The 288358-nt window shown below is 38.9% G+C and overlaps 12 protein-coding genes and 1 long non-coding RNA gene across 24 annotated transcripts in view; 6 read left to right on the top strand and 7 right to left on the bottom strand.

Annotated features, from left to right (window-relative positions):
- Positions 1–4921, bottom strand: part of slit3 (slit homolog 3 (Drosophila)) — a 212868-nt gene extending 207947 nt beyond the window's left edge. The window contains exon 1 of the mRNA XM_026330723.1: positions 4731–4921. Coding sequence (XP_026186508.1) covers positions 4731–4921 — 191 coding nt within the window. The remainder of the gene's footprint in view (positions 1–4730) is intronic.
- A 45814-nt stretch (positions 4922–50735) lies between these two features.
- fgfrl1a (fibroblast growth factor receptor like 1a) lies at positions 50736–116499 on the top strand. The gene is made up of 8 exons (XM_026330835.1): positions 50736–51222; positions 52738–52829; positions 77824–78096; positions 102820–102897; positions 106827–107129; positions 108851–109023; positions 110625–110805; positions 111423–116499. The coding sequence occupies exons 2-8, from the start codon at positions 52769–52771 to the stop codon at positions 111848–111850; spliced, it is 1497 nt and encodes a 498-aa protein (XP_026186620.1). The 5' UTR covers positions 50736–51222; positions 52738–52768; the 3' UTR covers positions 111851–116499.
- Positions 116500–122727: 6228 nt separating this feature from the next.
- rnf212 (ring finger protein 212) lies at positions 122728–127466 on the bottom strand. Its single transcript, XM_026330859.2, has 10 exons — positions 127253–127466; positions 126570–126631; positions 126364–126438; positions 126141–126197; positions 125951–126009; positions 125797–125856; positions 124898–124940; positions 124672–124726; positions 123698–123767; positions 122728–122879 (listed from the first exon to the last, which is right to left on the bottom strand). Exons 1-10 carry the CDS (start codon positions 127359–127361, stop codon positions 122780–122782), a joined length of 690 nt encoding a protein of 229 aa, XP_026186644.1. The 5' UTR covers positions 127362–127466; the 3' UTR covers positions 122728–122779.
- LOC113144655 (uncharacterized) lies at positions 127172–131460 on the top strand. 3 transcript variants are annotated; one of them, XR_003297178.2, is made up of 4 exons: positions 127172–127352; positions 129840–129931; positions 130281–130349; positions 130788–131460. It is a non-coding gene; the product is annotated as an uncharacterized LOC113144655 (long non-coding RNA). The 3 variants fall into 3 exon arrangements; XR_003297177.2 differs by lacking the exon at positions 127172–127352 and adding an exon at positions 128976–129030; XR_003297179.2 differs by lacking the exon at positions 127172–127352 and adding an exon at positions 129228–129311.
- Positions 128301–131588, bottom strand: LOC113144654 (transmembrane emp24 domain-containing protein 11). 2 transcript variants are annotated; one of them, XM_026330861.2, is made up of 6 exons: positions 131460–131588; positions 130795–130891; positions 130252–130343; positions 129847–129972; positions 129445–129591; positions 128301–128747 (listed from the first exon to the last, which is right to left on the bottom strand). In XM_026330861.2, the coding sequence occupies exons 2-6, from the start codon at positions 130880–130882 to the stop codon at positions 128598–128600; spliced, it is 603 nt and encodes a 200-aa protein (XP_026186646.1). In that variant the 5' UTR covers positions 130883–130891; positions 131460–131588; the 3' UTR covers positions 128301–128597. The 2 variants fall into 2 exon arrangements, with proteins under 2 accessions (XP_026186646.1, XP_026186645.1); XM_026330860.2 differs by lacking the exon at positions 131460–131588 and having other exon boundaries at positions 130795–130924.
- Positions 131589–132469: 881 nt separating this feature from the next.
- Positions 132470–139325, bottom strand: spon2b (spondin 2b, extracellular matrix protein). Its single transcript, XM_026330858.2, has 6 exons — positions 139166–139325; positions 137914–138183; positions 137512–137735; positions 135961–136152; positions 135468–135654; positions 132470–133342 (listed from the first exon to the last, which is right to left on the bottom strand). The coding sequence occupies exons 2-6, from the start codon at positions 138146–138148 to the stop codon at positions 133164–133166; spliced, it is 1017 nt and encodes a 338-aa protein (XP_026186643.1). The 5' UTR covers positions 138149–138183; positions 139166–139325; the 3' UTR covers positions 132470–133163.
- A 13806-nt stretch (positions 139326–153131) lies between these two features.
- LOC113144489 (C-terminal-binding protein 1) lies at positions 153132–171407 on the bottom strand. The gene is made up of 11 exons (XM_026330575.2): positions 171150–171407; positions 162632–162786; positions 160868–161012; positions 160130–160233; positions 159751–159853; positions 159165–159289; positions 158247–158336; positions 157523–157653; positions 156926–157053; positions 156304–156418; positions 153132–155950 (listed from the first exon to the last, which is right to left on the bottom strand). Exons 1-11 carry the CDS (start codon positions 171187–171189, stop codon positions 155755–155757), a joined length of 1332 nt encoding a protein of 443 aa, XP_026186360.1. The 5' UTR covers positions 171190–171407; the 3' UTR covers positions 153132–155754.
- A 6501-nt stretch (positions 171408–177908) lies between these two features.
- maea (macrophage erythroblast attacher, E3 ubiquitin ligase) lies at positions 177909–187831 on the top strand. Its single transcript, XM_026331070.1, has 9 exons — positions 177909–177996; positions 181648–181830; positions 183629–183832; positions 184272–184394; positions 184491–184567; positions 184748–184856; positions 185998–186131; positions 186350–186545; positions 186664–187831. Exons 1-9 carry the CDS (start codon positions 177928–177930, stop codon positions 186757–186759), a joined length of 1191 nt encoding a protein of 396 aa, XP_026186855.1. The 5' UTR covers positions 177909–177927; the 3' UTR covers positions 186760–187831.
- A 1503-nt stretch (positions 187832–189334) lies between these two features.
- LOC113144323 (heterogeneous nuclear ribonucleoprotein A0-like) lies at positions 189335–193619 on the top strand. 3 transcript variants are annotated; one of them, XM_026330286.2, is made up of 3 exons: positions 189335–190485; positions 191855–191958; positions 193521–193619. In XM_026330286.2, exon 1 carries the CDS (start codon positions 189402–189404, stop codon positions 190308–190310), a length of 909 nt encoding a protein of 302 aa, XP_026186071.1. In that variant the 5' UTR covers positions 189335–189401; the 3' UTR covers positions 190311–190485; positions 191855–191958; positions 193521–193619. The 3 variants fall into 3 exon arrangements, with proteins under 3 accessions (XP_026186071.1, XP_026186069.1, XP_026186070.1); XM_026330284.2 differs by having other exon boundaries at positions 189335–191529; XM_026330285.2 differs by lacking the exons at positions 191855–191958; positions 193521–193619 and adding an exon at positions 191379–191794.
- A 2009-nt stretch (positions 193620–195628) lies between these two features.
- Positions 195629–197173, top strand: LOC113144867 (heterogeneous nuclear ribonucleoprotein A0-like). Its single transcript, XM_026331134.2, has one exon. It carries the CDS (start codon positions 195700–195702, stop codon positions 196588–196590), a length of 891 nt encoding a protein of 296 aa, XP_026186919.1. The 5' UTR covers positions 195629–195699; the 3' UTR covers positions 196591–197173.
- A 1930-nt stretch (positions 197174–199103) lies between these two features.
- klhl3 (kelch-like family member 3) lies at positions 199104–213386 on the top strand. 2 transcript variants are annotated; one of them, XM_026331110.1, is made up of 15 exons: positions 199104–199216; positions 201296–201430; positions 201902–202008; positions 202100–202221; positions 204192–204354; positions 204691–204800; positions 208558–208674; positions 208835–208984; positions 209130–209247; positions 209412–209609; positions 210050–210151; positions 210261–210389; positions 210847–210987; positions 211203–211346; positions 212128–213386. In XM_026331110.1, exons 1-15 carry the CDS (start codon positions 199167–199169, stop codon positions 212154–212156), a joined length of 1815 nt encoding a protein of 604 aa, XP_026186895.1. In that variant the 5' UTR covers positions 199104–199166; the 3' UTR covers positions 212157–213386. The 2 variants fall into 2 exon arrangements, with proteins under 2 accessions (XP_026186895.1, XP_026186897.1); XM_026331112.1 differs by lacking the exons at positions 199104–199216; positions 201296–201430; positions 201902–202008 and adding an exon at positions 202352–202417 and having other exon boundaries at positions 202143–202221.
- A 3403-nt stretch (positions 213387–216789) lies between these two features.
- Positions 216790–277832, bottom strand: fam13b (family with sequence similarity 13 member B). 5 transcript variants are annotated; one of them, XM_026331105.1, is made up of 24 exons: positions 277629–277832; positions 265055–265206; positions 262142–262354; positions 259249–259461; positions 258452–258629; positions 257942–258086; positions 249269–249396; positions 236597–236641; positions 233214–233309; positions 232675–232819; positions 230488–230585; positions 229454–229511; positions 229099–229225; positions 228102–228173; positions 227351–227624; positions 227056–227197; positions 226256–226337; positions 225379–225558; positions 224224–224438; positions 223454–223537; positions 223275–223370; positions 222606–222979; positions 221731–221832; positions 216790–221120 (listed from the first exon to the last, which is right to left on the bottom strand). In XM_026331105.1, exons 3-24 carry the CDS (start codon positions 262305–262307, stop codon positions 220997–220999), a joined length of 3144 nt encoding a protein of 1047 aa, XP_026186890.1. In that variant the 5' UTR covers positions 262308–262354; positions 265055–265206; positions 277629–277832; the 3' UTR covers positions 216790–220996. The 5 variants fall into 5 exon arrangements, with proteins under 5 accessions (XP_026186890.1, XP_026186892.1, XP_026186891.1 ...); XM_026331107.1 differs by having other exon boundaries at positions 228102–228137; XM_026331106.1 differs by having other exon boundaries at positions 265055–265201.
- A 2357-nt stretch (positions 277833–280189) lies between these two features.
- cxcl14 (chemokine (C-X-C motif) ligand 14) lies at positions 280190–287546 on the bottom strand. 2 transcript variants are annotated; one of them, XM_026331276.1, is made up of 5 exons: positions 287360–287546; positions 287184–287254; positions 285436–285541; positions 281926–282039; positions 280190–281248 (listed from the first exon to the last, which is right to left on the bottom strand). In XM_026331276.1, exons 2-5 carry the CDS (start codon positions 287245–287247, stop codon positions 281233–281235), a joined length of 300 nt encoding a protein of 99 aa, XP_026187061.1. In that variant the 5' UTR covers positions 287248–287254; positions 287360–287546; the 3' UTR covers positions 280190–281232. The 2 variants fall into 2 exon arrangements, with proteins under 2 accessions (XP_026187061.1, XP_026187062.1); XM_026331277.1 differs by having other exon boundaries at positions 287409–287546.
- Positions 287547–288358: the final 812 nt, after the last annotated feature.

Here is a 288358-nt window from a genome sequence, read left to right as displayed (position 1 = left end):
GCTCACTGCGGTTTTTACTTCTTAATTTAGACTTGTCTGCTAGAGCCATAACACTCGGCTGCTCCTCAGATGCATTACATCACCATCATACCCACGATAACAGTAATTTCTTGAATCATGGCTTGATTCAGTAGTTACCAAAGCATCTGATACTTTCCTCAAAGTAGTGGACATATGCAGAAATACTGCACAAACAAAAATAGATCACTAATTAGCTCCCTGGTTTCCTCGCAAGTGGGAAGAGTACCAGGGCAGCATATCTGGCTAAAATACAGGGGAATTATCAAAATGGCTGGATTACATCTTTAACTTATCACACAGCTTGGGTGTGGCTAGCAATTGTACACAACACAATATTATTTGCAGTTACTTCAGGCATTTTCTCAGGACACAGCTGCAAAAAAACTTGGCAAAAACTGAAGCGAACACCACAGTACTTCAGTGATTACAGATTGTTCTTGATCCAATCAAATTATTCTAAATTTAGGGGGAGGGAACTGTGTCAGCATAAAATTTGCTGCTCTTCTACATGCACAGATTAGCAACGCAGTACTGAATGATCGTACACTTCCACAAACACACAACACACACACACACACACACACACACAAAAAGATTCCAGTCCCACCATGGAATGTCGTTTCATAGCTGAGGGCGTGGTGGTTTCGGAGTCCACTGACCAATCAACACAAAGCTTTGATAAGAGCCAGAAGCTGGCTGGAACATGTGAGTGTTTGTGTGTGTCTGTTTTAAGCACAGAAACACACACACACACACGCGCGCACACACACACACGCGCGCACACACACACACACACACACACACACACAGCAGCAGGATCTTACTGTTGTGTGCACTGTGGTAGGTTGGCGCACTGAAAGGAAATGGAAGCTGTGAAAACCCTACTGGAGAGATGCTGCTGGCAAGTCGAAAGTGTGTGAGTGACTGTGTGTGTGTGTGTTGGAGAGGAAGGTGGCGGTCAAAGAGCGGGTGGCGGAGAGAAGATGGGGAGTGAGTAAGACTTCAGTAAGAAGAGGGTGTGAGGTAAGGGTGAAAAAAAAAACACAAAGGTAAAAAAAAAAGAAGTTGGGGTGATGAGGAAAATGGATAAGATGTAAAAAGAAGGCAAGGGCAATAAAAAGAGAAAGTGCCAGACAAGGCCAGAGAAAGCAGAGAAGGTGTTACTCGTAAAAAACTTTCCAAAATTTCCTCAAAGTGCTGTTAGTGAGAGAAGAGAAAAATAAGCAGTTAACATCAGAAAAAGTTTGTGTAAAGGCTCTGGAAGTTTGTCGCTTCCAGCAGTGAACTCATTCAACTGGAAATACACACATAAACCGCATGACCTACAGCACACACACACATATATATATAAGATGTGATCGAACATGCTACACACAAAAGCTGATATCACTAACACACACTAACTTAAAGTATAGATATATAACCACATACATACACTCACAAACCCACTTTAACACAAAGAGTGCAGCTGAAACAATTGAAGCCCGGCTCCAGAGAACTGCATTCAATTTCCCCACATTTCACAGCGGTTGGGGCAACAGTTCAGAATTCATGTCTAAAAATCAACACTCCAGGGTGTGTGTATGCGGTCCCTGTAGGGCAGGTGTGAATTGGACCCAGGAGAGAAAAGCCATCCCTGTGTTCCAATTCGTTTTCCCCAGCCTTGTTAAGCCTGTTAAGCCTCCCCCCAAAACCCTCCACTCAAATTAGATGCAAATGAGGTCTCAAGTGGCTTCTCAAGGAGGACATTATAGAATTGACTGGCCTGAGGTAATCTGCGAGGCTGGCTGTGAGTATATGTGTGTCTGTTTACGCTGAGTGAACAGTTCAGGCCACAACTGTTTTTCTCTTGTTAACCTTTGCAAATGCTCTGTTTACAATAGTGATGAAAACAGGTTTTTAAAAGAGGTTATTCTGCAGTGGTGACAGCTGGACTCTGAGATTAATGCTCCCTCTTTAATTATGGAGATGGTGGAAGTGAACTAGATTCAAACTTATACTATAATAAGGAGAGGATGCAGGGACTAACTTGTTTAACAGATCATGATGATGGTTTTTACTCTTTACAGTGTCAACCATTCTCCAACTTTATTGATTTCCTTCTATAAAACAAACCAAAAAAAATCAATCTAATCTATGTATATTTTTGTGTTATTTACTAGTGTGTCCTAGAATGATTTTATCATGAAACAGTCTTTTTTTTTTAATTAAATTTCCTTCAACCTGTGCCATGTTCTTCTGCTGCACTTAGTGATTCTCTACATTTGTTTTCAGTAATCTCAACATTCAGCCTGAATTTCTCTGATTCAGTACATGTGGCTCAGAGAGTGATAAAGTAGCCAGAAAAGATTTTCTACTCAAGATAAGGTGAAAGTTTTGTCCCTTGGTGCTAAATAGCTTGTGGTCTTGTGCCACAGTATTCTGCTGTGAAGAGACTAATGTAAATGCTCCTCTCTGTGGAATCCTCCTGCATGTGGTGATGAGTCAGTGTAGTTGGTGAACTACTGACATTGAAACGGGAATGGAAGTTGGATCACTGCTAGTTCTTTTTCATAGGACTTTGGGCAAAACAGTGTCTTGTTAGATTTGCAATAAACATAAGTAAACTGAGTTGTCTGTGACAAAGCAATGCAGATGACCACTCATACTGTCATAAAATGTGTCGGAAATCTTCATAAATGTTTCATTTAATTTTGGTTGTTATAATAGAATAATTAAGAAAATATCAATAAAACATTTTTGATAAAAAAAGAATCCCATGTTTTTCCTCACACCGTGGCATTTTTCCTCTACTAGAATGTGTCGTCCACATGGATTTGACAACCAAAATCCCTGCTCAGGGCAATAATGCTTATTTCTCCTTCCTAAGAAGGTTCACATTTGCTGTAACCTTTAGAACTGGAATCTCATCCATTTTAATGTTTCCCATCTCAGACTCCCTAAAATATATCTGCTGAGAGAAAGAGAGATGAAGGCAGGCGAGAGAGGAGAGGGAGGAGAAGATCAGCTCTTGGCTAAAGTCGCAGCTGAAACACTGACCTGGATAAATCAGGGAAACATAAACACATAGTTTCTACAGTCATGGCAGTGGGAGGGGGCACTGCTACCCAAAATATTCCACCTCGGGGACCCCGGCGAGAGTCAGGGGACCCTGTTATCCCACCTCCCCATCACAGCCTGTTCTAATTATTTATTTTCCTAGGGTGTAAATGTCTTTGGGGGATTGCTGCGTAAAACCCAACAGGTCCTGGGAGGTCACAACAACCCTGTGGGATAGACGAGGTATGGGGTTCATTGTTCACACTCATACATACACATGCAAGTATGTATGAGCACAGTCACATTAGTCAGCACAAACAGTCAGACACAGAAACACAAACATACACATGTAAACAAACATAAAAATTGAAAATGCATGCTCATATGCAAAGTGTAAGTTCCTGTGCACCAGTACCCCCCACATTCATACGCAAATACCGCCCCCACCTCTCCAGCCTACTGATTGTGTTTGTTGTCTCAGGATTAGGTCTGTTGGTGATCCCCTGTGGGGCTTTTGGCTGCTCCGTTATCATGCATAATCGCTTCCATACCTTAACAGCATAGGTGTGTGTTTGTAAGGCAATGTGTGTGTTCGCAGGGGTGTATACGTGTCAAGATCAGGCTAAAGGTGACAGGGTCTGTCAGGGGCCTGTCTCTGCTTTAGGAATGAATATCATTTAAAACTAATCGTCACAAAGTTAAAAAAATAGAAAGTAATTCTTCAGTAAAATCATTGGAAATCACACAAATCACTGAGGATCTACTTTAACTTTACAAACCTGTGAAAACTATTACAAACTATCAAAAAGATCAGAAAGTCTCAAGGCTAAATGTGTGCAGAGGAACATCAAAAGATTTAAGGAGCTGTTTTCTTCTCACCTTGTGTTTTGACCTGTTCAAAAACTTTAAAACTCTCTCAAAAAGCTGCTTCAGGGCTGTTTTCTTAACTGCTTCCTTTCACTGTGGTCACTGGTAAATTTCAGGGGAGTTTCACATACACATTTGGTAACATATATGACCAATAGAGCCATATGGGGGGGGGGGACAACAGGCAACAACAGTAATAAATTCCTATCCACTTCCTCAGACTTGCTGTAAACATTCACTTCATCCCAAATTAAATCACTGGGATAAAATTCTCAGCAACAAAACTGCTAAACGTTTCTGAGCTGTGTGAAGTGACGCAGGAGGACAAAGTGTTTTATGGCAAAACAGAAATCATTCATGACTGTTGCTCTTTAAAATGGATGGTCTGCCTTACAATGATCCCTGACTGCAGGTCACAGCTGAAATGTCCTTCAGTGTAATCACTCAGCAGAGGCAGAGCAGGACAATCATGGGACTCATTCATAACAAAGGTGTTCATTTCTGCATAGAGTCTGGTTAATGACGAGGTGATTGGGAGCTTGAAAGGAACAAGTTTCAACTCTGACATTTCCAAAAGAAGTTTAGACGCAGTTTGTTACGTCCAGTGACCAATGATTCAACATCTGAATTTTCAGAAAACAAACATTCACTCTGAAAATGAGTCTCTGGACTACAGCGTGTTTTACATGCACTGCACGACATTGACTGTGGGAGTAAATGAGCGTTAAGGTCACGGCTCATATTCATATTAATTGACGGATGACAACACACATTTGCTTATACTGTGGTGAAGTGGCACTTACAGGCGCTCGGCATTCCTCGGTATTCCTTTAGGCACTGTTTTCAAACCCAGACCCTGGCAGTCCACATGCGACCCGGAGCAGCTGCACTTGTGTGGGCATCCATTGACTGAAGCGACGCACACCAACAGCGTGAACACCAGAGCCCAAACCCGGCAGAGCGCAGCACGTTTCTCCGGCCCGGTCGGAGGCATATTATCCACGGGAATTACTTCCAAACTCAAGTTAATTGAAAATCCACAGGGGGGAAAGACACGCTGTGGAAGGAAGGATCCCGAAAAAGGTCAAGAAAGGCCGTTCGACCGTGTGGTAGAATTAAAAAAAAAAAGTGATGTAAGCCAAAATCAAATGAAGTTCGCGCTTTCAGAAGTTCGCCAAAGTTTCTCTCAAGACACTCGATCAGTCAGAATCTCCTTAAAACGCTCCTTTGCCATTGGAGAGAAGAAAGAAAATAGGGCTTATGATTTGACACTTAAAGGAAAAATGTTTTCTTAAAAAACATCTAACCGTGCGTCACTCAACACGTTGCGTAAAAGCATCAGCACCAGCACCCAATGCTCCCCATTCACAAACTCCCCGACACAAAGTTATTAGACCAAACTTTCCAAGGTGATAATGTTCAGCTGGGCTGGAGCCTCCTTGCAAGGAACATCCCTCCGCTGACAGGGAATGAAAAGTGAGAGTTGCAGAGGAGTTGGAATCAGAAAAAAGTTGAGAGCAGAGGCGCAACAGACTGGTACGCCTGTAGCTTGAGAGAGAGGCAGACAGATTTGTACTTAGGTTCGCCCCAAAATCCTCTCCCTCCCTCTCTCTGTCTTTCTCCCCCCCCCTCTCTCTCCCCCTCTCTCTCTCTGTTGATGTCACCAGAAAAGAGAGCGAGAGTGCTCTACAAAGTTTTACTCGTCCCTTATCTCCCCCGCATGAAGCCTCTGTATAAACTCGGCTACTTTCCCATACACAGGAAGAAAAGTCCAAACTCTCAGCCCGTGGCAGCAGTGTTCATTTCATGTCTTCGTCCTTTTTCATCATGACTCATATATCATCTTAATGATCTCCATTGTGATCTTATATTGGTTTTAAGCCACGTCTTTTTGATGCATCTCTCCAAACAGCCTTATGCATCATTCCCGAGCAGTTTCTAAATGTCTGCTTCACTGATTAATGCTGTAACAGATGACACACACATGCTGTTCTAGAGACCAATCAGTTATCTGCTACTCCACGCCACAAAGTCCACTCTCAATTCAGCTAAAACTGATAAAAAGGAGAAGTAAGGTGACTGATGAGGTCTCGTGTCTATACAGCTAAAACGCACCTCACACTGTTCTGTGATGGGTCAAGTTATGTGGTAATAACCAAAGTTGTGCTTGTCCTTCACTTATTCTTAGTCACTGCATGTATTTCCAAACTTTTCTTTCTAGCATGGACCAACAATAGAGCAGTGAAAAGATCTGATGCACATCCTGGACGCTCTTCTGCACGTTGCAGTGTAGCTACTGCCCTCTATTGGTAGAATGGGGAACTAAACAGAACACAGACTTCAATTACCATAATACAATAATTTTACTTCTCAGTAAATCAGTGTCCTCTAAATTAATTCAATACATTTGGGGAGATTTCCTGCAAATGTCAAAAATATGAAAAGATTTTTCCTCAGCCATGTCTCAGTCTGTAATAAGCAGTGGAAAGTTCATAAATATTGTAATTCAGTGTTGTTCAGGGACGAATTAAACCATCAGTTTTGCTGTCATTTTGAGACCCTCCAGACTCAGACTTTTGGACAGTTTAATATTCGATTGCTTATGAAATAAATGTTCTTGTAAACAAATTTATTAAGGTGTTTAAGTTGAATTTTCCAAAGCTTGTCTGAGAAACTATCCCTGGTGTTTTGTCTTTATTCATGCAAAAGTGGTTTGCTGAGTATGTATGTTTACTTTGGGGTACAGCTCAGCTTAATTTATGGTCAGTGAGTTATGCATATCCCAACCTGAGAGCTGTCAGTCTTCTGGTGCTGCTGCCTGTGCACCTGCGCACTGTTTTTTCACTGCCTTGCTCATACACGCATTGATCATAGTTGCTGAAGAGAAAAACATCACTTATTAGTTATCACTGCATTGGGTCTGATGTCTTATTTTTTCCTGTTACACTAGGAATCACCTGAGTTCAAGTCTTGTATGAGATGGTCTATGTTCCCCATCATGCTGTTAAAGTAGCTTTGCTAAACATATGGTCTAAACATGATGAGCGGTGGCTCATATGTGATCATATGTGTGTAGGTCAGTGTGTCATATATATAAGAACAGCAATGTGTCAGCATTTTCTTTATTCCTTGGCTACACCTTAGAAACCATTTGAACATTTTGATTACACAGCCTTTTCACTATTGAAGGTACATTAGAAAAAGAAGCTGCTTTTAAACAATTTTCAGTTTCATATCAGACACATTATAGCAGGGCAGCAGTCACTAACTCCAGCTCTTCCCAGGGGATCTCCAGGTCTCCCCAGACATACAGAGATATTAAATCCTGGGTTTCCTGGGTCTGACTGAGGACTGACCTTTCAGAGGAGAAAACACATTTCAGCCACACTATGTGGACACACACATGCAGACTTCCCATCCAGGGGAAATAAGCGGTACTAGAAGCCAGCCTGTAAATAGCTAATAAGGCTTAGGCTATAAATATATAGAAATAATGGAGAAGCTCACAACACAACTGTCTTTAAATGACATAAAATATCATACTAGGTTTAATTTTCCTCAGTGTTTACAGTAAAAGGAAAACTGGCGTACAGTTCATTGTGTAGTCTGCTCTTCCAACCCCATTTGTGCCTTAACAAATAAAACAGTGTCATTTTTCTGTAATTTTAATTTTCTAAACACTAACATTTGAAATATTTTTTTTTCTTACCTGTCTGCTATAGCAGACAGCGTGACCATCTATCTGTTGCTCGCCCATACATTTGTGGAGCACTCAACCTGAACCTGGGCCCTCACAAAGTTATGTATTTATTTTACTGAATTACTGGGAGTGGCTGGTCTTCTCATATAATTATACCTTTGGCATCATGTATGTTTTACATGTGCTCACCTGATGTCAAGTTTTGGTTGTTCATAGCTTATTGTGTGTCCCTGTATGTTACTCATTTCTTTTTTAAAAGTGGTGCTAATGATGCGATGTGGCTCATGTCACATACAGTAAGAGTTCATGACCCTGTGAGTCAAACCAAACATTCAACTCCTGCTTAAAATTTAAAAGAAATAATGAGCTTGAGCAAAGAATAGGAATAGGAATAATGAAAGAAGAGTCAGTACAAAACATAAAATATAATAGTTTTGTGGAAACATCTGGTATTGCTTTATCTCAGCATGTCGCAGAGCCACTAAATAATGAAGGCAAGACAGAATATGTCAGATGCAAAGACAGAGAGCAGAGAAAACAAGGAAACAAAGAAAGAAGAGACAACAGGAACATAGCCACACAGTCATTTGTGGGACTCTATCAACACAGTGATAATGGACTTTCTACTGTTCCTCTTTTTGTTACTAGTTCAGTGTTTCCACCCAATTGTATCACAAAATTTACCTGAATGGATACTGTGTCCCAAGATGTCACCCCATTCATTCATATGGGGGCATATGCAGAAGAGACTCCTCAGGCTTCCCCATTATTTGTACTGATACAGCATGTCGAGTCCTCATCTGGCTGAGCCAGTTTAGATCGTGAGTGACAGAGACTCCCTGTGTTCATTGACTTCCTGTTGAATGAATATTTAAAATTGTTTTAATTTGATCAAAATCTCAGGTTTACTGGGCCTTGTGGGTTAAATCCTGCAGAGTAAATCATTCTTGGACGCTCACATAAACCTGTAATAATTGCACATCAGGAGAAAACCTTTTGAGCCAGTGAGCGCCACTCTGTAACACTGAGGAGGCAGTGGAGCTCCTGAGGACATGATATTCACCTTCATCATCCTCTTCATCAAATTTCTACCTGTGGAGCCTGCTCCATTATCCAATCCTGTTATCCAATCTACCATTCAAATACATATCGCCAGTCATTTTTTTAACCTGCAGACAGAATCTCAGTTTCTCTCAGCGGAAGAATTTAAATGACAGATAGGCTAATCTGAAAATCTGAATAAAACAATTATGTATCCATGTGAGTTTTATATATGTGCTTTCAAATGGAGCAAACAAGATTTGCAAATTGGCCAAAATTGAGACAATTAAATAGTGACTAACAATTCCTTCCATGATGTTAAGAGACAAAAAATAAGTGGCCAAATGGAAAAGTCCCTTCTCTGAAAGCAACAAGAATTGGGCAAACAAATAATGAAAAAAATTGTACCACCACAGAAACAACATACTGAAACACTCAAAATGAAGGAGTGATCATCTTTTTTCCTTAGACAAACCACTGCTTATGTGCATATGTAACCACTATCTGACAGCTCTGTTTGGGATCACTGGGATAAGATGCATGTCATTAACTTTTGAGGTTGAGGGTTTGAAATTCTGCTCAGGGTCTTTTATTCACGATGCCTTCTTGAGCATTTTCTCCCTGAGCCTCCACTGTATTTTAGTGAATAAAGCGGAAAAACCAAAAACATGTAGAGTGCTTTTCAAAATGAGACATTAAGCATTTGTGAACAGAGTTGGCTGCTGTTGAAGTTCTCACACCACATAACTACTGCCACTCTTTCCCCCTTGTTTTCTTCCTTTCCTCGCTCTTTCTCTTACTATCCCGTGGGTGCCCTTTTCAACCATCTTATTCTCGCTGTTTTTAATCTCTGACTTCCCCTTTTTCTCTTCCTGTCATTCTGTCTCTCATCAACACATTCTCCTTCCCATCATCTTTCTTTCTGTCTAATCCTCTCTTTATTTCTCCGGTGCCAGTCTGTATTTTTACGAGCTGAGAGACAGTGTGCTGCTAATTAGCATCTTTCAGTGATGCAGGACAGAGCCAGCGACCGGAGTAACAGCTTCACGCTTCAGTGCTCACACACTCGCCGTAATGCGCACACATTACAGAATTTCCTCTCTGTTGACCAAGTTTCTCTCACAAATGCATTTAGCAAAGACATATTCCAGCTCAGTCTCTCTAAGAATTACATTTATATTGGACAATAATAGAGAACAGAGGATATAATGTGCTCATGTGGAATATTAACCATTTATATTCAAACAGTTAATTTTGTTGGCTTTTTAAAATATCTAACCACAGTGATGATATTTTTCTAACTTCAACTGAGTGCTTAACATGATTAATGCTATACTTTAATCCATATCCTTTGGCACACACCTACAGCCAGTTCCCAGTTTATACACCCAGCTAAAACTAGTACAGTCCTGCAATAAATCCTACCCTCAAAAACAGGATAATGTTCAGTTTTTCTTCAAGTTGGGAAAGAATTATATTTGTTCTGTAATGATCTGTTATTTTAAAGTTCACTATTGTTATTTTTGCCGGTGCAAAATTGAGAAAATTAATGATCCAATCTAAAGACATATACTTAATATGAAAAAATGTAGGAAATAATCTAAGAAAGCAATGTGCTCCACACCACGGAAGGAAAAACTTGAGATAAATGATGATCATGATTAGGTTAGCGTGTGACTGTATGAGTTATAATCAAAAGTACCCATAATGAACTAGCTAAAGAGAGGGACTCCATCGATTCTGATGACTGAATTGAAATGAATTTGATTTAAATGGTGTGAGATTTACTGTAATAATGCTGATATAACACAGTCCTTTGTCTTTGTCTTCAAAACATCCCTACTTTCTGCCTCTTCTTCTTCACACATATTTTCCTCTCTTCTTCTCTCTGTCCTTTCTCCGTCTGTCTGCCTCTATCCCAGCAATGGACAGATTAGAGAAAAATTGGTGGAAAGTCTGGACTTCTCTATGCACTGGGTCTCTTCAGTTTAAGTGGTCTGATATCTGATGGCACATTAATGGTTCACATAATACATTGTGTGTATGTGTGTATGTGTGTGCTTGTGTGCGTGTGTGTGCGTGTGTGTTCTTCAGACTTTGTACTGCTTTTAGTTTAGATGTCTGTGCACCTCATTTGGTATTTTTTGTATGTCCATAATGATGTATGCCCTCATGCGTGTCCTTTAATGGATCTTTTAGTCAGACAGATCTTTGGCTAAGCTCTACTGTGGCCCCTACAAAGCTATTATCTCCACATACACTGTGTACACAGTTCCTCTGTACATGTGTGAGAGAGAGGGACAGACAGACAAAAAGAAAAAGAGACTAAAAAGCCAACTTTTAAAAGGGCTATCATAACATCCATATTGCTTTGAACACACATGTATAATTATGCTTAAGTGTACAGACCACATGTGAAGCATTTTTTGCAGTAAAATGGGGAAAACCTGGTCCACACATCCCTTATTTTATCCTCCTTTCTCATCTAACTACTCAGACTTTACATGAGTTCTCTTTCTAGGCCAACTGGTCTACTGTTAAATTGTTCCGTACTCTACCTATTTTATTCCTTATTTAGGTCCAGCTGGCCTAATGTATCCTAAATTTAGCCATCTTTACAGGCCAACAGTTGTAATGTTACACCCAATTTTGATAGTCTAAGTAGATGCACACACCATGACCATGACTGGAGAGCCATCCACGTCAAATATATTCATCTAAAAGAGTTTACTATGCTTTTTGAAGATGCCTGGCCTTCTGTACAACCTACAACTTCAAAAAGCTTTACTGAAATAATTAGTTTGCAGTCAAAGTTCCTGAGGGCCATCACCTGTTATCTCTAGTCTTAATTTTATCTTTTAGTCTTTAAATCTACTTTTAAACTTTAATTTAAAACCAATTATTGCTTTTGTGCAATATAATTTTTTCTTGGTGATGATAGGTCAAAAAAGTCCACAATAAACCATCGAAAGTCCACTGTTACGGGTGACATAATACTTTTCACAAGCAGAGTAATATGACAACACACACACACACACACACTTATGTTTCTGAATGGGCAGTTAAATAATGCCATATGTTGCTCCAGCGCCTTTGTTCATTGCAAGGATATTTTTCTCTTGCTGCTTCCCATGTTGTGTTTGATTGATGGTCTAATTTACTAGAATATCACACTGACACATGCACACACACACACACACACACACACTGCCAAACCAACAGCCTGGTGGTGTTTTAGAAGGCTTATTTTGCCCGAGTAGATCCAAATGCCTGTGGACAGGCTCAGTTAGTGATACTGTTATAGTGTGTTTCATTCTTTGAAAAATACTGAAAGAAAGCCTACCTAAATAATATGTTACATTGTGATATAAATTACAAAGATGAACAAGGAAAGCTGTATCTTTCTTTCTCACTAAGTAAGGATCATCTCTAGATCTCAGGGTGAATTGTGTGGATTTTTACAGTTCTTTTAGCTTTATTTCCCAAAAAACAAGTACAATGAGTTCTGGGGATATTTCGGAGAAACTAGGATTTGTTTCTAGGAAGACAAAGTGCTATTGAGTTTTGAAATGTAATTTTGAGCATGACAAATTAAAATTCTATGTAACCCTATTGTACTGGGGTAGTAGCAGACATCCAATAGTGGATATTTGAAAAATAAAACCAAAAACACCTGTAGAACTTGATACGACTTTTGTGTGATTTGGGTAAACCAAGCATTTACTGTGTCTCTCTTGCCTATCTTCTCAAACACACACACAGCTTTCAAGACCTGGAAACAGTTACCCAAGACATGCAATACAGTTCTGTAGAGCTATTTGTCATTTGCTGCAGTTGCTGAACGGTATACAGTACACCCATACACCACGTTATAATGGCTGGGCAGCCATGTGCTTGTGTGATTTAGGGTTCAGTAATAATAACTCATTAAACTCTTAACCTTTGTGATTAAACTACTGATTGAGCAGCAGCACATCTGCACAGTTGACCTTTTTGTGTGAGTGTGTGCTTTTGTTGCACCACAGCTCTGAGCTATTTACTGACAGACACAACAGCGTTTCTCTGCAGAAAGTAAGACAGGAAACGGTTCTGTGAGCCAGCATGCTTTTGTGTGTTATAGTCTTGTTGCCAATGATTTGAGGAAACAAACGATTTCCCAAGGACTGAAATATTACATTTTTTTTCTTCCTTTTTTGCAGTTAGATGTTAATGTTTTGACAGTGCTATGTTAGTATATCTAAAAGAAGCTGCATGAGTCATTTAGTTCCTGAGGGAGAAAAAAGTAAAAGGGTCAAATAAAGAGAAAATGTGAAAGAGTGATATTTAAAAGTTGTTCTGAATGGCAGATGGCCAAGTAAAATATTTTCGTTCACACCAGCAGTGGTAGCTGCAAACACACACAGAGACAAGGTTCCCGATAACTACATTTACAATCCTTTGCCTGACAGGAAAAAAACAGGGCTGAGCAAACTAAATCGTGTGTGGCTGAAACAGAGAAAGACAGGGAATATATTGATATTACAATCTATTTAAAATACTGTTTGTTTTTAATATGCTAAAATCTATCCCAAAGACTAAATGTCATGGTTTGGGTGAACTGATAACGACAATACAGGACAGCAGAGAAGGCTAATTATTTTAGATAGATTTACTATCATAAGCTTTATGAGGAAGCTAAGTAAAGACTATAGGACAGTGAAATTGTATGCATGTGTGTGAGTCCACAGATGTGTGTATTCAGTGCAGAGGTTAACCTCTTCCTTTTCCTCCTTAACAAGAAATGGTCAAAGGTTGTGATACAAATGGGGGGAGGGGAGGAAAGAGGGATGAAAGGATGCATTTTGAAAGGAGGCAGGGGAAGGAGACTTGAGACTGATTGGATGCCAGATGTCTAATAAGGTCTATAAATAACCAGGTGATGGCTCACAGAGAGTCGCTGAGCTGCTTAGTCAAAACAATTCTTAAACCAATATTTCACAACTTTTTCATTTGTAATGTTTCTTTTGTTTTATTGAGCAATTTGCAGCTTCATTGAGAAACATTAAGTAAATTCACCCTCTCTGGATCATTTGGGTAAGGCAACCTGATTTGTTTCAACAAAGATGGTCTGATCATTTCCCCATCATGATTGTGAAATGTCCAGGCATCTGTTTTACTAAAAGAAATGAATATGTTCGACTCGAACTTAACATCCTAAAATTCCACTCAAAACTTGTCACAACAATCATATACTGTATATGTTATACACTACTCCTGAATGTTTTTGTATGGGCTCTGATCTGTGCTTTCATTGTAAATATTTGTTGTGAAATCTGCCTGAGAAATTATTGATTTAAAATGCTCCACAGTCAATCACAGCAGGAGAACTTGAATAATTTCTGCATTTCATCCTGCAGCTTAGTCACAACCAGCAAGCTCTGTTGTTAGGAAAAAAATGAATGACTCTTCCTCGAGTTAATATAGTTCCTTAGTTCAAAGTGTGAAACCTGAATAGCCATATCAGCCTTTTTATCCCTCTGTCCAGGCCTATCCTTTAACTTTTTGCTTCCCCTTCACTTCCCTTTCTCCCTGCACTTTCCCTTCTGTCTCTCTCTCCACATTCTTCTCTATCAGATAACTGCAGTCTTATCAGTGTGGAGGTGCTGAGCAGCCCCACAGCTCCACCATAACAACGTTTTCCTGCCTGCTATGTGTCAGTGTGCGTGTGTTTTAGTTTAACATATGACAGTGAAGTTAACTGATGTGTTGTAGTCGGCAATGGGAAAGAGAAAGACAGGATCTGTTTGTGTGAGGTGAGGGTGTGTGGTTTTAGAGATATGAAAGTGAAGTGAACATAAATGTGTGTGTGTGTACGTATGTGCACGTGTGGGCGTGTGTGTGTTTGTGTGTGTGTGTGTAGCGTGGACACATTCCTTTTCGCCAACTCCAGACTCGACTGACTCTGCTTTGAAGGCCAATCAAAACAGAAGCAAATCGCAGCCGGATATAAAAGCCATGCCAAAGCAAAGGACTGTGTGTGCATGTTTTGTGAATGTATCTCACACATGTGGGAAAATTCACTTCTCTTGTAAGTTTGTTTAGCAGCATAAGGTAAAATTAGGTTTTATTTTAAAAACAGTTTAGTATAAAAGGTATCAGATTCTTATTTTTCTTAATCATTTGCAATAACAAATAATTTTGCAAGGCTCACACTCCATCTTAAAAAAAACTACTAAACAGACTGCACAATGCACAATAACAGATAATTTTTACATTTTTTATCAGTATCAAATTATAGGAATTGATTTTGCTACAGAGAAACTTCTAATGAAACAGAGCACTTGTTAAATGCTTTGACACAAATTTGAGATGACTTTACCCCGTTTGACTGCCAGCATCAATCACTGGCTAATTTACAGCATGTTACCTGATCCACCAAGGGAATACTGTCACAGGTGTGTATATGTATGTATACGTGTGTGTGTGCGTGTGTGTGTGTGTGTGTGTGTGTGAGGGTGTGTGCGTGTGTGTGTGTGTGTGTGTGTGTGTGTGTGTGCGTGCGTGCGTGAAGATATGATTATAAACATGTAGTTCATCAGCCTGATATTAGATGTGCATAGCTGAATGCGGGTGTAAACACGTGTGTGAATGTTTGTGAATGTTACCATCAACATGTAAACAACTACTTTCGTTTATTTCCCATCTTTCCATTAACCTTTAGCAGTGTCTTTGTAATCCAAGGTGTTTGTCATAGATTAAAGCAAAACACATCTGAAAATGTGAAAAAATTCAATCCCCATAAACACATGTAGGACAGAGCGAAAAGAAGTGAAACAGTGTACTTGTTGAACAAGCACATACATTTATTTATATCCCTTATGGAGACATTACACAGACTCATTACTTAACCTAACTTTAACCACAACCACTACTTGGCTAACCCTAGCCCTTAACCTTAAACCAAGTCATCACTATAAAATATAATCATTTGTTTAGTTTTGGGAACTTGCTTTTAGTACAAAACACATTTTCTGTTGCACTTTCGTTTAATATCTGCCTAATTAATAAAGAATTATCATAAAGTTACTGAATCATTTACAGGTAACAGAATACTGAGAATAAATACATTACTTATCGTTAAACAACCCAGTACAAGTATGAAACGTACAAAAGATGGATAGACGTAAGGAGAGATTGGAAAAAAGAATCAAATACAGATTTACAGCTCTGAAATTAACAGTATAAAGTGTGAAAACATAAACATATCATTTTGACTCCCATAGGGTCCTGTCAGACCTTAAGCAGAAGCAGTGAGGTGTCAGACAGAGATTCAGGAAACAGAAGTGAAGAAGACTCACTGTCCTGTCCCTGATAACAACAAACACTGCCCTGATCTTCTCCCTCAACACAAACTCATCACCCTAAAGCAAAGCACTGAACCCCAGCTGCTCCAGAGGGGCTGTAGTGATCTGCACTACAAGATTACACTTGAACTGGGCAGCTCCCAGGCGTTTGGGTATGTGTGTGTCTGATGTGTGACCTTTGTTCTTCTGTGACCAACACCCCAACAGTTTCTGAAGAAAAGTGTGGGCCAATTCCAATTTCAGTTTCTACTCCACCAAACACTTACTGGGCTGAATCACGTCAACATCAACAGCGAGTATGTCCTGTTGTTGATATTAAAACCCCTGTGAAGCTGTCAAATAATACATATAGCTTATTTTCATCCTGCTACAAAATACAGCACATCTGTCTATGGCACTTCAACAATGCTGTAGTTTTGATATTTGGTTATTTATTGGACATAGCTGTTTTATGCCAATGTGATTCTCAGTGTGAGACAAAACAAAACCCATGACTAGATATATACCAATACCTCATAACAAATGAAATCACGAAGGGTCTGCATCTGCTTTATCAGGCCTCCTGAAACTTCACTTTATTCTGGCTTCTGTTTTAAAATATAAGACTAACTGGGCTCTAATGAAATAACTCTACCTGTGCTTTAATTTCCACACTTTTTGAATCCAGCGAGCCTGAGACACTGAAGTCATAACATCAAAGCCACCCGCCTGCTGGTAACAGGCAACACTGACTCACCAGGAGTCAAGCTCCCATGGCAGGACACACACACACGAGTGAGCATGCCCGGCTTCATGCAGCTAGCTTATCTCTGATCTGCCATCTTGCTTCCTGCAGTTTGGATCTGATGAAGCCCTGCACTTCAAAGTTTGAGTGTGTGTGTGCACATACTGTATGTGCTTGTGTGTAGATGTAATGGAAAGCACCTGCACTCATTGAGGAAGGGAAATATTTAGTGTGAAACAATGAGGAGCCATGGATGGATGAACGAATGGATGGATGGTGAGATTGAAGGATGGATGTATGTCATATGTAATTTTTTCACAAGGCAGTTTGGCTTTAGAAAATAATTTGACTTAATAGAGAGACGGATGGATGGATGGATGGATGGACAGATGGATAGATGGATGGATAAAGAAATGACAGAAAGTCCAGAGGGGGGGCTTCCTGAGGATAAAACCAGGAGATGAAATGGATTGAATGGCACAGTTAGAAAGGCTAAGGAAGGATTGGCAGTGTGGATGGAGGGATGGAAAGGCTGAGGAAGAGGGGATAAAGAAGATTGAAAAAAGGAGAGCCGTGATCAGATAAAGCAAAATAAAGCTGATAATATAAATAATAGCAGAAAAGAATAAGAAGGAGAGGATTTTAAGTGTCTGAGGCGGCTACACACACGATGGAGAGATGGATGAAGGGATGGATGGGAGGATAGAGGAGGATAGAGCATAGCTAAGAAAGTAAATGAGAGACAATTGAGGCAGCGGGTGAGGCAGATTTCAGCCAAAGTAAATTCTCATGACTGGAGATTTACAGGTTTTTGGAGCAGCTTGAAGGAGTTTGACATGTCTGGCTACAGCAGTACTCTTACTTATTTATTCTTTTTTAAGGGATTTTGCTTTCTTTTACAGTGGATATAGAGAAAAAATAAGTGGGGCAGAGAGATTAGTTTTGTGCAAAAGGTCAAATCCACAATCTTGTAGGATGCGCCAAAACACAGTGGGCGTGAATATACTGAATTTGACTGCAAAACTATATTTTTATAGTTGATAGTTTGCCCACATTAACCAGAGGTCATTGCTGGAAAACTTTGCCTTTACTCTTTTAACAATGAGACTAACTGAGTGTCATATTTTGGTGGGAATGTGCAAGTTACAGTGTCCTTCATATACAGCTTTAACAGAGTGTTGATTTTGTTTTCAGAGAAGCAAAAGAAAAGGACAAATGGCAAATTGACAGCTTAATGTCTGGCTGTATTACAAGCTCTCTTAATTTTATGGTAATCTGATCATTTTAGATGCCAAGTACTATTTCTGGGTTATGGTTATAAAGCAAAGGCTAAAGAGCCATCAAAATTATTTGTGTTCACACTCAGGGGAACACGAGATATCCACATTAAACCTGATTACCAGCAATTAGATCATGGTGTATAAATCTCAAATGAAAGGTTAATATTACCATCACGCAGTATCAAAAAAGATGAAGTAGAGTTTTATTAGCAATTTTTCCATTAGATTTTCAAATTTCATGTATAAACTGGATATTTTGTGATATTATCTAGCACCCTGATTTCCTTCTCTGCATGATAACAACTGGTATTGGCCATTTAATAATATTCAAAATTATCCAAAATCATCACATATCTTCGAACATATCCTACAAACCAGCATTTCTTGGAAGTTATATGCCATTATCATGGAAAAAATAGCTAATTGTTTTTATTTTATCAAGTTACTTAAATGTTATTGTTTTTATTATCATATTTAGCATATTTCTTCTTCGTATTATATGTTATTATTAACTAATACCAGAAGACACACACACACACACAGCCTTTGTTTTTATTGAAGGGTGCTGGTGGTCTGATCTTCCCAGAAAATGATCACTTAATCCCAGAATGATTCACACACTAATGGAAAAATCGATGTAAATACTGGCAACACACTCAAAACTGATTGTGCATTATTTTAGTTTATACCTGCATCAGTGAGATCAATCTAGAAACCGTAACAAAGTTAATCATTAAATGTCAAAGATCATGAGTAAAATATGTGAAACAACAAATGTTAGACTCCTTGTGTGTTCCCAGGATCAAAATGCTGTTTTTCAATGTGCAAGTTATTAAGAAACTAAAGCTACGTAATAACAGACGCTTCTTTTCATGCCAAAACTGGATGACTGATACCGTTAAATATCAATAGAAGTCTGTGAGTCACAGGCTCAATTAATGGATGTGATGAAATGCGTGCACATCCAGACAGTGTTTTCCTGAGGGTTGTTGGGATGTTTGTTTTAGCGAAAGAGAGTGAAAGACAGATGGAAAGGAATCAGTGCAAAGGGGGCAGAAAGTAGAAACATTATCCAAAAGCGAGTGGGAAAAGCTAAATAACAAGCATTCATGTGACAGAGCAGGAGAAAACCCCCTTTAGAAAGTGGCTTATTAGATTTCACTTTACTTTGCTTTTAAAAGCCAGGCGTTTGGGACAAAATTATATGTTTCAGAGCACCGTTAGCAAAAAATTCTGCCTTGAGTAGCAAAAGCAAAGACATTTGTCTCAAATGTAGAGCAGCCGGCTATTCATTTTGAGCAGAACCCCATGTAATTTACTGCTTTCCCAAGCACAATGTAAACTAAATTACGGGCTGTAATACAATGCATGGCTTACATTGATAACAAGGCCATTCAACTACAAGGGAAAGAATCAGGGGGTTGGCCCATGCCCATGTGTGTGCACACAAGTCATTATCACATACTGTATACACACTCTCTCACACACACAAATCACTGTCAAGTTTAAAACTAAACTGTAAACATTACTATGAAGGCAGGATTCAGTGATCAACTTTGCATATCTTATTGACACAAGCAGAGGGAGTCCAGGTATTTACAATTTCAACTAAACGTTTGTTAGAATTATTTAAGCTTAAAGCAGAGATGGGGAAAAAGTTTACATTGCTTGGCCTGGGCCTGCGATTTCCTTTCCCAGGATATTAATAAGGAAATGACACACACTTGTAAAGAAAGAAAGAAGGAGAGGGGAGAAGGAGAAAAGAAAGATGGAGTGAGGGATGTAGGTTTCATGGGGATGAGGGCTAGTGATTAATCCCGCTTTGAGTCAACTCCGCCGGGAATTCCATCAAAAGGACAGAGGAAAGGGGACTTTAATTGCTGTTCCCTCCACGTTTCCAAAAACGCTTACCTACCTCCACCACCACCCGCTCTCCTTCCCCTTTCCTCCACCATCCTGGTCAGGGGGGTCGACCTGGAATCCAGCAGGGCACACACACACATACACACACAGACCCAGAATTACTTTCAGATGTGGGGTTAAAGCAAAAGTAGTTGTGTGTATGTTTCAAATGCCACCTCACTCTCTACAGCCTGTTTGTAGTTCCACATTTTTATACTTGAACATACAGTATGTTTACATTTCTGTATCCTGATTCAGACTCAGTTAAAGTATCATGCAGAATATTGGTAGAACAACATCATCGATGCTGCTCAATATGTTGATTACCTAATACAAAGGACTGACCCTTTTATGGCCATTAGGTCTGCCTGCATGGAGGAAACTGCCAGTAGAGTGTGTTCTTGCCACGTCTGGTGGAAGTGGGTCATCCTGCTGCTGTAGTGACTGTCTGAGGGGAACCCGGGGACCCATCAAAGTTCTTTCTAGCCCTGCAGATCCCCAGTAAAAATAGGATAGTATGGAACTGTTTCATTTTAATACTCTTTGACCTACAGTACTAGTCAATAGAGAGAAAACTATTGAGAAAACTCTTGCTTTGCAGATATTTTAGTACAGTAAGTCAATTCTGTTTGGGAGAAAAAAATTTACGGACCTACCGCTCCCCTGCATATTCTTTTACTGTTAGATATCCTCAATTTGTGATATTCCATACATTCCAGGAGTTATTCTTAAAAGTTCACTCAAATTTTGCTCATGAAGTTCAGTCTGTACATCAAGAGGAGTGCTACTCAGGAGTTCGGCTTGGGTTGTTATAACAGGTTAATTAAAAACGGCCTGTGTAATAAACTATGGCATGAGGTGTGAGCATGTATCAGCCTAACATTAAGGGAAATGACAATGCATTATGGGAAGCATTGGCTCAAATGCTTTTGGACCTTTCTACTGAGAACTAAAACACCAGGATATCAGACCGCATCATTTTAATTCTCATAGCCACTTATCCAACTTGTGCACACTGTTAATATAGCATGATGCATACAGTAAGTACTGCTGCTATGGTTATCTGAACTTTAATGAGTATCTGGTGTGTATCATCGCTGGTGTAGTGTATGGAGTAGTTAAAAACATCCCTGCAATGCCATTCTGTGCCTTTGCCACTGTGTGTGATTTCTAATTGAGTGGGAGACAATGACCTTTTTTAATCTTTTTATTTCTGCAGATATTACACTTTACGCTACTTCATAGCACAACACAGCTATTAAGTCACAGCTATACTCTCATCCTCCTATTCTCTTCAACCGTCCCCTTTACTACCACTTTAGTTCAAACACTATCAAGGCCAAGAGTATAAGTGGGTTTTTTTTTCAATGGAGATAAGATTGGGGTATTTGATTTCAAACCTCCACTATAGGTCTGACTGTCATGTCATGAACAGATTACCAAACAGTAGAAATTTCCCTCATCCTATAGTATCATATGGCTTTGGTTACAAATGAGGCCATATTGAATATATTGTGGAGTTTAAGTGGAATGTTCTGTATTTTTCACGACTTTCTTAAGACAATATTGATGTAATCATATTTATTTGCAAATAGACCCTAATCACTGTAAACATCCCCACTCTCCAAAACAGCGTTTTTTGTTTCATTGGATTGTACATTATCACAAAATATTCTAGTGATAGTTTGATGGTGATGGATGATATGCTGTACATGTGCTCATGATTCAGGAGTGAAACTTCACAAAACCTTATACTTTAAATTGAAAGATTGCTCAAACTTTCTGGCTACAGGGTCATAGAAAAAAAGCAGTAGGTAGTGAAATGCAGCTTAACATTTTTCTCAGATGATAGAACACTACCAACGCATGCACACAGTACATGCTCACATACACTTGGCATCATATGGTCCTTGTTATGGACAGGTCTTTTATTAAAGGTATTTTTGCTTACCAGTGCAGCAAGTAATACTTGCAATACTTGAGTCTAATGCTTGGCAAAAAAGCAAATTGGGATTTTCCCAAAATGTACTTTACACAACTCAAGGCCACTAGTACATTAGCACACATTTAAGAAAACACTGCTGAATAGTGTCAGTGGTTTTGTTTAAATGATATTTTAATTTACACATTGTTTCATGATGATGTCTCCATAATGTGAGTGAATACATAAAAAAAACTGAAGATTGAAGCACAGGACATATATGGATAAGTCTTTGTACACAGCCCTGCAATAGTGTGGGAAAACAATATCTAAACAAAAACTCATTATTTTCTTATTTCATGTGCAGCAAAAACCCCTGGGTAGGAACATATTATTTTGCCTTGCGTATAATAGAAAGTGCATGTAGAAAGCCACACAATTCATATGGTTGCAAATAATCTCCAGAGCAATGTGTGTTATCACTGTGGTTGCATGGAAGTGATAGCAGACATTTGTTTTCTCTTCCATAAAAAGCATAGAGAGCAGTGCTTACACACACCATGTGGGATATAAAACGTAAACAGGTGACAGCGCGGGAAGAAACGATGTGGTAGCACATTTAATTAAATACAGCTGCAGAGATGAATATAAGACATCATGAGAACAACTGGGATGTAGTAATATATCTCTATAATCTGGTCCCCAAAGTCAGACTGATAGTAGGATAGGATGCTTTAACTTTTATTTAACATGGCTCCTAAAACCACATGCAAACACTGGGATACATTGAGTCTTTGTAGAATTTCATTATTCTTGTTTGTGTAACTTTTAGCGCTTTATAATTTGTAAAAACAATATATGCTTAAGTATATATGCATATTGTTTGCTCAACTGCTGTTTCTAAGGCATGGGTGGTCTCAAAATCTACAATCTTTATGATCAAACATCTTTGATAAGACAAGTTTAACCTGGTTCCTAAATGCATCACAAGTTTGTTGTTCAGCTCCTCTGTGTCAGGTATGCTTCTAGTTAGCAGCCAACAACAGCATCAGATCATAATCAACACGACACCTGCTGGGAATATCCAGAAGCCCCTGCTCATATGGGCCACATTACCAGTCTCTCTAATTGGCTAGCTTCCCTTTGAGAGCTGAAAACTGTGTAGTGCGTTTGGGGCTACAGTAGTTTAGCCTGCTGGGTTTGTAAGTGTGAAACTGCAAATCTGGGAAAACATGAGTGAGGCATGTATGTCCTTGCTGTATGCGCCTGCATGTGTGAATGGAAATTTAGTATAGATAGGATCGAACTGCCTCAGAGTAGATCTCAAAAATCTTTACATGCTGCTGTTGTTTTGGAGAATGTATTTTTTTCCTTATGGAAAATGGAAAGAGATGGTATCATACAGGAAAAACATTCTTCATACTCTAATAAATGAACTCTATACTACTTCCTTAAGGCTGCAGCCATAAGCTTGTGGGTTCATAAAATGTAAAATGTTGCTACATCATTTGTTTTCAGAATGATTTTGCACCCTGGGATGAGGTCTGCATAGTGTTCTCTGTAATTTAGACGCTCCACCAGCCTCCTAAGTCAATCCCATGATCCTCAGGGAAACATTCTGTTTAGCCCTCAAAGAATACCAAGCCCTTCTGGTTCATATTTTACAACCAAATGGTGTTGTGGGCACACAACAATGCCAGAACACATTGTGCAGGAAAACTATGTACATGTTTTCATGTATATCCACACACACACACACACACAAAGACAAACACAATAAAAGTCAATAAAAGTGTTTTAGGATGCTCAGGAGAGCATGGTTTTAAGACATTCTTCCTGCTTTCACTCCTGGATACCCAACACTTACTGTAGGATTTCAATTACTATTATTCTGCCTTCTTTGTGTGGGAGTGTATGTAAATGTGTGCGCCTACATGCACTTCTGTGTGTGTGTGTGTGTGTGTGTGTATGGGCCCTGTTCTTCCATCTGAGCATGTGTGCAGTGAGTTCCTACAATCGAGAGCACAATTAACGACCTCTGTTCTCTAGTAGCCGGCAGCCAAGGTGGAATGGTTCGAGTTAGGAGGAGAAATGGCGTGAAAAGAAAGAAAAAACAGAAACACTAAATGCACTCTGGCTCCATGGTAGTCTCCTGTGACAGCAGAGGCCGAAGCTCTTGCAAGCCTCATTTCCACCCCGGCTTACACACAGAATTTGATGCAACACTTGCAAAATAAAGTGATTTTTTTCCCCCTCACCTTCTTGAACTTTGCTTAAATTACAGTGTTTTGACTCAAGAAGCACAGAGACCTATATGGCTTTTGTTGTTATTATCATATTATTTATAGCACAGCATGTATAACAGACTCAGTAACAAGAATATCGAACCTAAAGTGGAAATGTTACCATTAGCAAGGCTGGAGATTGTGTGGTTATTTTCTCAGCCAATGATTATGGCTGCTGATCCAGAAAAAAGTCATTTGTTTGATTAATTGACTACCAGTTCATTTCTAAAAAGAAAGATCAGCTATTCCAAACAAATCTTGTTTTCATTTACCGCTCAGACACTTAACCCACATTCAGATTCTTCCAAATGCTGCCTGAAAATCAGGACTTTATATTGAGTTTATAGTGTGGAAGTCTACCAAGTCTGACTCCAACAACAGTCAGCATATCACTGCACACTGAGTTAATCACACTTTCTATTAACTTTTATTGGATACACACATATAATGACATTTAACTGAATTTAAGTCTTTCTTTTTTTAGCCTTCTTTTCTGCTCTGGATGGTCTCCAGTGTGGTTTCAATATTAAAATAATGTGCACATGCTCGCATATAAAAAAGCAACAGTTTTTATGTGTGAAGCTACGCTTTGCTTAATGATTTATGTACTTGTACTACTGGGAGAGAAAATATTCCCAAAAACAAATGAATGGTCACAGTTTGGAGATGGTATCATTTTCTAATCACATGTTTTGAATCATAACTTCATGATGTTGCTATAAATAAAAAATAAATGAAAAAGAAAGAAAGAAAAAATGTAATTATGTTTGTTAGAGAGATTTTTATATTTGTTAATACATAGTTAAGGGCAGCTACAGTTCAAAAAGGTATTCCATGCAGTATAGTCCCTATAGTACCTGTAGTAAGTTAGAGTGGTAAAATATGCGGTGAAAGGTGTTGAGTTTTACTCACTTTTCATGTGACAGAGCAGGAGTTAGTCATTATGAACAGCTGTTATTTTTCACTACAGGCAAACAAAGGATTTTGACCTCATGGCATCTAAGAAATCCAGTAAGAGCAAAGGATTAACCTGTAAGCTAAAAAGCCCAATGCTTTAAATCACTAATTCCTATTGGCCAAAGGGGTCTTTGAAATGAAGTTGACTCTAAGCATGACAGAGATGCCTGAGTCAAGTGTAAAGACATATTGTAGTACATAAAGAGGAAGTTTGAGAGTGAAAACAGAGCTGGATACAAGAAAAAAAGGAAAGAGGAAGAAACAAAAAATAGAATGAAATGAAAATAGGTCTTCCAAGGTCAAAGCAAAGATTAATGAGGAGGGGAGAACAAAACAGAAACAGGGAAGTATAATAAGAGTGAAGCGAGGAGGGAGACCACGTTTTCTTTGAGCCTGTAATTGTAAAATTAGTTGCAATCATAACATACTTTCACATTAGCCAAGACACATACGCTTAGTCGGCAGAAACAAGGGCAGTCACAGTAGATTTTCAGCTGGACATAGGAAATACACAGACTTACAACCACATTTTCATATTGTAAAGCTCCACTTAAGAATTTCTAAAGAAAACATCTGGTCTATGAAATCTTGTTATTTAAGACTTAATGCTTGCAACATTTTATTTTGGAGATATGACCAGAAAGATTAAAATCACCGTGTAGCCACTCATGGCCTGAGAGCACCTGATCAGCATTTCCCTTGGTTGCATTTATTTAATTATGTCATGACATTACTTTTTCTGGCTTTTGCTTTATTTAAAATGGGGTCCTAGCAAACTGTGGCTGGATGATACCAGTATAAGAAAATCTGATCACTTCCAAACTGGGTGCAGAGTGACCTATGTCAGTGAACTATCTATCTCTGTCTATTTGGAGCCTCATCAGTGGATGTTTCCTAGAAAATCAGCCTGTGTATAAACTGTGAGGAGGAATAACGGGACAGTGTTATACAGCCACAAGGCATGAATGAAACTGCTCAGGGTGTAATGACACTAAATAGCACCTTTTTACCCCAGAGTATTAGCTCGTAATTTATTGTGCATCCTGGCAGTTGTTAGGGTGTTTGAAAAAAACCTGATGTTCCACTTGAGGTTCTAACATTAAGTCATTCAGCTGTCAAACACTAACCCTTTAATGCAAGAGAAATAACAAAGGCAAGATTATTTTTGCTCATTGCTGAAATTGTTTGAATCTTATTCTTTCAAACAGCAAATTATTCACTGTCAGCATGTTTTTGTCCCTAAATATATCCTCCCACTACTAAAGCAGTATTTTTCTGTAATGTTTATGCCGCTCCAAACACTTGGTTATAGCAAGGGTAATTATAATCCTGCCTAAATACACTGTTAATAAAGTAAACTCAGACTTGAAGCACAGAAGGGAATCTGTTTACTTTTTTGAGATTTAGCCAAAACCATGATCTCTCCCTAACTTTAACAAAGTTATTTTGTACTCTAAACCTAAAACCACGCAAATTCCAGTATCTGGTGTCTGACTCCTTAGCTCTGCAATGACTTTGACTCTGGTGCAGTATAATCTATGAAGTGGAAAATATGGTTTTCCAATAGAAATAAATATGGTATTTGGCTAAGAAAATCAGCAAAATGTAAATGTACTTTATAGAAGACAAGCTGGAACAGATACTTATGCTGCTGAGCAGCTTTACTGAAACGATCAGGAGTTGTATACATCGACATGCTGTCAACAATTGCTAAGGACTGGGAGAGTATTTCTAAAGTCTGTACTGAGCCTTTGAATGCTGGTGTCCAGAGGGAACAAATTCATTCTGCTGAAGCTGATTGGAAAAAAGAAGAGTAATTTGCTCCATTTTGACCTGCTGTTGTTGCAATGGCCTCCTGGGTTCTTCTCTGTCATTCACACTATTTACTTTTTCCTCTTCTTCTATCTGCCTCCACCTCTCTTTTTCATCTTCTCATATCACCCTCCCATCGCAGCAGTGCATGCACTGACTCCCAGTCCCTCTTTGACGTCCATGCCTCTATGACGATGACTTTTGTAGAGCAATGTCAAAATCTCATTTATCTCCCATCCCATTCTCTTTCCTCCCTTTTTTCTTCTCGTTTTGTCTGTCCTATTTCTTTCTTCATTGCTCTGTTTCTTCGCCTGTCAGTTTGTCTCATCATCATCATTGGCAATTCCCAGAAAATCAACCATTGTTTAAACAGCAGAGTCTCACTTGATGGTGCTATACAGCTTGGGGGTATGAATGAAACCACTGACCACATAATGATGCCAAGGAATGCAATCTTTAAATAAAGGCTTTACTATAAATTCACTTAAAGAGTACCTGACGTGCATTTAGCATTGGTGGACCATATCTCTTTCAGCTATCTGGGTCATTGCCCCTGTTGCCTTCTCTCTTGCTCCTCTGTCTCTTGCCAAAGAAAATATCATTGGAAACATTGTTTTGTCAGAAGCTATTTGTTTGTCTTTCTCTGTGCCATCCCTCCCTTTATATGATTTATTTGACTGCATTGCGGTGCTCAGCTCCAGTTTCAGGCAGTTCGGCCAACGTAAACCTTGTCACAACTCTGAATTCCTGACAGGGCTACAGCTTCCAGGCAAAGCTACAGTGGATCAGTGTTGGATAAATATACGAGATAAGCTTCATCAGAGCTGCATATAGCACATGAGTTGGACAAAGACCTCCTCACTGCAAATGATTAAAACGATAATTCAAGGGATGCTTCATCTGACACAGGACTGGGATAATAACTTGAAATGTAGCCATACTCATTGTTGGTGTCATGACATTTACTGTCTCTTAAGGTTCTTACCTGTCAATATAAATAAATGTTGGTGGAACATATATGCAGCAAGAAACCAGTGTTACACAGCAATATTTATTTGAGGTTTGCTAACAATAACTATAATTAGGCACCATGGGCTAATAGTCATAGCAGACAAAGTAAGGCTGAACTAGCACTAATGCGTTTTATGAAAACATTTTTTTATCCACAGCTGTTATTTATTCTTTTAAAGCTATAAAGACTTACACAGAACTTATATTTTAGTATAGTAGTGCCAAATTAGCCTGCCAGTCAGAGACAAAAAAATCAAATAGCTGTGGCTGTGAAGAGGAACAACACCACTATTTACTATAATGACACTATTTTAAATCTAATTTCATTATTATACAGATTTTTTGTATAAACCCCATTCAGGGATATTTTGCAGAGAAGCAAAATCACAGTTATTGCATAACAATTTTCACGGTGTTTTTGTAATGAATTAGACAGTTTATTGCTCAGATTGTTGGCACTGAAGAACAGGAACCATTGTGTCACTGAGCATTAAAGTTCCAGTGCTCACATTCTGCTGAACAACCAAGAGGATGAAATGGTGGGAGAGAAAGATGCCAGCTGGACCGAGGCTGACAACTAACACGTTGTGGTTGTGGCTAAGGAGGTAAAGCAGGTTGTCCCTGGACTCTGAACCCAGAGTTGCTGCCAGTGGGCAGACCAGCACTTTGCATGACAGCTTCACTATCATCAATGTGTATGTGTGTGAATGATTTGGTAAATCAAAGGCAAATTGTAAAGCACTTTGCAATGCGTATGTGAAAAAAAGTTATATAAACCATTTTTTTAGCTCTATAGCAGGGGTGGGCAACCCATGCTCCTCAACAACAGCTGCTTTGCTTGTTTTCCAATTATTCCTGCCCTACCCACTAATGATTAACTGGATCTCAAGGAACATGGGTTTCTACATCAGTCAAACAGGGATTAGCACAGAAATAGCAGCCAGAGGAACTGGACAATACAGGTGCATCAATGTATGTGCATAGCTGAGGCATACCTAATATGAAAATGTATGCATCTTTGTGGGGTTGCACAGACGTGTGAGTGTGTGTGTGTGTGTGTCTGCCTACTAACATCACTGGGTATAAGCTTGGCTATGTTTTCCTACTGTGTTTGATTAAGCTGACAGGAGACCATTGTTTAGGGCAGACTGGTTAAACCTTGGTGACCGAGTGCTGCTTGGCAGAAAAACTGCATTTCTGAGAGTTAGTTACACAAATGATAGCTTAGATCAGGACTTTAAACTTTTTTCATTCCATGACCTGAGCACGACGAGTCACTGACCCTGTTAGTCTGTTAGCTCTGCTTTTGTTATCCAGTTCTAGTGATGTCTATGACATTTCTTAAGTCTTACAGCATAATGGGAAAAAACAAGGAAAAGCAATGCATGCCATTTTTTAGTAAATGTTCATATAAATAAATCAGCATTGTAGGAGTATTTACAGTATCTCACAGAAGTGAGTACACCCCTCACATTTTTGTAAATAGTTTATATCTTTTCATGTGACAACACTGAAGAAATGACACTTTGCTACAATGTAAAGTAGTGAGTGTGCAGCTTGTATAACAGTGTAAATTTGCTGTCCCCTCAAAATAACTCAACACACAGCCATTAATGTCTAAACCGCTGGCAACAAAAAAGTGAGTACACCCCTTACAAGGCCTCAGGTGTGAATGGGAAGCAGGTGTGTTAAATTTGGTGTTATTGCTCTCAGTCTCTCATACTGGTCACTGGAAGTTCAACATGGCACCTCATGGCAAAGAACTTTCAGAGGATCTGAAAAAAAGAATTGTTGCTCTACATAAAGATGGCCTAGGCTATAAGAAGATTGCCAAGACCCAGAAACTGAGCTGCAGCACGGTGGCCAAGACCATACAGCGGTTTAACGGAATAGGTTCCACTTAGAACAGGCCTCGCCATGGTCGACCAAAGAAGTTGAGTGCACGTGCTCAGCGTCATATCCAGAGGTTGTCTTTGGGAAATAGACGTATGAGTGCTGCCAGCATTGCTGCAGAGGTTCAAGGGGTGGGGGGTCAGCCTGTCAGTGCTCAGACCATACGCATCAAATTGGTCTGCATGGCTGTCACCCCAGAAGGAAGCCTCTTCTAAAAATGATGCACAAGAAAGCCCACAAACAGTTTGCTGAAGACAAGCAGACTAAGGACATGGATTACTGGAACCGTGTCCTGCGGTCTGATGAGACCAAGATAAACTTATTTGGTTCAGATGGTGTCAAGCATGTCTGGCGGCAACCAGGTGAGAAGTAGAAAGAAAAGTGTGTCTTGCCTACAGTCAAGCATGGTGGTGGGAGTGTCATGGTCTGGGGCTGCATGAGTGCTGCCGGCACTGGGGAGCTACAGTTCATTGAGGGAACCATGAATGCCAACATGTACTGTGACACACTGAAGCAGAGCATGATCCCCTCCCTTCGGAGACTGGGCCACAGGGCAGTATTCCAGCATGATAACGACCCCAAACACACCTCTGAGATGACCCACAGCCTTGCTAAAGAAGCTGAAGGTAAAGGTGATGGACTGGCCAAGCATGTCTCCAGACCTAAACCCTATTGAGCATCTGTGGGCATCCTCAAACGGAAGGTGGAGGAGTACAAGGTCTCTAACATCCACCAGCTCTGTGATGTCATCATGGAGGAGTGGAAGAGGATTCCAGTGGCAAAGTGTGAAGCTCTGGTGAACTCCATGCCAAGAGCGTTATGGCAGTGCTGGAAAATAATGGTGGTCACACAAAATATTGACACTTTGGGCCCAATTTGGACATTTTCACTTAGGGGTGTACTCACTTTTGTTGTCAGACATTAATGGCTGTGTGTTGAGTTATTTTGAGGGGACAGCAAATTTACACTGTTATACAAGCTGCACACTCACTACTTTAGCAAAGTGTCATTTCTTCAGTGTTGTCACATGAAAAGATATAAACTATTTACAAAAATGTGAGGGGTGTACTCACTTCTGTGAGATACTGTATATATTTGCAAGAGGCCTCACCAAGACTTTTTACTTACATATTTTTATCATATTTTTATTTTGTTTTCAACTGGGGTTGAATTTGATCTTGTCACGTACAGAATGCATTCGACATCATTATAAAGATATTAGAAAACCATGTAATAAAATCAAAACAAAATAGTCTTGTAAGGTTTTTGCTGTTGTGTGTTGTATACAGTATTAAAAGAATTATTAGAAGCAAGAAGAAAAGGTCTTTTGGTCATCCCTATCTGAACAAAAACTAAATTATTAGTTTTAGTTTTTTAGAGCAATAAATAGTGCGGCATCTCTTTTTTGCTAAACATGCTTACTCCTAACAGTAATGCATCACAATGGCATTATTGTTTGTCTCCTCCAGACCCATTGTGTAATGTAATGTAATGTTGCCATTTTTGATTCCAAAAAGATGTGAAACCACAGGATTGCATGCAAGAGGTTGCAATGAATACATGATGTTCCTCTTGCCTGTCTTCAGAAATAGTGTCACACAGTGTGGTCAAACACAGACCGTCATGTGCTAAATGCTAAGTAATTTATGTTGAGCTCCCAAAATTCTCATGGGACTCATTTCTTCTGAGGAAACAGGAGTAGCTCCAATTCTTCTTGGGTTTAACAAGTGTGCGGTTCAAGGAAGTTTCATCTTTTGATTTGGCCAAAGACAATGTATGAAGCACTAGAGTCAAGTGCAGCTTAAAAGGGTTTTTTGTCCCAGAATGATTTTCAGTGTGAAAAATGTTGTTTCTGATAAAATAAGAAACAAATTGTATCACTTACAAAATAAACAAATAACAGATTGCACACAGATTGTAGAATCTCCCCAGTGTGACAGTGTAATTGTTTGTCTGTCTGGTGTTTGTAGTCACCATCCATGGCCCACACTGCAGAAACTACTTCCCATCTGCCACAATGGACAGAAGGAGATAAAACAGACTGAAAGTACATTCGATACATTGCTTTCTTTCCCCATTTTCTGTCTGTTAAATATGTGTCAGTAGTGGATGGGCAACCAAAAAGCAACCTAAATTTAGATGAAAAACACATTTTTGTGATTATAAACTTCCCAAAATGTAGTTATTTTTGACATTGCAGTCTGCAGAGAAAATAAAAACCATGTGGCAAGCCTAAGAGCAGAAGATGAACAGGAAGAAGAGGGATGTAGCAGCCAAAAATGCTGAATTGTTATCCATCTGCCCTCCCTTCATGCCACCAGATACCAGACAAGCAGACATGGTTCAACCAGCCCTAACACAGATGACCCTGTGCTGGGTGAACACTGGGGATGTTGATGTTCTTTTTAAAATGTATTGAGATCAATGTATCAATGTATTTATATCAAAGAGTTCTCTTTTTCCAGTGGCTATTCTGCGCCACTGCAGCTGCTGGGGTTTAACCTGCCTTGTCCATCTCAATATCAGAGCAGTAAAAGAAGTGAGATCATTACTCATTCTTTCCTGAACCAGACATCCATTGCTAGTGTGGGGGTTCAAGTCGGCGTTCTTCCAGGTATAAACCACATGGGTAGGCTTTACTGTGTAACAACAATGCTGTTAAATTGGCACTCAAAGTATATTAAAGGTGCTACTTATAACATTTTCTGTTTTTCAAAATGAAGACCACGTTTTCCATAAACCCTGGTGCTTCCTGTGGGATGTTAATGTGTTTTGAAAAGTAAGAAAAAGTACAGGAGCCAGTAACAGCCCTTGATAATAGCAGAAACCTTCTCCAAGACGTTTTAACTGTCTATTTGAATAATGGTAATGGTGAGACACATGCACAGTAAAAGAATTCCTGTTTTATACTTCCCTTTGGGTGTGAAGAAACCCAGTCATTTCACCTTAAAGGTAGACTATGCAGACCAGTGTAGGAGCCTGCCTTTAAAGGCTGACTATCATTTCCAAGTTGACATGATTTGTTTATGGAAATACTGTACCACATTTTTTTCTCATAATTAATACAGAATGATTACCTAGTAATCCCTAAAAAATCTTATCTTTGCTCATCATTACTGGTTTAACTTCTCACCTTGCTGTAGCAATGGACAGGTGTGTCTTCCACTGCCATCACTCTACAGGTGCAGCAACAAACATTTCAGACCATCACAAATCAGCCCTTTTGTGTCAGTCTTATAACCAATAACTCCATCTGAGTTTGCTATAAGATTTTCTGTTTTACAATCTGCTTCTCATTCATGAACATGAGCAGATGGGGGTCAGCATCCAACTCAAGGACACTTCAACATGTAGTAGGATAATCTTGGTCATCATACTGCCAGACCTGGACAACCTGCTCTACCTACCGTCACTGTTTTACTGCTTGGGTTTCTTGCCCTACTGTTCACAGACATTACCAGTCAAAACAACTAGAGCTAGAAATTGCAGCTACAATGAGGACGAAGGCCGAAATATTTCCTTTAAAGGTTTATAATATTACCAAAAAAAAACTGTCATAATGTGAATGTTTGTCCTACAGAAATCCAACTTTTTTCTGCTTTGCTTCGATTTGGTAATCATAGCATAGCACAACTGCAGTGACAGCATGTCTGTCTGTATACAGTACATGTGGTGCTATGAGTTTATGCATACACTCACATTTCTCAGCATTACCTGAGATAACACAGCCTGATTGATGACAGCTGATACATTTAATCAGTGGTTGCCATGGTAATTAACCAGCACAAATTACCCAGAGTGTTGTGGCCATTCCTCATCCATTAAGTGCTTTAGGAGGGCACAGAAGCTAACCTTACACCAATCACATAAATTGTCTTTAGTCAGACCTCAGATTATGGGGAGTGTGGTTGCAGCCTGGGGAAGATTTCAAGATGTTTTCTTTTTTTCTGTCTTTAGATTTGTTCTAATTTGCACTATTTTCACTTGTGTAGCTGTTTTGTATGTTTTGTTGTCCCTTAGAGCTGCTGTGTCAATGAGTACAACTCAGTTTAATTATATCATTTTATACATGTTTGTAATGTGTGTGATATTTATCCTCTCCTTCCCTTTCTCCCTCCACCCTCACTGTGTTTTTGTCTCCTTGATATGTGCTGCCTGAGGCAACAAAGAACAAATGATTGCAGTTTTGTGATTTTACAAGAGGAGAAAAGAAAGTTAAGAGGGAGGAGAAGAAAGAAATTTAATGGAAGGAGAAAAAGAAAAGGATGGAAGACAAGTCAGGGAAGGAGGCAAGCAAGGAAGAAGTCAGCAGAGTTGAAGCCAGAGCTGAATGAGAAATAACTAGGAGAGAGAAACTGATGAGAGGTACACGGTGAAAGAAAGGAAGAGAAAAGGTGGAAGATAGAGAGAAAGAGCTGCAACACTAATAGAAGGGTGGCAGAAGAGGGGAAGAATGCTCTCAGGGAAATAGTCGGAGGAAAGAGAAGAGCAAGGTGAGAAACAGAGGAAAGGGCTGGAGTAGTAAAGGTGAAAAGAAAGGAGACATTATGATAATAAAGGTCAAAGCTGCTGTAAATGTTGGCGCTTTGTCAAAAACCCAGAGATTATCTTCCCCAAGATGGAATATTTAAGACTTTTTGCGGTATTAAAAATATGTGAAAAATGATGTGGTTGTCATAACATTTGTACAGGAAAATCTTTTTAAGAATGATGGCTCCTGTGCCCGCCTCTCCTAGAGAAAGAATTAATGTGCACTGATGTCTAGATGACTAATGATGTTTCCATCGTAGCTGAAATTATTAAAAATAACAGCAGCTTTTTTTTTTCTCCCTAATTTTTGGTCTCAGTTTCAACGCACTGTATTTCTGTGAACATAGAGAAGGGAAGCTTTACCTCACTCACACACACACACCCACACCAGTTGCAGCTTATGTATAAACATCTGGTGGACCAAATCTATCTCAAATTTCATATCTTTTTCCATTATAGGCAACAGCTTTTGCTGAAATACTGTAATGAAGGTATCTTCTTTGTTTTGCATGCTATAAAGATTGCATTGCAAGTGAGTTGAAAGGCAATACAAAAACTGTATAAAACGGAAAGCTGAGAAACGAATGAGGCTTTACAGGATATTAACATTTGTTAGTGCTCACAGCATGTCATAATTTAGCAATTTTGTAATAATGTAAAGTTTTACAAATCTTACTACAATAACTAACACATTTTCAGTGTTTCAGGGGATTATATATTTGCAGTATCTTCAAATTAAGTTAAATTAATTTTACTAGTGACCGGTCTGTGTTTATTACAATCTTTTATTTAAAGGCCATCATGACATGAAGAGCCTATAGTGAATCTTTCTCAAACTGCCATCACTTAATCCTCTAAATTTTTAAGCTTATTTTTATCGAGCTTAATCCTAACTAAAGCCTCAGAGGGTTTCACATGGTACTAACTATGAAACAATAAATGGAAATGGCAAACTCAAGGGGTCCTTAAGTTGGCTACAATTAAAACAGAGAAACCCAAATCTTGTAGTATAAGACAATTCAAGCGTTGGCATATCATTAATTGACTATTATCAGTTATAATGTCCATAAATATTACTGAGGAGCCACCTCCTGTACCTCTCTGTTGGAGAGTTGTACTGTTGGATGCAGTAACTAATTGACCTACAGATTAATCTCTTATGATTACAGATTGCACAATGAAAGCGTGTTGATTTTAATCTTCTTGTCTCCTACTTGCTATTTGGTCTGTTAAATTTTTTCTTATTTCAATCTCTTCTTAAATACTATATACAACACATAAAATATAAAAATTATATGAACACACAATTACTAGAGAGGGACAAGAAATAGAGTGCTCTGGTGGGTGGGGCACAGACTGAGCTCCTGGGCAGCAGGAGGAGGATGAGGGTGGCGTGAAGATGCAGGACTTGAGGGTGAGGCAACCCTAAGAGGGGAAATAGTATGTGGGTGGGTAGCATCAGGCGTGGCCCAGGGAGATGCTGATGGGATTGGCAGAGGTGGTGAGATCCCACACCGTGGCCCGGATGGCATGACCTGTGACCAGTCAATGGCCAATGGGTCTAGAGGGTAAAGGCCATACCTTCTGAACCCAGTCACTACAACCATAAGCCTCTGATAAGAGTCTCTTAGGACCCTTGAAAACTAATTTTTGAAAACCAAAAAAGAGAGGCTTACTGCTGACAGATCTCTTGTAACACCAGAGAAATTTGCCTTAAAGGGTCTGAAGAAACTCACAGCAAGAGGCTGTAGGGTGTGAGAAGTGCCACCCAGACCAGTTCTGGATCCAGGTGGGACTAATGACCATCTATGACCAGCAGCAGCGGGTGTTCCTGGGTGGTGAACTTGAGGAAGTGCCTGACAAACCACTTCCTGAACAGTTCTCCGTCCAGGTACCCTGCTGGCGACTTCCCTAAAGACTCTACTGAGACTGTATTAGTGCAATATTGAAGTCAGTGTCATACAATTTAAGATGATAGGTTACAACAATAGCAGTGATGAAGGGTTGTCAGCCACTGATGTTGCCACATGCAGTCAGTGTGCTGCCAGCTCTTGTCATGCACATTAAGCATTAAATATTAAATAACTGTTCAATAAAGTGAGGCTGCTCAGTGTGCACCACCAGAAACCTCCAAAAACTGCAAAACATTACTGGAATCATTTATGCTGGTACCTTGCTGTGCAATCAGATTGGCAGTGATATACATAACACAGTGAAACATGTGAGCCAGTGAAAGAATTGCATTGGCAAAAACTGTGATGCTCGCATTTTATTACACATAGATGAAAAGGATTTAAAGAAGAGACCATTTAATACTGTAATTTCAAAAAGGAGGTGGTGAGATAAAATAACCACAAAACACGGATTTCTGCTCCATTTATCAGATATTTGATATCTCCTATGGGGAGTTTCCTGACCACCCAGCCAATGGTTACTCTGTCACTCTTGGATATAAGCAAGGTTAGTTTACATCAGCATCCCAGCAACTATCTGGAAAATCAAAGGTCTGATCATATTCTTAACACAACAACCAACATATTTAGAAAAGCTACAGCTGCTGGCATCTCACTGTTTGGATTAGGCGGCAGAGAACATGTTGATATTCAAACTTCCAGTAACTTCACTTATCACTTGGGATCAGATTGTAATGACTCAATTTGTTTGTGGTAGGTCTGGTTGAGAGGTTAACAGAGACCACATATGGGATGGATGAAGATCTTTGTAGTCAAGAGAGATTCTCTGTACAAATGTACACTTCAGAAATAGTGAAATAGCATTTTTGCTTCTCTTGTCCTGTAGTTGCAAATCAGTCCCAGACTATGCAGACTGGTAAATTGAGCATGCAGCTAACTGAGGCCAAGAAAATTAGATTTTGTTGATTTAATATCTGATGGTTGCAGCCTAGGTATGTAAACTGAGTGTAAATCCAAGACCTTAAAGTAATCAAAAACCTCAGATAAAATTCCAAATTCATATCATATGCATAAACCCAAACAGCTCAGCACTGATCCACTGAATCCACCCACTGAGTAAGAAACTTGGAGATTTCCCCAATTCATTTTTTTATGAATCACAAACTTTACTGTGGGAAGCCAAGTATCACCTGACCAGCCTGACCTGCAATACAAAAAAGGGGCAGGGACAAAAGAGAAGGGTTATGAAGTGAAAAGCTCTGTAACAATTTGCTGAGAAACAGAAATAGAAAAACTAATATTATGGTGCAGTTGTACATCTGATTAAGAGAGCAACAGTCCATATGTTACAAAAGAAACAAGAAAGAACAGAATGACTGAACGCAGACATTAGGGCTAAGATAATGAATTGTGCTACTATGTGTTACATGTGTTTGTGGGTGTTAAACATGTAAATGCATGGCTGCCTGTGCATATATAAAAACGTGAAACACGAAATGGTAAATGGATGAACAGCTGCAGATGCATAAACAAAAAGACCGAAAGAATAAGAGTGTTCCAGATATCTTAGAGGAAGAGGAATTCATGCAGCACACAACCTCATTTCCTTTATACCGTCTTTCTTCTCTCTGCCTCTATTGACCTGCACACAGATATTTTTCTGCTTAAAATCAAAAACATTCTGAAATCCTCTCCACCAGTAGGTTATTTCCACTGCTTTGTGTGATTCCTCTCTAAACCTTTTTAAACTGTTGTTTGCCCTCATTTTCTTTCTCTCTTTGTCTTGTTCTGGCCTCTCTCTCACTTTCTCTCTCTGGTTTGATTCCTTTCTACTGATTATCACCATCAAAGAAAAAATAACAGATTACAACCAGATGTAAGGACTCAGATTTCAAGAGGAAGGGTGGATACACGTTAAAAGATTTTGAGCAGATTTACTCCCAATTAGAGAAACACAAATAACATAAATCCAAGCATATGTCATAGTTTTTCCTTGGAGGCTCTGCTAATCCAAAAATGTATCACCAGCAGTAACATTTAGTCTAATTAGGGAAATCTTGCAAGCCAAGATCATGCTTTGTCAGAGTTGAGGTAATACAAAAAAATGGCTTATGAAGTATCTCTCCATTAAAATTCACATTATGAACTAGTTTAATTGCATGACTGCAAGCACTGCCATAACAACAGTTACTCTGAAGTCTAACGAAGCAGCATGAACAAACAAGCTGGTGAAAGAGAATAAATTAATTTAATAAAGAGCATAAGATATGAAAACATGATCAAAGCAGCAAAACTAGCAGCATGACTGGATAAAATGTGATGAATGTGAAAATAAAAAATGGGATGTAAGTGGATGTGTGGCATAGAATAAGGTTATCACATGAACAGTATATATACATACATCATACAAACACAAAATAGACAATGGAGTCACCAAAGTACCTGAATGGGGAGCATAGACATCAACAATGCAGTGAGGTAAACAATTTAACAAGAAAGACAATATGGGTTGGACTGTACAATAATAAAGATATAAAATGTGAGGAGCAGAAAGGTAAGAAGATAAAATAGGATGCAAAGAAGAAAGATGATTATGGAAGCAACAAAATGATTCAGCTGATCAATAAAATCCTGAAATATAACAAACAGTAAAATGCTATTTGGTTTCGTTTCCAACATAAACTTATCACTTTTGACTCCTCTCATTAGCAGAGTACCAGTGATGGAACACTCAGTATATACCCTAGATAGCATTTGCAGTAAAAAACTGAATTCACAGTGAACAGGATGTGCCACATGTCTCATAGTTGGAGATCGTTGTAGCTCCAAAATTGAATTCTGAAAGCTGTTTAGTTCAGCTGTCTTTTCTGCACTCAGTCTTACCTACAGCAAACATACAGGTTAGTTCATGTTCCCCCACTGTATGTGTTACATCCTGAAGTCTTAAATAATCAGAAATGTGACACTCAGTGTTTACTAAGTGTCAGAAGTTTACACTTGGCAGGCTGGCAAAGCCTTTGAAACAACACCTAGACCCACCTAAACCAAAGCACTGAGAGCCATTTTTGTGGTAATATTAAGGTTTTGGTATGAACACTATAATTTTTCCTCAGTTCCTGTTCAGGATAAGAGTAAGGTACTTAATGTCAAGAAGTATTTGGTTCAGAGTTTTAAATGTTGGAGAAAAATGAAGATGATGTGTGTCTCATGGGATCAGCTTGCCACTGATGCTGCCATTGTTTGTGTGCATGTTGCTTTGCATCCAACAACAAAAGACTTCTGCATATTTGACTAATTCATGCAAAACTCAATATGAATTGTTTTAAATTGCTGGATGTTAACTGAAGTTTCTACAAAGTGTCATCTTTAGTTTCAGCTCCCAGTAGCCACACAGGAGCATGATTTTAATTAAAGTGATTGTACCAGTAGGTCTAACTTTGCCCTCAGTGGGATTTTGACTGTATTCAACATTCATCGTTTAGAGCAGCTACAGATAAACGTTCTTTCATTTGTGCAGCCACAATATGTGTTTGTGTTTGTGCAGATGCATGCTACTTTAGCTAAGGGGTCACTACACTTTGCCATCAGAAAAAAGGGATGTTTTTACTGCTTGGCAACTATCACTGTAGAGATGGCCTATCACAGGCACAGACAGGCGTCCTATTGTGCAAGGTGTGGCGTTAAGGAGGCTGATCTTTGAGGAAATAAGGATGATATCAGACAAGAGATGTACATCTTACTACAGATGAGGGTATTTGTGTGGGTGTTTACAAGTGAGACAGATGGGAGAAAGTGAGAAGGTCTGTGTGTTTCAGTGTGAGTATGAATGGGAGATCTGTGTGTGTGTGTGTGTGTGTGTGTGTGTGTGTGTGTGTGTGTGTGTGTGTGTGTGTGTGTGAGGGTATGTGTGCGTGTGTGTGTGTGTGTGTTTGTTTATGTGTATGTGATTGTGTGCAAAGATGACGATCAGAGGTGGAAAAAGAGATCAGGGCCATGCAACATCACATCATTCATGGGTTTCCTGTTGTTTTCTGAGTTAGCAGTACAAAGAAGGCTTTCATATAGATAAGAAGTAAACAAAAAACACAGATCCAAACTGCCAGTATCTAAACCACACACAACAGTAAACTCATATGTAACCGCTTGACACAGTACTCCAAAACCAAGTGGTGTTCGATTGATATGCATTATTATGCTGCTATAATAGAGTTCACTTATGTGAAAGGCTTTTCACAAGATTTTGGAACCATGGTGCAAGATTTGCTCACCTCTCTCAGGGACATGAACACGCCTGAGATCAGATACTGATGACTGATAGTCGACATTCCAGTCCTGCTGGATTAGGTTGAGTGCAGGGCTCTGTACAAGGTTGTCAAGCTCTTTCACCACAAACTTGGAAATTAATTCTAACTCTAAACTAACTTAACTTTAATGTTTTACCTTGCATTGTGCATTTGGGTGCTGTCATGCTGATAAAGGAAAAGGCCTTCCCCAAATGGCTGCTAAAGCATTTGTGTAAAATATTATCATATTGGGTTCTGTAGCATTCCCTAACTTAAAACTTAGCAGACCAGTCCAATAGTACAAAAAGTATGTGAAGGCAAATTCAGATGGTGTCCATTTGGTGGCATTTGGGGTTAGGCCATGGTTAGAAGGATGATTTGATGTCATGCAGAGCCTGTCCAGGGAGTACCCCTGCCTTTCACCTGAAGGGAGCTGGGATCGGCTCCAGCAGAGTCCTGTGACCCTAAACAGGAATAGATAATGGTTGGATGGATGGATGCTCCCCATTCAGGTACTTTGGTGACTCCAAACTGTGGTTCTTCCGAAAAACTTCATTAAAAGAAGCTTTCCTAGTTCGGAATTCGGCACAATGCATGTTGAGGGAGTCATGGGGGGCAGCTCTGTGGTTCTAAATTGGCCCATAAAAACAAAGCAAAACATAAGAAAAACCTGAATCTAATATAAATAGAGATTGCTGAAATACATAGAGGCTGCAGGACCCTTAAATCAACAGCAGGAATAGTAAACAGTATAAAAATTAATGGCTCTCTGCATGAGCTTGTGTGTGTGACTTCACCTGCATTCATTTACTTTCATGCATGAACCTGAGAGTGTGCATGTGTAGAGTAATAGGCAGTAAGTCATACTTGTAATTCTGCGCAATTCCTGAGGACCTGTAGCTGAGCTCACAGCCAATAAATATGGCCTGTTTAGCCGGGCTCATAACTTTAGTCCAGGACTCTGATTTACAGGTGAACAAACACAATGTAACTCTGGGTCTCAGTGTGTGTGTGTGTGTGTGTGTGTGTGTGTGTGTGTGTGTGTGTGCGCGCGCGCGTGCGTGCGTGCGTGCGTGCGTGCGTGTTTGTGTGTGTAAAAAAGACAGATAAAGAGAAATTTACTGTTTAACAAACAATTTGTTACTTATGACATGTCTGTCAGGGGAAAGCGTTGAGGGAGGTAGTCCTTTTACCTTTTGCTTTTACCAAATGAGGACAAAATTGTGTCAGCCTCTATGTCTTTGCTTTTATTAAAAATACAAGAAAGCAACCTGCCGCATCACAAATGATGTGCCATACAAGGATAATAGTTTATATATTCTGGTCATGACCGAGGGCTTAAATAAGTACATCCTAAACCCAGATTTTTTTAATGAAGTCTACATAGTCTACATACAATTATTAGGCATTTAGTTTCACTTGGATTCTAGCATTCATTCATAATTTATAAATGGAAAAGATGCTCATCATTTTAGGTATAACATGCTATGAAAGCATAAAGGGAGTTTTCTTGAATTTTTGGAAAATTGTTGCAGAGAACCATATAGAAAGACAAAGGAAAAGACGAGACAAAAGTGGCAAAGGCAGAAAGACTGAAAGAGTAAGAAGTGGGCGAGGAAGAAAAACAAATTGACAGATGTAATGGAAAGCAGATGGCATGAGACAGTAACATCCTGAACAGCATAAAAAAGCAAATTAAATTAGAGTTTTCTGCCTAAAAATGAATGCATATAAAGCATATCTTACATCTGACACAATTCTGACTAATTCTTAAAGGCTGCAGAAAATGTTTTTAGCATGGTACCATTTTACAATGCCAACAATCAACATAATTTGGATTTACAGTATATCAGAGCCAGGAAACTATACAACCCAAGGTTGTAACAAAGTTCAACACCTTTAAGAGTGCAGAGGGAGTGAGAGAAAGTGAGATGTATATTGACTGAGTCTAAAATGAGGTTTGGGTGAAGGGGGGGCTCAGAACATGAGCTCATGACTGCAGCATTAGTGTAACATTAGTGTTAAGTGCTCGTAAAACCCTCCCTCTCTTCTTTGCATTACCTCAGAGTGTGGGGGGAGAAACATCAAGTTAATAAAATAGCTCTTATGAAACCTCCCATTTTTAATGTTTTGAATTAAACATTTCGGAACAGACTGGAAGAAAATATTCCAAACAATGCCTCAGAAAATCACACACACTCACATATGACATCCAGACTATTTACTGCAGCACTAAAAATGCTAAATACTACTAGCTGCAGTGCCAGTGGCCCACACAGGCACAGCTGGCATGTAAATAAGGAACCTCTCCTCCCACGTTGTATTTTGTAGCCCCAAAAGATTCATAAATGTGACAAGATCAGTTCTTTGAGTTAGTTTAAAAGAAAGTTTAATGCTAAATATACACTGAGAATCTTTCCTCATAGCACTGGCTTTTTTTCATCACTTATAATGGCCAAGCACTGCAGGAATTTCAAAATATTTCATTTTTTGATATGCACATATTTGCACAGAGGAGCGGTTGTCATGAGTGTCTCTTTCCTGGGCCCAATCCCTGACCCAGGCATTCGGGTTTGTATGTTCTCCCCAGGCCTTTGTGGATTTTCTCTCAGTTCTTTAGTATATGTTAGGTTATGATTAGAGACTCTAAATTGGCCAAATATCCTTGTGCAGGCTGTAGCAAAACTCTAGCCAGCCCCAGGCCTGCACAAGGTAAGCAGGTATAAGTAATGAACTGATGGGACACAGACATATAGCAGACCACCAGCTTCAGAAGAATGACTAACTGAACCAGAAGAAAAATAATGCATTCATTTGGGAACCCTCTTTACAAACCTACGCTGCAAGGGTAGGAACATGTTTAACAAAAAATCAATTCATTATAATTAAACATACACCAAATGAGACCAACATTTGAAGGAGGAGACACACTGAGCTGCCTCTGACAACACCATCTCATTGTGTCATTAGGGAATCCCACACAACCTGCTTCCTTCATTTACCTGATGTCACCAGTGAAAAGGCTGAAGCCACTGCTGACCTTCAATCAGTCCAGTCTCAGGTTTAGTTAGACTAAGTTATGTTAATGTAACCTGTAGGTTAGGCAATGTCCTGTTGTGTGCTTTTCTGTACCATTCTGTGCTTTTACTGGCTCCATTACATTGCAGTTTTTAATTTCCCAGCCTGTGGGCTAAAAATCTCCTGTTAGGTTAACAGGACCCCATGGTCACTTGGACCGATGTGTTTATTTGTGTGTGTGGCAATGTGCATGTGTGTTTAGGTGTGATGGGGGGTGGGTGTGGGGGTTCTCAGGCTACCTGGCATCCAGATGTGGAACAAGATGTTCTGATTGAATCTAAAACAAAAAATGAATAGCTTAGCGCAAGCTGTTAGCTGTGCTAAGCAGTGCTTTTTTTCATAACTACAATATAATGGATATTATGATATGATTTTGTTTGCAAATTTGGCAGCATGGATCATACTAGGTTTGTTTGCAGGTAAGCTCTAAGCTCTCATATATGTGCAGACCTTTAGTAGGTATGTGCGTGTATGCATATATAGTGTAATTCTTTGGTGTGTATTAGAGACTTACAGGTTCATAGATTTTTTTTATCTAACTGGTCATATTTGACACAGCAGATAAATAAAATGTTCAATGTAAGAAATGGTATTTATTACACACTTTAACTTGAAAGATGTCATTTGAAAAATCATGGTAAACAGATAAAAATGAACAGGTGTCAGGGACAGATCCCATGTTAACAACAGCTCTTACATAATACAGCAGACAAGTCTGAGTTATTGTTAGGTTTGCTTTCAGGGTTAAGACTATGATGCCATGATTATGAGACTTGGTGGGATTGGTGGGTTCCACTTAAGTGGGACTCATGCAAGAGTTTGTTATCTAACTAGCATGGAAATGATAAGGCAAAAAAATCTTAAGTGCAAATGACCAAAACATATTTGGAGAAATGGGAAGTGTACCCAAAGGCTGCCAAAAGTCTTTGTCTTTCTTGCTCACTTGCTGTAGCTCTTACTTTCTCCAGTCGTTTTCCATTATCAGTGCCCAAACCAGCTTGTTAAAAAAGAGTGAAACTCAAACCACAGTTTTGAAAATTACAGAATTCCTTCATAAATGCCCAACCCTCCCTGCAGCTATGCTCGTTTCAGGCTCGAGGTGGGACTGCCATAGTACAACATTTGTAGACACACATAATATATATATATATGTGTGTGTGTGTGTGTGTGTGTGTTCTTGTGTGTGTGTGTGTGTGTGTGTATGTAAACACTCAAAAGTACGTTACACACATACATACTGTACAATATACTCATTTTTGGAAGTCTATAGTCTGCAAGCACATACACTGACTTAACCTGAGATGACCACATACTCACACAGTGGATGCATACAGTACACACATCTAATACACAAACACATGCTTACACAAAAATACACACAGTCACACAAACACACAAGTGCACAGTAATAACCTTGTGGCCACATCGCCCTCTCACCATCCCTTCTTTCAAACTTTTAACAGCTGAGGCTGCTGCATAGCAGCAACATTATCACTCATTGAATCTCCTGGGGACAGAAAAGTAAATATTTCTTACTTTTAGCATTTAAAGTCTGTTTTCAAATTCTCGTATCATGTTCTGTAACTAAGTATTTTTTTTTCTCTTATCTGTGAGCTAAATCTTTAAAATGATGGTCAAACTAAGGCAGGTATGATGACACTGAATAAATTACATTTTCCTTTTTCTTGGCAGCTGCTACTTAATTTATGTGTGTGTGTGTGTGTTTGTCATTCTATCATGAAAACTTCTCCACCCTAACAAATAAATTGTAATTATTCTCAGCTGGTCCTACCTTTAAAACTTTTAAATTGCTTAAATCTTACAGCATTTATGCTCAGGCAGTGATAAGAGTTTAGAAATGTAGAGGTGGACAGCCAGTATCTTTAGGCCACATTTACATTTTCCAGCTGATACAGAGACAAAGCATTTGTTGATGGTCTATGAAGTAAGACTAACAGCAAACCACAAGTGCTTCACACATACACGGTGCTCAGCTTCACTCTGCATGGGTAATTCTATGTTTTGCTTCAGTGGGAAATTGGTGCACTTTGGCCATAATTGTTTCAAAACTGCTAGCTAATTATGACCTTTTGAAAACAAAGCGAACAAATTGGATGTGACATTTTGCTGTGCCTGCAGAATATGAACGCCCCCTTGCACTAGCTGAAGCACAGTTAAACCTAATAATGAAAACACTGTGTCCTAACTAGTCCTAACTGAACTGGAAGGCTATTCAAAAGTTTATTCCCACTGACCCACAGAACAAAATGCCAGAAACTCCAGAAACTCACATTCAAAAATGTGTTGCTGCAGCTTGCTTTGACTATGATGCTATCATTGTGCCACCATGGTGAAGTGATTAATAAATAAAAACAAATCTCACATACCAGATCTCAGCTCTGAATAATGCAGCAGACAGCTATTCTACATGCTTTAGATGCATAAGTTGTATAAATAAAGCTGCCTCAGCTTGTCACTGAAGTCTAGTTTAACAATAAATCATATTCATATATTCAATCCATTACTACATCTATCAAATGCAATTTTTACACCAACATCTGAAAGAAGGCTTAAAAGTTTACATATATCATTGTTCCATTTCATCTATTGATGAAGATCATGTGATATGATAAAAAAAAGTGATTAAGTGTTATGAAAAGTTTTTAATTCACTCTTGTTTGCCTGTTTTAAAATGACAGATTCTCAGCTGTAGTAGAAGAGCCTGCAGTAATAGTCACGACATGTAGGAATATTAGTCCTGTATGTAAGCTGCTGCTGACAGGGGATGTTCTGCACAGTTTGAGTTATGATCATGCTCTGCTGCCAAATCACACCCTGGCTGACCACCTCTTTTAGCCACCAGTCTACTAGTACAAAACAAATGTAATTCTGCCTTGTGGTTACTAGAGAACAGCCAAATGTATCATAGAGATAAATAATATAATAAACATAAAGATTTGACTTTTGCACAAGTACAGTTAATCACACTGGGATATTTTGGCAACAGTTACAAAAAGCAAAAACGATCACAGTGTGTGTTAAGATCCACTGTGCGACATAATTATTTAGTACACTTACACATCTTCCTGCTAACTTAGAAAAGACACAACTTCACAGATCGTGAGCTTACACAAATGTACATTTGGTTTCTCTCTCTCTCGCTCTCTTGCTCTCATTCTCTCTCTCTCTCTCTCTCTCACACACACACACACACACACACACACACACACACACACACACACACACACACACACACACACAAGTCTTTACTGCCTGTCACAGAGTGTGGATTTTAGTTCTTTCAATTACCTTTGGAGCATATTCAACCATATTTCCACCATTTGTAATGATGATTTGAGGAAGTTTTTACTATTGTAGCTAACCTGAAAACACAAACAATTGTGTGTTTATAAATGTGTGTTTGTGGATGTTAGGTCCTGTGATATGATCCTTTGCTACCATCTGGTGGAAAAAATATGGAGCTAAATTGTTTTCAAGCACTTTCGACTGATCAAATTTCAAATAGATAATTATTACTGGTATGTATTTATGTTTTTTTTTATGTTTCCTACTGTTTTGCATTAAATCAAATGTCATATTTGATGTTGAAAGCAGTGACTTATGTGCAATTCAGCCATCATCATTTTCATAATTTATTATCATCAAGTTGTGGGAATTGTGATAAATGAAAGAAGAAATAATAATTCACTTTCACTGATGCTTGCTGACATGAGTGGAAAGGTAAGTACCAGCAGTTTTTTTAGTTATTTGTATACACAAAGTTATGTGTCATCTCATTAACGCCCCAAAAATTCTACAATGAGTTTGTACATTAAATAAATTGCTGCATTGTTAAGATGCAGTGTAGACGAAACATGGCAGACAAGCCAGAAAATATGTTTTAACTCAGATATTAACCATGACAATGAATTTCCATGATCTTTCTGTAAACATAACCAACTTGTTTCTGTGCCAAACTTCACTATAGCATTGTGGCGTCATAAAATACTTATTTTTTCCACAGTGATTTTTAAAATTGTATATCTCTTGCTTTGATTCATAAAATGCTCCTACAGGTTGTATCAGAGGGAAGAAACAATCAGCCTATATGTTTAGCTAGGTTGGATGATGTGATTTCCTTTTTACCTTTGGAGCATGCCAGACAAGCAGATTTTCCGTTTCCACTATAAACTAAGTCATAAGGTTGGCCGCAAGGTTGAATGAAAGCACTCGTGCTTTTTTAACACACCATTATACTTTTTGCTGCTAAAAAAAAAACAGTTGTTCCTTCTTGCCCTTATTAGTAGTTCCACCTCGTTCACATTTGTTTCTTTTCTTTGGTTTTTCAATTGGTCACACTTTTATTTTATTTCCAGTTATCATTAAAATGTCTTCAAGAGTCTCAGTTTTGCACTTTAAAAATGTGCAGATAGCATTTCTCCCAGCTACTCAGACACTCTTTCAGACTCCAGAGAGTTTGGTCTGCCTTCTCCTGACACTGAAGTAAAACACAGTGGTTAAAGCAATGGAACTGGAACACAGCCATAGACAATACTCTGCTGTGTTTCACAGTTAAACCTAATCATCACTGTTAGATTGCTGTATGAATTGACTTTTTAACTGGTATAAGGTACTGGATGTCCTAAAAGCGCCTTCAGACAAACCAGAGCTGCTTTTTTGAGCTCAAATACAAACTCTTGCACCCAAAATCCTATAAATCTGTTCCTGAAGTATTAAATGCTATTTTGATTCATGTTTAAACCTTGACCATTATCCAAAAAGTTTATTTTCATATATTTTTAAAAAAGTTCAGAACTTTGCATGTTTTTCAACTATTATATTGACCCTTTGATTCATACGCTTGCTGTTATAAATGTAACATCCTCTTCTTTTGCCTTTAATTGAACAAATGATACAGGGAGAGCAAATACCACTTGGCGAAACAAAACTATCACAGTCACTTGTAGTGTTTTCAAATATAGGGTTATACTTTTACAAAGTGCTTCGGCCTTCTTTTTTGTGTGTCCAGAAGGTTTATTGACTTGAAGTTCAATGAAATATTTATAGCTCATCACCCAATGAGTAGCTATAATAAGACTTTATTATATTTGCATATTTTAGTTAGATCCATATAAATGTTGAGTTGGACAGTCTCTCTTACATAGTGATAAGGGCTAATGTGCAAAATGTGAAAGATTTAGAGGTATCTAGTTGTGAGATTGCAGAATGCAACCTTCTGAGCATCCATCATACCCCACCTTCACTGTTTCCAGGTACAGGGTATGGTATGGTATGACATGAGTTGTCATGTCAAAATGCATTTCACTGTCTAGAGGGAATCTAGAAATATTTGGCTTGTTTGTTCTGGGCCACTGTGAAAGGAAAACCACTAGATATAAATATTTCAAAGGCTCAGACTAAGGTTAACAAAATGCAATGGTTGGTATTTTCCAGTGATTGCACACTAATGACAGCATATTTATGAAAACTATATTCCATTTCTGCTAATAGATCACTCTAAATATTACACATTGTACCTTTAAGTACTGGTGTAGTTTGGCTAAGGGTTTACATGTGTCACTATCTTCTCATGTAACACGTAGTGATATACATAAGGATGTTTTATTTATATTTTATAAGAAGCGAGACAGCTGAGTTTTATTTTGCATCCTAACAAAAAGTGTCAGCCAATCAATTAATTAATGCTTTGTTAACCTAGAAAAAGTTAAAGCTGAATGATTTCAAGTTGGTAAGAAGCTGAAAACCCTAAAAAGAACACACACCTGGCATATCAGAACTCCAGAGCTGGGTCTTTTACATTAGATGCAGTTAAATCTATAATATCTATAAATCTATATTACACTGCAGGATGACAGCACTGGTGTGCACTTCCTCTCATCATCAGGAGATGGCACTGCTGTTTCAGCTTTAATAGTAAAACAAGCGTAAGACTGTTTACTAAGAATATTTCTTAATGCTGAATCCAGAAAACATACAAACACTGAAAACATATTTGATTACACTGCATTGGTAAGGATGCTGTTTTCAAACCTTTAAGAAAATATTAGGTTATATGAAGTTTTCTAAAGAAAAGTACAATAAAGTACATTTTATCAAATTGTCCATTATGACTGAATACCATTTAGACATGCAGCCTAACCCGGGAGTAACAAGGATGGATAGGATCAGGAATGAGTACATCAGAGGGACAGCTCATGGTAGATGTTTTGGAGAAAAAGCCAGGGAAGCCAGATTGAGATGGTTTGGACATGTTCAGAGGAGGGACAGTGAATACATTGGTAAAAGGATGCTGAGGTTAGAGCTGCCAGGAAGGAGGCCTAGAGGAAGACCAAAGAGGAGGTTCTTGGATGTAGTGAAGGAGGACATGAGGATAGTTGGTGTGGGTGAGGAGGATACAGAGGATAGGGTTAAGTGGAGGCAGATGATTCGCTGAAGGGAGCAGCCGTAAGGAAAAGAGGAAGAAGCCTAACCTGGGAACCTGACAGAACAAAGCCACTGTTAATGTTATAAGTAACACCTATGCCTTTTTTCAGCACTGTGAAAATGCATATCATCAGTTGGGTGTTCCCAACAGCACATTGCTTATCTTCTTTTTCTATTCTTGTCTTGAGTTTAAAAAATATTCCATCTTGTATCTAGCCCATTTAGATTCATATGTGGACACTACAACTGGACATGTTCAACAACCAAATTCACTTAACTTTTTGAAGCTACCAAATAAGGTTCAAATTCCATGAGGTGGCAGTGTTGGTCCACAATGTTATTTAAAGAAAGTCAACAAATAAGACAAAAATATTGAAACACATATCTATATCTATTCTATAAAGTAATATAAAACTTGCATATACTACTGCTAACAACAACAATAAAAACAACAACAATAATAGTAATTAATAACGATGATGATGATGATGATGATGATGATGATGATGATGATGTAATCATTAATTTGACTTTGTGTGCCCCTCCTCACTAACCTATACCGCTCCAAATTTGTCCAACACCTTCTCGCTCTCTGATTGGCTCGCTCGCTGATTGAACTGCGCTCTGATTGGCTGAAAGTTCGGCGCTGGGACAGTGTGGCCGTGCAGTTTGTTTTGTCGCCTGAGGCTGAAGTTTGGACGGCGAGCCGCTGCTGGAGGCAATGTGGAGAGTATTCGGGGCGTTATTTCGTAGGTAATTAACTGAAGAGTTGCGTGGAGGGGAGAAAAATGTAGATAAAGTTTTTACTTTCCTCTTTCTTCCTTTTCCCGGTCCTGTTACTGCTCTTCCTCGAGCGGTTTCCATGACTGTCATTCAGAAATACTACAGACTGGTGTGCTCACGTGTTTGGTCGTAACTTTTGTATTTTTGATTTTTTCTTCCACTTTCACGCTCATATTTCAGCTTGCTAAGTTATAGCCAACTTTGTGTGTTGTTGTCAAAGGCATTTACTACAAACTGACTGACGCCTTTCTCATATTGGTAAATTACTCCTGCGTGGAATCACGGATTAAGTTGTCGAAATCATAAAGTGTTTGGAAAGGAGGCGAATAAGGTGTTTTCAGGATAACGGCATGATAACAGACTGAGTCACATCTCTTCACTGCTGGAGTTCTACAGTAAGTCGTATTAACAAGCCAAATTTACTGTAATAGCCTTTTTCTGTAACATGTTTTAGTATCTTTATAGCAAACTTTTTGTTTATGTACATATCACCTTCAAATTTGTTCTCCTAGTAGGGTACCCCATCATGTGTTACCTTCATTTGTATTAATCGACCAAATTGTTACTTAGATATTTCTTGTGAATAACAGTTATAATATGTTAGAGCACATATCAAGTTTACTTTGACAGTCCAATCACATTACAAAATAAACAGTGGTTTATTAAGGGAAGGTAAACGTGCTTTAATGCATGGATGCAAAGGAACAGGCTTCATGACAGATGCATTGAAGTCTTTTAATTAACTGACATGAAAATTACAGACTAGATCACAAATCTGGGCTCACCCTAATACAAACAGTCATAGATAGCAGACTTTCCACCTTTTAAAAAGGCTTCATATTTTTTTTTAATGCACAGCTATTCTTAGCTGTTTTGTATATAGCTTATTTGTTATTAACATATAAAGGTTTTATTCTTTTGTCCTATGAAACACCTTCTTAATCCAAATAAAATGTGAATCCCCTCTATATTGTCACCAATCAATTATTCTGCTCTGAAAAGTGTGTAGGAGTCACTGGTGAACTGGGACTGTGAGGTTGACCGAGCCTGATCAAAGATACAGCATGTGAAGTACTGAAATAAGATCTCGCAAGGTTCAGGGAAGAATTTATGTGGCGGAAAGATTAAAACCACTGTAAGGAGAGACATATGGACAGGTGGACAGAATAAATCTGCGAGTAAAACAATTTTAACTTCTAGAACATCTCTGTTCCTCTGCGATAAGGGTTGGGCAGATTTATACTGGTGTCCAGTCAGTGATGAACACTTTGCTTTGTTCTGACTGCCATGGGCTTCTGTAGATCAAGAGAATATTTACAAGACACAATACACCAAAAAGAAGATTAAGCATTTTAAAAGGGAGGGCTTGTCTCATTTCACTACCTGCTTGTCTTCTACTGTTTGAAACATCAGGCTGGTTGGCTTTTTAAACGATTTGCACAGACTCATCATTTTTTCATCTTCAAAGAACCTAGAAAAGCAGTTACATATACAGTTCAAAATTAAAAACACATAGTACATGTTGATTTTAATCAAGTAGATTTTTCTGCTTAGGTAACATTATTTGTCAAGTCAATCTAATTTTTTTTCTTCCAAAAGTCAAGGCAGGTTTCCAAATAGTCAGCAGCTGCCAGAGAGTTGATTGCAAAATGTTTTAATTCCAATGCACTCAGCTATTTTGGCAGCAATTGATAAAAAAAAATAATAGTAAAATAATCTATATGGCCCATGTATTTTTAAAATAAATCGCACTCAGACAGTGGATAATAGAGTAGTTTTGTAGATGTGATGATTTGTATACAGACAGGTAGGTAATATTTACTCATTATCTCGTTATCACACATGTAGATTTGTCACGTTACAATTCATTATGTAATTTAATAGTTATTTCTAATTTCACTTTCCTTCAGATCAACAAACGTTTTTGAAAATTAAATCATAATGGAGCTTCTTTGGATCTGTCTGTTGCTGGAGATGGTCCTGATGTCCACTGCTGCCAGAGGTGAGTGACAGAAGCACTGATTACAGCATTACAGTCGTTAAGATAATGACAGTAAGATACAGTAAGTCACCACAGCAGCATTGTTAAAAAAAAAATCATTCTGAAGGTTTGTCTGATGTGGACTTATTTGTTGTAGTGAAGTTTCCTGGAAAACAATGGTTATGAAACATTTGGTTATTGTGACGGTCTGATTCAAGACACGGCAGCCTCTAAAGCTGAGAGCTTGACAGGAGGACAGGAGCAGTTGTGAGACAGATCCTCACTCACCTTTGTGTTTTACTTTTCTGTCACCTTTTCTTTGTGACTACTTTTGTTATGTGCTCTGAACTGACACATTTGCTCAGACTTTGTAATATCTGCAGATATATCGTTGTGTGAACTTTACTTAATGCATCTTTTTGCTCTAGATAGTCAGTGAACCTTGGACTGATTGATCAGTAACTGTCAGGAACTCTTGTACTTGTTTTGGAGTTTCAGACTCAGTATTTGTGAACATTTTTGTGTGGTTTACTATCTCATGGTTATTTTGTAGACTATAGAGTAAAATGTAGTTTTTCAAACTCGATTTCTCAATTTAAAACCCCGCAGGGGGGTCAGTGGTTAGCTGAAGTGCAGTACACTCAGTACTCAGCACGCTACCTAGTAAACATAATAAAAAAACAACAGAAGCTGTACATAGATGAGAATGATCCGCAGCCTGCAGGCATTATGGGTAGACTGTCGTGGAGTTGGCGCCGGTTCCCGAGATCACACCGATGATGCGTTTTCAGTGGGAACAAAGCTGCATTCAGCGAGGCGAGGCCAAGCCAGCATGCAGACACGGGGCTGAAAGTAAACACAGGACCATAGACCGCAAAGAGATGAGATTAGATTAGCCTATTAGGGATGTTTGCTGTGCAATGCCACAGCATTTCCTCCCCCTCACCGCCTGCAGTCTGTCAATGAAACCAGGGCAGGCAGCAGAGAAAGGCAGAAGGTGGGGATAAAGGGGGAAGGGAGAATCGAGGAAAGAAATGGATGAAAGAAGAGAAAGGGAGTGAAGGAAAGAAAAATGGGGCCTCAGGAGACAGGGACACTTGAGTAAGAATGGATGATAAAAGAAAGAAGGGAAGCAGCAAAAAGAAAAAAAAGTCATAAAGGGAAATGAGTGAGGACGAATTACAGATTACAGGAAGTAGGAAGAGGACATAGGGAAACACCATTTAGACATGTGTAACAGTGTAAAAATTATGAGGAGGCAGCTGAAAGAAATCCCTGCAGTAAGCATGTGGTTGTGTGTGTGGGGTGGGGGGGTAGAAGGATGCTTGAATTTGGTGGTTCTGTGGTTTCAGGGTCATACCATGTAATTGCAAATGTGTGGTTTTGAACTTCAGTAATGCAGCCTGCCATCTATTCTGTCTGTATGTCGTCTTTAGGTTGTTTACGCTGTATAAAGTGAAAACTGTAAAGTACTGTATATGAACACAGACAAATTAACTGAAAAACATGAAAAAAATGCAGAAAATTACATAGTTTTTGAAAACCACTACTCTGTGAGGTACACTTGACAAATTACTGCAGATTTTACCAGCAACTTCACGCTTGTCAAATACTAACATTTTCCACATAAAACAATGCAAGTATGAATAATTTTAGGTGTTATGGTCAAACAAAATTGATTATAATGCTTCTTAATATCTCTTGAAATAATCTTTTGAGACTGATGTTACATCCAAGCTTTAAAAAACACAACAACCTTCACCAATCAAGTGCAGTTTTGTACAGGGCCTTGAACTGTTAAAATGTTGCACAAAATTGCCACAAAGTGCAGTGCAGGTTTTCAGAAAAGCTTCTGTTAATACAGGGGCCATAATAGTGGAACAATACAGCATCCCTTTGGCCACGGAGGCAGTGGTTAAGAGTGTTGCTGAAAAACAAGGCTTTACCTGAACAATAGCTGATGAGGAACAAAATAAATCTACAGTAGTGCACTGCAGCTGAAATAAATAATTGACTACACTGCATAAATAAGGACCATAAAAAGTCCAAACTCCTGAGACAAGCTAAAAACTGTCTCAGCCTCTCACACAGTATACCCCTAGGACTTTTTAGGACTTGCCTTTTAAAATATTTTATTCAAATACATTTGTAAATGTCGAATGATAAATAAGACTAAGCCATAATTACATTTTTTCAGTCTTTCTGAACAGAATTTTGTTAAATGGATTCCAAATTTAATAAGAACAATTGTGAAGAAACTCTCACTGGCAGGTTTGATGCATTCTCCACTGTACTCTTAAGAAATGACAGAGAAACATTTTTATTAGTGACTTGGTGACTGCTGAGAATTCCCAGAGAAATATGCATACCGAACGTGGGTTGCTCATGGCAACTATATAAACAATGAACAACAAAAAGCTGAATATTATAGATGGACTGGCAACATGAACTCGATTGTGGCCTGGTCTGTCTGGACAGCTCCCTTTGCACACAAGGTTCAGTTACAGTAAATGTAAGAGCACTATTGTAAAAATCCAGGAAAACAGCACTTTTATAACTGCTCTGCAATTACTGAAAAATACAATATGACTTGTTGCTTTGCTGAAATGACAGATGCACAGAAGTGAGGAAATTACCGACACCAAGAAAGGCCAGTTTTAATGATTGTTACATTTCCTCTGGTGTCCTTGAATATCAGATAGTATTTATGTCTGTTTTTTACTCTGATTGGCAAAAGGAAGTAGTTATGCTGGAGTAGCTGAGGTCTTTTGTTGACTGCTGCAACCCACAGCAGTAAAGAGAGAAATAAGCGGGATGGAGGGAAATAGTGGAAAAGAAAGATCTACAGCTGAAGCGAAAAGAGAGGATAAAGGGTTGATAAAGACAATGAACAGCACGCAGACAGGCGGAGATAAGTCAAAGGACACAGACGCAATATTTATGCCCCTATTGCAGCAGATGTAGTCACAAACTGCACTTGAGGGGCTTACGCAACTGCGCTGTTTGAACCAGCGTCTGGGCCTCTATGTTTGTTCATTTGTGTGTAGTTGAGCATGAGACTGAGCAGCTGAGACATTAGCATTATACCCTGTTAGCTGAACGACACTGAGCTTGATTTCAGGGGTCAAAGATTAGTAGTAGTGCATTGTAGGCTGCTGTTGTGGACAGAGTTGGACTAGAACATAATTCTAGGACATTTGGACATTTCAGCAAGCATTCAGTTTGCTTATTTATTGTTGAGAGGTGGATAAGGAGAACAGTGACCTCTTGGAGTCTTCTGCCTTGTGCAAATAAACCTTATGACATGTTGGTTAGTGAGATTTGCCATTTGAAAAAAAAATTAAACAGTTTCCTGTTAGGCAGCAGGTGAGGATCTTTGTATATACTGCAGGTTAATTGTGATAAGAAAGTAACAGCTCAAACACATTGAACAGATCAGTCATTTGTCTATAGCTTTATAAATGTATTTAGATGTTATGCAGGTATCCACACACACACATACATTAATTGTACATGTGATGTGAAATTTCATGTGTATATCAGATGGTTATCAGCATGTCAGATAGCACCCACAGATGCCAGCTGTTCACAGTCAAACCACTGTTGCAGGGTGAACAGAGATTTTCAGTTTTTCTTGACTTATATCTATGTTGTTGTGTGTTGAAATGACTGACAGCATGTATCATCACATTCTCATGTGTTTCTTATTTGCTGCTTCTTCCCATTCTTCTTGGAAGCAGATTAGGAAAAGAAAATATATTCCCAGAAATTACATGATGACTGTGGGTTTGTCTACATGGTTTCCTGATGCACCGTTGTTGTCTAAACAGTTTAATGTTTTCCAAGTGACTGTGCCATATAGACCACCCATCATCCAAAAGAACAGAGAGAAGACACACAGAGATGAGCGTGTTCATTTGTTGTTATAGCAAGTGTGAAGAGTTACTAACACATTAAAAAAGCATCTTCATTTCATAAAAAAAGAGGAGCATTGTCACCACAGACAGAGAGAAGCAGCGAAAAGTGTAAAAGTGTGATACACAGATGCTAGAATTGTACAGTGCTGAGCAAAAGTTTTATGCACTGAAATACACAAGGGATGCTTACAATTTAAATTACATTAATATTTTTTTAGTTATTGATGAAATTCATAGAAAGTGCAGTAAAGGGAACAAAACCTAAATCTAATCAGTATTTGCAGCACTCCCCATTGCCCTTAGACCAACAGCAACTCTCTTTGGTTTGACCTGCACACAGTTTCTCCTGGTATTTTGAAGCACCTTAGAGAAGCTGCCACAGTTCTTCTGTAGATTCAGGCTGTCTGTGTTTCTGCCTATTCATGGGATTACAGACTGACTCCACACTGTCCAGATCTGGGGTCTTTGGGAGTCAGACCATCTGCTACTGGACCCCTGGTTCTTCTTGCCTCTGAAATTAGTTCTTCCTGAAGTCTAGTGAGTTCTTTATGGGCTTGTTGGCCTGCACAATGAACCTGGGATCATTTAGACACCTGATGGTGTTGTGTGATAAGAATCTAAAACCATAAACTTCTGCACAGTACTGTATACAAGAAGATGCCACCCATAAATATTACTTAACATACACACACACTCTGCCCACTTCACTCCTGTCCAACACACTCATTTCTGAGGAATGTAATTAGCATGCTAAAAGGAATGAGAGATGAGAGGAATGAGAGAATTTCAAAGGAGACTGACTGAATGTGGAGGCAGCCAGTCATCAGATGAGCAATACTAGGATAAACAGCAGAGTCTGAAACTTATGGAAAATGTAAAAGATGGCTACAGCACTATGCCAATGGACAGACGGAGCTTGGTTTATAAAATGTCAGTAAACTGTGAAAAGTCTTATTACCAGAGTCCAAGGTGATGTCTTAAAATATCTTGATTTGTCCGAACACCAGTGCAAAACCCCAATATATTCAGTTTATTATTATAGTGGATGGAGAAACCCGAATATCTTCACATTTGAGAAGCTGCAACATGTGTTTTTGACAATTTCTATTCTTGTAAAGGAACTGTGTCAGATATATTGTCTGTCGATGTCTTTTTATGGTTTCAGTCCTAGACCACAGTTATCAGTGTCTATTGTACCTCTGGATGCAGTTTGCTTCTGACATCACAGTGGAAGCCATCTATAGACATCTACTCAGCAATGACTGCGTGTGATGGCTGGTGGCTCTCACATCCCATATTATGAAGGTCCAGGGAGGAAGATTCTTGACCTACTGAGACTCAGGATCAAACACACTGTTTGCTTACAAAGAACATATTGGTGTGGATGATGTTGTCGTCTACATGCTTCACTCTTCCTTCTCTCATCTGGAGAAACCTGGAAGTTATGTGAGGATTATGTTCTTTGACTTTTCAAGTGCATTCAGTACCATCAAACCAGTTATCCTTAGAGACAAACTCAAAGGGGTGGGAGTGGACCCTTTTTTTTTTTGTTTCCTGGATCGCAGATTAACTGACAGAAAGGCCACAGTTGGTCAGGCTAGGTAACTGCATCTCTGGTAAGGGTTTGAGCAGCATAGGGGCCCCCAAGGGGACTGTTTTGGTTCCATTCCTGTATACAGCAGACTTCACGTACAATGCTGAGTGTTACCACATTCAGAAGTCTATTCTGGATTACACTGACCACCCCCTTCACAACATCCTGATGGACCAGAGAAGCAGCTGTAGTGGACGACCCACCTCACTACACTGCAGGACTGAACAATACAGTGACCCTTCATCCCCACTGTCATCAGGCTCTAGAACACCTCAGCCAGTGGCAGATGACAAACCATGATGAACTGGGCTGCTACTGAATTGTTTTCTTACTTTTACTACAAGACTACCTGAATTTCCCTTCATGGATTCACAAAGTTTATCTCAGCTTGTCTCATCAATTCATGTGAAGGTAACATTTAGAAGTATGATTTAAATTTTCTTGCTTTATATAAAAACGGTGTTGATAAACTTTTACTTTTAGATTAATAAGTATTTAAGTGTAGAAGGCAGAAGATTAGGAAGTCATTTGCAAATGGCACAGCTGCCCAATACCTGATTAGTGAATGAAAAAAGATTAAATGTTTGGTCAAACGTGTTACGTTTTAGGGGCAGCACAGTAGCTTAGTGGTGTGGAGTGTGGAGTTTGTATGTTCTCCCTGTGCTTGTGTGGGTTTTCTCCAGGTACTCTGGTTTCCTCCCACAGTCCAAAAACATGTATGTCAGGTTGATTGGTGACTCTAAATTGCCCATAGGAGTGAGTGTGAGTGTGTGAGGTTGTTTGTCTCTATGTGGCCCTGTGTTGGACTGGTGACCTGTCCAGGGTGTACCCCTGCCTTTCACCCAAAGAGAACTGGGATAGGCTCCAGCAGATCCCTGTGACCCTGGTTAGGAATAAGCGGGTATAGATGATGGATGGATGTTAAGTTTTGTCTACGTTACACCTATGGTGTGTATTTACCCACACTGAGTTTTTCTGTAGTAAATAAAAGCTACCTAACATAGACACAGATTCGCCATAAAGAACATTGCAGTAGTTATAGTAGACATCTGCCTGTCTCTTTATGTGAAGAATGGAACGGGAAGATGGAGAAGGAGGAGAACATCTTGATTCCTCATAGAGTAAACAGCCACATACCACCAACAGATGCTTCAAGCACACAACTTCACCTTATTGTAAACACACTCATAGACTCACATCAGTAAATCTCCTTCACCCCACTCCTGCTGGTGAAGCATGCAACGCGTCCCAAGTGACAGCTAACTATCGTAAATACCATTTGACATGCTGATAACAATTATACGACCTGGTGCTGGTGGATGGGCATCTGGCAGCCAGTGGGAGAACTGAATCCACACTGCCAATAATGGGTAAAAGTTTAATCACTGTTAGAAAAAGAGCATTTGGATACCTATGGACTATCATTAAATTTGAGGAAAAACTTTTGTGCACACTGATAAAAAACATTTAAGATTTTTTTCTAGTCTTTTGTACGTTTGGTTCTTGTTTAATTGAAGAACCTTTTGTTTTTCTAATAGGCAAACATCAGTGCATGTGTGTTTGTTGATTACAAGGTGATTAGCAGACAAAAGGAAGCTTCAAAGGGGCACAAATGACTTTTATTTCCTCTTGTTAAATTTTAATGTCAGGGCCAAATGTCTTGGTGGCTGTTTGAACAAGTTGAGCTATAACTACTAGAAATAGTCCAAAAGACAAATTGGAAGGTTTGTTAGCTTAAAAAAGCACTAAATGTATTTTTTATTCTGTTGTGTGTTTTATATTGTAATTTTAAGTTTTGAAGAAATATTTGGAGACTTGCAATGGCCTGTAAGAATGTCAGAAGTTGCCTCCACCCCCATCTCACTTTAGCAACGACTGCTCTCTAGCTCAGAGTTTTACAGGGCCTGTTAATGTTAAAGGCTATTAGTCCACATTTAGATAAAGTCAATGTTTGCTTTGACACTGCTAATGGTGGGGTACCAATGGGGCTGTCTGGATGTTCTCTGTAGGGGTTGATGTTGTGTATTTGTGCAGGGAGTGTAGCAAAAAGAAAAGCAACTGGAGAAGATAAGATAGAGATAAAGAAAGAAAATGTTCAAGAACAATGAACAACATAATCCCTTAACATTCATTCTAGAGGTCACAGTACACTGGTAATAAAGGAGAAACATCTCTTAAAGGCCTGTAAATATTATTCATCAAGCCCTTTTCTTTTAACTCTCCTATTTGTCTGGTTTGCCTACTTTAGCATCTTGTCTATTATCACATGATGGAATTTCCTAATTTGGACATCTGGCATTGCAGTATTTGCAGACATCCATTGTTACAGGTAGATGATTAGATTTTTCACTCCTCTTTCAAAAGTGACCTTATACATTCAGGGTTTCCCTGGCTGTTCTCTTACCCTCTCTCCTCCCGAGCCTTCTCACTTTCTTCCTTCTACATAGAGCAGTATTGTGTCGGTTGTGGCGCCACAGTGCAGTATTGTGGTCTCAGTGGGGTTGGGGTATGTTTGGTCAACACTACAGCATGGTGGGTCAAAGGGCAGCTAGTGGATCAGGGAGGGGTTAGGGACGGTGTTGCGTGGGTTTATGCATGCAAATGTGTGTGTGTGGGGGCTGTGTAAGGTAGGGTCAGAGAAAGCACATGCCAGCACCAGAGGAGTTTGTAATAACACACCAGGACAACACACACTCTGCTTTCTCTCCTTTCTCTTCTGTCTTTGCTTCTCACTGTTTTCAGTTTAATATCTAATTTGACATGTACGCCAGAAACAGTATAATCATACATTAATTAATAATGCTCTGGTTTTAAGCTCCTTTGCAATGATAATCTTGGTTTTGGCAGTTTAACATATTATTTTAGTGACAATATTTGTCAGGAAACTTAATTGTATTCAGTGAGGTCTGTTTTATTTCTTTGGAATCAACAATATGAATTTTCTGCATATCTGAAATATTTCCCAAACCCTTGTGGTCTAACCATGCAGATAAATTAGCTCCCTTTACCAAACTTCGAAAGTGCACAAACAGGAACATCTTTCCAGTGAAACAGTATTCCATGCTTCTGTTGATCATCAAGTCTTTGCACTGCAGACTATTATCTTTAAAAGGCAAAACAAAATAATAAAATCTGTTGAGTGTCACTCACCTAATTATCTGTACTCTGCTGCCTTTGCATCTCTACCTCTGTCAGTTTATCTTACTGTGATATTTTAATTCCTCTTTCCTCTTTTAATGCCACTTTCTTTCTCTTTATCTTTCCCTTGTCTACCCATCAACCAGGCCCTTTCAGAACCCTTTTTAACCCCCCACCTACCACACACACACACAGACTCCAGCTGTTATTTCTGATGGCGTTACAAATGAGATGTTGAAAGGTGATCGCTGGACAGGAGACACAGACCCTTGTTTCTTTTGGCCTTCAGTCTGTCAGGTTGCGTCTGGTGGGGGAGCAGTATAGCATTGAGAGCAGCTGTGTGTGTGTGTGTGTGTGTGTGTGTGTGTGTGTGTGTGTGTGTGTGTGTGTGTGTGTGTGTGTGTGTGTGTGTGTGTGTGTGTGTGTGTGTGTGTGTGTGTGTGTGTGTGTGTGTGTGTGTGTGTGTGTGTGTGTGTGTGTGTGTGTGTGTGTGTGTGAGAAAGAGTACTACTGACTGTGGAAACACAAGACTACTCTAAACCAAAAATACCACTATTACGACCTCACACTTAAATGCGATTGACATGTTATGGACAGTCAGCCACACTCTTTCTGCTTCATTGTTTATTGGACATACAGATGACCTTTAACCCCAGGGGGTGAATGCTGTTTAGGGGTAGCTTTAGGAAATACATTTTGTAATATGTTACTGTTGCTTCAGCACATTGGCCTTGTTTTCTTGAGCTGTTATTTATCTAATTTAAAATATGACCAGATTTTACCAGTGCATAGATATACTATTATCATAAATACATGGAAAAGTTTTGCATATTGGATTGCGTTATTTGATTTAGAAGGTATTCACAAGGTATTTTACATATTTTTCATGATGTTTTTCAAGTCTTTTGACCTTCTTTTAAAACAGAAGTGCACTAAAGGGACTATTTCAGTGTAGAAGTTGTTTGGGGCATATTTTTTCTGTTGTGGCATGTGTTGCATGAAGAATGAAAAAACTAAAACATTGCACAAAGTTGAAAACCAACACACGTGAGGTGACACAAATGGACTCATCTTTTTCCTCAGTGCCAGCTGTCGAAATAGAATCCATACTGCAAGGAGAATGTGAGAGCAGTGTGAGAGATGTGGGGGTGGGTTCAGCAAGATGGGAACTCTGGAGGGATGGGACATATACAGTATACACATATACAGTACACTGATCGCTGTGACTGCATGACCAAATATTCATTTTAGTCAGCTGGTATGTACTAAATATTTATTTTAATCAAAATTAATTAATTTCAATTCAAAATATCCCAGATATAGATTAATTTGTGCTATTTATTTGAACATAAGATTTCAGTTGTATTGAAGCCGTATTAAGTTGCTGATGGTGGAAATCAAATCTGTCATACAGTGGGATCTTCACCTTAAGTGTGTTCAAATCAGACTGATGCTTTTGTTGTGAATTTATGGTGTGTTTGTGTGTTCACTACTGTGTGTGTGCACTTGGGTGGTAATGGAATTTCTATAAGATAAAGATAAGATGTGGGACTAATAAGGGAATTAAGTTAAGTTAAAATGCAGTGTCTTTATCACAAGCTTGTAGATGTTCAGCAGCTGTTCAGGTAAACAACCTTACCTTGCTGTGTGATACAGAGTAAAAATACCTGCATACTTGCTGGCATGGCTTAGCATGACTACACCCCAACAGTGGAAAATCTGAAAAAAATGTGTAGCAATTCTTTGTTTTGGAAAAAAGTAAGAAAATGACTTTGCCTTTAAATGTACTGAACCTGAGTTTGAAAATAGTGGACATGGATTGTTGTTGATTTGTACATATGATATCTATTGCAGATCAACCTTAGTGAAGGTTCTTCTTTTTTTCTCCTTTTAAAGAGTTTGCTTTGAGTGTTCTTACTCATACAGTAAGAACCGAGAGCCAACTGTGTGATTTGTGAGTTTTGCCAATCTAAATAAAATTGACTTGACTTCAATTAATGCAGCAAAATTGTCTACACTGAACTATAACTCATGCTTATAGATTACTGCCAAAAGCCAAAAGTTAATATCCTAGAGACTGACACAATGTGTACTGGCACAACATGGTACAAGTATTTCAGGACTTCACATGCAGCCAAAGTAGACACTGCATCCTATGTTGATTATTGTTAATAATTTGAAAAGCAGCAGATAATGGCATGGTTGTCATTTCTTGCATTTTTCCCAAAGTAACAGGCAAAACATTGACTACATCTGTAAAAAAAAAAATACAAAAAAAGACTATCTCCAGATATGAGTTACAGCCACACTGAAATAACCCAGGGCATTAATATCCTGCCAGTAACCAAACAGTGCTGATGTCTGGTTGAAAGTCCTGCAGACCAGTTAGCTGTGTTAATTATTTCCCACTGCATTGCCCTTCATCACACTGGTCAGCTCAGCGTATGTATTATCCAGAGGTAATCCCTCTGTTGTGCTGGCACCATTATCACACTGGGACACAACAGGCCTATTCTTCTACACATAATTAACAAAGGTACTTATGGGCTGCTTTCTGGGATTTAACAGTTGTATTGTCAGAGCTTTAGAGAAGGCGCTGAGTTGTGGTGGAAACATGGAGAAGGTGGGGGAAAGTAAAGCTCTCAGCTCAGTGCTGTAGTGGAGGTTCAGGACTGGGTGTGTAGCTGTAACCACACTGGATTACATGTGTCTGTAGCAAATTGAAGCTGATGAAAGAAAAAGGTCTGTTTACTCAGTCTACTCGAATAGATACAGTATATGGTGACAGAATGGTATAGAATGTGTAATATTGTTTGGATCTAAGGTTATTATACAAAGTTATTTCATATAATTTTTATTGTGATATTAAGTTAAACTGACTAACTCTTGGTGGTACAAAGTAGTAAATGTATTTTCTGCAGTTGAGTTTTTTATGCCGCTTTTCTAATGTATTACTCATTAAGCATATAAAGCATATAAAAATATATCTTATAAAGCTTTTAAAGAGTGCTTTCTTCCTAATGAACACAAATACTTGTATTCCTTATATACAGTATATTACATTATAGTATATTTCGTTAATATCAATGTCCTTTTTTTCTTATTAAATAAACTTTTGAATGCAGGAAATTGCCTTGTAATATACGTAATTTTACAGCTACATTGTAGACAGGTAGAGACAGTAATGTAGTGAGCTCTGTGTTTTTGGCTGTTGCCATCCTGTAATTATGCCAAACACAGTCACGTATCTACAGAATGAAGAGGAAAACAAAAGATGAGGAAAACAACAGAGGCTGACAGACAGACATTAGGCCACACTGACAGCTACAAGTGACACGATGACTGATTCATTTCAGGCAGTATTGTGGGATTGGCCGATTTTGTGTGTGTGTGTGTGTGTGTGTGTGTGTGTGTGTGTGTGTGTGTGTGTGTGTTGGCTTGTATGCTATCAATCATCACTTGTCAGTATCTGTTTCTGGCTCCCCCTGTACGTCATGGCACAATACTGTATGTGCCGATACAGACACATGCAGTATTAAGTTTGTAAAAGAAACCAGTGGATATTCTTACTCCCACACGTATACTGGTGAAGATTAATCTCAGTCACTCTATGAGACAGCGTACTAGGATGATCTTAGTCATAAAATGCAACATTGTTTTCTGTTTTCAAACAATTCAATTAAAACCAACATTATTGCTTTTAATTTTATAATGTCACTGCCGTACCCCCTCAGACCTAATTTGCTGTCAGCAAACAGCATTTTTAGGGAATTATGATCATTCAGGTTCCACTGAAACATGAAACAAAGATTTTCCAAGATGAGCAACAGAATTGAAGTTTGGTAATTATTTATTTTTTTTCTTGGTGTTGCCAAAATAGCAATTTATAATTATTATTATTTTACAAGTTATTAGGGCAGCAAAACGTTTTTTGTCACTGGTTGTGAGGTGCAGAATTTGCATTGATGCCAAGCTTGTCTGCTAGAGGTATCTTGCCAAAGGAGCACCTTACCTGATACTGTCACGCTATGGTCAGCTAAAAATTAGCCAGGCTCATTCTCTGCATTCTTGCAGTCCCCACATGCTTACACACATAGAAACTGTAAGTACACAAATCCAAACTCTATGTTAGCTTGTAAAATGTCAATGGCTAAAAGACATATATGCAACTATGCAACACTTATTGCTGCGGCAACCACTACTATTTCACAGTTTTGTTCAAGACACCTGCAGTATTGTTGCATCTTCATGTGTATATATCTCTTCCTCATGTTGCATTTTTTTTCCTTTTATAACTTTGACAGACATTTGCATGCCAGTCAGCTTGAAGACATAAGTAAAAAATAGATATAGAGCAAGCACATGCAGTCACACACACCTAATCTCCTGTCTCTCACACACATAGACACAGAAGAAGAAGACTAAGAGAGACAGTGACCTGAGCTGAACAAATGGATTTAGTCACGGCTAAGGACTAGTGTGGAATGTGAAAGGGGGGTGTGTGTGTGTGTAAGGGGTGTGTGTGTGTGTGTGTGTGTGTGTGTGTGTGTGTGTGTGTGTGTGTGTGTGTGTGCGCGTGTGTGTGCGTGTGTGTGTGCGCGCGCACATGCTTGGAATGTCTGACTCCCCACCCAATGAACCAGAAAATGCACAGATGGAGGAGGAGGAGGAAATGTGAAGAAGAAGAGGAGGAAATAGAAGAGGAAGGAGAAAGAAGACAAGATGAGTTATTGATCATCACATGCAGCTTGAGTGTGCACCGGTTTTGTTTTGGTTTTTTTTTGTTTGTTTTTCTATGACAATTTAAATCCTTAAAATTTATAGAATCTAAAGACCTAAACATTTTTTCAGTAGCATTCACTCCAAATCACTGGATTTGAATAAAACAAATCATAACTAAACATCAAAAGATAGTTATGCAGAAGCTGATAACATGGTTTTTGCTTGGTTGATGAAGTAACTACACTGCTGTAAAGCCAACTGTAAAGCCAAATCACTTTGGTTTTATAAAAACCAGTCTGTCAATATTTTATTGTCTCTTTTCCTTTAAAGATTTTATGTCAATACGAAAGGTTCCCTTATAGCAAATATTCACCTCCTTATCACTGCGGTGGACCACAGCAGGTGGCGGTACTGTGTGTGTGTGTGTGTGTGTGTGTGTGTGTGTGTGTGTGTGTGTGTGTGTGTGTGTGTGTTATCACTGCTGTTAATGAGTAACAGTGTCTGCCTCCAGGATGCTGATAAGCGTCAGGTCGAGGACACTGCTTTGCTTCACACATACACATGCACACAAACACTCACATGCACTCAAAAGTGTTAACTATTCCTCATCTTACACCAGCTATGTCTTGTCTTAGCTGTAAGGTACAAGGCACATGCACTATGCACAGTATCCTTGTATTTATGATTTTGTTAAAATCTGCAGACTGTAGCTGAGTGTAGTTGTTTACAACTAAAGCTGTGTTTTCTCTCTGTTAGTGCCCGGTTCAGGGGGTCATTGCTAAGTTGTGTGCTGCTGGTGGTGTAATCTGACAATGACTGAATGAATAGAGTGACCCTGACCTCAGATTCCTCACATACAACCACAGCACCTGCCATTGATGCAGTTTTAGGGAGAGACTTTACAGCCTAACAAGTGTTTGGTACAGGTCACATTTGAAGGTTGGCTACAGTGTGGAGTGCAGCAGTGGAGCTGTTTACGAGTCTGCATTTTCTCTGTGTAAAAAATTTGGTCTTTCATTTATGCACTATCTGTCTTAAAATAAAATACTTATCTCTAAGTCCATAAATGAAAAATATTAGATTTGGACATTGGCGTGGGAATCCAATTCTGCATGCTGTTTGTCTTATACTTTAAAGGCAGTTTTGCATCTTTTTGTTTCATTTCAACGGTTTCTAGACTCTGTAGCAAAAAAAGCACCTAATGTTTTGTTGTTGAAAAAACACCCTTACAATTTTTGAGCTGTTAGTTTATCTTGCTTTTATTATTGTTTTCCATTTATTGAAATATATTTTTACATATTTCTCAGAACAGTTTGCTGCCTGACTCTCTAAGCTCTTATCATAGAAAAGGATCTAGTCTTAAGCCTAAATACACTGACAAGCCAGAAATTATGCACACACACATACAATTACAAACAATACACACACTGAACTGGAATAGCAATTCTAGCAGTATATTCCCTGCTCTCTTTTTTTACCTTCCTTGTCCCATGGCTGCCTGTTTAGGTGATGTTCTAAATTTAATGGGGTGCTCTAATCCTTATTTTGCCAAACATGATTGATTACCTGACCAGAGTTTGCAGATTTCTTCTGATTTTCTTCAGTTAAACAAAAAATTTTTAAGTCCTTCTTTCTGTCTCATAGGTTGTAAAGTGCATTTCGTTACTGTTTTTATCCAAGGTAGCCATTAAAATGTCAGTATCTTGTCCACTTGTAAATTAAAAAATGTTAGCAGGTAGTTGTTTAGGTGAATTAATTTCTTTCTTTATCCCTTCCTAACTTACTTTCTAGGTGTGTTTGCATCCTTTATGCTGTCTTTCATGTTATTTTTTTCACAGATTTTTTTCCTTAATCTGTATTTATGTAATGGGCCCACATTGTTACTGCACTCATGCCAGTGCACACTGTGCATGATGTGGTTTTCATAAAGCCCTTTATAAGCTTTAAAAGAATGTTCTTGGTTCAAACTGCCCCCAGCCTCTGTGACGGTTTGCAGAACTTTATGTTCTCTGTCTAGGTTTCCTCTGAAGTTTCGTTAACTTCTCCCATGTTTAAATATTTTACATCTTTCTTTTATGAAATGAAACCACCACAGAGTTTATTTTTGGACCATGCACTGCAGGTTTTCGATGACCTTTTTATGACCTTAAAATATTCTTCTGTGTGAATGAATCTTGGTCTGTGTGTAACCAAACATTTGTATCATCCTAGCACAAGCAGAAGGGAAGGGTAAGATGAAAGTGTGTTAATGTGATTACAGTTCAGCTTTTTTCACTGTTTTATTTCAACTTATCAAAGCTCTATGTGCCTGCTTAAGATACATCATTCAACAAATTGCTGCTCAGTGAATATAGTCTCTGTAAAACCACAGAATTTGCACTATAATGAGATGAAAGAAATGCCTTCACTAATGACAAAAAGAAATCTTGATGGCACAATCGATGACATATTAGCACTTCAAAGTTATTATTAAAATGTATATAGTTCATTTGTCAAATTGTTACCATCAAAGCTGTATACCTTAGCCAAGTAAATTACTCGTTTTCATAAATCTTCTCTCCTGTACTCATTTGGGTGGGGTGTGTCATTAAAAATGATTCATACCTTCTTTAGTACTTGGTTGAAACTGCCAAGAATAAAACCAACATTAAAAGGTCTGTGGTATATTTGTACCTTACCATTCTGGATCCATGGAACATTAACATGAAATTTAAACATTTGTTTTGAAGGAAGAACATGCCTACGTGGTAACTGGATATCATTTGTACACCCTAATTTTTCTAGCAATGGTGTAGGGGGAGGATTTTGGCCAATGTCTATATGAGCAAGGTGTAATTTCTACATGAGGGTAAGGGAAATTTGAAAGACAGAAACTTGTTTGGTGAGTTTCTTTTAAATAACAGCCTTCATTCTTATTCATAATCCTCTTTTGGGAATTTTTCTTCCAGTGAAAAGCAGACAGGTGCAGCAGCCAAAAGAGAAGAAAGATGGAACAATATAACCAGCTATTACAGTGGTAAAACTTTAGTCAAAGGAGCAGAAAGAGAAGGGAAGAGAGGTGAAGATAGAGAGAGAGTAAAAGGAGAAAGAAAGGAAGCAGTAAGAGACCGAATTTCTAGGAAAGGTGTGAGATTAGAATCAGGCCATAAAATAGATGATTAAAACAGAGTGTTTTACACCTTTGTGAATGTGTGGGCTGAGAAAGCTGATGGTGTGAGCTGCTGAGGGTATCAGATTGCTACACCAACCACTCAGCAGATTCCTCAAAGTTTTTCTGGTCGCTGTGTTTTTCTTTTGTGTGTGTGTGTGTGAGCCCGTGCGTTTTATGTGTATACGTGTGTGTGCGTATTTCTTCAAAAATGATGGGGTATCCTCCCGAGCCTCAGGCAAGCTGTTAACTGTCGGGATGCGGTAACAAGCAGCAGTTGACCTATTGATGGGGCGGAAGTGACTGGATCAAAATGAGAAAGGCAACTTCATGTGTACCCATCACGCTGCCTGTTACCTCAGGCCAAAGAAAGGAAACTCTGTGTGTGTTTGAGTGTGTGCATATTAGTGCAAGAGGAGGGAGAGGAGAAAGTGACAGAAACCTTTTTGAGGTTCATGTGAGCAGCCTGACAAAAACAAATTACTCAGCTGTTCTGTTCAGCTAGTGTGGCAGTAAGTCCTGCTGATCATAATCAATTTAGAGAGTATGGATATGATAACAGGATTTAGGCTTATAAAGAAAATTCCAATAGAAAAACATAACAGCAGAGGATATCGGTATCAGTTAAAGCACTGCGTAAACAGACTTAGGGGTATTGGGGTAATTTGAGCAGTGCACATACACACATTCTTATTGAAGCACATTGCAGAAGGATTTTTTTCCAGTTTGCACACCTTAATCATAGTTAGAAGAGAGAAAGAAAGAGGTAAATGTTACTTTTATAACTGATCCGATAATGATGACCTCTTGAACCCAGTTGACTTTCAGTCCTCCAGTCTTTCGAGAAACACACAGTTTGATACATAGCGCAGCATGCATACACACAGATATATATGCACACACACATACACTTCTACCTTGAACAGTAAATCAGCGCTGAGTCCCGCTGTTAAGTGCTCTCCATCAAAAGCATTCCTCGGCTCTCCCCTCTCGCTCCAGTCTCACTTCCCTGCCAACAACAACGTTGTGTTGGACTCTGCAGAGCCATCTGACTGAAGAGACCAGTGGAACGTTAAGGGCATTAAAAGACCATCTCTCGATCCAAAAGCAAAACATAAAGGGCAGTCCCAGTTGTCACACACTGCCAAAATATACATCACAAAAATTGACCAATTATATATTGGTCAATTATTATTATATTTTTTCAGCAATTTAAAAAACAATTGTATATAATGGAGAGTAGGTGTTTATTCTCCTTCTAATGTCACATTTTTTACAAATTTATTTTACAAATTTATTTCTGAACCTTTTCAGACATTTTTTTTATTTAAGAAAATTTCACTCATGGAAATCTGGGAAAGGCATTGAACAAACAGCTCTGTGCTAAGACACTGGCTGGCAATGATTTTTGAATTTCAGAAAATTGAGAAATAAAGAGCCAAAGAGAACACACTACAACTGTGTGTTAATACTGGGTTATATGTGCTAATGTTGGCATGAGATGAGATATTACTATTTGTTGGTTACAGAAAAAAAGGTCTGTCTATACTTGAAATGAAATAGGTGAAACAAGTAAAACAACTCGAAGTCCCAATGTACAGTTCACTTAGAAACGTTTGCTGTAAGTTTGAACAGCAAATCCTTCAGATCTAGTGACATGTTAGTGACACTCCATGGCATTGTAAGGTTTCTTTCATGGCATTGTAAGGACATTTCCTCTTTATTGGGTCAGCAGTTAGGTACTTTAAATACTTGTATTGGACTGCTCTGCACCAGCCCAGTATTACCATGAATGAATCCATATAAATTCACAGATATTTTCTGTACTCAGAAGCATGCAGTGAGGCCTGTGTACCTGTAAGTCTGCTTTTCCCTGAAGATGGACCACTTCAGTGTAGATTGCCATTAAATGAAGCATAAACAGTTAATTTTCAATTGTTTTGGCAGTAACTGCTAAGAGAAAAGAATATATGACGTCATTTCGGCTTTGATTTATCTGGCCTCCAGTCTGGATGTGCATCTCTGAGTTGGAAGGTGCTATCACTGTGGGAGTAGTGTGTGTCTGACGTGGGCTATGTTTTCCTGCCATTAGGTTGCATAATACCATGCATGCACATATAACTAGAACTACACACTCCCTACTGTGTAAGGTTGAAGAGAAGGAGTGTGTGCACAGTGTGCTTTCTGTCTTGAGGCTGCTTTAGATTGTCAGTTTTAGGGAAGAGAGTGCCCTAAATGGACTAAACAGACCAAATTCTTAAAACTCAAAGCAATTTTCTTTGCTCTCCCCACACACTGAGATGCAAACACAGCGATGCTGGCTCCCTAACAGCTAAACAAAGATGCTCAAGCATACAGAGACACATAATTAGTGTAATTTGACTACATACAGTCTGTGTAGCACTTTTCTTACATAAACTAACATTTAGCTCCGCATATACTGTATGTTCAAAAGGACCCACACATGCAGAAACGTACGCACACACTGACCTTGTGTCTCATAAAAGAGAAGAATAGACTTTTTACTAACTTTAGTTTCACCCCTTGAGACGGGTTTCAAAAGACTCGGTCATGGGCCACAGAAGTGGAGGAGGAGGAGGAGGAGGGGTGCGATGAGGAGGGGATGGGAGAGAGGAAAGAAGGCTGCTGCTCTGTGTAGCCTTCAACAGCCAGTGAGGGGAGGAAGAAAAGTGGGCGAAGAGGGAGAGTGTAGGAGAGGTTAACTGTTGAAAGCTGAGAGGTTCAGTTAGAGGTCCTGCACCTATGATCCTCTGGGGAAGTGATTGGGGAAGTGTGTGTGTGTGTAGATCTGAAAAAGTGACCAGTTTATTACTGCAGAAAGAAAAAAGAGATACAGCACTGAACAAAGACACTGGTGTGAAATAGTGTGATGAAAGAGAAAGGAGAGAGTCGGCAGTATAAGCAAAGCAGAGAAGGACATAGATGTTGAGGAAAAGAGTGACGACAGGAGGAGGTAGCAAGAGGAAGCAAGGGGTTAAGAGCAAGAAAGAGAGGGGTAGCAAGGGGGTAATAAGAGTTCAGGGGAATGAGATTTCAATCTGCAGGAAAAAGAAGACAAAATAAGTACTGAGAAAAAAGTGAACAATAAAGATATAGAGAAGGAATGTGTGGAAATGGGATCTATACACAAAATAGGTAAAACAGGAAAGAGGAGTTAAAGTAAGAAAAGAAAAGGATTTTATGTTTTCAGAGAAATATATATAAAAGAAGGAAATAGCAAAGAAAACCAAGGGAACAAGTGATAAATAACCAGATTTAACCTGAGAAAAGGGAAAATAACAGAGGTCGAGAACAAGTGAGTTGTGGGGCCCCTGATGAGAAAACCATGCAGCTGGATGAACACAGCAGAGAGGAGGAGGAAAGGCTCCTGTGAATACCTCTGTGTGACTAATGTCTTTTTCACACATTTTACCTTCATCCATCCATCACCATCATCCATCCATTTGCCTTCTACTCTCCTCCTAAAACAACAGCCCATTGTGACAGCAAATAATCTCATAATAATAAATAAAAATCCTTTTGGCTTTGTTTTGGTGACAATTGATAGCTGTATGTGACCAATAATCAGTCTATTATCTTTAAGGTTATTTTTTAATCTAATATCCTGGAGCTAATCTAGCACGCATTACTGTGAAGCCATGGTGGCCGACTACTTAAGTGTTCCTAACAAAACGCAAAATACATAAAGATTAACAGTGAGATAGAGTAAAACTATATTGATGTAATGTATGTATGCTTTACACTACATACAACAGAACAGGAGTGATGTCAAAGTGAAAGTGAAAGTGACTTAACTGGCCAAGTATGGTGAGCCATACTCAGAATTTGTGCTCTGCTTTTAACCCAATCACATACACCCGGGGCAGTGGGCAGCCAATGCTGCAGCGCCCAGGGAGCAGTTGGGGGTCCGGTGCCTTGCTTACCTCAGTCGTGGTATTGAAGGGGCGCTGCCTGTTCCCTACGTGCCACCAACAATTTCCCCGCCGGCCTTGGGACTCAAACTAGTAGAATTCAGGTAATGCTGCATTAGAGGAAAAATCTAGTGATGACACTGTAGACACTGGTAGAACCCCAGTGATGTCATTTTAAGCCGTAGCAGAACACGAGTGATGTCATTTTAAGCCGCAGCAGAACCCCAATGATGTCATTTTAAGCCGCAGCAGAACCCCAGTGATGTCATTTTAAGCCGCAGCAGAACACCAGTGATGTCATTTTAAGCCGTAGCAGAACCCCAATGATGTCATTTTAAGCCACTGCAGAAGAACACCAGTGATGTCATATTAAGCCGCAGCAGAACCCCCAGTGATGTCATTTTAAGCCGTAGCAGAACCCCAATGATGTCATTTTAAGCCACTGCAGAAGAACACCAGTGATGTCATATTAAGCCGCAGCAGAACCCCCAGTGATGTCATTTTAAGCCGCAGCAGAACCCCAATGATGTCATTTTAAGCCGCAGCAGAACACCAGTGATGTCATTTTAAGCCGTAGCAGAAGGCAAAGGCAAAGGCAAATTTATTTGTATAGCACCTTTCATACACTACGCAATTCAAAGTGCTTTACAAGGCATATAATTACATTAAAAGCATTGAAAAGAGCATTTAAAAGTAAAGACATTTAACATAAAATAAATTTAAATCAAGTAAATTAAAATAAAACATAAAAGCACATTAAGAAAACAAGGATGAACAATTATTTGAAGGCAGCAGTAAACAACAGAGTTTTCAGTCCTGATTTGAATGAGCTGACAGTTTGAGCAGACCTCAGGTGTTCAGGAAGTTTGTTCCACAAGTGAGGAGCATAGTAACTGAATGCTGCTTCACTTTGTTTGGTTCTGGTTCTGGGAACACACAGTAGACCTGTCCCAGATGACCTGAGGGGTCTGGAAACCTCATAGGGAACCAATATATCTTGGATATATTTTGGTCCACAACCATTTAGTGCTTTATAAACTAGCAATAAGATTTTAAAATCTATCCTTTGACTAACGGGAAGCCAGTGTAGTGATCTAAGAACTGGTGTGATATGGTCCAGTTTCTTGGTGTTTGTAAGGACTCTGGCAGCAGCATTCTGGATTAGCTGTAGCTGCCTGATTGACTTTTTGCTAAGACCTGTGAACAAGCCATTACAATAATCTAACCTACTGAAAATAAATGCGTGAACAAGTTTTTCTGCATCTTGTTTAGACAGAAAACCTTTTATTCTAGCAATGTTTTTCAGGTGGTAATAGGAAGATTTAGTGATGGATTTTATGTGGTTGTTAAAATTTAGGTCTGAGTCAATGATTACACCAAGGTTTCTGGCTTGATTTGTAGCTTTCAATGACATAGAGTCAAGGTGAGCAATGACCTTTGACCTTTCATTTTTGGGGCCAAAAACAATCACTTCTGTCTTGTCTGTATTGAGCTGGAGAAAATTCTGGCGCAGCCATTCTTTGACTTGATTAATACACTCACATAATGAAATTAGAGGACTATAATCATGAGATGATACTGATATATAAAGTTGGGTGTCATCTGCATAGGTATGGTAGTCAATGTTGTAGTATTCCATAATCTGAGCAAGGGGCAGCATGTAGATATTGAATAAGAGAGGGCCAAGAATAGACCCCTGAGGAACCCCACATTTCATTTTTGTTTGCTCAGACTCATAGTTACCAAGTGAGACAAAATAGTCTCTATCTTGTAAGTAAGATTTTAACCAATTTAACACTGAGCCAGTAACTCCCACCCACGCTTCTAGTCTATCAAGCAGCACATCATGATCAACTGTGTCAAATGCAGCACTGAGATCCTTTAGTACTAAAACAGAGGTTTTGGATTCATCATTATTTAAGTGTAAATCATTTAAAATTTTAATAAGTGCAGACTCGGTGCTGTGGTGTGCGCGAAATCCAGACTGAAGTGCATTAAAAAGATTGTTTTGCACCATAAATCTGTGAATTTGTTGAGAAACTATTTTTTCAATTATTTTTCCCAGAAATGGAAGATTTGATATTGGCCTGTAGTTACTTACTGCTGAAGCATCTAGATTAGGCTTTTTAAGAAGAGGTTTTATAACAGCAATTTTTAAGGCCTGGGGAAACTGCCCTGACTGAAGAGAACTATTGACAATCTGCAATACATCTGGAGCTAAGCTGTTAAAAACATTTTTAAAAAAATTTGTTGGTAAAATATCAAGGCAGCATGATGTAGATTTTAATTGTAGAAGCGTTTCTGCCAGAGCTCTGTGATCAAGGAGATCAAAATATTCTAGATTCACTGGAGAACAAGGAGGCACAGGTGATATTGTCATGTTCCTAGGACTGCAGCTAGAGATAGTTTGTCTTATCTTTGATATTTCGTCTGTGAAAAAGGCTGCAAAATCATTGCATGACTTTTCGGACAGCAGTTCAGATGGAAGAGAGGGTGCTGGGTTTGTGAGTCTGTCTACAACAGAAAACAATGTGCGGGCATTATTGCTGTTTCTATTGATAACCTCTGAGAAAAATGATTGCCTTGCATTTTTTAGTTTTTGGTTATAGTTGTGAAGACTCTCTTTGTACAAGTCGAAATGTACCTGGAGTTTGGTTTTTCGCCACTTGCAGAACCCCAATGATGTCATTTTAAGCCGCAGCAGAACACCAGTGATGTCATTTTAAGCCGCAGCAGAACACCAGTGATGTCATTTTACACCGCAGCAGAACACCAGTGATGTCATATTAAGCCGCAGCAGAACCCCCAGTGATGTCATTTTAAGCCGCAGCAGAACCCCAATGTCATTTTAAGCCGCAGCAGAACACCAGTGATGTCATTTTAAGCCGCAGCAGAACCCCAATGATGTCATTTTAAGCCGCAGCAGAACACCAGTGATGTCATTTTAAGCCGCAGCAGAACACCAGTGATGTCATTTTACACCGCAGCAGAACACCAGTGATGTCATATTAAGCCGCAGCAGAACCCCCAGTGATGTCATTTTAAGCCGCAGCAGAACACCAGTGATGTCATTTTAAGCCACTGCAGAACACCAGTGATGTCATTTTAAGCCATAGCAGAACCCCAATGATGTCATTTTAAGCCGCAGCAGAACACCAGTGATGTCATTTTAAGCCATAGCAGAACACCAGTTATGTCATTTTAAGCCGCAGCAGAACCCCAATGATGTCATTTTAAGCCATTGCAGAACACCAGTGATGTCATTTTAAGCCATAGCAGAACACCAGTTATGTCATTTTAAGCTGCAGCAGAACCCCAGTGATGTCATTTTAAACCGCAGCAGAACACCAGTGATGTCATTTTAAGCTGTAGCAGAACCGAGCAGCAATGACAATTTTCGCAGCTCTCTTCATAACATTTGACATCATCTACTCTTTTTGCCTACTATTTACTTTTACTTGCATTTCATTGTTTTTCTTATTTCACTACATCCTTATCTACCCAGACCACCTATTATTCTTCTGTGACCACATCCTGACATGTCTTTCTCTTCCTTCTTCACAAACCACCAACTGCTAAGCACAGGACGTCTACAAGGGGTTTAACAAGCGGTTGTTCACAAGGGCAAATTAAAGTATTTGGCATCTCTGATAAAAGATAACATAAAAGAAGAATGGGCAATATATTAAATGTTTATATTTAAGGTCATGTTTACATGTGCTTCTAATCTTTATCAAACCATATGTATTTAGCTGGGACATTGTTCACGTGAACCACCCTCTGCCCTTTCTTTAAAACGTTTAACCTATGGGACATGACCTGAAGTGGGTTGTTTTCTGATGGGTTTTCATACAATTGCCTTTTGTAGTTTGTCAGGACAGTTTGTTCACTACACAGTGGCCCATTATGTGTTTTAGTACTATATTTAGAGGGTATTGTTTTAACCCAGAGGACTAATGAAAGGTCAAACTGATTGCACTAGGTGTGTGTGCACTAAACCTTGTTAACTCCTACATCCTTCCCACTTCTGTCCCTGTATCTTCCTGTTTGTCATTCTTTGTACTTGCCTGTTATTTGGCCATGTCTTTTCTCAGACTTATGCCCTAAATTCCAACCTCCCTCATTCCCTTCGTTTTTCCTTTTTTCTCATTTACCTTCCTTGTTGTCCTTCTTTCTCCTCCGCAATCCATCCTGTTTGTTTTCTTATTCCTACTTTCTCCTACTTCTATCCATCAGTCTAATTTCCTCCCACATTTCCTAGTCAATCAGCCAGCTCTTCCACCTCCTTTGTTTTTCTAGTCTGTCGTTTCATAGTAGACTGACTACTGAGCAGTCAAGGTCACGCCTGATTTTATGTGTCAACATCTCAGTTGATATAAAACTCAACTTTGTGTTGCACCCAGAGGATTCCATTGTTGATAGTACTGAGCTGTCTCTTTTTGTTAAGTTTAAACATACTAAAGGAAGGATGGATGAGAAGTTAAAAAAAACTTATTTATTCATAAGTATGCATAGTAGTGCCTCATAATCTCAATAATCCTCTCTGTCTTCTTTTACTGCCAAGGTCCCCCCCGGGTGTCAGAGAGGGTGGCCCACCGGCAGAGCATCCGCCTGGGTCGCACCATGAAGCTTTCCTGCCCTGTTGAGGGCGATCCCCCACCACTCATCATGTGGACAAAAGATGGTCGCAACATCCACAGTGGCTGGACACGATTCAGGGTGTTACAGCATGCACTGCGCATTAAAGAGGTGGAGACAGATGATGCCGGGACTTACATCTGTAAAGCTACCAATGGGTTTGGCAGTGTGAACATCAACTACACACTCATTGTTATAGGTAAGTGGTTCTGTGAATTGAAACACCAATTCAACACACACCAGTGTGCAACAGTACTAAAATCACTTTTAGAGACTTGATACATTACTAAGGATATAACACTGTTTTTTTTTTTGTTTTTTTTTTACACAAAATGAACAATTTTCCAAGCAAACTTTCCCAAAGTCTGCCAAATGCATCAAATTTATTTTGGAAGAAGAATTGTGAATGTACATGAAAATTCACTAGTGTTTGTTGAAGCAGAGTGGGTTGTTTATTTTTTTCCAAGCGAGTTTATGTGTGTTTGTGTGATGACAGATCATCAAAACAAGCTGTCTATGAGCAAAGCACAAGCCATTAATCTTTTCTTCCTATTAATTTAAGTCTGCGTTTGGTCTGCTCTACTTAAGATTTCTCTTATGCATAACACCCAGTTTTTCATGCTTTATTTTTCTTTTCTCTTTTCATGCGCCCCTGCTCTTGTTGACTGTTGTGTGCGCGTTTCTAGGCTATAATTAGCCAGGTTAGGTTGGTGGGGCCATTATACAGTAACCAGGCCTGTGTAGTCCTCAGACAATAAAGCACTGCTTCATTGTCTGAATTTTTATGCTTGTGCGTGTGTGTGCTTGTGGCCACAGGTGTCATGCTTGTGTGTTCCTGTATGATTATGAATGAGGCATTTGTTAAACGAGATGCTTGTGTTTTTTGCTCTGGCTGCGGTTGTGTGTAGGACATTACATCAGGGTATAGAGTGTCACATTTGTGTGCATCTCAATTTAGATGTCACTCTAAAAGACACATTGTTGTGTTTTGTTCATTTTTTTCTACACAGTCTTTACCTCTAGGTCCTGATGGCTGTGCCTGTTGTCAGTATGTCTGGGCATGTATACTTTCTTTTGCCTCAGTACAAATGCTACAAATTGTCCTGTGATAGCTAAATACTGCGACAACCTTGATGGTCTTTCTATAGTTGGACTTGAATAGCCGCTTCTCTCCACTCTCATTCATGTAAACAAAATACCTGGAGGGAGGACAGTGTATCAGGGCACAATAACACATGCAAGTGTGTGTCTGTGTGCTAGAGCGTCTCCACACCCTTCTCTGCTCATCCCATGTGTTTGTGTATGTGTGTCTGTGTGTGGGTGTGAGTGTGAGTGTGTCAGGTTTCAGATGCTAGAGTCCATGCCAACAGAGATATTAAGACTGCACTGCGTTCCAGAGAATCTGACTAAAGCATCTCTTTCTGCCCAGTGTCGGCATTTCAAAGACAGACTTGAGTAAAATGCTCTGATACAGATACTACCAGCCGATATTTTTTTGTATTTTAAGTTAGCTGATGCAGTATGTGTTTACAGTATCACACGTTAAGATTTTGGTACAAAGTGGGAATCTAAAAAGAAGTACTGTTGTTGTGTGATGTGTAAGTTGATTTTCTTCTGGTGCAGAAATATAACAACCAAAACAATGAATATCAGTTAAATTACATTAATGAAACTGCTGTTTCTCCTGCCCTACATTTTCTGTTCCTGTTACATTTGTGTTCAAGTTGTATATGCATTTTTGTCCTATTCGGTAAAGTAAATGTTAATATCCTCACATTATTGGTATGTGATCCAAAACTGTATCGGTGTTGACGTGAACTTCAAAGGCAAGCTGGCATACAGGGGGCAGTGGGGTGAGTGGGGGTGACGGGGTGGGGGCAACAGCTGCTGTTGAGGTCATCCATGCAGACAGCTGCTGGCTCTCTCTCTGGCTGTACAGACTGATGGTAAATACTCTAAACCAAAATAAATTGAATGGATGCAGTAACAGCCCAGGACATACAGTATCTTGACTTATCCTTCAGACTTATTTTAAAGTTGCCTTTGTAAGAATGTCCAGTTTGTTAGTGGACGTTTGGAAAGAGCCAATCAGGTAGTTTGTAGTTAATCTAAGGCTATGTGCCATGTTCTGTAGAGGATCAATTGTTTTTTCAACATAGACTGATGTGAACTTACAATTGTTTTGTGTGTAACAGGCCGTTCTCTCCCTCTCTCCCTCTCTTAGTCATTCATTAATTTCCCCTTTTATTTTACTTCCACATATGGACACACATAAGGTAGCCTGTAGTAGTGAGAATAAGTCCTTTGAATGATAAAAAAACAAGAAGGCTCAAATATATATATATATATATATATATAATCATATTACAATTTAAAATAAAATGATTTATTCTTTGAAATGTGAACAAATATGAAAAAAGCTCCAGAACAGCTACTGAGAGGAAGGTATAGTATTAAACTTTGAAAGTCAGTATGAATTTGATATAAGTTAATCCCATAGTTCTCAATGGTTTTCAGTTACTTTAAATCTTAGAAATCGCCACAAATTCTGGTCAAATTTTCCTCAGAAAATTTTGAAATTAAATTTACTACCATCTTTTAAGAGTAGTTTCTGGCTTGTGTAAAAAGCTTTAAATATATCCTTAGGTCATGTAATAATCAAGGAAGCAGCAAGAAAACTGCCAGCAGTTTATGAGTGTACCAAAGTTCACATGCTGCACAAGTGTGAGACACTACATCACTACATTTGCAGATCAGACAAATGTTACCCAGAGATAGTTTGGGCTCCACCAAGTTAACCTTAAATGATGACCCCTGTCTGTAATTCGAGCCAGGAATCATGCCATGGCATCTACTTGGAGAGGCAGTTAGCGTGGAAAGCGGTGTTTTCATAGCTGGAACAATCTGCATAGGCAATGATTTCCAAAGCATGAAGGGAATGGGTATGAGTGCAGGAGTCTCTGTCTAAAAAGTGATGGGCTGTCTTCATCTACTTATATAACTAGATGAAAATTAGTTTTTTACACTGTAGTGTTGTCTTCTGCTGCTCTCTGCTTACATTGTGCCCTCTTGCCTCCTTTCTGCTTTTATCTCCTCTCCTGTGTGGTCCTTCGGTAATTATTCTGTGAACGCTTCGTTTCACAGTAATGAGCCCACACCTGAGTCTTATTCTCTTTCCCTGTCAATTTCTAACCCCAAGTATGCTTAACACCTTTTTCCTATTAGCACTCAATCATGGCCTTCATTCCTCCTTCCTCACTTGGCTGACTCATTTTTTCCCTGACCACGTTTTAATTTGTATCAATATTTTCACAGTTTCCCATTTTTCCCGGACGTAATAGCATTTGATTGGCCTAAAACATCCACTGTACAGCTGCCCAGTGGTTGGAGGTGATAGAAAGGCGTTTTGTGAAGGCAGGCTTTTGCTGGTGGGTCGAAATGAGAAGATTCCTTGAAGCCCTTTTATTGTGTGTAGGTTGGCAAATGTTTGTACCGAGTGTGTGTGTGTGTGTGTGTGTGTGTGTGTGTGTAGGCTTACATGCTTGTTTACATGTATATGTATGCGTTGGTGTGTGCAGATTTATGGGACCACCAGTAAAGTAAAACTGAAAAAAATGTTTTTTTCTGCTCAGCAAACCTCAGTGTCCTTCAAAAACTCCCAGTTCTTCCTCCCACCCTTTTTGACCTTCTCTCTTTTTCGCTCTTTTTCTCAGCTGTCTGTCTTTTCTACTTGCTCATATGAAATTCTGAAATTGTTTCCCTCCTCCCAGAAGAGTGAACGATAGAAAATTTATAGTTCAAACCAGATGTGATGACAATGGGAGCGTGTCTGGAGCAGACTTGAGAAGCCGTGCATAAAAAGGAAGGAAGCGGTTAGGAGTTATGAATGTGTGTGTATATATGTGGGTTTGTGTAGATGCTTGCTTTTGGGTGTGTCTTTAGTGCATGGGAAGGTAAAAATGCTTTAGGTAATCATGTTCATCAAGACGCACGTGTGTCTGTGTATTTATATGTGTATGCAAGTCCATTCATAAGTGACTGATGTGATGATTTGTGGTGATTTAAGAGCTCAAGCATAGCAGCTGACATCTGGTCATAATTGGAGAACAAAGACGGAATAGAGACAGAGAAACATACATATCAAACATAGACGTGGTGTATGTTTGAATGAATGAGCTTGTACGTGATTTATGTTCATCAAGTGGCAGATACGTAATGAATGTTGAAATCAGAAAAATGAAAACGCAAGATGAAACATGACAAATGGAAAATATACCCAATATAAGAATTGGATGAAGATTGTTTCAGGAAAATGATTCTGTTCTACATTTTCTCAAACAACTTTGTGGTTTTATGCCAGGATTAGTTCACTAGCACTGCTAAATTTGCTTAATACACACTGACATCTTGACGTCACACAGCTCAGTTATTGCAATTCAGTATGACTATGTGTGCAGACTAAGTCATCTAAATTGTTGTTTTAGTCTACTTGTGTTTCCCAGTTGGCAGTGCATTTCTTTGCAAGCAAATCACACACCTTTAGTCAGGTCTGCTCCTTCTTCATTTAGCTGTGTTGCAATTGTGAGACTGCAGCTGTCTTTTAGCCAGAAATTAACACAGATCAGGTTACAGACCAGCATCACCTCTCCATCCCTCAGTTCCTCCATCCTGATACCTCCTCTGTTTTTGTGTGTTCTCAAATTTCTGAGTTTTAATTGAGATATCTGGTGAGATATAATGATATCGTCTGGAGAGGATGTAGAGGTGGCCAAGGTTTGCAGCCTAATTGGTATGAGTCATAGAGACACACATAAACACACATGCACACACAGGCAGGGAAATGCATGAATGTGTGTGTGATTTCAGAAAACCTAAAGCAATCTCAAATAACACAATCTGTTTCTTACACAGACAGACCCACCTACATACAGCACGCCAGAGCAGCTGTGCCTGTGTTGCTGTGTTTTTCTGAATATGTGTGTGTGTGTGTGTGCGCGCTGTGGATTTACTGTTTTACCCCCAGATTCTCCTGCTCAGGTTACACACAGCACGTTCTCACTAATGGCAAAAAATGCTTGGGGTGAACCCAGAGCTGCCTCTGGCAGGTTTGGAGGAATCGCTCAGTTAGTGTTCCCTTGAAGGTTTTAGGCCTCATGGGAGATTTTTTAGGGGGTCTTGATTTACAGATCATGAAAAAGATGTTATTTTAAAACTGAGTCTAAATGAAGTGGTTCAACCCCCCATCCCCTCTTGAATTATATTGTTGCTTTCACTGGCCTAAAATCCAGTCCCAGTTGAAGTTTTCTCCTCTGTTTCTCCCTTTTCTTCTTTCATCCTGTCTGGATAAAAAATGCTAAAGGTTAATGGACAGCCTCCTCACTAATATTATTCTAGTATGTCCAAATTCTTAAATACATTATTTGTACCTGTCAGGAGGCTTATAAATGCACTATAAACATTATAAATGCAACAAACATGTTTTGTTGTTGTTGTTGCATTTAGCTTTTATTTAATTGATAACAGTAGACACCAATGGGACAGTGTACAGTACTGTGATTTTTAATATTTTTCATGGCCATGGCACCCACTTTGGGAGCCTTTGCTATAGACAGACACAAAACAAGGGGAGAGGGTCCAAATAATCGTCACCAGCAAGATTCAAAGCAGAGACTTTGTTATTGCCTGATATAAATATTACCTAAAGTAGCACCTTCTGATGTCATAACTGCTGCATGACTGCTCAGACAAAATGGGATGACAGAAACAGACTTGAAAGACTGGGGTGCAAATGCTTCAGTTTTGTTTACACTAGTTCTGTGATGCTCTGCATCAGAGCTTTTCAGCTTGTGTTGGCCCTCCTGTTGTGGAAACATGCTGTTTTTAAAATGAGGTAGACAAAGCTGTTCCTCCGGAAATGGGGGTGAAAACAGAAATGTAAACATGATGGTGTGTGTGTCCATGCTTATATGGAAAAGCATCGAGGGGATTATGAAGTAACGGACATGGCAAAAAAGAATGGAGTCAGGTTTCAAAAGCTGTTTTCTACCTTGTTGTTGAGTCCACACACAGATGCACAAAGATATGTGTACTGTATCTTTGTGCATGGAGTATATCAACAAGACCGTACAGGACAACATTTGTTCATTCATGCACATGTGCACCTCCCTGACAAATATGAACAAAATACAGATGCGCACACGCACACACAGGATCGCACACTCCTCGGGGGCCCCAGCCTCCATTTCACGGCTGTCTGTCCCACATCCTCTCGTTCTGCCTCGTTTCACTTCCAGAAAGACACGGAAAGAAGATGGACAGGATGGAAAGACATAGAAAGAAGAAAGCTCCTGTTTTCTCCTGGCTTCAATTTAAAGATGTCAACAAATCTGGAGAAGAAAAAAATGTAAAATGGTTGAAGTTTTGGAAATCCACGTCTGGGTTGAGATGTCATGGTTAAGTCCATAACATTGTACAGTGTATCTTCTCCATTTGTAGAAACTCGAACTTCATCAGTAGAACAAAGAACAAAAACACTGACTGACTGATAGGTGGTCTGTTGAAAGTGCAGTGTAACACGGAGCATGCACCAAAAATTAAATATTTTTGTTGTATAAAACAATAAATGCACAATTGTAGTCTGTCTTTGCCTTTCTTCTTATCCACCTTAATTCTCTTCTTGTGTCTCACAACCCTCCTGTATTTTATTCCTCGTGCTCCACCAGTCGACAGAAGACGTCTTTTCTCTCAGGCGTCTTTCAGCTCCCCATTCTTCCCCCTCCTGTTTGCCTTCATGCTCCATTTACATCTGTGCATGTGCATTTATGTGTGTGTGTGTGTGTGTATGGACTGCATCTACTGATTTTATGCCAAGTCAAGCTCTTATAGCCCCCTAATGGGTCTTAAGCTAGCTTTGACTTCAATTCTCCGTATGAGATGCCATCTGTCAATTGTGAGCCTGTTTCTTGAGGCCTGAGGTGTACCTCATTCTTAAGGGGAAATCCACCCTAAAACCAAAGCAACGCACATGTTTTCTCTGAATTCAAAGAGTTAAATTGCAGTCATCTCTAACTGAAGCTTGAAATCTCTTCACCATCCTGAATTACATTTCATCTCTCCATTTTTTCAGCTCCTCTCTTTCAAGTGCGCTCTCATCCTACATTGATGCTAAGTCCAATTTTACAAATTTACTGTGAACAAAACATATTGGCCAAAGAAACCACTTTTCCCACTTGGCACCAGCAGTCAGTGCTGTTCACTTCTGTTGATTTTGAATTAATCAACAAAAATAGACATGTAGGCATCAAGAAGTCCCGCAAATTGTTGGTTGTATCAAGATGTCCACTTCTAGCTGAATTCTTCTTTTTCCTGCTACCCACCTCTCACTCTGTCTCTTCCCTCACTTCCATCTTTTGTAAAGTCAGTTTCCATGTAGAATTTGCCTTTAATTTCATCTGCCAGTTGTTCACAAAGTCTATATTCTTTCCTCTTTGTTTTCACTCTGGGTTTCCAGAGCAACTCTCCCATAGCTAATATGAGGTGTAATTTACTTCTCTCTGTGTGTTTTGGCATAGCGGGCATCCTTTGAGTAAGAAATCTAGTAAAGTATAATAAGTAACAAATGTAGCAGAATTTAACATGGGTCATTAGTGCACTATTGCTCATATCCTGCACAGTGCACTCTCGCGAAATATGAGTGGAGCTATGTGAAACTGAATATTTGAGGATATGGGCCACTTTAAAGTATCTCAGTTTGTTTAATGTAATTAAGACCAAACGCCTCAGTGTGAGTCCAGCAGTACCAAAAGTTGGAGTTGGGGGTGGTAGTGATGGAGACAAGAGGGAAGAAAACTGGTCGTCTAAGTGAAGGATTGAAGAAGTTACACTGTATTGTAAACATTGATTCATATCTTAATATTTAAATTATTTCAAATATGAATTTGAACTATTTTAAATACCGTAGTCTACTTATCTTAGGCCAAAGTGACAACTTCAAATTAGTATAATAACCTGAAAAAGACAAAGATATGAGAATCATATGGGGAAAAGGAAAACCATCATCTTGGGATAAATTTTGGTGGTATTTCTTAATTAATAACATAATAATGACTTAATCACCAAAATTCGGATTATTACATTTTATCAAGCAACTGATTGATTTTAGCAATAGAAAAATTAATAAAGAACTAGTAAACATGAGGGAGTGAACAAGCAGAGAGAGTTCAGAGATGTGAAAGGCATCAACAAATCCTCTCAAGGAGACACTTCATGCTCTTAGAGTGGGTACTTATGGGAGATACGTCCTATATACCCCACATATAACAACCACCCTCCACATCCTCACAGCCTCACCCCACCTATAGCTGAAAGAAAACCAGGTGCTTCAGCATCCTCCTCCTGGTATCTTACGCAGAAACAAAGCAACTCTACGTTCTCACATAAGAGAGGGGTTAGTCTCTCCGAAACCTCATCAGCCCAAACTAATTCTGCAAAATGACTGGGAGGAGGAGGTGGAGATTGGAGGAAAGAGGAGAAGAAGCAGGAGGAGGGGAGGAGAAAAGAGATTAGGAAAGAGGAGGGAGAGGCAGGGAGCACAACAGATGGAGGAACAGAGTTGGAAACTTCAGGTAGACCAACTGATATACCAAGACAGTGTTTAGGCCACTATTTTAATATTTAAAAGTTAAATAAATAAAGTTAAGTTAAATAATTATAGACAGTTTCAGAATACCGAAATGTATTATTTGCTGACATATATGCTGATATATTTTGTCTAAGTTTAAAAGACAGTAGATACCTTAAGGTGGCATGTAAACAGTGAAATGGAAGGATAAAGAGAGCAACAAGGCAAATTAAGACGTAGGAAGAAAAGAAAGATGGATGAGTAAGAGTCAAAAAATATTAGACTGAAGGAGTAGAAGAGGGAAGGTGGGCACAGGCATTTGTGTCTGATCAGAGCAGTTAGCAGGGGGGCATATACTTCTGAATAGACAGCTTAGTGGCCATTATACGGTCTGGAGGATTAGTCCTGTTCACTATTGTTACACTCAGGAGGTAGCAGCACACACACAAGCTCTGGCAGGCATACAAACACACACACCTTTGCTGTTCTTTCCTTGGCATTTTTTTTTTTTCATTTTTACTACTTTTTTATTATTTCTCAACCACATACATAAACCAATGCCTGTAAACACCAAAAACACACACCCAGCCCACCCCCAAACTCTAATTCCATAATAGGCCAGTCTATTGACAGACCTACTTGTTTGCTGAAGAAGTCTTTTCTCATTAGGGCTGGGATTTTGTCGCTGGCCCTGCAGGCTTCATTGTCCGACTCAGAGCGGGTTATTAGGCATTCGCCCTGTAACAACCCCCGTGCTGAATAGACCTGAGAGGAGTGGAGAACCTACAAAGGGCAGAATAGGGTCTGGCAATTAGCAATGACATATTTAAAGAGAGGAGGGAAGGGAAAAGAATGAATGAATCACAGTGAAAGAGAGGACGGACCTGTGCTACAAAAAGGCTCTTTTGAAGTTTTAGAAACTTTTGTCTGCTTTTTGCTGCTTCACTCTTGCGCCGTCATCAAAGCGAAAGACTGGTTCTTCAGCACGCAACGTCCCTCCTCCTCTTCCCTCTCTCTTTTCTCTCCTGTTCTCTCACTTGCTACTCTTCTCCCTGAGAATGTATTTGTGTCAGTGCTGAAAGGCCATGTACTTCTGCTGCCGCTTTGATGTCTTAATAACAATGTGAAGAGCGAATTATGCTCAGAGATTCCCCCTTCAGTGTCTGTTTGTCAATCTTCAGATTCCTGCAGTTGCATCTGGCTTTTCCAATCTCACCTCACTGACAACAAGTAGGCGGGATGCAACGGAAAAACGCTCACAGTCAGAGGATGATAAAAGCAGAAAACAGCAATAGGCATGGAAAAACTTGTTCCACTTATCAAAAGATTTATCGCAGTTTCATTTAGATATCCCAAAGCCAATGTTTTATCTGGATTTGATAAAACTGTTTTCTTCTTGTGTGTTTGTAGAAAGCAGGTAGACTAAACTAGTTTTTAAAGCTGCAACGGTGCCATATCTGAACTCCAGGAAGTTTGATAAAATGATTTATCTCTTGTATTTTTTAAACATTTAACATAGCTGAGGTAAAAACAGCAGACATAAAGTAATGATTACAGAAAATGACTGCTGAGTGAAATTTCTTATACAGTGATATGTAATTTAAAACAGACAATGTCACTGTAAAGCAAGAAATGAGTCCCAACAGACTGGTTTTGTTCTGAGCTAGCAGGTGTGTGTGTCTGCATGTACTTACTTGTATAGTGCCACTGCATTCCAGCGCATTATATTTCACATAAATGCATGCACAATATGTTTTCACTGTGTTTTCTGGATAAGGTGTGTATGTGCAGGTTTCCCCATGCTTTTTAGGCAAACACACCAGTGGTTCTGCAGCGCCTCTGCTATCAGTCTGAAGTTTGATCAGTGTGACAGCACGCTGAAAACTGATACACATTCACACACACGCACACACACTGTGCCATGACCATAATCTCTTCATAACATTCCTCTGTTCTGACTCCACTTTGCTTTTGTGTATAGTTGTGTGTACAATATTTTTAGATTTAAAAGCTTAGTTTTTCTTTTTTTATCTCAACATATCAAGATTTCCAAATGTTGGTTTCATTCTATGTTCATGTTTTTGTGGTTCTTTTTGTATCCAGCACAGTGAATTCAACAGCTTTCAAATTTCCTTCAACTCCAGTAGTTTTGAGCTAATGCAAGATTGTTCCCTAGCACTGCTTTGACAGGCGTTTGGAGAGCTTCATGCTAACATTCATCAGGTTTAAGTCACCATGACCAGCCGAGTATGTCCTTTTTAGTTCTCCGCTGTAACTCTACTTAGCCCGAAGACCAAAGCTCTCACAGCAAGTGTTAACAGCAGTAAGAAGAGTTAAGTCCTAGTCAGCCGACACAGACCCTTCTCGAGTTGTACTACCACTTGACTTCTGCAGCTATCCATCTGAGAAAAGTATATTTCTGAATGCATTTATCGGGGACAAAAAAAGATTTGGCACGCATAAGGGACATAAAATTTCACCTATAGATGACAGTGGGGTGAGAATACATTTATGGGACAGCAGTGATGTGCATTGCTTATTTATGCATTGTGTTACTTATCCAGTTTCAGTCTAAAATTGTACCATGGATTATAATACTGAAAATATAAAATCATCTGCCCTGCTGTAATGTCCTCTAGCAAAACACTGACTACTGTAGGCAAATGAACAGAAAGAGAGCGTCCCACTGGGTGCAGAAAAAAAGTTGCATTATTATTAATCCAAAAACAGCCCTGAGTAACACAAATGAGTGTTGAACAAAGCAGCCATCAGGGTGAGTCATGTTGAAACGTCGCCCAACGATGCATCATGATGAGTGGGTTAGTTTTACATTGTTGTAAATAGTTGTTCATCAAAGACAGCCTGTCAGCATGTAGCCTCACACAGCCGAGCATGCCAGCATCTTTGAAGTTAAACAGGACAACCGCATTTTCTCAACACACACACACTCATACATTTAAACACAAACATGAAGGCATGTAAACACACGCTGGCACACTTGTGAGCATGCACGCAGGTCTGTGCAGACACAATCATACATGCAAGTATCAGCAAAGCAAACACGCTCATGCACTCGCTTGTGCACATGCATCCGACATGAGCTTAAGAGGTTCAGTAGCTGCTTTGAAGTGTAGGCTGACTTTTTTTAAGGCCTCTCCAACATTCCAGCAGGGATCATGGTGCAGTTTAGGGCTCAGCACTGAGCACAGTATCAGTGGGCAGACCTGGGTAAAATTGTTGCCACCAGTAATTTATTGTTTTTGACTGTACTGGGTTAACTTCATCAGGGTGGTTAAAGAAAAATCATGTAACATGTAGCACTTCCCATGATTCAACACACTGTACCACAGGAATTCATTCCTGCTGATGGCCATCAAACTGTTTTAACTCCTCCCTCTGAAAATCAAGCTGTCTATTATTGAGGCTGTACATAACTTCAGGCGGCTCAATCAACCTGCCCTGTTCATCTGTTCGTAATTTAGTCTGTAAATATGTATATTTTAAACAGTTTTTGTATTATTTTTTGCATTTGAAAGATGGTAGTTTATTTTATTTTTATTTAATTTGTTATTATTGTACTTTTTTATTTGTTAACTTTAGTTATTTTCCTTTTTGCAATAGCTTTTTGCTATATAGTGTTGTTTGGAGCACAGGAAGAAAACAATTTCCTACAAGGGATTACGAAAATATTTCTGATTCTGATTCTGAAACTGGCCTTCACATGTCAGTAAATCAGATTCCTCTTATTCTTAAAAATCAGTATGAAATTAACACGATCAGTATCTTATAACCTGCAGCTTAAAATGAATTCTGAATGTATCCATGGGTATGTACGTATTACCAAAAGCCTAGATAATAATTGGATTTTGGATAGTAGCATGTTTTTGTTTTTTTGTTTGTTTGTTAAAATTTATCTTACTGTGTCTTCACTGTCTATAAACACTATAGAGGTTTTACCAGGTGATGAATCAGAATCTGAGACAAGTAATGAAGTCAAAGGGAAGGCAATCAGGAATCACACATTAGTAGTCAAAAATAATGGGCCGATGAGTGTTTTAGGAATAAAATCATGTCGAATTTGTAGAAATTCAATGATAAGAAAATTCCTGAAGTGCTAATGAGTAGATATTTAACTGGTGTATGATTTGATACAGGGACGTGCAGGGTGGGCAAGGGAGGGAATGATTGAAAGTTCAAATTGCCGAGCAGGGGCCTGTGGTGTGCGTTTCAAAGGCGGCGCGTGGCGATGGATGTGAGAGATTTGTTAATTCAGCAAAGGAAAGCGCTGCCTTGATGTTTACTAGAGTTACACAGGCAGCAGCTGGACGAATACATGCGCTCAAACACACACACACACACACGGTACAAACACAAGATACACATAAATGCAAGACAGTACATTAAGGCAGATGCACACAAATTCAACCTACATTCATTAACTCTTTTGTTCATGTGCATATGTATGCAAACACATGCTCATTAACATGACCACATATTTAATTCCACTTGAATTCACATATACGTACAAAATTTTAAAAAATACATACAAGTTAATAAACTTACTTGCACAAATATATGTACAGAGACGCTTTCCTTCAGGAACAAAGGTACACATATTTGGCTTTCGTCAGTAAATCATTCCTTCGCACCCAGGGGTGTTTAATTATACAAAAACAAATAAGTTTTTAGAATTAACATCTGTGCTGTGTTGTGCTGCAACACAGCAGTTAGACAATGATGTAAGAGGGCCATAAGCACATTAGGAACTTGTTTCAGTATCCTAAAGTATTTAACTTTTCTTGTATTTGTCAGGCAGCGAATGGCAGAGAGGTACTACAGGCAGTGAGGCAATACCTAGCCAATGGGAACATCATCTATTATTGGGAAATGACAGCAGTTTTTTTAAGAGCCAGGACAGTTTGAGGTTGGAGCAAACTGCTAAATATATCTAACTTGTATATCTTAAACAGACAGTGCACCTTACTCATCCTGGTCTGTGGCAATGATTTGCAAACATTTGCTCTTGTAACATAAAGCAATGCTTACCTGTAACCCTTTGTAAAGGGTTGTATATGTCTACAATTAATTTTAGATACTTTGAAAAGTAAAATCATCCAATGCATTAAAAGAAAAGTTAGAGAAAGAAAAACACTGGTAGAAAAAGATTATAATCATGTTTAACAAAAATCAGCATTGTCATATTGGAAGCTGTCTGGCTCTCAGGTTGGCAACTAATGCTGTAAAACTCCCAGATATCAAACATGGACTATAATCTTAATTCTCTCTTAATTCTTATCTTAATTCTTCTATTTCAGCGAATAAGAATGAAGTTGTGCTGAAGAGGGTTGTGAACAAGGTCATAAACCTTCATAGTATGGTGACATCTGTTCTATTACCTAATGGTCTCAGGGGTTTTAGATCAACTCAGTTATAAAGTCGTTCTTAAATGTGTGTTAAATCTGTGACAAAGATCTATTTAACAAAACTCCACTACCCTCTCGCTCTCTCTCTCTCTCTCTCTCTCCCTATATATATATATATATATATATATATATATATATATATATATATATATATATATATAATAAATTCTTTTTTTTCTTTTTTTTTTATGAAAGTCTGCATTCCATTGATGTCACACATGTGAAACATACATACTCTTTCCACTTCTGTGACACCACCACCCCATGAGCAGCGGATATGAAGTAATTAAGTAATTCCACTGAATCATTCCTGTCCTTGACTGGATCAGCTCCATCATGTTAATCTGCCAGGTGGATGGTCAAGGCTTCAGGCTGCAGCAGCTGCAGAGCAGCTATAAACCTCAAGGACCATGTAACAGAACGCAATCCACTATGATATGATGAAGGTCTATGACCAAAACCTTGACAATCTATAGGAGTTCACAGCCTTTTTTAGCGTGACTTAATTCTCAAATGCACCTTTATACCACATGTGCAGTTTTCAGCATTTCCTATAGCAGTGTCCTGTGACTACTGTCTTTATTAACTTTTGAATATACTTTTGAATGTTTGCCAAATTCCTGTGTGGCATCCATACTGTCTCCATTTTAGACATATCTCAGTCTGTTCTGTGCCTGGTCCTGCTGCTCCACCAGTGAAGAGTTAACAGTGATGTAAAACAGTTTCATGAATAAGTACACACAAGATTAATGCACTGTCACAGGAACTACACACCTATGCATATGGAAAATGAGAGAAAGACAAGACCTTTACTTTTATACTATACCTGAAATGAACTTAACCAGATGCTTTAGTTTTACAAACACGTAGACACGTATATATAAACACACATACACACACACACACATAGAAAACCCAATCCCTAACCGTATGTTTTCAGAACTCATAAACCCCATCAGTGTATGACGTTTATGAGTGAGTGTGTTGAACCTCTTGCGCCTCGTGCCTGTAGGCTATGTTATTTCTTCACTCTCTTGATATTTTAAGCTCTGACACAGTCCATGTTCGCCGTTGGAGGGGCCTGAGGTGTTTTGTGTATTTTTTTACTATTGGTTTTCCCAACATTTCTCATGTCGTAACTAAACCCAAGGATTGTTGTGAACCTAAACCTGACTGCCAAGGGTAAATGTCCCATGCCTGGCCACAGCATCTGAAAAATATACCAGAGTCTAATCTACTAGGAATTATGTTGGAAAATGGATCTGGACTTATTAACGCCCCATAAAAATATGGCATGTTAATCACATATTGTATATTTGGATAATATCAAATGGAGATTAAATGCAGCAGGATTTGTGCATTGTCAGCTGGACGTGACACCATTGAACTCTCAGCCTTCACTAAATACTTCAAGTCAGAATCTGTATATAATGTGATACTTTATTGATCCCTGGTGGAAAATTTTCTTTTCTTTGTCTCCTTTCAGGGAGGTCAGGGGCCGGGGTCAGCAGTAGGAACGCAGATTTTTTTTTTTCTCATGGATACCCAAAGGAAAAATCTACACTAAAACACTTTCACATTGTTTCATATTTGTAAAAAAAAACAGTTTTGTGTTCCAGATGTAGAGATGTGATATTCACAAAAGCCAGGGTGAGGTTTAATTGCTAGAAATCAGTCAAGGTCATTAGTGAGATTACAGGTATTAAGGAAATATTAAATGAAATAACAACTCATAAATCAACACCTTTCTTCTAATAAATGTATCAGATGAAGCTGACTGCTGGTGGCTACTGTGGCTGCAGCTTCTTTTAACTCAGACTCACTAATGTCGGCTCTTTAGAAATGTTTGCTGTTGTTGTTGCACAGTGTGGACAAGAGTGGTCACTTAGCACTCAAAAATAAACTGAATTACCAGAAAACACATTTGCTATGGGCAATGTAATGTAGCTGTTATGTATAAATATGCAGTGCTGAGGGGACTGGAACTATTTTCAGCCTGTAGGGGTGGTAGATTTTAGTTCTTGGAAGAGACTTTTATTGCGGACCAGTTTTAGCCAAAACTCTGCTCCCTGGCTTAAATTAGTTACCTGCAAGGGTTTGAGGATTGAGGATTTTGTCAGAAGGAAATGGAAACTTTGGGGTTTTTCTGTTCCCATGTCATTTCATTGCTGTTACTCATCCCTCAGACTACTGCCTGAGCTTCAGCTTAAGACAGTTGTACTGTCAAGAAAAACTTGTGGAGTGAAGCACAAGAACACCAGATGTTCAGAGTCGTGATCAAATTGATATTTACTACTTTGACCATAAAACTGCCTGTTTTTGCTACAAGGACACTGTGTGCTTTATAGTTTGTCACCCCCTAATCCTGGTCCTCACCATAAAACACACAGAGCCATCAGGTACATAAGCAAGGACAAATGAAATGTCCAAGAACGACAAATGAAGATTTGTAGGCTGAACAATTGACTGAATATTTACTCAGTTTTTTAGGAAATAAAGACAGAAACATGAGATAGATAGCAACATTACATGAATTACCTTACTGAAGTTGATGTTTGAGTTTTTTATATAAAAGAGATATAATGATATATACAGTAGGAGCGCTTTACTTTTATCAAGTTTTGGGGGCTGTATATTTTCATGTATTTCATATTTTTATAGTAGTAGTTTTTGTAGATCAAGGCAATTTGTCACATCTGCTAATGAAAAATCGACAGTGTTCTGTGCATCATCAGTCGTTGTTGCACACATGGAAAACATATCTTCAAAGAAGCCGCTGCGAGAATTGGAGAGAATTTTCCACAAGCACAATGTTAGTTGTTTGATGGATCAGTGAAGCAATTGGCCGGATCTCTCTCACTCTGTGTCTCTGTGTCCTGTTTTAAATGGGAACTGTAAGTTTTTGTGTATATTTCAACTTCAAACATATTCCGGTGTGTTCTTGGATTTAATGAGTGACTGACAGCAGGACATTCACACTCAGACATTCAGCTGCCTGGTTGTGAGACATTGCCAGGGCCAAAGTGTATGTAACAGGCCTGACAGAGACCAGATACACTCACTGAATGAAGGTTTACCCAAGGGTAGAAAACAGTACCTCTGCCTCCTCGAAGTATGACACTACCTTATTTTCCTCTCGAAATGTGTGAGTAAGTGTGTATATGTGTGCGTGGAAAGAGTGGAAACAGCAGGTTGCTTTTTTCGTGACCATGCAGTCGCCCTCCTCCCTCATGCAGTCAGTCATACAGTACCTCACACACAGGTGGCTGTAATTAGCAAGTTGAGCCCATTCATGGCACGAGATCAAACTGTGGTCCGCTCTGCTTCAGGAAATACAGAGCTCTGCTTAGTGTTAGACACACTCACTTAAACACCTTCGCTCTTTATTTCTCTTGTTTTCTTTCTAACATGAAGCTGACATACAAAAGATTCCCCCTAGAACTGTTTTTGTATAGTCTACAAGTGAAACAACTCCTCCTGTAGAAACTAACACACTCTTGTGTTTACTTCTGCAGGGAGAGAACATAGAGAAGGTGGAGAGCCGAGGATTATGAGTTAGATAAGGCTGAATATAAAATATCTTCAATCAACCTTAAGAATACACACAGTTGGTTTTTGCTGCAGAAGTAAGCAGGACTTACACAGCTAGACCAGCAGGGCACAAGGTTATAAAAGCAGTAATAAAGCTGTTGTTGGTGCTGAGTGGTCAGCTCCTCGTTAAACTGACCAGGCACCTTTGTCTGTGTGCCTCCTCATTCTGTTTTCTGTAACTTAACATGTCATGTGTTTGTGATTGATCTATTGGCTTTGATTGATTTGATTAGGTGTAGAAATTAAAATAGGGCTTCAAACCGTGGGTGCTTCCTAAGCAATCCTGCTTCAGCTGGTCGAGCTTTAAACAAGCTCTGTTTTGTCTAGCCCACAGTCTCCTTCACAGTGATTCTTCTTGCAACATAATTCAACTGAGAGTTAAACGATGCCTATTTTGTTCCACTTAAAAAATGCTGAGAAGGGATATGAATTGACAAGGAAAGCCTTTTAGGGTGCAGTGACTTTGGAAAACTTTCTCTCATGTTTCAAGACAGCATGTCAAGTGCACTACTGATCAAAACTGTGAGCCAAAGTCACAGGTCACAACTTTAACAACCTGTTAAAAAGGCATGTTTTATTCAGGGCTTGAAGTTATTGCTGTGACGTGATTGTTTAATATCCCTTCTTAAATTATGTCAGCTTTTTAATTTTGGATTTCATTCTTCATATGTGCATGTGGTTTGCTTATACAAACAGATTTGTACCAAATAGGTCAGAAGGCTGGATTCAGTCTTGTTACCCCTCATACATACACATACAACCACCTGACAGTGTTTTCTCCTCTAAAAATTCACCCTCCCTTCCTTTGGTCTCCTCAGGCGAAGACAGCAACAAACTTTTTTATGAGTGCAGCTTTACGATGTAAACATGTTGATCACACGCCAACATTTCAGACAGGAATGTTCCGAAAACACAAAAGATCTTTGCCTAATGAGAATTTTTTTAATAGTTATGTGTGTGTACATAGTGGTGTGATTCATTTATTTAATAGATGTTAGAATGTCATCCCATCAAACACACCGGTGTGATCACTGCCTACTACTCTGAGCTACACAAAAAATAAAAGTTGTTAATCTGTCATAGCAGTTAAGTCTATTGTACAATTGTCTGTTCTTCGGATACAGTTAATAAATCTCTCTCTGCACTGTCGTCTTTTTCTCTCTAACTCTGTCTTTTCATCTCTCTCCTGCTGCCTGTTGACCTTCTCTAAAAGTAAGTCAGATTCTGTCTTGTTTCTCCTCTTTCTCCGTCAAAGCCCCTTTCAGTGTCTCTCTCTCATGCTGTTAATGGAGGACTGTGTAGCAGCAGTTATAATGATTTCCATAAGGTTACACAGCCTCTCCACAGGCGAGAGTGTAAATCACAGTGACACATTGTGTGTGTGTGTGTGTGTGTGTGTGTGTGTGTATGGGGGTGTGGACAGTTCTGTGGAGTGCATGTTTGCATATGTGGATGTATGTGCGCAGTATTTGCTGTTTTCTCTTGAGAATGTGAAACTTTAAACTTAAACAGTATGAGTTTTTCCTCTGAACCATGTGTCAGAACAGTGGAAGTATGATTTTTATGTTTTTTTCATCCTAGTGTTTTTATCATAAATCATGACTGAAACCAGTTTTGTTTAGATTCCCACAGTTATCCACAATTAATAGTTTTTTTCAATTAACAGTCTTTTATTGAGCCTTCAGTTTCATCACATGGTCTTCATCAGATGGAGTTTGCTCATGTGGTGTTCATGTGAGCTCAGCACAGTAGCTGTTATGATTTCATCCATAAAAAATGTATGACTTCTCATTTTAAGACCTGAGAGATAAATCTGTGCATTCACTGAAGAAGATAATTTGTTATGGTTGAAAACACTACAAAAGGCCTTAATTTGACCTTGTCTTTGGTCTTATTCTGTATCATGACCTTGAGCTCCTATTTGATCGACCAAAAAATTAATATTAGTTCATTTCTTTTAATTATTTTTTGGGGAATTAAGTAAAAATTATTAATTTCCACACAGATATCCAAGTTTGTTTTACACTCTACAGTCTGCTATCAGCGGTTTGGCTTTTTCTCAAGTACATTAAACTGTTACTTTCCATGGAGGATTATATGCACCACTAATTACATCTGAAACACAGTGCATACTGCAGACAGATGTCCATACAACAGCTACAGTATTACATTTTGGACCTGGAGCTGCAGCATGTAAATTGAACCGTTTGTTATAATGACACAGTATGTAATGCTGCAACAAATTGCAATAAATTCCTAACATGGCTGTGGCTGTAGAGAAAAGTATGTTTGGAACGTGGGGCCAAAATGTAGGACAACTAGGGTGTAATAAAGAGAGTCCAGCAGAAAGAAAGAGAGGGAGATTTTCTGTCTTTACCTCGACAGTGTCAAAATGTGTAATCAGTTGTGTTATTCCATTATCCACAAGTGGGCTTGTAAGAGAGAGCTGCACGACATGTGGTTTTGTTGTTTCCAGAGTATCACTGAGCTAATGGAGTTATAATGACAGTGTGTTTTACTAGCGGGTGAGTGCCATGGTAGGCCAACCAACTGCTGAAGGACGAATAGTGTTTATTCTGCTGATTGTTAAAGGCAGTAGGTTGGGAGGCAAGATCCAAGCTGAGCTGTACTAAAGAATGGGTTCATTTATCATCCTATCCTGCTGCCCAAGCTCTTGCAATTCACAAATCTCTGCAGTCGCCATTGTTGCACCTACTAAAGTTCAGTTGTCAAACAGAATTAGAGCACTTCACCTACCTTTCTAAAAACAAACTGAAATGTTAGGTGCATCATTACCTGCTGACTAAAACTAAACAACCTTTTGCAAAAAATTTAATGATACTCTTATTAAACCTTTAATGTGTACGTAATAGTCTGAATGGCCAGTGTTTTAAAATGTAGATTAGAGACACAAAATGTTTGTAATTGACTGGAAAGTGGCATAGTTTGGTGAAATGTAATGGCTATGCATTTAAAATTAGAAACAAATTGTATTCCATTTACAATTTGGAGATCATTTAAGGACATTTCAGATCATGTATGCAGTGTGCAGTTGAACCAGAACTTGCAATCTTTTGCAATATTGAAAGCAAGCTAAACCAAAAATAAATGCTCCTGGGACTTGGGCTTAACTGACAATGCCTCTTGTTTTCATATTACATGAAACATGTTCCTGTATGAGCTGGGAAGTGAAACATCAAGTCTGGGTAAAGTGTGAGGGAAGCTGTGCCTGTGTAAACCCTGACATTGCACCATGGTCATTTTTAGTGGGTTTGCCAGCTATGTTAACTTACATCAGGGCTGCTGGTTTTGGCCCTGATGCTGCAACAACCCGCAGTCAGTAGGAGCTGACACACAAACATCTCTCTCTTCCTCATTCATCAGCATACTCAGTGGTTCTGTCCACATATCCAGTGTCTCTATATTAAAACCTTGAAGGACATGACCCTTTAGGAAAACATTCCCCCACTGGACAACATCACACACACAAACACACACACATACTGGACTTTTAGCACTCATATTTCTGACTGTGGTCATGTCCAATCGTTGCCTTTTCTCTATAGACCTGAAAGTAAATACATGGAGAGGTTATACAAATACACACACTCACTCAATGTCATACAGCCAGTGAATGTGTGAAATGTAGTTCACTGTTGAACCACTTCCCCCAGTAGTTGGAATAAACAAGAAAATGAAAAAGAGAGAGATGGGAAACACAAGTGTAAGAATAAAGCAAACTTAAATAAAAATAATAAAATAAAAAAAAATATATTATATATATATATATATAAAAATAAATAAAAAATATATATTAAAAAAAGGTACAGTACTCAATAAAAGAAGCATGGTTGTATGGAAGTATGTTTTATACTCTGTACAAAGCAAGTATATGCATATATACCTCAAGTATATATGTGTAAACTGCACTGATGCGCTACACAAAGTTCCAGAAATATAAAATGTAGGCTTTCAGTGAACATTTGATGTCAGTGTAGAGAAAATGTTTGCATGGTCACAAAAATGTCTTCTTCGAGTACTTCAAAACTTTAAAATGATGTACTGGGGACAAGAGCAAAGACAAGAGGAACCAGCCCTCTCCCAGGTCCTCAGTCGGCTTGTATGAAACACCTTTTTTGGTCATATAGCAGTTGTATCTCCTCTTGCTTGTTGTTCCTTTGAACTGCTAGACTGTCTTCTTCAGCTGACATGGGGTTTGACAGTAGAACAATATGATATTGTCTATTGCCTGAATATTTCAGATACTATAAATATGTCAGCCACTGGAGAGTTTTCTCTATTATACTGTGGCAGATAAACCTTTATTAAGTTGCCATATATTAGGCCACTTTATGTCAGTATTGGTTTATTATATGGACTTGTATTAGTTTCATGAAGTCCCTGCATTGAATTTGTCCGGTGTTTTTATTCATGAGCAGTTTCACAAAGTATTTTACATAAAATTCAGTATATCACAATTTGTATCAATTTCATGGTATAAAATTACATTTTATGTAAATATTGAAGATTTTATCCATATGGCCCGTCCCCTTGGGTGAGGCATGGCCAAACTGTGCTATTGTCCAACTGGTGCTATTGTGTGGAACAAATGCTGAGTGGTCAGTCGCTAGTCAAATGTGCAATGGGCTAAACAATGCTCCAATTTGCCGTCATGTATGACTGACACTCAGCTATTGAGTGGGTATATGTGCATGTGTGTGTGTATTAGTTGTAGGCATCAGCCAAAGTATCTGGCTGAACATTAGAAGGTGGAACAGGATCAGAAGAAAACATTGTGTTTATTGAAAACAGCCGGGGCAGGGAGGGAATATGTTTTCTGCTCTGTGTGTGTTCAACTTGAAGTAAACAGCGAAACATTAACTCTATCCCCAGCTCTGCACTTGTATAATGGATCTGAAGAAGGGTGTAAAACTGACTCTACTCACAGAAACGCTTTTCAAAGCCTTGATGTCTAAGATCAAGGAAATAATAATAATATAAATAGTAACATAATAACATCAGAAATAATAAACTAATATTTGGATCAAACACAGTTCTATTTTTTATCAATTAAGGAGGATGCCCCTCTTAGGAATCAGTCACAAAGTAGTTTAATTAAAAGTAATTTAGATCTAAATGTTAATTGTTAAAAAGTAAAATTCTTAACCCTAAAAGTACACACCTTCATGAGACAAATCTCAGTAACATTGTCATTAGACTTTCTGAACTTCTTTAAAAACATTTTGTCTTTTTTACCTCTGTATAAGTCTAAAGAACCAGTACATGTCAGCAGAGATGCTTATAAGTCCAAATCCAGTGTCCAGTTTCTTATGGTTGGTTATGTTTATTCTATCATCTGCTGTAGACTATCTAAGGAATAGCCTATCAAACCAAAATCATCTGTAAGAGAGACATATAACTTATTTGTATAGTCCATCTAAGGAATTTGAACTTGTGCTGCCTTGTCATCACTCCATCTGTTAGCATACAGTACCAGCATTTATTAATTATTTGCTACTAAAAAAGTAAAACAAAGATTGTTTACAAGGCCCAAGTCCTCTGAGAACAAGTTCAGGACAAGTCTCAAGTTAGTGTGTGTGGGATTTAAGTGTGACTTAAGTCCAAGTCCCAAGTGGCACATTCACATTCAAAACTTTAATCACTGTTTTGCCTTAAATATGAGAGTGTCTAATACAAAATACCATTTTTGATTCACTGCCCCTTAATGTGCATAGTTTTAAACACAACTCATCAGCCATATTTGAAACAACTTGAAATGTCTTTTTTGTGTAGAATAAAACAATTTCACAACACTTAATAAAAGATAACCCCAAATTATGTATTTACCTCGGGATAGAAAGAAAGCAGAACTTAAACTCTACACAAAAGTAGACAATGGAATACAAAATCTGCATCTTCACACTTCTGTAATTTTTACCTTCAGAAGTGATTTTGTGCCTGATTCTCTGTGGTCTATTGCTGTTGATTTGTTGATAGCCCATTATCACAATATACAGCTGCTACACATACAGTGTATGTGTTTGAAATTTGGAAAATTTTTTGATACTTTGAATGTATGTTTGCACAGATAGTGGAAGTGGTCCAACCCTCCTGTGTGAGAGGGTCTCTAGCTGGTCTGCCAAGTAAGGTTTACAGCCTCACACCAGGCCTGGGGCAGGGTTTGCTCACTGTTAAGAGTGCTAAACCATGTTCCCCCCCTCAGATCAGACCCCCATGCCGCTCGGCTTCAAACGCGCTGCCCTTTCTCAGAACATGCCGTGCATGTAGCAAGAGGGAGGGATGAAGAGGGAGGCACAGGGAGGGAAGTGAGGTTTGACAGGAATACTAGCACCTCAAGTTACCACTTAGTTAAATAACACTGGAGCACACATGCAGAGACACACCCAAGCACAAGTTCATATCACACACATACAGTGCTTGCACCACACAACCTGCCGCTATGCTATTAATACCAGCCCTGAGGATGCAGGTCGTGCCTCATATTTGCATTTCAAATATGTCTTTTATTCCATCATCCAAATGGTGATGCTTTCAAGACATTTGGCGCTGCATTAAACACTTTGAGCTTTCAGGTGGTCTTTTTAAATCCACATACAAATCTGTATACGTACCAACATGCACAATAAACATATCCTTTTACAATTATTTCCACCCTCACGTTCTTTGTGCAGGTGGTCCAAGGCTGTTTTGTCCTTTTCTTTTTTTTTCAACTACCATCAGGTTTTAGTTGAAATTTCAGGTTTGAGCCAAGTTAATCACACACCCCTCTCATGTATTTTGTCAGAAGGTATCGCTGTATCAGCCCTCCCCACCTTCCTGTTAAAGATCCTCTTGGATACACAGGTCCAATCTTGAAGTGGTTCTTGATGTAAAGGTCCAAATAGATATTTATATCTTTTTGATAGTCAAGATATGTGATGCTGGTCTATTGATGAAAAGGATATGTATGTGTGGTGAATTATAGCAGAACAAGTACAGGATGGGAAATAAGTTTTTGAAAGACAAAAGTCACAGCACATGGTGGATTAATTATTTTGTCTTATCAGTCTGACCGAAAAACAGTTCCAGTATTGCTTCACATTCAAGATGCTTTTATAGCTTTAGCACCTTAGTCTGCTTTTTAGGCAGATTTTTTTACCTCCTATTTGGTCTTTTTATAGATTTGAAGTTGAATAATGATACATCACAACCCCCATTTAACTGTAATTCAGTTGGTCAAATGTTGCTGTTGTTAACTAATCACACTTCATGTCTTTCTCTCTTACAGATGATTCCAGTTCAAGGGGTGGAGCAGGGACAGCCAATGGTGACTCTGAGCATACCCCAGAGCTGGCTGGGAAACTGGGTAACCACATATACTGTGGATGCATAAACCTGAAAAGGAAGCATAGAACTAACACTAAAGATAGCTGAGGCTGTGCAACACTTTACAAATACAGTAGCACAGTGTACAATAAACACCTTGCACCATGTCAGAGGGAAGAGGTGAGGGTGTATGCCCTCACACAGACACACAGGCACACATCAGGATGATTGTTTGTGTAGATAATTGGCTCTGACAGAGTGGAGAGCAGTCTATTTGTGTGAGGTGTGATTTGCTGGGACACATTCCTTCCTCCTCCTCCCCCCAAGTCTTCCTGGATCTCTGGTCATGTAACTTAACCCTTCTCTCTTTGCTAGTTGTTTTCCTTTTATCTATCTAGTTTTCCTTTCCCCCTCTTCTTCTCTGTAATGAATATCAATGCATGCATGATCAAAATTTCCCTTTTTTTCTCCTGCCTTGTCTGTGCTTTCTCTTCATCTATTTGTCTCTCTGTGGTCACCAACAACCAAACACACACACTCACTGCTTTGGCTCAGCCTCAGACCAACTTTAGCCGTGGGTGAAATAATACAGTTCCCAGTGATGCAGCAAAGGTGTCGACTCAGGCTGCTCTGGGCCTGGGCCATCACCACCTCACAAAAAAGTTGATCCCGGTTTAATGTTTGGACAACACAATGCCATTCATCAAAGGATGGTAGAAACAAACACAAAAAGGCAGGCCCACATTTAAAGGTTATGCAACACAAACATGATTCCAAGTTGACATTTCGAGACAAGTGTGTCTTTTTAAGACCATAAAGGCAAAGGCAAGTCACATCATAGATACAAAGCTCCAGGGACATGAGGAGAATAAAATCTTACAGAACACTATGTAGCACAGCTCATATATATAAACTAGGGTAGACTTGTCCTTTGTTTATACTTAAACAACCACAATGTAAAAAACTGTTTATGACTTTAGAGGAAATTATGTTCTATAGCTTCTTTCCTGAGCCCCAGTACTTCTGCAGCAACAGGCTGCCTGAAAGTCACTACCTCAAGCAAATAAGTGTCTTTAAAAATATTTTTGTTTTTATTTTTCTGTTTCTATGCAGATGAACAAGACACATAAATTATTAAGCTTCAGAGGAGATGTTAAAGTTTTTTTTAGATTTTGAACAGCCAGCCATTTCTCCGTGCTTCAAGTCTTTATGCTAAAATGAACCAGAATAACCTGTTAGCCAAAATCTCCATAATCTCAAGATTCAAAAATCCATGTTGGACATCACGTGACTCTCTCTCGCACGCTGTCTGATCAAAGGCAGTCAGTCAAAGGGTCAGTGGTATTTTTACACTGTGAAGTGTGGCATTGAAGCGGCCCCTGAGACCCAGAACAAGCCTGCCCTCTCGCCTGCTCTGGCTCTCACCTTCTCCCCTTTTCAGTTCAACCTCGCTTCTCGCTTCTGTGTTTTCTTTCTGCCTCTTTGTGTGCCCTGTCTTTTACCTTTTGCTTTTTTATGATTTGAACTCTATCTTTCTTTCTCTTTGTTTTCAATCTATCAGACAGCTATGTCTTAACCTTAATAGGAACTTTGCTCTTTCCATTTCCATCTGTTTTTGCCTTAACGTCTGTTTAAATTGGTTCAGCTTGACATTATAAATCAGTTCAATTTGATTGCACTTTGCTCTGTATCTTTCATTTTGTAGACTCATCTTTACCTAATCTACTTCAGCTGCACTTTGCTTTGGTTCTTCCCTGCTCTTGTCAGTTAATTTTATTTGAAGCAAGTGCAGCTGAATTTATGTAATTATCAAAGCCAGACTTTGCCAAAACTTGAAACTATTAATTATTGTCTTCTACTTCAAACTACTTTCCTCACTCTCTAGTAGATCTATTGACTGTCTGGTCACAGTTCAGCTGTAGTCCAGTAGCTTTTCCCAGACTCAGGGGGACAAAGGCGAGACTTAAAAGCTTTTTGGGTATGTTTGTTTTGTCATCCTGCCCAGCTTTGGGTCAGTCGGCAGAGAGCTATATTCCACTGAGTAATGCAGCCGTAGTGAAATCTCCGGATTTGAGCGCACAAACCTGTCACATAACTCTCCCCCTTGTTTGTTTATCCAGAACTAGAATAATAACTATGTCCAAAGAAAGAGGCACAACTGAAGTAGTTTTAGGGTGATTTATCACCCTGGTTGATGGCTATCTGCTGTGGCTTGAACAATGAGGGCTGTAAAATCAAATGCTCCTGTGAATGATTTCCTCTCCTCCCACCCTACTGGATGTGTTTGCACTGCTTGCTGATTGTTGTATTTTTAAAGAGGAATGTGTATGTTAATAGATGCACAGGGTCAGTGTCCGACTGTCTTCATTATTTTTAAAGAGGAATATGTGTCTTTGAAAGGCTAGAGTTCAGTTCTACAGCTGTATGCAGGGATGTGGATGTTTGAAAAGCTGTATGGGGTTACCTGGCCATTCTATATTTTGTAGGAAAGGATTTGCATGGATGAATGTATGTTTGGTGCGATGCTAAGTCACTGTCTCGCACACAGATGTGCATTCATGATACTTACACTGATGTTACACTGCTGAGTAGTGGATTTTTGGATTTTATAGTGGGATCTTAGACATGCATGATCCAAAGTTAAATATGTGCCCTGCAAAACCAAGGACCAGAGATGCTTGATCAGTGGAAAATAAGGAATTTAATGTGTTTGTTGGTGAATATGCATGTATTTGTGTGTGTGGGTGCCAAGTCTTATGTGTCAGAGAGAAGAGGAAGTGATTCACAATCTTTTCCCCAAACAAAACAATTAGGGTTTATTATAGCAAATTGGGTTGTATATACCAAGAGGCATGCCACCATATGTAGTTATAGCACAACATGGAATTCCTGGCACTGCCTGGGACCATGACCTAAGCCTATCTAATGCTCCTTATGCTGCAAAAATGTCCTGCTTAACAAGTCACTAAACGTTGTATTCAGATCTGAAATCCTCATAGTTTTTAAAAAATATTCTCTGTAGCTCTGAGGTGATTGAATTTGTTCCTAATTTAATTTTCCTTGTTTACAAACTTTTGTGGAAACACCTGGCAATATGTTGTAACAAGGAAAAACAGAAGCCTTTTCATACCAGGCATGGATATACTTGTGTGTAGGGATGATTAACTTTAAAGAAACTTTAGGGTTTCATGGTGCATAATGGAAGGTTATACACCAGTGCTTGATATTTGGGGGGCAGGAAATTAATTGATAGTCATATTTTGTTTCAGCTGACGTCTGCTGGAATAAAATGAGAGCTTTAGCAACAAGGAAACAGCACACACTTCATAAACCCAAGAAGATGTGCATAGAATACCAGTGTGATTATATCATTAAAACAGCTGCAGCGGTCATGTTCAAAAATGCACAATGCACTTTCAATTTTCTGACATGAAGTCAATTCAAATTTTCTTTAGAAGAAGTTTTCTTTAAAAGAACCAGTTTGAAGGAAAAATTGTATTTTTGCAGCAGTCTTTTCTATAGCAAAAATAGTTATTAGGTAGTAAAGACCAGTGTGACCTGAAATACCAAAGACTTGACATTTCTAAACCCTCTTTCTGTGTCCCAGCCTCTTCAGATAGTGTTGCATTGATCACATTTTACGTCTAATAAAAGTGTCATAAGAATCTGATGAATTCCACGATTTCTCCCAGACTGTACTCTTCCACTGGTATGAAGAGCATATTACTGCCTGTAAATATAAAACTGCTCTTTAAACCATTTATATCTACTAGTAATGTCTTATCTCCTTTCCTTTTTTGACCTTTTTCACATCTGTAACTGACTGAGAGAGTTGTGTGTAATATTTATTGCTGCATTTATCTCTTATCATAGAAATCAGTGGCAATACAACTTACAGTATTTAACAATACTAGATCTTTCTCTAATTAACAGTATCAATTTTCCCTTGGCATCTCCTTGCACTTGCAGTACGTCCACGTTTCACCCAGCCTGCAAAGATGAGGAAGCGCGTCATTGCTCGCCCAGTGGGTAGCTCTGTGCGCCTGAAGTGTACCGCGAGTGGGAACCCTCGCCCTGACATCATCTGGCTGAAGGACAGTCGACCACTGGTAGATGAGGACAGTGGAGCAGGGGGAGGAGGAGTAGAAGGGAAGAAGAAGAAGTGGACTCTAAGTCTGAAGAACCTGACGCCAGAGCACAGCGGGAAGTACACCTGCCACGTCTCCAACAGAGCAGGAGAGATCAATGCCACCTACAAAGTTGAAGTCATACGTAAGTCCCATTGCGTTAGTTCAGGTTTGGTTGACTTCTAGAAACCAGAGAGGTATGGTTTCCTTCTTGTTTTAGAGTGAAAGACAACAGTACAGTGGTCAGAACAGTAATCAGTCATCAGCATTTATCTAATGGTGAAAGTGTAAAACAAATAGTAGTTGTAGTTAGCAGTAAATAAGAAGGTATTTAATTGAACTGTTTTGTTCTTGTTGAGTTACATAACACATTTTTAATTAGGTTCACAAGTTTGCCCTACAGGGATAGTTTGTGCTAATTAATTTCATGTATGTCTTTTCGGTACTATGGTTGGTTGCAAAGTAGAGAAACAGTGCCAACATTCACCAGTGTGCTTGCAACTGAATTTCACAAAGAACAGAACAAAGTTTAAATTGGCTTTAAAAGTCTCCTTTAACTTCAGTGGTGTTTGTTGATCACCAGTCTTGTCAGTAAACATCAGTCAAGCAAGCAAAGTTCAGCTGGTTTCTCAGTCTGAAAGGTGAGCCAGCTACAGTTTTAGCCTAAAAAGGTCTAGTTTTACTGATGCAAGCAGAATGTGTGTTATGTTGAGTTGTGAGTGTTTTTTGATGTATTAGTCTGTGTTGGAAACCTGCAATAGCTGTTTTGACGCTGCATGATTTAATGTTGAGCTGTTTGGTGGAGAGCCGGTGTTGAATTTGTGTCTGTGCACTGAACTGTATGTTACCCAGTGTTATAGCTCTGTTGAGAGGCTCAGACCAGCTCTCTTGACTCTCGCCTTACTCACATCTGTTGCACATTAAAGTACAGCTGTAGTCTTTCCTGAAAGACTACTACATACAAACACACTGAGGAATTAAATCAAACCACTGCTTTCCTATGTCAAATGTGATATTGATAGTAGAGATTCACTCCTCTGCCAGTCATTCACATACACTAGAAAAACGAAGGCCAGGACAAATAAAAACATATATACTCCATAAATGAAGAACCAAAGTTTAGTACACAAGGATTGTGACTCTGAAAAACCTGATAGATTTATATGGTGCTATGAAATTGCACCTGCTTTGTTACTTTGCCACAAACATAGTTTTAAAGATTAACCTACACCAGCCATTTTTTCACATCTTAAGCCTCCCTAAAATAAGTAAAAATGTACTATAGCTGACTTAACATATACCTGTAACAAGGCAAAAAAAGTGTGGGATGTTTTCCGACCTCTCCTGAAGAAAGAGCTGAAACGGGCGATTGTCAAACAAGGGGAAAAAAATCAAACAAATTTTTTCAGGTTATGTTCCCATGAGATTGTATACAGATACAACAGATTTAAAAGAAGTACTAGAAAACTACTGAATCTCTTTCAGGTGTGTTTACTCTGCTGTATAAACTGAGAATAAAAAGGCAGGAGCTGAAGATAGGAGATATGTTTGTATCATCAGCACAGAGGGAGGATGTGTTGCTTAATACATCAGATACTGTGCAAATAGTGCTTTCAAACCATATTATACTCTCTCAGGGCTGAGCTGCTCTTTTTAACATTCCTTCAATTTAAATGAATTGAATAAAGACTACAGGTACATACTGTTTCCTCACTGTGTTAGCTGACTAATTCTGATTGCAGTTAAATTTGACATGTTTACAAAATACAAAATGTTTCTTCTGTTCACATGTTGGCAACGGAAAGCTAATTTAATATTAAAAATATTTGCTGTGTATGTGTTTGTCTCTTCTGTGTTGGGCTACAGAGCGTACCAATTCTAAACCTATTCTAACCGGTACCCACCCTGTCAACACCACGGTGGACTATGGTGGAACGACGTCTTTCCAGTGTAAAGTCCGCAGTGATGTCAAACCAGTCATCCAGTGGCTCAAAAGAGTTGAACCTGGTGACGAGAACAAATTCAACTCCACCATTGAGGTACACACACATATAAACACAAATATATAAAAAAAAATTCCCTTCTCACCCCTGGGGTGGTCTGTGTGTCTTCATCAATCTCAGGTCCTCTATCAGAGCCCTGGGATTTTAAGGGTTCTTCGCAGTATCTCAGCTGTTCCTAGCACTGTGCTCTTCTGAACTGAAAGCTCTGATGTTGTTCCTGGGATCTGTTGGAGCCACTCTCCCAGTTTTGGAGTCACAGCCCCGAGGGTGCCAATTACCATGGGGACCAATGTTGCCTTCACATTCCACATCTTTTCTAGCTCTTCTTTAAGCCCTTGGTATTTTTCCAGCTTCTTGTGTTCCTTCTTTCTGATGTTGCTGTCACTTGGGATCCCTACATCTACCACTACGGCTTTCTTCTATGGTTTGTCCACCACTACTATGTCCGGTTGGTTAGCCATCACCTGTTTGTCGGTCTGTATCTGGAAGTCCCACAGGATCTTAGCTCAGTCATTTTCCACCACCTTTAGAGGTGTGTTTTGACCTTGGGACCTCCAGCCCATATTCGGCACAGATGTTCCTGTACACCATGCCGGCCACTTGGTTATGGCGTTCCATGTACACTCTGCCTGCTAGCATCTTACAGCCTGCTGTTATGGGCTGGATTGTCTCAGGGGCATCTTTGCACAGCCTGCACCTGGGGTCCTGCCTGGTGTGGTAGACCCCGGCCTCTATCGAGCTTGTGCTCAGGGCCTGTTCTTGTGCTGCTACGATTAATGCCTCTGTGCTGTCTTTCAGTCCAGCTTTTTCCAGCCACTAGTAGGACTTTTCGATATCAGACACTTCTTCTATCTGTCGGTGGTACATACCATGCAGTAGTTTGTCCCGCCATGGTGGCTCCTGCTCCTTTTGCTCTGCATTGGGCTTCTGTTACCTGAGATATTCACTAAGTATGCCATCGCTCGGGGCCATCTTCCTGATGTACTCATGGATCTTTGCTGTTTCATCTCGGATAGTGGGTCTGATCTGGCTAAGGGGATTCAGGCCTATGCAGAACAGGAGCAGGAACAGAGCATCACCTTGGTAGATGATGACTTGAGGTTGGCCACTAGGGTTGTTTTCCCTATGAAGGTTCTTAGAGTTCTATTGATGTTGCATAGTATGTGTGAGGCAGTCATAGGCTTTCTTGTAGTCAATCCAGGTGGTGCACTGGTTGGTCTGTCTGGTCTTACAGTCTCTAGTGACTGCTTTATCTACCACTAGTTGATGTCCTTTCTGGGCTTCATGTGTTGAACCATGTGCTTACTCCTCTTAACGGCTATGATGCCTGACAGGAGCTACCATATTGTGCAGAGGCACATTATCGGGTAGTTGGGTGTGGCTAACGTCTCTCCGTGTTGCAACAGTTCTCTATTCTCAGTGTTTCTCGTCCATGACTGTCGTGTTACAGTAGCCCATTTCTCATCAGGTTGCCTTCGAACCTCCGACCCTTTGATCTCCCTGCACCGAAGTCAGTGGCCTTAACCACTGAGCTATACAGCTTCAATTTATGTGGATATATATTGTGTTGCATTATAATATTAGATTAACGTTTGATGCCAAACTGATTAGTGTTTTCTTTATTTGATCTCATGCAGGTTGGAGACCATCGCTTTGTGGTTTTGCCTACTGGAGAGGTTTGGTCACGTCCAGATGGATCTTACCTCAATAAGCTGCTGATAACCAGAGCCAAGGAGGAAGATGCTGGCATGTACATCTGCCTGGGAGCCAATACTATGGGCTATAGCTTCAGGAGCGCCTACCTGACCGTGCTGCCAGGTCAGAGGAAGAAATGAATAAATGAATAAGGATTGTTTATGAAAAAATGCCAAACATTTGCTGCTTCCAGCTTTGTCATAGGAAACAGTAAACTGAATATTTTGGGGTTTCAGTGTTGATCAGACAAAGCAAGATATTTACCTTGGTATCATCTGATGTTTTAGGGACCAAAATAAATTGATTAATGAAGAAAATAATTAGCAGTTTAATTGATAATTAAAATACTTCATATTTGTAGCCCCAGTTTATAGTATCACCAGATAACACCATCAGCTAACAGCAACAACCAGATGGCAACATGTTAAGCTAACTAGTGTGCTGCCTGACACACTCACCATTAATACATTAGTAAGTGAAGTAAAAAGGTATTTATTTGACACATTTCAAAATAAATATTATGCTGTGCAACAATGCAAGTCATTCTAATCCAATAATATATATACCATATTTCTACACTTTCTATTGCTACTTTAAGAAATCAGATTACTTCATTCACCACAGTAAACTAAGCTCCTGTATCTCCACTTTGCCACATTCTATGCTACTGTGACTTTAACATCGAGGCAGATGATTTTTCCACATTTTCATTAAACTACTTGTCTCTTGTTCTTTCACAGATCTGAAGCCACAAAGCAACTCTGTTCCCACAGTAACTTCCCCAGGCCTCCCCTGGCCCGTCATTATAGGAATACCAGCAGGTGTCGCCTTCATCTTAGGAACTGTCCTCCTCTGGTTCTGCCAGTCCAAACGCACCTGCTCCTCTTCTTCCTCCTCTTCCTCGCCTGCTCTTCCTGCTGCTCAACGTCCACCTGTGGCCAATCGTGACCGAACCTGCCCAACACTGCCTTCTCAGCTGACCAATGGGGATAAAGATTGTCTTTCATATGAGGACTACATTGCCCATCAGCAGCTGCTTCTGGCACAGGGAGGTGCTGGATTGGCTCCAAAGGTCTACCCGAAGATCTACACAGATATTCACACACACACGCATTCACACGTGGACGGGAAAGTGCACCAGCACCAGCACATTCACTACCAGTGTTAGCGGAGAGGCTGGGAAAAGCTTTGGTGTTCCACGTTCATCTCTTACATGTGTATGCAGACTCAACAGTCCACGCTAATTACAGATATACAGAGCAAAGAACAAGGAAAACCACATGCATGACACTATGCAGTTTCACACACAGATCATGCAACTTTTCCTCACTGTGCTGCAGCCACATGTTGTGTGCAAATGAACTCATTCAAGATGCAAACAATGAAGAATGTAAAGAAAGAAGACAAAGATCTTTATTTTTAGACAATATGAGAGCCAATCCTTTGAAAACTATGAGAGAAAATTACCAAAATGTTTTATTCAAGATTTTTGTTATATGAAATCTGTAGATTTATAAATGCGTCCCTATTTGCTCAAAGGCTTTATTCTCAACTTCACAGTAAATTTAGAACAAACTTACTGTTTATCAGCTGCTGTTCTTGGAGTACTTTGGACACAACCACAATCTCCTCAGTAAGAGTACAAATACAGCTCATTTACACTAGAAGGCTCCCTATATAGCTACTCTGTATATAGTAGAATCTTATTATATGGCATTTAACACGCTACTTCATCCTGGATAATCTATAGAGAGCAATATAGTATGTGTGTAATGCAAAGCTTAATTTCAGAATCTATCTCAGGCGTCAGCTCAACTGAGCCATAAGAACCACAAATCAAGACAAACACAGCTGGATCCACGTCCTCAGAAAAGATGAGGGCTTCTGGTTTTTTGCTTCTGCCAGCCTGACTGATGTTCTGATGAATGTCCAGCTGCTATTTGGGTGCTGTGGGAAAAAAGAGCCGATGTCAAGTTACAGTTTGGGTCTTCTATAGTAGATTCATTTTCAAAGCAGCTTGTGGTGCTATTTTCTGTTACAATCCTCCAGAAAAAACTTTTCCTTTGGTCTCAGAAAAAAGCTGCAGCCAGTAACAGTTAATCATTAGATCTATTCAGACTCTGATTAATGAATTTACAGCTTTTGTCTCATTGGAAGCCTCTTTATTTCCTGGAAAACTGTGGCATTTCTTGTTTGTGTCATCTTCATTTCAGCTTTGTTTGGAGCTCACTGACTTCAGGAGGGAGAGAAAAGACTAGATCTCAACACGTCGTATGTTCATCCTCTTTAGTCCGAGCACAAAGGGATCATCAGCAATGCCTCCGCGTATAATGGTGCTCTCTAAGAATCGTTTCCAGATTTTCCAGATGAACACTGTTGGCTCATTGGATATGTCAGAGTCTTGTTAGTCTGTAATGAGATTTAAAGGGCGGTGAGACTGTGACATAAATATGAGACTCTTAAGTCCTGAACTCTACTTCTTAAAGTTCCTCACAAGGCAACAATGTATGGAATAAAACTGAACAGTGTTTGGCTGTGCTTGTTCTCCACACATGTTTGGAGAACATGTTATGGGATAGAGGGACTCATCTGTTGTCTCTTGTTTTATTAGAAAGAGGAAACGTTTTGGATAAAGAGCTTCACTGAAGAGCCCCATATCACCTGATCAGGAAAATGTAACATGGTGCAGTCAATACATGATTGATGGTACAAAGGGTTAACTGATGGATGCAGTCATAAAAATGCTATATTGATAACTATATCAGTACCCACTGCTCCAAATACAGTTACAGATTTGCACAGCAGCAATATATTACAGTAATTTCTTGTATTCAGAGATACCAGTCAAAAGTTTGGACACACCTGTTATTTCCAGCATTGCAGATTAAAACTGAACATGTATAAAAATAACACACATGGAATTTATGTACTGAGTAGAAAAGGTGTTAAAATTAAATGTGTTTTCATGTTGTTTGCTCAAAGTAGCCACTCTTTGGCTTGATGACAGCTTTGCACACTATTGGGAGCATTTTAACCAGCTTCATAAAGTCACCACCTGGATTGTTTTCCAGTTCACAGATGTGCCTTGGCAAAAGTTAATCAGTAAATTGTCTTGCTTCTGTTGTGTTGTAGTAGAGTTAGTATACAGCAAATGGCCCTATCTGACTAATGTTGCTCAGCTAACTAAAGAGAAACACTGAGAGAGCATGCAAAGCTGTTACCAAACCAAAAGTTGGCTACTTTCTAACATTTAAACATATTTTTTGTTTTCACTCTTTTGCTTACTACATAAGTGAATGTGTTTTTCCAGAGTTTTTCTTTTGTTTTTATTTATATTTTTATCTTTTGAATCTCTCTATTGACTGGAGAAATTAATAGAAACAAAGAGAAACCATTGCATGAGAAGGTGCATCCAAGCATTTGACTAATATTTTGTTTTGATTCACTCATCCTCAGATTTATCACCATTTTTCTTGATCACATAGATTTTGAATGATTAGATTTAGACATTTGTTTTAAAAGCATTTAAGGTTTTTTATTGCTCTTTGGTAACAGTTTGGTCTCATGCTAATACCCCCAGTGATACACTTCTAAAGTGATTTCTTTTGGCTGATTAGATCTCCATTTGGGATTGTATATGTTAGTGTGATTTAGATTTCCCTCACTCTCATGTAGGAGGACAAGTGGAGCCTTTATTATTGTCATTAATGCCTTGTGTCTGGTAAACTTAGGTAATTCCCAGTATTGCTCCTCCCGGCTTTATTCTGCGCAGAGGTCTAATCAGCCAAACTGAAAACACCTGTGTGGGTGTGCAGGGCCCTCATCAGCAGCTGTTATGAATAAAGCAACTAGTGCACCATATAAATGTTCCCAGAACAACCTGTTTTCCTGGTCAATGTATCCCTGAGCTGCAGAGAATAGACCTAAAAACTGACGTCAGTGTTCCAGAGTGAAAATGTTGTGTTTGACCCTGTGAGTCCTCCACATTCAGAGATATAAAGGTTAAAAGTTACAGAAAAACTCACAATGATGATCACAATGAAAAGTGGTTTTAAGTCCGTGCAATATACACAAGCAGTAGAGGCCCACATTTAACATTTACAGTAGAGTAACTTGCTGGATTTCTTTTTGGAAGTGTTGATGCTGATAAAACATATTTTTGTTACTTGGTTCGTTCATTTTTTTGTATTACTGTGATTTGTTCCTTAACTCTGAGAATATCAAAGCATTACTGCTGTCGGTGCTCCTGGTGAATATCAAGACACTTTCCCCACACCAACTACAAAAAAGCCTTGTCAGTACAGAATCAGCTACAGACTTTCTCATGTGTCCATCTTGTTGTTCCTGTATGTGCTCATGCATCTGACCACTCTATGAAAACTGTGTAACATCATATGCCAAAATAAGATTTAGGTTTCAGCTGTTATGTCTCTGAAAAGCACAGAGGTCTTCTAACATAAAGGTTTAAAAGGCAGAAATGTATATATCTGAAATATGAAAGAAACTGTATGATTATCATGTGGTCAATTGCATTTGCATTCAGTCAGTCTGAGATTCACCTTAGTGAGAATTTAGAAAGGGGGGAAATGATATGTTGAAAGCAGCTGGTAGTTTTAGTTACACATGGTTGTTCTTCAGTGTGTATTTTTGCACATAGGTTGCTCAACTCATATAAGATAATGTACAAATATATTCATATGGATAATTCACATACACCTATTTTTATATTACTCATTGATGTGGTCTTGTGCAGGAAAGAGTGGACCTGCAGAACAGAGCTTTAAACCTGCTGGTCAAGCCTCCAAACTTTTTTGTATATTTTTGGTTTCAAACCTGTGACATTTTTTTGTATCGTTTTTCCGAATGAATGATTAGGCGTCAGTCTGTTAAACAGCCTTCAGATAACATGAGCCACATCCGTACAAATACTAAAGGACAAAATGTGCATCTTGTACCAACAGAGACAACCCGTGACTGTTATATTTCTTTTCTCTACTCCTAACACACATGTAAATTACAAAGTGCAAAGTGAATATTGAGGACATCAGGACAGCAAAGAATAACCATATATTCAAATCATTGTATTATGCTTTCAAACAGACGCATTTGTTTATATGTCTCACTAGCAATAGCTTTTGATGGTAAGAGTATTTAGAAATGTTGTATTTGTAATCTCCTTTTGAGATGTTTTTTCTTGTTCTTACCATCTTTGCTGTTTTTAAGCATCTGCTGAAAAAAGAAGGGTGAAAATTTGTCACTATAAAATTTTCCCATCACTGCCATTTTTTCAGTAAAACATCCTTATCAGTTTTTGTTTCACACATCATACCTGTAAGTTTTATGTATCAAAGCTAATATACTGCCAGTAGAATGTGTTTATGTGCACTTACCACTAGCATGAACATGGAGTTAGTTTGAAAGTACAGAAGATTTTAGACAATTTAGTGAAAGTGATCTGGACCATACAGTCGCTCTAGTGAAACATTAGCCCACAAAACCCTAAACATGCTAAATGCTCCCATCTAACTCAAAAAGAAATTTGGTTTCTAATTTATTTTTGTGTAAACTTTTTTTCATATAATTGGGCATTATATTGCATGAGTGGATTTTGTGTTATAGTCATAATGTAAGCTATGTAGCATATACCATGTTCATGTCATTGTAAGATACTGTATTTATACATGCTCACAGAATATACAAAATTTTATCGATAATCTTTGTATTGACAATCTTGTACAGTCTATCGTCATTAAGGTTAAGATGTGTTTTCTCCCATTGTAATCATGCTATTGGTGCCATTAAAAAAAGAAAAATCTACGTGAGAGGCTTTTTCTTAAAGGTTCAATAATGTCAAGCATCTTTCACCTGAGATGCATGGTGCATTCGACAGTTCCTGCAGGTCCGGAGCAAGATATTAATCTCTGTTAATCATCTGTAAAATATTTTCTTCATTCTTTTTCCATGCCACAGATGAATTTCTCATTCCTCTAGCAACTTGGTCACGTGGACATGGGCAGGGATTCCAGTAATGTCCAGTGCAATACCTCACAGTACTATGGGACAGTCTTTAAGTGAATGTCCTTCTCTAAATAGTTGAACCTCTTTAACTGTGAGAGCTGCAGCCGGTGGTTCATTTGTCAGCGTGTCTGTCTGGAGAGATGACAGATGGACAAGCGTTGCGTGTAGATGAAGGGTGTGAAGGCCCAGCATCTCTATCGCTCTCTGACTCATTTTAGGAGAGAAGATGATGAAAGAAAACTCTTGAAAGCAAGGGGCACTGCAGGAAGGTGAGAGATGGCAAAGGGGAAGGACATGAGTGAAAAAAGATAATACACAAACAAAAGTAGTGACTTCCTCAGTTTTCAGCTTTTTAATAACATTTTGAGGACTAGCTTTCCCTACTACTGGTGCCTAAATAGTTTCCGCTTGTTTATTGTTTTTTGAGCAAAAATAATACACATACACTCATAAGTTGAAAGAAAAATTAATTTGAGAAAAGAAACTAAAACTATACAGAAAGAAAGTAGCTCACAGAAATCTGATTTTAATGAAGACTGTACAACCTACGCTTCAATGCAGAAAATTAACAGTATAAGGTTGAAACCTGTCAAAGATAAACTACATTCTAAGTTTTTAAAGGTGCAAAAAACTGATCTGACAAAAGGTTCTATATAAGGCAAATGGTGTATGTGACTTTCCCAAGTTGTTTCCATCTCTTGACATTCAACTCTCATTCTTGTCTTATCTCAGAGATTAGCCTTTTCCTCCTTTTTGTGTTCCCGGCTATCTTCTGTGAATTTGATTGACTCGAAGAGATGGGAGGAGGATGATGGGGAGGACAGACAGAGGAGGAAAAGATGAAGAAAAGCAGGGAGGAGGAGGACGCAGAGATGAGCTGCTGACAGATGTGTTAAGCTCATCTCTGCTCTGCACTGATGAGACACGATGAGAAAATGGAGAGATCAGTGAAGAGTACGGAAGAGTATGGAAGTGTTGAATGACGGGAAAAGAAATGTGCAGAGCAGGACAGAGGAAAAAAACTTCTGCAGAGAAAAGACATCCCTGTGGCCTTTTGCTTTGATTTATAGTAGAAATAAAGAAAATTCATTGTTAAAATGTTAAAATTAAGATGTTTAAGCATTTTTTTCTTTTTGTTTTTCAACACTTTTTAAGAATGAGAAGCAATAACCTTCCATTACTGCACAACTACTGAAATACTGCAAATCTCATTTAGTATTAGCATGCATGTAGTAATAACCAGGTACATGCCTCATTGAGAGAGAAGTTAAAGACGTCAAAATACAATAAACATGACACAACAATAAACAAATGAAAAACAGCAGAGATGTTTTTTATATGAAAACTTGAATGACGATTCAGATTAAACATTTTTGGGGGCGATTTAAGACGCCGCCTGTAGTGAAGCTGCTTGTAGTGGACAGATGATTAGAGAATGTTATTGTGATCTGATGTGATCTGCTGAAGCTCATACTCACTAATAGAGAAGCAGGGGGCTGTTGTTGATTTAGTAGACAGGTGCAGCTCTGCTCAAGACCTTACTCATTATCTCCCACTGTCAACAGGGATATCACATCATCATTGCTCACAGAAAGAAACATTGATTGTTGTTGTTTTGTACAGAGATGTCTTAAGCCAAAAAGGCATGCTTAAAAGAAGATTTTCCAGAAGCTTTTTGAGCGTGAACCCTGTAGCCTTTCAGCTCTTGTAGTTTTTCTCGCTCCACTAAGTGACTGACTGGGCTGCTGAGATGTACAGTGAATCCTTTGTGGGGTCACTTGTTTTTGCTTTTTTCTTTTGCATTGAACTCTCAGTCAATTTAACTACAGCTTCATAAAGCAACGCTGAAGTTTCTTAGTATTTGTGTGAAGTTGCAGTATCACAGCCATTACAATTATCTGTGAAGGGATTTTCTTCTGGGTTGCATCCTTTTACTTCATAGGCTGAATTGTGACCCAAATCTTGTCTATTGCCAAATGTTTAGTCCTTTAGACCTTGAGGTCTTGCAGGACCTTCTGCTCGCTCAGGGAGGGTTCTGTTGTGTGGTTGGCTGGTTAAAAGGGTGTGAACCTATCGAGAAGATTCCTGGGAGCTTGAGTCAACAGCAGCTGTGGTCGGTGATGAAGAGAAGCTGTCCAAAGAGCTTTTTACTGGCAAGTGCCTATTCACTGTGAAAGGAGCGCTCAGGTGAATGGAGTCAGTGACCATGAAGGGCTCACACACATGCACCTGGGAAAAACATAGACATGTACTCACTGACACCAAAAACATACCTCTACATGCACACACTCACCTGGAGAAGAGGCTGACACAGTTTAGTAATGTGCATATGCAACATGAGCATGCAGATACACATAGATATTGCACACAAACAAAGGTACAAAGGCATCACATACACACACACACACTCACAGATGGGAATACACAGACACCTGGCTGGCACTGAAGTGCTGTTCTGTTTGCACACCTCTCCCTCTCTGCACTCATCCTCACAGAGCCACAAAGCCACCAGTAAACCTAAGAAAACAAAAACACAAAAAGAGGCTAAAAGGGGGCAACAGGCGGCTTCTATCCCTCTTCCACCCATCCTTCCCATTCCACTATTACTCCCTTTCTCCATCTCTCTTTACCAAATGTTTACCTTCCCTCCCATGAAAAGAGAGGGATGTGGACAGACAGGGTGAGAAAAGAAAGAAATCTGGCAGAGGGGAAGGGAGCCAAGAACTTTAAAGTCTGCCACAGAGCCGTGACAAAAGCCTCCTAATCTCTGTGTTGTCTTTCGGCCACTTTTTCTCCCCACACATCCTGCCAAGTGTGTGTGCGTCTATGTGTGAGTGTGTGTGCAGAGGAAAAAGAGGAGGGAAGTCAGAGACAGTCTGTGCTCTACAAGAGTGTGTATTTGTTTGGCAAAGTAGTGAAATGGCAAAGCAAGTTGGTGTGTGTTTGCGAGAGAAGAGAGAAGTGTATGTGCACGTGTGTGTATATGACAGGAAAGGAATCTTTCCACGGACGTGCTGACATCACTCAAGCATGCAGGGGACAGTTGGAGGAGGCCAGTCCCCTTTAAAGGTAACAGCTTGCCTGCCTTCACATGTGGGATGTGTGTGTGCATTAAAGAATATATGAGTGGTTAAGGTCACCCACCCTCACCTGTTCCTCTTTGACTCATAAACCACCCCTATTCAGCTCTCTTCCGCTAAATTGCAACAAAACTGCCTGTGGTTGTGTGTGTCCAACAATTCATCGATGTCATCCTTTCCACCCGCTTCAAAAGCAGCAGATGTGAATAGACTTTTGTGTGTTTGTGTGTGTGTGTGTCTGTGTTAGTGGCTGTGTATGTGTGTGTGACCTCCTGCGCATCCCTTCCTCATCCTGTAGATCATTATCAGAGGCAGCTGTGGTCCAAAGGCCTTCACACACAGTAGACGAACGCATACCAGAGCTATCGTGATATAATGTATACATGACTGCGATAGACTGTAGTGCCACCTACAGGCTGATCAAGTTAATGTCAATACATTTCTAATTGGTGTCTTTGTGGTGACTGTCTTAGTACTGTGGGTCAGAGATTAAGAGATGTTAGGGTTTTTTTGTGTTTTTTTTGGGGGGTGTTGTGCAGAGGTGTGTGTGATGGCAGAAACAGAAATGCTCTATGTCATGCTTGACATGCACTCAGTCTCAGGCTGGAAATAAATGGAAGCTGTCCTGGGTAATTATGCATCGCAATGTTCTGGACCATTGGCTGCCAAACTTTTTGGCTTGTGAGCCTTTACAGTCAAGTCATGCAAACTTGCAATCTCATCATCACAGCTTGTAAACTCATGTTCCCTTCATAGATCATTTTATTTTACATATTGTTCTTTTTAAGTCTTGAGGTGAAGCTAAAGTCTTCAGCATATGACAAGAAATAAACTACAAAACAGCAAAAACCACACTCAGCATTTTGCGCAGCAAGCATTTTTGTTTACTTCTTTTATATCTTGGTAATTTGTTAATGACTTTACAGATTTATTGTACAACCCAGTGGCTGGGTGGGCGGGATGAAGGCTCCAATTTGGCGAGGTTAAATCATTAAAACTAATTGATCTACACATGGAACACATGATTTACCTTGGTGAAGTAAACAGCACAAAAATAGGTTGCAAAAACACAAGCCATCAAAATGCTTTTAATACATAATAAAAGATTCACAGTAATCATTCAGGTGTTTTTCACCTAAATGTTAGACAGTGAAGGTGATGGGGATCACAGATTGTAGACACAGTCGGCAAACAGAAACGCTCTCTGCACACCTCTGAAAGACAAATAGCTCGGGTGTGAAATCATTTAGTTCATGTTGTGTCTTGCCTAGAGGGGATTACACTTACAGCACCAAAGGTACGAGACCGAAATAGTGAGTGACAAAGTGTGAAATCTGGATCAGATTAAATGAGAAGATGAAAAATGGAGATGTGCTGTAAAGGGAGAGACTGAGTAAGAGGGAGGGGTGAACAAGCTGTGGGAACACGCTGCTGAATAATTACCACTGACATCAGAATAGTTTTCTTTAGCTCTCTGAAGTGGCAGGGCTCATTTGTACAGCCTGGAGCCATGCAGAGGTGTGTGATGTGTATACGCAAGAGAAAGTGAGAAAGATAAAGAGAGAGAGACAGAGAGAGAGTGCATGAGAAAAGTGTATAGAACTGTGACTAAAAAAAAAGAAAGAAAACTGCAACACATTCATTTTTACTGTATCTGTGAGAGGTACAGCACAAAAGAGATTTCAGTGTGTGTGTGTGCATAAGGGAGAGATTATTCTGATTTAGTCTTCTCCCTGTCAGAGTGAGATACCATGACAGCTTAGTCCGCCCTGGGGAGCCATTTCTCTCTAAGTGGACCTTAAAAAACAGGAAACATCTTAAAATCCCACTGGAGCGCAGGGGAGGATCAGGCCTACTGACTCTGTACAATACCCTTTAACTTCACACACACACACACACACACACACACACACACACATCTTACTAAGTGCCAGAATATAGCGTGCACAGACCCAGAACACACACACAGTCACACCTGAGCCCCTTTCAATAGATTCCATTCACCACCCTGACAACCTGGGACAATAGAGGCAAAAACACAGGTCGACAAAGAATCAACCTGTCTGAACACATCAGACTGTCTTTGCCACCCGCTTCAGTGCATTAGCTTCTCCCTGTTGTGAGGACTTCTGGTGATATCATGTTCCTATATGGCTACAATTCTCTTCACCTTCACATTCAGCTGTTTTGTAACAAGATTAGTGGGTGAAATCAGCAGTCATGTTACTGAGGTTACATGCAGCAGGTCAGGAGGCCAGAAGCTATTGTTGAGGGAAGTTACTGGACTCTAACTATATCACTGCCTTAAGGCAATGAAGTTTGATTCTTGATGTTGGTACAGCATGTGTCTGTCAACCTTGAAGTCTAGTCCAGCAAACTGACAGATTTTTTCTTGAAGATAATCCCAGTTTATCTCTGTAAATTGAACAGGTGCTGGTAGAGCAGAGTGAGCGTCACGTCAAATTGTGCCTTCAGCTAAAAGCTTATAAGGCTCAGTGGGTTGAGGCCTGTAGGTCTCTCTGCTGGATTACTGAGAGTAATTCACTTTCACAACAACTTGGCTAAACAATTCGAACGCAACCGAAGAGCAAGACCTTTGACGACATACCAGTCACCAGCACAGATGCCAGCGGACCAGATATCTGCAGTGTCATAGATGGAAAATAGAGAAACAACACTGAAACATAGATTCTGGGCTTATGCTGTTATTTTATTAGTTTAATTGATTTCAGAGACTGAAAACGCTTCAATTCAACAACAATGAAGTTAGATTGTAGTTCAGTGAACACTGCTAAACAAAAGCCTTGACACACTTTAGTGCATTGAATGAGAAGTGTTAAATGTACAGTATGAAACTGTGGCTCTGGTTTGAACCACATAAATATACTTTTATCTTGGTCATTACACAACACACAAACAGTAGCCATGTGTGCAACCACTAGCTTCATGCCAATTTAAGTGTGTGTTTGTTAATGAGGAGGGCAGACCGAGGAGGACGTCTAACGCCTGAAGGAGGATGGAGGTTTGAAGATGGGTGACTTCCATCCAGAACTCTGGCCATAGGAAGTATCTGCAGTCAGTGGTGCACCTTGAAAACGACTGAGAGAGAAGAGGAGAGTTCTGCCATAGAACAGGTGTATTTTAGAAAACGACTGTAAGCTAAACATTATATGAGTAACAACTCCCACAGTATGAGCAACATGATCAACAAATGAAAACTCATTAGTGCTTAAAAAAGCTTAAAAAAACAAAGTGAAATCAGAGTATCAGCATCCACTGACTATTAATAGTCATATTTCAAATTTCCCTTCGTCTTCATTTCACAAACATACAGTTTTATAAGGTGTTGCTCTTGGCGCATGCAAAATCAACACAAAGTTCATTGTGGCCTTTTATAAAATTCTCAGAGGGATTTTTCTTGAAACACCGCAAAGCAGTTCACCAAGCACTGGTAGCTACACACGTCTTGTGGGGCCTTTTTGTGGGGACTTTTTTCAGCCATAGATTTGGTGTGGAAGCTAGTGTTTTCCCTGTAGGTCCAACTGACTCAAACTAAACTACAACTGCCATATTGTACTGAAGGGAAATGTCATTAAGTGTAATTTATTAGAAAAACATCATTGTACCTAAGTGGTTCAATGTGTTTCTAATGTTTTATGGCACAGAGGGCATATTTGTTAGTAGGATCTCTGTTCGTTTTGATGTATTCATGACATTTGTTCACAATAAGAAAAATATAAAATCACCAGACTTAAATCTTATTAATACATTATGCTATGAAAAGCAAAACTAGCACATTACAACAAGTAGTCAAACAAGCAGCTCACCGTGTGAAGAGCTATAACACTCATATGTGTAAGAGATATCATATAGACAGATATAGTAGTGATTATGAAGTCTTTAATAAACAAAATCACCTGGCTGTTGCTGAGCGGGCTGAGTGGCTGGCCAACATGTTTTGGTTGGATGATCTGTGAGTGATGGTGCCTAAGATGACATCAGATCAATCCATGGTTAATGCTTCACATAGGTCTTACAGATACATAGTAAGGGCTTATAATGATTTTAAAAATGCATTAGATATTTTTGGGAGATGATAATCTCATGTGTCTCTTCTTCCATCAGAAGAGCTTTCTGCATGTCTCATTTGGAAAAGCCTTCAGGAAGACAAGATATGTAGGTGTGTCATCTACCAGAGTAATTAGTAACAATTTTCACTTCACACAAAGTTGTACAGCGGTTGCTACCCAATAGAGCAAATCAGCCATGACATGTATACATCTGCCTGCTATACATGGCATGTCATCCTTATCTAGAAATAATAAATCAAATCAATTGAGTACTTTAAATATGCTACTGGTTTGAGATTATAATTTCCTTCAATATAATTTGTATTTAACCTAACAATCACACAGATATGGTGAGCATCTACACAATCCTAATAGCTTTTTGGGGCTGTCTGACTTATCTGCAACATTTAGGAGACTAAATCAGAAAATCAAAGGGAGCGAACTAAGCTGGTATAATCCTAAACATAACAACAGACAACATCTGCATTGACTTAAGCACTGTGGGTGGCCAACTTGCCCTAAACAAGACTGGCTTGCAAGATGGTTTTCCCAAATGACAAGACTGCAATTATGCCTTGGTATATCCTAGGTAGCATAACATTCACCATCACTGCCACGCTTGTGTATATGCAGGGATGGTGGCAAACCTCTTGCTCTGAATTATTCGGTGTCATGCTTTATGCACTGATGTAAAAAAACAGTCTTACCAAGGGTTATAGCAGATGCAAGGTCAAAAGCAAAATTTGACATAGCCAACAATTGTTCCTGTAGTTAGTATCAAATTCAAATCAATTTTGTGACAGGTACAACAAAGCACCTACCCATTCGTCCATCTTGTGGAGGACTGATTAACGACAGTCTGGGGACAGTGTTAGGCTGGAAGACAGAAACATCATGACTTGTTATTTCAATAGTAAGTAATCTGCACATACTAAAGCCATAAATTAAATGGTTAGATGTTGTATGACGTTAAAAAATACTTCATATCACAGCCTACAGATATTATGAGATATGGACATTTACTGTAGGTGAAATGATGGCACATACTTTCCTGAACAGAGTTCTTTCATCTACCTCCAAGTTTTCAGTTCTGCCAAACAGGAGAATACATTTCATTAGTCTTGTTGTTTTCAGCTGGCTGAGCACTGCAGTGGTGCCTTAACTTTTTCATAACAGGCCAAACATCACTATTAGATAACAAAACAGGCAGTGTCCACAGCTGCGTCTCACAGTGTAAACTTTACTGTTTCAATGAAACAACCTCCAGATACCAAAAACATATTGATTCATAACAACTTTACTAGCTATGTTGAAAACCTTTTCTGTGTCTTTTAAATTAAAGATTTGAAATGGTTGTAACAGGCCAGGAGTGGATGTGCCAGGAGTGACACCTAGCGAGAAGTAAGGCATAACAGCCAGCTTGTGTAAATAACTTTAAATACAAACGTGATGCCAAATCCAACAAGTCAGATGCCAGCATTCAACTCCAAACCTCTACAGGTTTTACTACCTCCATAGATCCTCATTTAGTCTTTAAAAACTGCTTTTATTTCACAATTATTATAATCACTGATGCATGACCATGCAGTAAAACAGCTGAGATTTTCAGCATAAATTGCTTGTGAGCGAAGGATAATAAAATATAATCCACTTAATGGGAAATTCAAATAAAATATCAGACAAACACTTAGATGATATGGTTTGTGGAACAGTTAAAGACTATAAGACTGGCTGATTATCCATGATAGTGGCATCAGCTACAGATCAAAATGTACATGCACTGATAAGTTAAGACTTAATTTTTTAACACCACTGATACCAAGTAGCCGATAAAAGACAAATGGGTTTAAAGATGGGTTACTCATCTTTTAAAAAAGTATTATCCGAACACCAGGATGCATTAATTTGTTTAATGTGATTATCTTTAATTAGTATCTATGCTGTACCTTTTAGGCTGAAGACAGTTTTCTAGCTTTGACATGTAGGCACTCTGTTCATTCATCTTCCTTTAAAGAGAGGAAAATTTCCACTCAACACTTCAAAAACTGCAGCTTAGAAATCTGTATGAACATGCACAATAAAACTTTTGATTTAACCTACTTTGTTATCTTCTGCATTTCTTGCTTCATCTTGACTAATGTCTCCTCTAGTTTCTCATTCTGTAATTGATATAGTGGTTATGGTAATAGTAATGTACTTTCACAGTATAAATAGTGATGAAACTCAAAAACATACTGTAGCCCTTCACCTGCTAAAAGATGGGAAGCAAGGTAAAGTCAATGTCTCTCACCATTTGCTGGTAGTGAGTCAAGAGTCTCCTTTGATGTCTTGCCTGGAACATTATAACCTGAGAGAAGGCAAGAAACTGTGCTATGTGAAGTCACCACTAAATAATAATATCAAAACACATTAATTGCAAAACTCTAGCAAAAGCTTTGTAAGCAATTTTTTTTATTGAATCTTGGACAGTGTTGAGGCTGATGCAGATATGTAAAGCAGGAAAATGACCAAACTTTGCTGATTTCCGTTAAATGTTTGGTTGCCACAGCGTTGATGTCAGAAAACAAGGCCTTCACCTCTGAGCTGCTCTGAAACAGACATGTCACATAACTGTAATGACCATCGGACTGTAACAGTTTATCAGTCTGTTTATGAAGTGTCACAGAAACAACACAGCACCCATCTGAAGATATCATTTAATGAGAAGAAAAATGCTTACTTTGTCAGAGAGAGCTGAGACTTGGCATGTTGCATTACATATTAAACACATGCCTTGTTTGCCTGAAAGAGAAGTTGCAATTACATGTAACCAAAATTACAGAATGATGAATAAAATGCATAATCCTACCAGGATTGTAGTGACTAAAAGACATGCTGACACCGAATGCAAGTTTTTCAAAGTGGTTCTGCCTAAAACCCAAAATTAATTAAGTGTAACCCCTTGGTATTACCCTGGGAGCCGGAGCAGATTAATATATGAACAGACTCTTGAGAAATTGTCAGAGATTAGGCCCATCATGAACACACCTGTGAAAATGATCTGTGATTCTCAAAGGGGGATCAAGGAACCTCTAGGAGTATTTCAAGAGGACCCATATCCAATGTTGAATGGTGTAATGAAGACATAAGGACAGAATGACTGACAATAATTACTGTAATAAAGGTGGATCTCACTGGGAAAGATGAACCTGTGTTATATTTAAAAACTTATTTTGAGAAGGTTTAGACATGGAAATGTTAAAGCTTCTCTCTGGAAGACCCTCGGTGTGTTTCTGAGTAACCAACTCTGCAATATCACTTTATGTCCAACAGATGTCCCTGTCTATTCATGCTGATGATATCTGGTTTGAGCAGCAGGCTTGGTACAAATGAAGTGCAGATTGGGAGCCTAAGAAAACCTACCTTTCTGATAACAGACATTACAAATGACATGGCCACAGGTTGTTACAGCCAGTTTTCGGTCGGCACTGGGGGAAAGGAAGCAGGAGTTGCAGCAGATCCAGTAAGACATTGTCAAGACCTGCAAAAGGCCGGCGTTGGATGGGTTAACTAGCTAACATAAATTAATTTTAATCCTAAATTATCAAGTCATTGTTGGTAATTTAGCGTTCAATGGTTAGGTTAAGCTAAGTGGTAGCTAGCTAACACTGTCACAGTTCAGCACTTTAAAATCTTAGCTGCATTACTTGTAGGGTTTGGGACACTTTAACCTCGGCTAACCCTCATCATATATTACATATTATATTACATGTCGTTAGCTGACAGTATAGTAGATTTATCGCGTTACCTGGCTCAGGTTATCCCGCTGCGGGTGACGCGAAATACTAGCTAACTAGCTAGCCTACTTTAAATAACGGAAGAAAATTCCAAGAGTAACGGTTGAACGTTCTCCTTGACCAAAACATTCTATTTTTAGGTTGCACCGTTTGTAAGCACACTGGACTCTTGTTTGGTCGTAAAGTTATCTATAATGTGTTTACTTTTTATTATCTGTGCATTTTTTTAAACTTTTGTAGCATTTATGTTTACTGTTTAATTCTTTGTAGCATTTGTATTTATGCCTATTTGCACTGGAGTACCCCCACCGGTACCAAAACAATTCCTTGTGTGTGTGCGCGAGCTCATTCTCACGTTTTGTACGTAGCGTTAACTGCATAATATACAGGCCATACCATTTCTCTGTTTGTTAATGACCGATCGTAAAATTGAAATGATTAGCCCAAAAAGTGTATATTTAGCCTACTACTAGTTAGACTTTTAACTACCTCTTAGCATTATAATAAGGCGCAAGCTAGCTTAAGGCTAACTAATTAACTAAGGCTAGCTAATTATTTTGGCTAACGTTAAAATGCAAAACAGTGACACTATTGACACTGAAAACTCTATATACTTAGATCCCTTTTCACAAGTTGAATAACTTAGCATGAGGTAAAAAAAACCCGCTTTAATTAATAATTAGGTTCCTTTTTTGTTTAGTTCAAACTTAATGTAATGTGGGGCACTAAACCTTTTTACAGAAATTAGCACAGAATGAGAAAACAACAGTTGAAATGCAATAGTTTTTGACATTGTTCATTTCATTCAGTGATTTGTCTGTCATGATATGTCCGTCATACACAAACAGCATTTTCTTATCAGTGTATTTGAAGCCTACAGTGTAGCAATAGTTAACCAGCACTGGGGCAAGTGGGTAGGATATGCAATGAAGTCAACAAAAGGTGGAGTATTGATTGATCAGAGGTTGTCATCATATCAGTTTCTTGGCAATGAAGAAGTCCTTGAGTCGTTTCATCTGCCAAAACCCGACTGACAGCAGAATAGAGGTTTGCACCACTGCCCACCACAGCACTTTACTGTTGGTGTCTTCGCTGATCTGACGAAATATCTCCTCTTTCTCCTGAATGATTGTAGACAATAAAAACTTAGAAGAAAGCCTGATACATACTCCACGAGAAGCGAGAAATTTGTTCTCTCTTCTCGCAGCCCTAGTTTGGGAGTTCTCACAGTTTGTTCTCGACACATCGTCTGGGCAGAACTTTTTTTCTCGGGTGGTGTCCGAGAACTATTGTGTGATTGGTCACAAATTTTCCGGAAAGCGGAAATGTCCTTCCGCTTTTTCAGCTGGCGGTTGTCATAGCAATGGATAGTTTTGACGAACAGCTGCCAGAGACGGCGAGGAAGTATGAAAATCTTTCTAATCTATATAATCTTGTAAGGCATATGAAGACATACAAATGTCAAATAATTTGTGGATAGAGGATACGTTGTGTACGGAAGAGCGCGTCTGTCGTAAAACGGCGATATCCGATATCTTATCCGCTGTATTGTAGTATCTGTCAGATTCCCACAATGCTTAGCGCGCTTGTCATAAGCTGCAGTGGGAGGGACCTCGTGGAGTATGAAATGTCCTGGCGAGAATAAGAACAAAGTCCGTTCGAACAAGTTTCTTGCTTCAGTTGGAGTATGTATCAGGCTTAAACTGACATGAAGTGTCTCAGTTGTTGCAACATTTTCAGAATGGAGAGATGGCATGTAGTATAATTTATTTCACTTAAGACTGCGTGATAGTGTTTAGTAAAATACTTCTTATTTACCCTTTGATACTCCTGCTGCCTGGTAATGTACATCATCTGATCTATGAGATAACTGAGGCTGTTCTCCAGGTTCTTCATGTTGTCTTTGGTCCTCTCAGTATTGGGGTCAGTTGAGTGCTCTCCCATCTGAACGTCCAAATGCAGCTTCTGTAAAGCACAGTGGGGGCAAACAGAGAGAATAAATTATTGTCTAAAGCTGCATTTAATAACTATTTTTGTCAATTGAGCTGACAAATGTTTTCTAATAAATTGTCAAATTGTGCTAAAAAGATTGTCGTAACCTGAAATTTTGCCATTAAATTTGTCTGGTCAACACTTGTCATAGGGTTTTTTTTTAGCCCTCATCAAAAGTGTCAGAACATTTAGAATTTAAATGTTTGTGTATGTGTCCACAGGGCTCACCAGCCTTTCTCCAGCAAAGACTGCAAACCTCGTGGAGTGGGTTTGGAAGCAAAGGTAGTGCTGACCAGAGGAGTGACTTGTAAAGGTGAATTTACCAAATGCACCGTAGCGTTTGGACATAAGAACCTGGACAGCAGGAAAGACACTGTTAGGCCAAATTCTTATCAGTTATGCATATCAAACTGGAGATGTGATTTTGTTTCTTTTGTTTGCTAAAAAGCTAAACTGGAGGTGTGAGACAATATTGTAGCACAGTAATGGAGATAAAAGATAATGCTTCAATTAAACTATTAAGTGCTATTTTGGCTTTGCTTTGCATTGGGAAACCTTGAACACGTTTTAGTGTGTCACACATGATTTTTGGGACCCTAAGTTTGTGATAAACCTGTCCTGTGTGTGCAGTACCTCATGGTTTGGATCTCTGACTGTTACAGTGACACCAAGCTGAGGGGAGTGGATGAATGACTTTGAATCCCAAGGCTCCAACAGAAAATAACCTGATGGTAAGAAAAACACAATGGATACATACACATACTGTTCATGCGCACAAAGTTACACAGTGGTAGTCACGGTCAATAGTAAGCTTGTTTAATTTGTGATAAGGAATTTATTGATCTTGAAGAGGGAATATATGCATTTTTAAATTGAGATTTACATTTAAATAAAAATATTCAGTGTTTATACATGTGGAATTGAATATATATCTATCTTGTATAAACAAATGTCTGCTAACTACACAAACGTTGTTTCTCTGCTTCTCATGTAAATTTCTTTGGCCATTTGTGAGTTTTCATGAAGACACTACTTAATGAGCAGTATGGAAGTATTTAGCATAGCCTCTGCGCTTGCTGAAATATTGCAGTTAACATAAGATAATTAACATAAGATCATTTATTACTACTATTGATATTTTAAATGACAGAGGAATATTCCCTCTTTAGGACTCACCGGACACCAGCATGTCTTCAGGAATCTCCTCAATTATGCATTTTTCCTCCTGCTCTCCAAGATCAAAATACATGGCTGCTGCCAACATCAGGTAACACTGAAGGAGAAAGCAAGTGACTTGCAAACTCATTTTCAGTTAACAATGAGCTATTAGATAACAGTACTCTTAGTATTGGCAAATGTTTGAACTGCAGTTCCAATAGTTTTTTTTTCTGCAAATTTAAAGCAAAGATTTTCATCTACTATAGCCAAACACATATGTCTTATAGCATATATTCAAAGTAGAAGGTTGTAAGTGAGGCAGGTTGAGTGTGAGAAATTCACAGGTGCTACTTAGGGTGATGAAACATTCTGGTTGTTTGTGACTGGTTAATGCTGGAGCAAATAGTAAAGCTGCTAAGAATGGTAATGATCGAGACCTGAGCCAGTAGGACCAACATCACCACGGTTAATCTTGACAAAGTAGACAAATGGTCATCTCTTCCTTCCTGCTGGTATATCATGCCATTTTTATTTTCTATTGCTGTTTAAAATGTTGTGTTCATCTTTTAATCTTTTATAAGTATTGCCTGTGTCGTAGTCCTTGTTATCAGGTCCACATCTTGTTGGAAAGTCAGTGGAAATGTAGTTCAAAAAATTCTATACAATAGTTCCCGTATGCTTACCTTAGTAGAGGTCACTTATAAAGCAAACTCCAACACACCCACACACAGAATAAACCCTTCTCATATTTAGCCCCTGCAAAAGTTGTTTTTCTTCAAAGTAATCAAATCTCTTCTCGTCCTACAGTCCAGCAATTTTAACAGAAAGTGGGATTACTAAATCAGTACATTTACTATACTTGATTTAAAGCTTTAAAATAGCAGATTCAGTTTTACATATAAAACATATAACTGAAAAAATAGGACCGTTAATGTTTTATTCCCTGCCATTTGGCACCAACAGTGTACTGACATTTATGATCAGCCAGTTCATGTACAATATGTTGCTGTTAAGGAAGACCAGAAAATGGATCTTATCCTCTCCTGTTTCTCCTGGTTTTCTTGTCAGTAATTTTCCTCTCCCTCATCATTCAAGATGGAAGGTGCACCCTTGTGTAACAGTTGTTTAGTTTTTATTACTCAATCTGTCAGCTACACTATGGTTTATAGGTTTATTTGTAGCAAATGGGCAATCATAAGTGATTTCAACTATGTTATGTATTTACACTTATATTGTTCACTAATTTAGCCATTTTTAAGTCTGCTATGTTGTCTCCAACCTGTTACGAAATTTTCTGACCAATAGGCCACTTTTAAGTGTAACTGGTGTTTATTCTACCTATTAAATGGGTTTCCAGCTTCATAATGGGATGTATTGCATTGGATATCACAGCATGGAGTGAGCTACATTCATGCCACCATGCACTTCATGCACTTTGTCAGGGTGAACATGAGCCAACCCTGGGTCTTGAACTTGGATCAGGAATTCTCTCTACTCTTAGTTTAGCCCTGCAATGTTAATATTACTTTGGAAGCCCAAATGTGTGGTGAACATTTAAAGGTAATACACTACATTAAGCACACACACTAAGGAATCACTGTAGAGTAATTATAGGAATTATGTGAAGTTGAACAGTAAACATGCAAATACTCAAAAATATAGTCCTCAAAAACAGTTATCAATGAGATCAGTGTCTAGATATATTTACACTTTATTGGTTAAACCAAAAACATAAATATTTTATACAATTTTATTGTTTTTTACAAAAAGCTTATTTTCTGTATTGAACTATCTCAGTAATATAAAGGAATACAATTATTACTGCCAGATTCGATAAACTGTACACTACAGGTTAAAATCCTGTCAATAAATATATTATTTGACTCCAGGAAAACAACCATAATGTCTCTCTAACATTATGTTTTAAATGGAGCAAATTGAAGAGAATTGTATATTATTTTAGGGCTGGCTCACTTTTCTGCTACTGCTACTACTAACTGATGAGGCATCATGTTTTCTCTTGTGCTAGAGCTGTATTTCTTAAATATGGGGTTTATAGAACTTTATCATTTATATGCACTTATTCCCAAACGTACTGGTCTTCAGAAATATCAAATCCGTTTATATGAAAATGTGTTTAGCTCTATTTTAAACAGTCCTTTGTTCTATCTGTAGGCTGTTTGTCCAAACTATACCTCTCTAGTGTTGTCATATCTATCAGTAATTTTCAAAGACCAGTGAAGAAAGAATTAGATTAATGCCCAATGTGAATACACTGTAGGCCTTTTACTGTTGTTTCTCCGTCCCTTCCTCTCTTTCCTAGCTTTCCTGGCTTTCTTCTCTCTCCTCTCCTTCCTTTCTTTTTTGTTCCTCCTTTCTTGGTCTAGTCATAAACAGTTATCTGGGATGCACTTCCTCTCGTCCTCCAGCATGGGGCAGGCTGCTCCATTGTTGGCTGGGTGCATGAGGACGTAGCGTGTTCGGTGCTGTAAACCTGAGTCTCCACACTTGCCTTTGCACAAGCCCCAGGGAGACCACACTGACACCTCACAGTCCAGAGGGGTATCTGCAAAGAGAGGGCGGTATTATAGTCCTGGTTTTGTTTGTTATGTTGCAGTTATTGCTTTTTAGGTCTCTTCCTTTTTAGTATACTGCAGATATTAACATTTGTGAGTAGATTTCTGAATGTATCTTTACAGGTTATAATGGAAATAAGCACAAGTCATAATTGGAAAATCACTGCTCTTAAACTCACGTTAGTCTTTAGCAAAAAATAAAATAAAATCAAAGGAATTCCAATAAATGATGGTGTGTTGTGTGTGCAGTTTTTTATGAACCCATATTTTCTAGTTATGGGTTCTTGGCAGAGGCTCTGCTGCTGTACTTATGTTTATTTGTAGTTCTGATTCTTTTCAACCTCTATTTATTGAGTTTTTGCTGAATGTGCTTTCTCTTTGTCAGTGTACCTGTGCCTCACAGTAAACGGTGCTAAATTTTATTGTCTGCTGCAGCAAGTATAGATATAGCACCTTACTTAAAGGCATCTGAACTGTAATCCAGGGAAGAGGAGCTTCCTTCCTCATTCATTTTTTTTTCCAATTACCTAATGAATAATATAATTCTTATATTATGACTTTCTCTCTCTTGTTGGCCTACCACAGCCATCTCTGTTGTAAGCTTCTGTACTGCTGATACCATATACAGTATAATAACCATCACAGACAGAGTAGAAAAGCAGAAGGGTGAAGGCGATACAGAAGCTGTATGGGTGGATAAAGGGGGTGAACTTCCATGTCAAGTTGAGGTGGATTTTGACATCTCCATTCATCATATACATCCATTAAGGACAGAGGGAAAGCATAAGATGACATACGAAGCTAATACTAAGTTATCTTATTTTACATCAGTGTCTTTCTCAAACATCAGTCACCTAATTTAAATTTTTTGTAATGAAAATTGTTCAAGCCCTGGGGAAAAGACATAAGGGAAGAATAAGTAGATGGAAGGATAGCATGGAGCACTGGGAGCAGGGCAGGGAATCCCACCAGATTCCTGGAACCACTCTGCTGTTTGTTGATGGGTTGTCAAGGAAACAAACTTGTACTCTGATGCTGAGTCAAACCTTTATAGTTACTGTTGCCCCTAATGCCAGGCTGACACACTATCTGTTCCCCTGCTGCCCCAGAAAACCCCTTTTCAAGGTTAGTTGTATTTTTATAAAAGGTTACTTTTCTGTTCCTGTTACATTGGACAGCACCAGTCACCCAAGACAAGTTATTTAACTACTGCAATGTTGGCTTTACTTGCAGTTTGGCACACTCTTCGTCTTTATTTTTCCAGACTACCTTCCTGTTTGTCCTTGCAGTTGGGCTGTTTTACTGTTACCACTAATCTGGACAGCAGAGTCTTTTAAATCTTTACAGTCTAGAACCAGCATTAAGTAAAGCCAGCTTCAACTTAATGGATCCATGTTTTGTTTAAACGTAAACTTTTCTGTTGAATGCCAGATGTGTGCCTGGCATTTTCTGATGCCCTGCACTCACTTGGCTTCTTTGGTTTGGGGTTTGAAGTAACTGAGTTTGTGTGTGGTCTGAAATGGTTCCCAAATGTTTTCGTCGGATCTAGCAAAAGATACAAACCTAGCCCCTGGTTCTTTGCTGGATTACCAGGGGCAGGGAAAAACTGAAAAAAAGACAAATTATTAAACCCTTACTTCTATGCATGGCACAACATAAAGTATGTACTTCTTGCAAATACATTTGCAACTGTTAATGTGCCTATATTTCAGTTTATTGAGCTGACCAAATGTGAGTAGTTATTGCTTTTTCAATTTTTTAAATTGAATTTTCTAGAACTTGAATTTCCGTTTGGTGATCTTAGTTTAACTATCTATTAGTATATGTTCTATATCTTATATCTGTAAAATATTATTTCAGTTTTGCCATTGAAATTTTTTGGCTGCCCGTTTAGGAAATAGTCTGCACCTAAAAACATGAATCACTAGTTAGAAAGTAGTTAGAAACTCTTGAAAATTGTATGAACACAGTGGTACATGTTATACCCTGATGGTCTTAAGACATACAGTATGTATTTTAGATATGTGTGTGTCTGTGTGTAGTTTTTTTAAACTAGTTGCTATCACAATATATATATAATTTTTTTTTTTTTTTTTTTGTTTACTTCAGACTTACTTATGATCGTGTCTTCAATCTCGTTTCCTGTTGGCAGTAGATTGGACTGGGTTGGCTCCACTGGCAGGCTAATAATCTGATTGGTCTTCTTTATCCTGGTTAGCGTTACCTTGGCAATAGGGGGAAGGCGCTTTAGGCGGGGGTAGTAAAATGAGTTCGCAGGGTGACTAGGGAAAGAGGAGGTGATCTGTGAAAGGGGATAATGGACCATGATTAACAGGTGATGGAGGTGATTAATAACACTCTAGTATAACTATAGTATAGTATAGTTAATTATTTTTTGACCTGAGTACAAATGCAGTGCTTGTGCTAATGATTTTTCAATCAATTTGTGATGTTGACGATATGTAGTATTACAATGATCTAGAAAGAAAGAACTTGGCATAAAAATAGATCACCAAATCCAAATTTTAAGCTTATTGCTGTGGTCTCTTGATATGTAATTTTCGGTTTTGGATTGATGCAGTGTTGCTCTTGGCTCAGGGTGACCCACCTGTATGATTCTGTCCTGGGGGATGGTCTCAAAGTTTGGTGAGGAGAAGGTGAACCCGCTGTCAGTTCCTGCATCGTACGGGAAAAGGTCCATTGACACATTTTCTTTCCAGTGGTCGCCATCACACAGGTCAAAACTGTCCATGCCCACAAACCAGTCTGGACTAGGAATAATTCGCACGATAAATGACAGCTGCAAATGGAGCAAAACATGGGGAGGGAGATTGAGCATAGAGTGAGAAAGAAGAAGAAATGAGGAGGTGGGTGAGAGTAACAGATGGAGATAAAGACATAGAAGAGGAGAGAGACATGGGTGGAAAATCGAATATAGGTTAAACCCACGGAGGAGGAATTAGGATTTTTTTTTTTTCCCCAGTCATTCATTTTCCAGTTACATTCAGGAAATCACAAATGGAAACGAGAGCTCTAATTCACTTACTTCATTGCACATTTATACATGTATTGATTGATTTAAATGTCATGACAATAAAGAATCAGCCAGAAACAAGGACCAGAGACATGGTACTGTATTTTCTATTCTGCATTCTTCTTCCTTGCCAAAACTGTGTACCTCAGCACACAAAGATTTGGTCAGAGTTCTGGGCATGTAATGCTAGTAGTTAATGTGTCCTTAAGCTGCTGAAAACAAGCAGAGGGGAGCTGGCTACATATGACTCCTAAAATGAGTTCAGTCCACACTCCTAGATGATTTTTCATTTTTGAACTTCTTAGTCCTCAAGCCCAACCAGCATGGACATATCAGACTATGACATAAAGATTCTGGAGCTTCAAGGCTTTACACTTTTTTTTTTTTTTTCCTTATTATTATTTTTTTATATATATCGAGGGAATTACTCTCTACCTTTTGTGTGTATATGTGTATTTCACTGTATTATAATGTGTTCAGTTCATAATAGTGGTTCATAGTCCTGTAATTAATCCAATTCTCCATACAGTACAAATGACATTATTGGTTAAATTTTTTTTCCCAGTTGTAGGACTTACCCGTAGACTCATCAGGAGGATGTTTAATAGCCAATTCCTTCTTACTTAAATTAGGATCTGTTAAGGGTGCAGCGTTGAAGATGGTCTAGAACTGGCTTTATTGTAACATTAGCTCTTTTGTTCTAATGTGCTTTTTCTCATGATGCATCTCTGTATTATAAACAGCAGTTTATGACAGTAAGACAAGCTAGTGCTAGACTAAAAATTAGTTGCATTAAATTAAAATTGTAAGTAATTTTAACTTTTAATTTTACATTTTTGCATTTTAATTTTAACCTTGTGTTTTTAGAGGCTTTTATAGCTTTGGCTGTCACTACAGTTGGTAGTTTTCCCCAAAGTTACATTGCTGTGACATGGCAACACAACATTATCTTTGGAAATAACCTCACAATTTAAATTATAAAGGAAAACATTCAAGCAATCAAGTATATTTTACCATCACACCAGGCATTGCATTATGTTATGTGTATTAACCCATCAGTAAAAGGCCTCTGAAGGACTTAATGCCCTGACCCAGACTGAAGCTACCAGATGTTGAGTAACTTACATAGGAGTGCCTGGCGAAGACCTCAAACTCACTGTTCATCTGGCCTGTTCCTCCCACAACAGCAGGAGCAGAGAGGATCCCATAAACACTCTGGATGCGTTCACCAGCCGCCTCAACTTCCTTCATGAGCGTCCACGCTTCGCCTTTCTCCGCAAACTCCCTTACTCCATTGCTGGCAAACTCATTGCGCTGCCACATGTGGTAGTCAGAACTGTGGGTCACCCCTAAGAACACAGGGAGAAGGAAAGGAGAAGCTCAGAGATAGATGTTGCACCAGAGTTATTTCACTTCAGTGGCTTCTACTGCTTTTAATAATTATATTCAACCAGAGTAATAGGATTGTAGAAGAACCATTTCTACATTAGCTTTCTGTTTCTCAATCTATATCTGCTCTTCACTTACCAATAAGGTTTGACCACTGTGCAGGAGGACGGTAGACAGGATACTGCTTAGGGAAAGCTGCCTGGGTCCATTTGCCAGTAAATGTTAGACTGTACTGGGTAGTTTCTGGGGCTGTGCACATGGGGATATCAGTAGGAACAGGCATTGCATAAATGCCTTGGCCCAGTGTCAGCATCATGACAATGAGAGGATATAGTGCCTCAGGGATGGAGAGGATACTTCTCATGGTGTCCATGATGATGGGGGATGATTTGGCGGAAGATGAAGGACCTAAAGCAGGTAAATTAAAGAGAAAGAAAAGGGAAGAACTTACAAATATGATCAAATTTAAAGGTTTACAGCTCCAAATGTGAATCTCTGACTGAAAACTGTTACCTATCAGATCTGGAATGTGACAGGGGGAATTAGTAAAAGGGCAAATCATCAGGCAGCAGAATGAAAGTTGGGTTTAAAAAATGGGACATGTGAGTCAGAGGGAATATGTTTCACTTAAACCCCACTGCTGTTTTTTTCCACTGTTTAGAAGCCTGAACCTAGTTAAGCAATGTATGATTTGCAGAAGGCTATACACATAGTCTTTGTTTTTCCTGTTGCAGCCTGGTTACCACTGCATTCCTCCTGCAAAAATAAACCTTAGACAAAGCTATACTGGATTTGGATGCTACATTGTATTATTCTCCAGTGACAGAGAAGCAACTTGGCACCCATCCTGCAAGTCCCCTGAACTCTTTGTGTAACTTGTCAATAGTTTGGATCTTGTCACATAACAGTGTGATTTTGTTGCTGTGTCCCTAATTAAAAAAGACTCCTGGGGCTAAATGTTCCTGTGAGAGACATGCAGTCTTTTTACTGTATATACATTTTAATTCGTAGTGAAATTTTTGCAACATCCAGATGAAGATTAACCTTTTGGTGGAATCTGACAAAATTACATCTTTAATAATGTATTAGTAGCTTAGTCACTGGTTGATGTGTCCCCAACACAAAAGTAGAAAAGGATTTGTTTGACATTCATTGCACTGCAGCACCAATTCTTACCAAAGATGATCCACACTTCCTTGTCACATGTTTGCTGACTGTCTGAATTTGTTATAGCTTTGATATGGTTGCATATCATTATGCAGAGTTAGAAAAACTAAATGCATGTAAGCTTGGTAGCTGATTACAAATTGTTCAATGCAGTCTTTCAAATGTAAGGCTCTCTGTGCTGTCTTGTAGCAAAGGGTGATAGTGTGGTGCAGAAAGTACTCACTGGTTTTGCTCAGGGTTCCAGGTGATAGAAGGGTTGCAGCAGAGGAGTGGAGATGTTGGCTGGAGGTGAGGAGAAGGGGAGAGGAGAGTGGTGGTTGTGGCTGTCAGGAAAAATGACTGCAAGGCTCGAAGCCCTCTTTCGCCTATTTATGTCTTTCAGGAGGTTCACCCCTCTTCTCTTCCTCTTTCCCTCCTTGTTCCACTCCCCTCCTCTTGCACCACTCTTTTTCTCTCAGCCTCTGTATCTGTTGGACTGTTGTTAGGTTCCCTGCCCTATTCATGGCCTTTGACTTTAGCTCTCCCTCCTCCACTCTTTTCCACCTCTCTCCTACTCTTTCTTAGTAGCTTATTCACTGGTTGATGTGTTCAGCAGTTCTGGATGCACAGCCAGGGGTCCTGTGCAGCTCCATGAGTGTCATTTCACAGTGTTATACTGTTGGTCTCTTCAAATACGGCTAATGAGGATAGCAATCTCTAGAGTTCTCAGTTTGTCTTGCAGCCAAGTTTTTTGAATTTCAACTAGATCCAATCCTGGTGTTTGCTCTTTTACCTCTTGCAGAAAGTCATATTGCTTTTTTCACAATGAATTTGTATAAATCCTTTCAGGTATTTCTCAGTGGTCTGTAAAGACATGAAATTTAAAGCATTTTCTAATAACAATTTCAGGTGTTACAGGATTTAAGATACAAAGAAAAGTATGTATTGTTTGGGAGTGGGTCAGGGTTTAGCAGAAACCCTTTCTATTTAATTTATAATTCAGGTTGGATATATTGTAATAATTTTAAATATTATATACTTGAGCATTTTCTCAGCTGTATCACAGGTTCTTCAGATCTTCCTTGCAGCACTTTTCTTCAGTTTTTGTTTTCACAATGTTAAACTGTAACAAAAAATGAGTCCAAAGTGAGATCTTCAATTTTTTTTGCACTTCTCACACAGTTTCTATAAATAAACTAAGGAAAAATGTAGCTTAATAGACAATAACCAACTTTGCTAAAAGTGTTTTGGTCACATTTGCAGTACACACTGTGGTATAGACTGCTAATGAACAGATGAGTGTCTCAGATAGTGTTTTACAATGTGTGATGTGTGATTACCACACCTTTGGATAACAGCTGCTTTCCTGAATCCTATGTTGTGTGTCTTCAGTCTTCTGTGTGTGTGTGCGCGTGCGTGTGTGCGTGCATGCGTGCTTGTGGAGCCTGCGGGTGTGTTGCTTGGCTTGGCAACACTCCACACACTCGCGTGCAAACACACAAGTAAGCCAGCATGCTGAATCAGCCCACATCTAATGATTTCCATATGGTCACGTTTCTTACAAACACAAACTAAAACACCTACACAGAGAGAGAGACCCGTTGCCCTCACTCAACCTTTCTCAATTTCCAGGATTTATTGTTTGGACTTCAAATCCAGTCTGCTTTTAGTCCCTGACATTTGAAAGAGGAAAGCTAACTCATCACCACCCTCATAATTCTTGCATGCTGAACAATGCTCTGCTGTGTTCAGTTTTATTGAGGATAGTAGAGGAAGAAATGAGAGAAGATGGAAGTGTGGGCGATGAGGTTGAAGTGAGATGTATGTATTATCACACACTAAGAAAGTTGCAGTTTGCCATATTTACTTTTTTGTATTTCTGTATCTGCAGACATTCATAATGCTGCAGTGTCCTGAATCAAATTCCTAGATCCCAACCAACCCCTGTGTTGCTTTGTTGCACACCTCTAACCCTTTCCCTTCCCAGAGAGCAGAATTGCCCTGATCACTAAGAAATTAAGTTAATAAGAGTAGGTGTGATAAGTATTTTAATTACATGCTAATTCTCTAGTAGTAGTAATTACATGTAGGTACACCTGTTAGTAGTTTCTACTCATAGTTTCTGTAGTTTTCAGCTATGGTTTTATGGTATTAAGTTTGGTTAGTTATCATGGAACAGTAAATGTTTGAGTTTCACATTATTCACAGCACTTTTAGGATTTTCTGTTTGCTTCAGAGTTGATCCTCTAAGTAATTTTTCACCTTGACCTTCAACAGGAAAGGACTACACAGTCCCATTTTGGGCTGAAGCTGAAGCTGGGCTGAGGCTGAATCTGGGCTGAAGTTACACTTGAGTACCATTTACTGCTTTATCCCCTGTTACTATTTGGGATTTTTTGTTGATCTGAAGACAGATATGAGAAATTCTCGCATACATACACTTCCCATGGCCTCATCTTATATCATTACATTTAAGACTCATGTTGCTGTGGTGATTGAACAACTGGACTATTTTCACTTTATGTCTTCAGCATATGACTTGAAAACTGACTGATGGTCTTGATTGAAAAACATGCAGTGGTCTGAGTTAATTCTGAGTTTGTGTAGGAAAACAGCCAGTCATATGCTCTTGGAAAGGAAGCTATATACCTAGGGATATAGAGAATATAGGTCAGGAAACATTGCAATGATCTGTGTCTCTGTTGCAGTTGTGGTCGCGATTGAGGATGTGGGTACATATTGTGGCAGGGAGGTGCGTAGACTGTGAGCATCTTATATATTTTACCACTAAATATGATAATATGTGGGTAGAATAAATCTCTAAAGCAAGCGGTCACTGTTATTTACCCAGACATTAATTATACAGCTCTGGCCAGTGATTTCAAACAGCTTCCCCACTGTATTTCTGCCAGGTCTCAGTTCTGTTTAATAGATGTTTATCTGGGACCTGACTCTATAAATTGTAGAAAATGGTGTCTTTGTGGTATTCCAAGAAAATTAAACACTTGCCTCTTCACACCAATAGACAAAACAGACTAAACTAGTCCATGATTAACAAGTTTTTGACACATACTATAAATCCCATTCTGCAGTTGTAGAGATCAAGTACTGTAATTGAATAGATGTATTTAACAAAGTTATATATTTGTTTTTGTTATAACAATTATAAATTGCTGTTACTGCTGTCTTTACAAACAATACTTGTTTAAGTTTGTGTTTTATACTGTGCCTCATTTTTGTGTACATTTACAGTTGCACAAACACTGCACTTCCATCCATTTATAAGATGTGGAAAGACAGGAATAATATTGCATTATACTCAATATAGAAAAATGAAATGTAATCAATACTGAGAAACCTGCCCCACATTATAGGAAGAGTAAATGTAATGTAAACTGCACTAAAGATGTGTTCTTGGAGTTTCTTACATGTTCAAAACATCTATCAGCAAATGTAACACTTGCCCTTTGCTGAACCTGTTAGCCTCCCTGGTTTTTCTTTTCAGTAATGATTGTGAAACAGATTTAGTCCCTTTTGTGTGCAAGCACAAATGTTCATTTCTAAGAAATGTTATCCAAAACTGGTTTGCAAGCTGGATTTGGCTTTGCTGCCAAGAAACAACACTGAACTTTCTAACACAATGTAGAAAGCAGGGCTGAACACTAGGTGAATGTCATGTTGACACATCAACATGGTGAAGGCCACTGAGAGGCCACCATGTGTCAATCCAATGAAAAAGATTGACTGTAAACAAACAAACAGTCGTTGGGTTAAGGGCCAATGTTGCTATGGTGAGAGGATGTGAGGTCATTGTTTTTGCTCTCTGGTTTTGTTTGAGAGAGTTTAAGAGCTGACGACGGTGAGTCTGGGAATACTGATAAACAGACGTGCACACATGGACACAAACAGATGCAGGGGCATGTGTTAAGAGACTGTAAACATGTTGCAGTGCATGTTGCAATGCTCATACTGGGTAAATAACAGACATCAATGATGAAATTATTATTATTTTGTATCAGCTACTTTGTCTTTCACTCTTACTGTTTCTTTTATACAAACAAAAAAATACATATTCATACTTTTCCCTGACACCTGGTCTTAACATCCAACCTGCTGTTCTTTCGTCTGACCTCCACTGCGGATATCCCTAGGGCCTTGTTACAGCAATAATCACCCCTGATTTGCAGCAATCATTTCCTCTACTGTGTGGGAGCTGAGTGCATGTGCGTTTATTTGCACATTTCTGACTAAATTGTGTGTGTTGTCTAATGGAAGCTGCAGGTCAGAGCAGAAACAGGAGAGCAGTCAGTCAAGAGCAGCATTTGGAATACTCTGGTTTACTGAAGCTTTTCTCATGTTTATAGGACACATTTCTGTGGTTGTTGCACTTGTCTCTATAAAAATATTTTAAAAATTGTGAATTGAAATTTTTTCAAACTGTTGGTAAAATACAGTAAATGAACCTATGCCTTTTTTAATGTATTACTTTTTGCTCCGTTTTTGTGCCCTTTTGTCAGTATGGACTTGTGCTGATGGTTGCCTAAATATGTTTTGAAATGAGGAGTCTGGTTTTTATTGCTTTTGCTGTTCTTTTATGTCTTCATGCTCCTCTGTTTTTATTTCTTGTTCTCTGTCAGACTATATTCCAATGTTTTACCCCCTGTTGTGTTTGTCTCTTTCTCATCCAGTATAGGCAACTCATCCTACCTCGTTCGCAGCCCCCACGCTCTTTCTCCCATTTTCTTCCTTCTTCCTCTCTGCCTCTCTTTGACCCACTAAAGTGAGATACTATCATGGTTTTTCCATGCTCTCCTCCAACCCTGGGGTGAAGCAGTGAACCCTTGGCCGGAGGTATAAAGAACATGATTTACTGGGCCTCATTGCAATAAAAAAAGGCACGCGAAAGAAGAAAACCGTTAAAAAAAATCAATCAGTTTTTCAGCACATTATTGTTATGCTCAAAAGCACAGGTTGCATTGTTTTTTTAAATGTGGGTGTGGTGTGGTCCAATTTTGTCAGGTTGTGAAACTGCCAAGATGTATTTCTACAATAGATGAAAACCGTGATAAACCCAGTTTTGGTTTTCTTTTGTGTTAATAGTGTAGTTTTCAAATGTGGGAGGATGTGCGAATAGCCATTTGCCTTGTAAATAATGTTTAAATGCATTTTGTCTCTTTCATCTCAACTTGCTGGAAAGTGCAACCATCTGTATGGGTCATTGTTGAATCTGAAGCAAAAAAAGAAAAAAAAATACTTAATGCCAGTGTGTAATTCTGTTTTGAACAGACATTATTGGCAATATCAGTGTTTACAAGTGTGATAAACAAACATTTAGAAAAAGCAAGAGTAACTGGATTGGATTTCTGATTGTCTGCCTCACAGATGGATGCTTTGATTAAAGAACATTACATAATGGCTGTTTGAATCAGAAATATTTCTGAATAACTGAGACACGACACTAGAGGATATTTGATTTGTTGATTCTAAAGTCATTCTGCTTAATGAAAGTATGAATGTATCTTTTTCTGAAACAACCTACTTAATACTTCAACAACTGGACAGCACAGTCATGTTGATCACACAAAACTCCTAATTCCAATATGAAACCACAAAACCTTATTTTAACTTGGACTAAAGAATCTGTTTGGGGTTGGGGCAGGCTACCATGTTGCTGTACCCACAGAGTCCTGTTCAACAACTCAGGGTTCCTGTTGTTTTAGAATAACAGTGTCCAGACAGACAGAGAGACTCTTGTCCTGCACCAAGACATTGTCAGATGGTGACAGGCTGGGCCCTTAAATTTTACATCAGTACATCTGTGTTTCAGTCGCAAAACAAACCCACAACACCCATAAATAAACTTTATTACTCTTGCATAACCACAGCTAAGACCAAAGCGCCTTTGGATTTGAAATGTGTTTTTAAAAATTCCAAATCTTCATGTTCATGGTTGATCCTGTAATAAATGGCAGTGCTGACAGGCTGATCATTACCACATATGATGTTGACTATGTTTACCATTTTTGCTGCTATGTTAGCATGGTGAAATTTGTTAAGTGCAGCTGGTAATGTCAGAGGTTAGCAGGTATTTGGCCTATTGGACAAATTAGGATTTTGACCTGATGACGATGCCATATGGATATTTAGTTATTGCAGTTCATCCCGAGGAGCACATGAATGTCTGTATTAAATTTCATAGAAATTCATACAATAGCTATTGAGACATGACACTCAAAACAATATACACAATACAAAAAATGCGAAACTACTTAACTACAATTCTACCCCACATCTGAATTGATCTATTTGAATATTTAATATTCATAAGGTCTCAGTTATAACACTTGTCTACCCAACCTCCTACTTGTAGTTTTGGTGGAGAGTGTTTTTACTTTACTTAAAGTAGAGAAGACAATTAAAGGTCGGATCATCAGGTTTACAGTGGACAGACCAAACAAAATCATCAGGTAATCAGAAAAGTTACAAACCTGTAGTTTTAAGTCTTATAACAGTTTTTGTGTTAGTTACTCAGATTATGTAATAAAAGCATTGCAGTTGAAACTAAACCGATGGGAGTGCTTTGTGTGCATAATGTGGTAAAACAATCAGTATCTGTGCACTCTGTACTGTACTCTGAGGCCTTGACTGCAGTTTGCCTCTACAAGATGATTAAATGCTGGTAAGGGAATTGAGTCATATTTTGTATTGAAACATATTTAATAAGCATTTGAATTTTATGGACATTATGTGGTCACAGCCATTTTGGACACTGCAGCCTGTTTCAAGGGGTGTAGCTTAAATAGAGTCAACAAAATAATAGATAGACCTGTCAGTAAATGGCAATACAATTTCACTACAGGACAAACTACAGCCTCCAAAATGACCATTAAGATGAATAGAAACCTCAAAAACTGTTCTACAAACACTAAACATTATCTTTATTATCATTATGAAGGGAGGACTTATTGCAGGACTGTTGCATTAGAGTGCATGATAATTAGTTAGGTGTACCACATAAACTGCCAGATGTTTCTAAACACTAGATCAACAATGTAGGAGACACTGTAACATCTGTGATACTCATGCATGGATAGTCTCCAAACTGCAGGAAGTCATTAGCTTGATCACTATTAGAGTCGAGCAACAGTAGAGCAGCTTTTGTTCAGGCATTTTTAGACATTGCATTTAAAAAAAAATACCTTTGGCAAAACATTGGTCTTTTAAATCTCCCCCCACCTCATTAGAAAGCAAAGTATAAAAACAAACTTGACATCCACAAACAGAACAGGCCTATGTGAAATCCTCTGTACTTTGACTTGTGATTGTTGGAACATCCCTTGGCTGAAATGACATGTGAGACAAGGTGACATTAAATTATCATGACTGTTAAAAGAAAATCACCAGTTTCTGAAGACAAATACTTTTCAGCCTGTAAAAAACAAAATCTTAAAATATAGTTTTCCCTAAAAAATTAAAGTGGGTAATATAATTTCACTGTTCCAAATTCACTTTCAAAAATCTTACCTAAAAAGTTAAATCACCTCATCCCTCTAGTACATTTTGCATGCTTTGCTTTTAGAGAAATACGATTTCCACTGAATGACTTGTCAAGATAAATATCTTTTGCAGTGCAGGAAAACAAGAAATCGATTCTCATTTCCAGGCAATGCCAACGGATGTTTTTAAGGGCTTTGAATGGTTTCTGCAGCTAAAAGTCATTTCACTCCCTCAGCATGTTGGGGGATGATGTCAACTTATAATACAAGATTTCCACATGACTCTGGTGCTGTATAACAAAACGTGGACAATGATGCTTTGTCCTGAATCCCCAGTGGCACATGAAACTCTGGCCAGTTAGTTCTCAATCAGAGCTTGATTGACAGGCTGGTGAAGTTACTGGGATGCACACAGACAATATTTGGCAAAGGACTGTGCATGCAAAACAGTAGATAATATGCACTTTTCATGCTCTTAGAGGAACCTGACTACATTTGTGGATAAATTACAGGAAGAATGAAAATGCAAGAACTTATGAAGCTGTTACTGAAACCTTTAAGAATGTATTGATGTTCTGTTTTTGTTATGTGAGTGTTATTGCACTTTAGAAAAGTACTGACACTTTTCACACACACACACACACACACACACACACACACACACAAACACTCTTGAAATCTCTTTTAAAAAATCCACAGCATTATTGCAGGATAACACACAAGATACTTTAATACACACAATATGTGCATGTACACACAGGAAGCATACTGACACCTGAAGTGCTAACACACACACACACATTATCAGTTTTCAGTAAGTCAGCCAGGAACATAATCTTACGTTTCTGGTGTCCCTCTCTGTTGAGGGATTTACTGTCCCTCCCTAAGTAACTGTTAGGTAATGCTGGTCTGGTGTCCAGACGTCCTGTGTATCCGAAGAACGGAGCCATACACCAAATGCAGAGAAAAAGTATCAGGCGCACATGGTGTTTCCATGAACCTGCCTCACTAGGTGAGCCCAGGTCAGTGTTCTGGTCCATCACTCAGTTCACCAAATAAATCTCCTTCTGTTGTGAAGTGAACGAAGGATCTTTGAAACTTGAGATAATTTATACATAGGTTGTGTAGGTGAAATTCAATAGCACAGTCACAAAAAATAAATATCAGGAGATTTGTGTTAGTGACATTCAGGGGGATTTCTTACAGGGTGCAGACAGTGCAAGGCATTTATGAAACAGAGCCAATGATTGTCATATAGAATATGTATACTGATTCACAAACCTTATAAATGTACTGTACTGGAAAGTTCCTTATACAGCTATATTTTTGAACCTTAGGCCTCTAAATACTCGATTACTCAACCAGATACCTGCTAATAACATTACCATAAACCTCAGATGATTAGCTAGTTAGTTTGTCAACATGGAAAACTAAAATGCTCAACATGGTAAACATTTTACCTGCTAAACCGCATGTTAAAATTGTTATTGTTATAACAATGACCAATAGCAACAAAAATGTTTCGTGCTGGTGTTAGCATTATTCTTAAAGCTCCATCCACTGTCAGCCCTCACAGAGCTACTAGTGTGTCTTTAGATTCTTAGTTTGCAATCCTTTGTAAAATCAATGAATCAGTACATATAAATATTAGCACTGCAAACAATACACTAAAACCCAAAAAGTATGAAGGTGCCAAAGGTTTAATCACAGTTTTGAGCAGGCAATCTTATAGCAAAACCTTTTCCCTCTTAATGCTAGTATTCCTCGACATCTGAGCTAACATTTCTTTGTCATTTTAATGGCTCTGGTATTGCCAAGTTGATCCTGGCCAATTTCTTCTGTAAACTTTTTATGTGTTACTGAAACAATTTTGTGTCCAAAAAGCATTAGCCTTCAATCATGTTGACATTTCAGGAAGGTTCAGGGGTAAATTAAATACAAAGCTGGGAGTACTACAAGGTGCACCCATTATCAGCATCAACAGTACCCTTGATTATCTAAAGTTAGGATGGGAAAGAGGTCAGGTTAGGTTAGGTCAGGTTAGGAAAGAACTGAAGAAATAATACATTTCTGTTTCTGCTCAGAATACTTACTATGAGACCAGAGAGCTTATTTGAGAACCCATCAGGCACCTTGGACAAGCAATAAAATAAATGTAGTTTCCTGATGCACCCTAGTCTTCCTGTACGAAAGTGTAAATCCCTCCCGTGGGTTACTGTAGCTTTTCGGTTACTCTAGCAGTTTCTGCTGGTTTTTCTTTGCCCCTTTTCTTTCTTTAACTTTTGATTGTATGACATTTTTTGCAAAGTCAAAATGATTTAATTCAAGTAAAAATTGATTTAATAACATTATTATGTAAGATATTTTTAATGATGATCCTATAACACTATAATACATGTCTTCCTGGTTTTCTGTGACGTTTTGGCAGAGTATTAAGGTTTGGCTTTTGTTTTCATAGGTGTGAGCAGCTACTGCATGTAAATGACCTTGCCAGCCAGTGTCTCTCGGGTTTCTCCCTTTACTAAAAGAATGATGACAGATGTGAGAACTGCAAACCAGAAATGTTGCTAATCGGAGTGACTGAAAGGAAGGCTGACCACCTCTGTTTCTCTACCTGTCTGTCTCATTCACTCTCTCTGTCTGAGCCATGATGGAAGGTCAGTGAAGACAGAAAAAGCAGATACTGAGCACCACACACTAATTGTGCTGCAGGATGTAGCATTTCAATCTAATGTGACCGACTGTCCCAGTCAATGCAGAGGTTCTGTAATGAGTGTGTGTGGCAATTTTAAACACTTAAATCTGTTTCTTTCCTTTTAGTGTTCATTTTGTTTATGACAGGAGAACAAATGTACCATTCCCCTCTGTTTTGAAAGTACTTAATTATCTGAAAATAGGACTTTCAAGAATAATTGTTCATGTGAGACGTAATTTTATAGATATGGTGACAGAAAAAAAAGATTTGCATCAAAAATGAGATTGCATTGTGATTTACTTGATGATAAAAGCGCAGGAGAATTACTATTATTAGCGGGAGATGTGACTCCGGTGCCACAGTCATACAAATGGATGGATGCAATGTTGTAAATTGTAATGGCTATAACGAAGTATAATGTTGAAGCACATTGTTGGCCACAGATTTGGAACAGTCCAAACTAACGATGCAATTGGCCCTGACTTTATTTTTACCTACAATTATTGAGCACATGTTTTTTTTCTTTGCCCCAACAGTAAAGTTTCCATTAAGGCCACAGCAGAACTTGTTACATGTGAAGTTGCCTAGAGTCAGTGTTTGAATGTGTGAATGTTTTATAAATAGCAGGAAATCTGGTCTGATGATGTGTAATGTGTAATACAAGTAGTGTTTCTAGTATATTGTTCACTGTTTTTTAAACTTTTTATACATATGTATGTGTGTATGTGCATAGCCCTCCATCTACTAGTGTTTTTTTTTTTTAGTGTTTTATTCCCTCTGTGTGTTTATAAAAACCACATGGCTTCTGTCAATTGTCAGCTCCTCCCACGTGAGACACACGTGGGGAGAGAAAGAAAAATGCAGAAAACCCCAGAAACTTGGCTGCAGAAACTGGGTCACCACCTTCCCAGAATGTTTGGGAAGCACAGACACACACACAGCACACAACACGTTGAGGGAAAGTGCGAAAACGTGACCATGATTCCTGTTGACAAATCTGAAGCTAATAATGGCAATAGCTTTTTAACTGTTTAAAATATGTCTGGCAACATTATAAACCACTTTAGACGAAGATCATTCTCCTCCTGATTTGTGTTGGTTTCTTTAACCACCTTTCTTTTAACCTCTGGTTTCTTATTTAGATTCCTTGAGGTTTCTGCACCAGAGCAGTGTTTTTGTTTTTCTTAATATAAACTGTTATACCCCTTAAAGTGTGGAAGCCAGTCATTTTGCCTTGTTAAAACCCTACTAAGTACTAAATGAGGCATTCACCAAATCCTCACCTTAATAACAGCTGCTGCAAAAACTAGTAAGCACTCAAAAGATTAGGGGTTTTCAAGCTGACTCCAAGTTGTTATTGATATTTTACAGTCCATTTTAATTATGTACATTGGTGCAGGTACCACAATATATCATCTGTAGGTGTGATACAGTAATGTCCAATTTTTGTAAAAATGGATAAGCTGACATGAAATAGATTTGAAGTGTGCCATTTGTGCTAGCCACAATTAAATAACAGTGACCTCCAAAAGCATCCAATGGGATTGGCACCATTCAAACAGCAGCCAGCATTTACATGCACGTGTCTGGTGTTTATTAAAAACGAGACATTTTTCTTGGCAGGGTTGAAACTGTGTATGTCCCTGTTGGATACTAAATCCTTCATTGAAACAAACCCTAATGGAAATCCTGCCTTTACTGGCTACCTCACCTTTCCAGTGTTAGGACAGCCACTGTAGTCCAGTGTAATCCAGTTAATCCTCTGTTAGGCTTTATTTGGACTGAGCCCAGTCAAGAGGTGAGGAGGGCAGAATAGAAAGTGGACAAAAGAGAATGTCAGGAGAAAAAACCACAGGCAGGTGAGAGGGGATGTGAGAGGAAAGGTGAGAAGTGCAGTGGAAAAGAGATACAAAGGTAATGTCTGAACATCCACCCATTTCCTGCATGTCCATCGTTGAGTAGTTTATCTATCAAAGCCTGGACCCACCTCATGTGCATATACTTCTTTAAAAATGTGACACAACCATCAACTAACATGTCTAAAGTGGGGTATAAATATGAAAGCTGCTTATTCAATGCACTGAAAGAGGTCTCAGCACATTTCACCTGAGGTTGGCTGGTAAATTGTTATTTTTCATGCATTGTACAACTGCTTTGTCATAATGCTCCAGTAAAGTAGACACACTTTTTACATTGTTGTACTCCTACTTCATTAAAGGATCTGAGCACTTCTTTCACCACTGTTCACAAGCTCATATGATAACAACACATAAATTCATGTTAAATAAAATAAGTGTAGCTACAAAATGTCAGGCAGAAATACTTATGCTTGCAAGCATCCCGTAATTAGCCTTCTAAGATACATGGATCCAAGCAGTTAATACAAACTTGGAAAAATCTTCTGAAAAAACACAGCTTGTGTATTTTAAATGGAAATTTGAAGTGACAACAAAGTACAAAGAAGTTACTGTTTAAAAAAAGACCACTTTTTCATTTTTTGTACTGTCAATATGCAAGAATTGCGTTATTTACACTTACAATGCAGAGTTTTATTTCCTTAATGCCTTAGACCATCTTGTCTAACAGCCAGTGATTTAACAAGGAGAAAAGTGTCTCTCTTCCACTTGAATCCTGTTAAACAGGAATATGCTATAACATGGATTGATGTTGATTGCCAGGCCCAAGGGCAGCTCGGGTTTTTCCTGAGGGAGCCAAGAGTGTTAGTCATTGACATATTTGTTCTCCAAATTTTCCACAAGTCAACATCTCTTAAATCTTCCGGATTACTTGATATCCACATTGAAAGATGTGACTGCTTAGAACAAATTGAGGGTTTTGTATAATGTCTTGAACAGAGACACAGAGATAAACAATAGTGGTATTCTGGTTTAAACAGGCACTTATTTCCTCCCTAAAGTCCCCATTGCGCTGTGCCCCTTGGAGGTCCCCATGCAGAGTGCATGTGGTTCCCATCCTGCTTTGTGAGGTTTAGATTAAACCATCCTGAATTTCCAGCTGCAGGAGAGCCTGTGCCAGTGGCTATAATTCTGAATGGCTGAACCAGAGGGGAAAAAGAGGAAAGGGGAAGGGACAAAAAAAAAAGAGTGTAAGAGAGAAATTTTAGGTTATACAGGGAGCAAAACAGAAATCAACAAAAAGAAAAGCAAAGTTTAATGGATTTAATAGAAGTTTTTCCATGTCTGATGTCAGACATCAGCTGCAGTTGGTTGAAAATGAGGTCTTGCTTGGCAGCATGCAGCTAACAACAATTCCTAGTCTCCCAACAGACAATGACAGCAGAAGAGAATATTTGTGTCTTACGTTAAATTGAATATTTATACTGTATCTGACTTCTACTCACATTTATTTCAGCTTAGGCCACATGGACAAGAAGTCATTTTAAGAAATGTAGTTTTATAATTTGTAGAGCTCGCTGTAATTGAGCATACTGATTTGGTGGCTCTCATTTCTGTGTTAAATGGAAATACATTTCATTATACTTGCATGAATCATCATTTTCCTTTGGCTGTTTGTTTTAAACTTTTCTAATTTAAACCAGGCCATATCCAATTGATTTCTTCTGTGAAAATCTGAATGATACTTATAAATTGACTATGAACCTGAATACTTGTTTGCTTAGTGATGTCAGTGGTTTGGATTTGTTAAGATTCATCTTGTGGATCTTATGTTTACTGTATAAAGGTTGATTTGATGACAATTGGTTTTAGGTTTATCTTGGAAATGTAGTGCTTGAATTAGCTTTGCTGCAGGATGTGTTGACAACTGCAACAACAGATGAATTGTGTATGTCTGGAGGAACACAAAAATAAATATCCATTTACAGCATAAACAAATTTTACTGGGAAACTGATGCAAGTAGCAGAACCATTGGAGAGTCGGATATTAAAGCTGGCTTAGATGCTTTTCTCCACAGCAGGAGTGCAGCAGCTGTACTACTGACACCCAGTGGAGTCAGCTGGTAACTTGGCAAAACGAGCAGTCTAAAATAAGGCATAAAGTTCACCTTTCCACAGTTTATTTCCTTTTAAAATAATTCATACAAATGCATACAGTCACAAACATATCTTTGTCAGGTTGTCAGTTTTGACCAAAAATAATGATATTTACTGTAGAATATAGAATATGTATACTGTATATTGCTACGCCTACTACGTTACCATAAAGGGGACCAAGGTAGGTAACAGTGGACTGTGTTACTATCAGGGATGGAATTTCAAGGAGCACCTCTACTTTAAAAGATAGTTTTTGTGTTGTTTCATTTGTGGCACCCATTGTTTTTATTAAGGAATGGTTATAGTTTATATTAGGAAGTACAAGCAAAGAGTTTCTCTCCCACGTAATGAGGCATCTGTTGAAAATATCCCAGAATTCCTTTTTAAGATTTTGGGGCCTGAGTAAATGTCACCTCAGTACCTTCTGCAAAAGACACCTTGTTCTGATTCTGGCCAGTGACAGCTCAACAGCAGCCTGGGCATTAAATACTTAAAAGTGGCTAGTGAAATTTCCATCCCTGATTGCTACTCTTACTACCTCAGCATGAAGACGACCAGGTAGGCAACAGTGAACTGTTTTTACTATTTAGCTGGTGGTAGAAGGGGTTGCAGAAAGCACCATCACTTAGCTGGCCTGCTGACATCAACATGTGAAGAGTTTTAAATATGTTACCTTTGTTTACTTTGTGGGAATGTCATCAGTAAAGATGTGGATTATTGGCTTAATTTGCTAACTTAGATTTAAAGCAGTTTTTTAGTTTGTACATAGTGCTTAGTACATATTCAGATGGCGCTGTAATGATACCTTGTGGAGGTACTACCTACTACCCCTCCTCCCAGTGCTGCTTTTTTTAGACACAGATACAACCAAGTCACATTGACACAGGCAGGCAGAACACCATATGTACACATAGACACAGAGGCCACAGAGGGTGGCTAAACGGTATACTTCGGAAGGACCCATTGTGAAATGTTAAAGGGATGCTAGCTGGAAAAAATCCTTACGTTCTGACATGCTTCACGTCATTGTCTATATAAAACACATCTCTGTATGGATTTTTTTTTTGTTCTTGCAAGCAGGTTGCTTCTCTTATAGAAAGTTGATGAAAATTACATACTATGAAATACTTTTTAAAGTCTTGAAAGTTTAATTTGGGTGAACAAAAATATGACAGTTTAGTCTTGCCTAAGTTCAAACACATGAACATTCCTTCTCTGTTAACTGGAGAAGTGAGGAACTTAAAATGTTTTCTGTAAACAGCAGTGCAGTTTAATAACTTATAGCTTTCTTTTGGTGCAGTTTTATACTGATTGCTAAATTGACATATCCTAACCTAGACTTTGCAGCATGAAGCAAAACACTGACTCAGCAGTGCTGTGCATCATTTGTAAACCTTGGTGCTCTGAACTGTTCATGCTTCATGACCTGCAGAATTAATATTTGTAGTAGTGGAAGTACTGGATCATCAGACACAAAGAAGACAAAGATAAAAACATTTTTATGAGCTGCTGCAAACTCTCAGTGCATCATCTTGTAGACATTATGCTTTGTCTTAAAAGTAATTAACCCGTCCATTTTATTTCACAATTAAAAGTCAGGACTAGGGATGAAGTCATCCCAGCCAAGCATACCATTTTGCCACCCCCCTACAACCTTCCCTCCCACAACCCCCTCGATTTGGGTCAAACATTTATAGCCAAGAGCAAATCACATGCCCCTTAAACATAAACAAAAGCAAACATCAGATTTTTAGCGCTTGTTAAAGTTAATTTCCTAATGTAGTTGGACATGAAAAGGCAAGCAGGTGGAAAAACAAAAGCACTAAGTGGCATTAAAAACAAAAAAACAATATATCAACTGCGGAAACTTAATTTCCTGAGATGATGTGCAAAAAGCTGCCTCTTGGGGTGGAGGTGTGGGGGCTAATTAATGTGGGGACACGACTTAAAGAAAATTATATTTTTTAACCAATTTGGCTACATAGAGAGATCACTCAACCTTTTTGTTAAGACTGGAATACAAATATCAGTATCGTCTTGCTGTATTCTAAAAACTGTACACAGACAGGTTACATTCATTTCATAACCTACTACCCTTGTTTGTACATCAACTAAGGAAAGGACACAGAAAAAGGAGATAAAGACATGTAACCTGCTCTCTAACTTTGGACACACTACAGTCTAAGACAGCAGAATTTGATTTAGTATTTTTTCTTTCCAAACCAACAGATAGTTATTTTTTTACTTCTGCAGAGAAAACTGTTAAACACTTGACTATGGTTGTTATGTAAAGATCAACCTGCAGACCTTTAGTTTTACAGTCTTTCAGGACATTTGGTTGGGGCAGAGGACAACTGTCCTGCTCTGTAGGTAGAGCATCTGACAATTATCCACTCCTCCTCTTCATCCTCTTCTTCCACTTCCTCTTTGGAGTGTGAACTGGCTGCTGGGAACCAATTGGCAGAGAGTTGTGAATCGATTGTTTTTGGGATCTCAACCTGTCCATTTGTGACCCTGTCTGATAACAACTCGTCACTAAGGAGGTTATTCACTTTGATACCAGTTGCTATGGCAACTGCCTCTGGTCACCAGACAACATGGACAAGGGAGTGTGTGTGTGTGTGTGTTGCTACAGTTGGTCATTTGGATGCTGCTCTCTGTCACCCTCTGGTGGCTTGACTGTGTTTTGTCCAGGGGAGGGGGCATGAGGAGGGTGTGTAACAGCAGAAGGGAGGGTGTGAGTGATGGGCACTGCGCTGGGCACAATGCCTTCAACAGGAGGTGGGAGACCGCCAGCCGGCAAGCTCACCACTCCCGGGGGATACCTGCCGAGGGCAGAGCGAGAGATGTAACTCATAAGAGAGTCAAAAAAGCACAACTGAAACAACAAATGGATATATAGATATTACAAATACTAGACCACATTACATCTGCAGCAGAAATTAATAAAGTCAAAACCAAAGGGAAGCATTTTTGACAGTTCTGTGAATGTAACAATCTGTAACTGACCATGAAAAGGCAGTAAGATCCTCTGTATAACTCTATTTAACATTCTGCTGTAATTTGTAGTATATAATTATGTATTTCCAAGTGATTTGGCAAACATTTATACCAGTCTATGACTTCTCCGGGATTTGAAAAGGATAGATAAACTGTAGATTTCTTATTGTGTTGGTACCTGTAAGCCCCATTGAGCTCTGGGTGGACAGTAGCTGGGTCAACACCTGCCCAGTGATTGTTTTGAGTGAGGAACTCTTTATTCACACAGTTCTTCAGACTGTCTGGAATACGACCTGACAAAGAGACCGAGCAAAAGAGAAAGAGAGAGAGAAATATGTGCATTATTGCTAAAGATGGAAAAAATTAAATGTCCGGTGTTGTACGGTGCACACAAGGGAGCTAGTTAGTGTTAAAGAAAAGGTATGATTTATAATTTTTTACCCCAGTAACCCACTTTCTAAACATAAAAAAGTTGGGCAAAATGAAACAGGCCAATGGGGAAAAGACCAAGCCAGAAGGGAAACCACAAGACAATAGAACAGGAAAGAGAAAGAATTAAAATTAAGAGAAAGGTTGTTAGAAGAAAAGAGTGAAGAAGGCCCTTAAATAAATATCTCTTTGCTTAAAGAACAGGAAGAACAGGAAGGATGGTTTATGCTAAACTGTAGCAGAACACTTGAACATACAGTATCTCTTAGATTTTTTAACAGGAGTCATGTTTTCCATCAGTGCATTAGTGTGTGTGTGTGTGTGTGTGTGTGTGTGTGTGTGTGTGTGTGTGTGTATGTGTGTATACATACCTGTAACAGCCCTTCGGATCTCCCTGGCTGCCTCCTCTCTCATCTCCAGCGAAGCTTGTTCACTGTACCAGGCAGCATGTGGTGTGCAGATCAGGTTGGGAGCATCCTTGAGTGGCCCCTGACTGAAACTGACAAACAAACAGTTACAACAATAAATTTATTTGTCACTAGTTTTAACTTATTGCTCAACTTTACACACAATTGTAAATTTGGCTTATCAGAGCTTACTAAAGCTCAGGACATTTGGAAAAGTCCAAGGAACTGAGGTCCACTTTTACAAATCTGTTATAAAAACTCTGCTAAGTTTTGAAGTGCAGAGCTCCCATGTTTAAGGTATATTGTTTTTAGCTTATCTATTGTGTCTGTGGTACTTTGTGTAGTTTAAATTGTTCTTATATATGGTTATATATGTTCTTATATACATGTTTGCTGTGATATAGTCAAGAGTAATTATCAACAATGTAAAGAATAAAATGTCACTGAAAGGTAAAACAATGGCCATCACAACCGCTGGACAGGTAAAACAAAATGTCAGTTTGGAAATGAGAGTTAATCCTGTCACAACATTAATATGCAAGTCAAAAATTAGTTTGTTACCTGAAAGGTTCTGTCTCATGAACATCCAGAGCAGCTCCACGTATCCTCCCCTCCTTCAGGGCCTGAGCCAGGGCCTTTTCATCCACCAGACCCCCTCTGGCTGTGTTAACCAGGAAAGCCCCCTGTCGCATCTATAATACATGTAAAATGTCAGTTTGGAAATGAGAGTTAATCCTGTCACAATGGCAAACAAAGAACAAAAGTAGGATGCATCTTTTCTTTCATAGATATGAAAGTGTGCCTTAAAAGCTTTTTGGTATCTTGAATCACGCAAGAAGAAAACATATGAGCAGATTATAACATTAGAGCATCTTACATACGAAGAGGAATTGTTCTAATCCTACTGGTTTACATACTCAGTCTAGGATTCCCAGCAACTTTAGTGACTTACTCTAAAATAATTTGACTCCTGATAACAGTTTTTAGAATCATGCAGTTTAGTCTGAGTACTTTTGAACATACACAATAGAATAAAATCCTGCTGTTTGTCAGTGATTGCTAATGATCTTCAAAAGGTAAACAAGCTGTAATTCTTTAGCCTCTGAAAATATCACAGATATTTCTTTGTCATTTTATACAGTGCATGCAGTAGAAAGCCTCATTTATCTGTACACTATCATGTAGATAGTCTTCTTCAATGTTAGTGTAGGGAGAAAAACTACTATGTGTGTTTGTATATACTCAGTCATAAGTGTGCATGGTGTGTGGGCTCTGGACTTGCTACCTGTTTGATAGTGAAGTCGTTGATCAGGTGGTGGTTGTGTTCATTCAAGCTGCAGTGCAGTGAGACGCAGTCAGAGTGGAAGAGCAGGTCCTGAAGAAGAGGAGAAATTGAAGCTGCAATAAATCTACTGTAACTTCATAGCAGCAATTACAACAGAGTCACACTGAGATGTGAAATTGCTACTGTAATTACATACAAATGGATATCAGGTTAGCCATTGTTGCACTAACTGACAGTAAACACAAGAGGGTGTCACTTTCATTCACCTCTGTGTGTTTAATAAAGCAGTAAATGGTGTATCATGGTGTTTCTTGGAGTAAACATTGTTTTTACAGCAAGGACAAAATCTCGCAATTCCCCCCACCCCCCACCTCACCCCCTCACCCCCCAGAGAGAAAGAAGATTTAGTCTGAATCCATTTAAATAGTGGGTTAGTGTTGTGTTCTTAGAGGTTAAAGTCCTACCAGGGGTTAAGTGGAAGTACTAAGATGTCAAATACTGCTTAGATTTGCTGATAGCAGTGATATGTGCAGAGCGGTTTAATAAAAACTGTTAGCATCCCTTTTCTCAAAAATGAGACTTCCCATATATTACCATCCCCGATAGTAACATATAACACACTGTTGTCCACTTAGGTGTGCTTTATGATACAGTAACTAATATCTCAGACTTGACCGTTTTTAATCAAAAAGAACAAAAAGGAAATAAATGATTCTTTTCATGGCATCCACCATATGCCACATGTTATTGATAAAGTCAGTGAAAATAATGACTTTACAAATTACTCAGGTGTGGAAAGACTTCAGTGAAACTTTTTTTTTTTTCATAAAACACCAAAATGCCAAAAAACGTCACATCGCGCTTTCACAGAACCAAACTGTCTCTACTCACACCCCGGTGTGTCTATGTGTTTGTTACCTGTAATGTGGTGACCCTTTGTAGTCCCAGGGATCTTTCTACACCGTCGGCCAAATAAGGGTCATAGAAAATCACATTGAAGCCAAAGGCCTTGGCTCGCAGGGCTACAGCCTGGCCCACTCGACCTAGAACCACACAGAAAAACACGAGCAATTGGATATATTATATACACACTAATACACTTTAAAAGGGAACCAAAAACACAATAGTTGCAATTTTTGTGCAGCAAATACTCCCCTTTTGACTTTTTCCTTGTATAAATTACATCATGCTCTGTATACACAGGTCTGCTCATTATTACTGAAAAGTGCTCAGGGAAGAGATTTGCTTTCTGTTTCCTGTTTCTGGTTTAATCCTCTTATATTTTATTGGCAGTAACTACTTGGGAAGCCAGTTTGGTTAAGGACAAAAATTCCCCATACTGAAAATGGCCCCCCACAGAAACGTCCTTAATGATTAATAAAATGCAGTTTCAGTAGTAACTTGATCAGTCTGCAGCTAAATCTGTGTGCTACAGATCAGGCAAAATGAACCAAATCAAACTGTATGCTAATTTAAATGGTCATGCTGTTGAGGCATCACTCACCGAGCCCTATAAGTCCTAGAGTCTCTCCTCTGATCCTTGCGGCTCCTGATGCCACCTCTCGGATCTGCTCCACGCTCTGAACCCGTGTGCCCTCCCGGAGAGCCTGGCATGAATAAGAACACAATGTTGTATGAAAATATAACACAAACAACACAAACATTACAGTTTAACATGACTCAGCTGACCAAAGTCCAAATTGTTGTATGCATTATGATCATGATTATAAAATACAAATGTCAATAACAGATTTGAGGAACAAATCAATTCACTGTATCTTCTACATCTTATAACTGGTAACTGAACATACACCTATGACAGAGTTAGTTTATTCAAATCCAATTCGTTTTAGTCTCTTTTATCAGCCACAAGAGTTACAAACCTGGTGCAGCCAGGTGGTGCGTCGGTACAAGGTGAGAATGTGACACAGCGTGGAGTCCGCTGTCTCTTCCACTGAGGCTGCTGGCATATTACATACAGCTATGCCTGTTGGACCAGAGAGCAAATAAGGTATAGTAATAACTTTTTGAGCTATTTGAGGAAGGAGAGGATGTTTGGTGAAAGCAATTTTGAAGAAGTGCTGGCTGAAGGTCTTTACTGGAAGATCTGTGTTTATTATTCTCATAGCCCGTGTCAGCTATTTTCTGTATAAACACTGCTGGCAACTTTCAAATGGCAGAGCCTCTTGGTGGAAGAAGATATGGTCTGTTAATTTAAAAAAAAAAAAAAGCTTCAATGAATTAACTTGACTCGTAAACAAGGCAGAACCTGCAGAAAAATTGAAGTTTTTTGATAATGAACAGTAAAACCTGCATTTAAGCTGTAAAAATGCTATCAGAAAAAGAAATCAGAAAAACTGACATATTAACAATTTAAGAAAAAGGCTTTGTGTTGATAGGTTTTAACAAAGTGATTAGCTGTTAGATCAGAAACTAATTTAAGAAAGTAAAGAGAATCAAAGATTCAGCATGTAATATTTAGAGGGATCTATAAGCAGAAATTGAATATAGTATTCAGAAATCCATCGTCATTGGTGTGTAATCACTGGAAAATAGCAAATGCTGCATTTTCTTAATCTTAGAATGAGCCTTTTAAATGGTGTTTGTGTGTGTGTTCTCACCCAGTTCCCCAGCAGATTTGATGTCAATGTTATCGTAGCCGCTGCCGATGCGGACAATGATACGTAGAGCTTTAAACTTTTCCAGGTCTTCTCTCATCAGAGTGATGGTGTGATACATCAGAGCTCCAACAGCTTCGTTCAGCACCTGAACATACACACACAACACAGCACACACAGTTAAACAGCACAGATATACAGTATTTGTTAGTGCGTATCTATGTTAAAATCTGTCCACCCCGACTAAAAAAATAAGACTGCATGTGCAAGTGTGTCTGTTTGCAGAACAATGGGGTAATACTTCATCTAGAAATTATACTGTATGGAAAGTTAGAGTTAGAGATCAGGTTATCAGCATGTATTTGTGTTGATGTGGACACAAGCTAAGTGAGTGTCAGCAGCTACAGTTCACTGAGCAGCCACACATGGCTCCATAGTATCCAAGGAAATTGGTTAAGCATTTTCTCTTGGTGCGGTTTATATTCTCCTCATAGCCTGTGCCTGAATGTTACTGCCTGGATGGAACAACTGCATTTCCTGGAAATTACACTTCAACCTAAGATTTTGTAACCACATGAACTGATATCATGCTTCTCTGAATCTGGTGAGAATGACTAATTCTCTCAGTGGCTGCTAATCAGGAATATTGCTTATTGTTTTAATTGACTGAATTATTCCGACTGAAAAGCAGATAATTTGACTGTCTAGCATGTGTATAGAATAGGGATATATTGCTCTGTGTGAAAACCAGTTCAGCATCTGCTCTCACCTTTTAATAGGTTCTCAGTTAATCATATTCTTTTTCTAAAGTTGCCAGCCCTTAATGTGTATGAGACAGGATGAAAATGACATGCGGTTCAATTACAATAAAAAAGCGCTTTTAATTACGCAATACGGTGGCTGCTTACAAGAGAGCCAGAGACAGAGAGAGCAAGAGATAGTTAGCGAGTGAGGGAGAGCCATCTGTTTCTCCCACGCTGTGGCCTACTGAGCGCACTCACAGAGAGGGTGTGCCTGGCAGACACCCAGAGCAAGACGTAACCCTGCCAGACATACAAACCCATTCACGATCCATAGTAGCTGTGGCAATATCTGAGCCTGACACACATTTTAAGTTTGCTCTCTGTTCTTTATTCATCTTCATTCATTTTCCTTTCTTTAACTTCTCTTCAGCTCAGTTTGTTTTCTTTCTTTTTGTCTTGGTTGTAAGTATGAAACTTCAAAATTCTAAATCAGAGTTGGTATTGTTTATATAACTTTAGATCCTCCTTTTCTCATGATATCTCAGATGCTATAGGAACATTTATGCCATTCTGGTTGGATTATTTCTAAGAGTTTTAAAATGGATAAATTAAAGTAATGTATTTTAACCTAGTCCTTGAAAGAACTGCTCTATATACTGTTAATTGCTGAATCCCCAACATCAGTTTCTATGAAAATCTATACATTACTAATTTAGCCCTTTGGTGGTTACTTTCCTTCGTACTAGGTGTGGCATAAATTATTAATAGTGTGATGTTAAAGTCAATGTGTTTGGAAGGAAAGCATGAGGGCTTATATTTCTGCTGAGTATGGGGGAAATGTTACACCTAATAAAGATAAAAGCAGGGCCACAGAAGTAGGTGAAGATAGTATAGCTGCATGCAATAAATTGAAGTTTCTGGCCCATTAGATAATTTTACATCCACTTTGAACATTAAAATTCCAAGGTCAACATTAGGACTCTACAAAGCATTTGTGTGCACATTATCTAATTAAGTCCCTTACCTTCTCATGGATTTCCTGTGTGGACTGAGCGTCACAGAAAGCCACTGTGGCTACATCTTTCAGGATGGGCATCTCCACAGTGCAGTCGCGCCCGTCCAGCAATGCCACCAGGGGGCGTGGGTGCATGGGCCCGTTCATGATGGGTGGCCTGATGCCTACATACACACAAAATAAAAGCAATAAAAAGTGTAAGATGGGCAACATAAGGAAATTGAGGCTATGTTTTAGTACTTCAAAAATGTATTGTTTCAGTTTAATGAGTATGACGTTTGCTGACTCTTTAAAAAAGGCAATAATTGGGAAGATGCATTAAGTAGGCTCTTAAAGAAGACCTGCCCTAAAAACGTTGAGTATCCTATTAAAAATTAAGAGGCAAATACACACTATCATGATTAGGTGTATCCTGTTGTGTTTCAATCATTTCACATTATTTGAGATTATTTCTCATATTTCATGTGCTTGCCCACATGAAACACTGAGAGTGACTCTTAAAAGCCACTTGGAAAATTGGCATAGTCTTTTTTTAGAAAACTGAGCATGCAGCCTGAAGCTACAGATTATATTTCAAATGTCTACTATTTAATATATTGTGGCTCAACTTAAATTTTAATTGCAGCAAAATTGTAATATTTCATTTCAAAATGACACTGAAAATGATACGGTGTAGGTTCAGCACTTTATATGAAGGAGTGAGGACTGTCATAAGAGACATGTCAGAAACTGAAATCTGTTAGTGAGTGTCCCAAGCAAACCTTCCATGGGGTGTTTTATTAAATCATCTCTTCAGATTAAATATTACCCAGTGATTGCTGCTCAGCTCTGTAGGAGACTAAGTGGCACTTAAGCACGATAAGGCGCTTAGATAAGCCCTAACTAGTGTGCATTTGTTCACATTTAACCAGAACAATGGTCGATTGGATGAATTGGAAGCTACATTTATTAACTTTCCACCTCGTTGCAATCTTCCTGGATCTCTTGGTTTCTCCACAAATAACTGAAAGGTTCATTATTTCAGGTCACTGACAGACATACTGACCAAAAATGATGGACAGATGTAGATATTGAGGAAAATATGAGAAAGAATATGTACAGTAATTGGGTCTCTTTGACACGTAAAGTTTTGACAGCTCTAAAATACTGCAGATGAAATAAGTGCAGACTTATGCCTGTTTCTAGTGACATTGACTCTACCCATCACTCATTCCTGACTTTTCCCATCTGAGCTGTGCAGGCTGACATCCCAAATGAGCAACTGCCTCTGTCATTTCACTCACAATATTCCTCCTAAATGTTTTTTGTGACTTGGACTTTCAGATGGATCCTGTTTTCCAGTTCCATGGGCAGACATCATGGGAAAGTAGCAGAATCACTAAGCTGGTAATTACAAAATCAGTATTTTGCTGTCTTTACAATATTTTGAATGCCAAGGATCCCTGAGAATCAGACTTGTGGATAGAAATTTGGCAGCTCCAATTCCACAAATTAGTTTGGGCCAGGAAACTGAGGAATACTATTCCCTGAACAGCTATCATTAAACAGCCCATAAGCTAAATGAATTCAAGGAAAAGACCCTGCTGTAGGCATGATCACACTATGGGTTTGTATCTGTAATCTCTGATTTTCAGTGCTACCTAGTTGTGTTTTGGTCATGACATATTGTAATTGTAATAACCTGTCTTCTTACACTTAATCCTGCATCACCTATTGTATAGTTCTACTTCACTTAATGAATTCACATTTCCCAGAATGCATTTTGGAAAACTTTAGAACAGTTCTAACCCCCAAAACCTTTTTGCAATTGCAACATGTAATGCATATTACATTGCTAATGAAAGCTCGTGTTGTTAAACATATTGTATATATCTCCTCTTGCAATCGATTGGTTTCTTCTTGTGAGACTGTTGTAAAAAAAAAAAAAAAATAGTTGAGCACCATATTGAAGCACTAACATACATCTAATATTTAGCAATTACTTCATACAACTGATATAAATCAATTAAGCTGCACTGGAAATAAGTTGACGTGATGTTATTTTCAACATCATGCCACATTTAGCCAGTTTTGGTTGTTTTTTTAAAATCTTTATGATTAAGTATAAATGTATGAATAATATAGATACATACTCAACATATGGGGTATTATTTGATTAGAATGCACATACTTCTATGTATGTATCATGCAGCAGCAGAGCAGAGTGGGACACTATATAGAAAGCCACATTACTGTAAGCACAGAATTAGTGCGTATGTTTAGGATCTGGATTTTTGTATCTATGATGATGTTGAATCTGCTTTTTAGTTTGCAGAAATTTACCGGTATGATCCTCACATTAGGAGGTCTGAAGCATATTTGACAAGATTTACTAAGCTTGTATCATATTATCCTTAAGCATAACACTGTGAGGTAAACTTCTGCATTCCTGGCCTCTGCCCTGATTTTACTTATATCATATTGTAGCACTGACAGTATGCGTCATTTGAAACCTACTATATGAAGATAAAAGCACCCTGTGCACTTTCACTGTTAAAACACATTAAAAGGATAATAGACTGCATTGTTGCTGCACTGAAGCAAAGATAGCTCACATCTTAATTCATCACTTGGTTCCTGTATTGTCTTCCTTATTCCATTGTCAGATTACAGCAGGAAACTTGATCTGATGAGGCAGACCCACTGCACAGTCAGACCAAAAACGTGTATCCTGCTCACAATGCCTTATGTGGCCTGGTAAAACATTAGCTTTCAGTAATAGGATTTGCCTTGAGGCCATTGCACTTAAACATCAATACAAAATCAATGGTACATACATGAGAAATTCAAATTCAATAAGAGCAAAAAGTATTCTCAGGCTTCAACATAGCCTTCATTTCAGCTCAGATGTAGCACAACTGCTTGTAGGTGCTGCATTATACAATATGTTGGCAAATAGACATCTTTTACAAGGATTCAAAGTGTGATTGAGAGATGTGATTTGTAACTAAGCAGACAATGGTGTTCTCTTGCACAGAATACTGAAATCTGGTCAGCAGTCACAGTTTTGAAAAGGAACAGAAATTCCAGACATTTTTTTCCAGCTAACGCTTGGTCAGAGTGAGGGAGGAAATAGCTCTCATTCCAGCACCAAGCATGACCTTGGGAGGACCAACACTACTCACTGCTGAGTAGTACTATATTTCATGGGAAAACACCCATCTATTCTCTCTCTCTGTCTCTCCTGAAACACAAACCTCAAGCTCAACATTGTAAATATTAATCCACTCACTTTTTGAATTCCTAAATCGAACAAACATAAATGGCCATTATCTCCCAGTTCCTTTTATTTAATGTTTTTTCTGGTTTTCCCGTCACATTAAACATTCATTAAATTCTTCCTCTTACTCTCCTCAGTTCCTAAACAATCATCTATCTCTAAAACTCTCCCTTTCTCATTATGTTCAGTACTACAGTACACTCTCTGTCTGCACCCCCATAGCCCCAGGGTTGGGTGACTGCTGGGAGCTTTCACTATCCAAACAGGCCTTTTCGCAGCCAACAGGACCACAGCTCCAGCTCTGCTCTTGCCTTCTACTCAGGGTTTATCTGCTAATATGCTTTGATCCAGGTTCACTACTGTGTTTGGTTAACATTTAAAGAGGCATTTCAGCAATGCACTAGTAGTAATTTCTAACCAATGCAACACCATAAATGGAAGACAGTAAAGTTTTGTTGGTGATGATCATTCACTAAAAACAATAACCATCTGCATAGTAATGTCTGTGTTATGTCTCACTGTGCACTTACAGGCCTGGGGCACTAAATGATATGAAAATTGCATCTCTCAGACAATTTGTAATGCGACCAAAATGACACTAGTGCTTGAATGACATTTAGAGATGGAAAAAACATCTGCCAGTGGCTGCTGGGACTGAAAGCAGGAGAGCCAATGGGAAAGCCCTGCAGCCTGCTCGTATCCAGCTGTCACTAACCAACAGCTGGATATTTTTCCTAGAAGCTTAGAGACAATGTTTTTGGACTGCCAGTCAACACAGATGTTGTCAAAGATCAGTAATTTTTATGTTATAAAAATTTAAGCCTTGGGTGATATTAGATTTTATGACTTTATTTATAGATTCATTGAGAAACATTTAGCTGATTGATCACAGATTAAGAGGGCAAAAACAATAGATCCTCTTTTTTAAAAAATGTTAACTAGGACTCTCGTCAATTGTAATAGTCATTTTATACCGTCTTCTAACATTTTAAAAACCAAACCATTTATCAGTCAATTAAGAAAATAACTTCCTAATTACCTATTGCTATACATAAATCTTATATGTTGTGTTGTATATGGTACTTACAAAGACTTCTCCCTGTAACAGCCATAGCACATACGCCTTTCACGTCATAGCAAGCATCCATTGTCCTCACTTCAGTCATTGCAAACTACAGTTCAGCCATCCACAAAACAATGTAAGCCCCACACAACTAGCAGCTGGTAAATTTATTTTCATAGGTTATTCAGTTATGAAATTACAGCAGACGTCCTGAATTAAATGTCTTTTCAGCCCTTTTCTAACTGGACTGAAAACGAACCCTAGCAGGATGACATTTTCATATTTCAACCAGTGTTTATATTTTTTACTGTGAAAACAGAGGAGAGGAAAGCATTCCTGTCTGCACCTGTGATCAGTCAGCCGCCTACGAACAACCAGCCATCAAGCCACAGCTCAACTGATTCATAATGTTACTGGCTCTTGTGGCGTGCAGCATCATGGTGTGGTGTATAGAACCCCTATATCCTCGTCTCGAATCCTGTCAGTGTTGAATTCACCATTCCTTCGTCTTTTGTAGCCTCATTTTCAGATCTACATCTCTCATTTCAGTCTTTTTTTTTCTAGGCTTACTTTATGTCGTCTTTTCCCTTTTTTCAGATCCATCCAAAAGCTGTGTTTTACATCTTTACATCATTTTTATGTTTAAAAATACTTAAATGTGTAGGTATGAAGTGTTCAGCCACATTAATGGTTCTGCAGTCTTTTATTCTTTTCGTCTACTAACTCTCACTGCCCACACTTCACATCCCAGGGAGGAAAGATGAGAAGACAGACATATCCCTCACTACCAGCCTGCACTACACACACACATATACACATACACACACACATATACACATACACACACACACACACACATAAATATCCTGCCCCACCCACGTATAAGGGAATACAGGAATACAGGTGATTACTCAGCACAACAACGCATGCAGGTTGACATGGCTAATATGGAGTGTTATAACACATACAAGTGCTTACACATAGAAATGATCATCATGCAGGTTTTCTTTCTCCCATACTAACACACACACACACTTGTACACACAAACACATAGGATCCTAATTTGCAGGGACTGTATCAGCAAGCCAATTCAGGTTTGTCAGCTTTTTGTTCCCATTACTAAAACACCAGCAGCAAAACAGACAAGGAGCAACAACACTGTTAAGGATCAGAGACAAGGTGGCTATACTTAACCTATTGTATATGTGCAGTGGGAGGTGAATTAAGATCAGTTATGGTTTGAAAGCAGCATTTTCAGCTTTACAGTAACTACTACATAATTTTAATTTGATACAAACCTACACAGTTGTAACCCACACACAAGACAAGAAATTTAGATAAAATTTTTACAACTTTGCAGGTTGGATATGCATTTTCATTAGATTAAGTAACAGATTTCTTTTTACAAATGCATGTGTTTCTCATTCTTTTGTTGCAAAATAATGAGTAATTTTCAGCCTGTAGGCCTCTGAGAATAAATCAAATTAAACAACCTGAGGAAAATAGCTCTGTAAGACTGTATTCAGTGTAATGGGTGTCACTGCTGTTTTCTTACTAGCTTTAGGGATACTTGCACTACAGGAAATACTACATTTTTAAATACAGGGTGTAACTGGATTATTGTATGACCGTCGGTCCGTTATATTGGATTAACTTAATATGCAGAATAAAGTCACTATCACTTTGAAGTTTCAATTGGATTGGGGTCAGTTTGGATACTCTGGAGTAAGTGTGCCCTATTAATGGATTATAAAGGCTATGAGGCGTTTATTGTATTTAGATTAAGGGTTCCTCAACTGGAGTCCAAGGACCCATGGGGTGTCTTTAAGAGAGTTCAAGGGTGTCTCTCAGCAAAAAGAAAAATTGTTTGATTTTACATATATCCATGTTGCAATTATTACAATTGATTTATAAGTCGGTAAGTATATATCTATTTATTGCTGTTTCTGGCTCATAAAAACAAGATGAGAGGATTTAGTATACTAAAATAAATACTGCAATATAAGCCTTCCAGTGCAGATAGCAGGTAGATATTTGTGTGTTGTGACACCAGAAGCAAAAACTATGCTAAAGTATCTTTGAATTCCTGTAACATGGTTACAGCTGCAGCTCTTACGCTGAACAGATTCACCCAACTCTGCCACATTAATAACAATTATGAATGTTTCTCAGAAGTGCTCTTATTATAGCTTACATGCTAATTATTGTTTTGGGATGTTACATTGCAGACCTGTTGTTTTTCCTGTGCTGCTACCTGTCTAGACTGCCATTCATCTCAGTTTTGTTTCTCTTTTTGAATAGCATTGCTTAATAAAATGGACAAGTTGTTTCCAGTTAATTAAATCCAACTAACAAGTATTAGATTAGCTAACCATCACATATGCCCAGTGCATCAGTAACAGCTAGTGCAGTTTTTACTGTTCCTTCCCTTTTTAATTCACCGATATTCTTACATTACTTATAATAGACTAAGCCTTTTACTGCCTGTTAGTGTATATAGTCTCTAACATTTCTAAGTGCTGGTAATAAAACCTTAGGTCAGTATTTACCATGTGTTTGAAATGACAGACACAAATGAATAAAAACATTTATTTAATGTTGCCAAAATGGACTTGTATCTTTTTAAGACAGCAACGAATCGACTGATACAAGTTCTGCTCATTTCTCGATGTTTGGTGTAGGTGTGCTGCATGTCTTGTTAATTAATAGAACTTCCAAGTAACATTGTGGTTTTCTTAGGTTTTGCAACATGTCACTACATGAACAGTTTCCTTGATATCTCTCATTATCCTTTGACATAAAAAAGGATCACTAAGGGATCAATTGAAGGCTGCCTGGAGTTATCAGTAACAATCACATTATTCTTTACCTTTTAATTATCTTGAAAGTTCACACTATAAAATCATATACACCAGTCAGATGAGCAAAATAAACAAGATTACTTGGCAGAAAATCAGATTTTAAAAGAGATGTAGCAAGTGGCTGACATGTGTTCGTGTCACTGATCTAGGCCTTTATAATCAGATCAGACATGACTCAGTGCTCATGGATCATAGGACCCCTGCCTTCCAAAACACTAATCAACACATCTATCAGTCACCGCGGATGACAGACCAATTTTAAAGGCGCTCTTAAGGGTTCAGTGATCTTCACTGCATGCTGAAAGGGATTCAGTGATCAAATGAGTGATTTGTGCACGAGCATCTTAAAAGTGCGAACCTCTCTGAACCGATATTCACAGTCGTCGTGTCTGTGACCTTGGACTCTAGCTGTTATGTTATATATGTGACAGACATGAAGAAGATCTCCTCCAGCGCGAGGGGTAAAAAAAACGGAAGGAAAAAGATCAGAGGGGAAACTCTAATCTTTGATGTCATCAAGACACACAGCCCGCAGCCTGCTGATGACATCACAGATTACAATCTGGTTTCTTTTGGGAGAAATGGCTTCAAAAATCCAAATTTAGGTGACCACAGATGGAGTAATTCATCTTTAAAGTGGGTGATCATTTATCTCCTCACCCTCCTCCTACTGCTCCACACCCAAACCTCCGCCCCTCACCCCCACTTCTTATTCCTTAGCAGCCCCTACCTTGATCCCATTTTCTAGAATAGTCTTTTCCAGGCACTATGATAAGGCGCATCTGTCACCTGTGTGTGAATCCGGCTGTGTGCACGCATGTGTATACTTGAATATGTGTGTCTGTTGAGCTACTTTGTGTGTATGTGAGGGTGTGCACGTGCATGTATGCGATTTGTGTGTGTAAAGACAAGCTGTTTGTAAAAGAAGCACAATGAAAGGGAAATATGTGTCATGTCCTTGCTAGCCCTCGAAGGAGAGAGAGATCTATTTTTGTCGCCACAAATGGAGGTGTTCAAGCAGCCTTCAATCGCAGAGATTTGCCTCTTCACACACACACACACACTGACACACACACACACACACACACAGCTCAAGGAAAACGGCTAACCATTCTTCTCAGGCGAGAGAGAGGCTGAGCGATAAAAGAAAAAGATAATAGAGTGAGGGAGAATTAAGAAGCGAGGGAGGAGGAACGGAAAAAGGGAGAGGAAGAGAGAGAAGGGGGAGGGGAGGAGAAAGGCAGAATAATTTACTGAGTTCACAAATGTTTGCACACGCACACACGCACACACACACATACACACATAGTTCCCCACATAAAAGCAGAGTGCTAGTTGTTTACCTAGAGGCATGCCTTTGTTGAGGAGATGTGAGCTTCCCATGGTGTGTTCCCCAGCCGGCCAGCACACAACAGAAACCTACAGTCTTCACACAGCAGACATGAACAGGAATCCAGTCAGCATATGGCGGCTGTGGCCAGCTACCTCGCTTCCCTTAGTCCTTCTCCCAGCCCCTTAGTGACAAGCATACACATGTGCTCCCCCTCTTTTCTCTCGCTCTCTTTCTCCCCTCCCTTCTGTCCCCTTTGCTCACCCACTCTCTCTATCTGTCTTACCCCTCCCTCTCTCTTTCCCTCTCTGTCGTCTCTGGCTCCCTCCCTCTCTCACTTTCTATTACAGTAAATCTCTCTGCCTTTCCATATTACACCTTCTCCCTCAAAAAACACATCAGCAACAACAACAAAAAAAAGACCATGCACAAACGCACCGAATGCAAACACTGCTGCATTTATAGGAGCAGGAGTGTAAAAGACATGGCGTGAGGGCGAGAGAGTGTGTGTGTTTTTGAGAGTAAGTGTATGTGAGAGAGCAGGAATGGGGAGGAGCTAACACTGGCCAAAATTCATCTTTTGTTTCCTGAAAGACGACAGGGAGGGGAAAGAAAAGCAAAGCAGAGTTATGCAATTACAGGGCTGTAGCAAGGGAGGAAAAACTTGTTAGTTACAGAGCTCATAAATTTATTGTAATAAGCAAGACCATGTTGTGACAGTATAATTAGTGTTTTAATAAATAATGACAAACTCTACAAAAGAGTCTCTGTGCTGGAGCAGAACATTTAAATGTAGAAATAAAAAAGTTACTTGAATTACTTCTGACCTTTAGACACTACTAAATGGTACATTGTACTTTAATATATATATATATATATATATATATATATATATATATGAATAATCAATTCTACAATCCAGAGTCAGCAGTATTTATACTATATTAGTATATGGTAAGTATGAATACCTTAATATTACATAGTATATGAGTAACTGATATTCTACTCTACATTTTAAAATAAGTTAATAACAATCATCAGTATTGTCCTGTAAATGATATCAAATTAAACATTTATGTTAATTTGCATAATCTAGATACACAAAAATAACATATATGTCAGATTTATTCTGAAAGGCAATATTCTTACTCCACAGCTGTTTTTCTTCAGAATACATTTTTGTGTGATCTTGCTAGTAAAATTATTTTTTTATAATTGACTATTTTCTTAACACATGCAAAGTGTTGCAGCTATTTCAAATTTGGATTTTCTATAAACATATATGATTTCCATGTTCTGGTGCATGTAGAACATAAACCCTAAAGTACTAACATAAGAAAACATAATGTTATGTATAATGTGACTTTCTCTTTCTCTAATAGTGCTATATAGTTATGTAATTTCACTTCTGATTTGTAGCTAGCAAGGAATGTTTTAATTATGTTTTCTCATATAGGATGTGTAATTAAACTTCCCTTCCTTTGCTTTGGTCTTGTTAACACCTTTATACCTTCTCACTCTTTGTCTATTCCTGCAGTAGCGATGTTAGAGTCACACTAATTTACACTTGGCCACAGTGATATAAGCAGCCTCAGATGCCCCCCTAACTGCCAGGGCCTAACCTAGTTTAACAGCAATGATAGTTACATCACATCTTCAGTATTGGTAAATGTCACAGACAGCCAGTGGGCGAGTTGTTTAAATCCAGAAAAACGGTGGAAGGAACAGTAACTACTGGGGAACAGTTGTCAGGAGGCAGTGGAACATGGTGTCCATATATGGAGTCCAGCAAAAACAATCATGTGACATTTTTGACCACCTACGGGTCACACTGCCATACTGGAAGATAGTGAATTTGAGAAGTTCAGTTAAACAGCCATAAACAGCACTGAACAGTGGCAAAGGGGGAACTTTCAAATTAGTCTGTGTGGCAGCAGTGGAGTAGGGAAGTGGTAAAACCCCTTATGCTCATCATGCAAAAGCTTTTGCATGCAGTTGACTTAAAGTCACCTTTGAATTTGGCAGCTACTCTGAACACATCTGAGCCTGTCCTCTGGTTTCAGATTTGAAAACATGGCGGCTTGTTCCTGTTTTTACACCTCAGCACTACAGAGACCAACAAAATCTGTTTCTGATAAGGCAAGAGGAAGTCAGTGTCCTAAATAATAAATGATATTGAAATCACAACAACAGCTTTTTGTTATGTTTGTTATGGGATTTAAGAGCTTTGTGAGCATGTAATACATCAGATTTTGCTCCACATTTCAGAAAGGCAATTTGAGGAAACAGTATTTGTGCTGCCTATTATCTTGACATAATAACCATGATAAAGTCCAGCAAATAAATCAAATTGAATTAATTATTTATAAATATCTCACCTGCCGCATACAGATGTTATTGCTTTAAGGTCTATGCTCTAAAGTATTAAATCCAGCAAGGCCACTTACAAGTATAACAAGGCTTTGGTTAGATTTACAGGTCCAGCTTTGCACCTCAAACCAAATTCAAACTGACAACCTGGAGTCAAGAATGTGAGAAGGTTGTTGTCAAGGCCCAGTGGCAGCTTCGCTCCAGCCACTTCTTTCACACAAGAGACAAATATTTCCCAGGAGAAAAAGGAAACATGAAACATATTCAGAGCTTCTAAATAAAGGCAGAGAAGACTATGCAGGGAGACAGTATCAGGGCTGTAAAAATGACGCAGGTAACAAGGAAAACAGGGAGAGATAGAACAAAAGTTTCTGAGTAAAACAAGTGATTGGTAGAATATTTAGTGCTACTCAAGGGAAAATGAGGAATAGAAGAGGGAAAAATTGGGGGAAGGAAGGAGGTGACAGTGTTTATTTAATTGCACTGTTTAGTCTTTCATATGTGCACACTGAGTAGTGATATTCACACATATCATTTGTGAGGGTGGACATTAACAGTTACACCCTCGCCTTATCACTCCACACCCACTGTCTTTTCCTCCTCCTTTTTTTCAATTTTTCTCCTCCGTCCACTCTACCTCTTACCCTCCCCATCTACATTCACCCGCCCCCTTCTGCTTCCCCTGTCTCTATCTCTTTACCTCCTGCTGTTCCTTCTGCCTGTCTTGCTTTCTGTCTTATATATGGCTCCTTGATTTCTCTCGGTCTCGTTCGCACTTCATCAACCACCCACCCACCCACTCCTCATTTGCGCATCTCTTTCACTCTTTTTCTTCATCTTGGGTTTTCTCACCATACATCTCCACCCTCCCCGCCTCCCACCCCTTCTCTCTGTATTCACTGCAGCATGTCTAATGGTTCTGCTCCCTCTCAACAGATCCACTACACGGAGGCCAGTTGAGCCTGTGCCCTGACTAACGCCTTCCAGCTGCTGGCCTTATCAAGACTGACAGACAGACAGCTAGACCTAGAGCTATAGTAAACACGTATACACACTGATGGACACTAAATTATGAAGATACATATCTGTAAATACAAACATACAAGCTTGTGCACAAAGAAATAGATGTGCACTACATTGTCTAGAAAAAAGCAAGTGAACCCACATTTGTGTTTGTATTTGTCTTAAAATATTCTCAGCTCTTCATCTAAATCACAATTGTGAATGAGTATTGTCTCGTTTAACTAATAACACATGTTGTATCGTTTCTGTCAATACTGTGTATCTGACAACAGTGTAGTTTGGAAAAGGTTTGAGAACCCCTAGGCTGAAAACATTAGCAAAAGCTAATTGGAATCAGGAGTTGGCAAACCTAGAGTCCAGTCAGTGAAATAAGATTGGAGAGTTAGAGCAACTCTCACTTATTCAAAAACACTTAAACATTTTTACTTTGCTGTTCATGAGAAGCATCTGTCAATGTGAACCATGGCTCGCAAAAGAGAGAAGACTTAACGATGGTTTGCCTAAAACTGAAAAAGGTTACAAAGAATCTCAGAGTTTAGATATTGATCAGTCCACAGAGACCAATTGTCTACAAATGGAGATGGTTAGTACTGTAGCTACACACCTTAGAACTGAAGTAGAATATGCAGATGAGAAACAAGCCCATAGTGGCAGTTAACATCTGTTATTTAAAGTCTACTATACGCAGATAAGGGTGACTGATTGCACATAGCATGCAATCCATGTCAGGACAACAGCCATCACTGTACACCTGAAGTCTGCCAAAGAGTTTTGTGAAGAGATGAAACTAAGGTATAATTATTAGGAATAATAAGAAGCATTATGTGAAAAAGGCACTGCATACCAACATGAAAGCATCATCCCAAAGGTGAAGTAGGGTGGAGGGAGCAACATGGAAGGAGTTACTTTGCTGCTTCTCAACCTGGACAGCTTTGTCATCATAGAAGGAAAATGAATTCCCCAGTTTATTAAAATACCTTGCAGGTTAATGTCAGGCTGGCTACCCACCAACTGGAAGCAACTGGAATTGGGTCATGTACTTGTAAAATGATGCTGCACATTGAAGAACATGTACTACAGAAAGAAGGAACATCATTTATAATCGCCAAGTCAGACTCAAAACATGAACCCAGTAGAGATGCTTTGGAATGATCTCAGAAAGCTGTTAACACCAGGCATCTGATAAAAATGGCTGAGCTGAAGCAACTCATCCTTTCAACAAGCAGACATGGCGTCAAAAAAATGCCCCCCAGACGCGATTGGCCTGCTCGCTGTGGGAAAACCGGTAACGTTACTAGTCGTTTGTGTCGTCGCCAAAGGTGGGTAGTCTACTGGACATGTCAGGCCAAACATGCAAAATATAGCGGGTTGGAAGATATAGCTGAACTGCAGCACTTCAAAAATCATCATCCAGATTTCCTCCTGAATGTTATGCAGGTCAGATGCATTGTCACAGATGAGGTTTGACCAGTTAAATCCAAGGGTTCACCTAGTTACAACCAAATTACAACCTGCCGCCTTTGATTTGTTTTGATTAAATCACAGCTGTGTTGGCTGTGGTTCCTCTGATCTTGAATTTCTAATATGTGATGACGAAGATGGCAATAGATTCAATAAATTGCACCAATTTTCAACAACCAAAAAGTCAATTTTTTAAAAAGGCAGATGCCCATTCCTTTGTTACAAACAGGCCACACAAAACAACACATTCATACAGTCACACACAATCCTTCACACTGTAAGTACACAATTCCTTTTTAGTTGGCCTGGCACAGAGTTATCTCTTTAAAACCTAACCACAGTATAGAGCCAGACTGTAGTGCAGCGTCTGCTATCACATAAACACACATTTACACACAAATTACACACAGGAAGCAGTCAATATGGGGCCAAAAATACATCACAAACCTTGCATCACCTTCCTCTCTGTGTCCACTGTTTCACTTTGTTCCAAAGCTGAGGAGGGGGGTGGAGCATACAACAGATAATAGGCCAATTGTAAACGACCATGGTTTGTGCCAGCCAATCCACACAGCCTGTCACTGGACAGTGGCCAATTGTAATATGTTCGTCACAGCTGGGGGGAGGGTGCTCATGCTAACCCAGGAAAAGAAATGCAGCCATGACATGGAACAGGTGTAGGGGGATTTATTGGACTCTATGTTCTTTTATAAATATCTAGATTTCTACAAGATCTGGCCTAATTAAATATAAGCTTAGTCTCTCTTTTTCAAATTACTTAATTTCATCGTTTGTCTAATAAAATATGATGATAAAAAAATTATTATTCCACTATGACATAAGTTGTGGTGTTTGAGATTCTAAATAAACAAAAACAATTCAGGATTCCCTTTAACCTTGATTTCTCCCCACTGAGCTCAGGTTTCTCACACAGATATTTGGCACTTCTCATTTATAAGCTTTAATCATGATGCTCCGTATGTCACTAAGACCTCCTCTTCTCTGTTTTCTTCTTTTTTTAAAGCAGATTTTGCTGTACAGTTTTCTTAACAATTCTGTTACCTTCTGTCACAGTGGTGCTGTAGTCGAATAATAGAAAATTTTGTCATTACAGTTGTGTGTAAATGTGTAAAGTAATTGATAACTCACCTCTACTTGAAGTGGATAACAACATTCAGCAGCCCTAAGGAATACAGGAACACATAGTTAATTATGGTAACTGATTTATTTGTTCCTTATTTTCTGCAGTCGTTGATTCGGGTTCAGAAACATATTTAGAGTGAAATTTGACTGGACTGAAGCAATCTGTGCAGGAAGGCTTGTAGAATGGTGCCCACATAAAGAGCAAGTGTGGCCACGAGATGTTTGAGGTGGTCAGAAATTATAAAAATGATTATGTGATGTGTTTGAAAGCTCATTATGTTGGCTTAAAGTAAACAGTATTCTTAAATTCACACATAAATAAAGAATTATACACATTTAAACTGTTACTGTCCAGTATTTTCCCAGATGTTCCTCTAACTTGTGATTAGTGTCAGATACTTTTCCATGGGTTTTCCACCTATTGGTGTGATGTATTCGGTACAGTGTCAAAAATCCTAAATACTGCACTGATGCCAGACCCTTCATCTAAGATGTTCACATCAGCTCAGCTACAGTTTCTTATTGCCTTATTACTGCAAAAATACCTCTAAGTAAAGCTTGGTTGCAGGACATGATTAACACTTTAGATTTGGTACATACTTAAGGATAAGCTGTCGTATTTTCAGGAAATTTGGAAACCTCAGACACACTGCATATCTTGCTGAATAAAAAGCATTTTGACTAAACTGTTGATGCTGACACCGTCCCAGCAGATGGCGGTAGTGAGCACCAAGACCATTCTGAGCTGATAGAAAAAAAAAAACAAACAACCACAAGAAAATCACTAAACCAAGATGGCGGTACAAGAAACAGTATCTCAACTGTCCATGGCTCTCAAAGTCCAAGAATATCCCACCCTAAAGGTAAACACAACTTGAAACTGGCATAAATCGATAGTTTTGCGAGTCTCATATACCTGAAATATACGATGGGTGTGGTGGTGTTTAGAAAATGGGAATTAACAGCGCATTGAAGACCGGGGGCTACGGACTTGGTGTGGAGGCTAACGTTAGCTGGGTTAGCTTAGCCATGTAGCAGCACCCACCAAGTGCTTGTTTTTGAAAAGCGGCATCCAAAATCACGTAGCTCGGTAAACACCGTTAGTAAGTTGCTGGATAGCTAACTGTGTAATTAGTTTAATTAGTTTTTATTATTGATGTAGAGTGTGTACAGGGCCTCACAGCTGTTAGCTTATGTTTAAGCCTGTTTCTGACACTTAACAGTCATTAAGGTATTTAGCGTTAAAATCGGGAAAACCCCACAGTGATCACTGAATTCAGGGACGAAATAGAGGTTATAACAAACATAACCATTGTAGAACATGAAACAACATGGATGCTCATCCTTTCAACAAGCAGACATGGCGTCAAAGAAATCCCACTCAGACGTGATTGGCCTGCTCGCTGTGGGAAAACCGGTAACGTTACTAGTCGGTTGTGTCGTCGCCAAAGGTGGGTAGCCTACCGGACACGTAAGGCCGAATAAGCAAACTCTAGCGGGCTGGAAGACCTGCAGAAATCGCCGAGAGAGAGCCCGTAACGCTACGGTGTAAGGCAGATAGTTAGCGCAGTGTCATCAGACCGCTGCTTCCTCGCTGCACTTCAAAATGGCCAGCGAGAAAAACCACAGCCAGCTGCCGCACACACGCACGGTTCCTCCGGCCCACATAACGTTACTGCGACACCGCCGCTAAAAGACGAGCTGAAACAAGCCCGGGCTGCATCTGTGTTCAGCCGTCTGCAGGAGAGAGAAAGCATCGTCGTATAAAGCACGGTTGTGAGTAGCATTGCATTGACAGCATTTGTGTGGTAACTAGTGGTGTGATGTTGTCATGATGAATATAACCTGACATTTACTGTTGCTGGCTGTGTTAAGGAATCTGTGTGTTCAGAAAGCATGGCTGTGGTTTGGGGATGTGTCTGTCTTTGCTTGGATGCTGCAGTAGGGATGATGGACACCATTTTAAGACAGGAGTCATGGTTATAATTGGCATCAAATGGGAGTCTACAGCTGGTGGCGAGCAGTGTTGATAGATAGCATTTGGAGCTATTTTAAGCAAAATTATAATGTCACACTGTTGCCTGACATAGACAATGAAGAATCTGCTAATCTACATTACCAAAGAAATGTAGCATGGGTTGGATATTATGTCCTTGAGGATGTTTTTGGACATTTGTCATCCATCAGTGTAAGGATATTCATAAGCATTCTTAAGGAAATGATTATCCTGATTTTAATGTGTAATCATTTGCATTCGTACATGGCTAGGGTATTTGTACATGACAAATATTCCATTTTGGACAGTGTTTTTTTCTTTTAGCTCTTGGGGTGAATGCTGAACATACAGGCTTATGACAATATAATAACATGGTAGTGCTGGATATTTGATAAAGTGTCTGTATTCAAGGGGAGTCAAAATGATCATCCAGACTTGCTAAAATTTGCAAACCCATGTAATGATTTGTAGTATTTGATTGTATTATTTGGAGGGGGCATCTGGATGTCTTTGCTCTGGGCCTCCTCTTAACAAATTATGAAAGAAATCAACTGTGCCAGCCTAAGAATAATCATGGCTGTCTGAAATATATTCATGGCTCTGTCCATTGTTGAGTAAATTAAGGTCATATGAAAAAGAGTAATACCATTTCTACACCATAGTAGTCAGTCATATTCCAAAAAGGATTTTCTGTTTTCTCAAAATGTATATTAGCATAATAAATTTTTTTGATGGTAACATTGTTGTGGGTCAAAATTTGTTGAACATCCTAAACTATATTATTGAATTTGTTCACTTTTTTCCTGATGTGAATACAGATAAAATATCCTGTCATGGTGTAAGTTATACATAACTGTAGTGAGATATATATATCATGGTTTGTATAATTTAAAGTCAAGACTTAAGAACCTGTTAATGAATTAACACATTTGTGTGGGTGTAGTTTTTGCTAATCCAATGACTTAAATATGTGATGATAAAGGTACTTGACATTTCCTAAAATGGCCTAATACAATCAGAGGTATTCAGCTGCTTAGGTAGAGAAGGTGTGGCAGATGCTCCACTAGCAGAGATTCAATGATCTCATATGCAATATTGGTATCAATGCAGATAATGACCTTATTAAGTGGATTGAGTATCAGCCATGGCATGGCTGATCCACATAAATAAATTCAGCATTTCCTCTTTGGCTCAATGATTTAGTCACCGCAGGCCTTTGACTTAGTTTTTAGAATGACCACAGTTCCTGGCCTCATGTAACATTGTGTGAAAATGATCCAAATATTTCCAGACAAGTTTTCAATTTTAGGAATTTGAAGAAAAAGAGCACTCTGCATTGTGATAAGGTATTACAATTACACTCAGGGAGAAAATATTGGATTAGCGCATGCCAGTCCATCTTTTGACATATCTATATAGTTTCAAGGTCTGTTATATCCTACTATAGTCTAGAAATATTAATTGACTTTATCTTCATCTTGCTCTAATCATGGCCATTTCTCTGGCTAGTGAAGCATTAATTTCATGACCCACAGCTAATATGTGGGTAATAAAAAGCATGCCATTAAAAATGTATATTTGCTGGTTAAACACCAGTGACCAGAGTTGAATGTGTCTGTGGGAAACCTTGATCTTGACCTTCAGAATAAAAAAAAATAAAAAACATGCTGGCAACTGACATAAAAACAATTACCTTTCCAGTCGTTCCCTCTCATATAGTAGTCAGACATTCCTGAGCAGAATAAGCCCCCTTTCTCTTCCAACAGGCCACAATAGTGTGTACTAAACCATTCTGTGGTGGATTTAAATATCTGAATAATAAAGGGTCCCATTCTGGGCTTTAATTCAGTGGTGTTCCTCAAATTATGCTCCAGCAACAACATTCTGTATTTTATCATGTTCTGTGGCAGACTTTCTTATTTTTTGTTTTTACAGTTTTAGTTGTCTGCAAAATTACCTTAGCTCCAAGTGAAAAGAGAAAAACCTTTAAATGAGCTGTCCTCTTGTTCTGATTGCAGTATCTGAGAGAAGGAACCATAACAATTACATGAAACTTGTTCACAGGTGTCTTTTATTGTAGAACCAGGGGGAAGCTCTGTGCTGTCTGGTTTCATTATAGATGATGGTCTGTAGACTGTTGAATACAAGCATACCAGTCTTTAACTTAAAACGTTTCAGTGATAAGGATGTGATTTATGAATACTCTTTTGTTGCAAGATAAAAGTGATGTGCTCTGTAACAACCATAAGTCCAGCTTTTGTCAATGTGAGGTATATATGCAAACTACTTCTTATATGGAGTAACCAAGACACTGAGAATAGCAGAATATTCAGGTCTGTTGAGCTCAGCCATGTAAACTAACTTCTGCCATTTGCTAAGTACAGTCTGAATCAGCCACAGGAGTGTTGAGCTGTAATTACGCTGTGTATCGTTGTACTGAGGAGCATGTTTGCACTCTGTCACTGCAGCGCTTTAACGCCTGACTCTGAGGTAAATATCCGTCTGCATTGTTTCGCAGGTGCCATATGAGACTCTGAACAAACGTTTCAGAGCAGCTCAGAAGAACATTGACCGGGAGACAAGCCACGTTACGATGGTGGTTGCAGAGCTGGAGAAGACCCTGAGCAGCTTCCCTGTGGTCGACTCTGTCGTGTCACTGCTTGATGGAGTGGTGGAGAAACTCAGTGCCCTAAAGAGGAAGGTAAAGGATATATGATAACATGCTCATGTGTGTACAAACATAGAAAAAAATCCTTGTAACTGGTCAGGCTGGCTAGATTTTTGCCACTGTGGTAAGTTTTGGATAAGAATTGGACCTTTTTTTGTTGAACATTTTATAGCTTTGTTAGATCATTCTTCTTAAAGCCTCTACTCATACTGAAATGAAAAAGGGAAACATTTCACACCTTTCTCAATCAGACATTTGCTTACATAAAAAAAAGCAATTAAAGATATAGCATTAAAATAAAAAAATGAACACTAGTGAGGGACAGGTCTGAACATAGGGATTTTCCTATTTGATCTTAAGGGCAAAGAGATAATTCCAAAGTTTAGAAATCACAACTTCAAAGGCATAGTCTCCTTCAGTTCCTTTTTTCTTTTTTGATGACTTTTTTTTCAAATCTGGAGCAGACTAAAACTGATCCGACTGATCTGTTTTGGTTCCTAGACTGATCAGAGGACTTCATAGAGCAATTGCTGACATAAGGTTGCAGAAGATGTATAATGAAGAAAGGTGTGTAAACATGTAGGGCTCTAAAAGTAATCAAAAGAATCTTGATGTTATGTGAGATGGACCTCTTTAAAAGATCAGAGATGTGTTGATAAAACAAGTGAAATGGAAACTGGTAGTGTAGACAAGGTGAGATGGGCAGCACGGTGGATGAGTGGGTAGCACTGTTGCCTCACAGCAAGAAGGTCCTGGGTTCGCAACCCGGCCTTTCTGTGTGGAGTTTGCATGTTCTCCCTGTGCTTGCGTGGGTTTTACTCCGGTTTCCTCCCACAGTCTAAAAACATGCATGTTAGGTTGATTGGTGACTCTAAATTGCCCATAGGAGTGAGTGTGAGTGTGTGAGGTTGTTTGTAGCAACAAACCAAACACCTCACATGCTAGTCCAGCGTCAGTGCCTGGGCTGACACAGAAATATCTAAGCCTGTAAGTTAGGGTACTGTGGTCACTCAAATCTTTTAGTTTCTCTTGTAAAAGTTTGCAAACAAGTAAACTGAACTCTATCACCACCTTCTATTAAGACATGTTAGTGGGAAGATAAGACACAAAACCATTTTCACAAAGTGGGTTTTGATGTTCAGTGCTTGATCTCAGAAGAGTAAAGCTGTGTCAAAGAGGTTTGAGTCTCTCTGTGGTTGTTTATCCTGTGTTCAAATATTGCTGATCACACAATGGCGATATTGTTATATGCTGCCATTTCTGTGTTCAGATGGCTGCTGTTGTAGGAAGTCGTAGTAATAAGCAAAAGCAAAATAAGTCTCTATTCTCTGTCATTACAACACATCAAGGTCATCCCAGCTCTCTTATGGGTGAAAGGCATCTAGCCTTTTTATCTGTGTGAAAATGCTGTCCAGTGGGTACACCCAACTTGTCTCCATTATGAAGGATTTTATTCACATAGGAAGCAGCAGTTTAGTCTGACCTGTGCTTTGACTTTTGAAAAGTCTTGTCTAGCTTCAGTTTGAAAGCAGCCAGACTTAAGATCATTATAATAATTTGCAGCAATCAGCAAATAGCAAATGTTTAGTTTACTAAGAATTCTGGGCTTCATCCTGTTAGAAAATTGGTCTGTCAAACAATAAAAATATAATCAGACTTTAACTTTGTTTCTTCAATGCAAATTCTCCATTGATATAACAAGGCTATACAACGTGTATATGTTGTAAGTATGGATATTAGTTTTATATTAATTTGAGGTTGTCTTCCTGTTTTGTATGAAGCATATTCACTGGCTTTGTAAATGTAATAATTGTTTGCATGTGTCGCATAGGCTGCTGAGTCCATCCAAGCAGAAGATGAGAGTGCCAAGTTGTGTAAGCGTCGCATTGAGCACTTGAAGGAGCACAGCAGTGACCAGCCAGCCTCAGTTAACCTATGGAAGAAGAAACGCATGGACCGCATGATGGTAGAGCATCTGCTGCGCTGCGGCTACTACAACACAGCTGTTAAACTGGCCAGACAGAGCGGTATAGAGGTAATGGTCTTTGTGAATGTATTGTTATCTTAGGGGCAGTCAGAGGACCTTGGTGTGCACTTGCAGATGAGTTTAGTAAAACTAAATGACACTGTTAAGTAACACTGACCCTGTCTGAAATACTTCGAATTTTCACATAGTGTGTGTTGTGACTTGTATCATCCTGATAACTGAAATTGATTGGACTTTTTAATGCATTTATTTAACAGTTGTTTACCCGTTATTTCCATTCCCTCATCTTGGGTTCATTACTGTAACTGACGCACTTTCGTACAGCAATGTAGTTGTTCTACAGTGTGTTAGATTCCATGTTTGTGCAAAACTAGTGCATTCATGTGACCTTTTAACATAATGCTTCATGCATTTCTGTCTAGTTGTTTTGTGGTTTTCTGATGTCTTTTGTAGTTATTAAGGCTCCCCCACCCCGCCCTATTTTTAGGATCTGGTGAACATTGAGATGTTCCTCACAGCTAAGGAGGTGGAGGAATCTCTGGAGAGGCAAGAGACGGCTACTTGCCTAGCCTGGTGCCATGACAATAAGTCTCGCCTCCGCAAGATGAAGGTAATTGAGGCCTAACAAATACTGAAAAGCCGATCAGTTCTGAAACTAATTTTTGTCAATAATTCTAATGGCAACTTTTGCTGGTTTCTTTGGCAGAGTTGTCTTGAGTTCAGTCTAAGAATCCAGGAGTTCATTGAGCTCATTAGACAAAACAAACGCATGGATGCAGTCAGGTACTGGGCAGAGAAAAACAACATGCACACACACACAGATTGTCATTACAGTGTTTCACCTTAAATTCTTACAATAGCATTTGTAATTGCTATAATTTTATCATTGTTGAAGCCAGGCAAACATTATTCAACATATTCAACATTTTACCCACTTATCTTGTGTATCTCTTCGTCTGTCAGACATGCAAGGAAGCACTTCAGCCAAGCAGAAGGTGGACAGTTGGATGAGGTTCGACAGGTGATGGGCATGCTGGCCTTCCCATCTGATACACACATCTCCCCATACAAGGTAACATCTGTGGTCTTTACCAGTCTAATTATATGCATTTTTAATATTTTATTTACTCAGACCCTATTACCACACATACAACCAAACAACACTATGGTATACTAATTAGGGTTTCTAACATTTTGAAAATAATGCACAAAAATCTGGGGAACTACAGAGATTTTGCAGGGTGCTATAGCCACAGAGCTGCCACTAGAGGGCCTCTTTTCTTTCAATTAAACCGATTCCTCTTGTGCTTCTTGTCCTTGGGTAGCTGATAGCAGTGTTATTTTTATTTTCAGAGCCAGACAGAAATATTCTGAGCAACATATGTGGCAGTATTTATTTTTACCTAAATATGGTACAGTGGCATTGTGACAATAATTCTTTATTTCAAGAGCCATTTATATTTTATTTCAAGAAAAGACAATGGACCAAGCCAAAATAGTGAGACTATGTTTTTGCCAGTTTCTTGTTCCAATACAACAGAAGCAGAACTGAGAAGCTCCGTCCTCTGCCAAGATGTTTGTATGGTGTGTGTGTGTGGGTGTGTGTGTGTGTGTGTGTAAATTATGAAGTTATTTGTCTGTGTTGAAATCATGATGATTTATCAGCCCTCTTTTAAAACATACTGCCTTTACTTTGCTCTACATGGCAACAGTGTGAAGCTGTAAAGCTGCATATAAATAAATTAGGCTCAGTATTACCATGATTTCATGCATCTGTAACAAAGACACTCTTGCCTAACGCCTGTGTTTGGTGAGTAAAGAGCCATTAATCACAGTTGGATCACAGCCCCTGTGAGCAAATTAATGTATGAGCCTTGCTCTCACCTCTAATAATATTGAGTTTTCAAAGCCAAAACTGTTCTATATACAGGTTGCTTAACTTGTCTCACTATTATTCATATTACCAAAACATTTTCTTCTACATGATTTTGCATGAGGTTATTTCTGATTTGTGGAGTCTGGAGTACTCTACCACAACCATTTTGTTTCTAGAGGAATAGGGAAATAACCTCCTATGATGGTTGGTGGTGGTGGTGCATGTTTGAGAAGAATGTTTTCTTACTAAAGAATCTTACTAAAGGTTTCTTACCTTAGAAATTGCTGGGTCTTTAAATGCCTTTTTTCTGTCTCTTTATCTCTGTCTGATCCATCAGGATCTCTTGGATCCAGCTCGCTGGAAGATGCTGATCCAGCAGTTCCGATATGACAACTACAGACTGCACCAGCTGGGAAACAATTCTGTCTTCACTATCACCCTTCAGGCTGGTCTGTCTGCCATCAAGACACCGTATCCTACCATACTGTTTTAGTTGCCTTTAATATGGAATTTTAACAGTATTGACTAAAGCAAAATGGCAAAGACAAAAAACAAAATAAAGGGACTTCTATATCTTCCTATTTATTATTATATTTTTACTGTCCTGAGACCCACAGTAACATCATACCATTAAAAGTATGTTCAACAGAAATCACACGTTTTGGTCTTTAACTCTGTGTTCTTTTTAGTCAGTGCTACAAGGAGGATGGGACCTCTAAGAACCCAGACTGCCCAGTGTGCAGTAAATCTCTAAACAAACTGGCCCAGCCACTACCTATGGCCCACTGTGCCAACTCCAGATTAGTGTGTAAGATCTCTGGGGAGGTCATGAATGAAAACAACCCCCCAATGATGCTGCCTAATGGATATGTCTATGGCTACAATGTGAGTACACTGCAAGATGAACAACAGCTAAGTGAGCTAAAGCTGTTTCTTCAACTCATAAAAACTGATAATGCATTTGTCTCTGTCTAATTTATTATCCTCTTTTTGTCTTTTTAAGTCCCTTCTCTCCATCCGCCAAGATGACAAAGTAGTGTGTCCCAGAACCAAAGAGGTGTTTAACTTCTCTCAGGCTGAGAAGGTCTACATCATGTGATCACCCAGGTGACACGTCTGAGTGTTAACGACATCAAATGTGGCCAGTTGTCCATCAGCTGTGACCTGGCCTAGTCAGAGAGCCACCTGTGGAGCTGTGCCCTGGTTCTCCCCACAGACACTCACAAGATGCCCTACAACCCCCCTCCCAATACACGATTTGCTCACCCACCCCCACCACCCATTTGTGATACAGAAGCTGGGCTCTTCTCCTTTAAGACTGTGTTTTAGATGTGGCTAGAAGTTGTTTGATCTGATCCGTTCAAGCACATGGACTATCAACATTGTCATCTTGCAGGCCTTCACTCTGGAGAATAGAAATGAGAGAAAAAGACTGAGGGTTGAAAAATGCTAGGTAGATGTTTGATTTTACTACAACAAATAAAAACTTGAGGTTACTTTGACTTTTTCCTTTCACTAGTGGTGTTCTTTTGTTAACACGAGGCAGGTCTGTCTTGACTCGCTTTATTAACAACATTAACATACAAGATTTGAGCCTTTTTCAGAACAAACATGACTGCTTGATCTTCTTAGAGTAGCATCTCATGCGATGTATGCCTTCGTCTTCTAGCTTCTAGTTTGGTAGTGGGGGGATAATATGTAAAACCACCTAACTTTTTGTGTTTCATCTCCCATTGACTGAAACTGGAGTTGGGCTGCAGCTGGCTCCTTTTCATATGTAAATATTAGGAATTGATCATCCTCATGTATATCAGGAGGTTTAGGGACAAGAGATGACAATGAAGGTTAACCTTCTACAATGATTACTGTGTGAACTGAACAAGTCTTTTGGGCATTGTAAATCTGATATAGCCTGCAGTATCTTCATGTTAACTGGTTGTTCAGTGTAACTTCTCATCATTGAGGAGACTGTTAGTTTTCTGAGCTTGGTAATATGAGTTATGGTGTATTTCCTACCATAATGACATTTACGCAATATTCAGACAAGACAACCACCTGTTATCTGTTATGTTTTTAAATTGTCTTCCTTTTTTGTGTGTGAGGTTTACCATTTTAAGCAGTACCATTTCATAACTATCCACCAATGAACAAGATAATAAAATGAAGGACTGTGCAGATATTTTCTCTTGTATTCTGAATATGCTGCAAGCAGTACCAATAGTCACCAGGGGTTATGTAGCATAAAAGTACACCAGTGTCATCGCCATTTTATGTAATTTCATGCATGTTCCTTCCTCTGTTTAAATTATGCATCAAGAAGCAGAAACCTTGACTAACAGAACAATCCTGAAGTTTTTGCGAACTCAGAAGATGATGGGCTGGAGAACAGAGCAAGATCCAGGGCATGGAGGTTGGCATCAGTGTCAGCTAATGCACAGAAAACTTGTCCTGTGAAAATGTAACACTAAACACCCATGCAAGGCAATCCAAAAGCTCAGTTTTATGTTAAATATGAGTCTTGTGGTTAATTATTTCTTCCATATGTTTATTGACAAACCAAAAGTTGCCTCATTTATGTCCATTGATGATTTGGAAATGTACTGTATGTGTAAAGACAGACTGTCCTGTGTGTTTGTGTTGGTAGAATAGATCAAGGGATTGTTTCATGAGCAATATGCCTCATAAAGATTTCAGTAAACTTTGATTTCAGTGTTTCTTTATTTGCAAAGTCTACTTTGCTCTGTGAGCTCTGAAATCAACATTACCATAAACTTTTTAGTAGGTGTGCCACTGTCTGTTGACATGGAAATGTGTCCCAAGTGTTGTTTTTCATCTGAAACTGCATGATCAGAAGAGGATGCCATTCTGTGTGGGGCTTAGTGATGAAAAGCATGCTGGGTCGTGTTGGTTTATAACATGGGTTTCATGGTAATAGGTACATTTATGAGACTGGCATTATATGCCTTTAAAAAAGAAACAATCAGTAAAACTAAACCTTGGTTCTGTAACACCAAGGTGTAAATTAGGTTTTGCTTTGTTTGACTCAGCAGTCCAAAACCCAAAGCTATTGAAACTGAATCATACAGAGAAAAGCTTGCAAGTCCTTACATTTGAGAAAGTGAAAGCTGGGAATGTTTAATCAGGATTTTTGATGATTAATCAACTACCTGATGGGTTTAGCTGTTGATTTTTTTAAATCAGTGAAAATAAACCTCATGAGAAGTGATGTTCTGCATAAGAGAGAGATGTAGAATTCGGTGAGGTTTCTATTTGCATTCAAACATTTTACCCCAGTCCATTATTAGCCACTTTTTTGTCAAATACAGCACCAGCACCCATGTCCTACTGATTAATAAAAGGAAACACATAAGCATTGTCAGAAAGAACAGTTTAAGAGCTTTAATTCACACATGGTGCTCTATTTTCATATCAAAAATACCCCATAATGAGCATTTATTTAAGCTTGACCTTGAGCATGCATTTGTGAGACTGCGAGTCATAACATAAAATGTAATATAAATATAGTTTATGTTTACTGCTGTGCTTTCTAAGGTCGTGTTGCTATTTAGGCAAAGCAGCCATGTTGTTTTGGGGCACAAATAACAAAAGTACACCGGAAGGGGAGGCCGTGATGACGCCACACCTCCTCTGGTATAAATACAGCTGCGTCCTTCCCCCACCGCCATCTTGAGATTAGCTGGTTGATGACCCGGTTCAGTGACTCGCTGTTTTTTTCCAGACATGACCGATCAGCTTTGTAAACTCTTTGTCGGTGGACTCAACGTCGACACCGACGACGATGGCCTGCGCAAGCACTTCGAGCAGTACGGTACGCTCACCGACTGCGTCGTTGTCGTGAACAAGCAGCTGCAGCGCTCCCGCTGCTTCGGCTTTGTGACGTACTCCACACCGGAGGAGGCCGACGCGGCCATGGCGGCTAGGCCGCACACCGTCGACGGCAACGCGGTCGAGGTGAAGCGGGCTGTGGCCAGAGAGGACGCCAACAAACCCGAGGCCCTGGCAAAGGTGAAGAAGATCTTCGTCGGAGGCCTGAAAGACGACATCGAGGAGAATCACCTGACCGAGTACTTCTCCCGATACGGCCAGATCGAAAAGGCCGAAGTCATCTCGGAGAAGGAGACCGGAAAGAAGAGGGGGTTTGGCTTTGTGTACTTCACCGATCACGACGCGGCCGATAAGGCGGTTGTGGTGAAGTTCCACACCGTGAACGGACATAAAGTCGAGGTGAAGAAAGCCCTGACCAAGCAGGAGATGCAGGCGGCCAACAGAAACGCCATGGCGCCGAGAGGCAGGCCGGTCCGCGGCATGAGGGGAAACCAAAATGGCTACGGCAGCAGAGACTACGGCGGAAACTACAACTACGGAAATGGCGGAGGCTACAACTGTGGCGGCTACGGAGGGTACGGCGGGCCGTATGGGGGTGGTTATGGAGACCAGGGAAGTGGCTACGGCGGCGGAAACGGTTACAACGAGTTTGGCAGCGGCTATGGCCAGCACTCCTCCGGTTATGGCCCCATGAAAGGGCCGCCCTTCGGGGGACAAAGGAGCGCTGCTCCCTACAGCAGAGGAGGAGGAGGCGGCGGCGGTGGCGGCGGATACCCGAGGGGGGGCTACGGCGGCGGCTACTGATTGACTATCTAGCAGAAAACAACCACCCACCCCCAGGCCTCAATTACCTCCAGCCAGGATTTGGACGCCAAAACGCAAAATCAGTTACGGGGCGTCTGCCGTGAAACCCAACCATGGCAGAGATACGGACACAGAGATCCCCCTAAACAAAACGAAGACCTCAAAACCCAAACAGGTAGGAAGGTCACTTCCCAGAAAACCTGATAATAACGAGCAGCAGGACACATTAAATGAAGAATAAAACACACAGCGATCCCTTTTATGTACCCACGCCAACGGCGTGTAGTTGTCGTTTAGAGTTGATAATTTTTTATTTGCGTTCAGTCGTTTTTTGGAAAAATTTCGATGTAGGACTGTCTTGGTTAACTTAAATTTGTTTTTTGCATTTTTAAGCAATTAGATTAGATATTGTTTTCTGGAGTAAGTTTAGTGGTTTTCAATGTATGAGGATGAGAACGCATGTTATGTGGTTTTGGATTTCATAGCTATGTCATAAAACAAAATTTGTGTAAGTCTTCACATGGGTCATGAGAAAATGGGGCGACGTGATCCTGCAGGACCCGGTTTCCTAACCCATATTGTACCCAAACTCTCCTCACGCTTAATAGTTGCAGTCTAAATATTGTTCATTTTCCATTTCCCTGTAGCAATATTTAATGTATATTGTATACTTTCATGTCTGGAGAACAAAACCTACTGTTTAAACACTTTGGTATGCTTATGTATGTTCATTTTAAATAAAACGTTATACCTCTTAGCTTAGTTATTTTACTTATTTAACCAGGCTTCCTCAAGTTTATCCACAGGTTTTATAAGTGACTTCATCTTGCTCTTTAGTTACAAGGCATCTTTCCCAGTTTATTCTTACTCAGGTGGGTGAAATGGTTATAGAATGGTTGTAGTCTACCCACAGCCAATGCATGTAGGCTTTGTAGGGTTTGACCTTGTTTTAAAATTGTGGTTTTTAGACACTGCTAACATGCCTTTACATTTTTCTTTACATATTTCAATACATATATGTGGACAATGAGGGCTGTGATATTTATCTTTGATTATTCCTATATTTAGGTGTTCTTACTTGTATTCCAGTAGGCTATCCCAGCCAAAATAGCCGTAGCAGTTTGTTTGTAGGCTACATCAGGACCCTGTTGATTACCTGGGGTCGATTGTGATAGGAGTCTGAAATATCTCTTTAGGATATCCACATCCAGCAAACTAGGTATGTAAATCAACCTGTCTTCACTCTGTGTTGCTCAACCATGTATGGAATTTATTTGAGGTGGTGCACAAGTGTGCCATTATTTAATCTTAATCTTGACTGCCACTTGAAATATAGCTAAACATAGCTCAATGCGCCTTTATGTAGCTAATTACAACAGTTGGGGGGGTTACTTAATTTAGTCTTAATGAACATTAAGTGGGAGGAAGGGGACCCAAACTTTGTTCCACCATTAAATGAAATAACTGGAACATATAAATTGGTGTCTCTTCCAGAAAAACAAGCTCTGTCCAGTATCTCACCCTGTTTCTCTCATCTCCTCCAGGTTGCTACGGTAACCTGGGCAAGAGGACATCACCCCTGAAAAGGATGGGGTGTGTCTCCACGTCGACGGGGGGACCGGAGAGTGGTTGTACCTTTCCCCCTCAGGTGAAGTCAGTTTTCACAAAGGATTCCCCAGTGTTGTCAAAATGAATAGAGTAAAAAATTTTTCATTTTGTTTTTTTTAAATCTGACTGGTTTTATTGAAGATGATGTGGTAGGTTTCAGGTTTTGCAGGTAATGCTGCAATGCAGTTGTAAATTGTCCCAGTCACATCACTGGCTGTTGGACCTAAAAGCTTTGGCAAGGGGTTTCCAACAGGTAAAGAATGCACCTTTTAAACAAGGGGAGAGGGGTTGGGGTGCCAAAAATACTGCATTAGGGTTTTATTCTGTTGGTGTCTTATTTTGTTGCTCATCAGCCTGAAAACCCATTTTAAAGTTGATTGTGTTGTCCGTTTTGTGCACTGGGTTTAAAAAGACAATAAATGTTTTATTTCTGTCTCTGGTATTTTTCGGTTCCATTGAAGGGGTGTACGTTAAGTCACAATATGGTTGTCAGGTAAGGCGGAAAACTAGAATACCTAAACTTGTATTAATCAGTGTTTATTTGCAGACATCCTTTAAGACAATGAATGCTGATCCAGGCTTGAGTAATTCTAAACCACAGATCAAATAATCAGAACAGGTTACTGGATGATGACCTGCTTGTTTTTTACTTCCCACTTGATTGGGGTCGGTTATAAAACCACAAACAATCTTATTTAACATTAAATGTACCCTAGATCATTGGCTGACAGGATCTACACACTAAGTAACCAATAAATTAGTGACACGCATTTGTATCACAATCCTGCAGTTAAATGCATAGGACTTTTAAATTAATTGGAAACTGGTTAAAGGCTGCAAAATGAATAGATCCATCATACTGCTATATGGATCTGTCTTCAAACATTGAGCTTTTCTGTTACAATGCACTTGTGTATTTAAAGATGAAAAGTGTAGATTATGTAAGGTTTTGGGTAGAACGGAGATTGGCCTTAGTGTTGCACACAATGTGCAAAGGCGTTGTGATTAAAGTCCTTGATGTTCGCCTCTTTCAAGCGTTTAATATACATCAGATTTCTGCAGCTGGTCGATGGTCAAATTGTTTAGAAACATTTTTGTTAAAATTTGACCTTTTCTGTAGGAGTTATTGTTTTTCCACTAAGTAGCAGTTGTTTTATCATTGTACTCTTGGTTTTTAGGTCTTTCAATTCTTCAGACCAAAACCTTCAGGAAAAAACTTTTTTTTTTTTGAAACTGTTTTAATTTAAAGGTTGCTAACAGATCCGTAATTGATGTGCTTTAGCATATTCTCAATGGGGGAAAAAAGTGGCTTTGTTAGAGCTGGAGTTACTGTAAGAGAGCCCCAGAAATTCTTGAGCACATTGAACAGTGTATCTGTCAGTATATTTTGCCTCCTCAGATCTTAATCATATATTAATCGTAGGCTATTAGAGAAGATGTATATTTGTCTTAGCTCTTAATTAAGAACAAAAGCAACCTGAAGCTTATTCCTTTATATACTGATATGCCATGAGGAGGCTTAGTGTGACATAAGTTCCTGTCATGTGACAAAAACACTGTAATGCTTGAGTGTAAATTTTACTCTTGTTCTTACCTTTATAGGATTACGATGCTTCTGATCATCCCATAGGAAAAGGAAACATCTGTTATGTTGGCTGTTATTTCTATGAACTCACAATAAATCTATATTTTTATATACCATGTTACAATGTATGTATGTTTTTTACATTGAGGACAGTTTTGGTTGGTGTGTGTGCGTGTCACAAAGGCATTAAAATTAGGTTGGACAACACTGTTCGTTCTGCTGGACAAATAAGGTTTGCAGAGTTGGTGGATTTGTTTTCATTCAACCAGTGTGCAGTTATAAAATTTTGAGTACATTTTCATATCTTTTAAGTTACTGCAACATGTCCTGGGATAGACAAGGTGGCTTGGCTGGGCTGTGGTGATTTCATGGTTTTCACTTTCCTCTTGAGTGAAACCATATAAGCCGTATGTGTGTGTCCTTTTGACAAGCTACAAATGCAGGTTTGATGCAGCTTCATGTGTATTTTCATTACAACTTTAAAGGCGCCCTGTGGACCTTTCTTTTAACCCAAAGTTGTGTTTATATGTTGTAATGTGTTGCTTTTTTTTTTTTTCATCAATGAGGTGTATTATGTAAATTCTGTGCTATTTACATTCAGGACTGGACTGGGGCAAAAATTGACAGAGTCCACCATGATCACTCAGGGTTCACCATGGTCAGTCAGATTCCACTGAACAGACTGTGTGGGAAAGTATAATAGTGTAAATGAACCAGTGTATTTGCTCTTGACTGATTCTCAGTATAGAAAATGAACCAGTGAGTTTCAGTCTTTGCTTCGTGAGCTGGTTGTTGGCCAAAACTTTTTTTAATTAAAAATCGGCCCCCACAGTGTGTCAGCTCACTGGGAACATGCCCAGTAGTCCATCTCCACTACTGTTTACATCCATGTTTACTGGCTTGCAGACTTTTTCCACCTTGCTGTTGTTGGAGCGTTGCATTACATCTGTCTGTGGAACAGTTTAAGATCAGTGCACTTAACATGTTGAGGACCCACAACTCTAGAGGTTTCTACTAGAGGTCAGAAACTCCACAGCATAGTCATGTGATCTTTGATTTATGAGGCAACCAGATCATTGGTAAGGAGCTGAGTGCAGCACTAAATTTGACTGCTCATACTGCTGCTTTCTGTAGACAAGGCTGTTTTAAAAAGCTGCAAAAATGTGGCTATTTATAGCTGGTAGGGTTGGTGGGCGTATAACAACCTGCTTTCATGTGCTGTGGATTCTTTTGAAATAAGTTGGAGAAACATTTGGGATAGCAGCCTGGGATGATGGAGGCAGAAGCAAGCTTCATTTTCTGTAGCAAGGCCAATTTCTGCAAACCTCAAGTGTTGAGGTATCAGAATCAGCGTTATTGGCCAAGTATGTTGGACAGTCCAGTACTTTGACTCAGTGGGAAACAAATGTTGGAGTGTAGATTATGATTAACAACTTTAATCTACACATCTGATACCAAGCAGAAATGAGAGTCCACTCAGACATGACAAGGCCTGAAAAAGCCAGAGAGCACATAGCAAACATAAAGTAGTATGAGGAATGTGAAAGGTAAGGAAAGGGAAAATAGAGCAGCAATGCTATTCAAAGCAAAACTGAGTAGTTGCTTCTTTTGACTCCCCCTCCCATAGCTCCAAAACCAGCATGACCAGTTTAGTAACAAACAGCTCAAAGAAATTACATTAACTTACTGATTGTTAGATATAATAAAATAATGACTTCTATACCTACCATATGCGATAAGATTAACTTTATTAATGCCTGAAAGGGAATTCAGGAGTTGTATTGGAAATACAGTTTGACCCTTTAAAATCGGAGGTCTACCTCGTAAACTAAATTGAAAAATACTAATAGAGTAAATGTGGATTTCTAGTCCAGAAGACGTAAGGGTTTTACAATGTACCAGTGATATAAGCTAAGCCAAATAATATATATGTTTTGCACTGCATTGCTTTGTACTGTTTAGCCGTAGAACAAAGGTCGAAATCCATGCTTTCTTTTTCTCCCCAGCGTTTGTATCTATATTTCCGACGCGACTTAAAGGCGGCACCAACGTGACTCCCTCGCCAGCCAATGTGGGTGGTGATTATTTTCGAGCTGACCAATCAGGATCAGATACGTCAAACGGACCGCCCTGACGTCGTCCATTGAAGAAGAAGAGGGCCGGTCTGATTTCACCACTCTCAGAAGAAATGTAATCATGTCCGCCAAACTTTGCAAGCTTTTCGTCGGCGGGCTGAACGTAGAGACCACGGAACATGGGCTCCGCACGTATTTCGAGCAGTACGGTACGCTCACCGACTGCGTTGTTGTCATGAACCAGCAACTCGGACGGTCCCGCTGTTTCGGTTTTATTACCTACTCGACACCGGAGGAGGCCGACGCAGCAATGGCGGTGAAGCCACATGTTGTCGAAGGCAACAACGTGGAGCTGAAACGGGCCATAGCGCGGGAGGACGCCAACAACCCGGACATCCTCGCTAACGTCAAGAAAATCTTCGTCGGCGGCGTGAAAGACCACATCGAGCCGGAAAACCTCACCGAGTACTTCTCTCAATTCGGCGTGGTGGAGAAGGCCGAGATAATCTCCGACAAGCAGACCGGCAGGAAGAGAGGCTTCGGCTTTGTTTTCTTTGAGGACACCGACTCCGCCACCAAGGCGGTGCTGACCAAATACCACACCATCAACGGGAACAAGGTGGAGGTGAAGAAAGCTCTGACCAAGCAGGAGATGTCCACCGGCGGCAGGGGAGGTAGAGGTCGAGGAAGAGGGATGCAGAACTATGGCGGCGGGAGAGGAGGTGGCGGCTACGGAGCGGGCTACGGCGGCAGCTACGGAGGGGGGTACGGCTATGGCGGGGGTTACAACGGCGGTGGAGGCTACGGGGGATATGAGGGATACGACGAATACGACAGCCAGATGGGGGGTGGATATAGTAACGGTGACTTTGGGGATGGGTACGGACAGCAGCACTCCAGCTACGGTGCAATGAAGGGGGGCAACTATTCCTACAGGAGCGGGGCCCCTTACACCAGAGGCGGCGGCGGAGGCGGCTATGGCCGGGGTGGTGGGTTTAGCGGCGGGTATTAGTTGCTCCCTCGGTCTTTGAGGTGTTCGTGGGGAAATTTCAGATACAACGGACTCGATTTTACACATACACACACACACGCGCACACACATTACATCAACCCAGGTGACGGGCCAGATAAATGGGGCTCCCTCCAATAGGCCCGCACTTGTCCTCTTATTCCTCTTATTATGGACTTTACTAAAAAATTGTGAATTGTTGAATTGTATTGTGTTATGTTGGGAAATGTTTGTTTTTGTGAGGCCATAATTAATGTCCGTCACCTCTTCTCGACTCAGAATCGAGTGTTTGTCTTGCAAACAGCCAGATGTCTGTTTTTGCATCATGAACTCAGGGTTTTAAGTGAAGTTGGTGACCGTATCTGGCAGCATGGGACTCAACCCCTTGAGTTTCTTGTTCTTAGACACTTTCCTGACAGTTTTTTTTTGGGGGGGGGGAGAAATGTAACAGTCTGCTTTAACTGTAAATTAATTTTCCCGTCCCATTACAGATTTTTGATTAGATTAAAACTGTTTGAAATCCATGTGTTTGGTTCACCCCCGATGTTTTTGCTTTTATTAAAGTTTTTAATGTTTTGAAAGTCTATCTATTCTTGCAGTTTTAATTCAAATCCATCCACGTTTCTGCAGATATTGCATGAAAATCACTGCTTCAGTTGAGGTTTTATCAGCATCACTTGGATAATCTCCCTCTCATGCCTGGTGCTGTGTAAACTGAGTTCATAAAGCAGCCACCAGGAGGGAGTATTGCTTGTGAGTTCCTGCTTTTCCAGTTCATCGGCCATTTTATACCTGCAGATGATACTTTTGACGCAGAGGTGGGAAAATCTGCTTTGTGCATCACCAAAAGCACTGCTCTTCAGTTTTCTTCCCTTGTATGGAAGTCAAAGTTTTTTTTCTAACTTTCCAGTTAAATTAAAGTGGAAAACAATTTAACCAATATATTTTTGGAGAGGACCTGGGATTTGTGTCCATTTAAAAACAAAAAACTTTCTTAATTTATAGCTTCTTTCCAAATATTTTCTATTGTGTTAATTTGCCATCACTGGTTTCTCTCTTGAATAAAATTATGGTCCTATTTTTCTTTTATGCTTTAGGAGAGATGGATTTCGTGTATGGGCACAGCGAATGTTGAGGGAGAAAATGGTTTGTCGTTACATTACTTCCTGCTACAAAAACATCAAGGGCCAATAGAAATTTGTCTGCAGCTTGTTTTTCTGTGTTGTTCAAGATCAAACTTGCACATGGTGAGTTGTAGGACTTGTTTTCATTTTGAATTGCATTGGCGTGTCTGATTTACATTTTAAAGCTAAGCAAACCTACTTTAACACCAACACGACCATTCAAGGTGCTGTTCACAACATAAAAAGGCATTGACATATGTGGTGCATAAAATCTGATCGCTGTTTTTTGTGTTTAGTTTTAACTGTGGACAGTCAACAGACTTGTTTCAGATGAGATCTGGACAGTTCACAATGTAGCAACAGTTAAGAGGTATATAGTTGACTAATTTGGTATAAATCAACAATGGTATTTCAAATATTTAACACACACTATGTTAGTGCAAAGGTCTGAAGACTGGATTCATCCATGGTTTTTCTAACAAGTGAAAAGCAAACCCCAATTACATTTAGAAAACATGCATGAGCAATGTCTTTAGTCTTTACAGCACTGAAGCTTGTTGATGAAGCTGCTGCTGCTCCAGGATCTCAGCCAAATAACCTGTTGGGAGGCTGTTGGTCTCCTGCTGAAACCCATCTGCCACCCTCTGAGCATGTTCTGTTATCAAATGTAATACTTCACACTATGAATACAAGAGTAAGCGCATTCGTATGAGCTCCTTGAACAAGATGTGGTCACAATATTAGTTATTTAAACACAGCCTTCCTTTTGATCATTTGCACTGTATGATCAGGGGCCCACTAGGGTCTAAAGCCTGCGTTGCCGTTGGTTGATTTTCTGCTCTTCTATGTTAATGAAATATATTTAGGCTTTACAATGGATGTTGAGCAAAACAATGTTGGAAGAAATTGTTATGGTCTGTAGGATTTCTGACTTTTTTTCACAATTGCCAAAAGTTTTATTGACAAAGTAATTAACTAGTTCATCTTGAAATTAGTTAGATTAGTTGATAAAGGATTGTGAAATGCACTGTTAATACATTCAAAGCTAGAGAAAAAGTAGGTTATGATAAGTGGAAAATCTGAAGTTTTCTGTGTTCGCTGGGTTAACAAAAACAAAATTTGGACAAACTAATAAATCCTGGGGTTTAAAAGCTTCAGGTTCTCTCATCTACATAATCTGAATGGGAGCAAATTTCTTAGGCAGTTATAATATTGACTAACCATAAATCCTCCATCCTGCATCTCATATCCTGTGTCAAGATTGAAGACATGAGTTGTTTCAGTTTATATTGTGGTCATTTATTATAACAAATTATTTGCACATGTATAAATAGTATCTTTCTTGGTTTATTGTAGAATAAATTTGTCACGTTAAATACTATTCCTTGCACCATCTCAGTTTTACGGTGGAGTGGCGCTTCCTTGTAATAGACGATCTGCGTTCGGACGGCGGTCATGCCTGCTGTGGGCTCAGACTCCGGGAGGATGGACGGTGTGTCGCTGGGGTGAGTTGGATTCAGCTGTAGCTTGAGATTATTTTTGCAAAACCGAGACTGACACTGTTTCTACCTGGCCTGGCTCATGTTTCACCTCACCTTATACACAGACCGTGGAAACGGGTCTTTCTCAGCACACGGACTCGAGCTAGCCTAGTTAGCTTCGATAAGTTAGCTAGCATCATAGCTGAGTTGCTAACAAAACTCCAAGTTTACATGCAGACATTAGGGATCTGTCGTCAAGCTGTGGCTTACACAGTGTGAGCTGAGCCTGGACCGCTTTGTAAAACTAACAAAACTGGTTTGTGGCAGCGGCAACCCCCCCCGATCTTATTTAGCAACGAAGTTAAACAATTAGCAATACCAGGATCTAGCTAACTGACAACTCTAAACACAAGTTCCTTTAGGTTTTTGGACACAAAGAGACACGATGTGTTTGAGCTGTCCACTATTATTTACTTGTTATATCGTGTATCTCTGAGTTAGCGTTAATATAGTACAGTATTGTACACAGTATGGTAATGAATGGGTCATTATGAGAAACACATGGGGCTGTCAGTACACAAACAAACTGTTTGTTTATTGTTTACCTCCTGACACCTCTGCCCGGTGTGGGTCATCGTTTAGTTTAAAATTTAATTTTCATGTTATGAAATTGTTTTCCATAGTTAGGATTTCAGGGTGCTTGGGGAAATAGCTTCCCGTGTGTCTGTTTTATTGAAGTAATTTAATATAATTAAAACTGATGTTTAAGTTTTTCCACATGCAGGAAAATAAATTACAACTATCTTAATCACTTTTTCTCAGCAGAGCAAGTGTACACTTCTACATATGCTCAGGTTTCAGTTTGTCAGGATTTGCTGCCAGTCTTTGTCATGCATCTACAAAAAACTGAGAAACTTTGGGTTTTGGACTTTTGATCAGAGAACAAATTTTGGAAAGACCACGTTTGATTCTGCGATTGAAGTTTTTTGTCATTTGCAGCCATAGAAACATACACCTCTCAATAAGCCTTACATCTTACACCTCTACCTTTAAAGTAAAATGAGGCAGATTACTGGATTGTGTGTGTGTGCAGGTCTTTCTATGGTTGCATGGACATGTTTTATTCATTCTTGTGTGGACATTTTGGTCTTCTTTTGAAAATCCTAAAATATTCCTGTAATCCTAGGCTAAAATCTGTAGTCTATGATTACTGGTCTGACATGTTCACTGACAGCCGATTAATAGTTGTGATCAGTTTTTTCCTCTAATGAAATTCTGGCAGTGTCAGAAGATTTCAGACATTTTTCTGTAGTGACTTCTACGATGACGTCAAACCAACAGGAGAACTGAATCTGATGATGCAAGTAGTGCGACAATCACTGTAGAGCAGATATAGTGTGAAAACTGTTGCTGCCATGTGAGTGAGTGAATGAACCTATTCACACATATATTAACAAATTCACTTCTAAAAATAACAAACTGTTCACACTTTTAATGTCATTATTTGTTAAAACAAAATCTGAACAAAGTAACATTTACTTAAAGTTTATTTATTAAGGTACAGGATGTTTCAGCTAGAAACAAAATTACCTCAAGTCCATGACATCCTCTTTTGCCCAGCTATGACTTGCCTAACACAAGTCGTCTTTTTTTCTGTTTTATTTTCAAGGCATGCCATAAACAAAATGAACGCTACTAAATGTTCTTGTTCGCTGCTATCTGCCATTTGAGACCGCAGGTCTAGATGTGTCACGGATTAATAACGTAAAACTCCAGGCCAGTCTTCTTGTGTGCATGCATTTTTGACGCATTATGACTGTTGTACAGTCTGACATTATGACAACTGAGATACTACAGTGTGAGACGGAGATCATGTTTATACAGTCTGACAAGCAACAATCATGAAGTACTATTAAAAATTGCACAGTGTGAGCTTTAGGCATTTAGTTGTCATGGACTTTTAGAGGCAGGAGCAACAGCGGTGTCATACATGGGTTCAGATATAACTGGTAGGCAGTGAAACATGCATTTTTAATGAGCCCAAAGATAAACTATGAAGTGATCTAACCATTGATGCAGACACTGCCTCTCATTTTTTACTAGTCTAGTGGCCACACCGGCATCGCCGCATCCAAACTGTACCACAGACACGGAAGAGGACACAGTGAACGGAGGGATGCACAACTTTAACCAGATGCACATGAGGAAAGCTTTCCAGCTGATGAATGAGCTGAGGAGGTGTGCTGTTTCTCCCTGTGGAAAGAGTGAAACCAGTATACTAAAAGCCATTTTTCTGTGGCCAGCTATTTTTGGGATGTCAGTTAATCAGTTAAAGTTAGAAAAAACAAAAGTGATGCTTGGTTCACAAAGCTTTTTTGTAAATGTCAGTGCAGCGGTGAATTACTTCTGCGTGCTACAGGTTAAGCCCTTTCTTAAAGCACTTTAAAACAATGTTACACTTTAAAACACTGACGCTTGTAAGTTATTAAGTGATAGACTACGACAAATAGATTTATTCAGTAATAATAATAATCTAATAATAAATGTACAGCTGAAATGGCTAATAATAAGTTTTGACAATAATTTAATATTTTGTCATTTCTTCAATCAAAAATATATTAAAAATCTAAATTTATCTTTGGATTCACCTTCTTGAATACATGCTCATATGAAGCCCTGTCTCTTTCTGTATTACTTGTCACCTTTCAGTAAAAAGCTGCTGTGTGATGTTCAGCTGATAGCAGGGAGCACTGAAGTGCCAGCACACAGGGTGGTCCTGGCATCCTGCAGTCCCTATTTTTGTGCCATGTTCACAGGTACATACACACCATTGTTGCCTTGGCATCATGTCTGATGTGTGTGTGTGTGTGTGCCTGCGCCAAACTTTTTGTGTTTCCCTGGTTGCAGGTGATATGAGTGAGAGCAAGGCCCATCAGGTGGAGATCAGAGAGGTGGATGGTCAAACCCTGAGAAAACTGGTTGACTACATCTACACTGCTGAAATTGAGGTCACAGAGGACAATGTCCAGGTGAGACTGTGTGTGTGGAGGAAGTGAGTGCATTTTCCTGTTTTTATTTCTTCTGTTATAGTAAATTTTATGTTGTTTGTCACACCAGAAGCTTCTTTAAAAAACACTTGTTTCATACATGTATTTGTAGCAACCTTTTCTGACAAGTCTCTACCTTCGCTTTCCACTTTGGTGCTTTTCCGGGATTCAGTTTTGAGTAAGTGAACATGTCGAGCCCGCCTGCAGACCATATTTCTAAACACTTGCTGTGTTAATTTAGTCTTACTGTTTTACAGTGTAATTTAATCAGAGTAACACTTACATTCTCAAGAGAAACATCTGGGTTCACAGTGTTAGTCACACAGTTACTAAACATCCTTGTTGAGAGGGGAATTTTTGTAGTTGCTATCTGGACATTTTTGTGTTTGTAGGCCTTTGTTTTGTGTGCAGGTCAGCAAGCTGGTATATAAACACTAAGAAGCAACCATGCCAGTGGTCATAAGAAAGAAGCAGTCTGTATTTCCAACAATGTCAGGGAGGTTTCCATATGTGCTGTGCACTGGTTATGGATAAATTTCAGACTACTTTTGCTACACCGTTGATTTTGGTTTCATAATTCAGTATAGAATGAACGTTTACATAAAAGAAAACAACCAAAATAACATTAGAGCGTAGTTGGCAAACATTCCCTTATCACTTTTTTTTTCTGGTAAATTTCAGAACCTGTCTGAAGAGCAAATGTTTACAGTATGGATGTATAAGCGGGTACCATTTGTGAGCAGTGCTTTGATGCACTGAATTGAGGTCTTGTTTATCTCAGTAGCATTAACTATAGGTAGTTGCATGGCTCTGTTGTGGGGTTGAATAAATGCCTCATGATCAAGCTGCAGGCAGGACACTTCCTCTGATTATTATCACAGGAAATATGTGCATGGAGAGAGGCAGGAAATCCTCCCACTGTTAGCAGAGTGCCTGCTTGATTGGCTCAGTTGTAGATATGTGACATGTTTTTCAAGGCTTGTATTTGGTAAAAGATTTTTTCTGAACCATGTTTTCCCTGTAGAATATATGTATTTTCTGTGCACTACTGGTGCTGCCCTCAGTCCTGTATTGTGTGTGTTAGTGTTTCACAGCTGCTGTAAGCGTAGCTCCAGTGCTCCTTCTTCTTGATGCTCCTTTTAGAAGGTGCATGTCCTCAGAGCAGCTGGTAAACAGTAGCGATATTCACTGAGTGAGCGAACAGACAGACAGAAGCTGACCTAGTTAAACTCATTTATGGTGATCAAACACTGGCTTTTGCTATCATATCATAGTATCAAAAATATTTTGCCTACATTTAACTGGCAAATGAAAACAAATTAGGTGTGTTCTGGAGATCTGTTTTACTGCTGCAAACAAATATGTTTCCACTGAGACCCCAGAGCTGTCCATTTAATGGCATCTGTGCTAAATGGTGGTGGTAAAAAATGATAGTTATCTAGAATCCAGGCCTTTGATTTGGTACAAACTAACAGGTTTGCCTGCACAGACTGGTCAAAATTTATTTAATTTAAATTTTTCTGATTGCCTTCTTCATAAATTGCTAACAAGGATTTGAACACATGATGTGTGGTTGGTTTGTTGGTCATCTTTGTGGACTGATTATGAGGAAAGCTCTTGATGGTTTGGTTTAGTAGCTGATTAAATAATAAACTAAAATACCAACTAACAAATCTGAAGAAATCGTTGCGAGTGATTTGCATGGGGAATGGTTTTTTTGGATAAACAGCTAACTGACTTCCTCCCACCAAATACTCGTAAGCTGCAGGTCTGTGGTAAATAACTGTGCTTTGTGTTGTCATAATATGGTAACACCAATTGAATACATTAGAAGACTTAGAATACATATTCCTAAAGTCAGTTCTTTACATCATTATGCTTTACATCGTTATTCCACCAATCAAATGCAACTGAAATTTAAAATGGATTATATGTGTATGTTGTCTTTGCAGGTTCTTCTGCCAGCAGCTAGTCTCCTTCAGCTGATGGATGTTCGTCAAGTTTGTTGTGAGTTTCTCCAGTCTCAGCTTCACCCCACAAACTGCCTGGGCATCAGAGCCTTTGCTGACCTGCACACATGCACGCAGCTTCTCAGCCAGGCCCATGCATATGCTGGTAAGCTTCTCGCTGTACATGCCACAAATCCTGAGTCATCTTTGCCTCTGTGTGCGTGTGTGTAGTGTGTGGTAGGTGGTGGTTCTTTTTATGTAACAGTTAGTTTTGTCAGCTCCTCAAAATCCTGAAATCTTTGGAAAACAGAATCCTTTCCCAGAGAGATGGAAAATGTCATATGATGGTGTTAGGACTGAAAAGGACACATTTTGTTTTCCAGCAAAAACATGTTAACGTTTGAGCTCTGATCAATGTTGGTCACTGCCTTTGTATGTTACACAGATTTGGCTAAAAAAATAGTTTGTGTTGTGTGTAACCCTGTGTGATTATGTCTTTCAGAGCAGCATTTCACTGAGGTGGTGCAGGGCGAGGAGTTTGTGGGCCTTTCTCTGCAGCAAGTGTGCAGCCTCATTTCCAGTGACAAGCTCACTGTTTCCACAGAGGAGAAGGTCAGACAGCACCATGTACACACACACACACACACACACACACACACACACACACACACACACTTCAGATATGTAAGAATTACACTCATAATGCACTTTCCAGGAACATGAAATAACAGAGATAACAACTACAGGGTGAAGAGACAAGATTAAGAAATTCTGCTATATAGGGAAGTGAAAAAGACCTATAGCTGGACTGAAGACAGGCAGCTGTGCATGCTGGGACTGTGTCTGATTGGCTGACCTTGGCAGCAGACTTATTTCAGAGGATGCCATATCTGTCTGCTATTATCCTGACAACAGGAATCGCTTGAGGCAGTCAAGGTGACTGTAAGCAGGCAGGCAGAGACACTAAGGGAGCCAAACTGTCCATGAAGTGTCAAATTGACTCCACTTGGCGACATTGTCAGTTTTCACTGAATTGTCTGCTGTATTTTATTGGTGGAGGGTCAGTACAAAAGTATATCTACTAAAGTTAATTTTAAAGCCAGTGGGACAGACCAGCATTTGTCCTGGTTTGATATTGTTGATAGACCTCTGTGGCACATTTTGAGGCTGTGAAGTGGAAAAAATTCCTGGTCGTTCCATTTTCAAAGTTTTCGCACATTATTTATAGGTGTTTAGCCCCACTGCTAACCTTGTAGTAAGCTGATAGATGAGGATCTACTCTAAAAAAAAATTTCCATTGTGTTACATGCATAATGTTTGATTGTTAAATCACAATGAAACAAACAGTCTATATGTCCTAAATACCACTTTCGTGAAAAGAATCCTATATATGCCCAAGTTAAGTCCAGCAATTCAATAAATACAATGCAGGCAACATAAAAACAAACAAGCACAAAGTAATTTGATAATCATACAAGAGACATGGCAGTAGATATTTAGAAAACACTGAAAAATAACAATCTCTCTTTCCTGGAGAGAATTTATCTGCACAGATTAGATCTTATTGAGGTCAGACTGACGGCCAGAGATCTTGCAGGAACAAAGATGAAAATCATTTTCTAATCATTTGTTGTTGTTCTTCGACTGAAATCCACAGCAGTCTCTACATGCAAAATGCTTTGGCCTTTGAGTTGATGTACTTAATTAAACTGGATGAACTTGAGGGATCAGTAGTTATGGCTGGAAGAAAAATAGTATTGATGAATGGATTGATCTGGTGTACAGTATTTATCCAATAAAAAGAATAACTTTTAACTGAGAACTGGACCAAATAGATTACACAATTTAAAGTTTCTGTAAATATGTGCTTGAAATACATTTCAGTGTGTCCTTTAGGCTCTCACTGCCTGCATGTATGCATGAGTCAGGTAATGGTTCTCAACTATAATCGTTAATGCCCCTTTGTGCACAACAGGAGGGACATTTAGACACTCACAGTCAGTTTTTTTCAAATGGAGCTGTCTTACCAGCACACAAGAAATAATCAAGTGTGAATGAATGTCAATGAATTTGAAGCAAGAGATTATTGACAGGGTGTGGTGTCTTCATCTGTGCAGCAGGTTTTTCAAAACCTGAAAAATGTCTAAAACAAAGGTGTGTTACCTTCAGTCCGCTGATATCCTGCTGAGAGGGAAGGACAAGCAATTCATATTGGTATTGGTCTCCACAAGGACCATGAGGAGGTGGAGTCAGGAGGCCAGCGAGGCTCTGCAGGACTGCTTTGAGGCCACAGACTGGAGTGTGCTCTGCCAGCCCCATGGGAATGACATTGACAATTTGACGGACTGCATCACGGATTATATCAACTTCTGTAAGGATACAGCTATCCCAACAAAGACTGTCCGCTGTTATCCAAACCACAAGCCCCGGATAACCAGCCAGCTGAAGGAACTGCTGAACCAGAAGAAATGGGCCTTCAGATTTGGAGATAAGGACGAGTTGAAGACGATACAGTGGCTACTCAAGGTAAAGCTGGGGGAGTGTAAGGACACCTACAGGATGAAGCTGGAGGACAAGCTCCAGCAGAACAACCCCGGGACGTGTGGACGTGTGGAAGGGCATGAAGGAAATCACTGGCTTTAACACCAAAGCCTGGCAACTGGAGGCCGATCCAGACAGAGCTAACAAGCTGAATGCTTGCTCTTTAATAGATTCAGCTCTGGACCCCCTGCTGGCCCTTCCCCCACTGCTCCAGTCCTTCACCTCCCCAGACGGCCAATCCACAACACTCCAACGACTCCTTCCTGCTGGACACCTCTGCTCCCCCACAACTCCCACCCCCAATGATGAAACCTGCACTGTGACAGTCACACCTGGCCAGGTGAGAAGACAGCTGGAGAGAGTCCACCAAGGCAAGGTAGCAGGCCTGGACTGTGTCAACCCCCCGGGTCCTGAAGACCTGTGCTGCACAGCTGTCTGGGATCCTGCACCTCATCTTCAACCTGAGCCTGAAGCTGAAAAGGATACCGGTGCTATGGAAAACATCCTGGATAGTGCCAGTGCCCAAGAGGCCCATCCCATCTGGACTCAACAACTTAAGACCGGTTGCTCTGACGTCACACGTGATGAAGGTCCTGGAGAGACTTGGCCCAACTCAGACCCCTGGTGGCCTCTGCCCTGGACCCTGGAAGGCTAATGTGAGGATCATGTTCTTTGACTTCTCCAGTGCCTTTAACACCATTCAGCCCTTCCTGATGAGTGAGAAGCTGCTCAGGATGGGTGTCAGCTCCTCCATTTTTTTCCTGTATTGCTGATTACTTGTCTGACAGGCCCCAATCTGTGTGGCTGGGGAGCTTGATATGGCGATCAGTAATGTGGGGGCACCACAGAGGACTGTCCTGTCTCCTTTTCTGTTCACCCTATACACCTCAAACTTCCAGTACAGCTCTGGGTCCTGCCACCTGCAGAAGTTCTCTGATGACACTGCCATGGTTGGGTGTATCAGGGATGGGCAGGAGGCAGAGTACAGAACACTGAACGGAAACTTTTTTAGCAGTGATGCTGTGTACAAGAGGGGCATGAGTAGACTCTACTTCCTGAGGAAGCTTAGGTCCTTTAATGTATGCGGTAGGATGCTGGAGCTCTTCTACCAGTCTGTGGTTGCGAGTGCCCTCTACTTTGCTCATAGAGGGTCAGAGGAGCTCATTCTCCAACAGACTCATCCAGCTCCGCTGTCACAGTGAATGGTACAGGACTTCATTCATACCGTTCTCCATCCTTCTGTTTTATAACTCCCCCCTTTGCAGCAGATGACTTCACCATCCTCCACCACAGTCTCTTCTGTGGTGTTGACTAGTTATGTTTGTATATAGTGTATATTACTTCTGTCTGTGTGTATATTATACTTATTCAAATGTTGTATTTTCTGCTCATATATCATATGTCTGTAACTGAGCTACTGTGACCAAGGAATTTCCCTTGTGGACCAATAAAGTTAATCTAATCTAATCTATTATATATTCTATATTCTATATTATGTTCTGAAAGGTCACAGTTTCTTCAGCCTGAACAATACATTTCACACAGTTAGCGCCTGAAATCCCATCCTCACACTTGCGTGTAAAACACAGCTTTTCTTACTTGATACAGAAATTGTTTTTTTAAAAGATCCACATACTACCCCTGACTAGTCACTGTAATTTTAAGTCACAGCACGGCAAGGAAAAGGACTTGGGATGACAAATGTGCATATATCATAAAATGTCACTCTCAGTGGCTTTTTATCTGTATTTGAGTCACCATTTTGACCTCATCTTGTCATGTTCTCTCCCTCACTGCAGCTTGACTCTGCTCTCCATCACTCTCTTAGGTGTTTGAGGCTATGATAGCTTGGATCAAGCACGATAAACCTGCTCGTGTGGAGTTCATGCCCAAACTGATGGAGCATGTCAGACTTCCATTGCTCTCCAGGGATTACCTGGTACAGGTAAAAGAAATGTCCCTCTTCTGTTTTAGTTTCTCTTCATTAAGTCGCTCTCATACAGTAATCGTATTTGTTCTTCTTCTTCAGCATGTCACCTGTTCCAAAAGAGCTTTTTGTTTGGAAAATAAAGGTGAAATTTGGCTGGAATATGTTCCTGTTTCAGATTGTGGAGGAAGAAGCTTTGATAAAGAACAGCAACACCTGTAAAGACTTTCTCATAGAAGCGATGAAGTATCACCTGCTCCCAGCGGACCAACGGCACCTCATCAAGACAGACAGGACCCGACCACGAACTCCTATCAGCATCCCTAAGGTACATAAACACAAAAACACCATCACATTCACTAAGACACTCGTAACCCGTAGCACAGTATTTAAGATGCTTATACTATTAACTGTGTGCTTCATGTTGTACACCTCCTCTGTAGCAGTCCGACACTGATTCTGTGTATGTACAGGTGATGATTGTGGTGGGCGGTCAGGCTCCCAAGGCGATCCGCAGCGTGGAATGTTACGACTTCCAGGAAGATCGTTGGTACCAAGTAGCCGATCTTCCTTCAAGACGCTGCCGGGCAGGTCAGGCTTTTGTGTTATGTTGTGTTGTGTCGTACGCAGTTACTCCACGTTAGCTAAGATTAACTCTTTGAAAACTGAAAACTGCATTTTGAAACAATTGTAATACATTTTCACAAAAAATAATCCAGTCTTAAAGCCTTTTTAATTCTCTCTTACTTTCCCAGGTGTGGTATCCATTGCCGGCCGTGTGTATGCGGTTGGAGGGTTCAACAGTTCACTGCGGGAGCGAACGGTGGATGTGTACGATGGAGGGAGAGACCAGTGGAGTGCGGTCATGAGCATGCATGAAAGACGCAGTACACTGGGAGCTGCTGTGTTGGGGGATTTACTGTATGCTGTTGGGGGCTTTAATGGAAGTATAGGTACACAAAACATATACTCCACTCCAACACGTCACAGAGTCTTGTGGCTAAAGTCATTATTATGTATACTGAAAATGTGTGAGCAGTAAAGTTGGTAAAGGTAATGTAAAAGTCAGAAAGCAAAGTGCTGATTTTGTTTCCCTGCTCTTCAAATCTATTTTCCCCATCTGGCCTCGGAATATTATCTGAATGTTTTCTCTTTCCTTCATTGCCACCTGAGGGTGAGCAGAATATAATTGTTTTCAGTAGCACAAGTGTGTACTGCAGTGTTAACAGTAAACACAAGAGGCAGGGGAGCAATTTTCCTCTTTTCCCTCAACACATGTACTAGCTGAAAGCAAAATGTTTACATCCACAGACTGATCAGTGCACATACATGTCTTATTTCACTCTATCTTTCTGTTCTTTTCTTTTTCTGATTCTTTGTGCCTTTCCTGCAGGTTTGTCGACAGTTGAAGCCTACAATTATAAAACCAATGAGTGGGTGTATGTAGCCTCCATGAACACCCGCCGCAGCAGTGTGGGTGTAGGGGTGGTTGATGGTAAGGTTGAAGAATGTTGGTGAAGGTTGATGTGTGTGAACTGGCTTACGTTCTATGCATCTTAAATTATAACTTTCTTATCTGCATTGGTGTGTGTGTTTCCATGCAGGTAAGTTGTATGCAGTAGGTGGCTACGATGGAGCGTCTCGTCAGTGCCTCAGTACAGTGGAGGAATATGACCCTGTCGCTGATCAGTGGTGCTATGTGGCTGACATGAGCACACGGCGCAGTGGAGCAGGTATACAGACAAAAACTGTACTCTATTCTTTATACAGCAAATAATGAACTGCAAGACAGTAAAGACTTTAGCTGACCTTCAAGAAAAGATACATGAATATATGTACATTTATGAAACTAGATTACTCAGTTAATTTGGGAAAACACTGCATATGAGTTGTATTACCGTTCATGATGTTCTATTTGACAACCGTTTTGTAATGTGCAGGAGCACCACCTTCTGCATTTGCTTTGCAATTGTGCAAAAAAAAAAAAAAAAAAACAGTATAGGAAAACTAGCATTCTTGCTGAGCTGAGTAAAATATTGAACTATACTTTATTTCCTCTTTGCAAGAAGAGATAATATTAGGAAGGAACACTTATTATGAAACACATAATAAAACCAATATTCTGGTATCAGGGCAACACTACAGCAGTCATCTGTGCTCACACTGGTGCACACGTGTGTTTTTGTTCAGGTGTGGGTGTATTGGGTGGCCAGCTGTATGCGGCTGGAGGACATGATGGTCCTTTGGTGAGAAAGAGTGTGGAGGTCTTCAACCCACAGACCAACACCTGGAGACTGGTTTGTGACATGAACATGTGCAGACGAAACGCAGGTCAGATAACAACCACAAAATCAGATCCATTCACAATTTGTTTTGGAAGGGTGTGAGATTCAGTGACTATTTAACATTCAAGGTAGTGGATGAATTTTTTTGAATTGTAATCATTAGAACAGCTATAAACACCATACCTAAAATGTTGAGTGGGTAGAGAAATGGATCATGCAGGAATCTGCAAAAGTTGTTAAATGTACATAATTTTCATTAAGGTGTTTGTGCGATTAATGGGCTGCTGTATGTGATCGGAGGAGACGACGGATCCTGTAACCTCTCATCTGTAGAATTTTACAACCCAGCAATAGACAAGTGGAGCCTCATTCCAACCAACATGAGCAATGGACGCAGCTATGCTGGTAAGTCTCAAATGATTAAGCCTCATGTAGTATTTCTGTGCCACACAGAGGAATAATATATGATGATTAAAAAAATATGAGGGTTAAGATAATGCAACTCTAAAAACACGTTTTTAAAGAGGGGTTTAAATGAAGTAACAGAGCCACGATGCCTTATTTCCTCTCGCAGGTTGTTACAGATATGAAGTACTCGGTCTCCAAAAGGCTCCTTAGATTTTTAGCTTTGATTTAGAAATTAATGACATGTGTGCTACATTTGGCCTCACAGGGATAGGGCTGTAGCGGGAATGTAATAACAGTATCTAAGTTTATTGAAGTAGTGCCGTGTCTGAAAGTAGTGTTAAGATTTGTGCAGTGGGTTTTAACACTGGAGAACAGAGAAGTTAGGGGGAATGTGTTGGAGGAGTGTGGCTCTATCTTAATATCTACTGATTTATCTAAATTGAAGAAAGTTTTGAGAAAGCCCATTTTAACACCTGTAAGACAGGACCGTGTTTTTCCCAATGGTGCTGTATTGGAGTGAAAAGACAAATATCTGAAGGTCATCTGCCTAAAAATGGAAACTGGTATGAATACTAAAGGTTCCAGGTATGAGCCCTGAGGCACTCCATGATCAGCTGGGAAGTAGCAGATTGGGAAGTAGCAGATTGGGAAGTAGCAGAGTCAAGCTGCAGTGAGGGAGAAAACATGAAGTAGCAGCAACCAAATATAAGTCATGACATTTCACCTGTTTAACGTAGCCAATTCTTTCTCTCACTGTTGCTTTCTCTCATTCTTTCAGGAGTTGCAGTGATTGACAAGCCATTATGACGACAGGTCTCTCACAGCTTTAGCTCTGTGTCAGCAGCAATGACTCAAACTGATGTGTGAAGCTCGACCAACAGATAAGCAGTCCCTGAGATAAACGTTTCCAAATGGACAGGACATTCTCATCTCTCAGCTGAAACAATCATGGATTTGTGTCATTTTGTTGCTGTTTCCATTAGAGCTCTGTGAGATCTTCTACGACACTATGGCACTGGATAAGAAGCAATAGCCCCAGGAGAGGGGGCTTCTAAGAACGTTGTCTTAGTGAGATTTTAAATGCCAAGCACATAAGAAGCAGCTGCATCAGCTGACATAAGACCCACTGAAACTCTTAATGTTGGAAAGACTTATTGTCAGTAAGGACCTGACAACGATGGGCAAAATGGAGTGAAGTGTTTTAGAAACTCTGCGTTCCTTCAGGGACCGTATCTAACCTGGGGCACTGAATACTTCCAAACACCAGCTGACAGAAACATCCACTCAGTCAAATGAATGCACAGACTGCTCTGTTTGCTATATTTAAGGAACATCGGCTGCTCACAGCATCAATGCTGTCGCTGCAATAATTGTCAATAATCTTTGCAGCACTGGCCTGCGATTGGCTGCTAACAGAGTATTATACAAAATCTTGGAATCTTGGAGCTTTTTTTATGGGAGACTTGCCACAGTTCCTGAAATTAACCAAGTTTGATTCGTGTGTCGACAGCTTCACTGAAAGAAAGCTAGTTTTCCAGAGAGCCGTGGCGTAACAGTTACAAATACGTTTCAGTTGCCAGAGTATTTGGAACACTAAGTTAATGAAACACTTAAGTTTATGTTGTATTTGAGATTCTTTCAAAGAGGTTAAGAACCACTTCTGTGGTTTCAGACCCAGGCCAGTTGACCTGATTTGGCGTGGTAGGACTTGATTCTGTTGTCAGTATACTACTGATGCATTAAACTCTTGCACTGACTGATACAGACCTGCAGGCTGGCTGTCCGAATCACTGCTTGACTGGCCGGACACTTGCCCGTCTTTCTGGATCACTGAGCTGCTGTTACTGAGCTGCTGTTACTGATCGTACTCCATTAATCTAATCACAAATTGTAAAACAGATGTGCCAGTTATGATGATCAGAAACTGCTGGAGATATTTTTATCGCTTAGTAACACAATTGTTTCTATTCATTGTCTAAAGGAGTGTGTCAAATTGCACTGTAGACATTCAGCTGAAAAAGTAAAATTTAAAAGTTGCAGGTTTACGAATTTTGTATTTATTGTTTTTGGACAATTGATCAGAGAATTTATTAACAACAAATTAGTTTGACAGCCTCATTTTACACTTACACTTACATTCATTCAGATGATGGTGGGTATATTGTAGTGTTATTTAGCTGACTGACTGTTGCCATAGAAATTTAAAGAAATGAAAGGTTTTCTCCATTAACCTTTTGTTTTTTGGTCTGCAGTGTTCAAAAATCATAGATAAACTGGACACAATACACTGTCATGTCAAAGCCCTCTGACAAAAAAAGTATATAAAATACTTCAAAAGACCATGCTGGGTTTTTTTGTTTTGGTTTGTTTTTGTTATTTTGTTGGTCATTTTAGAAGTCATTAGTTCCAGCCCTGTTACAAATCAGTCATTCAGCATTTAGCTTGATAAATGTGTATGTTTTTATGTCTTCCAGAAAGTTGTTGGATTGCGATCAGGTGATCATTGTGGAGTCACTTGAAACGTACTGAAGTTATCATAGATGATCATCACTGAATATTTCCAGTGTTTGAGGGAATCGCCACATATGCTGGACAGGACAGATGGGACAGGACTTGGAGTGTCGAGGTCTGGAGAAAACAGCAGTAATGACTGTAACATGTTTGCCTGTTAACATCAGCACTCCATGTTCCCAGAGCACCATTCCCAATCCTCCTTTAACCTTTGACTACTATTGCATAGTAATAATGGCACAACAGAAAAATAAATCAACTTATAATAATTAATAACCTCAGTCATTGACTTATTCTTCAGTTCTTGCTGAGCTGTGCCTTACTAATGAGTGATCCATTCATATTTCACATCAAATTGTAATTTAGCATCATTGACATGTGTAATGTGCCTTTTTAATTCACAGGTTACTTTTTTTTCGCACATTTTTAAATGTTTAATAGTTTTCAGTTTATGCCCATATCAGTTTCCTCTCTGTCATTTGTTCAGCGAAGAAGTATAACTTCCTGAAGCCCAAGGCAATAAACTGTCCACTGTAAACAGAAAAACAACTGAGACTTCAGTTCAAGTGAATAATCAGTAATAGAAATAGTCTCACTTTAAAGTCCACTTAGTATCCTTCCCTGAGTTTTTGACTGTACCACATGGGCTACAAGTTCAGAATTAAGCAAACAAGTTTGAGCAGCTGTTGATCCCTTGGTCAGAAGATCCAGAGCAGCTCCCAGATGCAGTGAGAATTTTGTCTATGATCCTTGTAAACTAAAGGGTTGATACTCTGAGTTCATTGTTCAACATGTATTTGGGCGATTGTGTTTCCAGGCAATTTCTAAAGCAGCTTTTTTTCATAATTTATGGTTTTATCAGATGGAAAAATTGAAATCATGCCAGGGCTGGAAGGTAAAGTGCATTTAATCCAATTCTGTACAGTTTGTTTTATTTTTAAGAGTATTTAAATGTTATGTTTATGCTTTATATGTCTCCTCCACTACATTTCATAGTAAAATACTGTACTATTTGTCATGTTACTCTCCAGGTGGCTACTCATTACTTGCTGGTAATACGTTTATAGTTATACTGAAGTAAAACTTTGAATGCAGGACATTTGTCTGTATACTTTTTTACATTGTGGTATTGGTACTTTGCAAGATCAGAATATTTCTTCCACCACTGTTCATTTGGCTAAAGTGACAAGAGAAGGTAGCTACTTCACCTGAGTATTTTCATCTCAGCGTTTTTATATTTCTTGAGGGAGATACTGTATTTGTACTGCACTGTGATTTTGTGTTACCTACAAACTTATACTTGAATGTTTTTAGGTGCGTGTGACTGAAGCACCAAACCAACATCTGCACTGGGAGAGAAGAGGCCTGCAGCAACATCTGTCTCCTCCAGCAGTCACTGTCATCACGGTTCCTCCACGGGCTGTGGGCGTGGCCTGTGAGGGTGATTGACAGTTATACTGTAATTAGTCTAATTGGTGTCTCGCCGCGCTCGTGCGTCCTGAGAGTTACGCACGAGAAAAGATGTTTAGTTTAAATCTAAATAAACGTAGTGACGGAGAAAAGACACTAATATGTAGTTGACATTTCTAAGAACGTTTATTTTTCTTTCACAGGCTGTGTCGGACCGCGCGAGGACTCAGTCTCAGCAACATGTGAGTTTCTGTCTATTTATTCTAAATGAACGTGCATGAAGTGAAAGTGGCTTCAGTTGTTATTTACGGGATTGTTTCCGTCTAAAACCCTGTAGAAACCTTCCCCACCTGCATAGACCCTTAGTGTCGTTTATCAGAGAATAGGTTCACTGATTTATGTTGTAAAAAACGTTTCATCTGACCAATAAGAAACTTCATCCACTTTTTAACTCGTCCTGGTCTGAATGTGCGAAAACGTCACGAAATTCTCCTTCATGTGTTTTCACGTGTTTGAAAGTAACTAAATATATTTACTGCAGTAATTCTGAGATACTTTTACTTACTTTAGTGTTTCTGTTTCCTGTATTTTTACTCCACTTCAGTCCAGAGAGAATTTAGTACTTTTTATCCCAGTACATTTATATGACAACTTTACAGATTCATGTTAATACTAAATAACTGTAGTGCAGTAAAATGCGCAATATTTCACTCTGATATAGATATACCTAAGTACAGTAATTAGTAAGTATACTTAGGTACTCTCCACTTACGTTTGCGTCTGTCATATTTACTTTTATTTTCTAGTGTCCATTAGATGGCAGTAGTTCCAAGTATTTATTTCTTTACTGAATATTGTTAGGGTGGAAAAATAACGTGATAATGATCAATATAAGAAACACTGTTATAGACGTTTTAGTGATTATTACATTCAATAATAATATAATAATAATTATTATTGTTGAATAATAATAATAATAATAATTAATATTATTATTACTATTATTATTATTAGTCAGAAGGATTTTCTGAGTTGAAAAACCAAACTTTTGTCACATTCTCGCTGGTAGAAATCAGCCCAGATTTTTCAGCAAAGGAAAATAGAGGCTGCATTTTAAAAATGACATTTTAATTGTGTCTCAACAACAGAAAGTGTCCTACACTGGCAGGTTTATTTATGAAGAACTTACTAATACTTTTGGGATTTAATGGACTTATCACCATTTGTGTTTTATGTCTCTGCATGTTTTATTTCAAAGCTGCAACTAATTATTTTCAAGAGTTATAACCTGTTAGTTATTTTATCGTTATTAATCATTATTATTGGAAACTTTCAAGTAGTCAAAGACACAAAAATGGTTAAAAATACATTTTTGCTTTAAAATATAATGTTTTCAAATATATTTTGTCAGTGCATCTATAATTTATTTAACATTTATTTCTAAAGAGTTTTTTTCTCTTTACACCACATCCTGTTTTATTTGTCGTTATTTTCCTCCTGAACAAAAGAATAAACGATGTGGCAAGCAGGTCAGGTTTTTATTTTCATGTGTAAATGTTTCACGGATTGTATTTTCTCATCCTTTCATTAATGAAGAAACAGAAAAAAAAATTCACAAAGTTAGAAAACATTTTTAGATACATACGTACACACTATATTAATGTGAGAAATCACAGTATCACATGTAGGTCATGTTTACAGCTTGTCCCTCCTGAGGTCGTCTCTGGCCAGAGGGATTTATAACAAAATTCACTGTCAAGGACGTTATGAAGCTCATACATTTAAACAGGGCTGGAGTCTAAATGTAACAGTTCAGTCTGTGAACAGACCAGAAATCCAAACACTGCTGGCACTAACTAGTTTCCTCAGCTCAGGTTTTACCACTCTTAAATACATAAAGTGTCTGTGTGTGTGTCTGTGTCTGTCTCAGCTTTTCCAGCTAAACTGATCATTTGTTGGTCATTTCCAGGAGGAGCAGTACCCTGTGGGACGTCTTTGACAGTGACTTCTGCTACAAATCCTGGCCTGTGTGAAACAACCATGCATGTTGGATGGGTAAGTGTGAGATGGATCGAACTGTACACAGACAGAATACATTTCCAGTTTACACCTTGTGAATTTTACCAGTCTGTTGTCGGCACAACGTAAAGCAGGCCAGCTGTCCAACCTTTTTACACAAGGAAAGTAAAAACTCAGAAGTCCATCAGAAATTGATAAAACTTTTTAACTTGGATAAAAACATTCCTGTTTTTATCTGTCATTGGCTTTTCAGCCCCTGCTCACCTACTTGTTAAAAAAATGCATTTTTGCATGCATGCGTTTCAGCAGTGCCAAAATGAGCGCTATGCCAACAACAGTGGTTAAAACACACGATGTATGCAGAGAATGTTTGACTATGTCAATCAGGCTGAAAATGATTAGACAAGACAAAAAAAAAAAAAAAAAATCAAGTACTTCAAATATCCACAGTTCTCAAACTGATGGCCTGATACTGTTAAAACCTCCACACAGACTTTAATTATTGCTGCTTCTTCATGGCACAAATAATAGAAACAATACATAGTTTTTCGTACTATTATGTCCTTGTTTGCCATGCAAGCTCTCTACAGTACTGCTTCTGTTTTAGCTTATATTACACAGAGCCAGAAAAGAAATCAGAAAACAGAGCAGGTTCATGTTTGATAAGCCACACACAGTGCCAGACTAACATCTACAGCTGGTACTATAGTTAGTGAGTAGATACAAAAAGACTTTTATTCTCATTATCTCACAAAATCATGGATATGATAGTAATAGCAATATTTATAATAAACAAACACATCTTCAGGGCATAACAAATATAATGAACCAAAGGGGACTGAACATAATGTTTGAAATAATTTAAACATTTCAGAGTCATTCCTTTGGGTGCTTTTTATGTACAGTAAATATTCATATTTGTATAGAAGTAGTGCTTCATTTTTAAAAAATATAAATGAAATAACATAAAAGGGCTGCATTCTATGAATGCTGTGCAAATAAGTTAAAAAAAAAAAAATCAAACTATCTTTTACAATCCCAACAAACATGATGCACATAACCAAGGTTTGATTCTATTCAAACCTTGGATGTCAAAGCATAACATCCAATGTTGACAGACAAAAGACTGCAAGCAACTTTAATTCTGGCAGATCACGTATAGACAGAAAAGTGCACATGTTGTCTTCTCCAACGTCCCACAATCAGTCAGGTTCTTACAGTAAAACATCGCCCCGTTTGCTAACTTTCCAGCTAAAGCCAAACTCTAGCCACTGTGTCCTCATCCCATGTTTCAGGTCTCACTGTGACATCTAAAGTCTTGTCTGACACAAGACGACATGGCCCCTACAAAGAAGAAAAATGAAGAGGACAAACTCACTGGTAGGACTTAAAACATCAAACTGGGCTTTCTTCTCTTGACCTGCCTCATTTTACCTGCCAGCAGGAAATGAAACCAACACAGAGGTTGTGTTGTTTATCCCGCTCTCAGTATTGTGGACATCGTGTTAACGTATTAATCACACCTTCAGCACTGACTGGAAAACAACATCATCAGGAGGGCAATTTATCACTTGCTTCAGTGTTTAACGTCAGTGCTGGCAGCGTTGGCAACTCATCAATACAATTACAACCTTTAAAGCTACAATCAAATTTGAACCCAAGGACCAATGCAGATGAGTTCTGGAGTATTTCAACAGCAGCTACACAGCAACTTGCTTACTGCATCCCCACCTCAAAAAACAAACATGGTCAATCTCCTACTGCCTGTGACCAATATGCCACCACGTTTCTCACCCATAATCCTTTAGGACCTGCCACACTTTCATACAGGAAATGGAACAAATGACCAGACAACTGAAAAACAAGATACAAGTCAACAATCAGACGTACAGCAGTATCCTTCTCATAGCAAGTGGGACTGTTTCCTATGAGTATCTTCTGTCTAATGCTGCTGTTCAGTGCTGCTAAAATATAATCAAAAACACAGGACTTCAAAACTTGGATGTCTCAGCTGATGACACAATGAATCTGCTTTTTTTTTTTTTTCTTTTTCTTTTTGCAAGAGGCTCATAGGAAGCAACATTCAGAATATGCCAACTGAACGTTCCTCTTCCTGACAAATATTGGCCAAATCAGAACACAAAGTAGGAGAACATGCTGAAGAACAACCTTTACAACAACTCTAAAGTCCTACTGGGAGTTAAGACTTTTTTTTTTTTTTTGCCCATTTTACCTCAAAATACAAATATTTTGCTTAATTCAACGTGAACAGTGTTAAATTATGAACACATCCAAATGTATTTTTAAACTCTGTGAATTAAAATCAGTCAAGAGGTGAAGCACCCAGGATGTGAGGATGTTAAAGGAAGTTCTACTGACAGAGTAAAATAATCAGTTTAAGAAACTGTGTCTCCCTGAAGAGGTGTGAGAGAGACTTTCATGCTGAAATGTCCCAAACAAACAGTGTCTTGGTTGAAGAGCGTGTAAAATGTCAGTCCTTGAGCCGTCCGACAGGAGTCCTCTGCACGAGGGGCAAAAAAACACAAAGGTCGACAAAACAAAAGTTCCTGAAATGAAAAGTCAGAACTTTTTTTCTCCATTGAGACACAAGACAAGTGCAAAGTTGCAAGACAAGTCGGTGGGAGAAGGTACAGTGAATTTAAACTGCAGCCGTGTTTTAGATATGTGGTCAGATGAGGCAGCAGAGATCTGATTGAGTTTAAATGGTGGCTGTGCTGCATTCATGTCATTGTAAAATAACTAATATTTACAGCGTGCTTTATGGTGGGTAAACTAGAGAAAACATGGTGGGCAAAAGAAAGACTGAGTTCTCACTAACAGCTGTAGTTGAATCTATAGACTGATTTATTTTAATTAATTTTGATGAAAATGCTTAAAAATGCCAGATTTTTCTGAGCTTGGTTTGCTGTAAAATCTTAAACACAAGTCTTCACTAATAAGGTTTTCTAGTCAAATAGTAGTAGCACTTTAAAAGTCAATTTAGAACATTTGTCTTTATTATCAGACTTGTGGCAGAAAAGTAAATCTATTAAAAGTATTTGAGATGTAATTCCTTTCTGCATTGAAACCACATGTAACTAATGCTACTTACTTCTTTTTCTTGACAGTAGATGGGGAAATTCCCAACCATAGTGCTAATACTGATACTAGTAACAACCAGTTGCACTCTGCATGAATGTGATACACAGTACACAAGCCCATCTGTGCCTGGTTTGTTTGACCAGTCACAGATATAGTGAATATTTTCTATGCCATGAGAAAATACTGTGGAACTCAACCTTTACTTTGGTTCCTGTCACCAGAATATTATGGAAATGTCTCCTGCTTTTGGGAAGGTCTGTAACACAGACCACACAGAGTTCAATAGTTCAGTTCTAACTAATGCCTGAATTCTGACCTACTGAATGACATAGTGTAACTTTGAACCAGCAAGTCACTCTAATTTAGTTTTATCATGACATGACTGCAGCATACCAAGTGTTGTCATGAAGTCTGACTCAAAGTCGAACTTGTCTCGATGTTGACTTCCTGGGAAGTCTTGATGGGGTGACTGTTGTTGGCTGGAGTGTCTGTTAAACCCTCCCAGGTGCGATGATGTCTGGCAGACTGATGGACGCCCTGGGCGGGTCCTCGCAGCAGTGATCACAGCTGTCGTGTGCAGTGATAGCAGGTGTGTGAGGGAGAATCTAGATGGACTTGGAGGAATCCTGTTTGCTGATGAGGACTTCAAGGAGGCGGAGTTTGGCCTTGATCCTCTTGTACTCTCTGTACTCCTCCAGCATCGGCACCCGGTCCTCCTTCTGTACGTTCCTACAGCAGAAGAGCGAGAGGAGAATTAGCTGCTTTAGTCCTAAATCTGCTCTTTTAGCTTCAACCCAGAGCTGAGCATGTGGACTTCTAGATAAAACAGTCCCACTGGTCATCAGCAGACCAACCTCAGCCGGGTGTCTGACCTATTGTGAGGCTTTAGCAGTCGATTGTGACAGATGGGTGTTACTGTGTCTACTTTTCTCAAGTTCCTGTCTGCCCTAATTACTGCTAAGTTAATGTATTGTATGACGCATCAATCAGCAGCTAAGTGGATGAGACACATCTCATTATCAATGCAGTTACTAGATGTCAGTTTAAACAGTCACCTAAAGGCCTGATATCTTTAGGTTTATTTGTGTAGCACCTATTACAACAAGGCAAATGCTTTACTTGCAGCATTTATGACCAGATATAAAAGAGCATAAGATTGGAAAATAAAAATGTAATAGCTCCTTCTGACATTAGTGGAGGTTCTAATCTGACTTTGTGTTGGACACACTTGAATGGCTCATTGTTTGCAAACAAATGACAGGTTTTTGTTGCTAAGACAACTGGATTTTGCCTTGCTTAAATAAATTAGGTTTGTTTTGAGTGTCGCTCTCCCACCTACCTTCCATTATGTTGATAAAAATCCTCCTCAAACTCTCTGATGGTCTTCCTCAATTTCTTCTTCTCTGCTCTTGCTTTCCACAGCTGTTCCAGCAGCTCTGGCCTGGAAGATGATGGGACACATGAGGACAAAGTTACAGTTATACACTGCCATGATACAAGTACTCGTCTGTCTGACAGGACAGGTACGCTTGCTTCTATTTTAATAACACAGGCAGCATAACAATTCATGTTCATGGGTCTGTAGAGAGTAAAACATGAGACAAGTCTATTTTAGACACAATTTAAATACTTGATATGGCTTTACTGACAGAAACCATTGGACTGGACTCAACAAATTGAGTCCAGAGAGAAAAGGGGGACAGGGAGTGAACTGTGGCGACGTGAGGGATCAACCGTCAGGATCATTACAGGTAAGACACATGAGCTGAGAAAACTTTACACTGTTGTTACAGTAACTCATTTCCCATTGTATTGAACGAAAAAGTGTGTCCAACCATTTGAATTTGTGTAACTCTTCCCTACTGTCGGACACAGATGGTAAAGAAAATACAGTTCACTACCTTTTTATTATGGAGGTTTATTCCTATCTTTCCTATCTCACCTTCTCTATTAACTCCCCTGACGCTTTGGAAACATGGCTTAGGCAAAACAGTGCATAAGCCTGTTAAATTTAAACTACATAGATCATGATGGTCTCATGGGTAAATGAATGCCAAAAAAAAAAAAAAACCTAATCTGGATTAGCGAGTGCAGACTTTAGCATGACCTATTACTGAGGATGGACACAATTGAGAACAACATGTATGTGTGGTATGGTGTGTTTAAGAGGATGCATGTTAACTGTGTGTTTTCACGTGTGTTTTTGTTTCTCACATGGACGATGCATTGGAGCTGGAGAGTCGCAGGTCCAGTGCCAGCCTCCCTGACCCCTCCTCCAGCTTGGCTCTCATTGGACAGTTTCCCTGTCTGTCAGGTTGGTTCTGGCTCCTTGCTGGTCCGTCAGTGGGGGACACAAGGTCCACAGCCATGATGACCTCTGAGCTCTGCATCTCCCCGCCGCTGCTCTCTCCCTCCTCCTCTTCTTCCTCTTCCTCCTCATCCCTCTCTTCCTCCCTGTCATCTTGTTCTCCTCCTCCTCCCTGACGCTCATCATCCTCTTCTTCTTTGATCTCCTCCCAGAAATGTGCGGTTTCACCCTCAATGATTGGCTGGAGGGTTTGACTCCGCCTCTTGCTGGAGGGGGACACCTGTGGGGGAGGGGTGGGGGGTGACTGTTTATCACTGTTTATCACTGAAGACTGATTAGAAATTAGAAATAGTGTAACAGCTTCCAAAATATAAGTCAACACACTTAAATGGTTTCAGAAACACTGTTACAACTGTCATGGTGGTGCTGAGCTGCTGTTGCTGACCAGACACAGTTCGTAAAAGAGAACATGATGTTTTATTAACAGTGCTTCTAACTTACATTAACTTTGATTATTAATGAACATGCTGCTTGCATCCTATACTAATTAGAAATTTGTTATTTTCTGCACTCACTGTGATAGGCGTGATGCTGACTCTGGTGAGCATCTGTTTGACCAGTCTGTAGCGATCATACAGAGGCTTCACCACCAGACGCTCCTCTCTGGTGACCTGGAAAAGAAAAGTTAGCAAAGGTTTTAAAGTGTGTTCTGTTAAATGAAATCCGGTCAGGATTTGTGCCGTTAGTGACTCACAGGTCGACCGTGCAGGCCTTCATAGTGCAGCAGGTTTTTCTGTAAGACTGTTTTCTCACAGAACAACTGCTCCTTGGTCATCTTCTATACAAACACAGACAAGACATGGTTAATCATATACAGCTTTTTTTTTTTTGTTTTTTTTTTTTCCCCCACCACAAAAGTTTAAGTGTAATAATGTTTGAGATCCTCTAATAAATGTTTTTTCTGTGATTCCTGCTACATAGTGGCTTCTCCCATATATGCTTTTCATGTTTTCTCTCAACATTTCTAATGCTAAAATGGACACTACACCCGATTAAAACTAATAAAACAATTTAGCGATAAATCTGTCATGTAGCAGATAATGGTCTGTTTTTAAATGGTTTGTCCTTCTCGTTGAGGCTGTTGCTCTTGAATAGTACTGCATTATACATGCAAGTGTTCCTGTCAAGTGTTTTCCTACTGCCTTTATCTAATACGCCATTTTTCTTAATTCTATCAATTTTTAAACTTAGCAACAATTTTATTAGACTTGTTTGTCTCATTAAAGAAGTTTTTATAAATTTTTTTTAATGCACTTTGTTTTCATGCTTTTCTTGCATTATTTAATTTTTTGTGTGTGACAATATGCTACACAAACCTCCCTTGCCTTTCACACTGAATTTAGATTTTAATTTAAAATTTTGATCTTAAATTCATACAGATTGTGCCTGAGTTCCATTTCCATAACTGCTCTGTGAGAAAAGGTCTCTAACAGGTCCAGCTCCTGGTAAAACCCCATTACTCACCTTGATGTCTTCAGGCCAGCCGTCTTCCTGTCTCTTCCCTTTGACTCTGCGCTGGATCAGCTCCAGTGTTTCCTCCTTGGTGGGATGTTGACCCTTGACCTCTGCTGCTTCATCGTAAGAACCTTGATCCAGCGTGGAGCCAAAACTCTTGGGCAGGGTGTTGCTCCGGGGACGAGTCTGAGGGCCAAGTTCACTCTCTGCATGTTGCTTGGCATCTGGGGAATGTGGGATTAAATGGTGAGGAAAGAGAACATGGAGAAAATCTTCAGCAGCATATAAAACATCTCTGACCTGATGATCAGACATGCACAAGTTTTACCAGACAGCTGCTGTAGTTACCATGGGCCGATCACAATATAAGGACACAAACATGCTTGGACATCACGCACAACACCACACCAAGAAAGGACCCAAATAAAGCAAGCAACATTTCCTAAACATTTTTTTCAAGTAGAGCTTGTCTGTACAATACTTGATTAAAAGATCTGAGACAAAGTGATGGTGGATGAATTACATATACTCCAACAGATGCTGTCTGCATCCAGCTGCACAAAAAGAATCTGCAGTAGCACCTTTTAAAGCTCAGTAATTCATATTTGTTTGTAAAAAAGCTAGCTGGTTACCCTTTTTTCCAATATTTATGCTAAGCTATGCTAACAGCTTCTAGCTCTAGCTTCTCACACACACACACACATTAAACATCAAAAAGAATTTCATTTAACATTTTTTTAAAACAATTGTTCACTTATATTCTATGCCTACACATCTCAGCAAAGGCTTTTTTCAATGATCTGCAAGATTGTGATGCTAATTTTAAATCATGTTTGTATATTTGTGTTCGTCTTTTCTAGCTTTAGAAATGATTCTGTTTTGTGACTGGGCAGTTTGAAAATGAGATCTTTCAACTGGCTTCCCCTGCCGAAATAAAAGCTGAAAAAAATGTTTAACAGCAAAACACTCAAACTGGAATTCTCTTCCTCACATAATTTTCTACTTTTCTACCAAAGCTGTAATAAAATATCCAATAATATGCAGACATGCTATTTCAACACAACATACAGAAACAAAGAAGCAAGATGCTCTCACAGTGATGCCTCATTGTGAAGGTCAGTAGTGTTTATGTTAATGTCTACTTACTGAGGGATTGGTACTTACTGAGGAGAAACGGTCTAGAGCTCAGGCCTGAGTAGGGGTGGAGTGGGGGGGTGAGTGTGTGATGGGGAGGTGAGCAGATAGAGGAGGAGTCGGGAGGGGAGGGAACATGGTGGCGTCTGTGTGAATGGAGCAAAGCCTGGTGCCTCAGCGTGCTTCTGGGTAAAAGGTGGTGCTGGCGTCCTGGTTGGCCGATCAGTCAATCAATCAATCAATTGGTCGTTGTGCGATAGAAGGAGGAGGGAGGAAAGTGGAAAGCAGGTGCTCGCGTTATTGTTTTTCAATTTTGATTTGAAACAGAGAAATGTTTCGGCCACTGTGTTCTCTGAAAAGGAAAGCTGTCACCTCACAGAGAGGAGGTGGACGTGTGTCGTGGTTTGTTCAGTATGTGAACAGTGTAGAGGGGAAGAAACAATTCAAAGTGTAGAAAAGAATGGATAGAAAATACATTGGATACACCAGATATATCCTGGTTGGGCTCACGCACAAGAACCCCAGTTCACCAAAAACTAAAGGTTCTCCTTTTTATTAGATCTTTTTGAAATATCCAAATATTTTGTAAAATGTTTGAACTACACTGTTCACCGTACTGAACTCACCCTCCAGGTAATGAATGTGGGTTCACAAGGACGTACCAGCACATTGGAGGGTGGGAGTCACGCATGTGAGAGCGGTGTCAAAACCTGATCTGTGCATGTCTTGTGTTGAACCAGCATACATGTGATTGTGTTAAAAAGGTCAAAGGTTAAGAGTGGAGGGGGGGGGGGGGGGGGGGTTAAGCTGTCCAGCATGGAACAGGATGGTACACAGTCACTCTAACCCCAACACACACGCATACACAAACACACACATTCACAGGAGAAAGAGCAGACGGTTCTACCTTTAATCTGCCTGCGGATCTTGGTGAGGTCGGTCATCCATTTGAGGACTTTGGGGTTAGCTGCCTTGTCACCATGAGAGGGCTGCAGAGAGATGAGGGGATGAGGAGGAAAGAAAGGACAGAGGATAATGTAGTGTTTTGGATGAAGGTCAGGACAATTGTGGGGGATTTCCGACTGCAATATGCAATTTGTGAACCCATTCAGCACTGTGTCAGGAATCCATTACAGATAAACCTAAATGTCCTCAGAGATTTACTGCTACTTCAAATTACAAAGGCTGTTTTTGTGTAGAAGTGGAAATTAATGTATCAAACCTCTTAATGTCTAATTTATTTACTAAACCTGAAGATCTGAAAAATACCTCCATCTCTTCGCTCACTGATTCTCATCCACCTCATCAGAGCCAATCAATCTAATGACTGGGGGTAGCTTGTTGATCCTGCCAGGATAATATGTTTGTCTCAAAAATGAAGCCATGCATGTCTTAACACACGTGGCTGGTACAATCAAACTGTGATTAGTTAATTAAACTGCTTATTGTTCTTTATGCTGACTGACCTCATTCATTTCTCTTGCTACTTTTCAATCAGCTAGGAGCAATCAAGTCAGGGGTTATGGTCCTCTGCTCAAATTACAACACACAAATGTGGTTTATATTTCAGGCTTTTCATTATTTAGTATCACATATTTATAGACAGGTGTGTCCCATCATAAACTCATATAAACACATGAAGAGAGAAGTAGAGAGATGGGAAAGTGCAGAACAACCAATATGACCCATTTTTGACTTTGTTATTACCTTGTAGTTCCTCTCCCTCTCAAACTGCTCTTCAAATTGTTTGATTTTCTTCTTTAGGTGCTGAAGCTTCTTGGTGAGTTGGTGGGTCACTGAATCCCCCCCTCTCATCCCCTCTTTGGAGCCAAATGATGCTCGCCGTGGTCTGGGAGTGATGCAGGATACAGAGATATGAATAAACTATCCAAAACACACTACAAAGAGACATCTGTGCTCAGACTTGGACAGGATAAGGTTTGATTGCACACAAAAACCCATGAAAAGAGTTAAGCAACACTGCAGGACTTCCATGTCTCACCTCTGTGCTTTGGTGGGTGAGGTGGCGTCCGGGTCCTGCTGGAGGAATCGTTGGGCACTGTGTGCTCCAAAGTCAAGAAAGCGTCGAGCCAGGAGGTGAGGGTGGGAGCGAGAAGAGGAAGGGGAGGGCTCCTGCCCCCCCTCCCCTTCATCGTCCTCCTCGTACTCCTCCAGGGGCAACGGGGGGAGAGGAACCATGCGACCGGCCAAAGGGGAGAGCTGTGCCTCTCCACTCTCATTGTCGTCCTGCCAGGATTTGTAAGCAGGGACGGGGTCTGGCGAAAAGAAGAAAAATATAAAAGACAGAGTCAGAGAAATACATATCAATACATTTAACACTAAACAAGTACCCGGCTCATAACTCCTAGCAGGAGTCAGTACTGTCAGCATTAATCTAAGCAGCTGATTTGAGGGAAAAAGGGGAGAGTGGCGAGGGAAGATAAAAAGCTAAGGGGTAAATTCAAAATCAAAGGTGTCCTGATCTCTCCAGTAGCCCTGCAGGAGGAGGGGGAAGCAAAGATGAGAGGAAGTACAATGCCCAGCAGTTGTCCTTACCAAATCTGATGGAAGAAAGAGTAATTTACATGCAGAGATTTATTGATGATCAGTATCACATAAGCAGATTTTACAAAAGTGACAATGTTTTAATGAAGTTTCCCAACCTGTCAAATACACAACCAGAAAAAGTGAAAGGATGTAGGATGGATAGATGTCTTTTTGGTGGATGTCAAGGCAGATATGAAACTACTTACCTTGCCCTTCTCTTTGTAGATGCATACATGAGAAATCTATGGGAGGGAGATGGAGATGGGAGGTGGGTGACGCTGTTTGGATGGAAGGACAAGACGAAAAAACAAGAGAGGAGGGACAGCAGAGAAAAGGGAACAGCTTGGTTATAAGAATCACCAGCATCCACTCAGTGTATGAACACGTGTTTGATACAACTGTAAACTAATGATATGCAAATATGCAAAATATTTTCTCTAAATCACACTGAATATTTAGCAGAATTCACAGTTTTTTTTCTAACAAATTACAGAGATGCTGACAAATCATTTGACAAAAAAAATCTATTAACATTTTGAATTATCCCAAACAACAGAGAAAATTTGTTAAGAATGGAACAAAGAACTCAAATTTTCATATTTAGTATCTAAATCTGTGACTGCCTGAAAGTCAATTTTGTAGAACGGTTTTTCTCATTGTTGATACATTTCGATTAATCCATATATCACTTTCTCTATGAAATATCAAAAACAATAGAAATAACACTTGATATAATTTCCTACAGGCAAAGAGACATTCAATTATTACAGGCATTAAATTATCACTTTTGAGAAGCTAAATGATGAAATCTCTGTGAATTTTGCATAAAAATGACTAAAACAATTATTTGATAATTAAAATAATCAAAAATCATTTTCTTTCAATCAACCAATCGATTAATCAAATATGAAACGGTTTTCTTTTTACATGACTAAAAATCTATTTGAGACAACATTACAAGTGATTCTTCGCTAAAAGCAAATATTGTAATTCTCACTTTAATGTTTTATCCCTTGAATTCCATGTGTTTAGGTAAATTCATGATTAAATAAATTAGAAATTTAAATTAGATAATGTAGAGATCTCTGACAAACCTGTACTTTGTCCAGTATTAGTTCAAATTACTTAACACAAAATCTCCAATATCCTAAATTAAAATAGAAATAGAGTCTGCTGCTATTGCTGAGACAAGGAGATTCCCACCTTCCCATTGGTTGTCAGGAAAGAGCTGGAGGTGGACGTGGCCAGAGTTTGGTTGGCATGGTGACAAGTGGTTTGTGTTGGTCTCGCTGGTGTTGGCGTTCTGATCACAGCGGCAAGAATCTGAGTCCTGGAGGAAGAGAAAGAGAAAGAGAGCTGGGTTTAAGGATGAAGAGAAGAGAAATGAAAATGATGGTACAATGACAGGAAGAGAAAGATATTTACAGTGGCAAAAACATTCAGTAAATACAGCAGACAGACGTAAAAATGTAAAGGGATATTTTGGTATGTTGTACAGACACAAAATGATAACACTTGGGAGAAACACAATAATAAATCTTCACATATTGCTACTTACACAGCTTAAAGGATCAATCTGCTCCATGGTGTCACAGGGTTGATTGTCCTGCCTAAAACTGAAGATAGGAAAAGTAAAATGTACTATATAATAGGTACACTAAAAGAAACAAACATTCATTCTAACAGGTATAAATACATTCATTCTTATGAATGTATGTATTCTTAAATTGAAAGTTTATGGGCATCAAATATTTTGTATCTGGAACTGATCGTGCTATGCAAAGAAAACCTGAAAATGTTTTTTGCGTGCTGAGTAACACTATTTTTCCACATAAATGAAAAGCTTTCTACATTGTGACTAAGTTCTCACGGGAAAAACTCACAAAGCTGCTGCTTCAACTGAAATTAATGCTGCCTAATGATTGTTTAATCCTCCTTATAAACCTTTACCCATTTCTGCTGAATAAGTATGAACCAGCATTTTTTGCAACTGGCTGCATAGAGGGCGGAGGATGTATGAGTTAAACAACATGAACATGTATTGAGTGAGTTGATGTGTGCAGTGACAGACTCAGGCAATAAAGATCTGCAGCATAAAAATGAGCTCTGGCTGACACAACTTGTCAAAGTGATTTGTAAACACTCAGTGTCCAGTGATCTGCATGACACGATCACTGCCTCAGGATGTGTAGTGACATTTCAAATTCTAGGCGATTTAAATACGTCATGTAGGTACCAGGAAAAGAAATAAAAAGATGATTTATCTGATAGAATATACTAGTGGCATTTTAACAAACACTTCCTATCTTTTGATTTTACCTCTTTAGGTTTTGTAAATATTTGGTTGAGAAAAAGAATTTCACCCTCTCTAGAAATCACAAGGTTAAATATAACAAACACATCTACCTTGTCCAAATTAAGTCTAAATTTAGTCCAAAAGTTCCTTGATTATTTTGATATGTTACTTCTAGTTGTCAAATGCAAACTACTTGGATAAAAAAAGACTTTCACTGTAGTTAAATTGCTAATTTGTTGATGTGAACTAAAACTAAACTGAAGGCTGCAAAACAAACTAAAAATCAATCTGCTTACCCATCAGTGTTGATGTTGTTCTCAGCATCTCTGACAGCTTCTGCATCCAGGTCCATTACCAAGCTCTCCTCCAGGGTGGCGCCAGAGTCCAGAGAATCCTGGGAGAAAGCAACAGCAAAAATGTAAAATTCATTTTCCTGTTTTTCTGAACAACAAAACTAGCAGAGCAGAGCGAGAGTCATGAATGGCAAGAATAGAAACTGCTACTGTAAACTGGGCTCAGATATGATCCGGGCTATCACTATTATTAAGATCATGTTTCACTTCCTTTGACCTTTAAGGAACCCTGGGGTTTTGTGCTTTGCCGAAAGTGGAAGAAGTCCACCAAAAATAAAACATTCAAATATGACCAGAACCAACTAACCTAGTCAGGAAACATAAATATAAATTATGTGCTAATTTCATGATTAATTGTTCTGTCTTCCTGTTTTTGTTGCCAACTTCAAACCTAAAAAAAAAAAATTCCACAGTCAAGGTGAAGGTGTGTTTAATGTCACCACAGCTAACTTTAAAACTCTGATAGGTTTCCTGAAGTTATAAATAACTGAGGTTCTGAACATCGATGCTGCAGAGGGATTTTTTTATGCTGGTTGACCTGAAGTGAATAAAAGAGGGCTGGCAGTACAGAAGTCTGTATAAAGTGGCAGCTACCACACGACTCTGTAATTAATGAGCTGTAGTTAAGATCAGGATGATGTACGTGTCAGTGTGAATCTATGACCTGCTGGTATTATCACTGTTACGTAAACAAAGTTAACGCATGTGTATGTGAGCGTGTTGTACTTCAGTGCACAGGTGCTCCTGTCATTCTTTAGCTCTTGGCTGATCTATTTTAAGATGTTCATATAAGAGCAAGAGTCACCGAGGCTCAAGGGGGCTCATAGTCTAAAGGGGTTTTGATTTTTCAGTGTGAAAAGAGGATTTTGATATGACATCATGACGTCAATGACAAAAAAACCCCACATTTGCTCACAGTATTGGTAGTTTGTAATCAAGAATGCTAATAGAAGGAAATATACTGTATAGGCCTACTATATGTATATAAACTCATCCAACATATACATTTTTACAAAAACCTTAAAATCTAATCAGATCATCTAATTTACTTCATATGGAGTACCTGTGTGCAAATATCACATTTCTTCCATGTGCTGTTCTTGAGTTATCACACTTCAATGAATTTCCTCCAAATAAAGCCAATGAGTAATAACTGACATTGTATTTCCACAGAGACATGCTTGCCATTGCATGCTACATGCCTGGTATCTGAACTTGTTCACATGAAATTTTGAGAAGATTCAGCAAGTTTTGGAAAATCAGTGGTTCCTTATTAAATATGCAGACACACAAAGAAAGCAAATCTAATCAGTGCTTCTTATGGAGGACAAAAAGTGTATGTATGAAGTTTGTACTATGCATCATTCTTGAATTACTGTGACACAAGAATGTGCCTAAATATACACCACATGTACTTTGTTCCTTTGAAATGATTGAATTTAAAGATAAAACAACAGATGTACAGGAGACACACTTCCCATACATGTTGAATCCTGTAATTTGAAAATGTGGCCTTTATCAACTCTGTTGTACATTTTTTCACCAAAATGTGGCCAATGTGTTTATCAGCCACTTGGACCTTCATCAATTTTTAATCCTACATACCTTTGGTAAAATGACTGATTTCATGAAGATACAAAAAGTCGATGCCTGGCCAAAGATTTCTTTCACCCATACTGAACACAGCTTGTATTAAGTCAGCTTTATGACATTCCCTCAGCAACAAAACACTGCCTGTATGTATCAGTGTATTCATTGATCTGAGTGCGTATATTTGTCAAACAGGCCTGTTGTTTGCTGCTCTGGTAGAATTCCAGCTATTGTAGCAATGAGAGCAGAACAAAGACAGACTGTGGTGACAGGAAGGAGGTTCGCTATGGGAAATATGCTGCAAACCCACATGACAACTGCTCTATGTTTATGTACTCTGAATTTTTTGAGACAATTCTTCACCATGTGTGTTGTTCTGCTCACTCTCAATTTATCTAAATTAGCTTCCTGCTAATGTTTAATGTGTAGAAATATGGATGCTAATGTGTATTTTGTAGGACTTAGATAAAGTATTGATAGTTTATGTTTGAGCGCAGGTATGAATATGTGTGCATATGTGTTTGTGTGTCACGCACAGACCTGTGTGTCTGTCTGACTTTGCAGGTGCCGCTCAGTCTGTGTGAGCAGGGTGTCCCCTTCTGTGTCGCTGGCACTGTCCTCGAGGTCTGTGTGTTGCTCCTCATCTCCATGGCAGCCCTGCTCTGCAGGCTCACTGGGACTTATCCTGGAGAATAACAGTTAAAAAGTTCACAGAAGTACAAATTTAAGGGCTTCTTATTTTGTAGTGTAACAATCTTTATTCCCTGATGTTGGAAAGTCTCAGACTTCCTGGCATCTTGTCTGGTCTCGGAGGTGACAGATCACCGAACAGCTGCTCCCTTCAACAGTTTGCTTGTTAAAAATCACCACTGGGTAACTTTAGCCAACTGGCTGGATCTGTGCCTTTGTATGCAATGTTCACTATGACAAATATGTTTATTTAAAGTCATCTGATGCCACTTTCAACCACTGAGGAATCTGTGCAACATATGATTCTACCAGCAGGTGCAACTACAGGGTATTTATTTTTATGTATGTTTACGTCTGTATTTTATGTGAGTGTTTATGTCTCTCCTCACCCCTGGCTGCCATAACCGCTGAGGTCTTGATCGATGGAGGTTTTCAGCTCAAAGAAGTGCTGCTCCACTGCAGCCCTGATAGTTTGCTGAATTATCCTAGCAGAAAACAGAAAACACATTAGAATTTCAGTTAATTCATTTTACTAAGACTTTCATGTGTATTTATGTTTTAATAGAGTTGAATGAAAAGGTCTAAAAAGGGGATTTGTAGTGAGATCTTAAAGAAACACCTAAAAATCTAACTTTTCCAGGTGTCATGAGTGGACTCTTGGAACTTCATATTTAGTGTCCCGTTTGTCTAGTTTGTTGCATGTCCTCTCACTGTGTATAGATTTTAACTGTGACTGCAGGTGAAAATTACCTTTAAACTGAGGTTGTCCTATTTTTAACTTTGGAAAGTACTGCAGTCAGTGTTCAGCTGCAGTCTGTGATGAAACTGTGTTCAATACTATGTAATGACGCAGCACAGTAATGTGTTTAACCCATCTGTTAGGAGGGTACACAGACACAGCTCAGTTTACCAATGACTTTGTCTACAGTGGAACAAACCTGGGTATATTTAGATACTTCAGATGGTATCCTCTGACCAGGTTTTCTTTGTTTATTCAGCAGTGCAGGGAGTCCATGGCAGGAAAGTCCCATCTGCTGCCAGTATAAATATCTGAGTAAATCCACAAAAATTAGCAGCCTCCAAAGTCTGTTTTCTCTCAGACTCATTTTGGATGCCTGCACACAGGAGGCTGATTGAGTCACACCAAAGTAGTCTTAATAGTTAAACTTGTAATGCTGCATTTACTGACAGCTGTAACCATAATTTAAGCACCAGTGATCCAAGGCAACTTCAAATTGTAGTGTGTCTCTGACAAATACATGTAAGTGATGGCAGAGGCAGTGAAGCCATTTGATAACCACAGCGACAACCAACGTTGTAAGGTCCCTGACATTTACTTAACATAGAACTCACTGGAAAACAAACCTCTCTTAAATAAAACACAAATGACATGTAACATCCTAATACTGCATACTATTAAATATTTTCTGCAAGTACTTTGCCGTTCTTGAACTGCTACATAAATCTAGCACCATTAATGCTGAAGCTATTTTCTAATATGTCAAACGATCCAGTTTCCTCTTATAAAAGAACAACTACATAATGGTTTTACACGTAAAGCACTGTAAACAGCTAGAGAGAGCAGAAAGACTAACCCTGCTTATCTGTTCGACAGAAATGAAATGACGCATAAGGAGCTTCATTGTTCCACTGTTAAATTGTCTCTACATGAAATGAATGTATGTGCTCTTCTGCTCAGTTATACCAAATCCAATAAGCTTAATGGATTGTTCTTCAATTTAATTAAGATCAGTGTTTGCAGAGTAAGGTCTAGCAGTACAGTAAGTACACAAGTTAAAACCTTCACCTCTGGAACCACATGCAAAGCTTCACACATAATCCTAACTGTCTACAACCTCTATTAATGAACAGAAAGGCATTTCCTAATTAGGTAATAGATACTTGACTGGTGGTTTAAATGTCTAAATAAACGTTTTTTCCCTGTTAGATACACGGGGCATACAGTAAGAGATGTTTAGTAAAGGTTAATAACGAATCAAACATTTTGAAAGACATTTTAATCATGACTGAAATAGTTGCTATGCTCTTCTGGGGTTTTTATGAAGTCCTTAATAAGTCAGTAACCCTGCCATGTTCCAAAGCATTAATAATGTTTAAAGTAGAGCTCAGGAGGAGAGATTACATCCTATAAAAGGTAACAACTGCAGTCCCACTCTGACCTCTGCTTCACGACATGCAATGTTTGATCCACAGGCTCTACTGAGATTTTATTTTACTGGATTGACCACATGTATGTGATTATAATATATCCCTCATTTACTCTGGCTTCTAGCACGCTGTTAGCTTTGTCTCTACTCCAGTTTAGACAGCAACAGAGGTTGAAGACCTACTGGGAAAACTCCCAGTTTGCTCTTAACTCCTCCACACCAACTGCTCTCCTGATACATTGTACTTAAATCTCTTCTCTACTTTCATGTTTGTTCTTCGTTTGTGTACATTGAACCTCCCTACTTTTTAATGAAACTGGCTCTCTGCCACTATACAGTACATAAAAATATGTGTGTGTGTGTGTGTGTTTGTGTGTGTCATGATTTTAAAATGCAAGTTCTGGAGCATCAGGGTTTCACATCTATGTCCATTTAAGGCAAAATCTCATAACAGTGCTGGACTGAGGTCAAATAAGTGAGTTCAAGTTAAGGATATATTAGTCAAACACCTTTGTGCAAACATTTCCCTGGACCACATGCCCACTTTTGCCTGCAGCAGCAACTTTCGCTGTAGGAAGCTCCACTAATAATAACTATCTATCACACACAAGTCACTTCCACTCAGGAACACAGGAAAAGGCAGCAAAAAACGATGACTTTGCAGTCTTTTTCATTCACACGCAGTATAGACAAACATGAGTTTGCTGTTGTCTAAATGAGTCTATATTTCCCTGCAGACAAGAGGCTTTTTCAACACAATCCAGCAGCCAGAAGAAATTTCAGCCAATCACAGGCAAAGACATAAAACTGACTAGATCTACAAAACCTATTGATTAAATTTTTCTAGCAAAAAAGGGGAACATTTGCACTTAAATTAATTTAATTTTTACTTTTGGACTGCTGGCTGAACAAAATGATTTAATGATGTGCTGCCCTACAATATGCTGACTTAAAGAGATGCAAATGGTTAAAAAGAGTATGTGACTATTTGCACAATGACAGGACTACTTGCTGCAATCTTTTGTTATTGATGCAATTAGAATTAGTCATCTCTTATTCCTGAGCTCTGAGACAGGTTGTGCTGAGGCCAAATAAACCCACAGAGAAAAGCACCAGAGAAAATTATTTTATCCATGTCATGCAACAAAGAAACATAGGCTGCACATCTAGGTCTCTGACAGGTTTTCAAAATAAAACCATAAGGCCGGCTTACCTCCATCCTCCTCATCACTTCCTCCAAACACATTACATTTGTCTCAACTTTTCTCAGTGCTGCACACACTTATTTCTTGATTCCTGTTACTTTATCTGCCTCTTGAGCAGATGGCACTTCATTTCCTCTTCATGCTTCAGCTAACCTGCTTGTCCTCGCTTACCTTTTTTCATTCTCCTAATTAAATTTGCAAGACATGACTGTTTGCTTTAAGAGTTTTTTTCTAATTAGTTACACATAAAATGACTTCTTACATTACGTTATGTACCTCTCATTTTATGTGTATATATTTACAGGTTGCTACAGTGTGTGTATGTGTGTACATAAGAAGAGCTTACGTATGTTGTTAGTGGATAAGATTACTGGAGAGAGAGTGTATGTATAAACTTACTCAGCAGAGTCAGCAGGCAGGATGGATATAGGGGAGAGGTGAGAGCTGTAGTTAGACAGAAAGAAAGGGAAAAAGGACAATATGGTTAGAACATCACGTACTCCTCGACTCCCATACTGACATGAAATGACCTTGGAGGGCGTGGGTGTCAAGCAGCATGAGTCAAAACAGGAAGAAGTATGTACATACAACATACATCTGTGTATATTGTATAATGGAGCTGCAGAGATCTAGGGCTGAGTGTATGAGCTTATGTTCTTGCTGTAAGAACATATTATAATTAGTTGTCTTCTAACATAAGATTCCTTGTGCCAAATATTAAGAAATGCACCACAAGTACACACATATGCATGTGCACGCGTGCGTATGCACAGACACACACATTTCAGTCAGTGGCGCCTTTCTGGGTGGGCAGACTGTTATTTAGGCTACAGCTCTGTTAAACCCTGCTGATCAGATAGTAGGGAGTACGTCATGACATATTTGTTCTTCAAAGTTCTCCCATAAGCAACGAAGTCTGTGCGTGCTGAGAGGTGGCTGTGATATGTCCGCTGATTGAGCGGCCACAACATCAGATTTATATATTACCTTTACACACACACACACAAACACACAAGGTCATATTGTGCCCAGGAGCATGTGTATGTCTCATATAACTTTTACTGTCTATGTGTACCTGGTATTATTGACATTGTGGTGCACCAAAACAAACACATCATTGTGGGGACTCAACCTTACTTGTGGTCCCCACTAGGAGTAAGAAACATCTGTGTGTGTGTGCCTATGACTCAGGCAGTCAATCTCAGCAGAAAACCAGCAGCTGAGGTTATGCAATCTTTATGTGTGTGTTTGTTTGTGTTGGCTCTTTAACACCAACCACACTTCTAACACAGCAAGAAGTCCACACAGGTAGATCGATACAGATTGAATAATTAATGACTGATAATAAACAACAATAAGGCCCTTTATCTACTCTTCTTTTACCATCTCTTCTCTTCCCTCAGTTCTTGCTGTTATTTGTTTCTGTCCTCTTATCACTCTTCATTAAGGTCCTTTTCTTCCATTCTTAATGTTTTCAATTAAATTTGTTCTAACAGAGGCTCTTCTGTTCCCCTTGATTTTTCTCTTTATCACTTTATTGATTACTCTGGGCTATCTCCTCATTTGTTCATCCTCACTCATCTAATCTTTTGCTTTCTCTGGTCACCTCCAGTACAAAAATCTTTCTTCACTACCCTCTGTTTATCTTTTACTCAAGTTCTCCTTTGTCTATCTTTCTCCTTCCCCCTAGCGTCTCACTGGCTTTGAATGCAACAACCATCTCAAATTCCCTTTCTGATAATGTAACCTTGACTATGCATGTGTGTTAGACAAAACGAGACAGGGACAGGTGTTGTGAAGGTCAAACAAAATGTTTCCAAAAAGGTTTTGAGGGACCAGGTGTGACCTGGACCCTGAACACAGTTATAGTGACTAATAACAAAATACTTTTTGTTGTATCTTCCTACCTAGTTGACTAAACACACAGATAATGTTGTATTAACTTCTGACTTTGTAGGCCAACATCTACTGTCTTTTGTCTTTTGTCTATCTCATTCTAACATCTGACAAATATTTTGAACCCACGATTATCCAAACTGAATTTCGGTCACATCCTTTGTCAGGAGAAACTGTCGTTTCCTTTCTCTCCCTGGCAGTCAACATGCCTTTTAAACAAGTAGCACCCTGCAGGCTTCCTACAGCAGTGACTGTCCCTTCGAAGGCACCGATAACATCTGACAGCTGGCTCTGCTGCAGAGTTGTGCCTTAAGAGACTGTGCTGGGTGGTTGCATCACTAACAATAGATCCTTAACAGGGTCCTCAAGGATGTTATGTAACCACCATGGTCTCTAAGTAGCAAAGGTAATATCACAAACTAAAAGTGATCTTGTGACCTTTGAGATGTTGTTGCCCTAGATGAACTCCCTAAGCAGCAAAAGATAACATTTCAATCAGTGTCAGTTCAGCCCCAGAGGACCAAATATGACACCCTTTATAAAGACACTTCTTCCCTGTTGAGGACATCATCAAGGACACACAGGTTCACTGACAATTCTGGGTCCATGACGCAATAGAAAATGCTTTTGGTTATACCTTGTACAAGCAGCATAGCTGTCAGACCAATGAACATGTTTTAAAACATTAGGACAGAAGGGAACCATTTGTCTTACAAATCACTTCTGGTTTATGCAAATGACATATCTTCATTAAACCTATTTTCCATTATACAAAGTATCTCACACTGTGATTTTTCTTTTTGATAAAACTTTGCTAGATGGATATTTGCATAGTTTAGTATTTTTGACAAACTTTTCCTGTTATCATTTCTTAAAATATCAAATCTAAGTAACACTAATTCTACTAGCTTTTCTCTGAAGAATACAAATTCAAGAAACTCAATTCAATCAAATCAGGGCATCTCCAAGAGTCACACCTTTAGCTAGCAGATGACAGTAATACTTTGACAGTGACCCAAGCAGACAGCTACTTGGTTTTGATAATGTCACAGTAGCTAACAAATGGTCTGTCTGTCTTCAAGTTTTATTTAGCCATTATTGATAATGGATGCAACATTGTGCCTGCTCACAAATGGGACCTGTCCAACACTATTAGTCTCCAACAGTTAGATTCAACTTTACAAAGTTAAACACATTTGTTATTGTGTTAGTCCACCATTTTGATTTCAGTAGTTTCTTGAACCATACATTAAACACGTCTAAGGTCAGTGGCAGACTGAAACAAATGCTTGCCAGATTCATTCAGATCAGGCTAATCTGCTGTTAAACAGATCTTAGCATGTTCGCAGCAGGACAAATCTCTCTGGTAGCTTTTTACTGGAAACAGCATCACCTGATGACTAAAACCCGCACTTCTGATTTCTGTCAAAAGAAAAAGTGACATTCATAAAAGAACTGATAATATAACACATCACAATGGAAACTAACCATCCACCAAGCCTGTGCTTTACACTAGTGTTATATTTATGATTTTGGTTGTCTTAGATGCAATAAGCTTTACGATGCTGTTAGTAAAACAGGCTCTTTAACTACATGGATATCATAATGATTTTATACAAGGGCACAATAAAACGACTGTAAACGATGAACAGAGTTCTTTTAGACTTACAACTTATTCTTAAGGGGTTGTAACGTTCAAATTTGTATGAAAGGTGTACTACTTAAACATGGGGAAAAATGGTCATTAAACTCCCTCTTTAACACTGTCAAATGACCTTTAAAAGACTGTTGACAGGTTCAATCCATCCTTGAATTTTGTGTCCTATTAGTTGTTTATGTGATGAAACTATTAGGAATTTTATATTTAGAGCTGTGTGTTTATTGCACATATCTTACGAATACCATATTGTTTCTGCAGCAGAGAAGTAGAGAAGATTAGGTTTCATATTATCTTGTAATCTAGCATCTCATATCTGCAGCATGGATGTGACCTATCAGATAAAATTATTCAGAATTATGGTTGACTACGACCCTTAATCACCCTTAATACATGATTGCAAAATTTAGAAATTCTTTTTTTCTCAGTTTTATATTTAGTTTCCAGCTTGGGTTCTTCTTTTAACTGTAGTGTAGCATTTTTCAAACATATAGTCCAGGTCAGATTTTACATTCTTTGCTGAATACTGTTTGCCCAAAACTACCAAGTCCAGTTTTTGCAGTTGTGCAATAAGTTGAGCTAAACAGATGCTAGTATATCACACATACATACATAGCAACAATATCAGTTTCATACAGGCAACAGAATATACCGCAGAACTAAAATGTGCAGCTGACCTTGACTCAGCTGACTGACTTGGCAAGAAAAACATTTCAGAATGACTGGTTTTGACTGCAGCTTTGAAAACACAAAACAATACAGCAGAGTAACTTAGTGTTCTCAGGGTTAATCCTAGAAAAGAAAAAGACAAAAGTCCTTACGTTAAAAAATAATTAATGGCTCAATATTGAGGAAACAGACAGAAAATTTGTGTGTGTAAGGTGAGTTTGAGTTTAGCTGCGATTCCACAGAGGTGCTGTTGTCAGCAACCCTGACGCTGCTCTGTTCTGGCTGGGAGGTACAGACTACTGCAGTCTACGCATCTACCCATACACACACATCCTGCAATCTCACACATACAAATTCACACAACACACACCAGCATGCACAAGGAGACATATTTCACTGCTGTGGCTTGCAACCTTACTTCAAACACACAAAGTATTTCCTTCCTTCACACAACAACACACTGAACCTCACTGACAGAAACACATACACCAGCACACACACACAGAATCATAAGCATCATCTTACATCTCATAAACAGCTCTTCTCATTCTCTCTGAAACAGTAAACATTTATAGTCCTTCATGTCAGGGCCAAGAAATTCTGACAGAGTCCTACAACAGATGTTTGCATTCAAGCCATCCACAACTCAAAGGCAGAACTGGTCAAAGACATAAGACCTATGTTTAGGCTTCTGCCTGGATACTGCTCATTTGTTTGTTTCTACCAGCTGCTTTCTACTTTGGACTATAAACAACCACTGCAGCTCTCCATTCATTTTCTCCTGGTTCTCCCACAGACATTTAACCACATGAGAATAAATATCTATTTTGTTTAGCTGATTCGAATAATCCAACTAAACCTCTATCTCTCTTGTATTATCATCTCTGTTGCAGAGTCGAGATGATGCAAAAACTGGTAATAGTTTGCATTTAATATGTTAAAATTTTTTAGCATGGGTTTATTTTCACAGCAAATGTCAGGTTAGGCCTGCAACAAAATTATTATTAGATCATTTTCTCTATCAATTAATCAGTAAATTATAAATTTGATTTATTTATTACATGCTTTTCGCGAATCAGATTGCAGGTGTTAAACCAAAAGCCCAATATGCATTTTGGCATTTTTGCTTAAAAATGAGTTAAACAAAAATATTTACCCACTAATCCAATAATTAACTCCTTGTTTCAGTTCATTTTTTGTATCAGTTATGATATAAAACAAACATGCAAACAATTTACATCTGAGAAACTGCAATGTGATGCCATCGTTTGGACTTAAATTATTACTCAAAAATTACTGTTGACAATTAATTTTCTGCAAACTGACTAATTTATTAAATAAGCAGTCATTTCAGCATCACTCCAGATTCTCTATAAAACAAAAAGCTAATTGCAACATTAGCTAAACAAATAATTATTTTTCCCCTCACCACTTCTCAAATTTATACAAATTGAGCTTTTTTTTTTTTTTAATGGTTTGTAAATTAAGAGTTTCTTATAGCACCTTGGTACTTGGTAATGTTAATGTAGAGAAAATGTTATTTCTTAGCACATCTACTTGCTAAATTTGATTCAAGAAGCCTAAATAAACAACAACAAAAAAATCTTATTAAAATGTGAAAGATTTCTATCCATTTGAAAACCTTTCCCATTCCCTGTCAGGTTCACTGTTTTCTTTAAACTATCATCAGCTGTTAAGTGATGCCATGTTCTCTTCTGCTTTGTTTCAATTCCTTTGAAAGAAAAGACAGACTTCCTCATGTCTCTCCTCTTTTATCTCTCCCTGGTGAAAAAAAACAATAAGCAAAGCACACAATTCAACCTCATTTCCCTCCATTCTTACATTTGCTCTTACATAAAAAATGCAAGGTTTTAAATTTCCCAGCATGAGGGTTTCCACCAATTCACAAGTCCATCCATTCTCCTTTTCCTTTTGTAATTTTTGTTAATCACTCCATCCATCCAATTAATTGCCCTTTCACTATTTTTTTTTCATGCACTGCTTTCTCCCTCCATTCATGCAGTCATTTATTCCCCTCAGAGTGGAGAAGTTACATAATCCTGATGTTTACCTCTGCAGCAGAATGTCACAGGCCATTCTCATGTTTCCAGATGTGTTTTCTCTAAATGTGATCTGTCCTTTTAGTGTTGTTTTGGGGTTTTATGTCAGTGGATCCAGCCTGTAGGTGTTTCAGTGTGAGGACTGTCTTGTATCTATGACAGACTGTTTCTGACTCTGTTATGTCTCTTCTCCTTTTTCCCAGTTTGCCTGTATCTGTGGTCAGCACGATAACACAGAGATTATTTTTCAAATGTCCAGCAGAGAAGTCAACTTGACTTTTAACCGGACTCAACTTCTGTCTCTGCCTCCTTTTTTCCTGTTAACAACCTGAGACATCTCTTATGGGAACAGTATCCAGCTGTTATGCTTGTTCCGTCTGAACTCCTGGGCTCTTCACCTTCCAATTCCTTCTCTTTCAGCCTCGTATCCAGTAGCTAGGTTATCCCAGTTGAGCACTTTGAGGTGTCAATGTCAGTACCAGCAGGTCTAGTAGCAGAGCCAGTGTATCGCCTGTGTGCATTCTGTGGTGTCCTCTGAATGTGTGCGTTGTCCTGAATGAGAGTATGAGTCCGGTTATCTCACCCTGTCTGTAAAAGTGCTGCAGTAAACATCCCTGCTCAAATATATGAGCTTCTGATGTAACCAGGCAACAACCCCAGGAGGACCAATGGGATTGGAGGGGCTGAAGCTGGAGGCCAATCGTAAAGAGGGAATGATTTCTGTGAGCCAGTCATGAGGCAAAAAATGGGAGGGGGTATGGTTTTTGTTTTTTTTGTGACTATAAACTCAGCAGTCATTACAGCAGACCCATTGGGCTGTGTAATGGGGTGTACACACACACACACACACACACACACACACACACACAAAAACCCACATACACCTGAGTCTTTTATATCATCTCTCATTAGTCTTTTTCACTGGTAGCATATAAAAAGCATATATATAAATATATATAATATATATATCCATATATAATATATTATCCAAAAAGGGTTCAAAGAGCTTACAGCTTACCTAACAAGTTCATCATACAGTGTTCAAGCGTGCATTCACATTTTATAAACATGCATTGTATTTGAGATGATGCTGAGCATTCAATAACTACAAAGAACACAGATAAACGCAACTGAATTAAAACACTAACATGTCACTCCTGTGTTTCTATGGATCAAACAGTTGATCTCCAGTAGGACTAGAGGTCAGATCAACTTCTTTCAGGTCAAACTGAGAAACAATGTCTTACTGGGAATTATGCAAACCTTTTACCAAGCACCAGAAAGAGAAGCAAAAAGGGGTTTTATCTGCCATTTGAATATTGCCTGATGATATTTGTTGTGAAAGTGAATGTTGCTTCAGAGACTAAAATGCCTGAAAAATAAATTATGAAGTGAAGTCTGGAGTTCGCTCAGTACGAGAAGGAAAAAGGGCAAAATATATCTAGACATCAGCTAAATCTAGGCTATGACCATTTTGTTTCAAAGACTGTGGGAAAATTTAGTTTAGATAACTAAAAGATGAGGTATTAAATGTTAAATGGTCTTAAATTTATATAGCACTTTTCTACATTCAAGTGCACTCAAACTGCTTTACACTATTTCCCATTCACTGGAAGAATGAGAAAGAATGAGGAAAGATTTTTGTGGTACTTTAGTTAAAGCTAACAATGCTCTTAATCTAAACATACCAAGAAAACAACTACACTTCCACAATTAGTGTTTTCAAGAGCAAAACACAAGGTGCTGCTGTTCTTTTTGTCTTGGAAAGATCAAACTGTAAGGTACTTAAGATAAAACACACTAAAAGACATTGACAGTGGCTCTAAGTACTGATATTTTCATGACCTTACATGACAAAGTTATGCTTTTGAAAAGGCTATTCCAAAGTGGGATCTTCTGTTTTGTTTTTCAAAATTGCAAAACAGGGATGAAAACAGTGCAGATTCTATGCTGATAGATTTCCAATGCACATATGGAGTAGAAATTATTCCTTTCTCAAGTAGGCAATAACCCTTGACAGTGTGTCTGGTATACAGTTTGTCAGTAGTTAGGTTAACACATCACGTTTGTTGGAAGCAAGTATTTTCTGTGACAAGTATAAATTGCAATGTGACATAACAGAGAAACTAAGTATAACACACTGTGGTATAAAGTGTGCTTGAAGGTGACTGACTTAAAAACCCCAGTAGCCTCTGACTTCCTCTGAGAGTTTAATTTTAAACTCCTGTCTGAGACACACTTGTCTAAACTATGACATTCCAGACATTCCTCAGGAGGAGATGAAAGAATAAATGTTATGCAACTTTAGTCATGAATCATTAATATGACTTGTTCTACAGTCTGGTGTTAATTCATCCTACCTAATATTATTGCTGGATTTGTTGAAGTGTAATCTAGAACTTGAACTTTATCTTTTGTGACCAACACAAAGCAATTACAGTGTCAACATGCTGCCACAAAGAGGCTTCAGCAGCAGTGAGTGGATGACAATCAGAATGAATGATGATTTTTTCCATGATGATTTAGGAATGCAAGTGCTCCTTAGAAAGCCTGATAGGACACCTGTACTAGAGCTGAGGGTGATAGCTAACAGCACATGTAGACAAGTGGTGGTATCTAGGCCAGTTAGTCGGTATATCATGTTACACACTGTGCCCAGTGCTGGCAGTCAGGCAAATGTAGGAGTGAAGAGTGAAGATAAAAGGGAAAAGTAGGCATATAGTGAGAAAAGCTGAGGGAAAGACAAGGGGGACATTCTACTTCCTAGTATTACAAATACTACTTTGACTATTACTGGTGTTTGATTGATCACTACATACAGTATGTCAAATCCTAATAACAATAAAGCCTTGTGTTTTACAAGGACTATACCATTACAGATCTATTCATATTGACATAGGGAAATTATTGAAATGTACTGTTGACTTTACTAGAAACATTACAATGCAATTGTAAATTATGTGCTATAGTTTAGACTGTTGTCAAACCTCTCTCTGTAGGTGCATTCAAGAGCAGCTGCCAAGAGGCAACTTTAACAAAAGAATAAACCAAAAGCCAGAATCCTGTTATACTTTAAACCATTGCTGTCAGCTTAGGGAGTTTTTCCACAAAGCTGTGTTCTTGTTTGACCTTTCCAAGACAAAAGAACTGCAAGTTGTATCTTGCTCCTGATCAGGCAAAAGCTTCCAGGAATGGAAGACACTAATTTAGCTGTTTTTGCTGTAATCTAATAAATGGCAATCCACTGTAAAATGTAACCTTTTGTAAGTTCTAATATATCACACAACATTTTGCTCACATTAAGAAACACCAGAAAAAAACCAAAAAAAAAAAAACAACAACCACATATTCCTGCAGTTTTTGTGTTAATCTTGTTTCTTTTAGTGTCACAGAGGAAAAGTCGGTTTGCAGTCTGTTATCAATTATTTGGGTCAACTCACCAAAAACACAGATGCTACTACCACACTGACCCATATAATGCCCATGTCTTTGGTTAGGTCATGCAGTTGTGGATACTGTATGTACTGCTTGGAATCAGGCATTGCCCTGCTGCACACAAGTCACAACATTAAACAAAAACCAAAGAGACACTGGCATCAACACAGGTGTGGAGCACCGGGCAGAGGTAAATGTAGCTTAGCTTTACATCACTAATGTGTAGCAGACAGAGCAGCAGGAATGAAAAACTGCTTTAAGAATGATTTGTTTTACTTCAACACAAAAGAAGGCAGTGCCAGTTATTCTTTGGATAAAACAAAACCCACAGCCAAGGAAGATTTGCATAAAACTTTGTCTTGCTTTTTGCTCAGCACAAGTCATCTTCGGCCCATGCCCTGTTCAGTTGTCACCAGCCAAATTGGAGCTCAGAAAACCAATTAAAACATGACATAAAGACTGGGTGCTGTAACACTTCACAAATATCACCTCTGAATAAATTATTTAAAAACAAATGAAGAGGATATGTTACAGCATGAAAGCCAAAGCCAGTTAACTGTTTTGCTGCCTTTTCTCAATGTAACAATGGATGACACATACTGATGATGTGCCTGCTCTCAAATACTTACTATTTGCTATGTACACTATGAAATTCAAATTGATATGGTACAGTCTGACACAATCTGCAACCAAGATTTTACTATACCCATCTCACACACTGTGACATGCAGTAAACTTTAATTTGGGTCACAGTCTTTATTGCCTCTGCAAAGGTACAGCTTTTGTTTATGTTTGTATCCGCATGGATCACTGGTTGAGGAAAAAAGCAACAGTACTTGACCTCAAAAAGACAAGCATCTGTACAGTTGTGTCTGCGTTTGTCCTTGTGAATGTGCATGTGCACATGATTGGCACAAAGGACAGCGCTCTCCAGCATACTGTGATCTGATGTGACACTGGGATATGAATCATTTATATAGTCATATGAAAGGTTATTTGCAGCACACCACAGTGTGTCCATTAATCATGCTTGGATGGGGTGATAGTTGTAGCAGTGAGGAATAACAAGCAGGGATGGGGCCAAACTCAAGACAAGTGTGTTTAAGCATTTTGACAAGTGTGAATTACGTGTTTAAATGGCATTTTCTGGTTTGACCTTTTCCCTGCTGAGATTTGATACATTACATTTTTACTCGGAATGAAAATCAATAAATCGCTCACAAGTAGGGACACTCTCCAATTCTCAGACGCTCTCTTTGCTCACTCTTCCCTCTGATTCTCCATTGCCTCCATTAATCCATCACTCCCTCCTGCTCCTCTCATAAGGAACAAAAGCACATTCCCAGAGCCCTCTTCCTCAGCCTGCCAGAATATTTTAGCAGTTTAGCAGAACTTTCCACATACAAAGAGAATATAAGCAGAGCAGAGAGGGAAGGCTGTAGTCATGACGAGGCATACCAGGGATTATATATAGATCTGAAATGACCAGAGACTGTCAAGATGTAAGGTGTGTGTGTACTGGCTGTCAGAGACTATTAAGGGAACACTTTAACAGCTACAGAGGACAGACTTCCCTGTATGTCATGTGCAAGACAAACAACTCCATAGACTCTACAGATACAGACCTAATCCCCCACACCAGACTCTAAAGTTAGACAAAGTCACAGAGATGAAGCCTGTAGGCTAAGTAAAGCTAACGAAAAATGAATACCAATTAAAACAATCACATGAGCCTTAAAGATCAAAATAGTCTGGCCGGTATCATTTAAATAATTTGCAGCATGTAACCGTCCTTCATCTCCATCAACGATTAAAGCAACAACAGCTGCCACCTCAAAGCTTTACTCAACAACCACACACACAAGCACACAAGAAGCATTTTGTGCTACCCCACAAATACCACACCAGTGACCTAACCTGCATATGAACAAATTCAAAAACTGCTAAAGAAGATGCAGGCATCAACACACACACACACACACACACACACACACACACACACACACACACACACACACACACACACAGCAGCCTGGACTTGGGCTATTATCTATGACTATACGCACTGTCCAGTAACCTGGAACAACGGGCTGAAAAGGAAGAACATCATCCTGGCAGCTTGTGCAAAATATTGCAATTTTGTCTTGCCCCTCAAATTGTTAGTTTTGCTTGCATCTGAAGAACTTAAGACTGACTGATGTGTCTGCATCAAGACAATGTCTGCATCAATGATTTCCATGTGAATTCAAATGATTATGGATGGAATTTATTTGTCTGGTTAAAAAAATAAAAACCCATATGCAGGTCAGGTCAGTGGTATGGTAGATAAACTGCAGCTTGACTAATACTGGGCACTTCAAACACATTAGATATTAGAGAGCAATTAAAATAAATTGGACACATAAAACAGTATCTTATAACATAAAAGTGGCAATAATGTAAACATGAAAAAGGGAAGCAGCATAGGCTCATTTAAAATGATGAAAAGAACAGTTTGTATAGATGTGAGACAGTTAAACTAGTTCACTGAGTGGAGTTTATTTTCCCATAAAAATTGCTTGGTTGGAGGAAAAAAAAAAAAAAAAAAAAAAAAACAAGCTCATTTGCAATATCAATGAACCAGTTTAAAGCATTGGGTGACTTTGCCCCTAAAGGTTTTATCTTTCCTTATTAGATACGTTTGATATTTTTTTAGAAACTCACTTACTTTCCTTTGCCATTGTTTTTACAGCTTGTTGTTAATTTTATTTTATTGATCATCAGTTTTTTCTGTCATGCCTGTTTTATTTTCTGTGCTACACACTTTACTGATCTGTAACTATAAATCTGAAACTAGTGCATGGTGTCCATAGAAATTAGGCTGGATGAAATGCTCAGTAATGAACTTGAAAATCAGCTAAATTACCAGCTACAGAACATTACCAGGTCAGCACATACGCTCTGCAACTTTTAGTTTGCAACATTAGACTCACTGCACAGACTGGTGGTGTCACAAATTAAATCAATTAAACACAGATCAGCTAATAACTAATTAAAGCAAGTAAACTGTCGATACGTTGCCAGGTTGTCTACCATTCCCCAATATAAACATTAATAGCTATAAATGCTAAAATATTTAATACTTATATTTTATAAAAAATATTTATTTACTATGCTTTCTAAACTTTGATAGAAAAACAATTAAACACCTAAAAACAGATGCTTTTTAAGCATAGTCTGCACTTTGATCACTCCTAAATGTGATCCAAAAATATACAGTTTTCTCTGTTTCTCTGTGCTTCTTTAACCGATTCTGGGATGGACCATGAAAATCATTTAAATGGTTTTCTTATATAATATAAATTTATGTCTCACCTGGTGGCAGGGCTGTCATCAGCGTGTGTATGATGTGGTGAGTCGGAGGATGAAGGACCCTCCTCCCCGTCCTGAGGCAGCTCTTCACATTCTGCCTCACATTTTTCATCATCCAACAGTTCAGTGATCTGAAGCCAGAAATATAAAGAAGAAAAGTTACCACTAAAATTAGAATAATTATATTTAATTTAAAAAAAAAAATCATGTTTGTAGATTTTTGCTCTTAAACATAAACATTTCATATATAGTAATGTCATTTATGTTATGTTTTTTTCTTTTTGGAAAAAAAATGTAGAGAAATAATATGAAAATAATAATGTCATGTTATCTAATTTAAGATACATCCAAATTATATAATCTCTGCATATTCAAAATAAAAATACACTATGCTAGTTAAACAGAAGTGGAGAAGGTGCTGACAGTCTGTGTGTGCATATGAAGGATGTGTGTGAAAGACAGGATGATAGTTTTATTTTCTAGGACAATTAAATATATAAGCAAAACATGGATTAACACACATATTGTGAAAGGGAGAGAAAACATAAAAACATAAACAATAAAAAAATAGCGTTTTCTCAATCCAGTCCAGATAAAGTGGTGAGATTTAGGAGTGTGCCCGAACAAGAGAGAGGAGAGAGGGAGGGTTTAAAGTAAGGCTCAGTAATATCATTTTCATATTGACGTAGCAATGTACGCACACATGCATGCAAGTCAGATTACAAATTATATAATCAGCAAAGCAGACAAGCCATGATACAACTCAAAAGCATTTCACTGCCTGACAAACTTGTAATAAGATGGATTAAAATTTGATTTGATTACAGCCATTACAAATATTCCATGACTAATGTATGCCTGGCTCTGCTGGAAGGATTTTCTGTTAAAAGGAGTATTTCCTCTCCACAGTCAAAGTCACTCATAAGGGATTTGTTGGGTCTCTATTTATAGTGCAATGAGATGATTTTATTGTAATGTAATGCACTATATAAATAAATTAAAAGTGAAATCAATATTTAAGGTAGCCTTTTCTAGAAAAATATAACTTTGCTGTAGTGACAAACATCAAGTACACAGAAAAAAAGAAATCCAAAAAGTATAGTAAACAAAACAAAAAATACAATTTCTGTCATTTCGGACTATTTAGGCTGTGAAAAAGAAGAAGGAAATACACCTTATTCATCTGTACAAGATGGGCTATGATTAGTTCAGGCACAAAAAATTTGTATATTTGTCTAACATGAAACCTTTTTAAAATTTGAGTCAAAAAAGCAGAAAACAAATTTGACAGTGAAAGAACAGGGGAAGAAGAGGAGGTGAAGGAAGGAAAACAGAAGGGTGGTACATGCCACAGTGAGGAAGGGAGGGGAGTAAAGATGTAGACAGAAATAACATAACACAGATAGCTGAGAGTATGTGAACAAGACAGAGACATATATCTTTGAGCAGCAGTTCAAAAAGATATAAGGCTCATTTTTCTGTTTGTTTTATTTCAAATGATATGTGTTTTTTTTTTAATAACATCTCTTCTGTACTACCATCACCTAATATAACACACTAAGGTCGCTAGGGTTTTGTCATGTGCTGCGTTAAGCAGAGTGAAAGTTAAAATGCAAGAGGGAAAACCCCTGGAAGAAACAGGTTAATAGGTCATGAATCAGATTTATCATCCAGAGATTCTTTTCCCGTGGCACACTGGTTGTCCACTCCTCCTCCCTCTGCTTCTCATTATTATCAACAGCAACTCCATCTGCTGCTGTCACTGCCTCGTTGCTATGGAAACATCTTGTTTCCAAGAGGTCTGATTGGCTGTCAGGAAAGTTTTGCATCATCATAGTGTTTGCGTGTGTGTGTGTGTGTGTGTGTGTGTGTGTGTGAAAGAGATTAGGTGAACATATCCTACTTTTAGACTGCTTCAGTCATATTGTATATCCTTTCCTTATTTGGTGGAACTATAAAAGCTTCTCAAAGTTCAATTTAGTGAAAACATTCATTGTAATTATCATTAATCACCACACAGAACTCCTTCGCACGCCAGTGCTGCCTTATTATAGTCTTTGTGCACACACTCTACTGCTATGTGCTCGTTGTTTCAAGTAGCATTTCCCTTTCCCCTACATGTTTTTATAAGAATTAGGCAAGCATTTGGTTTAAAGGTGCAATGGGTGAAATGTGAAACTTTAAGTGGCATCTAGTGGCAAAATTGAACTAGATTACCCTAGAAAACCCTAAAAGTTTATTGTGAATTTTGATTCCTGTGAATCTGTAATATATTAAAACAGCTTTCCATAATTGTATTATACATTATAGACATTCTTACAACTAACACACAAAAAATAACTAAAATTAAATCATCAAGAGGGACTCTCACGGCCTAGAGGTTTTTATACTAGTTTCACAACCACGACATTAACAAAAATGAAAACCTGAATGTTTATCTGTCATCTGAGTGCCAAATGTGAGCAGAGCAGGGAATATGATCAAAGCTGTGCTGAGCAAATTATCACAAAGCCTTTGAGGTGACGTAACAATTTAGAGGATAAGAGTTAAATCCCCTGTCAGGATGGACTGCCGTGTTCACTCACAAGGCTGGAAATATTATCCTCTTATTTAAGACTGTGATTTAAGTTAATATGATTAAAAATTTTCAGAGTATAAAAAACAAAGCCTCTTCCTCTTTCTGTGACTTATCCAGGCTTTTTAGATCTCAAGCATCTGTATACTTGTACGTTTGATACACAGCTAGCTCTCTGTATAGCGTGTGTGTGTTTTTGTGCCAGAGTGGGTGAAAAGACAGAACAGAGAAAACCCTGGAACAAAAGGTCTTAACCTTGGCCCTGGTTTAGTGGTCTGTCCAGAGTCTTGGAAAGGAAAACAAGCTTCAGTACCATCATTAGTTTGGCTGCTGAACTGCCAGTGGGGCAAGAACACAAAACAATGATGAACATTACATACACAAACTATGACCCAAGTCTGTGGTTTTCAAGGCTCTTTTGTTCGCCCCCTTCATTCTGCTACTAGTCCAGGCAGCATCAACACAGTGAGTACAGTGTACTGCTTTACAAGAATGCAAGGGACTGGTCTTTCACAGATGGAAATATCAAAAAAATAAGCAATACATCCTCACTGAAACATTTTTAGTCATGGGGACTTGTAGAATTATTTAATTGTGTAGAGGAATCCAGTTTCAGACTTTGACTGCTTGTCTTTTTCTATCTTGGAAACTGCATATGAGATCTTTCTGGACTCTTTGGGAAATGTATATGTTCAATTAGAGGAATTCATTTTTATTTTTCCTCTGTTGTTTGCTAGTACAAGCAGACCAAGGTGATCTCAGCATTATGCACATATGGATAAACGCAGAAGCAGAAATGCGAACACCACGAGTTTTGACAAACATCATAATCACTGTAACCAATATTTCTATTTGATCACTGTCAGACTGGATACTGGTGCTGGCTGATACAGAAAAGCTACCCATCTATAATATGTAGAGCACAAACCCATGTCAATATTATATTCAATATGTGTTTCACTGTGAAAAAAATAATCAAAATGTCAACTATCCAAACTCTACCTGCTACACCATTAGACATACTGCATCTGTCTGACTGAGGAATGTCACTGAAAATGCCTGAAAAACAGATTATGGGTGAAACCACATAAATGAGTACTGAATAATAAGATTGACATGATCAACGATCAGAAAAATATTCTGTCCAGAGTCATTTGTTTCATATCTAGGCTTGGGTATTTATATAACAAGTGGCATCCAAAGGAAAAAAAAAGTGATTTTTTTTTTTTTTATTGTGAAAATAAACACTTTAGCATTTGAGTAGCAGAGTTTACGCACTAGAAAAAAAGCATTTCATGTAAAAGGTGCAAACTGTTCAGTTTCTTCTCCTCTCAGTGTGCTCTTCCTCATCCTTGCATGTGTGACTGTATGGTTTACTTATAGCAGTACCACTAGAGATAAGCCTTCTGGCCTAATGTTCCTACATTGAGTGGGATGTGTGATGCAGTTTTCATCTTAACCTCCAAATGTGTTAGCAACTGATTTGTAGGCATTCATATTCTTTCTGACCACTCATAAAGAGTGGTGAAAGTAATAACATCAAGTCTCTTAACACTTGATGAAATAAAGTGCAACTATATATCCAACTACAAAGACAGTACACACAGGTTACTTTCAAAATATAATACATTATATATGACTATTTACTGTAATTTATTTATTTTTAGTTACATTACATTATTACTCTGTCTGTATTGTAATGTGTTACACTACTTTTGAGTTATTTTCACCAAAATACCCACAGGAGTATGACTAGGCAATGTATACATATATATAGAAATCGTGTTACTTTTGTAATGGGATACTCCCAACACTGATTATACATCTCCTGGCTTTTTATCACCGCCTTCTTAAATTACTACGTTCACAGGATCCCATAAGGAAATATGCTTCAACAGTAGAGGCTGTTTTTCTGCTGCTTCTGGTATTTTTAACATTACTCAGTTCAACCAGTTCTAATTAATGTCCCTAAGGCAGAGTACAGTCACATGTTCAATGTAACATTGCTCAGCTCCAGAAACACTGGACTAAGTTGGCATATGCAAAATATTAGATCACAGTGTGTTTAATTTAGCTGCTAAAGTTAAAATCCAGGCTTACATTAAAAGTTTAACTAGTTAACCACAAACACTGTGTGCTGGCTCATGACACTGCCACTTAAATACATTGGACACAATAAATAAGTAACATTTTTGTTTCCACAAAGCTGTACATGTACATGCCCATTATGTTCTATAACTGTGCTCCAAAACCTGGAACCTGGTGCAGGAGAAGGTGCAGTGTCACTACTTGAGAACAGTGGTGAGTTGAAAGTAATAAAACAAAACAAGTAAAATGTTCTGTTCTCTCGCAGGCATATTTAATTAATTCATATTATCATTACTGAAGGAGACATGAATACGAATTAAAGACATAGAGGAAGTGTGCTTGTCTGATTATGACTTAGTAAAATATACACAATGTACATTTCTCTCTGTGCACATTTTGCCCTGTGTTTTGTGGCCATGATAGAATTAGAAAGGGGGCTAGATTCAAACTTGGTGTTATTATTGCAGCTCATATTTGAAACAGACCCAGGAATTTAAACAGACATGAGACTGACAAGTCATCACATTAATCTAACTAACAGGATCTAAAGCAGGTTGAAAAAGCACAGGCCTGAGATTCAGTGGCCAAATTAAGTCAAGCTTACAAGCCATGTGTTGATTTCTCCATCAACATTAGAACTTATTGAGATGAGACAGGCTGCTTGTTTTACATGTTCACTATTCACATGTGCACTGTTGCTCCATTTCTAGAACTATGAGTCAAAACAGAACATGCTGCTTTCTACTGCTACAGGATGTAATGTGGTTGATCATAACTACACTGTTTACTGCTTGTTGTGCATCTTAAGAAAATAAAGGATAAGAAATAAAAAGTGACTTTTCTGTCAAGCTACACCACAAACTTCACAGATTATCTCAGTACTGGACACTAGACACAAAGATATGATTTTTCATTTTCATCTAACTCTTTGTAAGACTTGTTCAAACAATGAACCTAAACTAACACACCCACTGGTATCATCATAGCAACAACAACAAGTCTCAGCACCGCTTCGATCGCATCCAAACAAGAATTGCACTGACTCTAATTTTGCCAAGAGACTGGTGAAAATTCAGTTTAACACTTCACATTGTTCATTGATCCATGCAGCCTCAGTGACATGCCACGGCACAAATGTTTTCTTCTTCATTAACAATGTCTCTTACTTAATCATATCTTCAATTGTTGCTACCAGGAATAATTCAAAACATTAAGCATGTGTCTCCTGTGTGAAAGTAGGTGTGCGGGAGATAATCCCCTTCATCAGGGTTTGTTTGCACAAAGGCCATCCCCAGTGCAGCATAAAGATGAGGTGTGAGCAGCATGGTTACATTATCACTAGCTTATTGTCTTACCCTCTTCGCTCCCTCACTGTCTGTCCCTCCCTTCTTGTTCTCGTTCTGCATATTTCTCCCCCATTTTCCTGTTTGCTTCCTCACCCTCTACCTCTCTAAACCACCCACCTTTTTGACCTTTCTCTTACATAACGCACAGAGGAAACGACAGATGATTTGCCTTTACAATTTTTTCGCTCTGTCTTGTGTGCTGCTGCTTCTGCTCTCTCTCATTCAGTGCTTTGGTAATGTTACATATATTTCAACTGATACACCAGCCACTAGTATTGAAGAAAATGGATGATTATAGGAAATAAGAAACAAAAACTGTGAACAACAATGAAAACAAAATGTTTTATCTGGTGTATAGTTGAATTTCAATCTAATTAGCGTTCTACTCAAGAATACAAGGCAAGCAAACTGAAGCAAAGGTTCTTGAAGTAGTGCAGAGATGTCAGAAGAGAGCACATGAACTCATCTATTATAAGTACATTGCACTACCTTGTTTTGCTCCTTATCTGTACTGCACTGTCCTAAACTGTATCCTAAAGCTTTTAGTTGATTATTAGATATGTGTAGTCGTATGTATTGTTTTACAGTCTTTGCGTAGCACCATGGTTCCTGGAAGAGCATGTGTTTAAATACAAGGTTGAAGAGGCAAATAAAAGCTACTGGATGTGACTAAAATAGAGACAGAAACAGCATCAAAGGATGAAGAAAAGGAGGAGGGAATAATGAACTGACCTACTGGAGATAATATAGCTTGTCTTACTCTTGGTCAGACTTTTGAAATAACTGTCTGTGCCCTTTCACTTCAGCACTGTAACATTATCTTTACAGTGTCCCTGTTGCGCTGCACAATGTACTCTTAAATGTGACAGGAACTACAGCCGAAAGACAAGTGAGATACCGATCATGGGCTGTCTCATAACTTTTGTGTTTGTGTATATGACATAATAATACAGGCCAGTGTGGAGTAAATGTTAACTCTCCATGTTTTGTAACATGGGGTCGACTGTGAGGTTGCGTTACCAGGCAACAAGGGAAATGCCTTAGAGTTTGTTTGGTCTGCCAGTCACGTTCTGTGTGCTCAGTCAGGACAAAGCCAAAGCTGCTGAAGAAAAATGTTTGGCATAAGCTCATTAAACCAGGTTCACACTTGGAGTTTGAGTTAGATTCCAATCTCAACACAGAACATTCAGGGTGTGTTCAGTGCTCTGCATAATCTATGTGTTTAGGAGTGTGTTTGGGTGGGTTTCATCTCAAAAGTGTTTTCTATATTTTCCTTTCAGTGATACTATGCACTGCACATTAACTAAAGAAAGAAAGTACAGTGGAATATTCCAATTATTTACACTCTCACAGAACAGGTTCTGTCAGATATATTAGAGGTAATTAATAATCAGCCTGGATGGATTCATTGGGTTGTTTTACTGGAAGACATGTTTTGCCTCCAGGTACAGCATCTGGTCATTTCCTTTCTGTGTATCCTAATGTGACCTGAATTAGTAACCATTTATCCCATTTATTTGCGCTGCCAAGGACAATGACAATTAATGATTTATAAAGCAAAAATAGCTATCAGACTTTAACACAACAAACTAGAGTTTTGTGGGGAGGCAAAAATAAAAAAAAACAAAAAACAAAAACAAAAAAAACACTGTAGTTCTGTTTCAAAGAGACAGTCAACTAACAGATGAAGGAGATCTGTTCATTTTATGAACTATTTTGAGTATGGGGAAGCTTATCTGTTGAAAATATATGTTTTTGGTTTCTGATTTTTTACAAAATCATATATCTAATGTTATAAATGACAATGATAATTGGGTTAATCAGTTATTTGTGGATTCAGAGTTATTCAAAGACTTTTCGCACAAACTTACTCAGCTTCACAAGTTAGTGAATCTGTTATTATGGCCTTGTCTTTTTCCCCAAAACAGGTATGAGTTTATCATATTCTTTTATCTTTCACATGTATAGAAAGAACTGTCTCTTTTCTCTGTCAACCCAGAGAAAGTGATCGCCCTGATCCTGGCAGAGTTAAATGCCACATTCCACTGTCACAGCACCAGTGAACAGTAAGAAAAAGACCATGAGACAAAAGACAAAGAGGATTTTGATGGATTTTGTAATTGCACTTATTTTCTATTATGTCAGGAATGAATTCATGAAGGCTATGCAAACAGCCTTCCAACAATGCCAAGATTATGTTCTGTTTGCTATTGTACTGTTTACTGTACTGTGTTTTCATTTACAAAATGTCAGTTAATATGTCAGCAGGACCCCAGTATTTATCATTCAGTAGTTTTATAGAGTGTGATTATGTGAGGGAAAAACTCTTTTGGGTGGATTTAAGGGTGAAGAAAAATAAAGACTTTATTGATCCCTGAGGGGAAACTGAACTATTACAGCAGCAAGCAAGAGAGGATGTGTAGGCAGGAAACTAAAATAAGGAATAAGATTAAAAAAAGGATCACTTTCTCTATGCAATGTGATGATATGCTTTGCTACAACACTGGACTAAATATGACATATTAAAATGCATTCAATTTTAAAATGTGGCAAATTCATACTATTTTTATAGCCAAATATAAAATCAGATATTGCATGAGGGTCACAGATAGTACAGAAATAGATCAAGATGATGAGGGGGACAGACTCAAAGGGAATGGACAGTACCTGTTCGTTAATGGAGCTATAATCGTTGGTAGTGGAGACATCATCATCCTCTGAGTCAAACAGACCCTCCTGGTTGTCCAACAGTTCTGCCAGGACTCTGCTGACAGACTCTTGGTCCCGAAGGTCCTCCCCCTCTGTGGATAAGCTGCAGATGGAAAACAAGGGAAAAGTTTATTGTGTTTGCTGTGCAATGCTACCCAAAGAATGCTAAAAACAAAAAACCATTCTAGTAGTTGAATAAACATATGCTGAAAGCACCTCTGTGTTTATGTGAATGCCCTAAAACAAACAAATTCTACCTATCTTCATCTTGGAAAAAAACTGTATACATTTGGGAGATTCACTCCATCTATTAGGTTTAGTATTGTGTGGAGAAACATGGATGCAAACAATACAAAAACATGGGACAACCCGTCTAGATCTAAAAGCTCTTGCTTGTCTTTAGCTTGCAATACCAGACAGTAATCGTGTTAAACACAATCATTAGATGGCCTTATATGGGTATCTTACTGGAAGATGTCTGGTCCGAAGACGGCGGCCAGCGCCCCAACGTTCCAGCATTCTTGCTGAAGTGATGCCACGCTGGCCAGGAAGCGGCACAAGAAACGCAACAGGCCGTAGTTCAGATGGGGAAGCTGCTGCAGCAGGTACTTCAGGTTTCTACACAGCTCTGCCTCATTGCTGTAATCTGAGGATGTTTTAAAATAAAGCTCTTTATTCAGAAAGTGACATGACATGAAAAGTCCCTAAAAAACTCCCCAACTATTGTAATCTGCATGACAGTGTCAACACCAACGCAAAGGGGATTAGAACAGATTAACTGAGAGAGAAAGAGAAACAGAAGAGACCAGGGCTAAGAGGACTGACATGGACAAATGTGAAAATGGGAGATTTGTATATTGTCTACTACCAAAGGCTTAATTCCACCTCTTAATTTATCAAAATTCCAGGAATTCACATAATCTCTGAAACATCATCATGACTAATGTGTGCCCACATGGCCACAGTCATAACATCTTAACAAAATGTAAAATCAACAAATGCAGACAATAGTGTGTGGTCTAGCTTTGGTTACCTCTTTTTATGCCTTGTAATTAGGTAAACTTCAGTACTACCTTTAGCAGAAGGACAAAAAGTGTAGAAAATGGCTTGCACAAAAGGCTGAATATTCAGCATATTTCAAAAGGAATTACATGAACAAACAGACCAAAGACCATTAGTTGCTGCTTTCACATTAAGATAGTGGGGTGAGTGAGTAGACAACATGGAACGCCATTAGAAATGGTACAGATGTTCAGGTCACACACCTTGATGTAGCTGTAGTATATGTCCCTGTATTGCCGTTGGTATAACGGGCTCAGGAAGCTCCTGCAGAAAGAGTCGGAGCAAACTGACCGCTGATGCCAGGTCTGCCTCCTTCTCTAGCTCCACCTCCTCACCGCTGTCGTAGCGCTGACGTAGCCAATCCACACGCTCTGCATTACCATTAACCAGGAAGAGCCCCTCTAGGTCCAAATGACCTGATGACACATACAGCAATAGTCACTCCTAGTCAAAGTTAATATTTGTGCTATTTTCTAGTTAATTTAAAGACAACTCTAAATGCTTTTCATTTTTTAATGAATCAAATTGATGGATTTGTTTTAAAAAAAAAAGCTTTTCCCCTTCCCATTCTGGGGGCTTAGGATTTAAATCATTGTTGAAAGATATCATCACAACTCATTCGTTCTGTTAACAAGCCGGCTCACTCTAAGAAGACGACTTAGTTGTAGGTGACACTTGGTATTATTATAAGACAAAGGGTTGTAAAATCCTGTTGTCCTGTAAAAGTGATATATCAATCAGACACATCAGCTTGTTCTGCAACCTTAGTAAGAATCTGCCTGAGGTAAGAGAAACTATACCATTACAAGACATGGTCTCATTTTCATGTGCGTGTGTATGGAAATGTAGTCAAATGCAGGGACTACATTCTCTGAATGAGAAGCTGACAGCCTTCCTAAATGTTTGCTTTCTTCTCAAATGACAGTATCAAAATATAGTCTCAACATCTAATAACACATCATGCTCCTTGTCACCTTGTACAGTTCAGTACCAGGTTTTTCACCAGACATTTCCACTGACATAGTAAGCGTCAATGCTTGTGGCAAACAGCGATAAGTTGCACAATACCTCATTTCACAATACCTTGGATTTCTCACTTTTGGGGAAAAAAAAAACCCTTGAAAGTGAACAGACCCTGTTGCACTTTTGTAACACTGAGACACTGTTTTAAAAATGCAGATAAAGAAAGATCCTGACCCTGAACTGTATGCCACTTATGTAAGTTCAGCATAATGACTGAAGTACAAAAATGCTCATGTCACAAGTGTGTATATGGATGTACTGGTGTGACAACAGGGTGTCATTAACTACCAACAGGATTAATGACCACACGTACAATCAATGCAGCTATGCACCTTTTGATTAAATAATGCCAAGGAATGTGTATGTTCACTGATATCCACACACATTTTTGATTAATGACTTATAACTGACTGATAAAAATGTCTCTCAGTCCTCTAGGTAACACTCCCAAAATATTTGCCAAAGCAGTTGTCCCTGTTCAAACAGCATAATGAATTTAATCTGTCACAGATTCCCTGGCTTTGGTCCAACACGTCGTGACATACTTTCCATTTTCAATCTCTGTCTCACGGTCTTATATCAATTACCTTTTTGCCTCATATTTTCAATACCCAGCTTCTACTAAAAACTCAGAGATCACACACAAAATAAATAACAGAGATTAAGGTCTTTTCACTGGCTGAATAACTTCTGGACTGGCAGCGACCCTCTAATTAATGCTCCAGCAAAGCCCGGAAGGATTAAAAACTTATTATGTAACCTCATATGGTCGAGAGCCTTGTGGGTCACATAAACCACCATCTGCTTCACTGGTAGTTAGAGGGGACCTTGTTGTAATACTTGTTAATAATAATTAATAATTCCATATTGGTATTGAAGATACTTTCTCATATTTAGTAAACAACATTTATTGATTTTTCATGCTCAGTGGCATTTTTACTGTGAGACAAAGTAAATCAATGCTGGAAATGCATCTTCAAGTGCTATGCAATATTTTCTAATATCAAACCTTGAGTCACCTTGAACACACTATAAACAAATAATTTAAGTAAACAAGTTAAATAGACTTGTGCCTCAGTTTATCTGTTTCCTCTGGGTTAATACCAGCAATGGATCTTTAGCACTAAGGGTTAAGTGTCTGGCTGAGGGCTGTATAAGCTATGTGACACTATAAAACTGGTACTGATGTTGTTGCATAGCCAGCACCATTAACAGCCTGCCAGCCTGGATCTGGGTAGTTAACTTAATAACCTAAAATTGCTGGTGAAATGTTGACATCAGGTTTTTATCTCTTCTCTTTCAGAGCAAGGAGCTGGACATACAACTGATGTCCCTGAGAAATGTTCCAGGGGGGATATGGGAAAGGCCCAGGGCCAGCACTATGATAAGTTCCTCTCCTCTGTTTTTACAAGTGGAGCTGCAGTTGATGCAAAGGTTATGTAATAATAAAGGAAGCAGACCAAGGGGCTGTCTGCTGGTGCATTCAGAGGTCATCTTATCACATACACTGGATCTTTGATAAGGACATATTTTGGTTTATCATGATGCAAGAACAGCAACACAACAGCGGCAGGTGGTTTGAGAGATATCGCAGAAGGCATTCAGCTATATCTAAGCTTCCAGAAGAATGTACTTAGAAATTACACATAAGCCACAAAGGGTAGAGAATTAAAATCTGCATCAACACTATTATTTTCTATTTTTAAGTCTTACAAAATATCAAGACAGTTCTGGTTGTTTGGTCACATCGTCCTGTGCAACTCTAGTATTAGACTGGAATTTAAAGTTTTAAAAGGTAAGCTCATACAGCAATATGTAGTTAAAGCCACCTAACATTAGATGACAGGTCAAATAAAAATGACGTTACATTCAGCATGAGAAAATGCAGTGTTTTTAGTAATGACAGTAATGTGCTTATTGCTATTATTGACAGTTCTGTCTCAGTTTTCAGTTATGATTCCTATATATTACAGAATTGTTGCATTGGCCTCATCAGCACTGATATTACCCACAAAATTTTGATTTGTGATTTTTTTCCTCCTTTACATGTTTATAAGTGTCTCCATCACTTACCATGCTCCTCAATGTAGTCGACGATGTGTTTCACCAGTGCAGGAACCTCATGGCCACTGACCGTGTGCGTGCGCGTCACTTCCTCCAAAGGAACGCCAAAAACCCGTGTGGTGCTGGCCGAGCTTCTGCCCTCGTTGCCTGGTAACGGTGACACGCTCTTCCTCATGGCCTCCTCCTCCACCTCCTCACCACAACCCCGCCAAGACCTCACGTCTTCGAAATGACAAGCAGAAAGAGCGTAATTATACAGTGCAAAGGAATTAATTAACAAAACAAGAACATTAGCAACTCAGAATAAAACAGCACTTTTCATCTTTAGTCATACCTTTGCTGCAAGAAAAAAGAACTACCACAAAGACTCATAAAGATCCAAGAAGAAGAAAAGAAGAGAGTTTAAGGGACACAGCAACTCTCTTCCTCTGATGTTTATGCACCACCTTTAAACATATAGGAGTGGTTGTTTTTACACATTATTCAACTACTGTAATCACCATGACAGAAGAGGAGGAGGAGTGGGAGGAGAACACTGTGAAAGGACGGTGGCTATGGGTTAGAGATTTGTAAAGGGCTTTACCTCGTGTCCTTTCAGGAGAAAGAACTGGCAGAATCACTCAGTCGTATTAGGCAACCTTGAATAAATACCACCTTGAAAATGTTATGTTGGTTGGTTAGGTTATGTTGTTCAGGTTTTATTGAAATTGTTTTAGAAAGATGTTTTAATCTTTTATGTTGTGGTAGTGTTGAGTCTGAGTGAATTGTCTGAGTGTTTTTAATATTAACATTTGTCCATAATGTTTATATTAAGTCATTAATGAATTCATTAATGAACCAATATATTTTAACAGCAACACAAACTGCATTCTACAAAGTGATTATAAAGCTGAATTAACACAACTGGTTCTTTTACACTTTGGCACCATTTAAAGGTCACTGGTACTAAATTAAATTTCCATCCCCCAGCATGTGTTGTGTTCTCTGTCATCATGCCTCCTTAGCTAGAAGCTGAGTCATGGCAACAGTACTTCTAGTTTTTAGGTACAAACGTTTCACCTCTCATCCAAGTGGCTTCTTCAGTCTAAGGGGAGGTTCACTATTTATCCTCCAAGTTGGTTTCACTCCACTCCTAGCCTGAATAGGCAGATGGTAGCCAGTCTACTCATCGGGGTAGGAGGAACGTTAATCACGTTTATCAGAAAATTTCCGAACAGATTAAACTTACATAATATCACAGATGATGCTGGTGATGCTCCTTCAGGGAGGACACACTTGACACGCAGTTTGTTGATGAGTTTGTTGATATGAGTCGACCATTAGACCCTACTGACCTGTGCTCACTTCCACTGTTCACCTAACAAGCCTAATCAGGGCAGGTGTAAAGTGAAGTGTGAAGTGAAACCAACTCAGGAGCGTGGGTCTAATGACTCTCGCCCCGACTGACATAGTCGACCTAACAAGCTTATTCAGGCCAGGGGTGGAGTGAAACCAACATGGAGAGAGTCTTCACAGACTTGTCTCCTTAGTTACTGTGTGGGGCATACAGTCAATGGCTGTCTCTGACAATGTAACAGACATTTTTGAGACAATTTTGAGAATCCATCCATCCATCCATCCATCATCTATACCCGCTTATTCCTAACCAGGGTCCCAGGGATCTGCTGGAGCCTATCCCAGCTCTCTTTGGGTGAAAGGCAGGGGTAAACCCCGGACAGGTCCATCTAGTCCATCACAGGGCCACATAGAGACAAACAACCTCACACACTCACACTCACTCCTATGGGCAATTTAGAGTCACCAATCAACCTGACATACATGTTTTTGGACTGTGGGAGGAAACAGGAGTACCTGAAGAAAACCCACACAAGCACAGGGAGAACATGCAAACTATCTTGAGAATCTGCAGCAGTTATTTCTTTTCAAAGTTTGACTCTGATGATGGTTGATGAGTAATCTGAAAGGAAAACAGTGGCAGATGGTGGCCAGTCTACTCACTGGGGTAGGAGGAACGTCATCAAATGTTTATCAGAAAATTTCATCTAGGTTTGTTCCAAACGGATTAAACTTACATAATATCTCTGATGATACTGGTCTTTCCAAGACACACAAAAAAGACATGTAGGCACATTGTCCTGTAGGTATTTCAAAGACTTCCCTATTCACAGAGATGAAGTCAAAACAAACCATCACATTAAGAGCAAAGAATCATAATTTACATATCAGCAACAACCTTTACAATGGTCAGCTGGTTGCTCCTCCCCTTATTCTCCTGATAACCACTTTAAAACCAGTTTGTTGTCGCACTTCTGGTCAGCTTGTTACATGGCATGATGCAACAAAACATGTGAGCTAGTGAGGAATTTGAAGAAGTTTTTTTTTTGTTTGTTTTGTTTTTCACATCTGGTTTTAATAAGCACTCAAAGTCAGTGTGCAGGGTATGTTTTCTTCTTACACGACATTTAGGGTGGAAATGTAACAAAATGTATCAAAATCAAAATTCGTCCTGTACAATACTGAAACACCAAGAGCTGAAAAAGTTAATTATAGCCACCACAAACAACTAAATATTTACAAAATGTAAATGTAAGCTGAATGTTGGCTGATAAGGGGCAGATTCTGGCCCATTTGTCCAGGATTCCAGCTGTGACACAGCTTTATAATATTAAAAATATCTATATATACTGTATATTTGTTTAAAATAGCTAGTCAATGTTAATGTTTGTTAATGCAGTGTAAAAAGTGCATCTGCATGTCTCTTTCATCCACACTTATTAACAGACATATGTATCTGCATGCATTATATCCCTTTGGACTGTTTACTAAAAGAATTCTGTTTGTGTTCATGCACAGCAGCATGTGTGTGCTGCTGTGCATGTGTGACAGAACACACTGACCCATGGCACAGCAGTGTGCACTCACCGTGTAGCAGTGTAAGTGTGTCTTATCCTCTCCTCCTCTGGCCAGTAAATCACTGAACCATCTATGGCTGCTTCAGGTTGTGGCAAAAGATGAGCCGGTAGTTCCTCATTGACAGACCGCTAATCCCTCTAGCAGGATCCCTTCTAGCTGCACTGAGGAGAGAAGGCAGGAGAGGGAACAAAGAGGAGCAGGTGATAAGCGAAAAACAGTAATAATCTTTAGTATGTCTGCTAGCACCTGAGCTGCTAATTTCTTTTCTAAAAACTGTAGTCTGAAATATTTTCAAGTTGTACCGTATCTAGTAGTAGTACATTTGTAGAAGCAGCAACAGCTGTTTCCCTTCAAACCTGGTGTCTACTTAATAACAGAAACATTGTGATTAACAACAGAAACACTGTGATTCACATTAAAGTAACAACTTAAACTCATCATGTTAAAATGCAGAACAACAGTTTTTACCAGCTTCTTTTAATGGCTACAGGCTGTTTACACAAGGGCAAAACTCAGCAAAACCCATGTTCAAAGCAATTTATCAGAACCACCTGCAACACAAGGAATGAATGCAGCAAATCAAGCAGATTCTCATTAAACCACATATAAATGCCTTTTCTCAAAATGGAAACAGATTACCAGTAAGACACAAAATGAGGGCAAAGGATTACACTGCACAGGACGTAAAGTCAATACCCTGTACCACAATATAATGAATCTAAATCCATTCTTGTTATTCGAACACCACATAGTTATGTCTAGATGTAATTTAGTGGAGAAATGTGCATTAGTACAACAGTGCCTGACCACAGGCACCTCCACTGTGCCTTTAATTTAGGAAAAGGAAAAAAAAAAACCTGACTGGGACCTTCACACACACCAAAATACACACTCGCCTCACACTTTTTGTTCATCTCCTTCCTCTCTAAGCTTGTCTTCTTACTTTTAGACTTGAGATGTCAGTTTGTCCAAGACTGCAGAAGGACTGAACACAATAATTAAACTGGTGCAGCTGTGCCTGTATGTGTCTTACATGTCTGTGCATGTCCATGTGATGCAGTGTGTGTGCAAACTGTCACTTCAAATCTGTGTGCAGTATCTTTGGCATGTGTCCCTGTGTAAATGCTGCCAGGTTGGTGTCTGTGTGCGCACACGTCTTAAGGTTGCCATACATGTGAATATTTACATGTGCATGCTTGATGACATGAGACGCGAGTGTGTGCGCTCATTGCTGTAAATGTGTGTTGAGACTGTTTGCATGATGGGATGACAGGGTGTTAGTGTGCCTGAAGAGACAAACTTTCCTTTGAGACTGTCCTTGTCAACTTTGCTGGTTTATAAGGGGAATATGAACATGTGGTAAAAAACCAACAACACAGTTCTACTTTTGAAAGGAGTCAGAAAAACAAAGGCAAAATTAATGAGAGGGATGATAGAGGAAAAATAAAAAACAATGCTGCCATACTGTAGATACAAAATTGTTCTAAAATTTTATATATAACCTAAGCAATTTAAAAATGCTGAATACTCAGATCTGATAAGGGATTGAAAAACACTGTGTTCTTATGAGAGAATCTGCTGGATTTCTACTAATTAAACTGCTTTTGTTAAAAAAATGTACGCAATTAATATTATTGTGTTAATAATGTTCTGTAAGAGAAAATGTGCGAGGAGATGTTTTGTAATCATTATCTTTCTAGCTTTTCTGCTCAAATACACTATGTCCTGTTCTTTCACCCTCTTGTCTCCTTTGCTTCCTTTCATTCATCCTTATGCTGCAAGTTGCTGACCTACTTAAGTAGTCTACATCACCTCTACGTTAAGAGAAGAGGACTGGAGATGAGCAGGAATAAGGATTGTCATGACAGGAGAATACAGTTAACCTAATCTCCTCTTTAACTTACCTCATCTGTCCATTTCATTCTCTCTTGGTGTCTCAGAAGAGTCAAATCACACATAATAACAGTAACTATAACTGCTCAAACAGTGTTTAACTAACTAATTTGGACAAGTAGCAGATCAGCTAGTATTCTAGCCAGTAAGAAGCATTTTTAGCAGTTTTGGCTACTATAATGTAGAAATAAAGTCATGATGTAAACTCCTACAAAACGCTATTTTACCTATTTTAGATGCAAAGGAAACACAAGGACCAAACTCATTTACTCTCTTCAGTATGTAATAAAATAAATCTGCTAATGACAAACATCTAAAATTCTGTTATTCTATGTTTCTACCAAATTAAACATTTGGTAGAAAAACATAACTTCTACAGAACAGATGGACCAAGTGCTAATGCTAAAATTAACTTGGGTTAATATTAAATCTAAACCCTTGCCATCACCTTGAAAGTACACTCACTGTTAACATGTTTTGTGGGACAGCTTCACACAACAAAACATACCTTTCCAAAGCACAGGCAGTGCTAAGGCGACTGCTGTACTAGTTGCTGCCTTAAATGGTACTGACCAGCGCTCTTACTTAAAATCGAGAGTAGCACGCCTTACAGTAAGATTCACTTCACTTTTTCTAACCACTAAATTTCAATTTGTCCAAATCTAACTGACAAACCACATGACACACACGTCACATGACAAAAGGAGGTAGCATAGACACTGTTATGCCAACATGGGGGAACTAATTTAAGTCAAACAGCATTACAATGGCTAACTGAGATTCTTTTAGGTATTATTCACAGTGATCAGAGCTATTAAATGATGAATACACTGCAATACTACTGGCAATAATTCATTCATCAACACTGCACTGGTGCTATTACTGCTGTATCTTTGTAGAGATTCAAACAGAATTTTGAACTGATACTGCCGATTTTCTTCTACTTTTTCTTACTGGCCGTTTAGGGAATAATATGGCAATTCCTTTAAGTGAATCCTTTTTAGGATAGTATTAAGGCATTATCTGTAAAACAAATCGCAGAGGACACATATTTAAAACCAGATTTGTCTGATATCCTCTTGATATCCTATTGATTTTTATTAGTTCAATATCAGTTTTTCCCTCTTGACTGCATAATTAAAGAACAGGTATTCAGCTACAGGATGTTTCGTATTTATGCTGGCTGAAGAAGCCATCTTTATTTTCAGGTTTTGCCTTCCTTTGCTGAGTCCTCTTATGACATTCTTCAGGCTTTGTTCTTTCCAAAACCAACTGGTCTGGTACAGCCAGGTGTAAGCCTCTTAAAAAGCCAGAGAAAATCCTGCTATTGGAGCTGAAACTCATGTTAAGGGCCCTTAGTGCTGCAACCAAAAATGTACCACCAGATAGTTTTGCTCCCAGCAAACTAAGCAAATATGAAAACCTTAACTAGTGCATACTGATGAGTATTCTAATGACTATTACTCTCAACAATTTAAGGCCTAAATAACACAGGAGTATTGTGCATACACATTGTAAGCAAAGTCGCTGTTTTACTACCAGGTTCTACACTTGACCATTATCAGACAGATGAGGGTAACAGCACCTGGAGATTAGGGAACTCACTGTTCCCAGACCAGTGCTTTGTCTCTGCTGAAAACTGATCCTGAAAGGCTCCGTACTGAGGATTTACCTGGTAATGGAAGAGTTCAGAAAGACTCGATGTTTCTTTCCGTCTGTGTGTCTTAATCCCTGATATCATGCATGACAACAGAGAATATGAGAACAAAACTAAGTACATATGTTTGCAAAGGCAGACTAAAAAAAACAAATCAGCATAATGAGCCATGTTCAGACTTACGTCAGTACTGAGACACTATTGGCCAATCAAGTGTGGACAAGCACATATTTTGTGATAAATGCTTGTGTTATTTTGGGAAGACATAAAATAATTGTAAAAAGTTATAAAAATGTTTCCATGTTAGTTTTGGTGTCTGTAAGGCCTATCAACCGACCATGCAATTATTTACAAAGACAAGGTGAAAACCAGTGCACGAATTTCAACGAATACAATCCCTGATATCCTGAATAATTTTATGTCCTTATAAAGTAAATACAAAATAATGAACCACTGAATAGTTCCACTTTTATATTAGAAAAAAACCTGTTATTAATGTTACCTGTTATTAACATGTGATTAATCCATGATCTGTCAAATACCCTTAATTCAACCAAAAAATTGCAGGAAACTGCCAAAAAATAAAAAAGTAGAATATTTTCACGAGCAGGTAAATACAACTGACCAGTGTTTATTAAATTGATAACAGCTGCACAAGTCAAAATGTAGAATAAAAAACAAATTAGTAATTAGTATTTGCTCTTAAACTACAGATCTTGGAGACAGTGAGTCAGTTTATCTAAAATCTTAAAAGATGAAGGTAGTCAGGTTGTTGTCTACTGTGTTTCATTTTCATACTCAGATCCCGTGGCCCTGACACAACACATAACTTCATTATAGTCTGCAGAACGAGCATGACCAATCACATTCAAACACGCACAGATGAGCGATGTCGATGTGTGGGCTCTGGACAAACAGATGCAAATCTCTTCCATCATTCACAGAACATGTGATCTGCTTTGTACAAATACAAATATCAGCCCAGCAAGATTGATTACAGCTGATTACTGCTCCAACTAACAATTGTTTTCATTATCAATTATTTACTGATTATTCTCTCTATTGTTTAGTCTAAAAAAAACTAAAAGGGTAAAAAAAAACAAAAAAACTGTCTGAAACTAGTCTTAATAGGTAGTTACTTAATAATGAATATAATTACGATTATGAAATACAATTGTCTAATTACAAAAGACCAAATATTGCAGATAATACCTAACAGATAAACAGTACATGTCATATTGACAAGAATATAAAATTATATTTTTGATGAGCATTACACATTCAAAACATCACTTATTTTTTCAATTACCTGAACAGAGCTGTACTTGAGCTTCTGCAACCTTGATGTTGTGAGTCAAATGATTTATGTTCTGTTTTATCTAACAAGGAAAAGGTTTCAGAGATAAGGACTCTCTCTCTCCTTGGACTAATAGTATCTCAAACAAACTTTCCAAATAGGACTAGTGTGAACGTTTGTTCTTGAAAAACAAGAACTTACATTTTAAATGTCCCAATTTCAATATCATTCTGCACATAGAATATAACTTTGTGCACAAAACAGTGATCTAAAGGTGTAGTACTTAAGATTTTACAGAGTATCTGGTTAACGAAGTAGAAATATGACAGGACCTGGTGTATGTCAGGTGTAGCACTTCCTCCACAACAACAGTGCATTCAAATATATGGGTAAGAGCAGCTAGCTGTACCAGGCCCTCTGTGAATTTAAATCCATATTTGTAAGTGCACTATAAGCTGCCTCCAGCTCTTCTGTTGCTATTCCATCTTTTCTACCCTGTGTTGTCAAAGTACAGTCTGTACTAGCAGTGGTTAAACCCAACATGTTTTGAGCTGTGAGTAGACATTGTGAGCAGGCAGCCATGGAGAACCTCAGGACAGCCAGCCTGCCACACTAGAAGGACCCAAACTCGGTGGCCTTGCTCAACTCTTGTCACTCTGAAAATAAACACAGCTCAAACACTGCCATGTTTGTCCGTGTCCTAAGTTCCCTAAACATTTATCAACTAATCTCTGTTTCAAGCCAAATGTACCCACTTTGTATCATGTATCATTAAGGTACGTTTAAATACAGTCAGTACAATCGGCATTCTGATTAGATGTGTATGGCACCTTGGTAAAGGACGTCCACAAAACATAGACATTTTGAAGTTGCCAAATGGTTTTACTGATCTAATGTTTTGCTTTGAGTTACACCCTTTGAGTAGGAGATCACTTGATACAAAAACACAGAGCCATGAAGGACGTATTTGAGTCACATGTCCTTTTATCTGCATTCGGCCCTGAACCTAAAGCTGCATTCAGACAGACATTTGCTCTTTTAAAAAAATACAAAAAACTAGGGGCTGCATTGATGAGGGTGTGTGTTTCATCTAACAATGAATTATGTTCTGGGACGTCTGGATGGTATAAAGGGTTTATGTGTTTAAAGCTCATTAAATGCCACAGCAGAGCTCGGCGGTTTTTATATACACAGACAGGATTATACCACCCTGGAAAGCCGTGATGGTAGCTATTGGTTCATCTTCGGTCCTGACAATGTCAAAGTCAACAGTACGCTTACAATGGTCATTTTACAAAGTAATCCACCAGGACTGCATGCTTGCATGTATTTGAACGTCACTTTGCACTGCACAAAACACTGTGTTATTTGGCCTGTGATGACTGTCTCCCCTGTGGCATGCACTTCCCTTCACTAACATCTGGCTACTGCATCGACCTCTATTGTAACACTTACTATACCTATCTAGAAAACAATTCAGGAATATTTAGCAAACATTATTATTGTTAATTTAATCCCTTTCATTTTAGGTCAAGAGTTAGTAAAGGCAATTAAACCTGGTAATGATCTATATCCTACACACTGTAGGATTTGCTTACAGTTTCTTACAGACAGACAGGCTGGAAGATGAGGATGCAGATGGTTAGAGGAATGAGACAGAAGAGGTTGCATGAAGAATAGAAGAGAATCAGAAATAGCATGTGACAAAGATTATAAAGAAAAAGCAACAAGAAATAAAATGACAAGAAAAATGAGTAAGAGGTAAAGAGAGGCAGAGCAGAAAAGAAAAAGCAGTGGAACCAATGTATGCCCTTGAATCAGCAGCAGCAGCAGTTCAGTGTCCTATCCAACTCTAGCTGCTCCTCCCAGCATAGAAGTGATAAATTATGGAACCTGCAGTACAATCGTATAGAAAAAGATGCCATGGTACCTATGTTCTATTCATCAACATCAAACTCCATATGCTTCTGTACAGTTACACGGCAGTGAAACTCAAGCCATTTGCAGCGAGTGGTTAATTATCACTACACACTTCCACTGTCAGGGTTAAGTGCCCTGCTGAATAGCTTTTCCTGAAGGAGGAGGGAGATTGCCTGAACTGCTGATCTTCAAGTCTCAATTCTGCTTCACTAAACAGCAGGTTTTCATAGTCGGCTACAGCCTTAAAGTCACTGTCCACTTCGTTCCACAGTATGGCTGATACATACAAGCACTTTTAAGGGGAAGCAGTAAAATAAAACCTACTTTTTGCCAGCCTGAGGGCATGCGACTCTGAAAAAGTATGAACGCCTTCAGTGGAAACAAGTACTGTATTGACGACAGTGTGAGTGGCACATTTTGTTTGGGACATTTGCATAAAGTTTGCTTGGTTGCTATCAGGATGAACACTCCTACAGCTTCCTCTTCTTTCTGCCTTTATTGATTTTTAAAACAATCTTAAATTTTTCAGAATATTAACGAAATGCATTTAATCTCAACAACATAATCTCACACATCTCATAAAATTGCTTATGAACACACGGACTATGCACTTTATTTGTGTGTGGGCTTCACAAAAGGCTCTGTTTTCAATAGTGTTTGGCCTTTCAGTAATCAAACACACACCCTTGTGTGAATACCAGTTTTAACCATGCATTATTTTACATTCAGTTCAGCTCTCTCATCTGAGTATTTTTCAAGATAGAGGTTTTTGTTCATAGGACATATCATATGATTCTCTGTGCATAATCATTAAGTCCCTCAACTGTGATAAATGCATTTTTCTGTGCATAAATTAGGGGTGGGAGAAACAAATAACATCCTTTCTATCATTGAAATCCTTTATCGTTTATTATTGATATCTGATGCAAAAAAGTAGATTTTCTACAAAACTAATGAAGAAACTGATAATGGATAAAAAAAATACTTAACCAGGTTTTGCTAATGCAGTAAAAGTGCCTATACTTCTGTTGTCTTTATATGCTAAATGTCTGACAGCTTTACAAAAGCACTGAAGGTGCAATGAGAAAGTGAGACTACAGCAAATCAATGAGGAAATCCCAAGCCTGTTGTTAAATATCATTGAATAAAGACTCTTTGCTCTTTACACAAGAGTTGAATGAAACTCAATTAACACAGAACAAATAGCTTACACAGGATAGCACAAGTCTTGTCAATTCCATCTGTGTGTGTGTGTGTGCCTGTGTGTAAACAATAGATCAAAACAGCAGCTGTGAGAGTATGTTGACAAGTAAGCAGGCAGAAGGGCAAGCAAACAGTGACTAAGTAAACTGACAGCACAGTTTGAAGTCTCACAGTGTGTTCAGGAAGAGACCAGTTATTAAGGTGTTCTGACTCTACATTTGTCCTACTGGGTTTTTTTTTTTTCAGTGTTCATTTTAAGTGTAGAAATGAACACTGATGGCAAAACATGAGCCAACATGGACACAACAACAGACCCAGTTCTGGTGTTATACCGGAAACAAGACCGGTCCATTTCCACTTTTTCACCTAAATGCTGCTCATTTTACTCATCCACACAGCTCATTACTTGGAGTCCTAATATACCAATAAAAAAACTACAGTTTTAACCTCATAAATCATGATCATTAGCCTTGTTTAGGATAAAAGATTTGCTGCAGATACCCTGTACCCCAGGTGCCCTGTAGATCATTTGCCTAAATATGACTGCATGAAAACAAAACATCACAAATGCCAGACATGACCAACTAAACATCCCAGCATAGCACACCTCATTTTGTAATTCATCTACGTAAGCAATGGCTCAACGTCTAATGTGACCTAAATGGCTCCAGAGCAGCGTTGGGCAGTTTGATTACTTGGTCTGCTGCCAGAAAACAGACTTTATTACTTTGCTCTCCAATCCAAGCCAAGCAGCACTACTGCCAAGTCGAATTCAGGAAACTCAACTTTAAGGTCAAGGTCGAATTAATCCATGAGCTAATGTATTTGCAAAGGTTCAGTCTACCCAACAGGTGATCAAGGATCATTGGAGATTGAGACAGTGATATCTGCCTGGCTAGAAAACTGTCTGACCTTAATATGGCTTCCAAAATCGATTAGAGCAGAACTTAAACTGAAAAGAAGACCGGAAATGTTGATTGTAAAATGTAGACTTACATAGTAAAATAAATTAATTTCATTTTTTGTAAATATACATAATAAGCATGTAGCCTGAGGAAGAAAATAAATATACAGTGACCAGTGATTTAGTACTTGGGTCTTTCAGTCAAATTTTCATAAAGAAAAAAAAAAAAATTCACCCAAACAAGAAAACCAGTCTTTAGGTGTAGAGTGTTCAAAAAAGTGTGCCAAAGGTTACAGATACAGGAAAAGATATTGTCATCCTGTTTTTCCAGTCACATGACTTTCATCCCTGTGTAATCTCTCCAGGGGCTTGGCACTTTGAGCAGACGCTGCACTGATAGAGTGGTGGCCTTAAACCTGCTGAGAACATATTCTCACCCCAGATTACTTCAGCCTAACCAGCTCCTCAGCACAGGATTTCTCAGTCTGCCAATGTGTATCAAGCTGTGGCCTTCTGCTTCTGTTTGGTACAGTAGAGTAGAAAATTTATATGGCACATGCAGATATGATGTGCTCCTATTTGATAAACTGACATTAAAATTCAGAGCTTGAGTCACTACTTCATAGATGAAGAAAACATTTTCAGGAATCTGGTGGCTTGGCAGGCTGCACTGTATCTTTATGATTTACACAATAAAACCTACAATGGACTTACAGTTGAAAAAAACATTTGTGAAAAGTCCTTTTATAGAGCTGACAATTAAAAAAAAAAATCTTTAAATATTTATTAATCACTTTCTGAGCAATATGCCAAACATTCCCTGGTTGGTCCCAGTTGCAAGAATCTGTTTGCAGCCTTTGTTTTATTTGATAATAAACTGAACATCTTTTTGTTTCTGCTGCTGGTTGGATAAAACAAGCTGTTTCATGACACAGAAAGGGAAATGGGCATTTTACATTGTTTTCTGACATTTAATAGGCTGGATTTAATGCAGGATTGTGTTATAATTATTATATAATTATTTAAAGTAATATCTGCAATTAAATCCTCTGCTAAGATGTGATGAAAAGAAGAAAAACACAAATTAACAATTTTATCTACATTTCTATGACCCAGAAAACACCTGACATCTACCAGTGTTCAGATTAATCTTCAGCTTTGATACTGTAAAGGATCATGCAATGTTGGACTGTTAGAATTTTAGTTAAAATAAAACACAGGATGTGAAGGAAAAATGCCCTGGCAAGCCTTTTCTCTTGTATTTGAACCTAAAAACATTTTTTACATTATTTCAGGCGCTTAATGGACCATCTCCATTTACACAGTCTTTGAGCAGGTCAGTGCCACACTGTGCAAAACTGCCTTTGGCCTGTTCTGGCTTAATATACACCAGGAGATAATGTTCTGGGCTTCCAGAGCTTCGTATTAAATATAGAGAGATCTCTTTCCATTTGTAGCCCACAGCAGTGTATTACTGCCCAACTGCACTACTTTGATTAGTCCTCGAGTTTTTTGCACTTTATACATTAAATCTTTTGCTTATCCTACTGACCATCTTACTCTGGAGAGAAGCAATACTTCAATGAGTGATTTAAAAAGCAAAAGAGGACATTACATAACATATTTTTCATACAAGTGCAAACATGAGCAGACTGAGATTAGTCCCATGAAATCTGGTGAATTTCTGGCAGTGTGGGTCCAGCTGGTTTAGCTTGGGCCCTGTCCACAGAGTTTAAAACAATCAGTCACTGATCTGGCAACAGCTATCACACACACTGCAGGTATGTGGTTATGACGCAGCTGTGACTGCTGTGTGCATTTTGTTTCCATATAAAAACTGTGGGTCATCTTATGTACACAGTCTCATCTGACACTGCAAGAGTCTGGAGAGTTTTGACGCTGTTGGTATGTGCGTACGTGAGATCCATTAGATTAAAGGCTACAGGTTCACCTTGGGCACACTTAATAAGAATGCTAAATGCTTCAAGTGTCTTACTGTTTTATTATTACCGTCATTACATATCTCAAGAATCACAATCAGATTTGGTTTTAGACCAGTGACTTAAACATTAGGTCCATGGTAATGTTTTCAGTTCAACAGGTCTTGTTTATAGTTGCAGTTAAGTTGGTTGTTAGTTGAAGTAATTCTAACTAATAATTTTCTTTTGTGATTGACATACTAATTATTATTGGATTCATAAATAAATAGATTATTTTGTATATATAATGTGAGAACCTGTTTATTTAAAAGTCTCCTTAAAGGTGCAATGTGAAAAAATTAGCGGCATCTAGTGGCTGAGACTGCAGAATGAGGCCTTCTGAATACCCCACAAAACCCACCCCACCTGCTTCCAGGCATGAGGGAGGGTACACCGGCTCTCATCAAACAAAACGCAATTCCCTGTTGAGAGCCAGTGTTTGGTTTGTCCATTATGGGCTACTGTAGAAACATGGAGGTGCAATATGACTGCCTCCGTAAAAGAAGACCCACTCTTAATGTAATGTAAAGCTTTAAAAGGCTCACCCTAAGAAACGCTTTATATTTGCCCGTGATTACACACTAATGACAACATAGTTATGGATATTATATTCCAGTTCTGCTGAGAGATCCCTCTAAATATTACACGTCGCACCAGAGTTCAAGGTGACATCTCCTAATTTCTTATTTACTCCAGCAACACGCTCTAAACCCAAGCATGTTTGTGTCACTGCCATGAAGGACAAAGACATGTAGTAAATCTTTACATTTAGAAGATGAAACCAGAGAATTTTGCTTGAAAAGCGACTGAAACAAATGACTGATTTTCAGAAATGGATGCAGATTAACTTTCTGCAGGTCAGACACCTCACAGATAAGCAGCCATTTCAGGGGTGTTATAACAATAATTTCACAGTAAACTTTCCAAAAAAACATGAGATAGTATGAATCAGAGTATTTGTGTCTACTCAGTATGCACAACATAGACAGTACTATATTATAGTATAGTTTCTTGTGCATGACGATTTCTTTCTTTAAGACTGGGTTATATTATAGTATGACAAGAACAACCTGTTCTCACTCAGTGCAATGATTATAGAACAACAAAGACAGCCCTCACATCCGACATGCACACATTTGCATCAGGCAAAACACTGTGCCACAAAACACCAGCACATGGCAGCACAGTCAACTTCATGTACCAGCAGTGTCCAAGGTGAAGCTTTCCAGCAGCTGTCACAGGAGGAAAGAAAAGAAACAGAAACAGAAACTCAGGACGACCCAAAGAGGATTTAAGGGTCTCGATCCTGTTGTGACAAAACCAGGTGACTGCGAATAAATAGCCCAGTTCAATAAAACACACAGCTGCCAACTAAAACCAATGCTATTTTTAAACCCCTACAAAATATGCAGCCAAGCTTTAAATAGTTAATTATTTATGACAGTTCTTTTTCTGCTCGCTATGTCTGAGCCACTGATGCGATGGGAACTGCCTCCGTTAGCCGTTAGCAATTAGCTCCCCAGGTACACAAAAAAAGCCGCGGACGGCTCTTAACACCCAATGTGCACTTAAATACTGGCCTCTAACTAAAGACACGATCACGGCAGACAACTCATTAACTACATGCGAGGAAAAATGAACGAGAAAGACAACACAAAGCGTCAGACACTGTTAGCTTAGCTAGGCTAGTGTTAGCAGAGGAAGCTAACCCGTCGCTCCGGGCTCCTTACCGGGTCAAAACAAACAGGAACGCAGCGCAAGATGCATCAATTTCCCGTTTGGTTTCTGTAGCCGACGTGTGGACAGACGGCAGCCTCGATGAGATCAAAACAGACAGTGCAGAGGTGTGGGTGGAAACATTGCAAAGGCACTCGAAAATAATGTGGTTCCTGTTTTTAATGCCCGGACTGATGCCCGTTAGCAGATCAGACAGAGCAACCTGCCAAATACTGACCCCGCCTCTCGCACTGTGATCACAGCGGGAGGCAGCTGCCAAATACTGACCCCGCCTGCACAATACACACAATTATTGATTTGATCACTGATTATTTTCTTCAGACAACACAAAAGTGTGTTTTATAATCTTCGGGGTTACTCGTAATATTATTATATTATGAAGCCCACTACTTATGCTTAGGTTGTTGGCATATTCAGTGGTGGCATCACCTGAATGAAGCAGGTTACTGCACAATGATACTACAATATTCTTATACAAATACTTGAAAATAGGTTGGACTATTCTTATTCTTACTACACTGTAGTACAAGTACAAGTACATCAACTAATAACTGCAGTTCTATGCATCATATCAAATATAATTTCATGCCCCCTGCAGTAGTATATGTAGTACAAACCCTAAAGTAATGTCAGGACTGTTTTGTGTAGTGATTTAAACTTACATTAATAATAATGGCATAAATTTTAACTTACCTACGTTCATATATACATTTTAATATTGTTTGTGAACCAATTGTCAGCATGTACCAGTCAATATAATGAATTGATAAATGCAATGCATTTGAAGATATTACTATAAAATTTACAATTATCCTCACCTGGTTTCTTGATATTGTCAGTGCGTTAAATCTTCTAGTTCTGTTCGCCCCAACCCTAATCACAATCACTGAAGTATTTAAAGGCACTGTCAGTGTACTGTTAATTTGTAATATCAGTTTCATTACTGCACTCAGCCTGATTATAGTCAGTTGGTATATATCGCCACCTGGTGACCTGTTTGTCTCACAACACATTTGTCTAAAGGAGCTTTTTTTTCTTCATCTGCAGCAAGTCGTCTTTTTCCAGTTTGGATTACAAAAGTCAATTCAGTGAATGAAATGGAAACGTGAGCTGCTCTATAGACACTTTATTGCTGTGTTTATTGTTTTACACTCAGTGGAATGTCTGTGTGTGTTTGGTGGGCCAGTCCAGACACTCACCCTCCAAATATCCAAACCATATTTAAATAGCAAAAACAACTATAATGCAGTAATACAATATACATGACACTGTAAAATCTTGAGATGATTTCATTATCACTAACATATAGGCGATAATGGTCCATTTACAAAATGTTTCTTTATATATATGTATATATAAGATATAAAAAAAGAGTAATGCACATTCTTCAAAAGATCAAGAAAATGTGGTGTTTTGTGTATATGCTATTATCGACATACTCAGTTGGCAGTTAATTAGAAACACCTAGCTAAACAAATGCAGTCTAATACAACAGTCCTGCAATAAATCCTCCCTTTGGGAAGATCATAATGTTCATTGTTCATGTTCGTGATCATTTTGGAAGACGTACAGGTCATTTTATTCATTGTCTACCCCATAGATCAATGAGGCTAGGCCACGTAACAGAAACAGATGCAGTAGTGCAGTACAGATGGTCAGAAGTACAGACTACGGCCTCCTAAATGATCATACAGGTGACTCTATACCTCTCTAATAGATTCAATAAACTGATGAGTCACCTTCATCAGGGAGAAGTTTTTGCAGGACACTTGTTTTGGACTGTGTTAGCTTTAGCTTGGTGTACGTAATAAAATGCCAACGGAGTGAATAGAAATGTAGAATAATTCTGTTTGGTGGCAAAATAAAAACAAAAAAAAAAACCGAACAAACAAAAAAACAATGCCCCAGAGTCATTATTACTAGTATTGACAATATACGAAACAAAAACACAGTTGACAGTATTGTTCAGGAGATCTACAGGAGGAGAGATTATTACAGAGCAGAGTATCATCAGCCATATGGGACTTTAAGAGACAGTAAAATGATCAATAGCAGTACAAATTGCTGTCTTCAAATACTTCAGTGTTGCTAGGTACGTGAGTAGTGACTATGATTTGAAATACTTGAATTTCCAGCCAGCCAGAAGACAATGCAGTCCATAGGCTATTTTAAAGGATAAGATCAATAATATTCTGTATGTCAGCTAGTGAAAAATGAATCAGGTGCTGTGTATGTGTTCCAGAGCAAATTTAACTTATTCCTCTGTACCACAGACCTCCAGTGTTTTAGAAAAACTATTAAAAAGACATCAGTGAGACACACTGTTGAACTGGGTGCTACGGATCGTTTTTACCATTAACACTGGCTCTGGGTCACTGTCCTGGTGACATAAAAGCACTAAATGTGTTTTAATACACAACTGAAAAATACTCCCCAAACAAATGTACCATTTGCGTGTTGTTGCCAAAAACCACAGTATTCATTTGTTTTGGGTGGTTATTTAGGATAAAAAAAGTGAGTGTGACCTGTTTTTAAAGGTTTTTGCTTTTAGAGAAATGAATAGGTTTGAGCCACAGATGGATACATTGCTTGTTTTGGTCTCTTCATTTGTTGACAGTGACAAACATATAGAATATTATCAGCTTTATTCTTTAAATACCACTATGGGTGTTATAGGCAATTTAGATGAAATGTTGCTTCATTACAAATTAAAAATATTTAACACCTTTTGTTGATGGAAACTATTATTAGTGTATTTAACAATCATGTTTATTTAATCAACTCCAATCTACAGACTGTACTTTATGTAGTAATGGAACAAATGAACTATTTGTATTCTGACACTACACCCTGCCAATTAACAAGTTTAGAAAATGGAAAGGGTACTGTAGAACAGTGTTGGTGTGGTTGTTTGACCTATCACTAGCATGTACATGATAAACATAAACACACACACACACACACACACACACACAAGTAGTAGTAGATCTCTATCTGACTGAACAATAGCAACTCCTGTATTGTACTCTTTCTGTTACAAAGACACAGATCCACTGAGAACCTTTATCACTGTATCCAACTATGACCTCTTAACACAGGTAACCAAATCCTAGGTTTTGGTGTTTTACTTGTCAAACTGAATACAAAGTAGTGAAAATCTACTCCTGCATGAAAACACCCATGCTGTATTATATAAAGGAAGGTTTGCCTGTTTCTGCAGTGACACATTTGTACACATTCTTCACTTTCAACGATGCCTAAAAACCAAAGCAAAGGAGAAATCCATTTAAATCATAGGTGAACAACCTACAACTGTTTGAACACAGACAGCGGTGTCTCATCCACTATTTGACATGTGTAGCTATAGTTGTGAAGACTGGCATGGAGAGTGATTGTAACTAGATTTATAGCTGACTAAAACGAGCCCACCAGCTTATATAAGAACTAAAGATATCTCTTAATGCGCTCAACAGATCTCAGGCAGAATATGGAGAAGTACAGATTGATTGTAGATTACATCTTGTACTTCACAAAAACAATCCTGGTGGTGTCATTTCTTTGTCTCACGTGATCCTCACATGCTGGGTAGCAGATGTTTTAGGCTTCGTACACCCTGTGGAAGAAACAAAAAAGTTAATTTCTTTGTAATTTCAAACTTTTTTTTTTTCAGTTCACTCCTTTGGCTGCCTTCACGTTAGCATTATCCAGCTCCTCCAGCAGGTGTTTTCCGTCAGTGTCTGTCTTCAGGTATTTCATCTGGCAGCCTTATGATGTATGTTGAAAGACAAAGGTGTAATCACCCTGTAACCCACAGAGGTCCCTGTGGAATTGTTCTTGTGTATACTGAAATACTGAATCTCCACCTTCTCCACACGTCTTTAGTTAGTGACTGACCCTGAACTCTCTGTGTGGAAGGGAAGGCAAGCATTTCAAATATCAAATCAATAAAGCATCAAGGATAAGCCTCTGGTCATGGTCTACAACTCAGAGTCAGTCATAAAAGAGGTTGGTTTATAACAGGGCAAGCTGTGTGCCTTGTGCAGGGGATATGAAATCTAATAGGAAACAATACATATTATACCTGCAATAACTGATTTTTCTGACACCCGGAGGCAGCAGCAACAAGGTGTGAACACAACACTGGTATGGATTTAAGCTAATATGGTTAATATGGCAGCCTTTGTAATGTGCCTTTGTATGTATTCAGCTGACATGTCATTTAATCACTGTAAATAGTGATTATTTCATAGATAGTATATCTGCTGTTGTCAAGGTGTTTGAAGCATTTACCTGTGCTTGTCCTTCCAGATGCGGAACCATTTGACCAGATTCTTGGTGCTCTGAAGTTTGGGATGAAGACAGTACTCCTGCCCTTTGAACCGAGACACATTCTCCATTGTCACACTGAGAGGAAAAGGAGACAAGCCACAAGAAAGACATGCCATGAAATCCAGAAATCTAATGTTATTGCCAAAATATTTTGTTTTCACTGCACTGATGAAAGCACAACAGATGAAAAGCTCCAGTGAATAAATGATGGCATACGGGTCAAGATTTGTGTTTGTGCCACAGTTTTTTAATATTGGGCAGAATAATTCATCCCAACATAAACAGTGAGTCTATTTGCACCCCAGAGTTTAACTGAAATTGTAGGGCCAGTTATCATATAGCAAGGTAACCCCCGTGGCTTCACATCAGCTTCAGAGCCAACTTCCTTTCTCTTCTCAGTGGAGACAAATAGAGTCTGAATAGTTCTGAACTGCTAAACTATTTCAAAACATGTGACAGTCAGTCTGAGCCATTTCAATAGTGGATTTTTGCACATCTGATCTGTTTTTGCCTGAAATTTCAGCTCCTATTCTAAGTTGCCCTCAATACCATTTTCACAGATAAATGCCCTCACAATTCCAAAGATCAGCTTGCAAAGGATGGCCAGTTTCTTGGTGAGGAAGCAATATTATAGAGCTGCCACTTCAAAATGTGACATCTAAGCTCATTGAATCAATTGCCTCTGTTTAAGGCAATGGTACAGACTGTCTGCCTGCATGTGGCATATTCAGGTCAAACAAGAGAAATGTGGGAAAAAACACCCACCATGCCATGGGGCCTCCCTAACCAGTGACACAGTCAAAGGATCACCAAACCATGAATGTTAAATGAGATGGCTGGAAGAAAAAAAGACTTGACTCTTGATAAAATCTAAGCATTCAGTGCTTAGATTAAAGATGAAAGGTTTTGCATATATTTTCCAGCCCATTCAGTTGCTACTTTGTTCAGCGAGTGCAGTTTAGCTGGGCAGCTGTACATGCTTTGTTGTATAACTGAGCCCTGAGTGTGTGTGCATGGGGGCCAGATAGAAAGAAGATGAAAGTTCTTTTGTATGTGGGCATGCTAGTGGACTCATATCTGCAAGGATGTAATAAACACTACCTTAATATCCATCCATGGCTGTTTAGCAGGGGTGAAATTTAACCTAATTACTGCATTAATTTGAGCTTTAGTTCCTCCTCATTATCATTCAACTGGGCAGCTGAAGTGCAGCCACTGGCTCTAAAAGCTAATATGGTTAGTACAATGTTTCATAAGCACAGGGGGAGCATGGGAGCGTGTAAGAAGTCTATAAGAGAAATTCAAAGTCAAAAGGAAATTAGAAAAAGAAAAGGAAGTAATGGTTATAAAATGCATTCTATTTATTTCCTTTGCAGCAATGTAATACTACTACTTTAAATACCACATTTAAAGCAGAAATATCGTACCTTAAACCTCACCACATTTATACATCAGATACTTCACTTTTCTTATTAAACAGACCTCCAAATAAAATCTATAGAAAGTCCTTCAGAATGAGTTATCTGAAAATACTGTTGCAATTATATTCAAGTAAAACTCTAAATGCATGATCTTTTCAATGGAGCATTTTTATAATGTGATATTTATAAAAAATGTTCATTAATTTACTCCAGAAGTCTTGCCTCCATGGACAAGGCCACATGATGACGTGTTACTGCTTTGGATTAAAATAAAAAAAGGGTGAACAAATGAGTCCCCATCTCATCCTAATACAGGAGCCTTAAATAAAGCCTGGGTGGCACACAGTACAGATCAGTCTGAGAGTGCTTTTTTTTTTTTTACATATACATATAGGCACTTAATTTCTTACGTTCAGCTTGTACCAACCTATGGCCCTTGCACACCTGTAACAATATGGGAACTTTTATGACTAATTGGTTCATTTAATTTTAAGGTGTCAAAAAATGATTTACAGTACTAAGCACCAAATCATCACATTAGAGCAGCTGGAAGTAGCAGCTTTACTACCATATTCCATACAGTCCACAGTTCATCATTTCAGTGTGTCCACTTTTACATTCAAGCAAATCTGAATCCAATCCCGATATCAAATGTTCATGTCTAACAAGTAATTATTACAATTTGTATTAAAAATGAGAAATTTTGTCAGTTAGAAAAAACATTCTACAATGAAAGGATGAAAACGTCACCGCTGTTCTGTCAAAACACCTTAAGGTGATGTGATTAGTTTTATGTTTTACTATGACACATGCACACACAATCACACAATATGTTTTCTCACCGATCTCTGCTGTTACCCAGATCTTAAGATTTTGTGTTTAGAGAGTGTGATATCACAATTCAGCAGGCGGTGGCAGCAGAGCTTGTATCTTCAACACAAAACTGACTCCTGGGAGGCTTACGTAACGTTCCTGTTGTCTCTTTATTTGGCTTTTACATGAAACTTCAAATAAATTCCAGACAGAGCTCATATCGCACATTTCTACCTCTGGGTGAGATTTTATCCCCCAAACTCAAACTCTTCAAAAAAGACATTGTACATACTGTAAATTTATTTAACACTGGAGTGTTTCTCTAAACACCACAGGTCACTTCAAGTCTGCTTGGATCTGTTTAGATAATGAGCTGTATTCAACACCAGAAAGGCTTATGCTGCATTTTACTGTGGCTCAACTCAAGATCTGTCCGTCTGCTTGGGCTGCAGTTTAATGAGCCAAAGGTCAGGTGGCAGAGAAAGAGAAGGTGGAAAGACGAAATAGATAACCTATAATTCACAAACCACTCTAACAGCCAAGTGAGGCTTCGGTGCAGGGTGTAATGATCCATCAGAAAAACAGAAATCTTCTTTTAAGATCACTGGGTAAGACAGTTATTAACATACAATATATTGTTTTCAATTTCAAGTATGTACACAACCTAAGATGCTGTACAAATATGTGTGTAACAAGATTTTACTATTGTATGATTATAGAGCAATAATATTTGAATTGATCCCCTATTGTCTAGAAAATAAGCTTCAGCCTATTAAAGCCTCAAGGGCAAACGATTCAATGTTTTGGAAAGTGGTGTTTTCTTTTCTGCTCACATTTCCAAACAACCTTACCTCCTCGGCACAGAGTGCAATTGAACCATTAGTTTATTATCACACTGTATGTCCTCCTACGTCTGATTGACGGGATGTTTTGATCAAACCTGAAAAAACTGCCATTAGCAGGGTTACAACTGTATATCAGTGCCACACAAATACAAATAATTCTAACTTGCAGAGAAGAAAAGCAGAAAAAGAGGGAAAAGGAGAAGAGACAAAAATGGGTAGGAAAAGGTCAAGAGAATGATAAGGACAAAGAAAACAAAGGATGAGGAGGATGAGGTAGAATGAAGGGGAAAACAGTGGAAAATAATATAATGAAAAAGTTGAGGTCACATAGAAAAAGCACTGAAATGTACTGAAGAAAAAGAGGGACTGACAGAAAGTAAGGTATGACTCACAATATCATCTTCTCTTGGCAGTACGGATGTTTGGGTTTGATCTCCAGCTTCTGTACATCCTTGTATCTGATCTTTGGTCCTTTTCTGGTGCACCTGCACTTGTAAGCTGTTGAGAAATCAAAAACATACAGTAAGTGAGACCAAATCTCTCTTAAGGAAATGTATTTTCTCCTGATCGTAACATAATGAAGTTGTAGTCCTGGAGATTTGAAAGGAATGCTGTTAGAACGGAACCTGGACATGTGGTCAATGAATGTGGTCTGACAGATGGTTAAAAATCATCAGCACTTTCAGCTCTAAAACTGACACAGACCCTGAGTTGATAGAAAGGTTAATTCTTTGTGATTGGATTTTTCAATGACACACTGACTAGTCTACTTCACAGCTAACGTTTTATGTGTCCAAACAGTGTTAGTTTAGTTAGTTTAGGGGAACGCCTTGATTTGCGGAGGAAGGAACAGTTTTAAGTCACATATAAAGAGATACAATATAAAGCATGCACCTTAAGAATTTCTAAAACTGAAATCTTCTTGTTTAGAAAATTTGCTTAATTTTCCAAAATGATGCTATTTCTGGAACTGGTTTGCTGCATGAAGGCAAAATGAACATATTTGCTATTTTATGGGCTCAGATGATTTATAACACTGAAGAGATTCAGATTAGGATAAGAGAAACTGTGGCTTCAACTTCAACTTTCCAGTTAAACACATGGAAAATTAAATGCTAGAAAATTCCTGCCCTGTAAGCACATGCAGTCACACTTGTAAAGTGTTTATACATGTATTTATTCCAGTCTATCATCTTCAAGTCCAGTTTTCTAGTTGTTGAACAGAAAAATGAGTTTTGCTGGGTTGTGCGTTTGTGATGGAAGGTGATAATCTGGATAACTGAAGGTTTCCTTCATCCATCATCTGTCCTGACTGCTGGCCACTAAATCTATCACACACCCATAGTGAAGCAGCACTCACACAGACACTGAACAACACAGGCCAAATGAAACTGGAGCAACACAGAGGTTAATATATCCATGTATACTGTCAGGGCTGTGCAATGGGAGGAAACAGTGCCAACACTTCACACAGTTAGACAGGAACAAATGGGGTTTCCTTTCTAAATCCAAGTGCTTCTGGTTTCTGGTGTCTAGTCTAGGAGATGGCCATACTCATACAATCTTTAAAACCAATACATGTTGAAAATAAGGCAAAGATCAGATCGCATTAAATAAAATTTCTCTTTTTCCTTGATTCTTCTCCTTATTGACAAAAATTGGCTTTAATTATTTTTGCTACACATTGTAAGCTTCACTTGTCTTACTAGAGTCTCATCGTGGAATGAGAACAGCAACTTAAGGCTCGTGATGACTTCAGGTCTTCCCACAACTAATCATCACTGAAATATAGTGTTTGTGCTAATGCTGAACCCTAAATTCACATTAGGAGTAAATGCACGCAGCAGGCGGCACACTGGAGAGGTCAACATACAATCAGTTTGGGTCCATACACATGCAAGCAAACGCACCACTTAGCTGCCTTCAATCTGTGCGGGAGGCTTGGAGATCTTTGGAGGCAACTTGACTCATGTTCTGGCTGTATGGACTTATTTTATACTTCTCCACATCCTTTCTATTCAAATCACACACGTCTCATGTACAGTTACACACTTACATCACCACTGCTTCAATGCAAAACAGAGTTAAAAACAGTCCAAGTTCAGCTCAGAATGAACAAATAAAAAGGACCGTAGTTTACCTTCTGCGCTCAGGACGAATAAGGCCACAACTAACAAAAGTAGCAGCGCTGTGCACCGATGCATGTCTTCACTAGTAAAAAAAAAAAAAAAGAAAGAAAAAAAAAGATGGATTGTTTTCAAACAGGTTCCTCAAAACCCAAACTCTCTAAACGGTCTCTACAAGACAAGTAAATACCCCAGAAACAACAACAAAGTCTCTCTAGGTGCCAATAAGATCCACTTGCACTTGGCGTTGGATGGCAAAACTGCGGGACGCAGAGTGAGTTCTGCTTCTTGGAGTCCGCCTGGAGCGGGTGCAACTCCGTCAGTGCGTCCGGACCGTTTGGAAGAATCTGCAATCAGTCGTTTAGCTCGCTCGCTCTCTGTCGCTCGCTGTGGAGAGGCAGGCAGCAGCTCGCTTAAAAAGCAGCCCGCTGCCCCCTTCTCATTAATATGCACGACCAGACAGCGAATCAAGCACTTGTGGCACCGCGAGGGAGAAGCGGAGAACATGGAAAGGGAGGGAGGGAAGGAAAAACACTAAATACACACATTGTCCACAGAAATGAGGTGCGATGACGTCTGCTTTGGCACATTGTACAGTTTGGGTTAGGCTTTTCTCCCAATTATAGCTCAACAGAAAACTTTCCTTAAACTTCTGGCTTAGGGGACAATGAAAACGTAGGGCAACGACCACCGCAGTGTATACAATGAAATCCATGAGGCCTAACTAACAGACTGCAGGGAAGTGAAGGGAGTGTTTAGTTGTCATTCTGCTTCTTGTACAAACTTTGAAATGAACATTTCAGTGACATTCGGTTGTGACTTTAGCGTGTGCAGTCACAAGGCAGATGAAAAGGTTTATAGTATGTGTCATGTCAATTCCAGGTCAGCGTAAATGATCACTGCTGATAACCAATGTTTCACCGAGGAGCATGAGATATTTAGATAAGTCTTCACACTGTTCTGCTCTTAGGATTTCTCCTCAGCCAGCACTTCACAGTAAAAAGTATGATTTTAAAAAGGAACACATTCATTCTTTTCTTTTCTTGGCATGTGATTTTTGATAAAGGGGATTTTTCTAACAAACTCCATATCTTCCATATGTTAGATTCTGCCCAGACTGACACCACTGCCAATATATGCAAAATGAAGAAATATTACAAATAGAGGGGCCACCACTTTGCTTTTCTGA

The sequence above is a fragment of the Mastacembelus armatus genome, chromosome 10, assembly GCF_900324485.2.
Source record: "Mastacembelus armatus chromosome 10, fMasArm1.2, whole genome shotgun sequence".
NCBI lineage: Eukaryota > Metazoa > Chordata > Actinopteri > Synbranchiformes > Mastacembelidae > Mastacembelus > Mastacembelus armatus.
Note: the sequence above shows the minus strand (reverse complement) of the source record. Positions and strands in the feature narration are given on the sequence as shown.

What these genes read in the sequence shown, in the direction of transcription:
- maea (XM_026331070.1), top strand. Translation starts at nt 177,928, where the DNA reads ATGGCGGTACAAGAAACAGTATCTCAACTGTCCATGGCTCTCAAAGTC. An exon ending in CTGTCTGCCATCAAGACACC is followed by an intron (nt 186,132 to 186,349) that starts GTATCCTACCAT and finishes TGTTCTTTTTAG; the next exon opens with TCAGTGCTACAAGGAGGATG. An exon ending in GATATGTCTATGGCTACAAT is followed by an intron (nt 186,546 to 186,663) that starts GTGAGTACACTG and finishes TGTCTTTTTAAG; the next exon opens with TCCCTTCTCTCCATCCGCCA.
- fgfrl1a (XM_026330835.1), top strand. Translation starts at nt 52,769, where the DNA reads ATGGAGCTTCTTTGGATCTGTCTGTTGCTGGAGATGGTCCTGATGTCC. An exon ending in AGAGCTGGCTGGGAAACTGG is followed by an intron (nt 102,898 to 106,826) that starts GTAACCACATAT and finishes TTGCACTTGCAG; the next exon opens with TACGTCCACGTTTCACCCAG. An exon ending in AATTCAACTCCACCATTGAG is followed by an intron (nt 109,024 to 110,624) that starts GTACACACACAT and finishes GATCTCATGCAG; the next exon opens with GTTGGAGACCATCGCTTTGT.
- LOC113144867 (XM_026331134.2), top strand. Translation starts at nt 195,700, where the DNA reads ATGTCCGCCAAACTTTGCAAGCTTTTCGTCGGCGGGCTGAACGTAGAG.
- LOC113144654 (XM_026330860.2), bottom strand. Translation starts at nt 130,924, where the DNA reads ATGAGTTTGCAAGTCACTTGCTTTCTCCTTCAGTGTTACCTGATGTTG. An exon ending in TCAGAGATCCAAACCATGAG is followed by an intron (nt 129,973 to 130,251) that starts GTACTGCACACA and finishes CCTGCTGTCCAG; the next exon opens with GTTCTTATGTCCAAACGCTA. An exon ending in GGCAGCAGGAGTATCAAAGG is followed by an intron (nt 128,748 to 129,444) that starts GTAAATAAGAAG and finishes ACAATCATTCAG; the next exon opens with GAGAAAGAGGAGATATTTCG.
- LOC113144323 (XM_026330286.2), top strand. Translation starts at nt 189,402, where the DNA reads ATGACCGATCAGCTTTGTAAACTCTTTGTCGGTGGACTCAACGTCGAC.
- cxcl14 (XM_026331276.1), bottom strand. Translation starts at nt 287,247, where the DNA reads ATGCATCGGTGCACAGCGCTGCTACTTTTGTTAGTTGTGGCCTTATTC. An exon ending in ATTCGTCCTGAGCGCAGAAG is followed by an intron (nt 285,542 to 287,183) that starts GTAAACTACGGT and finishes ATTTCTCAACAG; the next exon opens with CTTACAAGTGCAGGTGCACC. An exon ending in TGCCAAGAGAAGATGATATT is followed by an intron (nt 282,040 to 285,435) that starts GTGAGTCATACC and finishes TTTTCCTCTCAG; the next exon opens with TGTGACAATGGAGAATGTGT.
- fam13b (XM_026331105.1), bottom strand. Translation starts at nt 262,307, where the DNA reads ATGAGGAAGAGCGTGTCACCGTTACCAGGCAACGAGGGCAGAAGCTCG. An exon ending in GCTGGCCTGAAGACATCAAG is followed by an intron (nt 223,538 to 224,223) that starts GTGAGTAATGGG and finishes GTGTTTGTATAG; the next exon opens with AAGATGACCAAGGAGCAGTT. An exon ending in AAGGCCTGCACGGTCGACCT is followed by an intron (nt 223,371 to 223,453) that starts GTGAGTCACTAA and finishes TTTCTTTTCCAG; the next exon opens with GTCACCAGAGAGGAGCGTCT.
- rnf212 (XM_026330859.2), bottom strand. Translation starts at nt 127,361, where the DNA reads ATGTCTTACTGGATCTGCTGCAACTCCTGCTTCCTTTCCCCCAGTGCC. An exon ending in GAAATGCAGAAGATAACAAA is followed by an intron (nt 125,857 to 125,950) that starts GTAGGTTAAATC and finishes CTCTCTTTAAAG; the next exon opens with GAAGATGAATGAACAGAGTG. An exon ending in AAAGAACTCTGTTCAGGAAA is followed by an intron (nt 124,727 to 124,897) that starts GTATGTGCCATC and finishes TCTGTCTTCCAG; the next exon opens with CCTAACACTGTCCCCAGACT.
- spon2b (XM_026330858.2), bottom strand. Translation starts at nt 138,148, where the DNA reads ATGGACACCATGAGAAGTATCCTCTCCATCCCTGAGGCACTATATCCT. An exon ending in TCTTCGCCAGGCACTCCTAT is followed by an intron (nt 136,153 to 137,511) that starts GTAAGTTACTCA and finishes CTCCATTTGCAG; the next exon opens with CTGTCATTTATCGTGCGAAT. An exon ending in CCCAGGACAGAATCATACAG is followed by an intron (nt 135,655 to 135,960) that starts GTGGGTCACCCT and finishes CCCCTTTCACAG; the next exon opens with ATCACCTCCTCTTTCCCTAG.
- klhl3 (XM_026331110.1), top strand. Translation starts at nt 199,167, where the DNA reads ATGCCTGCTGTGGGCTCAGACTCCGGGAGGATGGACGGTGTGTCGCTG. An exon ending in CTCCTATCAGCATCCCTAAG is followed by an intron (nt 208,985 to 209,129) that starts GTACATAAACAC and finishes GTGTATGTACAG; the next exon opens with GTGATGATTGTGGTGGGCGG. An exon ending in GGGTGTAGGGGTGGTTGATG is followed by an intron (nt 210,152 to 210,260) that starts GTAAGGTTGAAG and finishes GTTTCCATGCAG; the next exon opens with GTAAGTTGTATGCAGTAGGT.
- LOC113144489 (XM_026330575.2), bottom strand. Translation starts at nt 171,189, where the DNA reads ATGGGAAGCTCACATCTCCTCAACAAAGGCATGCCTCTAG. An exon ending in GCACCACCTGGCTGCACCAG is followed by an intron (nt 159,854 to 160,129) that starts GTTTGTAACTCT and finishes TATTCATGCCAG; the next exon opens with GCTCTCCGGGAGGGCACACG. An exon ending in ACGACTTCACTATCAAACAG is followed by an intron (nt 157,654 to 158,246) that starts GTAGCAAGTCCA and finishes CATGTATTATAG; the next exon opens with ATGCGACAGGGGGCTTTCCT.